Source organism: Nesoenas mayeri, assembly GCF_963082525.1.
Source record: "Nesoenas mayeri genome assembly, chromosome: 3".
NCBI lineage: Eukaryota > Metazoa > Chordata > Aves > Columbiformes > Columbidae > Nesoenas > Nesoenas mayeri.
Window position 1 is genome coordinate 42,946,025 of NC_137544.1, and position 288,358 is coordinate 43,234,382.

Consider the following 288,358-nt stretch of genomic DNA (forward strand, 5'->3'; position numbering starts at 1 on the left):
TATGCACAAGTCTTTCTGTTTTACTATTTGTAACTATTTCCTGGAGTCCTGCATGCAGCTCTGGAGCCTTCAGCACAGAACAGACATGGACTTGTTGGAGAGGGTCCAGAAGAGGCCACCAAGATGATCAGAGGGATGGAACACCTCTTCTATGAGGACAGGCTGTGAGGTCTGGGGTTGTTCAGCCTGGAGAAGAGAAGGCTTTGGAGAGACCTTATTGAGGCCTTTCAGTACTTAAAAGGGGCCTATGAGAAAGATGGGGACAGACTTTTTAGCAGGGCCTGTTGTGACAAGACAAGGGGTAATGGTTTTAAACTAAAGGAGGGGAGATTCAGACTAGACATGAGGAAGAAATTTTTTACAGTGAGGTTGTTGAAACACTGGCACAGGTTGCCCAGAGAGGTGGTAGATGCCCCATCCCTGGAAACATTCAAGGTCAGGCTGAACGGGGCTCTGAGCAACCTGATTCAGTTGAAGATGACCCTGCTCCTTGTAGGGGGTTGGACTAAGATGACCTTTGAAGGTCCCTTCCAACCCAAACTATTCTATGATTCTATTTAAATATTTCTCCACAGTAAGTATCCGACATGGAGGAAGAAGGAAGGACCCTGATTTCCTCTCCACCAGAACACAGAAAAGATGGCTGAGTTGGTGACACACAGTGAACCTGGAGGCATTTGTTTCAGCACAACATAGCATCTCCAGAAAGCAAGTTTGCTTGGACAGCTACATCCAGACACCACAAAAGGAAGAGCAGATGGTCAGGAACCAGAAACAAGAGAAACTAAAGAGGAAGATTTGTCACCAAGGGGAGATGCAGGAGTCATCTGAGCATGCCAGCAATACTATACTACCATCAAGATGAGGACAGAGGGGTTATCTGAGAAGGAATGATTCAGGATGCAATGGGGACCTTCCCTGAGGCTAACAGCAATCAATAATCAGCAAGGATTCTACAAAAGGAGAATAAAGGGAACAGAATTCTGTACATTTCCCCGACCTATAAATACAGCAAGATTGAATGGGACATCTCATGTCTCTCTTCTAGTAACAATACATAATTAAAATCAACAACAGTCCCACGTGAGCAGCTCCTTGAAGAAAGACATCAAGGTCTTTTTTTCTAGCTTTTTCCAGAAGATCTCTTTAGAGTCTCTTTCCATTTTTCCCAGGAGAGAAAAGAGGAATATTTGTGGTCTAGGCATTCATTGCTGGATCTTCTCCTGGTGAGACAGCAGACAGCAGGAACAGGAGGGTGCACATCATCGTGCACAGGAGCAGCCGGCTCTGCTGGAGACACATCAGAACAACCAGGAGGAGGCTGAACTACAGAAGCAAACTGAAGGCAAATAAGGTAGAAGCCCAACATCAGCCCTCCACAAAGACGTTTTGCGGAATGCAAAGCGGATTATTTGTTTCTGCTTCCTCACATACGGCTAAGAGATGAAGTACCAAGTAGGGAGCACTAGATGTTTTAGAAACATGGATACACATGTTAGATGTAATTTTGTCACTGGAACTTCGTGGGCATGATTCACTTGGCTTGAATGTTAAACCGGCTGACTACATCCTGCTTAGGATTAGGAGGCTATAGGAGAGGAAGGATCAGCACTTTAAATTACAAACATAATTCTCTCGTTTAGAGTTTGGATAAACAAAAACTAATGATATTTTGAAAATGCATGGAATAAAATGCTGACTAAACTAGGCCAGGGAGGGGGCATCTGAGGGGTCTGACATCTCCAGTGTCAGTCAGTCAGTCATATCTATTTCATTTCTTTCACATGTTGAAGAGAAAAAATATTTACTTACCTGACAAAGCTTTGCTTGCTTATGTTTGCAGTGGCCTGATGGCATGAGCTACCCTCAGCTCCGGTAGGGAGGCAAATAGGCTTAGATTACAGTTAAAACTGGCACTTCTGTTTGACAGAGATTACACACAGAGCAAGAATGAAAAACAACTAAACGGGGACTTTGTTGGGCCTTTTCTTATTTGGGGCATTGTTATACCAGATCAAAATCAGGGTGATTGACACCTAAGTTGTCATTATAACCCCAGCACAGAAGTTTGGGGATGTGAAATTAATAACTGGTCCTGGTGCCTCCCAACAGCAGGAGGCACATAAGGGGCATGGTGTGATGATGATGCTCGGGCCAGGGCTGCCTCAAACTTTTTTGCCTAAAGATAGGCATCCTTCTGTCTTCAATCTGGATGGAAACAAGAAAGTTTAACAAGATTTGTAAGCAGAAATGCTGCAGGACAACTCGTTCTTCTTCAACATTTTTTGCCTTGTTGAGTGGCACAGTGTGTATGGAAAGGTAGCCCCAGAGGGCAGCATCCAGCAGGCTGCATGGAAGTACTCACACCAAAATAAATGACTTGTGTCTCCTTTGAGTCATTCCAGCCATCTTTTGGTATCTGTGAAATTTAATCATCAATGTTTGTAATCAGGGCTGCACAAATAATGTTTTCGTAAACATGTTTACCTGAAGGGTAAGTATTTTATTTATCATTTCCTTTCTCACTCCAGTTTCTTCCCCCTCTTCCCATCTCCTCTAACACCAAAAGACAGCAAAATACAAGATTGTCTGCAGAACAGTTGAGAAGCTGTTTCATTTAGATGATGAATGAACCTCTTCCTGACTCACAATTCAGTGTGACAAGCATGCATTTACATTTGTGCAAGTAAAAGTTGTCACAGAATCTACTACTGTGTACTCCTGCTGATAAAAAGAAATCTCAAACAACAGCAGCAAATCCAGAACTTTGTCACCTTATTAGTATGGAAAATGCTGAATTTTAAGATAATCGGTTAGAAGTCATTCTGAAGCCTCCAAGATGCCTCCAAGGCTAGAAGCTTGGTTTTAGACTGGTAAAAGTCTATCATAAAATCTACCTGACCTCTTCGCCAGCATCAGCTGAGAGGGACTAAAGCATCATTGCAATAAAACAAGCTGTTTCATACAGTTTTATGAATGAACAACTTGTGTGCTGCAGCCTCTAGGTCTCCATTGGTGGGTATCAGAGCATTTAATATTATGGAAACACCCTCCTGTGGATCTTGTCCCTCTTCCTCCTTGTAAAACATTAAAGTTCTTCTAGGTAGAATTTTAAAACTTCACATAAAAAGCATTAGGCTTACATTTGTAAATGTTTGCTCATCTTCCGTATCCTTCTCCCATCAATAGCTTCTGCTTTACTCCATTTTTAAAAATGTTTTATCATTTTTCCCCACAAGCCACAGCTATTTGCCAGCATGTACCGCGTATATGGTCCTTTCTGACATTTTCTTTATGCTGTCCTGCTCAGGTGATGAATGTTTCCAAAGTTCCCTGAAATATAAAAAAATATAAAATAGACATGGTTTGTCATTACCAAGTACTTGAGTTTTATCCAGTTTTTGTTAGCCAGGTCCAAAACCATGGAGAGATTAGTTAGCAATCACACTATTCATTATTGTTTGTCATATTTTTAGGCTAATTGTAAAAGTATTAATGTTTTAATGGCTTTAAATAAAAGACTGAAGATTTCTTTAATGACTTGTCGAAGGGATTTTATGTTGTGGATCATTTAGTAAAGGAGGCTTTAAAAAGATCGCTATCCACTCTGATTCCCCAAGTGGGTTCCAGAATTATCCATTATATAATTTATTTATTATATAAACAGTACATCAGATTAAGTAACTTTGGTTAAGATTTTCTTTTCGTCTCGTAGCAGAAAGCAAATAAATTAGCTAACAATACTTATAGTAGCTAGAAAGTCTTTATATAATCCTCAAACTTTCACAAACTCTGGCTATTCTGCAGGGGTTTGATTGCTGGTTGTGAGCTACAGGGAAATCCAGGCACTTTCTAACTCACATTTATTAGGACGTACACATTAAGGCAAGTACCATCTTTTGAATTATTTTAATGGGAATAGCAGGGCTGGCATTGGCTTTCAGAAGACAGCTGGGAGAATATTTACTATTCCAATGGTACCAAGCCTGAGAATGCAGAATAGCTATAGTCCCACCTTTAAAAAGTGTAATAGTACTTTACAGATGAAATATTACAGTGAAGTTTTCCAGAGTGGTAAGAGGAGAAGCTCTGGTTGTTCACAAGTTGCACAACAACTCAGGAGAAAGGAGGCACAAACTTCACCCCGTTTTTTCAGGAATAATGGATGCACACAGTTGGGAGCCAACTGCTTTCACAGTGATGCTTTCTTCATCAGCAAAACTTCATGTTTTCCCCTTCCAAATCGTTCTGTGACAGTGAATCACTGATGACCTTCAAGCAGTGAGACCAAAAATAGGGCTGGGTGCAGAGAACGGCTGGTGTTGGGGGAACCTCTCCTGTGCTCAGCCCTGGGTCCCCAAAGCAACAGCAAGCACATCGCTACACCTCTGAGCGCTTTGGATGCTCCTGGGAGCCATCAGCTTTCCCTGCCCCGCTGGCTATTCCTGTGACGCTGCGTTCACAGGTTAACAGGGGTGCCAAGAAACCACGTCAACAAGAGCTATGTTAGCATGCGGTGAAGTTTGCACACTGAATAATTATGGTTTTCTTTGTCACAATGAATCACTGTATGTGGAATTACAGCAATTCGTCTATGTGTAGATGTAGCTGACAAATCAAAACTTCTTATTAGACAGTAACTGTGCTTCAGTTGGCTCCCAAATAAACACTGCCTTCAAAACAATGGCACAGCATGGCCCAACCTTAAAGCCTTCATGCCTGGCCAAGGGAAACTGAGCTCCTTTCATTATTGTCTGTAAGAGCAGCAGACCCCCCAGCTGCTGCAGATTTTGCTGTGAAGGACAGAAAAAGGGCCTCTGCCTGGTGACAGCTCATGCCTCCTCTCTCCAAATCTCATTTTTTCTGTGTCACATTTCTCCTTTAAATAATTTCCTTTCTGTTTTGACAAACAAGGCTTTATTTTAGACCCTCAACTTCCATCCTAGAGCAATCGGCACTTCTAGAAGACCCTTCAACCCACACAAAGTGCATCTGCTAAGAGTATCTTTGACACCTATTGCTTGTTTATGTCTTTCATTTCTTTGTGTCCATCCACTGGCTCTTCTTACATCAAATTCCAGTTTCTTCACCTAGTTTCAAGGCTTTTGACAACTGTATCTTTCTAGTCTTGTCTATTACTGAATCTCAACAGGGATGTTATGAAAATAAACTTGTTCGTATTTTTGAAGCACCCAGAAATCATGATAATGACTGCCACAGAGACGCTCATGAGGAAATTAGTTATTCTGTTTCCATTGTAAGGCTCATCATTAATTTACCAGTCTCTACCCCTGCACCAGATGAGGCAGAGGTCTTAAGGGAAAAAAAAATTTAAGAACGAACTGAAATCTGAAACTCGATACTCATGCAAAAAGAGATGGCATTAAAACTACACAGGCAATTGAACTCTGCTATTTCCTGACTGTGGGGTGCTCAACATTACAGCTTGAAATTTCCTTGAACAATTTGTCTGCAATGGTTCATCATTTCCCAGAAAAAGTATCAAAATTGAGGTTATGTCTGGGCTTCCAGGTAGAGACACAGCCGTTTTAGTGTGAGATCTAGCCTGGGATTAAGAGGTGTTGATTTTGATGTCTGGCTGTAGGGTACACTCATGAGCTGAGAGTTTGGCATCCGCTGTCACCCAGGGAGCTCTGGGCAGTGCAGCCAGCACAGCGGGAGCAGCTCAGCACACCCCAGAGCAGACACTGCTGCTCCACCGAGGAGCCCCGAGGCTGCACAGACCGCCTGGAGCAAATCTCCATGGACCACAGCAATGCAGACACCTGGAGATGCCTAGCGAGGCCATAACATAAAAAAAGTAGTTGGCTGAATCCAGAGCCAAATATTGAAACAATAAACTGTCTCTTCTCACTCCTGTTGTACCACTTTTCTTCTCGTAGTAGGCAGTCTGAGCCTCTGAAGAACATTGTATGCAAGGATTCATGCTGGTCAGATTATTTGGGCCCTACGATGGTATAAACATCGAGTATTACCAGTTGTGACACCACCACCACCACTTTCTTTCATTTTCCCTTTAAAGTGGTTACCCAGGGTGGGATTCAGCTGGCTGAACACAGGTGGGTAGCCATCATTTCAGATGCCACAAGAGAGCTTGCTTGGCCCCTGGCTGCTGCTTGTGGTCCCAGGTCTCCCTTGGGTGCTACCGGCCAGCTCTGCATGGATGCCCCAGATCTGCCAGGGCATCTCAGGAGGTACCAGGCACCTACCTTGAACCCCAGCCTCACAGCAGCCATCTGAGTGGGGACATAGCTGGCACAGAGACTTCTGATCAGCTGCTATTAACAATTTATCTGGAAAATGAGGAATATTCCCACCCAGGATCTGGTCAATGGCTAAGCAGCTGTTCGGGGAAGTTAATGGCGCAGTTCCCCTCAAGGGTGCTGCCCTGGGGCACTCTCAGACCAGCTGCCTCCATCTCCTCACATGGAAACCAGGGATGCACACAATTTTTTGGCAGTGCTCTCTGAATTAAGAATCAGGCTTACCAGTAGTTATGATCATTCACCACATTCCTGCTGGCAAGGCTGCAGTAAGCAGCTACATGCGCCCGCATGGCCCAGAACTAGTGTGTAATGTCCAGAATATTTCTCACATGCCATAATTTAAAGTTTTGGGGACTGGGGGATAAGCAGAGTTTGTGAGTATTTCACCAAGACACGAGTTCACTGGAACAGCCAGAGACCTGACCTTGACAAGGCTCTCAGTTTAGGCTGCCAGCTCTTCTGAGCTCACAATATTTAACGTTTCAAGTCCTGTATTTCAACCTAGGTACCTGTGTCTGACCTCCATGTTTACTAAATACATTGATACTTCTAGCTTTCATGGAGCAAAGCTCTATAAACATCAGCTTCACCAGCCGTAAAACTGTAGGGCAATGAAAGGAGCCAAAAATCTATTCAGAATGGTAGTACAGGGTTGGGCCTGACTTGTAAATTTTAATGCTCAGGTGGGCAAAGTGCACCTACCTGTCCCTTTCAAGATACACAAGTGGGTAAATATCCCATAAATCCCACCTTTCCTTTCTCTCATCACCCATCAGGCACTGCCCTGATCACCCCCTGTTCCAGGTTGTGTCCCTGTTAGTGGGGACACAAGAGCAGGAGCTGCAAAAACAACAACAGGGAGCAGGCTGAGTGGCTGTGGGGCTTCCCAGTGTGTCAGCAGCAGCATCGGTCCAGTATCTATTCCACCACAGGGCCAGAACGCCCACCCGCGCTCTCTGCTCCCCACTGGGGGCACCCAACACGGCCCAAGGAGAAGCGTCAGTGCTACGTTTAAGTGCAGCTACAAGCCCACCCAGCAGGTTTTTATGAAACACAGATGTATTACATACACCTGCAACGCTGCCGTCATTCCTTAAGAAACGGGATTTTATGTCAATCTTCTGCGAGGTCTGAAGGTACCTCTGCATAGTCCTGCACCTTGATCACCCGCACGCTGTTGCCCCATCTTTCTTCCAGCAAGGCCACATCTCCTGTCAGGGAGTCCCTAAGCTGCATTTGGGGCAGTGTGCTAAGTCTGGTTAAGGACTTACACTTGCTGAAAAATTTCCAAAAATATTATCAGACAATGAAACTAGCCAGAACAGAGCTTTGGGCAGAGACCTTAAAGCTTCTGTGCTCCTGATGGAGCTCCCTTCTCAGGACTATTGATTTTCATGCTGGTAGCAGGAGCCACAAAGCAGAGAGAGAGGGGAGCAGGAACCTGTCCTCCCTCCCAAGTTTAAGTGCAGTCCTTCCTCTTGTGCTGGCCCCTGAAATCCTTCCTGATGCGTCAAGGAGAGAGACAAGCAGTGACAGAGGGACCCCATCCAAACAAGGCTGGTAGCTAAAGTATTTGCCTGGGGAGATGAGGGTTTAACTCATCGACCACTGAAGTTTCATACACTCCCTGCTCTCATTTTTAAGAGAACACTGTTAGTTCACAGCTCTACAGAAAGCACAGACACAGTCAGAATAAGGACATGAACCAGGAAGGTATTTTAGATCCATTAGTTATAATTTACACACCAGTGACATACAGCATAAAGACAAAATATACAGATTTTCATATATATACACACATGGATCAACACAGTGCACAATTCAAAGTTATGTTACAATTAAGTGTACAATTTTAAATATGGCTTTATAAACTAGTAGTAATAACAGTGCTAAAATAATGTATGTCTCATGTAAGTTCATAGACAAACAACGTAGTGTAGCTACAGCATTGAAGTCCTCATTTCACAACGTGTTGCTTCATTTTGCTAACCCTCATACGCTGCAACTAGCACATACTTTATTCTTGCTGGATTGCACACCCCAATGACTAAAACTTTGGGACTTGCTTTCTTCAAGTATCCTGAAAAATAAAAGCCTGCACATTCAAGATTAGTTGTAAGAACAAACTAAGAAGTGAGGGAAGCACACACAAGGACGTAGTGCCCAGTGAGAACAACAATACAACCAGTGAAGCTTTAAAAAGTACATTTTTATTGTTTAGAGTTGAAAAAAAAAACAGGGTCATGTTTTGTTTGCCTTACTGCCCCCAATAAGACAAATTTTTAGGTGAGCATAATTAGAGGAGCAAGAGAAATTGTAAATTCTGGGTCACTTGGAAGCTTGGTTGGAAACTCTGGCCTCCCTGAAGCAAATGGCACTTCTGACAGTGACTTCAAAGGACGAAGGATTTTATTTGTTCTGCAAAAGTTGAATGTGTTTTGGAAGCATATGCTCCATTTCAGCTTTAGTTTGTTGAGCTGAATGTGGAAATCATTAGATGAAACCCTACAATCCTTTTTATGCACAAGTCAGACTAATGGTCCATAACGATCTCCTCTGGCCTTAAAAATCTGGAAGTGGGGCAAGCAGGATGTGGCACTAACAGTTTAGCACTGCAGGGACACACTGAATGTTTTCATTGACTGAGACTCCTGTGCTGTACACAGACACCCCAATTCTTTACCAAACTCCTCAGGGAGCTGCGGAAACCTTTGCTGAGAAGTAGCTGACATGAGGGTACTTCCACTGGGAAGGAATGCAAGAAAAGCCCTCCCTGATGGCCATCAAGGAGAGAGGATTGCCTAAAACCACTGAGACAGAGCTGATTCATGTTGTTACAACTTCCACCACTAAGACAACGCTGTAAAGACAAAGGCCACTGGCCTGAAAATTAAATCCCCCCTCCTACCAGCAACTCATGCGGTACAGAGGAACACCTTCCCTTGACAGGGCACCAGATGACCATGAGAGCCCACGTTCACCAGGAAGCTCAAAGCTGGGCTCACCACAATGCTCTGTAAAGGGGTCAAACCCAAAAGAATCCTTGTCCTTGCCCATCGTCACCAGGATGCAGATGACTCTGCAGCGCGGGCATGGGGTGACAGCACGCTGGCAGTCTCACCAGAGCCACAGCTACCAAAAGGGGTCCCTCTGCTGCCCACCTGGCACTAACAAACACCCAACACGTAGCACAGCACACACAAATGCCCGTAGCATTAATCAAATGCTGAAACCACCGCTGTCAGAGGCACCTCTACTCCTGGTCCCTGGGATTAGACACTACTGCTTGGGTGCTCCTCCGGATCACAGCCACAGACAACTCACACTATATATACATATATATATATATACACACACACATATATATATATATATATAAAAATTGCCATACACTAGCTACTGAGCCATCCAACATAATTTTGCATTTAGAGAACGTAATTTGCTTAAATTCGATCACATGCCTAATTCCTAATTTTGCAGTATTTGGAGATGGAGGAGGCTAGGCTAAATAGCTACTTGTCAGAAAACAGATTCAAATTCTTATTCAAACATCTAAGGACAAGACCCACTTGAATTCATCCTCTGCCACAGAAATTTTACTTGGTGAGCTGCCCTGCATAAATCTGCACATAACACTTTTCCAGCAGGCAATATTTTGTAAGGCTTAGTATCTGACAGATATAGCCCCTTCAATGAAAACAGCATGAAACTGTCATGATTACTTGAGCAGACATCACTGACAAAAGGAAATTTGTGCCTGATCTGCTGCTGCAGAAATATTTCAGGCAATATTTTTTCAAAGAGAATATAGATCTGGAGGGACATTGCCAAGGTTTTAAAGATCAAAACGTGTAACTTGCAGTGTTATAATTGGATGGGAACAGTCCTCCAGATCTGAAACATCAGGTTTGGTTTGGTTTTTAAATCAAGCACCACATTTGTAGGATTTCTGTAGGACCTATACACATCCTGGCGTCTGTTTCCCCAGCTCGGTAACAGTGAGCTCTGCTGACAGAGCCAAGGAGGCCGACAGGGGTAAACAAATCCCGTCTGACATGACAGAGTGTTACACAGTCAAACACTGCTATTCACATTAAAAAACAACAGACTGCTTCAAATCTAACTCTACTGGAAATGCAGGCCTTACTTTAAACTCCCAAATGAGGAGCAGACTAATTATCCGTTCTCTTAAAGCAGAACTACAGAAACAAGGGCAAATGCTCAGCCTTTGGGGGTATTTGAGGTAAAGTAACTGGGAGGAAGCATGCCGTATCACAGTGGGATGGGGGCTGTTCTCCAGGTGGTGGGCAGGGCAGGGCTCCTGCCTGCTGCTGGAACAGGGGTGTTGGCCAGGCTGCAGGTTCAGCCTGTGTCCTATGGTGACCCACCACTCTGCACCCTCCCTGCATCCACCCCTCTCCCACTCACCGCCTCCTTCCCTGACCACCCAAAGGTCCCATGCCCTGTTTCGGGAGGGGATGGACAGCATAGAGGAGCCCCAACCAAGCTCTCCTCCTGCCAGGACCATGGACCACTCTCTCCAAAACCAGCCAGGGCTGTGGCTGGGACCACAACTAGATTTAGCTGTGATGCTCTCAGGGACCTGACGGACATCTGATGCTCAAAGGTCCCTGAGCCTTTCTTAATGTCACCCTGCAATTAGCATCTGGCCACCAAAGCAGGACATCTGGCCAGGGAAAATCATTATGTGGTCGGTGTCACCTCAGACACAACGTTGTGGTTTCCTTCACCCTCCAGCTTGAAGCAGCCATCCCAGCTCACCCACTGCACAGCTGCTCCAGGTGTCACTGCTGCAGAGACACCTGGTGTCCCCAGCCCCTGCCAGCAGCACAGCCAGGACCTCTGGCATCCCTACGATGGACTTGCTTGCAATTTTCATCAGTGAGGAAGAAAACAAAACAGAGGAAATAAAGATGCCTACTGACTATTTTTAGTTCTGCATAGCCCCTTGGCCCCAAGATAGAAAGATGATCAAAGGGAAAAAAACACTGTGGGACTAAGAAAATGTTGCTCTTCTAGCAAAATTTTGGAAAGTTCAAATATTTTCTGTTTTTACTGAAGAAAATTCTTGTCTTCTCTTTCCCATGCAAACCAAAATGAACTAGCACTTTTTCATATCTGTTGAAAGAGTAATTTTTTTTTTTTAAAACCTCTTTCTTTCCCCCCAGGAACACTTTGCCAAGATGAGTTTCCACATAAAAAGAAAAAAAAAAAAGCTTGGATTAAATCCTTTTAAACAGGTCTAACAGTCAGTATTTGTTTCTGGATGGGATAAATATACACAAGGATTCCCTACCAAACCTGGACAAAATACTACACCTATAACTTCCTAAAGAGACACTGTTTACTAATTTCACCTCCAGTTTGAAACACGGCCAAACATAACAACACAGACTTTATCTAGAGTAGCTGTCATAAGGAGAAAGCCAACTAACTTCTCCTCTAAAGGAATCCTGAGTAGTCCCTCAGAAAGGGAAGGCATGTGATGAGCTGCAAAATACATTCACCTCACTGATTAACACTCTGAAAAACCTCAGAGATTTTTTACAATGAGAGTGGTGAAACACTGGAATGGGTTGTCCAGAGAGGCAGTAGATGCCCCATCCCTGGAAACATTCAAGGCCAGGCTGGACGGGGCTCTGAGCAACCTGATCTAGTTGAAGATGTCCCTGCCCACTGCAGGGAGGCTGGACTAGATGACCTTTGAAGGTCCCTTCCAACCCAAACTATTCTATGATTCAGTCCACAGCAAAATGCCGCTTCCATTTCTGCAACCCCTTTGGATCCTCTCTTTCTTCACCCTTCCCAAGGACAAAGCCCATTACCTGCCCAGGGAGGGTGAGGTTCAGTTTCCACTGACAACACACCAGTTATTCAAAAGAAAGGCAAAAATAAAAATCTCTAGGTGTGAATGTAAGTGTGACCCTGCGATGCACCTAAATCTTCAGGGCAGGTCCCCATACCGTGCTATGGTCGCACCAGTCCTGGCCACCACACCAGCAGCTCTGAGGTGGGGCAGACAAACAAGGTCACGGCGTGACACCAGCTGTGGCACTGCCCATCTCTGTGCCAAGCCACACAAAACCCAGATCAAGCTGCGCATGCATGGGAGGGTAAAATTACATTGCCGACTTGTGGTTAACCTGCCTTTTGGGATGTCACAAGTGCCATTGCCACAGACAGATCAGTCAGCCCACCAAAATCATAAAGATGACACTTTCTGCTGAACTCAGGCTGGTCTTTTAGTAACTGTGACACACAGATTGGACTCATCTGCTGTCAGCAGGAGCCTCCATACCTGCAACCACACCCTCACAATGCTGAAAAGATGGAGAAAGCACGGCCTTCAAACACGCATAGGCAAATGAATGAGAACATCTCCATCAGAATTTCTGACACGCAAATGTTTTTAAAGACGAGCTTTCTGACATGAATGCTTTTTATCCAGAATACCAATGCCTACTTCTCTGCAGGCAGCATCTACCCTGACTTGTCTATGGAGTTTCACAGACATTTTAAGCCATTGCCTCTGTGCTTTCAAGCCCAAGATTTATCTTCTTGTGCCCTATTCCTGTGCTTAGTTTCCTGAGAGGGGTCCCAAGTAACTGGATTATATCCTCCTCCTTCTTGGTTTTGGTCCGGCTTCCAAATGACACTTGCCCACAACTGAGATCATTGATTGGAACACGGCACCAAGGACATGGCTGGGGAACTGAGGAAATAAGCACAAATTCACACCCACCTCAGGCCACACCACACTTGCCAGCTTTTGCTGTGGTGGCTCCCATGCATGAACAGAGCTGGAGACTCACTGCAGATTTGTGTTCCCCTGCTTTCAGTGCCACAGTTAGCTCAGTGTTGCCTCAGCACAAGCACCCTCCTCTGCAGGAGACACACCACAATCCAAGAAAGAGAGGTGTTCTTTGAAAACTGCAGTTATTTCAAGCTCCAGACTATTAGGACTACCAACAATTAACATGCTAAAGCAGTTGTCTGCCCTATCTGCTCCCAGAACACGTAGCATAAACAGCACATTATAAAAATTTCATTGAGGGATCCTGATTCATCTAACTGTAACTCATTGAGAAACTCATAATTAAAATATCGCACCCACTGAAGCACCTTCCTAGGCAGCTCTAAAGCAATTGATTGCCTTGGCCAACATCTTGCATTTCCACAGCATCCCACGCCTAGAAACACCACAAACTGCTTTGCAAGCTCCATGGGTCTGATGTATCTGTTGGTAAAGAGCACAAAGCACCCAGTGCTGAGATGCACCATTCTTTAGCAACAAATCCCAATTCCTTAGCCTTGCCTAGCAATAGCAGACAACAGCCAGAGGCAGGAAGCAAAAATGTAATAACAACCATTCAAAAACACAGAAAAAATTCAGATGCCTGAGGCAGGTTTTGGCCAACACACATTCCAGATGAGTGTTTGGGAGATTATACATTAAAACTGACGTTTCCCTTCTGAATAAAAATATTCTATAGTAGTGACTTCAATCTTTTGCAAAGAATCACTAAAAAGTTCCTTTCTGTAGGAATATGTTTTCCTCCCGCCTTCCTTGACTGTCTCTCAAAGAATCAGGAGCAGGTTTTTCCTGCAGACACTATAAACATATGCACCCAAAGTACAGGTAGCTATCAGCTAAAAGCCCTCCCGAAACTCCACCAAATCAATACAGCATCAACTATTTTCTTCCATGGGAGAAAGGTGTGCCAGTCAAGCTTCTTCCATTTTTGTCCTGAGCCCATTCCTGTAAAGGTATCAACACAAACCAGCTCTGGCAAATGCTCCACTTCCCAGGGCTCTGTCCCACCTGTTTGTGGGACCTGGTTTTGAACACAAACAAAAATGTAGATTGAAAGGTCTTGTTGCCTTCTAGACCTTCAGTTTGTCCATGTGTGTTTTAAGTAACAGTTTACCTTGGTTCCACCTGAACAGTTACACAAAATGAAATAAGGTTGAAATAGTCCAGGTAGCATGTGACAGTTGAGTCAAGCACAATGGTCTCTTCCAAAGTGGTATAAACCTCTTCCAGACCTGGAGGAGAAAATACATCAGACAGGTGCCAAGAAACAGCTTGTCTGCAAAATGGGAGATGCTTGTATGCATCACTTGCATTGTTCATGATCTCTGTACTCATCCATGTCCACATCCGAATCAAAGAGTGAGTGTCCAGTATAATCTGTGTCAGGGGTTTGAGAAATACTGTTCCCTTCCTCATCAAATGTTTCTGTCCTTGAATAAAAACTCAAGTCCCGCAAAGGGGAGTAAGTCTTGCTCGCTTCGCTGCTTTCCTCAGATTCATACAGAGTGTTGTCATCATCACGGTGCCATTCTGGCCAAAATTTCCTCCTTATTCTTTCACAATACATAGCAAGGTTAATCAGTTCACCTGAAACACAGCACAACAGACTCCGGTAAATGCATCCAGTCAATAATGCTCTAACTCACCTGCTGATGCAGAAAGATGTTGGCACTGTTTGGAAATAAATTGTGCAGGTTCCTCCCAAAGAGGTTTCAAAGTGTCAAGACCCCATCAATCCTCTTAGCAGCTCTGTTTGGAACTTTTATGTAACTTAAAACACATATTATTAGCCTACATACAACAAGAAGGGTTACACTGGCATGAATATAAAAGCATGTAGCAAAATAATTATTCCAAATTCAACCTCTACAGAAATAAATCAAGACAAGATAATAAAACTTTAAGTTTTTCATAGTAAAATCCTGCTTACTTTGCAGAAACCTGATTTCTAAAGACAATTTGATCCTATCTAAACAATACACTTGGTTAGTAAAACAGAGAAAATTTGCAGTTTCCACCACCAGATGGCAGCGTTGCCTGCAAGATAAAGTCACATTCTAAGGTTTTTATACGGTCACTGGCTCACCCCTGATGTTCTCAGCCTTAATACCTTATGCCTCATGTCTATATAGACATGTATGCTTACACTGTGCTTAGAGAAGAAATTACCAAAGAATTCAAAGAAATAATAGCGGAACAACATGAGTAAGTGGTTGGGTACAGAGAATCAACCATACTGCTTGGGTATTTGCATCTATTACCATGTATTTAATTATGTTAGAGACAAACTAGTTCACCAAACATAGTATTCCTCCTTGAAAGCCACAGACACTTGAGGACTTTATCTGTCATTTGCCAGAGATCAAAGGGAAGAATTGTATAGGACAATACTTATATCCCCATCTCAAGTATTTTCTTCCTCAAAGTTTTAATAATGAGGAAGTCCAGGCCTCTTCACTGTTGCTTTAGTAGCAATCTCTTGCACAAAGATCCACAGGTCGTATTAATCCCTTTTGCACCTATTTTACATCCTTTTCCTCCTTAGCTCTTCCCATTTTTCATGCTGCACAGTTTTATTCTGAAAACGGATGCAAAGATACTTTGACATGCCTATAGCACCCCACAAGAAAAAAAAAAAGGAAAAACAACATGCGGAAGGGAAGGCTATGTTGGTTTCCAATTCATGCAAAAACACAGTGACTCCAAAGTCAGGGTGGACCTTTTTCTTGCTCAGCATCTTCAATAACAGCAAAGGCTGTAATTTCAGTAGGACAATAGCACGTGCAGTTCCACTGTCAACGAAACTACTCAGTTCAGCAGAAGTTGGCTCATGGCCATGTGTCTGTCTTCTCGTACTTTACTCAGCATTCATTTCTAAAATGCATTCAGTCCTTGCTGTGTTAGACAGGGAAAAGATCAAGTACAGGAATAGAAACAATTTCCATGTGGAACATTAAAGAGAAAACAAACAAGAATTTTAAGAGAAAAACAACATTACAGGATACAAATACTACATCAAAGGCAAGAACAGCCAGTGATGCAGTCTTCAAATGTCCTTACAAGGTGCTTCAAGTTTAAACATGGCAAATGCCACCAAGAGTTTTTCATCAGAGATCACCTGGGCTTTCTTACCTTTAATTAGTCTCTCTGGTCGAGTCCCTGGTAGTGTCCACATTGCCTGTGCCAGATGCCCGAAGACAGTGGCATCAACGGTGGAAACGTGTGGTCCCATAATGTACTTCTTGTCACCTGTAAATACAACGGCAAAACATTTCTCGTCTGGATGTCACTTCTCCCCAGTTATTAAAAACAAAAAAATAATTTCCTAGTTACATATTCAGCGTATTTTTTTTTACTGAAATCATTCCGCTGAAAAGGTTTACCTGTTCAAAGACAGGGATTCAACACTGAATATGATTCAAAAGATGTTTCTAGGGTTCAGCAGGTGAAATCCATCACTGCAGCTTCCCCTATACTCACCATTTCTGTAACCAGGCCCATTACAAACCCATGACTGGCCACATAACGTCCTCTGCTCGTCACTGCTGGCAGCACACACGCTGCACTAGTTCTGCTGCATTTAAAACCTTCTCTGCAGACAGCAGATGCCTGCAAGCATGATTCTCTCCTTCGGTGCAAACCCAAAATCGTTCAGTCATGGTTGGAAATCACAAATGCATTTGCTGAAAGAAGCTCATCACCCTGTATCTCTCCTGCATGCAGATTTGGCTTCAGGTTACTCAACTGATCACACAAAAAAGGAAAGCCATACCCAAAGTTTTTCTAAACTGATGCAGCAGTCAGACTGGCAGCAGCTGCTCAGAAACAACCTGCATCTCCAGGAGGAGGACACAGTCATCAGAAGGAGCAAGCATCTCCTCTCTCACACCATCAGTGAGGTGTCCCCCACCTCCAAACACTCATTTCTACCTGGCAGGGACCAAACAGAGGCACCTCAGGCAGGCAAGTGACTCAACAGCTCCTTGGAACTGGCCAGAGTCAGAGGAGGGACGTGTCTGCTCCACACCACTATTCTGCTTACCCCTCTGGGCACCACAATGCCATGATGGTCCTGAGAGGCCACCACAGCACAAACAGATGGATAACTACCTAAGATAGGGAAGAAAATCACATTTCAAAGCCACTGTTTGCAAAGAAACCTCCAGTATAAAGGTTTCCTCATCACAGGCACAAGACCTGGAGCAAAGACCGCACACAGCACACACAGGTGAAACATGGGGTATTGTGGAGGTCAGGTTAGATGGTTGCACTGTCTCTGCCTTGGCCCAAAGTGCTATAAACTCCATGAAATGTGGTATGTAATTGAATTCTCCAAATCCAGTTATCCCATCTCCCCAGGACATTCTTCCCCTGTCCAATATAAGCTGCCTGTAATTCAGCAGGTTATTAAGTGTTAGGGTTATTGAGCAAGTTTAGAAAAACTGTCCAGCAGTAAAATGCATCAAATTCCAGAGTACGATCCAATGAACGCTGTCATCCCCCTGTACTACAGTGGAGCAAAGCAGTGCTCAGGAATAACCTCCTCTAGCCTGTCAGGTGTAACTTTAACATGGAGTTAAGTCTCCCCAGCTCTTTCACAGTTGCATCAATCTATTGTTTGAAAACTACGTACGGGGTAGATGTTGTGTCTTTTCAGCATTTACATGACGCCTAACATCCATTGATTTTAAACACAGCTCAAAAATTGGTCCCCAAACCACGATTATACGCCAACACTAGGAATTCAGGACCATACCGATGGGTTTGAGACTCCATCCACAGCAATGTGCTGGGAAGCAATTACTGCTGTTTCCACCTTGCTACAACTAAGGCAGGCAGTGAGTGAGGGCTGAACCATCCCGCTCTTTTGCAAACAGAGTGGCTCCCCCCTGGCACAGCACTTGCACCTTCAGGTGTGTGGAAACAAAGGGGAAGAGAAGGAAATAGGGCTGTGGTTCCATAAAACTGTAAATCTGGTTTTAGATCACCCTGCGCTGAATAACACAGCCTGCATGCACATTTCCTTCTACCAATTCCAATCTGTTCCCAAAACCTTCAGTGCAACTTTTCTCCAGAAGACTTTCTGACAGACCAGGTATCACCTCTCAGTGTCTAGTTTTATATCTGACTGCACAGTGCCTGTTGCACTGAGGCTGTCACAGCACTCATAACCTCCAACACCTCCCCATATCCTCTGGCTAATCCCACAAAAATGCAACCACCAGGTCACACCGGTCTTGGATGAAATTTGTACTGCCCAGGGATTTGAGAGCACACAGCTCCTCTATTCACAGATACACGCGCCAGTGGGTTAAAAAGCAGCTACTGGGTCAAGAAACCCCTGTAAGAGACAGATGTGCAAGACACAGGGCTGGCAGGAGACCTGTACCCTGGCACAGCAGCACATACAGTCCACACAGGCTGCTGCAGAGCATTTCAACTAGTATTAGAGGCTCATGTTCAGGTGGGTCCCACCTTTGTGTCACTGCCCTCCACAAAACACCAAACACTTTATAAAAGCCAGTTCAGGCAGCTGCTGCCCTGCAATTCCCTACTCAGAATCCCCATTTACCCAAAAGCCTGAGGCAGGCAGGCAGCTCAGGAGGTGCCAATAAGACTTATGGGCACTGCTCACTCATTTGCATCTTTTAAATAATTACCAAAACATATATTTTTATCTATTGCTAGTTCCTATGCCCAGTTCCCCCCATTTCCTTATGCTACAAGGCAGTAGGAAACTACAACAACACAAGGAAATTACATTTGTGGTTTAAAAATTGCAGGACAGAGAGCAAGGTGATACCAATGGGGCAAGCTGATCCATCACAGGATGATTAGTTCCCGTTTCTAGGTTTATAAGACATCTGGAAGATTCTGTTAGGGAAACAGGTACATGGGAGAAGAAAAAATGATCCTCAGAAATGAAAAATTTAAAAAAGCATCACCCAGCATGTGACTGGGAATGTCAAAATGAGCATCACAAGACCTGGCAGCTGCCAAGCTGTCATTCTCTGGAAGGAGCACTTGGAATTTAAAAGTTATTCTTGTTCCCATGTGAATGGTCCTTGTTAAAAAATAGGGAGCATTAAATTAATCTGATATGCCTGATGACTGACAGCTACAGTTTGGGATGTGCAGCTATTCTGCATCATAGGCATCCTTTTTAGGATCTTAAGATTGCCCTCTAATTAACAACCAAAACCCCAATGGCTTCCTCTTCTAGGAAAACACATGGGCACATATATGTGGAGCAGAATCTCACAAAGATTTTTGTGCAGCCAATAGCTGAGTGATTGCTTTCTCCTCCCCGCTGTGAAACAGCAGTTTCCAGCCAGCCTGGAAGTCCGCATCGCACCGATACCACCTAGAGGCCACGGCTACTAAACCCAACCAGAAACAGCTGGCTGGAAAAAACCTGAGCATGCTGGTGTTAATGAAAAATCAGGGCAATTACATAAAAGCAGACAAATGTACCAATAATCAAAGGGCAAATATGATTCATGTAACTACACACTGACTAATCTGACATCCATTTCTGAAGGGAAGATAAGAAAACATACAATATTCAGCTGGTAATGTATTAAAATAACAAGAATACAACAGATGCCCATCAAGGCTCTTTGAAGTAGACCAGGCACCACATTCTCATCAATAATCTGGAAGGAAAAATAAACCCCTGCAGATAACATGTATCAGACAATTAAAAAAAAAAAAAAATATTTGGAAAAAAAAAAAACCCACACCTTAATCTTGAAGATTTCCAGTGATTTTTCCCCACCAAAAACAAATGTAAGAGACTGATTACAGCATTTACCTTCACAAGGAGATGACCCAAGCCACCCAAGGAGGAATTCACATCCACTGCTGCTCCATTCAGCCTGCCAGAATTGACCAGCCAGAACCAGGGGGCTCTGCTGAGCACCCAAGTCATAGGTTAAACTTGTCCCAGCTCCCATCCCAACCGCACTCCTCTCTGTGATGTACAGGGAGACAAGTGGTGCCAACCTTGAAGCTGCAGCAACAGCAGTCCCACAGGGGAGGGTACCCTAGGCTTGCCACAGCTCTGCAGTAGATGTGCCCAGACAATCTTCTTCTAAAATGTGCTGCTCCCTCACTTCCTCCCTCAGAAAGGAAAGGGATCTCTTAAGCTCCAAAACCAGGTTTTCTTGGAAGAGGGACTAGAATTGGTAATTTTTTCTGTTAACAAACAAAATGCAGCACGAGAAAGCACTGACAGAAGAGGAGCTGTCAACAAATGTCCCCCTTGCCCATTGTGCCCCATGCATCATGTCTTTTTCCATATTGCTCCAAATCCAGCAACTTGGCAGGTTTGTTTCAGAAAACAAAGTCACAGAAAGCTCTACACAGCCCCATCTAGGTCCTCTGCAAATATCTTCTTTCCAAAACACCTCAGAAGTCCAGGAGCATCTCTCTTCCTTCCTTTTCCCAGCAAGCATTCAGTTTTTTGCCTGCTGCTCTCATCCTGCTCTCCCCATTCACTCCACACTTACTTATTTAGAGCACATGCAAGGTGCCCCCCCACCGCTTCAGAGTACAGGGCAGGGAGGCAGCCCTCCTGCCCTCCACTCAGCCACCTCTTTAAAGCCATCATAACAGGGAACAAAGCAGCCACACAGGTACAATGTCTCTTGGTTTCTTGTGCAAGAGATACACAAGCTCAAGGGAAGCAACAATCTGCCCCAAATCAATTCCTCAACTTGCAAATTTTAATACAGAAGCACAATATTGTTACCTCTCAGCAAACTGCAAGGCAAGCAGCACAGTGCAGACAGCTCCAGTGCAGATTTCAGCCTGAGCTACACAACAGAAATGAGGCTCATGTGGTTCTAGCTGAGTGAGGTCAACCTTCAGACTAACCCTATGGGATCCATCTATGACAACCAAGAAGCCTAAAACCACACACTTTGACAACACAGACCCATCTCCTACCAGCAGCTTTGAATAAAGCTGCCGACACCAACCAAATATAACAAAGTCCAGCTCATCAAAATAACATTTGCAAAGGGTTTTCAAACAGCAGTCGCATAACAATCTATCAAACAGCCACGACTTCCGTGAAGAAAAAATGTGACCCCCGCCTCCAAAATATAAATAAGAGGTTTCACATGCAGAGCTAAACACTACATTTTCCTAAATTCACACAGCAAAATGCTCTTCCAAAATTGCAGGCCATGTTCTGCTTCTTTAGATACACATAGCTGGTGCTTGGAGAAGAAAGACACGTATCCCTCCAGACACTCAATTTGGTAGCAAACAGCAGGGAAAGAAACACTGTCTCTGTGAGATCAAGGGTGGCACTGAATGACAGCAGCAGTGTGGACTCCACCTACTGACAAAATGAGATTATTTGTGTACACCACCAAGCTGCCAGGAAGCACTCGCAGTTGATATCTCCCTGTGGACAGTGAGCTGTGAACAACCAGAATGTATGTTAACTTGCTGTACGTTACCCAGGAGGCTGGCTAGAGTCCGCATGTCCTTCTCCATCAGCGTGTACATCTCCTCCTCAGAGAAGCGGCCGATGCCGTGGCCGTACATCTCGCGCTTCACGATCCCTTTAGTCAGATGGCAGAAGATCCACTTCAGCAAGTCGCTGAAGGGGCCAAAAAGCGACACCATCTTTTGTGTCTCGTGAAGATTTTCCACCCATTGGCAATAAGCCAAAGTCCTAGAGGGATGCAAAAATAAGTTAGAGGGGCGCAGTACCCAGACAGCCCATGAGCACCCTGCAAAGTCTTACACAAAGGTTAGGCAATGGGTTTTTTTAAAGCTGAGCACTCACTGCCCTGATGGAGAGGTAGTTCCCAGTGAAGAGTAGGCCCTGATGAAACTTGGAGTGACAGCAAACTGACTTGGCAATACTATTGCAGGCTGCCCAGTGCTTTATTTTCTCAGTAAACCACAATGCACTTCAAGAGAAAATGAGATTCACATTACAATATAAAATAAAAGCTGTAGAATTCTGCTAAGCTCACATAAGAAAACACAGTTCCAAAAATGCCACAAGGATTTATTAGCTAAAGCTGATTGAGTGCACAGGCCTGGGGAAAACAACAACCAAACAGCCCACAAAGAAACCAATCATTCCCACCAACCTGTTCTCCTTCCTTTCTATACTGCTGAAACTTAGCCAAGTAGTAACTTTGCCCCAACAAAAATATTGTACCAGTCATTTTTCAGAATAACTCTGCTCTTCTTAGAAACCAACCGTGTTGGTTTTGGCTGGTATAGAGTTAATTTTCTTCACAGTAGCTGGTATGTGGCTATGTTTTGGATTTGTGCTGGAAATAAGTGTTGATAACACAGGGCTGTTTTAGTTACTGATGAGCAGTGCTTACACAGAGTCAAGGCTTTTCTGCTCCTCACAGCACCCCAGCAGTGAGTAGGCTGGGGGTGCACAAGGAGCTGGGAGAGGACACAGCTGGGACAACTGACCCCAACCGACCAAAGGGATATCCCATACCATATGACATCACGCTCAGCATAGAAAGCTGGGGCAGAGGAAGGAAAGGGGGCACATTCAGAATTCTGGTGTTTGGCGTCCAATGTAATCATTCCATGTGATGGAGCCCTGCTGTCCTGGAGATGGCTGAACACCTGCCTGCCCATGGGAAGTAGTGAATGAATTTCTTGTTTTGCTTTGCTTGTGTGTGCAGTTTTTGCTTTACCCGTGAAACTGTCTTTACCTAAACGCACACATTGTTCCGTACCACTCTTTGAACTAGGGTGTTCTGCACAACCCTTGTTTTCCAAAATGGGTGAATCAACTCAAGTCATTGGGCTGGTTTCAGAACAGCAGAGTTTGAAACAAAGCCAGATTTAGCGAGAGGCACCAGCACAAGATGGCAAACATGAAGCCAGCAAGCACAGGAATTAACGGCTACTGAAACTCCTAAATACTAACTTTGGCTAGAAGATGCGATGTGACACTGCCTTGCTCGGGGAATAAAAGTAAAAGAGGATTTAAGAAGGATGGAAAGAAGACTGGGCTGAAAGCATAAGGCTGCTCCACAGAGCAGAATGTTCCATTAGCTGAGTTTCACAGGCCTGGGAAAAGACATGGTCCCTTGGGCAGGTACAGCTCTGAATAGGAAGAAAAACCCTGGTCTTGATGCAAACACTGGGAAGAAACTACGAACACTATCTATATCTGTAAATTATTATGTATTACTTGGATATGCTACGAAAAACCTGCTCTCCAAGAACACTGCTGTGTGCAAAGACCCTCCTTCCCCAGCATGGACCTGACCAGCTTCACCCAGCAACTCTGCAACACAGCTTAGCTGCTCTAGGGCATCAGGCCTGGCCACAGAGAGGGACAACAAAAAAGGCAGAAAAGAAAACACAGAAAGACAGGAGACTCCGCAGCTCTTTTTAAAAGTCACCCCAGTCACACAAGACTATCACAGTATCACAGTATCACAGTATGTTCTGGATTGGAAGGGACCTCAAAAGATCATCTAGTCCAATCCCCCTGCTGGAGCAGGAACGCCTAAGTGAGGTTGCACAGGAACTTGTCCAGGTGGGTCTTGAATGTCTCCAGAGAAGGAGACTCCACAACCTCCCTGGGCAGCCTGTTCCAGTGCTCTGTCACCCTTACTGAGAAGAAGTTTTTTCTCAAAGACTAACTTTTTTCTCAAGACTAACTTGGCCCTACGGACTTGCCATCACTATTGTTCATTCCAACCACACCAGCAAGCTGGCACCACACCAAAAATGATCAACCACATTCAGGATGGTTTTAATTTCATGGGACAGGATGAACAAGGTTTCCCACAAAGCTAACTGGCCTACACTTTAAAGTAAAATACATTTCCCATGCTCTGGGGGAGAAGGTCTTTGGGTGTGGAAAAGGCAGAGATGAGATCAAGTGTTTAACTATCAGGACAGCAGTGCAGGAAAAGCAGAACTGCAGAGGATTTAGGTAATCCTGCTCAGGCTAAGATGTCAAGCACAGTCTTAAGACATCTGCTTGTCACTTTGAATAAGTTGTCACATGTCCCAAATCTCAAAATTACATGGGCAATGAAGGCAGCTAAATAGACAATCACAGAGTTTACTTCTAAAATGTTACTGTTCTGAGCACACAAAAGCAAAGAGAAAAGTGGGCTCAGATTCAGACAGACAGTTAAAAGCACTTTTACAAGCACTTTGTTAAAAGAATTCTATTCAAAGGTTTGTTAATCTGCGCTTCCTACCAAAACATGCTCTTCTTCATTTAATCCCACCCATCATCCCTCTGCTCAGACTACACTGACAGAGTAACATCTACATTACAAAAGGTTAGGAAATGCCAGAAATTGGGTAGCCTACATAACCTACTTCAGCATAACTATACCGTTTAAACTACCATTAGTATTTATAGGATGACATAATTATTTTAAATAATGGCCTGAACGGAGCATTTTGGGAAACATTAACATTCCCATTTGTGCCAGCACATCTACATCTGTACAAATCTTAAGAGTATAAATAAAACAATAATGCGTTAAAGAGCAATGCTGCGGGGGTGAAGCAAATCTGAAGTCTAAATGTAACAGCAGCTTTGGCCTCAATACATAAATCAGGAGAGGAGATGGAGAAAGTGACTCATCGGTAGCGGCTTGCCTGATTATCCCCAAACTGTCTGCACATCAAGGCAAGGGGGAGGTGTTCACAAGGATGTGAACTGGGGGTTATTTTTCCTATCAGAACCTGTGCAGGGTGGAATTTCTTGATATACATAAGCGTAATAACAAATTCATTCCACAATCAGCTGTAGAAAGCCCACCTGCTGTGCTACTTCTCAGAGCAACTGGCTTTTAAGCTGCCAGTGACATTCAAGCCTCATCATTGTTAACAGCAGAAGAGACGTCGCTCTTATAATTGGCTTGATGTATTTAAACATATTCATACTACAAACATATTTTATGTTTAATACACAGCAAGTCTGAACACCGACCAAAGGCAGATTAGTTTTTATTTGCTTTTCCTGTACTTCAAGCACTCACCACATACATGATGTTTACATGGTCTTCTTGAAAGACAAAGCTAGAAATGAGTTAAATATGTATGTCTATTTATACATACATATATATACGCACACAAATCACTAGGGTTGCGCTTGACAATACAGCTAAACCGATCTAATGGGTTAGTTTTGTTAAGCTGCATATTCAAGGCTTTAGGTTCTCACTAAGCCCATTTGTGACACCGACCTGCAATCCTTCTCCTGAGATTAAAGTGCCAGAAATCACCCCGCAGGGGCTGCCAGCTCTCCAGGCACCAGGAGCTGCCTGGTTTGAACTTCAGCAGTGCCGCCGAGCCCGGCGTGCCAGCACCAGAAGGACATGAGAACCTGACGTCCTCCAGCCCATCTTACACAGAGGTCTGATCCCACAAATATGCTGCAGATACACCAAAAACTCAATGCATCCTGAAGATGGCTGTGGGTGCTCTACGGGTTTCTGAGGGCCCACGAGTCACTGCAGGCAGTGGAGATGACCCAGGACAAGCCTTGAGCACATGACAGAGGTCTGCTCTGGATCCAAGACCTGGAGCAAGAGCCACAAAAATCAGTCTGCTCCCATCTCTTCCCTGCTGACTCAGCCCAACACCCATCCAGGTTAGCAGGCTTTTTTCTTTTGCCAATTCAAACACAGCAAAAGCCTTATAGTTATGACATTCCCCAGGCACGAGAGCTCCAGTGCCAGCTCCAAATCAGTCTTGTGCACCTCTGAGATATGCTCTAATCCCAGCACTAAGATAGATACACTCACTCCCTGTCTTTCTGCCTGACCTCTGCCAGGCACTGGGTGGAGGCAGACTGTCCAGAGGCTGAGGTTCACAACAGCCCCGCACTGCTCCCAACTCCAGCCAGAGCAGACCTGCAAGAGGCACTAATTGGTGAAGATGAGCAATTACCTTGGCAAAAGCAAAACAGTTCAGGAGGACACGCTGAGCACCCACCAGGATTAGCTTCATCCAGAGACAGCACACCACAGGATGTACTTAGCCTGTGCGTTCAATAAATGTACTACAGTATTACTTATTTATGATGAAGCTACTTTCCATGCTGCTGGCAATGAAATGGTAGGAATCACATTTTATATTGCTGCTTTGGAGGCTTGATTTTATAAACCTTATCTTGCAGAAAGGCCATCACTGTTATGAATTCCTCACCACGGGACTTGAGGACACCATGAACAAACCCTAAGCCTCTGGTGGGACAGGTGGACAGGTTCAAGGACCAATATGAAGGGATCCCACAACCACAGATGCCATGCTGTCAGGGAGAAAGGCAGTTCTATGCAGCTAAAGCCTGGTTCTATTTTAGTGTAACTACACTAAAGATGTTAACCAGGAATTACAGGACTACAACTGTGACGCCTCATAGCTCAGGCTTTGCCCAGTACAGAGAACCAGCATGGTGTAACCTCACCAGTGTAACAAGCCTCTGGTACAGCCACACAGCAGTGACATAGAGTAAGACTTAGAGTTGGATGTTTTTCTACACTGCAGCAAAAATACATTCCTTAGGGAAACTCAACCATGTGCCTAAACAGGAAAGGCAACAGGGATATACAGCCAGGCGTGCACACCTCTGCTCTTACTTGGTCTAGTATTGTCCACCCATTTCGATGCCATCTGCCTGGGTCAGCACCCGAACCTGCACTACCTGTCCCCTGTGCTCCTCTGTGTCAGGCCCAGCAGTGCTGAGTCAGCTCAGGGGGAGCCTGGATGGACAGACAACAGCTTCATAGAGGAAAGCACAATTTGTAATTCACACAACAGCCATATAAGTTTGTCATCAGTAATGTTACATTTAAAGCAGTTAAGTCTATGAACCGCAAAATAACTGACACTAAAGCAAGGAGATGGAGCTTTAAGGGATTAAAAGGCCTCATCTTCCCTTTGGCAGCTATAATAATTGGGGAAGTGAAATTAATTTTTTTTTAAATCACATTTGCAGGCACTTGAGTCAGATTTTTGAGGCTATGGCACTGCAGATGGGTGTAACTGGTGAAGGTCACACTTCCTGGAAGGCAAGGATTACATTTCTAAACTATATAATTTAAATCTGCCTACTGAACGCTAAAATTGTTCCCCTGAAACACTAAAAATTATTTGCAGAACTGTATGTACACATGTTGCTGCTCATCTTTGATCATAAGATGAATGAAAAAGTAGGTAAAGGCATTCAATTTAAATCACACATTTTTTTAAGAAAACGAGTGCAATACAAATGTAAGACTCATTACAGTAAGGACTTAAATGCATGCTAGAAAGCAAACTATTTAGAAGGAGCTTTGTCCCTACTGAGGCAGTCAATACAGCATCTAAGATGTCATGTCCACCTGCTACTTCTGCGAATCCAGACTGGAAAGGGGACTTTAAAAAAGGACTGAAATGTAAAATGGTGGGGGGAAATTAGAGGTGTTATTTTCAAAGGTGTCAGTGAAATGCATAAAGTACCAGCAAGGTTGTACTTATGTTTTCCATTCACATACACACCTCAGCTTCTCAGTATACTGCGACTAATACTGCATCCTATCATCTGGCAGTGTTGCCAGCAATACATATTAACCAGGAGTATCCTGTTTTACAGGAAAGACAATAATCCATACTGTCATCACACGCACAGATAAATAAAATCAATAACTGTAAGAACACAATATTCTGAATTCACACTAAGTGCTGGATTTGTTCCCACCCACTCCCCAAACCACAAATGTATTTAGGCATCTTGATATTTTTTTCCTCTTTATTAAGAAGGCTGGTTTTATACGGAGGTCATATGAAACAGGTCGGAGGAACAGCCCGGTGCTGCTCCCTTCTGCAAAGCTGCAGGCAAGGGGCCTGAACTCCTCACCTCAACCACACTGCGCTACAGCTCTCAGGGGAGTTACCCCTGGCTCACACCAGTGTACACAGAAAGAAGCAGCAGTTTTCTAAGGTGAAGAGAGCTGTGAAATTAAAAATTGGGTACCCACGCTTTCTGCGAGAGAAAATAAGGCAGCAGCGCAGGGGCACATCTGGCAGCACGAGAGCACAGCTGGCTTTGCCATCCAAGCTTACCAGTACAGGTGCTCCTCCACCATTTTTGTTATGGCTCTAGAAACAGCTCTTTCGTGTGGACCAAGGTGTTTATTCAAGTTCACTCCAAGTTTCTCTTCCAAGAAGTCAATAATGAACTCAGTGCCAGATACTTGCTTGTGATTGTATTCAATCCAAGGCATTTTCCCTTGAGGGGAAAGTTTTCCATCAAAGTAGTTCTAAAGAAAAAAAAAAAAAAGGTAAGTAAACAAACAAACATGCAGAAAAAATGGCCATTCTAGTTCTGTTTCAAGAAGAATAAAGCTTTAAAAATATTTTTTTTGTGTTTTTAAAGGCAACTTTATAGAATCATAGAATCATTTTGCTCAGAACAGAACTTTAATAACATCGAGTCTAACTGTTAACCCAGCACTACCAAGCCCACCACTAAACCATGTCCCTAAGAGCCTAATCTAAACACCTTCTACACACCTCCAGAGATGGTGACTCCACCACTTCCCTGGACAGCCTGTTCCTGACAATCCTTTCTGGGAAGAATATTTTCCCATTTCCAATCTAAACCTCCTCTGGCACAACTTGACGCCATTTCCTCTTGTCCTATCACTTGCTACTTGGGAGAAGAGACCAACGCCCTCCATGCTACAACCTCCTTTCAGGTAGTTGTAGACAGCAATAAGGTCTCCCCTCAGCCTCCTTTTCTCCAGGCTAAACAGCCCCAGTTCCCTCAGCCACTCCTCGTCAGAACTGTGCTCCAAGCTCCTCACCAGCTTCCTTGCCCTCCTCTGCCTTTCATTTTTTTTAAATTTAATACTCTAGACTAGTGGCAGCTGTTCAATCACAGCAACAACTTTACCCTATATGACAGTTCAGACGAAATTAATTATTTCCAGGTGCTGCAAGGTGTTATATGCTTTTATGTTGGATGCCACATGATATAATATTAAAGTACCTGAGTTATTTAGGGGGTTGGAGATGCCCAGATTTCCCAGAAGATTTGGTTCATTACTCTAAACAAGTTTTTTAATCACAGGACTCACCCCTAAATTTGGCTCTTGCACAGAGCAGCACTTTTCATGTTAGGAGTACTTCATGAAGATTGATTCACTACCTATCTCAGATAGCTGCATTACCTCTAAGGATAAAACAGACATAATCACAAGTGTATAATGAAAGGCATATAATTCCTTCTCTGGGCAGGAGGGAAATCTGCCATACGTATGCTTCTGCAACTTTGTAACTTAGAAATCTCATACATTTACAGACTACACTTGTCAGAACCGGGTCTCTAAGAGCCCAGCACCAATACAGCACTAGTGCATTGCTGAATACTTGTACTTGTGCCCAGTGGAGTGCTCACGCACAAGAAGCGTGTTTTCCCCATTTTACAGCTGGGGAGGGTAAAATACAGAGATTAGAGAATGTAAGTCTCATCTGACAAGCAGGAGAGGAATTGTGGGCTTCCAAAAGGGGATCAGACATTTCACTTAAATTCTCTTTTACTTCTGAAGGCAGAGACACAAGGCAGAGCTTGCTTTCTTTCCCACAATTCTCATCCTCATGTCCTGTTATTTAGTGAACGAAAAATCCTTTCTGAGAAAGCCAAACCACAAAGGCTCAGAAAAAGGCTCTGCACTCAGTCTCTGGTGGCCACCCTAAGCATTTTGGAATCTAAGTCCTAATTGCTGGAGGTTTAGGGTTAGCAGTTCTGAACTGACCTGTTTGGGTCGCAAGTATTTACCCTTCTTGAATCCACTACAGACAGACCTCAGTCCCCTGGCAGCAAGGAGCACACACCTCCAGGCGCCTCCAGCTCCGTCTGAGAGGGCAGCAGCCCGGCTGCCGCCCAAAACGTGGATGGGTAAAGCACCACAAACACGCAGCCATTCCCGGCAGCTCTTCCCTCGTGGATGGAAACAGACAGAACAGGTGACGCTGCTGGGAAAACAATGTCTTCTGGCTGTAGCCTTTTCTGGGACTTCTGCCCAAACAGCACAGTAGGGACACTGGATTATATAATGTCTCATCTACCGCATCCCCGCGTGGGTGAGCAAAGCAACTGCATCCACCCCACCTGCCACCGTGGGTGACATGGGGGTCACTGCTCTGGGCCACAAGAGAAACTCTAAAACTGCTGAGCACCTGACAGTGAGAGCACTGCCCCATCCTTCCAGACCTTTCCTTCAGCAAAAAGGCTCTTTCAGCACTCAGACTGACTGATAGGTTTTCATAATTTTTCATTATGAATTTACTACAGAATCATAATCTTTTCCTGGACCTACATAGTATGTCAATATAGCACTGAGCCTTGCTGGCTTCATCTTCATTAAGCCCTTTCAGTATGAGATTTCCCTTCTTGTGCACAAACACTGATATTTTGCAGAAGCTACTAGACTTGAAGATGTGTTTATTACATATTGCAATTACTGTAGTTCATATCATTTGCAACCCAGAAAAAAAGAGCAAGTTCTTATTATTCAACTACGCATTTCTTCAAGCATATATATTATATATATAAACACACTGCATAAAAACTTGTTAGTGCTGCATTAATACTACACTCTCAAAAACATGATTGAGAGTTAAAGTTCTTGTAGGAAACTTGGTTTAGGTAAACTTAAAAAATTCTTCTCAGGATTTTAACGTTTCATTATGTACCGTTTATCAAACAAAACAGGAAACATCTTCCAATGACCTGAGAAAACCTGAATATCCTAACAAAACTGTTACACTGTTCTTGAATCCGCTGTTCTCAAATGGGTATTTTTAGGCTTCAAACCTCCAGTATCCTTATGGCTGCTACTAATTGCCATCAAATATTTATTAACTTTCCACTTTAAAATTGTTCCAGCTGCAAAGCAGGGAAAAGCTATGGTATTATAATTCAAAAAAGAAACAAAAAAAAAACAAAAAAAAAAAAAAAACACCACAAACAACCTCATACCTCATAATACATTTAACTGAACCACAGCCTGCAAAGCAACAATAACTAGCACTCCCCATAACCTCATTTATAGAGGAATTTATAAACAGAATGGCATAGGACACTTCTGGGGTAATTTTATAGTACTAACCAGAAAAAATTAAGCTACATATTTTCAATTAATGCTGCTTATGCTTTTACTTTTACTCACATCTCTTCCCAAGGAGGCAACCATGTTCCCAGACCTCGCATCAAAACAGCAAGTTTCTGCTGTGCTAATTACTTCTCACATTACATAAACACTCAGCTCTCCATATTCGTGCAGGAATCAAGGAACACTGAAAAGATCGCCACAAGCACCCAAAATGGGCTCTTCAAAGCAAGCTTTATCACAAAAAGCATCACACATTTTGAATAAACAGACAGGTATTGTGACAGCCCAGCTGGGGTGGGGCTGCCAAATTGTTTTTGATATAGAGCTTGCTCCTAGAAGGGCAGCTTCAAGACGATGTAAGCTCATTACAAGAGCATATCTGTTGGGAGGAATTCAGATGAGAGGCAGGCAGGACTGTGTCACCCAATTTCACTTCTCATATGCCATTAAAGCATGTTGGGTAACATACAGCACGCGATTCAACAGTCTGAAGCACCATAAAAAAAGTATAAGCACAAGGAATCAAAAAAGTAAAAGCAGTCTGGCCACCTCACTGCCTTTTCTTCAACCCATTTCACAACTGCCCCTGCAAAGAATCCCCTCCCCAGGAAGTCAAGGTCCACAGCAATTCTCCAGAGGTGAGCCCTGGCACCAGCTGCCACCCATGGGACCATCGCTTCTCCATCACAGCACTGGCACACAGGGAGGTGAGGGGTTTCCTCCTGAGTCCAGCTGTACCCCCCAGACAGCCCCACCCCGCTGTGCACCACGGGGACCATCAGACGTCTCTGTCACCTACAGGCAACGCAGGCACAAGGGAACAAAATAAGAGTCTCCTTTGGCAGTCCAAGTATAGGAAACTTCACAACTCCAACTGAGGACCTCACTGCCTGATGGCTCCACTGCCTTCTGGTCCCCTACGACTTCATCTCACAGCAGCATCTGTACCTTCCTCTGCCCTCCAGAGCCAAATGCAGCACCACAGGACAGAAACAGCATCTGCCTCTTCCAGAAAAGAAGCTATACCCTCCGTCCATAAGCTTAGCTCCACCAAACTTACCTCTAAAACCCTACATAGGGACAATGACTCCACAAACACCTTAAGCCTATACAAGTATGGCTAAAAGCATCAACTTGGCATTCCCAGCACCTACAAGACCTGTTCCTGCTTCTGCAGCACAGCATGTGGAGCATGTGGGGAACCAAGATGGATTAAAAACAAATAAACTAAGCCTTCACAGCTCCAGCTAGGCCAGCTCCAGCCCAGCCTGATCTGGCACAGAAAAGCATATGCAGGAAGGGACAAGAGGGAGCCACCAGCTGCTGAAGGTAGGACTATTGCTTTGGGTGGTCCTGCTGACCTATACCAGTTTAGTGTGCTCACAGCTAGTGAGTAGGGATAGAGAGAAGTACAACCCCAAAAAAGCAATACTGATATTCTGTACAGAAAATAGAGAGGGGAAGATAACCCTCTGGAAATCTTTCTCCCTCCAAAACACTGGGTGACTCACTTCTACCCAGCACCAGCTGTCTGAACGATTCCACCCCGAATCACACAAATGCAGCGTTATCTTTTAGAAGTCACCGTATCCTGTCACAACCATCTTTTATACCGAAGCTTTCTTTAACTACTCTCCACCAGAGCAACTTTGACCATTGCAGACCTCTGAACCACATCAACTGCCATTAGAAGGAAAACAGAACTCACCAAAGTAGCTTTCCTTTCAAACATGTAAATTCTACCCAAATTACTCTGAGTGCAGAAGCAACGTGTATTTAGTCCTCCTGCTCCAATGACATGTTCAAACTTCAGCATCTTGCAGGTTCTGTAATACTAAATGAGGGAAATACATCCCACGGGATGTAAATCTCCCTCTTTAATGCTCTGAAGTATCAGATTAAACATTAAGTCCTAAGATAAAGAACATTAAACTCAGGCTCTAAAAAACACTTAAGCAAAATGTACTAATTAAGGTTTTCTTCCACTTCCGATATAAAGGAGTTTAATCGCCTATGAAGCTGAATGAACATCAACCAGAATTGTTGAGGAAAGAAAAAAGTTGTAACATGGTTGGTTTTCCTTTGTAAAACACTGGACATAAATGAAACATTCTAACACCTTGGTATGCAGCAGTAAAAAGTTATTTGAACTCACCTCAGGTGAGTGTGCAACTTACCCATAGCTCAGTCTCTTTGAGACAAAGTAAGATGCCAAATTTGCATGACTTGAGGACAAAAAAAAAGAGACATTTCTTCTACCTGAGATCCTCATTATATTTATCACCTCTGTTGTGTCATCTTAAATGCACCCAATGCTTTACACAAACAGAAAAGAAAGCTGCCCCATGTTTCAAAGAGCCTGCATGCCAACACCGCAACGAGGCACGTGCCAGACTCGCGGCGTCACAACTAAACCTTGACGCTCACAAGCGAGACTGATTGATTCAAGTTTCTGCTCTCCTGGTTTTCATTCACCGGCATAGCTCAAGCTTCACCCACTGCAGGAAGATGGCACAGGATACACCCAGCCCCAATTAAGGAGCAGTATTCACGACCTCTAAAAGCAATCCTGTTTCCCTTCACTAGGATGGGATGGGATGGGATGGGATTTGAAGCAAAAGGCAAGCACATCTTCCCAGGAGAGCTCCAGAGAGAAACTCTCCAGGAAAATAAGAAGCCGCAGCTGTCTAATCTTGATCTATTTTGCATGGTGAAATTCAAAGACCAAACAATGTTATGCTTCAGTTTCGGGGTCTTATTTAGCATTACATAAACTCCAGACTACTCTCCCACTTCAGCATTTCCAGCCAAGTTAACTTCTAACATCCATTTAGCTTTGCCAGTTAAAACCAGAGCTGCTCCAAACCAACCTTCTTCAAGTTCTATCTTTAAAGGTTATACACCAAATCTGACCAGAGTCAAAAGTTTTGGTGTACCCACCGAGCTCTAGGTGTACATTTACATCCCCCTGGGTGAGGAAGACTGGAGGGGATGCCTGTTTGGCATTTCATCAAATTATAGAAAACTGCAGTGTAAAGGAAAACTGCACAGATATACCTGGTAAGGTAGATCAGCCATCCTTAAGTAAGTTTCCATTTTCAGACAGAACGGAGATAAGCTTGGAACACCATTGGTAGGCCTTGAAAACTGATGCAGTATGATAGCATCTTTCGAATCAAGCTCTTCCTCTTTCCTGTCAGAAGCAAAATGGAATGTAAAAAAACAAACCAAAAAAAAAAAGAAAAAAGAACAGGTGCATGATACATTAATACATTAAACAGAAAAGGAGAAATTCTGGCCAAGCCAACACACCAACACACATCCCCTCCAGTAAGGAGCTGCCGCAGGTTTCTAATCCGTGGCTCCCGGGCTATGGAGGCACCAAGAGCGGGCTGGGCTCCCCCTGCGCCAGCCACAGCCCCGCACAGCGACAGCTCGGGGACACCTGTGGAGGGGAGCGCAGGGCGCTGCTGCAAAGGGCAAATGGGGGGGAAAGGGATTTTTTTAGGGAAAAAAAAAAAAAAAAAGGTTTTTTTATAAAAAAAAAGGTAAATGGAAAAACCCGGTGAAGCAGACAATCCAACCCACCAGGCCTCAACGCTCCCTCCCTTCGGGCAAACGCCTCCGAGCGCCGCCTCAGCCCTTCGCTTCCAGCGCTTCTCCCCAGCGGGCAGCCCCCCGCCCCGCCGCAGCCGCAGCCGGGGCCCCGCCGCAGCCTCACCGTATGGCCAGCAGCTCATGGAGCAGGTAGGCGGCGGCGGCCAGCAGGGCGCCGCCCGTCAGGTACAGCGTCTTCTTCCACCAGGAGTCAGAGCTCAGCGCCGCCATGGTGCCGCCCGCGCCCCCGCCCGCCAGCGGGAAGGCGACGATCTCCCCCCCATAGAGGGCGGGCGTCGGCTCCTCCGGCCCCGCGCACCAGCCCAGGGACAGGCTGCGGTTGCGGCTCAGGTCCGCCACGCAGGAGCGGGGCGCCGCCAGGCCCACCCCCCACAGCATGCTGCGCCCCGGGCCCGCATCCCCCGCCGCGCCCCGCAGCCCCCACCTGCCCGTCCCGCCCCGGCCAGCCCAGCCGCGGCGGCGGGGAGGACCGGGCGGCTCCCGCGCCTCCCTCAGCCGTCGCTGCGCGGCTGCGCAAGGCGGCGGGGAGGGGAGGGGAGGAGAGGGGATGGGGGGGCCGGGCCTGCCCTTGCGGATGCCCCCGCGTCCCACCCCGGGGCGCACAGGCACAGCCAGTGCCGGAGGTCGGCAGCCTCTGTCCAAAATCTGGGGCTCAGGGCCGTGCTGCTGGCTGCGGTTCGCGTCTGAGTGCTCGCGTGTGAGCCGCCTCTGTTAAAATACCCGTGATCGTCTGCTCCCAGCATCACTGCGCTGTTCCTTCATGGAGGAACGGAGGCCTCGTGTTTTATTTATCCCGTATTTGGGACAAAAGGCGCCATGCCATCACACGCCAGTGCCTGACCGCCCCTGAATGTACCACATGTGTCACTCAACACCTGGCATCCAGCAGCAATTTTCTTTCTGTCTTTTCTTCTGTCTTTTCTTTCTGTCTTTTCTGTTCTTTTCTTCTGTCTGATGCACGACAAGGTGGCTGAGGTACAAAGACAGGGAAGTAAAGTGACCCTAAAGCAAAACCCTCAAGATGTATCTGGCACTGGGGGTCCCTGGGGTGCCTTGTGATTATATGAGCAGGACCTCGTGTTATATTCTATCCATACCCATAGCTCTGTGCGTCACACTGGCCCCAAAATGCTAACAATGCATTTTGTTTTCTGTTTAATACCACTGCCCAAATACTTAGTTCTTCATTAAATGCTGTGGTGTGTACACAGCTGATCCAAAAGGCTCCCACAAGGTGGAAGTTTTATTACACCATTGGGGGCAATAGAACTGACCTGAATGTTCACACAAATGGAGCAACTTTCAGTGTCCAGTAGGGGATAGACAGGATCTGTGACCAGGGCTTTGTAGACGCTTTACCTCAGGGTATGGGACAGATTAGACAAAGGAGGAAGATCACAGTATCACAGTAGGTTTGGGATTGGAAGGGACCTCAAAAGATCATCTAGTCCAATCCCCCTGCCGGAGCAGGAACGCCTAGGTGAGGTCGCACAGGAACATGTCCAGGTGGGTCTTGAATGTCTCCAGAGAAGGAGACTCCACAACCCCCCTGGGCAGCCTATTCCAGTGTTCTGTTACCCTCACTGAGAAGAAGTTTTTTCTCAAATTTAAGTGGAACCTCTTGTGTTCCAGCTTGATCTCATTACCCCTTGTCCTATCATTGTTTGCCACTGAGAAGAGCCTGGCTCCATCCTCATGGCACTCACCCTTTATATCTTTATAAACATTAATGAGGTCACCCCTCAGTCTCCTCCAAACTAAAGAGACCCAGCTCCCTCAGACTTTCTTCATAAGGGAGGTGCTCCACTCCCTTAATCATCTTTGTTGCCCTACACTGGACTCTCTCCAGCAGTTCCCTGTCCTTCTTGAACTGAGGGGCCCAGAACTGGACACAATATTCCAGGTGTGGTCTCACCAGGGCGGAGTAGAGGGGAAGGAGGACCTCTCTCGATCTACTAACCACCCCCCTTCTAATACACCCCAGGATGCCATTGGCCTTCCTGGCCACAAGGGCACAGTGCTGGCTCATGGTCATCCTGTTGTCCACCAGGACCCCAGGTTCCTTTCCTTCAGCAAAAAGGCTCTTTCAGCACTCAGACTGACTGGTAGGTTTCCATAATTTTTCATTATGAATTTACTACAGAATCATAATCTTTTCCTGGACCTACATAGCATGTCGATATAGCACTGAGAAAGAGGAGAGCCCTGAGCAAAGCCACGGAGTTCAGATCCATGTGCCAACTGCTCCAAATGCCACCAAGTGCCACTGGTGGCCAGTTGCACCAGTGTGTAACATCAGTGAGAGTGATGGTCTCTGCCTCCTGGCTGTGCTCACCAGCAGGGCTGCTGTGCTCTGGCACTTTCCTGTGGTAACTCCTTGCAGCATTTTGTTTTATTCCTCACTCAACTTGTTGTTTACAGGTGTTCAGTAAACACAGGCTACAGAGCAAGAGCTTCATGTTTGATACATTGCATGTGATACTGTGCTGAAGCCATGCTCTCAGGAATTAATGGGATCGGAGAGGTCCCAGGGACCTGGTAAATCTTGTTCCACAAACAGGCTGCTCCCTCCAAAACTTGCTACGCTCCTTTGCCCTCATCCTTAGTGAGGTGCTGGCTAAGCACCTTCTTCACAGCTTTTGGGCCACTCCACATTACAGATGATGCACAGACAGTGAATTAAAAGTGGAAGGTAAGAGCAGAAGTTGCTTCATGCTGTGGCTGATAATTTGCAGCATGAGGTTTGGTTAAAGTCTTATGATAGGGCAGCAAATACACAAAGAAGAAGAGTGTTTTTTCTCTGCTACAGCACCTGCAAATCTCAGGCTGAATATTTGTTTCAAGTGGCAGCCAGCCTAATAAATCTGGACTGTCACATCCTGGTAGCTGGTCTCAGCTTTAGCTACTGCAAGGGAATTGCTTGCTGTGGTACAGATAAGAGGGATCCAGTTACAGATGGGATCTAAGCTTCCATGAGGGCAGAGAAAGGTCCTGGGCATCCACATCCCAGCTGCTGCCACTGCTTGACTTTCAGAGGCAAATGAGCTATCCTAAAACTTGCATTGTGAATCGCTGGCCAGCAGAAGCCGGGGAGACCTGTGAGGGAGAGGGGTGTGATAAAGAAGTATTAAACCATTTGCTTCCTGGAGCTGCCCCAGACAAAGTAGGCAAACCTGGTGTTTGGGAGAAAGCATTACTGCAATTTATACTCTGGAAGTCGATGCTTTGTGTTGGTAGTCCTGCCTGTGCCTTTGCTGGCATTAAGATGCTGTGCAGATGCAAGGGAGATGGTAAGGCAAACCAGATGCCCCAGGATTATTATTTAGTCAGATGTTTAACGTTTTTTCAGCAAGGAGTTTGCCACCCTCCTTTTGGACAAGGACCTTATGCTGTGTTACTGCTGTTCTGGGTGCCATGTTGCCCAGAGGCTGCAAGGGTCCAGTGCATGGAGGGAAGCTGCAGCTGCACATCCCATGTGCCTCAAGGCATGCTGGATCCCTGCAGACACCCTGACAGCCTTGTCATCCTGCCCATAAACTAGATTTTAAGAGGTTGCTTATTACCTGCATGGCACTGACCAGACTTGAGCATTTTAAAAGGTGTATGTCCAAAAGTCACATCTTGGTAGCCAGAGTTTAACAGCAGCAAGTAAAGAACACAGATAAAACACAAGTTCCATACGCTCGTACCTGTCCCACACACTTGACTCACTAGCGGTGCTCTGCCAACCTCTCTTCCTTGCACTTGCGAAGTCTCCTGCCAGCAGGTACTGAATCCAAGTGGCCTGGCAGGCTGGTAGCTGAGCTTATCTGCAGGCAAAACAGCAAAGAGCGTGTCTTCAGTCCGGCTTTTCCCTGGCTGTGGAAGAAGGCAGTGTCCGCTCCTCCAGAGAAGGTGCCCAGCCTCGCAAGGCAACACTGTTAGCTGTGATCAGTGACTTCTATTACAGAGGCTTTTTAGAGGGCAGTAGTGCCCCCAGACCCAAGCCTCAGCACTGTGTCTGGCGGTGGGTATCGCTTTCTGCTCCTGTGCATCGCAGGTTCCTCAGTCTCTGACTGGTTCCTGACATGTGGTCTGTTTTTCCCACCTTCACCTCAAAGAAACTCACGGGCGATGCACACCAGACTGACAGCCACCTCACTTTCTCGCTCAGGGAGGGTGGGAATCCAGCTCTGCTTCTTTGCTAAATTACCACTTTCTAATTTTTTGAGTGGGGAAAGTAAGAGCTAACAGTGGTACACCCACATGCCTGTCTGGCTGCGAACACACACCACGCATGGCACAGTCTGGAACAGTCATCCCTCAGATACATCGTGCAGAGCAAAACAAGATCTGTATCTTAAAATACACTTCTATCTGTAGTCTGTGGTAGTGTGGCTGCCTAAAGGAAGAGAGAATAATAGAATAAAGTAAGTAGATTTTTCCAGTTAACATAAATCTAAGCTTACTTTGTTATATAGCAAGTCAAGTTTTTCTGCTGAAGTACACAGTTTGATTTGGGGGCAAGCAAGCACTAATAAACTCCTTAGTATTACTGGATTCTTCATATTGATATAAAACCTCTTGATCTTCATTGTATTAATCTGTGTTTTTTTCTGTAACGTCTTTGGGTTCATTGCACCTCTTTAAAAAAAGCCAGTGGTTAGCATAGTGGGCTGCCCATGGAGCTGTCAGCAGGCGTCAAAACCATGCTCTGATCCCAGTGGTTGCAATGGGTCCTTGGAGAGTCCCACTGCAGAAGCTGTCCCATCTGTATTTTGGCTGAGAACTAACTAAGCTTTTTAAAAATCAGGGTTCACGCCAAGTACCTCGCCCCAAATTTTGCTTTCCCATACTGCTGCCAAGCGGGTTTGAACATAAGAGCTCCATGTGCCAAATTTATCCAAATGTTGAGAAATAGGGCCACCACTTTTCTGCTTGTCTCCCACACCAACAGCACCCATGGCTTCTATTTGCTGCCTCTCTCTCTTCCAGAGTCTGAGCAGCATAAAGCTTTTAACAGCTCCTGTGGTTGGTACGGGTTGTTTTTATGGGTTTCCCTGCCTGAAGCAAAAGGACCTCACTGTGCCCGTGCATGGTGATCAGCTGTCCCCAGCCAAAGTGACAACCCTGCCCAGGTAGGGCTCTGGCTTCATGTCCTAGTGGGGCATCTTCCAGTGGCATGGAAATACTTTCCTTCTCTTTGAAACAGCCCTTGTCTGCAGAAGACATAATTTAATTAGACTTTGTGGCGAGGGCTGAGTTTATGAGAGGGTGAAAAAGGCCTTCTATTGCCAACAGGCTTTCCAGTATCCATTTGAAATAATCGCTGACTGCTGCCAGGATTGGTTTTGTTGTAATATTAATGATCTCTCTGGCCAGCTTGAGTTTCATATACATATCTTTTTAATTATTAAGATAAAAATAGCCAAGGTATAGCTGCAAAGCAGTCATGGTGCATTTCAGTTTGAATTTAGAAAAGAGGTTAATTAGAACTTTAGTGACATAGAAAGATACAAATACATAGGAAAGGCAAAACATACGGAATTTAAACTACTGCTTCTGTGCTATACATAAGTGCCCATATCTAAGTAGTCCACATTACGTGCAATTCCAGGAGTTCCCTATAGTTTACCTTGCACTTTCTGGTAAATTAAGACACTTTCTGAGGTGATGCATACCTTGAGATTGCCCTGAATGATGTAAATAACTCAGCATGAAACCTCCTGCTTTCTGCAGGTGGAAGTACTCAGGCCGGCAGTTCACTGCTAAGTTGGTCACATCCATAAGTTATTAATACAGAGCCAGATAAAAGAAAAAGCTACAGCTGACAGACCTAGTGCCTCACGATATTTTAGCTGGTTTTATTTTATTTTATTATGAGCTTTTTGGATGACTGACAACCCTTATAATGTCATGGGGGCAGTTACACGCTTTTATAGTCAGATCTTTCATGTGAAACTTGCTCAGTAGCAGAACAGCGTTGGGGACCAGCTCCACATTGCTTGCCATTGCCCGGTGTCTTTGCCTATTTGCAGGTGCTCTCCCTCTCCCATTTACAGCATCCTCGATCAGAAGAACTAAGATTTACAGTACACACTGCTGTGACCTGGGTGCCATCTCAGTTCATATTTCATTAATAATAGAGAAATATTAAGTTTTTGCATGTTTCCTTAAACAGATTTCCTTTCCTTACCATATTTATTCTTTTCAAAAGATGAATACTGTCTTCAGATATAACCCTGTTAAATAAGAGGTGTTTTCTGTGGGAAAATAAGTTGTTTAATGCATCTGCCTTAGATTAGCTAGCAACTAGCCTAAGGTGGCAACAACAGAGATAAAAGTGCTAGCTGCTGCAGAGCCTGCAAGACAGGGTGATGTACCATTAGCGAGCACAAACCCTGTCAGTCCAGGGCAACAGGACCATAAAATGTGAGAAGATCATTCCAGAACAACACATTAGTCTACAAATCAACTCCCAGCTGAAGGCAATGGGAGGAGAACAAGAAGGGATGGAAACAGGGAGGAGGAGAGCCCCTTCAGAGGCCGTGTCCCTGAGGCCAAGGCTGTGCTTTCATCTCCCGAGAGCTCTGGAAATAAAGATGGGTGGGAGAGACAGTGGCAGAGCCGATGGCCTGCTGTCTGCAGCCTCTGGGAAAGCAAACTGGTTTAGGTTTGTTGTTAATTTGGCTCTGGAGGAAGGTGTTTTTCAAGTAGTCCTGTAGACAGAAGCTTTTTTCTTATCTGCAGGTAGGATTCAGTAAGGGAGAGATGCTGCACAACCCACACAGAAATGCTGTCCTGCCTAGACAGGCCATTTGAAGTTTCTTGTATTACAGCCATGAAGTCCTTCAGCCCATGTAGTTTCCTCCTTTTCTCACCCTTTCAATGGGACATCATCTCATCCGACTACATCTGCAGAAACTTTGGCATCTGGAGTCTTGAGCTTCATCCGGAGAAGGAAAAAACAAAGTGTCTCCAGAGTACTTTGTCAGCAGCAATAGTGGGGTGAGCCAGTGCTGTTTTGGTGACTCAAAATTCAAAGGGTTGTGTGTCCTCTGGCTGGAAAGCAGAGGCCTCCAGGCAAGCCCATGGTCAGGGAACCATCCCAAGGAATTAGATGGTCAGATGGTCTTGCTATTAGGATTTGGGGGGTGGTGAGGGGATTAATGGACACCGAGGCACCTTTTTGACATTCAGAGGAAATCAGGACCCCCTCTGTCACAGCTGGGGAGCGAGACGGAGCACCCTTAGGGAAGATCTGCCAGGAAAGTCAGGTCCCATTCCTTTTTTTAAAGCATGACTTCAAGGTGGAGCCAGGGAGGTGAGACATGGAGCTGCCACATCTCAGGCAGCAGGAAGGCAAAGCTGGGAGCTGAGCCCCAAGTTTATTGCTGGGGCTTTGCTTCATCAGAGTGAATCTGCTGACATGTGCAGTTCTTCATGTGAGCTGAATACATTCTTCTGAGGTCTCCTTTTTATCATATGTTTTGTTTACTTTCATTTTTTTGTGTCTTCAGATGGTATGTGCTTATTCTAATTCAGGAAAATAAGCATCAGATCTTTTTCAGTATCTTCTATCATTGCAAGTTTTTATAATACAACTACTGGACAAGGCAATGTTAGTAGTTTAATCTCCAAGTTGTTTCAGGCTTGGTTTTGTTTTTTAAGTTAACATATCTCATGAGGACATGACAGCGGTTTTAGTCTTATTAATGGAACACTAACGGTCCCCACAATGCTTTTAAGCAGGAAACAATTTTATTTTTTAGAAAAAGTGAATATTGATTATATCTGTGGAGTGACTCCATGTGGGAATAAAAGCACAATAAAATGCAGATCAAAGTATATATCCTGAATTTCTAATGCTCTGAGAGGTGGCTGTGCAATTAATGTGTGTGTAAGTCAAGACAGGCCAAATGAGTTTACATCGTAGGTGAAATCCCAGCCATTCTGGCTAGAGTAAAACATATCATCATTTTATATTGCTTCAAGAAAATGGGATGTATGTTGACACAAATCAAGTCTACTGTTAGAACAAATTTTAAATTATTAGAATTTTGTCCTATAACTTGCAGAAACAGGGGTAAATACAGGCTGATTTTTATTCCAAAAACATAATCTGAAAATAATGATATTTTTGTTCAAATCTACAGTACTGTTCAGCCTAAGAAGAATCAAATTATTTTTAAAGGGTTATAAAAGCAACCTTCTATTTTCCATTAGAAAAGGGGCAGGTGAAAATTTGTGGTTATGATCGCATGACAGTGTATTACATAAAAACCACTATTTTACAGTCGCTCATCATGAAGCAGGAGGCAATGCAACAAAATTCACATTGAGTTGGAAAAGCAGAACGTTATTGAGACAGCACAGAAGCAAATAAACCACAAATTCTGCTTTAGAGGTGCTGAGGGATGATTGTACACCAAGTACTACTGCTCCCTCCCAGGCTCAGCAAAGCCCAGCAGAGCCAGCAAGGGAGAAGCACGGACCTCGAGCAGTTCCAGAACTTCAGAGGGGAGGTGATGGGGAGGAGAAATTACACATTTGGGCTTCCACATTTTCCCCTTTAACAAGATAATGCTAGTAATTTTATTAAATAAATGCCGACTCAAGTCACCGGTGATGCGGTTTTAGGATACAAGTTGTTCGCACCTGTGGGCATCGTGGGATAGATAGTGAGGAAGTTTTGCTCTGGCTTATGCTCCTGATAAAAGGGAATTGAATGCAAAGAAGGAATGCAGGAATACATCTGCATGTGGCAGGGTGAGAGATACTCTACACAAACATGGGAGCACCGTGAATGAGGGAGCGGGCAGCTACCCGTGAATACCAAGTCACCAAGACTCAGTTTGAAGGGAGAGGAGCCCACCTCGCCTTTGCAGGAATGTCGGCAAGGGTGCAGGCATTGGAACAAGGCACTGGAGGTCAACATGTAAAAACAAGTGGGAAGCTGGGAATACCTGAACTGTTAGGGTTCAATCTGACACAGAGCCACTCTCCCAACCCTCAGTGGTTCCTCTTTCAAGGCACATTTGAACCCAACTGCCCTGTATACTGTTATTTCACAGTTCTCATCTCCATTGGAATCACATTTATCTTGTAGGCATCGTTCTTTTTCCCTCTACAACTTCTGTTTTTTCAGTGCTGTCCCCCATTCCAGGCACTCCTGGAATCCTCAAATCCCTGCAAATACAGTGTCAACACTGATGTGATGATTCATGTTCTGCTTCACTTTTTCTCCTCCAGTCTGCTTCATCAGGCTGGCTAATTACAGAAGCTGAGCCTTTTGCCTTCTAAGCCTCTGGACTGCACACAATTATTGCCTTCAAGCATTACTTAGAAGTGTGTGGGAAATAGGCGCTTTTTTTATTTTTTATTAAAGCTGAGATTTCAACATAATGAAGGAATCTGAGAAGCTGTTTTCAAGAAAGCATTCTACAAGATAGTCTTTATTCTTATCTCCACTCACAGCCACTACATATTTCTGTTCCTACTACTTTCTCCTTCCTCTTTTCCACCTGACACAGGGTGTTTGTGGAAACGTATGTAAAAAATTCATAAAGTTCTGTAAAAACAGTCATGAAACTGGACCACCAAGGAAGAATGGGTAATGAAATGCCCTAATGAGACATCTTGGAAATTTCAAGTTGTTTTTATTTAAAAAGGAAATGAAATGCAAATCTCCTCCGAAGCTCTCATACTACTCAAATTGGGCTTGAGTGCAATTAGTGTTTCAGTTATTATCTGAAAGTGCCATTCAACAAGGCAGGGTGAGCCAGCCTGTTGAGCCCCTACCCCCTCCCTGGCCCTGTGCTCCCACTGCTTATCTGCTGGCTGGCACAAAAGTGGGAAGATTCTGCTCCCTGAACAGCAGAACCACCATCAGCACCCCAAGGGAAAAGAAAAAAAATACCTATATTTACAACTCAGATAAGCATCATTCTCAGCAAAGGGGTGGGACTGGGACCACATGGACTGATGGGGGAGATAAGACAACAAGATGAGCCACATGAGAGCTGAACAGCTAAGACCACCCAGAACAACGTAGTTTGCTCTGTTGGACTTTTTGGCGAGATCAGCTCCTTGCTCTGATTTGTTGCACTGGAGAAACAAATGGCTGGAACAGTAGAGTCAAGGGTCTGCAACCAGAAACAAACACAAAGGCTGGAAAAGATAAGCCCACGTATGTCTTTTTCCCAGTCTCAAAGCAAGCATCACTTCTTGTCTCGCCCTAGTCCCAGGTGCTTGCCTGGGGCTATAACATTATTTTTCTTCTCCTCCCACCACCACTATTGCTGTAACCAGCAAAGCTATGGCTGCATACTCATGAGCGTCTTACAATAGGAAAGCCAAAGATTTGCAAACTTCTTTGACTTAAATTCTATCAATTTCAATGGCACCTATTAAATTTCTGCAGCAACTGGTCTAAGAGAAGTGTGAAATCCCTATTGGTTTCCTATGCACAGATTTTAAGAAAAAATTCTGCAGCATGAATACATAGTACGCATGCAGTGCATGGTACTGAACTTGATTACACTGTGCCAGAGATACACACTTATGAATAATGCAAGGATTAAAAAAAAAAAAGAGCTAAAAAGCAAGGGGTAGGATATTCTTGCAACGTTTGATATCTGTCTAAAATGATCTCTAGTTCAATCATTTAATTTCTAGCTTAAAAAGAGGTTGTTTTAACTGGAGGGAGGAAATACAGCCAGAAGTGAGGATACTCCACCAAGAGAGGAGAACCGAGTGCTAGAGACTGAGGATGGATCACACCAGGATGCCTGGAGACATGCCCTGGGGTACAAGAACCGCTTCAAGCCGTCCCCACTCCTGTGCCACATCACTTCCTCAACCCTCCCAGGGTGACACTGCTCTTGTACACAAGCAGGAGGAAAAGGTCAGGTGCTGGTGACAAGGTTTTTGTCAAAACCAGGGGTATCCATGGACAATCAGGTCCATGTGGGTGTTGCCTGAATGCCAGCCGTTGTTAATTAGGTACATGAGCCCTTCTGTGAGCCTGGGCAGAGAACCCAAGCAGCATCAAAGGCCTTTTGTGCTCAGTGCAATAGAAATAGCAGTGGAAAAAAAAACAGTTCCTTCCCCAGGCAGCTCACAGTTGAATGCAAAAACACAACCAAGTGGGAAGAAAGGATGAATCTGCCAGGAAAACAGCTAGTTATACAAACATCTGGATTCAGGGCTTTTAAACCAAACAGAAATGAGCTGTTGTATCCCAGTTTTATCTACCTTAGTTTTACTTCACCTGACAGGTCTCCAAGCAAATAGGTGAAGCGGGGACTATCCCCTTTGGGGGATTTTTCTAGTGGGCTACCACAAGAATCCATCCACATCTCGGCGCTTTTCAGATACTGTTTCTTTCAATTCACTGTTGGTAAAATTTGAAAGTTATATTGTTGTGATAGCTTAGACAGACTTGGCTAAGGGAATTGTCACATGCCTGAAACACGCTGTTAGGAGCAAAGACCACTGGCTACCTGCTCTGGCTCCATGTTTTTCCCAGTGTCTCTCCCCCCCAAAGGCTCCGTGCTGTGGTGCACACGTGAGCAGAGACTCCAGTGCAGAAGGTGGTCAGGCAGAAGGAGAATAAGTGTCCCTCCCGCAAACAGCATCAGTGAGACCATGACTGAAATGCTGCATCCCTTCCCACTGTCACACTTCAGAAAGGACATTTAACTCAATATTTTATACGAAGTCAGAAACCTACACTGTGGTGGCAATAGCTGTAGAGACAATCTCAGTCTCTTTATCTAACAGAAAATTAAGGGGTGACTTGACTCAAAACTACAACTATATTTAGAAGACAGAGACAGCCAATATCAGAGAAGTCGTTAACCTGAAAGAAATGAAGATGTTGAGACATGCCTGGCTGGGATGTGAGGTTAGACCACTTCACCTGATGAACTTTTGGAACAATTTACTTATCCACAGAGTGGCTTCTCCATCACTGAACTGTTTACATGAACATGAATCTTCTTCTCAAAGTGAAACTACAGCTCAAACAGATATTACAAAGCAGAATTCCCTGTCATGGAAGTGATGACACTAGATAACCCTTTTCAGACTTAATACCTATGAATTACTATTACTTCCATTATAAATAAACAATATCCTTCTGTGCATCGTCAGCTCTATCATGAAACTTGGATCTCAAGGCAACATGTAGATGCAGCAAAGCTGCAAGAATGCAAAAGTGTAATGCAATAATTTAGTCTACCAAATTGCTGCTGCTGGAAAAATGCACAACAAAACCCAAATGAAGTTTACTTTTCATCCCTGTAAACTGTAAGTTTGAAAAACACAGCTGGCCAACCTCCCTACCTGTATACAAGCTGAGAAGAAGAGAGAAAGAAAAAGATACAGCCATGGACACACACAACATTTTATTTAGAAAAGTCGTATTTCATTACAGTTTAACACTTTTCTTTAACCTGGCACTAGGACTTTAAGACCAAGTAGGTATTGCACTCCAGTTCTAGGACAGACCGCTCATGTATCATTTTCCTAGCATAACATTCTGGTTCCTCAGTAAAATTTTACCTGCAACTTTACTTCCTTTTATTCAGGTAGAAGGAGAAAGCTGACAAGATACAAGTACCTTGATGTTAAGAAGCTTCTGACACTGAGGCAGCTCTGCTCTAGGAAACTCTTCCACCACTGCACAGTTAGCTCACATTGACTGTAGAAACAGCATAACCTGACAAGAAAAGGTTTGCTGGTGGTTTTGTTTGGTTGGTTTTGGTTTTTTTTTTTTTGGTTGTGTAGTTTGATTTTTTTTCCTCCCTTCAGGGAGAAAGCATAATATAGAAACAGGTGTTTGTGGTTTCTAAGTGTTTTGTATATTTAACTGACTCAATTGTATAACTTAAATATCTAAGGCATTTTATTTATCATAGACCTGTGATTTTAAACTCATTCTACATTTAAGGTATTACTCTATGAAGATCTGAGTTTCCCTGGTAGGACTGAAAATACCATCACACGTAAAAGCTTCCTCCAAGGTACTGGCAGAATAACTTGCATTTCCCTGTCCAACAATTTGAAACTGCTTTCTTATAAAGCTTTAAAAGCTTTGCTCATTTCAGTCTTAAATAATTCCTGAGATAATGGGCACTTGTTTTTTTTTTCTGAGACTGACCTAAAATATTTGCCCAAAAATAGCGTAAGTGTTATTAACACAAACAGCAAGCTTGTTGTTACAAAAGGTTTTATTATGTCCATCTGGGTAAAACCTTATTTTCTGTTCCTGGCGGCAGTCTGTCACCACGCGTCTCGGACAGTCACACGGCAGTGCCAGCTGTGGCTGAGGGCTGGTCACTTTCCAGCTCTGACAAAGCGTCTGTTGGGCTTGGCTGTCCCTGAGCCCCAGATTTCACAGCATGCAGGGCATAGTTAATGTCTGTGCTTTCCATCCAGCTCCACGACCCCAAGAGGGGATTGTACAACATCCCTTTCACAGTCTTAACTGAAAAGCCATCTGGAAAAGAAGAAAAGCAGAAAGCAACAGATGTTCTTTAATATTGTGAGTCTCCGCAACATCAAACACTTCAGAACAGCAAGTCTTGAAACACGCTGCTGCCCCCGAGCAAGGGAGCAGTGCTTCACAGCTGCCCTTTGTCAGAGCCCACCACAAGCACCAACAAACGTGACTGCTGACAGCAGGTCCTGCTACTGGCAGCAGCAGCAACAGCTCTGTGCCAGGCCACATACCATTAGCACGAGAGCTGGTGAGCCACCACAAAGTGGTATCACAGAATCACAGAATGGCCTGAGTTGGAAGGGACACACAAGGATCATCGAGTCCAACTCCTGTCCCTGCGTATGACAACCCCACAGTTCACACCATGTGTCTGAGGACATTGTACAGTCTCTACTTGAACACTGTCAGGCTTGGGGCCATGACACCTCCCTGGGGAGCCTGTTCCAGTGCTCCACCACCCTCTGGGTGAAGAACCTTTTCCTAATGTCCAACCTAAACCTCCCCTGGCACATCTTCCTGCCATTCCTTCAGGTTCTGTCATTGTTTGCCAGAGAGAATGGTATGCTAGAACCCCAACTTCACAACACTGCATTTGGGTGACTGGTAACATTTTCTGTAGGTGGAGACATTCCTCAAACTGACATCACACACTTCCAAATGAAAATATAAGCGTATCTTTGGAAGGATTCTGCAGACTCCCCTTCAGAACGGAAAACAGAAAGAAGGGGCGGCAGAATACCATCAAGGACTTGATGCAAGTAAGGAGTGATTTAGCCTGCCTTGCTGAGCAGCTCTCACTTTGCTGCACGGCTCTGCTGTGTCCTAGCAGGATACATGAGGGAATGCAGAAAAACACCCCAAAAAAACAAATCACTCCACTGCACTTGCTTCTCCCTTTGAAGGGAGAACAGAAAGAACTACCAGCATGTGAACTGGTATTAGTCATGTTCCTTACTGCATCACTGCAATGTGCCAGGAGAAGACCTTGCCAAGAGAACAGCTCAACTCACACTTCAGCAAAACTCATATTAAAGCAAAGTGAAACATTCGATAAGAGGGTTTTAAAACACCTGCAAGTAAGGAGGGCAATGGGTAGAGCTCTCTCCAGCTCAGCGCTGGATAATTTAATTATTTCTTCAAATCAGTATCATCCTGACTAATGAATTTGTAGTAGGTTTCATCTTCACATTTATGAAGAAATGTTTTAGTAACAGAACGTGAATAAAGAACATGGAGCAGCAATCAAAAATAAAAACACCTTATCCCAAAGGGAAGATGACAGACAAACTGCCGTGGCAGCAGCACAGCTCTGGAGTGCCAATACAGTGATTTTTTCAAATCTGACCTAGAAGATACGAACCACTTTAGAGTGTACCTTCTGCCACCAGAACACGATGGAAAACCTTGGCATTTTCACTTAGGCTATCAAACAGTGAGGCACCTGTAAGGTTGATTTTGTTTGAGTGATCTCTTGCATTCTTAGGTCACCACTTGGTTATTTACTTTACATAAAATCCAGTAAGCAGCAGTGTCTTTAAACCAGAAATGATACTCCTAACATATGACTGGTACCTCACACAGGAAAGGCTGTATACTTTTATTAGCACTCACCCCCCTGTCCTATCCCCTCACCATTTCTACAGGAAGCGCTTCAATCTCTCTCTGCATTCCCACCATCTGGTCTGGCACTCACTTGATTCCAGGAGGCGCTCCAGCTCTTCTGGCGGAACAAACTTCTCCCACTTGTGTGTTCCTTCTGGTACAACACCTATTATCTTCTCTGCAACCACAATTCCCAGGATGTAGGACAACTGTGTTTTATTGATTGTAGTAATGAATAAAGAACCTTCCGGCTAATTAAAAGATTAAAATGTTCAATTAGAAGAATATTTAATTTAAAAAGATGTAAATGTAATCGCATTACAACACATAATCTGTCTGTCTACAAGTCTACGTGCTTATCACAGCATAATCAAAATAGTCAAGGTAATCAAAGTCCTGGTTGATCCAATAAACATTTCCTTGCCCAAAAAGTAAATTATAATGTAACACTGCCCAGGAAATGGATAAATAAAAGGTATTGAAGTATATACAATACTGATGGCAAAAAGAAACACTTTTTAAAATTAAAACCAAAGTAACACATGCAATACTGCCTGAGTTTTGAGGCTGCTGTATGCTGTGCTTATTTTAATGATTACAGGGTCAAAAAACAAAGTCAGAAAGGAATTCTAAGTACTTAAGAGACTATTTGGTGGAAATAAAAGATAGTTTCTATGTCCCCAGCAGGTTGAAAATTAGTTAAGTGTTCCACTCAAATAATCTATATTCCTTCTCATGACCAGAAAGGTAAATCAAAAGATTAAAGGAAAGCTGCTGCTCTTGTACTGGGCCTACCATCCTTCTTTACAAATGAAACAATATCAAGAGGAATAAAACACCTGATTCTCTCCAAGCATAACTATGATCCACAAAAAGCAATCCAGGAGCACATCTGATGTGATGCTAGAACTGGAATAGAATCTTATGTGTCAGAAACATCACTACAGTCTTGATGCAGCCAGAGCCACAGCCGCCCATCAGCAGCGGCACTGCCACGTTTTCCCTCATCCAGGCGAAATCAGAGGCAACCAGGTTTCTTAAGGTCTTGATGCACAGCAACACTTCAGTGCTAGGTAATGCCATTAACACTTCTCTAAGTTAGCACCGGGGAAATAAATTTCCTCTAACTTTAGTTACGTAAGTTGGGAAGATGCGGAAGGCACCTCTAGAGCATGGTTCAAGGTGGAGAAAGGAAAGCAGATGTAGGTGTTTTCACATTCCTTCAAATGAAAGCCTTAATAATAAAAAGAGAATAAATATTCCCAATAATGAAAGCAAAAACTCTCTTACCTTTAACACCTGAGAGCAACACTTGATAAACATTTCAAGGTCAGCCACATGCTCCACTACTTCAGAAGCTACGATTACATCAAAGGTTTCCATACACTCTTCCACAATCTCCTCCAGTGAGCTGGACTTGTACTGTATTCTCTTGGCCAGGACCGGATCAAATGACTTGTGCTGATCTGCTGTTCTAATGTTGTCCTCAAGAGGATCAATTCCAGTAACCAAAGCTCCCAGTCTACCTAGAGGCTAATAATACAGAGTGTACTTTATTATCTACATGAAAACAATTTACTTAAAGGAGTCTGCAACGTTACAATGTACGTACATGATGCTGAAAACATCTGTCAGAGAACAGGACAAACAGCAGTAAATTATGAGCTCGAATCCAGCAGTTTTCTTTTAAGCCTTTATTAAAGCAAGAAAACCCATAGACTTGGGGCAGGCAATGTTAATTTTCTTAGAAAACTATATACTGGAATATATACACTTAAAATGTCTTTTAGAATAAACCATTCTGAATCCATTTTGCTACTCCAAAACAAGATTTCCTCCACTGTTACCCTCTAATAGAGGAAAAACAAATGGAGAAAATCAACACAGTACTTAAAGGGGGGAAAACAATGCCGTATTTAATTACTGTCATTACTTTCTTCAACATCCACCTGTAATGGTAAATCCTCATATCTTTTTAATGGTTACTTAATATGTGATTATCTCTAGGACTTTCTCACTGCTGAGAACTAAACACTGATGTTTACTATGATAGCACCAGGCTTGGTTGTCACTCAAGTTTCTCCAGTGTCTTCTTACTCATAGGTTAACACCTCAGCCATCACCTCTTTTGAAACTGAAACAGGCTGCAGAACATGACCACATGTATGTTATTCCAACCTGTAATTCACCGGTTGTTCAGCCTGAGGTGGTGAAGCAGCACACCAGTTTTGCCAGCTTTGAAGACCACAGGATTTTGCTCAGAATAAAATAAAACAAAACACACACACACACAAAACAAACACACACACACAAACAAACAAAACCCCAAACAACCAAACCCCTCCACCCCACAACACGGGGAGGGATTCAGGTCGCTTTCTAAGATCTCATTGCAGATGCTAATGAAGTTCCCAGAGCAAATCAGCCAGATCCATAATCCTAAATTCACAAACCAGCCCTAGTCTATTGATAGGATAACAGGGCTGTTCAGAGCCTGTGCGCCAAAGAGTTCCACTGTCAGGTGTCTGCCATGACTCCATGCTTTTCCTGTGAGACCACAGCAAAGGACAGAATCCCTACCTCCAATATAAAAAAAATAAAGAAATTCAAATAAATGAATGCCTAAGAACAAGTTTATAACAGAAAATACTTCTTTCGTAACAAGGATTGTCATGGTTAAAGTATTCTTGCCTAGGCTCATAAATTTAAAAAAAGAAAAAAATAGTTGTTATACTGTCACTGCCCAGAGGAATAAACAAAGAGTTTTACATCATTCTTCCCCTCTCCTTTTCTTTACAGTGTTTGAAAACCTATTTTTCTGATAAACCTCAGAATTTTAGAATGTCTCATTAACAATTCCCTCCTTTCCCACCCCTATGCTAACCAAATATTCCATGGGGTTTGGTAGAATGCAGGGCACTCCAAAACATTCAGTAACTAGTGTATCACAGAAGAGAAAAGCTCCTCCTCAGAGGATTACAAAGTAAGCAGTGTAATAGTAAAGCAACGCAAATACTTTATACGCTTTTTAACAAGAGAAACAGGAGCACACTGTTTCTTACCTCACTTAGCAGGCCGCCACCACAGCCAACATCGAGAATCTTTACTCCAGAAAGTGGATTTCCCAGATGATAATTACTACTCATGTTCAACAGAGTATCTCTGAAATAAAAGGGATGTCATTGAGGGTGAACACACAAGATGGTTTAGTAGATGCAATATGCAGTTACCTTAAGTAGTGGTAACTGTTTTTCTTTTACCATGCTTTCTGAGGCTGAGCAGAAACAGTACCATACCTAATAACAAAACCATACCTAATAAATGGCACTCTAATATCATTCATAGAATGAAGGGCTGAATATTCTCCTTCTTCATCCCACCATTTATGTGCGAGGAGCTGGAATTTCTTCATCTCCTCTGAATCCACTGATGAGTGTGAAGTGCTGAAAAGTCTCTTCATGGTCAGCCTAAATAATGAAAGCTGAATATCATGAAACTAATACTGATATTTCATGTCAGTTGAAATATGCAAAAATAAATTCTGCAAGATCAGAAAATAAACAAAGATAAACCTCATGTCCCTTTAGAGATTCTAGTTATACTTGATCCAAACCAAAGAGATTTTATGCACTGTATGTATAATGTATCTTTCAAACAAGATGGCTGCACACTTGTAATTTTTAAGTTCATAATTTAGTAAAACAAAACTATGCCACATCAAATATTTAAATATTTGTGAGATTTAAAAATTGCTTCATGTGACATTGTCACAAAGTAAAATTAAATTGTTATAAAAAATTGTAGTCCTTGTCACGCAGCATTATTTTAGATACAATACTTACATGCTGCTTTTTATTTCGGTCAGAGAGACAGGCAGAGCACTACTGGAACTCAGCTGCGTTTTCCAGTTGTAGTTCTGAAAGGCCCCTCTCAGACCTGTCTGAAAAGACAGATCAGCATGGTCGTCTGCATAAATAAAAGGCAAAACATCAGCTTTATGAGAGCTCACAGGCAAAAACCCCTAGTTTAACAATGCTGCTCCAGAGCTGTATTAACCATGCAAATCTTTCCACATTTGCTCACTGTCACACTTAGGGAGCACATGGTAGTTCACCACCCCAGTACTTCTCCAATTACGTACAATGACATTTTTCAGAGCCTGGATGAAATCGAACTTTCTATGCAGCTGAAATGCTTCAGTTTGTGAGAATTTCACCAAAATGTTTAGACTGACCACAAGTTGTGTATACACACACACTTACAGTGATCAATACAGGGCTCCAACTCCTGTTTCATCACATATTGGAATAAGAAATCTAGAGCTGCAGACTCATTTTGTATCATATGAATGGGTAAGGAAACAAGTAAAACAACCTCATGGATGGCGCAGAGACAGGCCAAGGACACTGCCCCAAACTGTTCCCCACGCCTGCTTTGCCAACATCAGGCTTGGCTCTGCCTGGCATAACACAAACTCAACCCGCTCCCCAGCAACCCCCAAACCACAGCAACACCCCATTGTGCCCCGAGTAACAGTCCCTGAAAGCGACTTTGGTAATCAATGGAGGGAACTACAGACACCTCTGGGGACACAGTCCCGCTGAAGGGCTGCGCGGGGGCCAAAGAAGGCAGCAAGGGAAAGGCGCCTCCCTCGGGTGAGCTGTGCGGGATGTGCGGGGAGCCCTCCGGGGCCGGTTAGGCCCGCGCGGCGCTAGGCTGGCTCACAGACCCGCCCTAGCAGCACGACTGGGCGCAGGAGCGCGGCGCAGGCGGGCGGCTGAGGCCGCCGCAGGCAGCCGCACACGCTCCCGGCTCTGCCGCCGAGAAGCGCAGCCGTGCTGCGGCCCTTGCACAGCGCCGGCGGACCAGGCGCTCCCGCCGGGCCGGGACGCCGAGCCCAGGCCGGCCGGCGGGGCCAGGGACACACCGCCAGGGGCTGCCACAAACAACCAGCGGGCCGAACCCGCCGCGAGGTTCGCAAGGATGCGAGGAGGCCGGGGCCGCGACACCCGTTAGGCCACCTCCGCCGCGGGGAGCGACGCGGACCGGCCAGACCCCGCCGGCCGCGAACACCGCGCCGGGCCGAGCCCCGGGCCCTCCCGCCCGCGCCCTGCGCCTGCTCACCGCCCGCAGCCCCCGGCAGCGCGGCCGCCGCCCGCCGGCGCCCGAGGGCGCGGGTGAGGACGCGGACCCCCCCGCTGCCGCCCCACATCGTCCCGGCCGCCTCCGACCCGCCGCGCTCGCCCCGCCCCGCCCCGCCCCGCTCCCAGCGCCGGGCGTGCGGCGGTGACACGGGGCCGGCTGCCCCGCGGGGCGGGCGCCAGGAAGGTTCCGCCCGCCCTCCGTGCCCGCCGGCGGCCCCGCAGAGCGGCCGTGCCGGCCTGTGGCCGCGGGGCAGGTGCGGGGCCCCCGGCTGCGCGGCCGGGGCAGCCGCGGGGCCTCTCTCCTCCCCGGGCCCAGGCGGTGGCAACCCCGCCGTTTAGGATATTTTATAAAATTTATTTATATACAGTTGTGTTATTTATTATTAAAATTTCCTGAATATTTTAGAAAGTGGAAGCAAAACAAAACGCTGGACAGACCATTACAAGCACTTATTCAAGCTTCTTTTTTTTAGAAAATATTCCAGCTTCAGGAGACGTGGTACAACGGGCAAGAAAAGCCACTCATTTACCCTTCCCAGCAGCAGCACCGGGTACGTCCCGCCAGGGCTGCACCGGGCAGCCCTGCCCGAAATTCACGCTGGTTTAAATTGATGCCGCCATGGTCCTGGCTGTAGGCGTGAGCCTTGAGTGCCTTGGAACAAGCGAACGCTCCTCTAGCAGAGGCTTGTTTGGATGGCACAGTGCTTGGCTGTCAGCTTTCCGTCCATTCTAGCAGGAAGACTGTTCTTAGATTTGTAACAGGTACCTTGAGGTACAGACTCCCTTCTGTCGTATTCATCTTGGAATGGTATTTGCATTAAAAAAACACTTTTCACTTGATTCCACACCATCCCTTATTTATTCAATTGGGTTTTTTTCCAAGGGAACTGGCTTGAGCTGCTGCACGACATTCACAATTGTATGTCTTGCTCTCCTATAGCGCACAAGTACTAAAGTATTTTCAAGTATTTAAAAATGTAAAATAATAGAGCAACAACCCAATTTAGACTTTTCCAAAAGGCTGCAGCCCCATTTTTATATATATTTGCACATTTTAATTTCCAATTACTTCAGATGTATTGAATTAAAGGCTGGATGCTATTTTAGCTTTTACCATTGAAAAACATTCATACGGGAGCTACTAAAACGCAAAGAAGTCTAACGTATGTGAAGGTGACGCAGTACGACGTATTTTTAATTACTGGTGTGCTGTGGATGCTGTTCAGTAAGATTTCTGAAACAGTTAAATACAGAGATCGTATGCTCTTTTTATTGGCATACAGTCACTACCCATATAAGTGCATTTGTGTCAAAAAATAATTTTCATATTTACAGGAAGTGACAGAATTCCAGTTGTTGGCAGAATATATAAAGCTTTTCATACACAATCTTTTTTATTATTAGACAAAGAATATAAAATCTGAACTGAAAATCAAATTCAATGCATCATGGAAACTGTATTCCTCAATAGCTTTTCTTCATTTTGGTTTCTTTCTCTCTCAAGCCATCCTAAGACATCTGAAGTGTTATGCCACCTACTAAAAGAAATCCTCACTTTTACCAAGAGTCAATAGTGTACTGAGATTCAATCAATACGTCATTATGTGTATCCATACCAATGCAAGTAAAATTAGTGTGTTGCAAATTATGCCTTATTTTGCCAATAGGTATGACTGCTTACTCTATGTAAAAGGACTTAATTGGCGGGTGTATGTCATTTTTAAGTGATTAAATAATTTTTTCTCTGTAACAGTGTTTTGATAAACATGCATGTAATTTGCCAGCCATTAGCTTCCTTAATAGATGTATAGTTAAAATGTGATTCTTTGCACTGAAGCAGTTTACTTCTGCATCTAATATAAGAAAAAAATTATATTGGCAAAAATGCTACATAGCGGAATTCTCATTTCAGTTAAGTGGATTAATCTGTTTGTGAAGACAGGCTTTGCAAGTTGCCTGTACTAGTGTATTTTTTTCTCAGATCTTACTTGGATGTTAAGCCTTTTATCTTTTTTACAACCGGTATAATACCAGACCTTCAAGGCACAGACCTCCACTCTTGCTGAGATAATGTTCTTCTCCAACAGTTAGTGCCCAGCATAGCGTATTGTTGTGGGGTTTGGTTTTGTTTCAATTAGTATTATTTCACACTTTTGTTACGAACAGCAATAGTTAATTTCCTGAAGAAAGAGGTAATCCGTGACCTCTTTCACCTTATGGTCATATTAGAGCCAAAAGCTGAGTTACATTGCTGTCTAATCAATGTATTAGCTTCACAGGAATCACAATTATCGTAACACTAACAAAAATAACCAGCTTTAATGTTTACTACACATTTAAGGCATGTGCCAAAATGTAAAGTTAACCTATTATCAGTTTTCTGATGTGTACTGAGTGCCATTTATAAATATATTCCATAAAAACATCTAAAATACTGAGTCTTGTTTCTGTAATATCTGTGTCTGAAAACTGGGTGAGGAATAGAGTTCCAGAGCTTAACGCTGTCACACAAGATCAGTTGGTCTCACATATTCCTAACGGGGCTCAGTCTGTTTAAGTAGAGTTTGTATTACAGTGACCGGTATTTCACACGCACAGCAAATATTACTTGCTAGTCCAAATAAAAAGGTTATTAAAAATCTATTACATATATCTAAAGAAAAAATATGATGTCTTTTCTTTGTTCTTCCACACCCCACAAAAGATTAATCTCATCAGGTCCACAGATTACATACTTTGACAAGTGTTTTACGTTAAAATCTTTTTCAAGTACTTTAAAAATTTGTTATACCAAAAAAAGCTGCCTTTTTTTCTTTGAAGTCCTTTCTACAATTCAACAGAAAATTCAGGTGCAAGAATTTTAAACAAAAATGAACTAAAGAGCTTTATTGACATCACAGTACATTCAATAGTAATTTTAAGAACATTACAGCTGAAAGAGAATGGCATGTTTTATATTCTTAATAAGCACTACCGTTCTTGAAAAAAATGTAATACAAAGAACTCCTATTAGGTATTTCATTCTGAGCAGCATTTGGAAAAAATACACCTATTTACAGATAAAAAATGACTCTGGTTTCACCTACGTAGCCACAATGTGCCTCTATAATGAGACAAGCCTTTTATAACTCATGGAATTTTTAAACATCATAGCACTGGTGCCATAAATTCCTCAGCGTTTGCGACGAAGAGGAGTTGTTGATCTGAAAAATAAAGGAAAATGGGCAAGAAGTTAATTGGAAAAAATAAAAGACCCCCAAACCCACACACACTTTAGGCTTAGTAATTAATAGTTTTAAAAGATCTTTCCAAAGTTACTTTTGCCCAAGACAAAAAAATTAATAAATACCATACTTTATTAAAAAAAAGTTCATATGCTGTACACATGAAGACGAATAGCAAAAAATAAAAAAAGTCAGACAAAGTACTTAAAAAGTATACTACCTTGATCGTGACTTAGACTTGTGTTTGCGGCTTGCCTTCTTACCAGACCTTTGAGATTTCTCCACGGAGCATGACCGAATATGCTTCGATTTCTTAGCCTTCTTTTCTTTACTGCTTCCTGGTGACTCAGAACTACTCCTCGCACTAGATTCGGAGCCTGACCGCTTTTTGCTATCTTTGGTAGTAATTCTTTTGCTTTCTTGTCTGGAATCCTGTCTTATTATTTTCACACATATTGAATCACCGCGAGAAAAAGTTCTTTCGCTGTCTCTTTTTCTCTTTAATCTACTGTCCTCATGATTGCCAGCCTTACTCTCTTTTTCCTCTTTTTTGGGCTTATCTTTTCTCTTTTCCTGATCTCTCTCCCTTTCTCTGTTCTTTTTCCTGTCTTTATCTACACCTCCACCCTGCTCCTTCTTCCTCTCTTGATCTTTACCCTCACTTTTATGTTTGTGCCTATTTCCAGTCGGGCTTCTACGCTGGTCTTCAGTTTTACGTCTATCTCTGCTCCTGCTGCGGCTCGCACGGTTAGCTCGCCTGTCTCTTGAACGGCTACTACTTCTGCGTCTATCCCAGCTTCTCTCTTGGGAAGGACTCAGATTTCTCCGCCTCTCCCCTCTTTCGGCGCTGCGATTTCTACTAGGTCTTCTCCTTTCCCTTATTTTCTCCCTGCTCCTACTCCTCTCCCTCCTGTTTCTGTGGGTGTAACTCCTGCTTCTGCTGTGCCTGACTTTGTGTGACGGTGTTCTACTGCGGCTGTGCCTCTTCTTCCTTTTAGGAGAGGAAGAACGTGAAGAGCTGCGGCTGCTCCCTGAGCTAGTGCTGTAGGATGAGCTGGATACGGTGCTGCTACTGCTGCTGCTCCTGCTATTGCTGCTACTGCTACCACTGCTGGAGCTGCCTGACCCGCTCCTTCCTGCCCTCTCTTTACCCTCTTTTTTGAGTTCTAAATCAGGTGCCATTGCATTTGGAGATCTTTTCTTTTCATGAACCATATCGGCTTCAATTTCTTTTGCCTCTTGTGAAGCCAAGTTACTGTTTTGTTCTTTGTTGATAAATTCATTCATCTCTTTTGAAACTTTTTCATTTTGTAGCTTTTCTTCTGGGGAAAAAAAAAAGTATACAAAAGAAAATGCAATTAATTTAGAGTAATATGTCAATAATTTCCATACTGTTACTTTTTGCAAAATCACATTTCCAAGCACCTTTCATAATACTTACAATGAACACAGTCTGCGATCATACCAACTACCTACCAAACAACTTATTTTCTTTGTTCATAATTCTAAAAAAGTTGTCCCTCCTGGTCTAGAAAAAGCGTAGAATCCAAATGCTTTTAGAAGTCCTTGATGTTATTTCATGTTTCAGTGGTTTAAGACCAAGTTCTCAAACGAATATCGCGGAGCACCAGAACTCTGGAATTCATCTACACACACATACTTTTCCTTCTGCAACTTTCTGACACACCTGATTCTCCCCTTCTCCCTCATACAACACTCCTCTAGTTGTACCTACGCTTCTTGTCCAGCCCTCTGCATCTGGGTCTGAACGATCACCGGCTGCTGTGAAGTTGTATTTCCCACACAATGCAAGGGTGGCCTCTCGACCTCAGAACAACGTTGGCTGTACCTGTATTTGGTTTTGTAGGCCTCATTACCCAAAAAAGCCTCAGAGAAGTACCTTCTGCTGTAGTGACGCATGTTTGTTTTTTGAAAGAAAATATCAAGTTTACAGCTTTAACTTAGGTTAACTTAGATTACTCCTAAATGCTAACTAGGACAAGTAATTTATCTTTGTCCTTGCTTTGAATAGGTTTTACAGACAATGAATTCAAAGGAAGGAAAGAACAACGTGAAAAGGAGACTTGTAGATAATTCTTAAGAGCTTAAGACTCAGCTCAAAGTTAAAACTACAGCATTTAATACAGATAGATGATAAAACTCTACAAAACAAAAAGTTGATGTCAGTGAAGATTATATATAAGCTTGGTAGTCAGCAAGTGTAATACTATAAATATGGTATGAAGATAACAAAAAAAAAAGAAAAAATCAGAAATACATTTATTGAAAGTAACTTAATTAGTATCAGGCCAAGATTTTCATATAGCCAAATAAATTCAGACCCTCAGAGCATTTTCCAGAGGTTTCCAACTTTTAGAAATATTTACTTATTTCTGTTTAACCTAGGATACTCTGCATCACTGGCCAAGTTTATCTCCCCTTCCCATTCTAAATTGAACCCAAAAAAGTAACTGACATACAAGATTTTTAGCAAAAGAAAACGGACTTTTGATGTGGACCATCAGTTCCTGAATTATGTTAGGGCATAAAACTGCATCCAGAAACCCAGAATGATCCAAATGGCAATCGGTGGTCAAATCTAACCCAGAAAATAATTTCATCTGGTTCCTGAGTTATTAGGTAACACAGGCAGAAGCCGGCATATGTTGGAAGATGCTGTACTGTATATTAGAAATCTTCTGCCTTTCCTAAATGCTGCTACAAATGAGACCCTGCATTTAGTATTCTTCAGATGTATAGAATCTTCAGATTCTTTGGATGTATAGAATCAACCTCTTTACTCTAGATTTGTATTTCTGTGAATAGCCCCATGGAGATGCCCCCAAACTGGCATATGGTCTCTTGCACTAGGAAGACAGAGGCCACAGGCCACCACTCAGTCACTCTTCATATGGCTATTGTTTTGTGCATAAATCTGAAAACATCAGAGGTAGATAGGAATATTAAGGAAATAAAAAGCTTTGTTAGTTCAGCCTTTTTAAAAGAGACTCATAAGTCTTACTTCTAGGCCTTTAAAATAAAAAGGAGGAAATAATCCATCTTAAAATAAGAAATAAGTATGCTGTCATAATAGCATGCACTTTCTCCTCCAGCTTATGAACTTAGAACACGACTTCTTCCCATTGTGTTCCTCTGTTCATCCAGACTGCCCTTCAGCAGTGCAAGGTGGCTGTGACACACTTCTGATCTACGTTCCTGGTACAAAAGGACAAGCCTTTCCTCGTACAGAAAAGCAGAAATAAACAACAGATTTTTTTTTTTTTTTTGTAAGTCACATTCTCAGAGGCTCCGTGTGAACTGATTGGGTTCAATAATCTTTCTCTGGTATTAGGTATAAAAACACAGTTATGAAGCTACAGCATATGGACACAAACCTCAACTACAACTGAGAAGAGCAAGTGCAAAGAAACTGCAGCCTCCCACTGTACATTCTGAAAGGCGCACTGCTTGAGATTGTGTACTAGAAAAGCAAGTTTTTCAGATGGCGTGAAATGAGCTTCACATACTTTAAGTATACAACTTTAGGGAATCAAGTTTATACAGACTGCAGTCTGGTGAACAAAGGTGAAATGTATCCCCTAATCGCAACTGAGATACTAGTATTTAAAAAAAATATATATTATACATACACACATGCATTTTTATAGAGATACTGTTATTTATATTGCACAAAATCAATAGCATATAGATGTATATGCACCGTGTCTGTTCTTTAAACAGTGAAGTAGAATAGCTTATGGAAAAGACTACATGAATTTTTTTATTAGAAAGAAAAGAAGCAAATCCCACTTTGATCAAGTAGCGCAGACATCTTTCTGTTAAAACTTTTAAATTAAGAACATTCTTTCTAAACTTGGCTTAAAATGCATTTTCTCTCCTACCAATTTACATATACTCAGCAGTAAACTCCACATATAGCAGCACCGTAAGAAGAAATGATATGATTTACCTTCTAGCTGTTTCTCTAGTAGTAGTTGCTGTTCTCTCTCTTTTCTCCAAAATGCTTCCTGTTTTTGCCTGATTCTGTGTCGTAATTCCTCATCATCAGTATCAGATGATTCAGAGCCTCTGTCACTCCTCTCATCTTCACTGTCTCCTGATCCATAACCACCCAGTCCACCTGCGTGCATAAAGTCCAGTCTATCACGAGGAAAGATTAAGCTTTGTTCTTAATATTTCTGTGGGGCAAAGAGGAGGGTAACATTGCCCTTCCTTCACTTCCTCTTCTCTGAAGAAGTCACTTTATTCTGGTAAGCGCCAAAGTTGTTTGACTGGCGTGATCAAGGCCCCATATCTGCATTGATGCTCACTGTCTGGTTCTACTCCTTCTGGAACAGCTTGTCTATTTTCAGCAAGCAACCGCTGTGATCACAGTACTTTTTCCATTGTATGGAAGGGCAAAAAAAGCTCCCTGCAGAGATCGTAACAATGCCTGCCTCTGTATCGACAACTGCACAGAAAATGCCTGGGATCTGTCCCAGAAGACATCTCTGAAATGACTTCAGCCGCCTCCGTAGTCCAATGCTACAGAAATTCTGAATGCCATATCAACTTGCCTATATTGATTTAGAAAACACTGCACTTTGACAGGTACAGAGATGGAACAGAAATGGACTTTCTTCGCTAGAGATATTAATAACTACTGGACTGATAAAAAAGATAAAGTCAATTTAAACATCTGACATGGAGACATCTTACTTCCTTTCAGTCTGAGGTTCTTATCATCTTTATTGAGTTCGTTTTAAAACATGTAAATACTTGTGATGACAACATTCAACTAATTGAAAGGAATTCCAAGTAACAAGCACATAACTGATGACTGACACTGTAGTATGTTTTAGATGATAAAAAGCATGTTGGGAAAGATCTTTTGCTGTTGTGTCTCAAGCTGGAATTTCAGTCTCTTTTCCTGTGTTGTTTCTGGTAATATATGATACAGGAGTCTCTGTGCCTATGTAGCTTTTCAGTAAAATAATAATTCCAAAGATTATAATATTTTTATTTATAGACTTTCGCATTACTCTTCTACCAACTTTCCCTTCTTGTTTGGATGGATCTAAATAGCAGAAAAATATAAACCAGTATTCCTCTCTCTGAAGACTGCAGTGTGCTTCTGAAACAATCACATTTTGAAAAGTAAATTTATCTAAAGTTTTTATGTATTTTCAAAATCAGGGCAAGACTCTCATACACTAACTCACACTGACTAGTCCTTTACTCCAAAAACCATCCCACTTACATCAGTAGGATTACCTGTGGAACAAACAAAGGTGCTGATAATGATAAAGTTATTGGAAAGTGACCCATGCTCCCAGTCAATTAAAATCTAGTTTCAAAATGCAATTTCTAGAAACGCAAGGCAAGAGTGAAACTCCCCCTTTAAGCCCTCTCAAAAATAAGGAACATACTTACCGAGTCCAGTGAGGGAAGCCAGTGCACTGGACTGTGCCAGCTGTTTTGCAGGAGCTTTGTATCACATCAACAACAGGAACAACATGTTAACACAAATAGCCACGATTTCATAGTCATGAGTCTACGGTATTGTTAAATCTACTACTATTGCTGTTCTTTGGAGGGAGAGAAGAAACATTAAAAACGCATCATCCATTTAAAACCAATTCTAGATTTTCTGACCATGAAGACTTAGAACTGCAAATTAATAGTGAACAGAAAAACAGAAACATATACGCATAAATCATTTTCCAAGTTACAGCATCTGCACATAATTTTCAAGTTTCAGTAGTTACATATTTAGATTAACTCAGTTATGTTAAAAAAAATTGTTATGTAAATACATGTTAATAGTGAAAGCAAATGAATTACTAATTGAGGACACAAAGTTTGTCTCTTTTCAGTTCTGAACATCTAAGAACTTGAGATAAAGATGACAGCATTTAGAAACAGCTACAACTCAAGAGCCATTGACAAACAGGTACCGTTTTAACTAAATAAATGAATTGTATGAAAGAAATGGAATAACTGAAGTAACTCACAATACACTGCACAGGACAACAGTACATGATTACTGTATTTGAACTCTACCAAGCTGGATGCATTATACTGGAATTGTTCTTGGGGGATAACTATGGAGGTTAAATGTTCTAGAGACATGCAAGTATAGAATATTCACAGAAGAAACTAAAAAAAATTTAAAAAGAATTGGCATACCTTTAGTTGCTTTACGGTGAACATCTTTGGCCACATAATAAATTTCTTCATTTGTGACATCTAAGAGAATCTCTGTCAGCAGCATTTTTGTCAGCATCATCTGAAGAAAATTGTACATACAATAAAGGCCAAAACCTCTTGAATAAATGCTGCATTCAACTTATGTCCACAGAACGTCACTTCTTTTAATGACTAAGAAATTACTCTCCTGCACATTTCATTTAATGATTTCTTTCAACAGACGTGACTTAAAAACCTAAGTCTGAAATTGTTTAAATTTGACCTGACTTCAGAACTTTCAGAACAGTTTGTATTTTGACTGTGAACTGTATTCACATACATTACACAGCTATCTACGGCACTAATGCATAATGTCAAAGATGATACAACAGATTAATATGTAAATTAGAAACGTACTTAAACTAATCCCATTAATTCTTTCAAAAAAAAAGAGCACATTTCTGGCTGGTATGCTGTCTCACTGATCCCAATCCTTCACAATTCATCAGAGGTTACCTATATAGGATTTTATTATTACATATTTACTACAAAAATTGATATGTTGGTAGCTAGCTCTCCAAGCTGCTCAGTCTGGTCACGTGCTTTACAAAAATATATTCAAACTTTTTAGAATTCAGGGCCTTCATTAACTAGGTTTCAGTTGTACAATTAGCACACAACTATGATCTTGAAGTACGAAGTTTCTGCAGATACAGTGAAACTGTTGCTGGTCTAGGACTTAGATTTTTAACACTTCCTTGCAAGAATGTATTTCTTAGACTTCCTTTCATAGGAACTGAGGTTGAAGCATAGATTCAGACAGGTACACTTAATCATTAGAAGTTTTCAGGAATTTGACAAGTTAAGCAAAACCACAGAATTAATACTGATCCACATGAAGATTATAGTCCTTACACTTTTTCATTACTGTCCTAAATATGAGTTCCATAACCTATATCTGTGCCTATATGAGAAAGACAGCATCATAAAGAGACACGCAAATATAACCGACCTTCCCCGTATGGTGTGTACTATTCCTCTATTGGCAGTATCAGGCAGAGAAGAAGTGTTCTACTTTGCTATGCTCAAAAAATACGAGCAAATAGACAGAAATACTTAGCCCAAATGACATTACTAATACCATTTGATATTCCTTTTCTTCTTCTGTCATTTCTGGTTCACTTTGCTCCTCTTGAGGAGCTGGGGACGGACTCCTGCTGATTTTCCCAACACTTACAGCTTCTGTGTTTTCAGCATCTTCATCTTCCTCATCACTGTCCTACAAGAACATCATGCATTTCAGGAAAATCTTAGAAGTGAAGCTCAGTAGTTTCTATTTATGACAGTCAACTTGATGTACTTCATACTGAAATCTGTATTATATTTATCATAGAACTATTTCTTTTGTCCCCTCCTAATAAACATGCAGATACCTCTCTAGCCATGTGAGCTAAGTACCTAGTTGCAGTTCACTGCCACACAGGTACTAAAAACTGCAAACAAATCAGATAACTGCTAAGTGAAGGCAAGACAAGGCTTCCTAAATGGGCTCACTTCAGCAAATAACAGTATCCAGATTTTTTCAGCTACTGATTTGGAATTGAAACCCCCAAACCCTACGTATGCTCCCAAAATACAGAAAAGAAAAAAAAGCTCAATTTAATTATTTGTTCTTTTCTACTACAGAAAAAATAATTTATTTTTGCATCTCAGACATTAACAACTTCAAAACACCAATTAAGTATCAATAAACCAGCAGCTTAACTTTAAGCAACAGAAACAAAGAGGTCACCAGGAATACACAGTCTCTGTTTGGAAGAGACCAAAAAATCGGTATCTTTCAGGAAATACAAACCCGAACAAAAAGCAAACCCTTCTACTTACAAATTTACTTTTCTGAGGTAACCGTGGGCCGTCCCCTTCTTCAGCCTCCTCATTTTCCTTTTTTTCTTTTTTGGACATCTGTGAACGTTGCTGCTCCATCCTCTCTTTTTCCAATTTTTTCTGTTTTTCTCGTTCCATCTTTTCCAGGCCCTCACGAATCCAGGCGGGCAGAGTTCTACGCTTCACAGCATCTACATAAGCAAGGTTTGTGGTTTTGTAAGATGAAAAAAAAACCCAAACAAACAAACGAAAAAAAAACAACAACCAACCAAACACCTTCCCCTGCCAAAAGAAAAAAAACCCAAACAGAAAAGCAAACCCTCCATCCCAATTCAAACAAGCCACACAGCTGATTGTGGGGAAAAACAACATTTATAATAGCTTTTTGTTTCCCTTTTTACTTTATGGAAAAAAAAAAAAAAGCCTTCAAATTCTGCTATTCTTTCTAAAACACGGCTTTTACATTTTTTCATTAAGGAGTGGTTAACATGTACCAATCTGTGGAGGCTCCTGCTTCACAGGCATCGCAATAGGTGAACGCTGTCGGTCTCTGAATGAGGGTCTCTCCCTTCGGTTTTGAGGAGGTGCAGAAGATGCTGGTGGACCTGGCGGTCCTGGTGGTCCTGGCTGCCAATAAGGTGGGTGAAATCCACCTTGAGGTGGACCAAAAGCAGCCCCATGCTGAAAGAGTAATGCAGTTTATTTTTCTTCACATGACAACACTAAATATGGCATGTGCGTAAGTTGGTCTACAGAAATCCATGCAAGTAGGAATCCACAATTTCTAGGCTACTGAGATCTCTCAATCTCTTTTTCTGTGGCCCCCAAGAAACAAGACTTCCTTAAATACTTATATAAGTAGGGATACTAATGAAGCTGAAAGGGCTTGATTCAACCAAACTCTTTTAATATTGTGCTAAATATTCAGCCCTATAATCACCATCTATCTTCAGCAGTTCCTTGCCAGCTTATCATCAGAGCATGCAGTTAAATGAAAAGTACACAGAGCTAAGATTTAAAAGCCTAGCTATGCTAGCAGTCTTTCCTTGTAACTACAACACAAGGACAAAAATAATAAGTTCAAGCTTTTATTACACAAGAATTTTGCACTGTGCACTTTCCAGTAATCATTCACAGATGTTATTGGTATAGCTGGTGAAAATATTAAATGCATAAATATGTGAGTTTAGGACAGACCCTGGGTTCTGAGCAAGATGTATACAATCCAAAAGTCACACGTCTTGAGGCATACAGGAGGGGGGGCTTGTTTTAATATTTGCTGCCCAGAAATGCCTAATGAAACTATTTAAGAGGAGAGTGCTTAGGAATAAATTTATAGCATTATTTCTTAAAAGTTATATTCTTTTGACTATTTAAATCAGTAGTGGTAGAAGCACTCTTCCACTACAATTTTTGGTCAAGCATCCCTCTGTTATTTGCTGTTAAACAAGTCTTCTGTAGTATTTAGAGAAATTAATTTTAGAGAGTTCGTCCCACAATAGTAAACAAAAGAAATTATAATAAACTAGTGTATTTGAAAATAATTATTTCACTTTCTAACAATATTGCTGAACAAGAGAATTTAATAATAGAAAAAAGCAGGCCAGAAGACAGAAACACGTTGCTGCCCATCTTCCCTTGGGTTTGTTTACAAACAGAAGGCAGGTGTTTTAACAGGTACAGTTCATCATTTAGATCAAGAATTTGGAAAGTACTGAAAACAGGGGAAAGATCCAAAACTTCTTTGTACTTCAAGATTTGTGCAATGCCCTCTGCTATTATTACTGCTAAAACCACCTACAGATTATGGTATGCAGTTTATATGCCAGAATTAAGAAAAAATTGGCTGTGGATTTTTTAGAAATACCATTGTTTATTCAAATAATCACAGTAGATAGATATGGAAAAGATCAATGGATCATCCAGTCTATCTCCCTGCAAATACAGGACTGTTCCCTATAGTACATTATCTAGTGTATTTAAGTATCTATTTCTGAACTTTATTTTTTCCCCTCTTCTTCTTCTTCTTTTAAAAAAACCCCAACAAATCTACATAATATTAATTCATATACTGGAACACAGTGTTTCATTTTAATATTGCAGACAACAGCCACTTCTCATTGCTAGTGTAGAAAAAAACCCAACTTTGGCCCCAAAACGGAACTGAAAACTCTAAAGTCTCTTCTGTAAAGTATTTGGTAAAACTGTATCTTAGCAGATAACAGATTCTGTAGATGTTTGTAGAACTGAAGAATGAAAGTCGCCGCTAGATGATATTAGAGGAACACATCCACGGAAGGGACTCTGCGCGTCTACAATACTAAAGCAACAAATATGTTTCACCTGATAGTCAAACTGGTTCACTGGCCCCATTGCAAAGTTATCGGGAGGTGCCCCAAAGTTGTGATTGTTCTGGTTAAATATATGCCTGTTGTCAGGAGTAAATTCCCCACTGTCCTGACTGTTGCTGTCTTCAGATGGAGGAACAATTTCCATTTGATTTGGGGTCGAAGCCATCCACTGCTGATCTGGAGGTGGGTGAGGGGGCTGGTGAGGCATTCCCCATTCTGTTTAGGATTCAGAATACAATTCAATACCAAGTTAGTATGATTTATATGAGTCGTCAATCACTCAATGTTCTTGTATTTATCACAAGGCTTCTCAAAGCAACACAGACGATGAAGTTATAAAGAATCATCAATCTACAGACTGTATTACACTGTCTCAATAATTCTTCAACTAAACAAAGGAAATACGAATAGCTGTAGCTGAACTAAAACACAGGGGGGCAGAACTGGACAGACAAGCTGTAAATTTCTTTTTATAAATTTCCAGGGATATTGAGTCCTCTATAGCACTTACAAAATGTGTACACTTTTAAAGAACTGCTCCTACTTCTCTGTTTCTATGTTATTTCAACTTCTAAAGAAATGAGCTATTTTATTCCTTTGCATAATAGACTTACAAGACCTATTATGAAAAGCAAATGATTTTGCGAGCAGCAGAACCACTGAAATCTGCCTTCCAAAGTCTTGTGTCTTCAGAGTGGGTAACTCCCTGGATTCTCCAATATCTAGCACAGGTCCAAGCATAAGCTATAATCACAAGCCCTCAAACACAAGCTACAACTGGATAACAGAGTGAAAGGGTTTAAGGAATGAATTCATAATATGTGGCCATAAGCTTTGTCTTCTTAAGAAATCAGTGTAAAAACTATGTCCACTATGAAGACACTTTCAGACTACAACAGCATCCCCTTGCAGCTTTCACCAGTAACAGAAGTAATATTAATACCTCACCTCTCAGGTTAACTCCTACCTTCCATCCAGTCCTTTACTAATTCTTTCAATTTTTCTAATTTTTACTGTCCTTCCAAACTGCATCATAATTGGATCCACTACTGCAGCAAATAAAAGGGTTAACATAGCTTTTCTACTTGGTTGTTCTTTTTTTTTTTTTTCTTGTGTATCTTCAAAGATTGTATCACTTGTTTCACTCACACTGTCATTGTGGTAGGTCATGTTTAGCTGATTAATCAAATCTTTTCCCAGAGTCAATACTCCTAAAATATTCTAAGGGACACAATCCTTTAAGTGTAGCTTACAAGAGTTATTGTTCATAAATATCTGTGTTAGTATTTGACAGTATTTAAATGCCCTGTTTCCTTCAAGCCAACTGACTTGAAAGTCACATAAGATTCTGTTTTCATCTGTGGAACATGAATGCCTTCAAAATAAGGCATTCATGATGCTAGTTACACAGTTCATTTTCAGATTGTCATTTTGCTTTTTTATTAGTAGCACGTAAGGCGCTTTTGGATCCAAAAAGAAACTTGGAAGGAGCTTGAGAAAGATGAAGCTTTGTAGAAAGAGGGTAAACGCATGAAGAGAACTTGGGCTAAACACACATGCTACAATTTAGTTTGTATGCTGTGACTGCTTTTACACATTAAGAATCACATTGCCTTAATTAAGGGAAGCTGGGTCATATCCACATAAGCATGGTCTTTATCAGTGTTAAAAAATTTGGGAAAACAGCATATCCTTATGACAACAAAATGCACTGGCACACTGTCTCCCAGGTGATACATCATTCTCACTCCTAGATCTAAGATGTTTTCCTGTTCTGTATTTTCTGGGTGAGCCTGGGCTTCTAACATTTATAATTATCAGTGAAATGTCTTCCTCACTTCTATCATTCTGTGACTATTTGCAAAAACTACCACTTAATATATTATTCTCTTTCACCTCACAGACAAAAAAGCATAGAAGGAAGAACTCACCTCCACAGGATCATATGAAAAACAAGTTATCCCATAATGACATGGTATTTTTGTGAAAACCTCTACTTACTATACAGAAATACAGCTAGAATACCCTCTATGTTCTGACACATAGTAAAGTTAAAATTCTTACATGTGGCTACAATAAATCCTAGCCCAGGGCAGGCAGGTTAAACTTAAGTGAAACCTGATGTCTACCTCCCTTCTGTTATGCACGTGTAACAACCACCAATGACATTTTAACCCTACTTTCATTAAAAACTGCACTTAAACAAATTGGAATAGTCACAGTGAAAACTGGAGGTGTTATTCTTTCAGTTATTACCAGAATCAAGCATGAAATGCAGTTTTCACTGAGACAACAGAAGGCATGCACACAGGTTGACTACCTACCTTGCTCACACATTTCAAACTGGATTATAGAGTGGTGATACAACAAACCTTTCAGAAGACTTTCAGAACACAACTTCAGAACAACTTCAGAAAAATTCTTAGCAGAAAATACCTATCTCTACCCCATGCTTATTGTCAATGTTCTTTTATGAAGTTTTAAAAAGAAAATTAATTTTTTGGCCAGAGCTGAATTTTTGAGGAAGTTATAAGGAACTGAAAATATTCTATACTAACAAAAGCATTCAATCAAAAATTACACAGATTACAATCTCATACATAAGTCAAAAAGGGCAAATACAAAATATATGAAATATGTCATAAAAATATATTTTACCCCCAGCATTTTGCTTATCTCCTTTTTCTAGGATTTAAGACACCTAAAGCCAGCATTTGCTAGTTACACTCTGAACTCATATTACATGTCAAGATCGTGCCAGAAGCAGATATTACACCACAGGAGAGAGCAACAGATGCTCTTAAATTTTGAGGCATCCTTTTGCCTTCAGTGCTGCTGTTCCTGTTGCAGTAGAATAGGCAAGAAAACATATAAGATCCAGGGAAATAAATATGTAACTGCAATTCACATTTTATCTTTCTACAACATTCAGGGACAGAACAAATCTTTTGCATATATATATTATAGGCCATTTTTTAAATTTTATAGAGACATTACTGAGTTGTGTTATCAGACCTTCGTGCCTGTACTGGTACCCATTTTGTGGAACACTTGACTGGAAAGTAGCAGCTGTGATACTCAGTTAATTAGTTGATGCTACTGATAGTTTTGCATATTGAAACCTGAGGGACAGGGCATATTCATACCCCAAAACACCTGACAAAAATAGAATTTCATTACATTAGAAAAATGAATGAATGGGAAGGAAAACAAACCTGGCTGCCACATTCTGTTGAAGTTGGGATCCCCCTGAAAATTATTATGGTTGTTTGGACCAGACTCTATTCCTGAAATATCCTGTCCATTTGGCATCATTCCTTGTTGTTCCACTACATTCTGCTGCCCTGAGGCTTCTCGCTGAGCAATCCATGCTTGAGCTAATGCAGCCCAGTCAATCTGGCCTAAAATAAACAGAGGAAATTTAAAAGGTTAGTATTCACAAGTCTGAAGTTTAACACTGTTTCTCAATTATACGTCTCATTGCTCAAGAGAAACAGGCAACGTTTACCTTCAGCAAATATTATACCATGAGTACCATTGAAACTTATTCACAGTGTACAATAAAACAAATTGAAAGCAAATGTCAAAGTGTATATACTTGCTGAAGTAGTTTCTCTGCATATGTTCAAAACACCATAAAGTAGATTATTTTAGGTTCACATTAGCACTGAATGGGTGGTAGTAACACACTTTTTTCATAAGTGAACTTACTTTGATATAAGAAAGAAATATATCTAGCTTCAAATTCTAAATTCCTGATGATTCAAGTGTAATAAAGAGGTATCACTGGAAAACTACATCTTGTAATGTATACTCCTTGCATAACTTTTGATTTCTGGAATGTTATGTTACAGTTCTCTCCCCTCTTTTTTTTTTTCCTACCACTCCTATCAGTGAGCAAGTAAATGGCACTCTCAGATGAGGACACCAGTAAGTCTTCTGCTCACTGGCAAGTCAGGAAATCTCTCTAGTGAAGTTACAGAGATTGAAGTGACAGAAAGCAGTGTAAAACCAGTGGGCCCGATCACCCTGCCTGAGTATCAAATGTAGTCCTCCATTCTCTTAATCTTTTTCTATATTTCTCTTGATACTTTGAATTGTTGTCACTTCACTCTCAATTTAAGGCAAATTACATTTTATTGTTAAGAACAGGTGCTTGTTTTGAGGTTTGTGTATGTGTGTCTCGTTTTGCTTGTTTGTTTTGTTTGGCTTGTCTTGGTTGGGTTTGGCTTGTTCGGGTTTTTTTTGGTTTGGTTTTGTTTTCTTTGTTGTTTGTTGGGTTTTTTTTGTTTTGGGGGGGTGGTGTTTGTTTTCCGTGAGGGAAAAAATCCAAACAAGAGATCATGGTTATCACTTCTGTAATCTTAAACAAATATTGACCTTAAAGTGAGAGCTTTTCTGTGTATACATCTGCATTAGTACATCTGCCACAGATATTTGCTCAAATAAAAGATTCAGCCTGGCTACAGAACTGACAGGGATACAGATTCTGTAAAAACTACATGAGGTCTAAATGTTGATCTATATGACTGGCATAATGTTGATAATTTCTCCAGGATAACTCAGGTTGCTTGTCTTTATTTTGCACATTAAATATTAACTATGTCAAAACATTTGAGAAACATAATAAATGTATTATCTTGACAGCAGCTACAAAAAAAGCAAGTATCCGTCATGCTCTGCAACAAATATTAAAAATTCAAATGACAACAGATTAAAAACAATCCACAAAGCTTTCTATATACTTACTTGGATCTTGCTGGTGTTGAAATGACTGCATCCACTGCTGTTGGTTCAAAGGCCATTGCTGCCAAGGTTGTCCACCTTGATCCCACATCTTTTAAGTCTTTATATAGTCTATATTTCAACTAAAAATAATAGTTGTATGTTTAAACAGATGCCCATGAAATATCACATAACTGAAACTTACATAAGTGCAGATATAGTTAAGCCTTGCAAAGCAAGCTGAAGCAATGCTGGCTTAATATTTTAAGCTGGAAGAAACAGTTCATCCTTTGGATTAATATCTGAAAACATTACTGTAAGATTTCAGAAGACTAGCAGGCTCTGTATTGTTCAAAATAAATTAACTACAAAGTGATGTTCAAGGAGAGATATAACAAGTTTGTAAGACAAAAACTCATCTGACAGTAAATGCAATTTTAAAAAGTCAAATATAAGACATTACTTAAATGATATCCTTGCCTGTTTCTTACAGAAAAGACGTGTATTTTTCTACACAAGTGTCATGCAAGGCTGTTAAGCGAGACAAAGGAAAGTCACTGAATGGCAAAACACATCATTAACAATTGTGCTGGAGAACTGCACAGACACAAGACGGTGCCCCATATGTATTTTATGCATTGTACAGGCTCATTATAATTTCTAAATAATATATGCCTTCAAATCTGAGAAAGACCAAAAAAAAAAAAAAAAAAAATCACTGTTTAATTGTTCATTTACAACACATTCCTTTAAAATCACCAGAAACATTTTTGGTGCAGTGTTGCACTTCCTCAGTGAGCTGGCAGCAGCAGTACTTGGGCCTGAAGGGAGCTCCACACCCTGCTGTAAGTGAAGCTCCAGGACGAGCTTTACAGGACTTCGATGAGGCTCAGCAGTCTGCCAGGTAGGTATGTCTATAACAGCACACCAGTTCCTTCCACACTTTTGTATCTCTGGTGTCCACCCATCCTGCTACACAAGGAGGACCAGAGAGCAGCCACCCACACTGCTCCAAACTGCTTTTCTGAAGACAAAGCCTGGCAGTTTTGGGAACACTTCACTCCAACAACTGTTCCCAAATACAGGTAAAGGTAAAACTATACAGAGTGTGACCCCCCTCTGTTAAACAACTCCTTAACAGGCTTTCTACTCTCAATAAATATATCCTCACACTGCTCAACACAAAACCCTTGATTTCATGCTGTAAAAACTACCAACCCTGTAGGCTGATTCAAACACTCCAAACTTAAAAGAAACAGAGAAAAATTCATTCCTTAAGGTCAGAGGAGCAGCACACAAGACCTAGACGATGCTCGCAGCCGAGCGCAGCACAGAACAGATGAAAACAGCCAGTTCGCTCCCGAGGACACCGGCTCAGAGCAGCCCCTGGGGTGGCCGGCTGGGAACATCGCCCCAGCCCCGCAGACAGAACAGAGCAGAGCCGGCGTTCGGCAAACACAAGCAGAGCAATTAGAGCAGATCCCGCCTGCAAAGGAATCTCGTGCTTACACATTCCTGCAAATAATTGCGTGACTGCATGGGAAGAGAGCATCACGCTACAAGAATGCATGAAAAAAAAGCTGTACGTAACATCATGGGGTGTTGGGTCATGCAGAGGTGAATGTAAGCTCATATTTTACATTGTCAAATTTTACTTTTAATCTGAAAAACAGTAGATCACCTTTGGTTTGAGACTGCTTACATTCAAGCCAGTGCAAAATCAGATGTGCGTGGCTCAGAAAAATTCAGTTGCCAATGCATCTTTGGCGGCTTTAAACAAGACTAGATCAACTTTGGGAACCGGGTGGGAGTACTGGGCAAAACCTACTTTGCTACTTTCAAAATCTTTTCATGCCAAATTAAGTTGGTGGGGTTTTTTGTTTGGTTGGGTTTTTTGTTTGTATTTTTTTTTTAACTTTTCTTTATGATATTCAAACTTTTAGTAGGTGAAGACAGTGTTTTTCTTTCGTGGTATTTTTGTTGGTGGTGGTGGTTTTTGTTTGTTTGTTTTACCTGTGAAATTTCACTAAAATAAACTCAGCAAAAGATTTAGAAAATTATAATTTTCAACCAATAATTACGAGGTAGGTCTGCATATAACTGAAAGCCTGAATGCCAAAAACAAACCGCGATTTTTCACACAGTTAAAGAAATTATGGAAGTGCAGCAATATTAAGAGCACCTCCACAAATTCACCTGAACTGGAACCTCCTCAACACAGACTTCACTTGATTGGATCAGGTGAGATTTATTTTTATTCAACTGCCTATATCTCTGTCTTAAAATCCTGGACACTCAGGATTTATTTTACAAGCTCCAGCTAATGCAGTTAGCTTGTAATAAACTTTTGTACCTGTTAAAACACTTACAAGGTATCTGGTTCTCATGGATTCTGCACTGAAAAGGATGCTTAGTATTCTACCCTTTCTGTCTTTTTTCTCTCTCTACTGACAAACTAAAGCATTAGTTTGGAATGTAAGGAGATCTAAGATAACAAATTATTCCAAATCTCCTCTGTATAACCTGCCTCCAAGACAGTCACTATCTTACTATTTTACAAGGTGTTAAAATAAATTAATTATTTTGTTTGTTTGTTTGGTTTGGGTTTTTTTGGCAGGGTGTGGGGACAGGGGGAGATAACCTGCACTCCTCTGGCTGCTCCAAGACATGTTTCATGTGTCAGCACTGACCTGGGACCCAGTGGGCAGCTGGGATGTGTCTGTTTTGGTTTGGAAGGTCAGAGCCTCTCATTCAGCACCAGCTGGCTTCGGGGCCAGAGGAAAAACCCCAGTTGGGCTTTGTTAGCTTACATAGCTGCTTCTCCATCACTCTGCAATATAATATGGCCTAGAGTCTTCAGCTTTCCTAAGAGAGATTATTTCACCTTATTATCACTGTTTTGGGAAGAGAAATAGGTGGGGAAGTGCAAAGCAAGAGATCAAGACACGGAGCCAATTTCTATTTTGATGCACAACAGTATGACAAGACAGCAACAACTGTGTAAAACCTTGAAGAACTTCAACATTTGGTTAATTCCATTTATGCCATCTAGAGCAGATTGCTTTAATATCACTGCCATTTGAAACTGCTAATTTTAGTTTGTGAACTGTATTTTAAAGCTTTTAATTCTGTACTGCGTTTGTACTTTCATTACTTTCCTGAAGAAATGCTGATTTTCATACATTGGCAACTACCAAACATGCTGGCTTTCTAGCACACAGATTCATTACCAAATCTAGTGTAAAAACTTTCTTTACGAATCAGAAATATGTACTACACAAATACTTCAGCAATTATATCACTTTCTTATGCATCTGTATACGCACACACAAAAAGCCCTTTTTCAAATATCAAGTGAAAATTGGCCTAAACTATTTCAAATGTATTTCATCTTCATCATCATGCTATTTTTTTGGACAGAAACAGGAACTGGATAAGAAAGGGACAAAATCACCATCTTGTAATGTTTATAAAACTAACCTTAAGATATACTGGCTAAAAGAGAAGACCACGTGTATTCAAATATTTTTAGTATTGAAAACTAAATGATGTATTTTAATATGCAGTATTCAAAGCCAGTGAACAGAAGAGGTTTTTTTCTAAGGCCTCCTTCCATATGGTGACCTGAAACAGCAGGACACCATCATTTTCTGAGAAACAGATTTCCTTGCTTTTTTGCTCTAAAAGATAACTAAATAAATCTTATATACATCCACATCTATTAAATTATGTGCACGTTGGCTATTTGATGTTACTATTATGTAGAAGTAATGTACCTTTGTATACTGCTTATGAAACTTTACTGAGTATAATAAGAACTTGTCAACAGAAGCTCAGTATTGTCCCATCAGACATCACTGACGTTTTCCTTTGCAAGTGATGCTATTTTAAAGATGTCAAAAATAAAAACAGATCGACACAGGTCTTACCATAATGAACAAACCAGATGTGAGAGTTATAACACTTTTGAACCTTAGTGCCGTAATACTGGAAAGGGCACAAACTACTTCTAAAAGAACTCACAAAACACAGCAAAGAAAATGTAGCCTATTCTCCGTAATTTTAAAAGTACTGCAAAGGATTAATCCCCAATACAGAGGGAAAAAAAGCAAAAAACCCCAAACCAACAAACAATGCCTCTCCCTCACCAAATCTGTAACATAAAGGCTTGAAACAGCTGAAATCTCTTGTACAATTGTGTGTGACAAGAAGCAAACATCTTCCTGGGACACATCAAGGAGTAACAATGGAGAAAAGAGAATCAAAGTCCTCTCCCACCTAATTAAAATCTGCATTGCCAAAACTAAATTAGGATGCTGCCACAGTAATTATAAAAGAGTTTCGACTTCTTCTAAGGTTCCCAAATCAGCATCGCCTGAAAGAGGCTTCACGTAACAGAACAGACAGCTCTGAGCCCACTTCCCACTAGTGTGACAGGGCCAAATACAGAGCAGAACATCCAAATTGCAGAGAAACAAGCTTTATTTTCCCCTGGGCAGGGGGGAAAGGGTGAACACTGGCTAAAATCTACTAAATTCAAACATTAGCAAAACGCTTGCTTACTAACAGAGAGGTATATCAACCAAGAAGTCATTAAGACACTGTGTTTCCGATGTCTCCAGTGTACGCAACAGGTTTTGAAAAGGAAACAGGTTCAAAGAATGGTTCCGTTTTACAGGTACCTACTTGCAAAGGAAAAGGCAGATACTGCCCTCCCTTATGATGATGGGTTAAGGTTCTTTTACTTAGCTGTTCTATTGGATATAGCCTTTCTGCTTGCTCTCTCTGGCCAACACAAATGAACAAAAGAATGTTTACTGGTGTTATGGTTTAACCTGGCAGGTGGCTAAACACCTCACACAGCTGCTTGCTCACTTCCTCACAGTGTGATGGGGCACAGAATCAGGAAAAAAAAAAAAAAAAAAAAGGTAAACCTCAAGGGTTAAGACAGTTTAATAGGACAGCAAGGGAAAAGAATACTAATACTACTACTAATAATAAAATATATAAAAGAAGTGATGCACAATGCAACTGCTCACCTCTCATCAACTAATATCCAGACAGTTCCTGAGCAGCACCTACCTGGCTAACCTTTGCCTAGGTTGTGTACTAAGCATGACATCATACAGTATGGAATATCTGGAACATTCCTTTGCTCAGTTGGGGTCAGCTGTCCTGGCTGTGCCCCCTCCCAGCTTCTTGTGCATCTCCAGCCTCCTTACCCAAAGTCCTTAACTTGGTTTAAACACTGCTTAGCAACAAACAAAACCTCAGTGCATTACCAACATTCTTCTCAAACTAAATCCAAAACACAGCACTATACCAACTACTAGGAACAAAATTAGCTCTATCTCAGTTGAAACCAGGACACATTATCTGATGCCAGATCGCAAAACAGGAATCCAAATCTATTGAATATCTGTTTACCAACGAAGAAACAGAGCCGATTCATAATTACATGGGGTTTTTTAACACAGAAACACAATCACATGGGGAAAAGCAACCCATCAATTCACATTTAAGTTACATGTACTTAACATTAGGAAAAGTTAATGTGGTATCTTAAAATTTTACTAGAGTTCTTAAGAGTAGACATGTTCTGAAACTTGTTCTGTCATATGTTTAAAAAAAAAGGGGGAGGGATTCCTAATCAAAGGCTGGGCCTATGGGAACTTAATTCAAAGGCACAATCTGATGAAGTTTTATTACAGCAAATTATTGGTATTAAAACATGCCATCTTTGAGAGGATTGCTGGTGAAAGCTCCTATGCTGGCAATGAAAGCTGACATTGTGGCATAGACAGGACTTACCTTGATCCTCAGCAAATAGCAACCTCTGAGAGCCAACAGCACCCAGAAAAAAATAAAGCTGGTGTCCAACTCTCTACTATACTTTAGTAATTTACCCAACAAAAAGCTAGGTTAAGATACAGAAAGAAGAGATATTTTAAAAGGCACCTTTCCACTCCTCAATTGCAATGGACATCTCAGCTACAGATTATACCTCGATGTTACCTTTTTTCCTAAAAGAACAGTTTATCTCCTTTAACCTTCCTATTTGCCTGCAAAATAAGATATTTTCTGATACAGTTGTATCATCCGTCCAGACACAACACACACAATGAAAAGTTTACAATTAGAAGCTGCTTACCAGTAACCACAGTCTGAGTGATAATTCACATGCTCACCTTTAACTTTAGGAGAGTCCCCCCAGCACTCCCCACAAAACACAGCTCGGTTACCTTGAAGCAAATTATAGACTTGCACACTGACAGGAATGCCACCCTGTCAAGTAGAGCATGGTTTCCTGACAATTTCCTGATGACACAGTGCTTGATGAAGGTCCCCACAGCTAGTTTCACACTGCTGTCAAAGATGAGTCCATTTTTTAGACAAGACCACCCACACAACTTGAACTCTAATGGACTCAGCTCAGATTCCTTGGACAACTCTGCCTTGGCAGTTTCACAGCGTAAGCTCATAAAATTCATTATCCAGTTCAACAACACTTGTGCAGAGGTAACTACGCTCAGACCTCTCAACAACATGGAGGAGCAGTCTTAGGGAGTGAGGTTCAGTCCTGCAAATGTCAAAAGACAAAGCCCATATGTCATCCTGAAGATGCTCTTTTCCTTACATGTCTCATGACACTGGCTGCATCAGAACTGAAAAACATCAAGAAATCTCCCCTAGAAAAATAAGCAAGATCAGCCTCTAAATAGAATTTAATAGAGCTAATGGATAATCTGAATTGCTCCAATTCATGCAGACGGTCCAAGACAATAAGCACAAAGACTTACAAGTTAGGTCAGTTCCGGAAAAGCATCAGGAAGATAACTAATCATACCTAGCTGGCCAGGTAAGTACATCTAGCAGACTCACTCTTGCTTCAAGAACCTCCTGTCACTGTGACAATACGTTTCACCCCAATATGAACACTACACAGCATGTGAACTATGCAGAACATCTTGCACATAAACAGTTTCTGCAGAAGAGCTCTGGAGATTTTAAATGGCTTGTCCCACTAAATTCAATGAAAAACAATTATTCTTTGGGAGATTAAATTAAATAGCGGCAAGATTACCGCAGGCTGTCCCTTGGAGGAAAGTAGCACACACCTTCTGCTGTGTCATGAGCTGAAGAGATCAAGGTTAGGAACTCCTGCATTAGACATCAGTATCACTTGACCAGACCTTCAGGACACAATCTGGCAGTCTGGTTTATTCAAGCCCGTAGACAGGTCAACTAATGACAGATGATTCTAGAACCTACAAAACCTCAGTCAATAACCAAGTGCTTTCTGATGCAGCAGAGAGGCTGTTGCATCACCTTTCTGATAATGTTACTTATCATCCCTGAATGACAGGTCCATATGTGACATGAGATGGCCTGACAAGTTTTACTTGCAATCTGAGCTCTAATACACAGCTGCGTAAGTTCTTCTGGTTACTAAAGATCCTGTCTTGCAGGCCTTCCAAAGAGGCATTGCATTTCAGCAAAGCAGCATCCATTATCTAAATAAACAAAAAAGCTGAAACCGTAGGCCGTCATGCATACTTTGAGAGCACCTACACAGCTAATCTTTGGACTCCAAGGTTTAAAGACAACACACTCTTTTTGATATTCCATTCACAGGTCAGATATCTAGGTAAAACAGATGTTCCATCTCCTGTTAGATAACCTGCCATTGCAGCCAGGAATTTTTCCCTATCATTAGGTCTACACAGCAGCTGAAAGGAAGAAGCCCAAGAGATAGAAGTCCTGGTTTGTAATAAACTGTGAGTAGCGGTTTTGAAGCAAATAATCTGTGCCATTAGTCAGGCTATCTTTTGGCATAAGCTCAAAACAACACACACAGCAAAGGTACATCAGTCTCTGATGCTCTTTGTGGAATTCTAGGGCTGCAGAGAGTCATCCATGTCACACTTTGAGAAGGATGTCAAAAGCACCACACACTCTGTGGGCAGAGCTGCTCTGTCCCATACAGGTTTAGGCTCTGGAGACGGACATAAAGGAAAATGGAGATGTTTCAGAAGCTAAGGTCCTTGAAATCAGCAGCCTGATCTCTTATCTTTTGTGTGAATGCCTTATTCTAATGTAAGGTCTCTTCCTTTCATTCAAGGTAGTTGATATTGACTCTGTGAAGTTTTAGCACAGTGACTGAAGGTTTATGGTGAATTTCCATGATGAATTTTGTGGAGCCGTTGAGGTGCAAACAGGATACATCTAACCACACATTTACAACACCTGGAGCAAAGCAGTTAGTAGAAAGACAGGAATTAGACCAGTGTCACAAAGATTTCAAGCTGAATAGTGTTGCTTGAGACCTGTTTCTCCCCCACCTTCCTCCTACTATGCTACTGCTTTATCAGGGTCATGACAGTATAGACATCACTCATGAGGATAGAAGAACTAGTGCATAAATACTCTAGGGATACAACCCCAACACTTCATGTATTTCTCCCAAGTAATTACACAAAGCAGTTCATCCATGGTATTACTGACATCCAACGATGCTGGAGCCCAAAGTCAATAAAGGACAGACACTGTATAAACTCCAATAATATCTATCTCAATATACTCCAAACTAGAAGGAAACAAACTGAGCACTTCTTCCATGACTGTGTCACTGGAATAAAGAATACTATACTGGAAGAATCTGCATACAATAGGTGTGACTAAAAAGAGAGATGCAAAGGAAAAATGGCCTTACACACCCAGAGGAGCCCCTCTACCAAAATCTAATGCAGAAAGGGCACCACTGGAATCATCAGCTGGTGGTCTTAATGTGGGAGACCTAGGTAAGTCAGAACACCTCCACAGCTAAAAAGATGTGGGAATATGAAAAAGTACTGCACCCTATGCACCCATGTAGGAATGAACTCTAAGAGTTACTGCAAAAGGGGCACAAACACACATTCACCCAGAGCCAGAACAAACATAGACCCATCACTCAGACAAAAACATACCAGCTTCCATTTCACTTGGGAAAACTAATATTTACTACTATATAATACTCAGTTGCTGATTAGAAAATGAAGCATTTATGGGATGAGTTAAGTTTGCGATGGATCAGCAAAACCAGCTAAAATAACTATATTGACTACTACTCTGTTTCACCCATCCCACTTTTAGTTGGCCAAAGACTTCTCTACATCACCTAGAACATCACCATAAGTTGTTGCAGGTATTTAATACGCAGATACTATGCATCTTTTCTCTTCCTGAGAACCAGAAGCTACACCAACGTGCCTGCTGTGATCTGTTAGCAAGAAGTCCCGTCAAAAAATGTGTAAAATTCTTCCAGGTCATTTATAGTTGCGTATCACTGGAATGCTGAAAGTCAACTTCAGTAACTTCACTCCATTTTTTAACATCAGAACTATTCTTGGTCAGATTGAAGAACAAAGGGCTTCCAAGTACGTAACCAAGATCCAAAATACAGAACCAGAAAAAGAATTGAAGAAAACAGCTTGTTCAGTGTGTGCAAAGTTTTCCAAAACCTAATTCACACGCCAGCATGTCTGACTAATATCTACAGTGCTACCAAGATGAAGTAGGCTGAACAAAGGCCAAACTGAAAAAAAAAATTAAAGCACTATGAAAACTTCTTCAGTGACTCATTCAAGCAGTCTAGCTTCCAAGGTCTGTTATTTTAAACCTATCTCCACATATTCACCAAGCTGAAGCCAACCCTTTTTTTAAAACAAAACAAAACAAACAAAATCCAGACATTGGCAATGCAGGTATCATTTACTTTTTTTTTTGTATTTTTAAAATATAAGGACAAATACATGCTTTGATTACCATAAAGCACCGAAACCACTGCTAAAACATTTACTATCACAGAAATATCATAGTAACCTAAGTAGTTTTAGGAAAAAGTTTATTGGGTTTGGGAAAAAAAAAGTCTGATCTGATTATTTTTTGCACATATTGTTCCACTAGAACACCCGATGCTACATTTTCAATTAGCCATGTAACACAGCATTGATTTTTTTCTGAAGTGAACTGTCCATCTGCAACTTCCTCCTTAATTAACATGCTCCATACAAAAAATGAATAGCACCAATAACTAAATAAACAAACAACTATTCCTCACTGGTCATGAGCAGATATTACCCTCAATGATAAATACATTTATCACTTAATGAAAAGAGATCAGCTAGTGATTAAAGTGAGAATGTTTAATAAAACCTATCCACGGTATTATTTGTTGCCAAAGGCAGACACACAATCATGATGTACCTCAGTCATAAAAAGAAGGGAGACCAGACGCTCCTGTCTCCATAATATCTTTCCATAATGCTGCACCTAACTGAAAATCAAACATGATTAGGACTCCTTTGTTCCACTACAGGTTATATAGTGAGTTGTCCACTAAAAAATTGTGGAACTGTGCTAAATTTGTGGACTCTTCAGCCCTGCAATACCTCTGAGCCCAAAAGTGGAGAAGCCACTCTGTCAGAGTAGGAGCTTCCATGTCACACATGACAAAAGACAATACAGAAAGCCTCACAATGGCATAAGAGCAGAGATGACACATGGTTTGTTGCTACCCCAGACAAATTAAAAATCAGTAGCTTGTCTTCTGATTTGTCACTGACTGTCACTGTCAGTAATGCTAGTGACTTGATCCTGGACAAAGCCAAAGCTCCTAGTTCCCCATGTGTTCTACAGTCAGGTGGAGCCGCAGCATCTGACACCTCCGTGAGAGGCACCATCTCTCAGGGCAGCCTGACTCCAGAATGTGAAAGGGGTTTCTTACTCCTACACACAATACAGCTATTCAGCTGGACTGGACTGTCATTTGTAAACCTGTCTTTGTAAAATGATGCTTGAATATTGTCTGCTGGTAGACAGGTCTTACGCTTTGAAGACTACCATTCCTCATCTTTAAAAGGTGGCTGACCCTTTGCTTTAAAACAAATCCTTTAGAGCATCCCTTGCTCTCTGTATTCTATACCTTTCAATAAACATTATTTGCATACAAACATTTACAGGTATGACTGTAAGAAAAGACATGAACAACAACTAACATGGCTGAATGGTCTGTGTAGTAATTTTTTTCAGAAACTTGGTAAGTTTCAACTATGGCAGGACATCACAGAACCATCCAGTGGTTTGGGTTGGAAGGGACCTTCAAAGACAATCTGCCACGAGCAGAGACATATTCAACCAGATCAGGTTGCTCAGAGCCCCATCCAGCCTGGTCCTGAACACCTCCAATGATGGCGCATCCACAACTTCTCTGGGAAACCTGTTTCAGTTCCTCACCACTCTCATTGTAAAAAACATTTTCTGTATGTCCAGTCTAAATCTACCCTCCTCCAGTTGAAAACCATTGCCCCTTGTCCTGTTACTACAGGTTTGGGCAACAAGCCTCTCTCCATCTTTCTTACAAGGTGCCTTTAACTAGTGAAATGCTGCAGTGAGGTCTCCCTGGGGCCTTCTCCAGGCTGAACAACCCCAACTCTCAGCCTTTCTACAGAGGAGAGGTGTTCCAGTACTCTGACCATTCACATTCTTAAGTGTAAAGCCTAGCACATCTCATCCAAGTGTAATTCAACAGTGAACTTTGTGGGATTGTCAAAAAAAGTACTGAAAATCTACACGAATAAGCGTTTAATGCAAAAAGGCTTGCAAAACTGTGTTTTGTGTAAGGATTGATTTAGAAACATCCTGCATTTGCCAAGCTACTGAACCAGGCTCAGGAATCTTACAAATATTGCTGTGTGTGATGGTATTGTTAATTTTAGTTCTCTGGAGCCCTCCAGTGGAACGAACCCATGAGAATAGCCACGAAACCCACGGAAGAGCAGAAATATTTCATGAAGGCATTTTATCTGCAGGAGCCACAGGCTGCTGACAGCCTGCTACCAAATCCTGGTGCACGTGTTGTTTCCTACCGAGGTGACCGGCGACATGAGTCGATATTCTCCCGCGCGCCCCGAGGGGCGTTGCTTTGCCAGCAGGGAGCCGCGTCCCTTCGCACGTCCAGTCCCACTGCGCGCTGCCCCCGCCGGCCGCCCCGGTCACCCCCGGGGGCCAACACCACCCACGGCGGCTGCACCCCCGGCGGAGGCGGCGCCGGGCGGCCCCGCGCCCCCCGCGCGGCCCCGGGGACATGCGCACTGGCGGGTAACGGGACCTGTCCGCGCCGGCCACCGGGGACCCCCCGGAGCGGCGGCGACGCATGCGCGCTGGACGGGACGGGGCCCCCAGGGCCCCCCGCCGCCGGCCGCCCCTCGTCCCCCCGCGCCCCCGCCGCGCATGCGCAGCGGCCCAACCGGCAAGGGGGAGGGGGGAAGGGCGAGGAACTCGAGTCTTCCCTTCTCCTGCAGGTTGGCGGGTCGCGCTCCGGGTAGCGCGGCGCCGCCGGCTCCTCAGGCCCCGCGAGGAGCTGCCCCGCGGCGCCATCCAACGCCTCCCGGCTCGGCTGGGGGAGGAGGAGGAGGAGCGAAGGGGAAGATCGGGTCAGCTCGACACCCGCCGGCCTCCCGGGAGCGCTGGCGAGCGCAGCCTGCCCCGCTACTTACACTCTCCCCCGCCTCCCGCCGCGGGCGCCGCCGCTGCTACCGCTCCGCGGCCGCTTTCCCCTCTCTTTCGCTCTTCGTCTTCACGAACAAGACAATATGGCGCCGACTGGTGCCTACCCGGAAGTAAAACGCGTCACGGTGTTGACCCTTGCCTGGAACACGCGAACGCCTCTTTCCACCATCTTTGCTATGGGCTCGTGGGCGGTGCCTCCCCTCCTCCCTCGGCGGGAAGCGGCCGCCCGCGGGCACCGCCGCGCCTCCGCCATCTTTACTGTGGGCAGCTTGTCGCTTGCCGCTCTCCATGGCAGCCGCGGCGGAGGAAGGAGGGGCCGCGCTCCCGCCGGCCGCCCCCTGCCCGGGGAGGGACGCCGCGGCCGGCAGCGCCGTCCCGCCCCGCCAGCGGCCGCCGCTCAGGGGCGCCGGGGCTGCGCCCGGCCCGGCCCTCCCTCGGCCCACATTGCCTTGTCCCTCGGCACACATCACCTCGTCAGCATCGGGCGCCCCAGGGTCCACCCTGAGGCCTCGTCCCGCGGCCAGGAGCGGTGGGGAGTGACCGGGGTTCAGACGTTAGTGTGAGGAAACCTGCGGGCAGCTCGTCGGCTCTGTGTCCTCCACAGGTACCTGCTCGCCAGAGAGGATGGTCACAGGTTGCAGCGCACGGGGTGGGGGCTACATGAAGAAGTATTTAAAGCTGCTTCATTAAGTGGATGTGACTCTGGGCAATGATGCTGCGTTGAAATATGTAACTGACGTGTTGCACAGCTGCAGGGTGTCGGCATTCTAAGGTCAGTGTATGCCTATCTGGGGTATTCGTGGAGCAGGACAATGCTTTTAAGTAGTTTATTCAGAAAATCCAAATTAACTTTTAAGTTATCGTGAGATTTACCTTGAAATTATAATTGTGTTTTAATGTATGAAGCTAAAACCAAAATCAGAAAGGCTGAGGGAGCTATTTATAAATATGTTAATGGTGAGTGTCATGAGGGTGGAGCCAGGCTCCTCTCTCTGACAACCAATGATAGGACAAGGGGCAATGGCTACAAACTGGAACACAGGAGGTTCCACTTAAATACGAGAAGAAACTTCTTCACAGTGAGGGAGACAGAGCACTGGAACAGGCTGCCCAGGGGGGTTGTGGAGTCTCCTACTCTGAAGACATTCCTGTGTAGGAAGAAGACATTCTTCCTGGACACATTCCTGTGTAACCTCATCCAGGTGTTCTTGCTCCAGCAGGGGGATTGGACTATATGAACTTTCGAGGTCCCTCCCAATCCCTAACATTCTGTGATTCTGTGATCATCCTAGGTAAATAGCTCTTCTTGTATAGACGTTAAGGTTGATTCTGTGGGCAAGGAGTCGGTAGTTGCATTGCTTTTTGTGGGAAAGAGGTTTTCATTAGCTAGCACATTATTTGCTGCTGTGATCACTGCCTTTTCTTCCTTTAGCATCATCTGATGTAAATGCTTAAAATATCCGTAATCTATTTGCTCATTGGATAAATTAGAAAAGATAGAAAGCCTCAAAAATTGTGCTTTACTTCCTGTAATGATTTCATTGTAAGATTTGTTGGTGCCACTTACGCTACATATTACTGTTAATTGAAGTGTTCTAGGCTTTTCCTGTTTTGTGTCACAAGGAATGGCTGGACTGAGAACACTTTCCATGATCAGAAATGTTCTGGAAGTTTTAAGTGTCGACTGGCATACAGCTAGAACCCTGGCGTGGTACTTCTGAATGGGCAGCCTAAATTTAAGCTGCTACTGGAACTGGGGATGTGAGAGGGAAACACTCTTGCTCCTGGTCTTATCACAGAATTACAAAACTCTGTTCCTGGAAAGGGGACGAATTGTCTTTCAATCTATGACCTATGTCACAGATGGTAGGGCAGGGGGAAACAAGTGATGTAGCTTTAGTGCTCAAGGATCTGGACTCATCTCTGGGTAGCTCTTCCAAGTGCGGTGAAGTTGGGACACAAGATGAAAGGAAAAAATAAAGGCTCTTCAGTTGGGAAAAAAGTTTTGTGAACTGAATTGTACAACTTACAGCTTATATTTAGACAATATAGTTTTCCAAATGGGTGGATGTTTTATTCATACATTTGTCAAATAATATGTACCATAGATTAAATGACAAAATGAAAAGAAGACAAACAGCAGCTTTATTCTGAGAAGCTTGTGAAGACACCTAGGATAGACTGGGAAACTGATCAGACTTATATTTGGATTTTAAATACAGTTTGTGTTTAAGGCCCTGTTTACTTATTAATATTTGGAATTAGAAATCAAGAAAGTGCACAATACATCAGCACTGTAGTAAAATTATTAAAATATTGTTATTTAAATACCTGCAGAGTAAAGAGTTAGACAACTAGTTCAAACAGATTAAAAGAGTAAATGAATTAAAATAAGGTGAAACTTGAACATGCTTGATATATAGCTCAAGTATTCCACACTTAGCAAAGGTTTTTTTGATTACTTGGATTGTCTTTTGCAAGCACATATGAACATGCTGGGGACCATCCTCATGCATAAATGACAGTAGAATCACAACTCTCAAGTGGCTAAATAGGGAATGGCTGCCATTGACATGGTGGTTTCATTAAAAAGTTTACTGTAATGATCCCCAAGTTACACAGCTCAAACCAAAAAAACTTAATCTAGTGCAGCAGCGAGATAAGTGCAAAATAAATACAGCAAAATAATGCTTTTCTGTTATCTTTTAAAAACAGTACTGAACCTTTAAATAATATTCTGTACTAGAAAAACATTGGAAGCTGCAATAGAGATAAGAAACATTCTTGACATTAAAAATAGCTTTTCTTCTAATATCAATGAAGTCTGAAGTGTTTATAACTTTATATAAATTGAATTTACACCACGTAGTTTTCAAGTAGTTGCAATGCATTGCAATTATTTCATTATAACAAATAAATTAACTTGGACTTTATTTTCTATGTTGTGCAAAGGAAGCATTTTGACTTGCACTAACAGACTTCTGTCTGAAAATATATGTAATAATCTCAGTTTACAAAAACAAGATTTTTAATAATTTTGAATAATCACTTCTGTTTCTGCAGTTTATTTATACACCAACAGGAGACGTACAAACAGCTAAAACAGCTGGCAAATTGACATCCTAAGGCACAGTAAATAGATACAGAAGCAAAAAATAATCCATTCACTTCTTTGCTGTGAGGTTGTTGAGGCTCTGGAACAGGCTGTCCAGAGAAGCTGTGGATGCCCCATCCCTGGAATTGTCCAAGGCCACGTTGTATGGGACTCTGTGCAACCTGGTCCAGTGGATGGTGTCCCTGCTCATGGCAGGGGGGAATGGAACTAGGTGATCTTTAAGGTCCCTTCTAACCCAAACCATTCTATGATTCTGTGAAAATAATTAGACTGAAATGGTTCTACTGAAAATTAGTAACATCTCTCTCACATAGATACATAGATCTTCGTAAAAATGCATAAATGTGCACAGGGCACAGCAAAAATAAAGTTTCCAGCTGATGAAAACTGAGGAATATAATTTTTTGTTTAATCATGGCTGCTGTAAAGCTCTTTTGTGAACTATGCTACTACTTTTAAATTCAAATTGGATTTGCTAATTTTTGCTAACATGAGAGTTGTATTCAAATGCTTTCTTTTTTTCACATTTCAATACCTCTTAAAGTTTCTCCTCAAAAAATTATTCCTTTCCAAGTCTTGGTTTGTTACTAATATGTCCAAATAAAAAAATTATAATGGGTTAAATTGAGAATGCAGATGCGTTAATTTCATGTCTCTTTCTGATTCAGCTAGTGTTAGTATAAAAAAGAAGTCTAAGAAGAAACAAATGGTGAAGCTAAGACATTTCAGCCTTTTAATGAATTTATAAACCACTCTCACCTGCTACCACTTGAAATCCATAAGCAAGGGCACTTCATTGATACACACAGGGTGCAGATGGGAATAGGCCAGGAAGGTTTGGCAGACTGCATGGATTTAATTTTCTAATCAAAGATGATTATAGAGCATACACTTTGGGCAGGGAAGGTTTGGGTTGGTTTTTCATTCATCACTAAGTATTTGTAGCCCTCTCTTAGGAGAACAGGGTTATACCAACATGATGTCTGTACATGTATTGGTGTAGACAGGTCAGTGTAATAATTTTTCTCCCCCTCACTTATTTCCATATTTAGCATAAATGGTATACAAAGCCAAAGATGACAAAGTTCTTTCTGAGGAGAAATACTGTATAGTCTGGACTAACTCCTGATAGAGCCATCTCTGTCGATGCCTCAGCTCTGGGGACACTTTTTTAGGGGGTTCCAGTTGTCTATATACACATCAAGTACTTTTCATAACTTAGGCTTACTTGCTGAAGGAATTATTTGCTTTGCTTGCTTTCTTACCATTTTAAAGGCAGCAGAGGGCTGCTCCAGAGTCACAGCTTTTCTCAGGTACCTGTATTGCCATCTGTAGGTAGAGCCAGTGTGGTGGTAGGGAGAGGCAAGAGCTGTATCTACAGTAGCTCTTCTAATAAGAGTTTTGCTAGTTCATGGAACACAAATGATGGGACTGGGAAACATATAATTGTTAAGCATCAATGAAAGACACTGACACAGAGGCTTATGGAGTCCCTGAAAACATGAAGAACAGATGAGGCTGATGAAGAAACAGTAGTGCCCTGGAGAGAAGAGAACCCCATTTCTAAGCTATTCCACATGAAGCATCAGGCTACTGCTCTTTCTTGGGGTGGGGGGGACTACAAAGGTATGATGTAACTCTGTGAAGAGTAGCTGCTACAGGCCTGAAAATATTTTTGGTCTGGTAACAGAAGACATTTTAAGGAGAGTCATAAACTTTAGAGCCCTTCCGTTAAATTCTGAAATCACATAGCTTTTCAATAGTGTATGTGCGCCTGGCAGTTGCAGGAAAGTATAGGTTCCTAGACTTTGCAAATAGCCTTTAGAATCATGTTTGACATTTTAGCAAATGTATTTTCCTGGAACGCTCTGACCTTCTCTTGCAATTCCTAATAAGTTACTATTAATATAACAGATCTTCAGTATGCATATTTAAGTACAATCACTTGCCCTTTGCCACAAAAGGCCCAGAACCCTGTATCCTGAAGGACACACCATGACTTGCATCTAAAATAGTGTACGACATTCTCTTGTTAGTCATAAATTCTTCATTCTAAAGCCATAACTTCACCTATTGCCCTCTGTTTTACGAAGTATTTCCTTCTATATTTTCATATGTGTTCCCAAGTCTGAACTTACTGGAGTTGCTGCTAACACTGCTTTTTATTTCAATTCAGGAAGCCTGATCCAGGAACAACAGTGATGGCTACCTCTGATAAAGGTGTTAGCTTTTTTCCATGTCATTTTCTCACCATGTTCTATAAAATACCTCAATAGCAAGGAAATGTTCCCTAGCTGTAATGAGAAAATAATCATGCCAATATCTTTCATAGCATCCTAGTCAGTATGTCTACTTGGGAGGATTTCAGCAGTCCACACAGCATGTGAACTCCAATTAAAGAGAGGCGAAGATCACCTCAAAAGTTTCCTGAAAGTAGCACTAAAACTAAGCAAATACAGGTTTAGAGTGTCATTCTGTTTCTCTCCTGGTTTTCTACACTAGGGAGGTAGTTTTGGGCTAAAAAGGAGGCTAATACAGGTACTTAAGTTCAGTAAGTTTACAGAAATCAGCAAAACTAGGAATTTGAGACCTCATGTAGTCAGTCTGTCTAATTTAAGGTGGATGAAATACATTCCATCTGTGGCCTCCTAACAGGACTGTGTCACAGAAGTGTAACTTAAGTTGGTACTTGCTGTGATTCTTGCTCAGAACTAATTTTGAGTTTTGATCAGCTGTATACAAAGAGGTGGAAGGTATGTTTAGGTGGATGCAGGGTATGGGAAAACAAGAAGGTAAAAGAGAATCAACATATTTTAAGCAACTCTAGTCTAAACGTGTGGTTTTTCTTTTCTTTCATAGAGTATACTCAGGTCAAAATGTGTTTAGTTGGAATACAGATGGTTCAAGTTGACTGCATGGTTCTGAGTTTTACTACTTTTGGGTAGACTAAGACAATTTTAATCCGTGGAGGGAAAAATGATTGTGTTGGCCAAAATGCATAGCCAAAGTTTGACCTAAACAGAGAAGTTTTTCTTTGGAAAATGAAATCCTGTGTGAGCAGGGGCTCACTCTGTTATGACCATCAGTTGCATGGCCTAACAGTCCTTAGTGCCTGCACAAGTACATACAAGTAATGTGGCAGTTTAATACACCTCTGCAGTTCGATGCAACTATGGCAGGTCTTGCTGTTTTCTTATGCAAAAGAGGGAATGCAGGTGGGATGAAGCTTTGAAACAGAACTAGACAAGTCACTCAAGTATGTATGACAATATGTGCCAGAAACAGTAATTGAGACAGCACGTGTTTTTTTCACAAAAAAAATAAATCCAGAAATGAAAATAGTAAGCAGAAATAAACATAGTCTTTTCTCTACAAAAGAGCAAGTTGGACAGGACGGAACTGTTACAGAAGTAATTTGTATTTAAGTAACTGCTTATTAAATAAATTAATTTCCACATAGCTTCAAAGTAATAATCAGATTTTTACTTTAAAATGTATCTATTACTCTCTGGGATGGAAATGGGAAATTACCAAAAGAAGTAACAACTCAAAACAAGGCAGTCAAACAGGACACAGAAACACGTCCTGCCACCAGGACACCTGCCGTCCTCCACCGATGACAAAGGGAAGTCGAGATGTGTATCTGAGGGCAAAAGTCATCATTACTGTCCAACTCACAAACACAGTGCAAAAATAATGTATAGTTTATTACTCCTGTGAGAAAAGTATTCGGGAACAGATAAACAAGTTCATGTTTAGAAACCAAAGTAACAGCATTACCTGGTTACACTTAAACCCCATATATAGTCATACACAAGCTTATATGCTGTATATTGTCATAACTGAAAATTTACTAAATACAGAAGTATTTGCAATTCTCTTTCCTAGTAGGTAAAGTGACAATATATATTGATGCATTTATGGTGTGCATATATATATCCATATGTGTATCTATATATCTATATCAGAGGATATACATATGCACACCAAGTATATATTTATATTAACACAGGAATACATTGCTATACCATTGCCAGTTGGAGACAGCTGAAAGGGTACTGGGTATGGGCGGATTCACTGTCATTTTGCAGAAGCCAAATGGATCTTTTCCCAGTCCCTTCCCAGCTCTATCAGGAAAGCACAGAGCCAGCTGCTGTTCCTCCATTCTGGAAGCACTGTGTCTTCCAGTTACTACATGTGGAAGGAACAGGATTTGACAGGTTCTTGTTTGCAGAAAACTTACTAGCTGACATCCAACCCACTGACGGGAAGGATCTGGACTAGATCACAAAAAAGTTGAAATACCAGGGAATCCAGGCACTTAACGCTATCAGTATTTTTATTGTCAACTGTTCTAGAACTATGGATGAAAGCTTATCTTTATTAAAATCAAGAACAAACTTTCCATAGACCTCAGTAGGATAGGACGTCATCTTACATTCTAACGGTACTGTATTTTAATGAAGCCAGGAATTTTAAATATTTGGCAAAGTGCATACTTTCAGAGAACCATTCAGATATTTATAACGGCTTAACTGAACTTTAAAGTTGACATATGATAAATTCTCTACAAGATAAAGGCACAATATTTACAGGTACTCTTACCACTGCAGCTTTAAATAAGATAAACTAAATAACCACTACCATCTTTTAAATTAAACTGTTGAGAATTATAGTAATAATCTTTCATAAAAAAGTAGATATGCTTGTGCATTTAGTACTCTTGATTCTGGAACCATCTGAACGTGGGCATCACTAACATACACCCACTGGCCTCCTGGTGCTCCCATGGCTTCTTTTAAACCTGGAAAGTAAAAGCAAAAGAAGTTGTTTCTTGTCTTTCATGTCATCATCAAATCAAATACAGTGGATATTTCAAATAGGAAGAGAAGCTTCTAACCCGTAAGAACTCATGACTTAGATGCAGTTCAGTATTTGCAGTTTGAAATGGACATGTCAAAGAGTACTGTAAGAGAAACTGGTGGAAGACAGTGCTTACACATCTACACTGCCAGTGCTTTTTTCATATTTTTTTAAAAGCCTAAGACATTTTAAGTACAGCTTGCTGTATTCTAACAGTAAGTTATACTAGCACACAACCAGTTCTGACATAGGAAAAAAAAAACATATTTCAAAAGCTGACCAGTGTGAAATTAAGAACACAAAAAATTCTAGTCTGTTCTAATAATTATTGCAAGGGAAGCATAAGACTGAGGGAGACTTTAATTTCAAAAATATTTAAAAATTGTCCTTCTGGGAAATAAGCTTCAAATGCAAAGTGATGCTACAGAGGATAGACAGGACACTGCTTGGTTCTCACTCTACCCGTGAAGGGAAACAGTAAATATATTTACCTTACTCTTGACAGCTCAAAATTCCTGCCTCCACAAATCATTCACTTACAGATTCTATCCTAGAATCTTATTTCATTCTGCATATCCAAAAACATATTAATAAGAACTAGTGTGCTGTTCTCAAAATACCAACAGAAACCCTACAGTAAACCTTGTATTCTCCATGAAAAAGTTTCTTGCTGTTCACATTAAACCAGAGTATTCCAGATTTTTAAGCATTAAAAAATTTACAATCCTAAAACATGTAAAATGCTCAAATATACAGAAAGTTCAATTTAAATTGTCATGGATTCAGCTCTTGTTCTGGAACATTTAAAAATACCAAATATGCCAAATAATTACAGTTTACCAGGCACAACTATTCACCTAGACAGATTATTTTGACTAGGAAAGAGAAGAGTTTCCCATCAATTCTCCATTGAATAACTGAACCCAAATTTCATTATTTACTCAGCTCTCCGTGGGGTTAATACAGAAGTAGGTCATGTACTGGGTGTAACAGAAAAAATGGTTTATTTATGTGGCCCTAAACATTACTAAATATTCTGAGTCAAAACAATTATGTGCTGTAAATCCCCTTAAGGATAAGGAGCTGTAGCCAGTCGTTGCTTTTGGTTTTCCTCACAGAGAAAGGAGGCTCTGTTCGTACATACCCAGAACATTTTTGGTGGTAGAAATATGCTCCAGTAATTTCTTGGAGGGTGTCCTGACTTTCACATACGCCGCATAATGACCACCTCTCATGGACCCACTGTGCTCCACTATTCCGTAAAGACTATATAGTACTCTTGAACCATCTGTAACATTCTGCATTCCCAGAAAAAGAAAAACAAAGATAAATTATTTAATGATGAATTTTACAGATATCTTAACTAGCTATCAACACTTTAAAAGAAGCAAATGGACATCTACAGCATTTCCAATGGATAAATAAATGTATTAAAAATACTCAGTAGTCTGTTAATTTAGTTACCATGGAAGCAGCAATACTTGTCCTTAATGCTGTTATATACACTAGTGCCATCAGGGTACTACAGCTTAACTAATACTTGTTAACATCCGTGATATTCTTGATATGAATGGAATTTCAATTAGTTACAATTCTGATCTCGGGACACTATTTGAGAACATTCACTCTGTCATTTCTCTAGGAAAGGAAGGCATAATAAACAGTCATCATCTTCATCATCATCAACCTGACTTCACTTGTGCTTAGGACAACTGTTGAATCACAATAAAAATAAAGATTAGAAACGGGTACCTTGCAAGATGCAGCACAAAATGGTGCCAAGTCTAAAATCAATGGGAAATCCACGTGCCTATTTACTTTCCGTAGACTCAAACCAGCCTTCAAAAGGAAAGAAAAAAAAAAAAAGGTGTAAAATAAATATTTTTACTGGGAAGTTTTTTAATCCTACAGTGTATCACTATACTATTAAAATAAACCAAAACTAATAAAAGATTGCAACTGATTTAAATATTCTTTGTTATATTTTCTATACGGTGCCTGTGACACAAAAGCATGATGGACATGTAAGAAGTTTCCCTGGATACATCTGCACAGCTAAGTGCCCTTTGAAGGTATTAGTTTCAAACAGGGGTTCTACCAGTTCTCCACAGAAAAAGGAAATATTAGTATGCACGATGACACTAAAAGAATTTCTTGTCCACTAGTGGGGCAGAGGAATACACAGAGGGGTTCTGGCTTTTTACCTGGTGGAATCTTTTCAGATGGAGAATAAGAATAGCGGGAACTGAAGAAATCAGCAGCTGTTTCCGAGCATTTGTGTAGACACCTTCCACCTTCTTCTCTGTATTTATGAATATCAAAATAATTTGTAAAGTGAGGGCAGTCACCCAGAATTTAAGTATTTTTTAAACATTTGTCACGATAGATCTATGTTGCAATAATTTTGTATATGTTATATAAAACACAAGGGAAATTTTTCATTTTTTCTCATTTTTCTGTTTTTTAATAAACATAATCTGCCAAATCTGAGCATTATTTTAGCTTGTGCTGTGCAGATCAAATCAGAAGTTGGCAGCATGTACTCTATCTAGGTGAGCTCGCACATGGAGATCCATACGTTGCCTGTTACTGTAGCACCCAACTTTCCTGTTAAAACCACTTCACCTGAAATAAATGGATGATCACTGGAACAAGAAATGGAAGGCACAGATCTCTTTATTGATGCTAATGTCCTAACCACTAAGACAGAGCCTAATTTTTCACCTGTCAGTTCTTTCTGAATGACAACTCACTTTGTGCTTATTTAAGAGAAAGGCCTGGGGGGTGGCTGCCTCAGAACCTGCTGCCCGGAGCACACCCAGTTGGGGTACAGGGACTCCAATCCCCCATGGGACAAAAGGAAATGAATATGGAGTTCTTGTTATAATAATTAATTAGTTTACTAGTTTTACACACATCCAAAGAAAAATATTTCATCTGAAGTAGAATGGAGCATTTCAAGTAAAAGTAGGTGACTTCTTACATCTTTTGTTTTAGAAGGAAAAAAAGTAATGATTAATTATTAACTGATTTTAACTTTCCATTTTTCAGTGTGCCCATGGAATCAAAATAGTATTTATATAGCACTTACATTCCAATAACAATAAAGGAATTATTATAAAATACTTTTTAAAATTAATTTTTCTAAATTTACTTACGCTTAACTTGTATCTCTCCAGATAGCTATAAACACACAGCTGTCAAATTTTTGTTACTATAAGACTTCCCTGTATATTTTATTTCCAAATAATCAGACGAGCTTATTCTTTTTTAGCCTTCTGAATTACTATACATTAAGAAAAATCCTCCAGACCTTTTTAGAAGTTCATTTTTCATTATATTTAAATTGTTTTTCTTATTCAGTGAACCCTACCGGTCTGCTGGGGCTATACAAACATAGAGGAAAACATTGCCACAAGAAAGTAGTCCTCTCTCATCTCCCATTCTTACAATCTTTGTAAGTTGTTTTTCCCTCTTCATTACAAGTGTCTTTTTTGCCCCACTTACATACTTAATTACACGACTTCCCCAAGTACATAAGTTGCTAGACCAGAACATTACAGCACTTATTTCTGGGATTGTAAAGAACAGAAACAGCAGCAAAGATTAATATTGAACGATGAGCCTATACAGTTTATGGTCATCTTTAAGTTATTTATCTTGGATAAAATAAAGATGCACAATGAAATCTAAGTTACATCTATGATTACGTTCTAATATAAAATTCAGTTTTGTTGCCTTTGTAGGATGAAGTTTTAAGCTGTTACACGCAAGTTCTGCTGGGGGAGACATTTTGTGGTTAGCCCCAGCGGGGAGGCCCAGGCTGTAGCAATGACAGAGCAGCGAGGGCACAGGTTTTGAGAGGCGATTTTGTAAAGTGTCCAGACAGACACAAGGACATTTACCTGTGGAGATGGTTTTCTTCTGATACTTCTGTTTCCTTTCTGTGCAGCTCTCACATAACAGCTTGTTGTTCCCCATGAGAAGCTCGACAGAAGTAAACTGGTAAAGGCAGGACTGAACAGAACATTCCTTTGAGCTAGTTATGTAGCTTTGGGAAAGGGTCTGGAAAGCATTTTGAGGGTTTTGGGATAGCAGGGGTTTGTCTACTGAGAACATGGAATTATTTGATAAACCTAATGCTGTATCCCCACGGCTCAATTTTTTATCTTCCTTCATAGTATCGCAGAAGCTGAGTTTGGACATGGCACTGGAAATCGTCTCATCGTTACTGTCACTGGGTTTGCTGTGTGGTGTTTTAACATTTACGTGGCTGATGTGCAAAGCAGACGCGCTGCTGCCGGACGGGCCAAAAGCTGTTTGCTTAGAAGCACTTTCACTCTCTGAGGCTTCACTGTCTGCATCAAAGCTGCTTTCAGAGCGACTGGCTTCCTTCTCGCTGCCGTCTGTCTGGCTGCCATTCACAGCAGAGTCGGCAGCTGTATCTTTGGAGTACGGGACGCCAGAGCTACCTTCCAGCTCAAGCTTTTTGGTTTTTCCCTGCAAGATAACAGGACTTCTTTGTTCTTCATTGGAGGAAGCTTTTCTGGCAAGCCGTCTCTCCTGGTTCAATTGATTCTGTAAATTATGGCATATTATTTCAGTAATATAGGGGAGAAACAGAAATCAGATCTGTGATCTAACATAGCTTTTGAAACATGACAAATTCAAAGGAAATTCAACCTATTATTTCATATTCTACACCTTGCACATGTTTAAGCTACTTGATCTCCTTAAGGTCTTTTTAAACCAATTTAGGATTAGAAACCTACACCCCAGTCAGCTAAGAGCATTATACTTACTGTGAGATCAATACTTACCCCAACTAATTACATCCACTTTGTGACAGCTGTGAATGGCACATGTGAAGTTGTATTCACTTAAGCTTCAAAAAGGGTCTCAAATTTGACCTAGTGCCTTAGCCTCCCATCAGAGGCCTTAGCTGATGAGCAACTCCAGAATAAAACCCAACTCACCTGTAGGCATTTGTCTTAGAGTAAAGCATCCCTAGTGACATGTTCACTAATTTGTATATTATCTGAAGTTTATTTTTTTATCAAGATTGCAAGAAGAAAGAATCAACTTTGCTGCCACAGAAAACTACTGCTTATAGATTAAACAAACAAACAAAAACCAACAAAACACTTAAAGGTGCCATAATTTTAACCGATTAATAAGTGTTCATTATTCTTTTCTTTCTTGTGTTTGGCTTCTTTCCAAAAGAAGTGAGCAACTTCCCTTCTCCTTTGCTTTTTCGTTTATCTGAGTTGGATCAAAATTCTAGTGATGCCAATGGGAATCCTTCCATTAACCTCAACAGTTTGAGTTTTAGGCCTTTTCTCCTGTACCAATCAGTGTCTGCACCTTCTTTCCATGCTTTTCATTTCTACCACATGTCCTTTTTCTACTTCTGTGTCATTCTTTTCTCCTATCAGTTTTTACAGGCTCATTCTTTTATATTTTTTCTTTACATGTATTATATTTAGTGTGTTGAGACCTGTTTCAGGGGAGTATTCATGGTCCCCAACAGGGCACAGACCCTTCCAGCAGGGCTCACTCAGAGCCCAGGTAAAAGAACCTAAAACTGTCACGATCTTATAACATATAGCCTAGGCACATTCTTAAAATAAGGCTTGAAATTCCCCCTGAATGTCAGGAGGCCTGCACCTGCATCTTCAATTTCCCGGCATTAATAAGAAAACACCTTTTAAACACACAAATAGACACACAGCAGGAGTTAAGTTCACATCAGTGCCTTCACGGAACAAGCTACAGAACCTAACTTTCATAGAATCATAGAACCATTTAGGTTGGAAAAGACCTTTAAGATCATCCGAGTCCAACCATTAACCCAGCACTGCCAAGTCCACCTCTAAACCGTGTCCCTAAGAACCTCATCTACGCATCTTTTACACACCTCCAGGGATAGCGACTCCACCAATTCCCTGGGCAGCCTGTTCCAATGCCTGACAACCCTTTCCGTGAAGAATTTTTTCCTAGTATCCAGTCTGAACCTCCCCTGGTGCAACTTGAGGCCATTTCTTCTCATCCTATCACTTGCTACTTGGGAGACGAGACCAACACCCTCCACGCTACAACCAGCTTCCAGGTAGTTGTAGAGAGCAATAAGGTCTCCCCTCAGCCTCCTTCTCTCCAGGCTAAACAGCCCCAGTTTCCTCAGCTGCTCCTCATCAGACTTATGCTCTAGGGTCCGCACCAGCTTCATCACTGCCTCTCCACTCTCTCCAGCACCTCAATGTCTTTGTCATGACAAGGGACCCCAAAACGGACACAGTATTCAAGGTTATGCCTTTGCATTCAGTATTTCCTACTGACTACCTTTAGGTAGCTTCTTGCTTGGTAGAGAGGGTTTCTGGACTGTTTTTGTTTTGGATCTCCCTGCAGGTCATGGGTACCAAAATGCTCGGCACTACAGGTAACTGCTGAACTTGCAAATGCTGAACTTTGCTCAGTTTGTCCCTTAAATATGTACCATAGGCTCAATTAATGAAGAATCCTCAAGCACATATTCAGTTTTAAACTTTAAGCAAGAACTTAAGTCCAAATGAAGTACATGCATAAGACAAAAAATATTCCCGAATATTTTCTTAAACAGGATTTATACTTACATTAAATATTATTTCATAATTCAAGTCCTTAAACTTATAAGCAAGTGAACAGTTTGGCAAAAAAATAATAAAATCCCAATCAAAAAAATAATTAGAGACCCCCAAATATGCTTTCAATTGAGACCATTTCTTGTCTCAGATAAGCTTGCTCAATTTATAAATAAAGAAGAGGGAAAGGAACATTTCTGAAATCACCGCTAGTGTTCAGGTATAGTATGCAAACAGCAGTCAAAAAATTCTTAAAATAGTGAAGCTCCCCATTTCAGGAGAAAAGCCTGACACCCCATGTTCAGGTTCACTGTTGCCTACAAAACCACCCACAGGACACCCCCCCTTTTCACATGTAAACCTGCAAGCTGATGAACTGAAGTCACAGAACATCGACACAGTGATTGAAATCAATAACTGTTTGTTTTGGATGAGAAATTTTACTGCTAAACATTACTCTGAAAATAATTTTTTAAAAGTCTAAATTAATGGTAAATCCGTGTCTGAAATGATGGAGGAGGAGTGGAGAATCAAAGTCTCACCCATTAGACATACTTCGTAGGTCACTTTATCCATTCTTATCAAAAGCAGAGTCATTGCGTCCTTTATATTAGTCTGTCTAATCTAGTTTATTGAATCCATACTATATTTTATTTTCCTAATTTTGAAAACGTTTCAGTAATAGTGTTTCACATATCAGTATTAACACTATTATTAAGATTCTAATTGGCCACATAACCCTATATGGATGATAGGTCTTGTTAAAAAAAAGGTATGTTAATAATGACAGTATAATGACATTATGACATTATATGACAATAATGACAATGAGAGCCTTTGTCATGACATTATTATTAACAATAATATATGTGCACAGTAATTACTACAGATCTCTTTTAAACACTAATACATGCAAAGAATCAGTTCTGTTAGGCTGGCATATTTGCAGCACCGTTTTGCTGCCATCATAATGGGAGGCTGCCCTGGGGACGGGCTGAACCGAGTTCCCCAGCCCTCAGGCTGCTGAAGGCCACCTGGATGACCCAAACCCTGTACTCAGTCTCCAAGAGTCCCTGCTGGCTGCACAATTTTTATTGTACTCACTGCCTGCAAATACCTCAGATGGCTCTAATGCAGATTGGGCTTCTCTCTGAGCCAGTGTTACTGTTCTGGTGATTGCAACCAGAAACAAACTAGGAGGACACCAAAAGAAAAGCCATCAACAAAACCAAAAGCAACATGAATTGAAACTAACTTGCAGATTTTCTTTTCTTGCCTTACAAACAAAACCTTGTAACTGAAAACTAAATGGTTCCCAATGACTGTCATGTCTCACACTTCTAAAGGATTTAACTATTTTAAAACAAGTCTCAGATATATAGAAAAAAAGACCCATTGATAGGTGTTAAAATTCCCACCCTTGTTACCCTGGAAACTTAATAAACTCAAGATGATTGCCTGGTGCAAGTATTTAAGTTCTTACCTTATCTTTTGTTAAAGCATGCTTCTTGACAATTTTGGGTTGATTATTCAGTGTAGTGATAGAAGAACAGTTATACTGACCAAGATCTGCCTCTTGTACACTTTTACCTTTACCTGTTCTTCCCAAAGGTACAGGTTTTGCAACCTAAGAAATCAGACAGGAAATTAGGAAACAGCAATTTTGTATTCCTTTGCAACCTACAGAAAAGATGGAAATAGGTGAGGTTTTTATGCTGAAAACACCAGAATAAATATATTCAAAGTCTACCCATTTTTACTGTCCCATCCCATAGGTACACGTCAGTCCAGGGGGACTCCATTCTCTCAGTGCACACCAATAGGCTAGCATCTACCTTTACTGACCTTCAAAAAAAGTCTATAATCATTCTATTCATACAAGTATATACTAAAAATACTACTAAATTAAACTAATCTCAGACCTACATATGCTGTAAATTAGAATGGTCATTTGTTCAGTGTTCAGACTAATTTAAAAATATATGTACTTATGATATTGTATGTCTAAATATACCTATGTATGTATATACATAAAATCACACAATGAACAAGCAGCATGACAGTATATGTGTTTATGGACAAGCATAAATTTTTTGGCTTGAAATCAACACTGTATATACATACATAACCATCTTCATAAAGGTATGTAAGAAGCAATCCACTGGTAGCAATAGTTAGTTATTACATATTCAGTGTCTTACCCTCTCTTCTATTATAGGAAGTGAAAGATCAATGAAAGGTTCTTTTACTGTTGAAATCTTGAAGAAAAAGAGACAATGCATATTAAATGCAAAGAATAATATATGGGTTTAGCACATAGCTCCCATTTTAAATCAAATTATTATCAGAAACTATACAAAAATCTAATTAGTTACAAGATGCATCAAACTACAATGAAGAACTTCCCAAAAACATTTTTCTTATTTTCGTTTAATTTTGAGGTAGCTCCAATTTTCTTTCAAATGCTGCACAAAATTTCAGCAGAGATGTAAAGCACATGGCCATTCATCTGGGCACAAAATGGACCTAGAAGCAGTGTGGTGCTCAGTCCCTCTGAGCTCCAGACAGATTGTCAAGTCATGTGGACCTTCTAGATAGTGCACTTTGGCAGAAGACTAACTTTTGGAGTTCCCTGATCCTGGACACCTTTGCACAGGTGTTTGACTTCGTACACTGTTAGGCAGCAAGGACTGGTTAATGACAGTTAGACGACAGGGTCTAACCTGGTGCTCTCAGAAAAGATTAATCAGGCTTACTGGTTACAGCCAAAAGCTTTATTAGAAATTTTCACACCATAACATACACTAGTAATTGGTAAAATAAATCCAACTACGGGGCATTGAAAAAAAAAAACCAAATAACCCAACCTTTTCTTTGCTGGAGTTTTATTTTGTCATCTATAAACCATATAAAATCTAACCTGAAACTGGAAATATCTGGCAAATCATACTAAAGACATTCTCTCTCAGCGCTTCCATCTGCCTTTATGAGTAGAACATCCCTTCCAAGCCCGTTCCTTAAGCTCCCTCCCTTGCCATTCTCAAATTCCTGCCAAAACTGACTTATCTTACCTCTGGAAAGATTGTGGAAAACAAGGCCTTAAAAAAGCACAAAGATCATGTTGTACAGGTAAGTGACTGAGCAGAGTAGTGCCCTCAATTACTGTTATCATGGCCCTTCTCTTGTATTTATGACCCTGTCTTCCACCTGCAACATTCGATATGGACTGTAAGCTTATTTTTTCTTTATTTAAGCTTATTTTTTACTTGCTATGCAAGGGACTCAGCATGGTTTAGGGTCCAGTAAATCAACAAATGAAATCAAGCCTACTGTAGCTGTGAGGACACACTGCCTTATGGGCGGTGTTCAAACAGGGGTTCCTCTTAAAAAGTAAGTTTGCATGAACAAACATGAGTCAAAAATATCTTTGCCAATGCAGGCAAAGGAAAGCAAATGCTAAACCCTTCCTCAAAGGGCTATGGCTGGCAAATTCCTGATCCTGTGCAGGCAGAATATAAGAATCCAGCAAAAATAAATGAGGCACACAAAACACATACAACCTCTATTTTGAATATAGTTGAAGTTCTTCATTGATACTAATCACACATTGAAGAGTAAATCTCCACATCACACACAGGGAAGTTTACCTGGCACTGCAGGACTGTGCTTAATTATTCAGACTGATTGATTTACTTAATCTCTACAATACGAAATACAATGTTTTAAACCAAACACAAATGTAACATTCAATTAGAAAAGTCATGCAAATAAGATTTTTCTCTTCCAAAGTTAAAGAAAATCATAAGGATTATGGGAAGCATTTATGATGAAATGTCAGTAATATTAATTATGAAAGAAATATGCTGTTCATTTGGGTTATTACATTAATTATCAAAAATACTTCAAGAAAAAGAAAAAAGTAATTTTAGCATTTCCCCACTCATACTAATTCAAAGTAATTCATTCCCAATTTTCAGGTACATCCCAGAAGAGCAGGCAGGAGGATTTATGTTTTGAGGTAGGTAGGTGTTTTAAAAATATCAAATAAAATTGTGTGTAACATTGATGATTATAGAATTTGGAACCTCCAGCCTTAAGTCAGATGTAAAATCAAGCCCAGTACTTGAATCCTTTTTGATTTCAAAGGACTCCTCTTCTTAGGTTTAGGAGGATAATGCTTTAAAGGAATAAATCATTTTAAATGAGAAACTTTCAATAAAGTCTTGTTTTTACAAACAAACAAGTATAAAATTGGCAATACAATTTTATACTTTTGAGACAATGTAATCAAACCAGCATGTGATCTATTCCACATCAAACCAAATTCCAGAATACCTACATTTTCACATTCCTCACACATGACAGTGCTAGTCAATTCACCAACAAAGATCCTATCTATGAAGTTCATCTTCACACCCTCTCTTCCATATGCTGAAAAAACATTGCCTTTTTTAAATGTGCAAAATAACAGATCCAATGCCACACTATAAGAACAACAAAATTCTTTCTAAGATATATTATGAAAGCACAATTGTTAAACATATTCAAAACTTTTGGAACACAATATAACTAATACATTATATACTGTATTATCTCAACATTTTACAATATTTTAGCAAAACAGTTCCCTTCTATCTTTCCCTTCCCCTCCTACTGTAACAGAATAATAATGCTGTATCTCTCAAGAAGAAGCCTTTTAAATAAAATCTTAGTTTTATTTTGAATGCATAACATTGTATTGCTTCAACACAGACACGAGAGTAGCAGACAGGTTGTCACCCTTTCTAAATGGTTTTTGAAACTGTAACACTCTAAAGAATGAGGCAAAAGCCTGTTCTATTCTTTCTCTATGTCTTAACTGTTGCAGACTTGGGAAGAGAGACTTTTAAAACAGCTTAATCATTATTAAAACTTTAATTAAAACAAACCCCCCAAAATTAGAACTTTTGAATAAACACACAGAAAACACACACAAAAAAATTAAAACCTCTTGTTCTGAAAAAAACATGCCTTCTTTTGAAACAGCTTCCGATCTTGGCTTTGTAGCCATATTTAGAGTGCTCACAGCAGCAGCCAACTGACAGAAATCAGTTTTATTTATGGAAAGTGGCCTCTCTGAGTGGTACAATAATTGTGGCCATATAACAAACCTGAAGATGCAGCAGGCTATTTCAGAAAGCAAAATTAAATCCTGTCTATCATTAAAAGAGGCATTATTAATACAGTGGAAGCATTTATCCTGGATACAAAGATGTGAGCACATAATAAGCTCCCTATCCTTTAGATACACGCTAGGTGGCACTAGAATAATACATAATAAAAGTGTGATTGTAGCATTTTGGGACTGCTGTTTGCAATGGTCAGTTTTGAAGAAAATGGTATTTAAAAACTTGTGCGTTTTAAAAAGTTTTCAATAAAGAATTGCATACCTTTGACTTTTCTTCTAGTTTCTTCATCTGCCGTCTTAGTAGTTGGATTATTAAATGCTTTTAAGATACCAGTTTGTATACGCTATAATTTTAAAAAAAGCAAGAATTTTAAGTGTAAACTTTCTGAAAACTATTAATATATTATTAAATTTTATCTACTCTTATGTCTATAAAATAAGCATAATATAATATTTTAAAATTACTGTTGTTATTCACTAGCAGTGTTAAAACTGCATAAACTTCAGCAGGTAACCATCAAAACATTTCCTCCCCTTAAAATGGGAGCTGTTATAGAGCACTCCATAGGTTATCAAGAAACTACGAGATTTTCAGTGAATACTATAAATTTCTTCCACTGTTGGGGGGAGGGCGGAAATAACGTACTGAAGAATGGACTATTTCTGATTGACTAGGGTATGAGATACTTGAAGGCAGCAAAGTATCTTTTAATACCCAGAATGTTTTAATAGCCAGAATGCAATGACTGTGTTTGAGCAGTATTTTCATTACTTCTGTTTTCTAATACTGCACATTTCAGAGTTATGTTAAAAAAAACTTAGGAGAGATATAAAACTTTTTATGAATCCATATAAATGTCATCAACATTTGCTCAACAAAAAAGATATCTCCTAAAAACTACATTTTTGAGGGAAGAACCAGTATTCCTGAGGCATCCCCTGGCAGCAGACCTGCAGGGGCTGGTGCAAAAGGGGCTCAGCTCAACCTCCCACCTGCTGCGGATGGAGAAGTAGGAGGATGAACCTGGTTCCCCTGACAGGGAACAGTTTTGTGTGTGACTCCCACTTCCCTTTTTCCTGGCAAATGTACTTGGTCTCTCATCCACAAACTCTAGTGACATGTGCGAGTCTCCCATGTCGGTGTGCAAATTACATTTATCACAGAATCACAGAATGTTAGGGATTGGGAGGGATCTCGAAAGATCATCTCGTCCAATCCCCCTGCTGGAGCAGGAACACCTAGATGAGGTTACACAGGAATGTGTCCAGGTGGGTTTTGAATGTCTGTAGAGAAGGAGACTCCACAACCCCCCTGGGCAGCCTGTTCCAGTGCTCTGTCACCCTTACTGAGAAGAAGTTCCTTCTCATATTTAAGTGGAACCTCTTGTGTTCCAGTTTGCACCCATTACCCCTTGTCTTACCATTGGTTGTCACCAAGAAGAGCCTGGCTCCATCCTCGTGACACTCACCCTTTACACATTTGTAAATATAAATTTTATAATAAAATACATTTTTATAATAAATTTTATAATGAAATGCGTTGCTGAAGTCATACTTAAAGCAAAGTCCCATTCTAGGGACAAATGGTGCTACCAAACCTCTCTGCAAGTAACTCAAACCTCACATCCAAATAGGAAAAGAATAATAAATAGCTCTTGTTTGCAGGCAGTGACACTTTCAAGGCGTACGTGACAAAAGTGTCAGGATGACAGACACCATCGGAGGTTCGGTTTCCAGCTCAGGCAGCCATCAGAACAAGTCATACTACTACCTTATGAGTATGTGACCTGGCTTGTGAATTAACTCCCACTGCCCCCAGCTCAGCTTTGTTCATCTTAAAGCCAACAATATACTAAAAGGACTAATCAATAGGTAATTCATGAAGTTGAGCACCATAAATGGGTTTAGGGCCATAAGCAACCCTTTTGTTGGAATTAGCGCGTTGAACCATTTATTTAGGTCAAAGAAAGACACAGTCTTTGAATGGGCAGGGTGCTGTCGACAATGGCAGCAGACATTAATCAATTAGCAGCAGAGTTCAGCCACTTCAGGCCCTGGTGTGAAACCATCTCCGGCCCACATTGCTGGAAACAGCAGACGCTATGTCATCTTTATTGTAGTATCGACAGGCTTTTATCTTAAAAAAATCCACTTGTGTACATAGGCGCTTTCAAACTTTTTTTAACGCGGACAGGAAAACGTTCAACACTGGTGTCAGAAAGCCTTTTTATGAGATACAAAACCATGAAGAAGAGGTAAAAGTGGAATGTGGTTTTTTGTTAGTTCCTGTAACGTGCCATGCTATATATCATATGTATTTCTCATCGAAACCAACTAATGCCAGTAGGGATAGGGAAGCAAGGACGGCTGCGTTCAGCCCTCTCGCAGGTGGATGGCAAAGCAGCCGGCTGCCCTCCCAGCAGGGCTCTTCCCTCTGCCCAGAGGAGAGTTTTAAGTGGGGTGGAAGAGAAGGGTTAGTGGCAGTCACTGTGCTGCAGGACTGCGGTGGCAGACAGGGTGCTGCAGACAGGCTGTCCCGGGCCTGGGCCGGCCCACTGGGGAGGCCATGGAGGTGATGGGGGCGGCTGCTGGCCTAATTACAAAAAATGGGATAATTACCAAAAAAAAAAAAAAAAAAGACTGAACATTGAGTACTGTCGGTGTCAGAGCAGCCTGAGGTGATGAGGATGAGTGTGCAGCAAGGCACCATCAGGGCAGCAGAGGGGAGTAATTGCAGGGCAGGGTGGGACTGACCTCTCCCTGCCTGGTGAAGGGGGCAGCAGAAATACTGCCAGAAAGGCTGCTGAAAATTCTCACCATCTTCCATTGCTCTTTTGTGGTAGCTACTGTAGCTGTCACTGCTCTCTAATAAATGATTCAAAAGGCAAATATGAACACAATACAGCACATTCGCTGCTGAAACGAGAGAGTGACTTGAGCGGAAAGCGCAATCACCCACTGGAGAAGAACCTTAGTTGTTCTAATAATTCTGCTTTTGGTGAATACTCACTCGTGAAGCAAATATATTTTCCACCGTTTATTACATGAAAATCAACATGCAACAGAATAAAGTTTTCCTCTACCACAAAAACACAACAACTGTTATTTTACTGATGTCCACTGCTTCTGTTGCATGCCCAGTTCAACATATAACTTTGTAAACATGATAATGTCAAGGTTTAGCTGTTTCTCCCTGTAGTTCAGTTCTGTTAAGATCAACCATACTGCTGACAAGACCAAAATATATTATTATTATTCTGGTAGGATGGGGATTCATTCAGCACTATTCTAGTATCAGAAACTGGGCTCAAACACAGCTTTATATCTCACCTCCAAGATAATTCAGCTTGGGATCATGGCACTCATCATATTACTAATTGAGAAGGAAGAGCAAGTACACTGGTCAGTACCAGATTTAAAGACCTGCTTTGGATGAGACTTAGAAAAGGCTATTTACCAAAATATCATCTGAAAAGAAGTTTCCAAGACCAAGTCAGGCCAATGAAATCAGATTTAGTCAAAATAGCTCATGCAAGCAATACACACTTTCTTGCATTCAACAATGCAGGAGGCAAAAATAATGAAGGAAAAGAAACAAAAAAAACCACACACAGGGATGTTTTTAATATAACTGATTATATACTTAGCATACTTACATGCAGATTTAAAATAATGAAAAGCAGAATGTGATTTACAAAACAAGTAGTTCTTCACACTTTCAAGAGATATAAGAAACTTTGCAAGATTTTTTTTTGTCCTTTTTTATTTTTGCCATTGAACTCAATTTCAATGAAAACTGAGGGCTGGCTCACAGCTAGGAGCTGCTCATTTCTGTCCCAAAGCTTTACCCTAAAATACACTTTGTCAACTGCATTGGAGGTTCTACTTCTACTTTATTGTGCACCCAGATGATCTTTTCTCTGTCCTTTTTTTTTTTTTTTAATACAGGAAAACAATTCCGATTCCTAAAGTTATCATGACCTACTTACCATATTCTTTCTGAAACTGAAACTTTTATTCCAACCAGCAGGTTTAATGTAACATTAACATAATTAAATCCTCTTTCAAAAAAGTCATTATTTTTCTCAAGATAACAAAAATAGCCACTGCTACTCCATTAAAAACATCTTTAAAACACGGGGAGCATGAAGAACATTGATGCAATGACACAGTCAAGTAAGTTCTTTAAAAACATGCACAAAAGACATTACCTTTGTCTCCTCAATTCTCATTGCATCCAACAGATAGTGCAGAAGCTCCTGGCTGTCCTGCTGTTGGAACCCCTTAAATCGAGGAGCCCTACAAAAGAAGTGGTAAAGAATTTAAATTTACACTGGGAAGTTCTTAATGAGACAATGTCTCCATGAGACTCTAGTTGGATGCCAGGGGTACAAATAGCTGCACAACCCCCACATAAAGGGCCTTTATGAAGCTCCTGGTGTGGCAGCAATTACACCAACAAGGTTGCTTTAGCTCCTTTGCTATCTCACCTTTCTCTCTACCAACATGAAACCTCAAACATGCATAAAACAGTCAGTATATAGTAAAACACAAACAGCATTATGGTCTGAACTGGAAAAAGATGATCTTGAAATGAAAGGGAAGTCCCAAGGCTGTGCATCTAACAAACAAAGGAAAACTGCAGGTCAGAATCCAAATGAGAATTTCTTTACTTCTTAAACAAAGGTATGTGTAACCACCTCTTCAGAATGGCTCCACAATCAATCAATGCAGTAATCTTCAGCTTACTGAGTTGAATGAACAGTTAATGAGAAGATGGTAAACACTAAAAATAAGTAGCATCACATAAGCATATGGATTTCAAATGCTATTAAGAAAATGTAAGAGAAAATTATAACGATATCTCAATATATGTAAATTACATTGCATTCAATTAGTCTTTTATTTATGCTAAATTTCTTCAATTAATATTATAGATATTGGAGAGAAATGCTCTAAACATAGGATTTCCACTCCAAGAGTATTGCTAATGAGAACAGCCAGGGTTTGGAGGGGGGTTTTTTGGTAAAATTCCAAAAGATACCAAGAGTTACTCATATAGTTTTAAAAGGACGTTTTAGCATCATGCATTATCAAATCACACCATAACCACATCAAAACTCATGTCCTACAGTCTAACAAATTGCAATAGTTCACACTTGAAATTCATATTAAAACATATAGTATTACCAGAAGCTAACAAAACACAGCTTCATACCTACAATGGAAAGAGCCCCAAACCAATGAGACAATCTCTTCACAACTGTTTTGATTCAGACAATACATCTGAATTCAGATTCCAAAATCTACCAGGTCTGCAAAAGCAAGAAATAAACTGGCTACATATAACCTGTTTCTTTCTCCCGCAAAGCCGGTTACAGGAATTGTATACCCAACTGGTCTTGAGAGAAAAAAGAAATCTGAGATGACAGAGGTTCAAACTTCACAAGTCTTCTGCACTAATTCAAAGAGACCTTCCTGACTCACCCATCATAGCAACAAAATATATCAAGTGTTTTGCTCCTACTGCATGTTGAATACAAAAACATTAGAAATTTTAGCTTTTTTCCAACTCCTGAGTGCACCAAAACAAGTTATCTGAACAGGCCATGAAGTGTCCATCCGCACTGTTACTGTGATTTAATATCACTACATTTCCTACCACCATTAGTTTACTTTACTAATCTGCATAGTCAGCATTAAAAAGAAAATCCTGATACAACACTCTTTCTCACACTAGTCAGATTCAGAACATGGGGGACAGTGTGGTCCATCCCATCCAAACTTCATAATCCTTGGCAAAACTCTTTAAAGTCTCATCTCCACGCTGTATCCATAAGCACGGGTGGCAGATACACCAGCCCCAGGCCCACGAGCATCAGTTCCTGCAGGGCAGCCCCCCGTGGGGATTCCTCCAGCACCCCCAAAATGGCATTAAGCAGCATCTCGAGCGTGAAGAGGTCTGCAGGAGGAAGCCACAAGGCAGCAGCTCTCCAGCTGGGATTTTGTTCATGAGGTGAGTGACAAGCGCTGTTTGTATAAATGCGTGCCACAGTCATCCTTTTTACAATAAAGCTGAATGAAGGAGGTGGTTTTTTGTTTGGTTTGCTTTGGTTTTGAGATGCCAAATGAGCTAAAAAGCACTAGAGCTGCAACTGAGAATGATACTGCTTCTGCATAAATAATAACATTGCTACCTTTTGGATATGTGATACTGAATTACTGTCTGGAATTCCCAGATTACAAGCCCACCTTCTAGAATAACCTATACTGGCTACCTGGGTTAAACAGAAACCTAAGTCATCAAAGACTGCAACAGCTTATTAACAACAACAACAACAAAATCTGCATACTTCCAAACTTTTCATCTGTAGAAACTAGAAGTCTTGAAGGAAAGGGTCTACATGCTCTGGAAGATACCCATCTGGTGTCGCCCGTGTCCCCTCAGACTCTACCGCCCATGCAGCTGTCCTCCGTGCTGCTTGGCCACAGCATCAGCAGAGACAAGCCAGCTCTCGCGTCAGCCCAAGGACACAGAAGGGACATCGGTGCTGGCAGAGTTTGCACCACTAACGCTTTACTACGCAGGACAAAAAAAACCCAAAGGCTCCACAGGAAAGGCTTTTCTTTAGTTTTGTTTTTTAGATCACCAGCAGCAGCCACATGACCCTCATAAGCCAAAAGAGGAGAACCCTCTGTTTCAGACTACGCTGCCATTTATGGCAGTAATGCTGTAGCCACCTGCACAGGGATAATGCTGCATCTGCCATTCAGCATTCTCAATCACTGCTATTCAAAAACTGTAGACTGTTTTTTTTTACTACTCACAGCATCTAAATATACTCAAAATATCATATTTTGCAGGGACAGATTACAGAGAAATTACAAAACATGCTTATGAATATGTGGGTAGATCCTTAAGGTGTTATCCTTACTAAGATAACTACAGCTAGAAGGCTGCTCATTAACAATCTGGATCTCCAGCTTCTTGCAACCCCAAATGAGACTGTGTAAATATTGACTATTAACAAATCTTTATTCACATAAACTATAGCTTATTGGCCAAACCATACCTGTCCTTCCAGGCAAGCTACCCTTTAGATCTTCAATTACAGTCTTGGACCAATTCATCTAAAATGGGATTTGAAAAGATGGGTTTTTTGCATTTCCTGCAATGCCACCAAATGGCAGCTGTGACTCTTGCTGCACGCTGGGCAGAGCACATGCAGGTGTTACCACAGGCACCCCTTCCAAAATCTAGCACAGGAGACAACTGGTTGAGCAGAGCTCAAACAGGAATTTTATCAAACTGTCAGAGTGGCCAGAAAAACCAACCATTTACTCAGTTATTCAATTTTATAAAACGTGTGTTGAGCCAGTGCTCATTTTCAGCCCCAGATTGCGTGCTCCGGCTCACCAGCGCATCAAGCGGTAAATACGCATCAGTATTTTTTCCAAGGCACAATAATTTCACTTCCCTGCCCATGTTCTTCAGCTGTTCTTGGGTCCCTGAAAATGAGGTTTTCTTTCCCACCAACACACTAAAGCCGCTCAGGTCTGCTTCAGAAATCTGTGCTCGTGGACAGGAGAAACTAAAGGTGATCAGAAAATGCATCAGACACGCAAGGTGCCCACAACAGCACAACTTAAAGCTGGGCAAGATGTGGAGATGTCCAGGCAGGGCAAGGCAGGCCTGGGCTACGGGAAGGGCAGGGATACAGGGATATGGGGATACAGGGGTACAAGGACACAGGGTCTGGGTTCTGAGCTGCTCGCTGGAGGCACTTGGGGATGTAACTGGAGACGGATCTAAGGTGACAGGGCATCTAAGGTCAGTGCCTAAAATTAAGTGGAATAAATCTGGACCTGCATGTGCAAAACAACAAGTTCACATTTACAGATGGACACTAAAACCAGTAAGATTATTTTTCTTCTTCCTTTAATGTTTCATGGTTTCCATCTGTAAACTGTCAATAAGAAATCCCTACCCCACAGGACTCTAATGGGAATTATATAACAGTATTTACAAAGAACTTGGAAGAAAGGATAAAAGTAACAGTAGTTATTCCCAATATTTTTTCAAAGTTATATTCTCTAGTAGATTATTAGGACTGTTTCTAAATAACAGGATTCTTGCCAAAATAACTTTTCTAACTATTTAACTCAGTGATATTAAAGAACATAAAAGAGTGATATCTTACCATACTAGTTGCCAATTTTTATGATTTCACTTTATTACAGGTTAAAAACTAGCAGGTTAAAAACTAGATCCAATATTTGCATTCCTGAAAATTAGGTAGTAGAAATAAGTAATAGATGGTTCAAAATGTTTACATTAAATGTTTTTCAGCGCTTCTATGTTTAAGGTAATGGCTTAATCATACTATGTAAAACTGAGCAAAATTTTCTATTTTTTTAAATTACAGCTAATTCATAGGCTCATTTATCTTGGAAAAGACCTTTAAGATCATCAAGTACAACTTTCACATTTATGCTTCGCAGCTACTTTTTGACACAAAGTTGACAATATCCTTAGTTAAAAATGATTTAACGATGCTGCTCTACTATGAGGCTTACTATAAAATCTGGAATCAGCAGAGCCGGTGATTTTTTTAAGCATTTTTTTAAAAGTCTATCTCTTTTTTGCATATGAATATTGAACTAAAAAAATTAATTTCAATTTTTTTTTTTTAATTCAATTAATTCAAACCTGAAATACTCCTTCTTAAAATTAAATATTTTGGTTTGATATTATTAAAATGAATTGGTTTGCTTCTATTAAAACCGACTGTTTTCTTTCCAATTAATCTGATTACGAGAACCAAATACATTCTGAAAAGCACTGAACATTTATTTTTGATTAACTCAATGTACATTAAAAAATAAATATGTATCTGCATGCATGTAAGTTGCATTTATGAGAAATGTATTGTTTTCCTCAGACAGTGAGGATCAATGATTATATTCAGCCTGCCTTCTCCCATATATGCACAATAATAGCTACAGTGTATACTGAGATAACAAAATCTCGTATTTATACAACCTGGATCCTGGTACTAATAGGGACTCTTTTTTCTTTGCCACAGAAGCAGGGCCACAAGAGACATCATAGTAAAACAGAAGAAAAATAATTAATTACTCGACATAGAAGCAAGCAGAAACTCCACCACTGTGGCAGGAGGGTTTTCTTCGTTGTAGGCACACCTTGCAAAGCTAGATCTTCAATGCAAATCAGAAAAAAGCCCTGCACATACCTTTTGTTACTGTCGATGGTTTGCCAATGAACATACAACAACCATTTCAGATGAAAATTCATTTACTAAGTCATATTTCAAGAGACAACAGCTTACCCATAAGTTCACACAGTTTTACTAGCTTAAATGACAGGAGGGAAAAATGAACTCAGCCCTGGCAGTTTTTCATTTCTCTTAGTTTTTCTTTTTACTAGCACATACATAATGCACCTACAAGGACAAGATTATTTAGGCTTCTCTGCGCTTGTACTTAATCCTCTTCCAACCTCATATACACCTAGATGCTTGTGTTGTAATGGCAACAAGGATGATGGGAATGTAACAGCTACCACTCTAAAAGCAAAGTAGCAGGCTAGTGGCTTGTAAAGAAGTCACCTAAGGTCCGAGTCATTTACTTGGACTGACAAATGATATAATGGTTTACACTGCTTAACATATAGTTAATCTGTCACTCATGTGCACAGCACGCTATGTAATGTTGCACATAATTCTAAATACCTGATATTCTGTGGAAAAACATTTGAGATCAGTGCATTTGCTTTTTAGGAGAAGCCACAAAAGAAAACCAAAAAACAACAAAAAAAATAGGAGGAAAGGAATTTCACACCACAAACTGCATTTACTGGAAACTTCCAACAGTTATAAACGAGTATTAGGGGGGAAAAAAAGGAATTAAACCATTCTGATGCACAGAAATCTGACAACTAAAAGATGTGCGCTCTCGTCTCCTTGAAAATATGCTCCAAGCAAGATCCTTGGCAAAAGTGGGGGACTTGAAGATGGTTGGTTGAGTTGACCGCTCACAGATGTGCTGACATATGGAAGCCAGTGCCGATGCGATACAACCTGTTGTACAGTGTCAGCAGGATAATGACAGAACAGGTTGAACTCCTGCTAATGGCCATAAGTGGTGAAGGACAACTGTGACATCTACATGCATGTGACTTATCTGGCCTCTCGTTACTCATCTGGAGACCAGTTATAACTGCTTGACTGTCAGTTAAAGAAATACTTTTCATGACGATTTACTTCCTAGGGTGTTTTAATAAAAAAAACTACATAATCGTGTAATTTTTAAAAGGGAAAAACCCACAGTCCTCTAAGCACTAATAGTTCCTATCTTATATTCATTTGAGGGAAACTAAGCCATGCATCAAAAGCAAAACTGAGGTACAATTACAGTCACTCAATCATACTGCACAGCCTTGCCATACCTTTACTGTCTCTAATAAAAAAACTCTCCAAAATTACCCTTTCAATAATTACTCTATTGAGCATAAGTTAGCTTAATACCTTGCAAAACCTTAGAAGCAACAGTAAGTGCCTGGAAACAGAAAACAGAACATACTATTTGATTTATTTCCAGTAGTGCAAAATGCAGAAGAACCTCTTTTAATACTGCGGTTCACTCTAGAGAAGCAAAGTGTTTATGTAATGTTAGCCTGAGAGAAGAAATTTTGCTTCTCTGCAGACAAAGATGTTAATATCTCAAGACTGCTCAGTTACCAATGAAAGTTACAAAAAAAAAGCATGAGAAGGGACAGCTTATGAAAGTTACCACAGTTCACAGAACTACACCTTCGCAGTGACACTATCAAATACCTATTCACTGTCATTATAGAATAGCTAGAATGAAAAGTTTTGTTCTTCCTGAAGCAATTGTTCTCATTAGTGATCCTGAGCTATATGCAGCTATATGACAGAAAAGAGAGCAAAATCCTACAGCACCATTAATCCCCATGATTAATCTTCTCTCAAACCTGATAGATGAGTTCTGCTACTACAAGGTGCTTGGTAGGAAAAAACACAAGCAAACATGGTCTTGCCCCTACATGTAACTAACGAATCACAGCAGCCATGCCTGTCCTGTCTCCATGGCAGGACAGACAGCACTCAGCTCTCCTTTGGACGTGCTGGCTGATTTCTTTCATTCTTTTCTACCTCGGCCTTCCCCCAAAATGAAATGAGGCACCATCACCTTCTTGCGATGCAACAGATCCGTGTTACCTGACCAAAAAGTACTTGCTAGAAGTGGCTCTGAGTGGACACAATAGCTGACACACTACAATAGAGTCATTTCCCACTTGACCATCAGAGGGAAAATACAGCTCTGTGTTCTGAGTGATGGAAATATCTGTCTGGAGGAACTCCTCCCTGCCAGCTGGTAGCCAAGTGAAGGCCTCTATGCACGAGGTCTTGCAACCCTAGAAAAAACGTTTTCTTTTTATGTGGATGTCAAATTCTTCTTTCTTCCTTTAAGTTCTGCTAAGATTTTCAACAGCATTCTGCGACAGCAAGTTCCACAGGTTAGCTCTACAAAATGTTTAAAAAAACCTTTTTTTCCCCTGGCTCTAAATCTGTTGCCTTTGAATTTCACTGACAGCTCCTTGAACTCCATGAGGGCAGTTAAATAAGCACAGCTAATTTATCCTTTATCATTTATTGTCTTCTCTTGCTGTTGTGCCTCCTTTTCATGTCCTCTCCTGTCTAAACTCAGAATATTCAAGTTCCTCTTGAACTGAAGGCCTCATATTTCTGTTACTTCTCCTCTCCCTGAAGCCCTAACCCACCTTTATCTTGCAATGCTCTGTTCTGGTTAACATGAGCATTCTAACTGAAGATACACCTCCAATGTACCTAACAAAATTACTGTTTTCCTCCTTTATTGTTTCTACAATGATGTTTATGTAGCTGACCAATACCACACACATTGCAAATAACTGGGTTGTCCAAAACATTGCACAGGTCTCCTGAGTGGAAGAAGTGGACACAAAACTCAGGAAAAAGTGCAGGTAATTCCTGCCAATGCACGTTCCTTATATATGCAATTAATCTACTTAGCATTCATAAACCTCATCCATCCAGCTTTGTTAACGTGTTCCTAAAATTAAGAAAACTCTGACAAAGTTAACTGAAATAAAGACAGGCAATCTCTCAGCTGCTGCCGCACGGAGGAGCAGATTCAATCTCCTCTGTCAGTGAGCTCCTGAACACGACACAGCATCGTCAGCAATGCGTGAAGAGGCACACCTGGGACCCAAAATGGTTCTTCACAATTTGTCAAGGAAACATCAGTTGTGTGTACTGCTGCTATAATCTTTAAAGAGTACAAATCAAATGGGAAAAATAAGCAAGTTAGAAATCTTTTCTAAAGAGAGATTTTTCTCTACAGCAATATTCTTTTAAAAGAAAAGGCTCAAAAAGACTCCTAATTAGCAAGAAAAATCCTGTTTCCTTCACCCTTTAACTCTGGTACATTATCTCAGTTTCCCTTAGCATTTCCTCTCAGAAGTGACAAATGCAGAATGCTCCAAGTGTTGTTTAGGTTTCCCTCCAAAACTAATCAACACTCCTAACTATGCATGACCCCCGTTCTGTCAGCCCCACCTCTGTCTCAAGTTCTACTTTCTGCACCTCAGAAGGAAGGATGAACACTCCTCAGGGAGGAGCAACCACCCATAAAATCTTTGTTAAGACAGTATTTTTTCCTGCATGTTAAGGTAGCAATATGATACCCCTATAAATAATTATTTGGTGGAGGTCTGAAGCAGCTAAATTCTGTAACTACTTTCTGGACTCAACACTTAAATGCCGCAACATTTACTTGCTACACAAATCTAAGCTTTCTTCCACCAATAAAATTATTCAATCATAACAAATAAAGGAAATAACATTTATGTCCTCCTAATACATCAGTGTTGCATTAGTCACTAAGTCTCCAGATAAGTCAGAAGTCTGCAGTCCTGAAATTCAGCATAGTGGAAAACCGACAGAAGGGCCCCGTAGCTATGCTCACAATCTGTCCTCGCAAAACATCTGACAGCTGCAACACTAACAAAATTAACAGTGGATGAATTAGTACCAGACGCTAAACAGTTGCTATAGAAAGATGCATCCATTTCTTTTCTTCTTCTCCCCTTCTTCAACCTGGCTACCCCACCACTCGATAAAATTAACACTCAGTATCATTTTTTCTTTTGTTATTTAACAAAAAAAAGCACCACACAAGAAAACAAACTTCATGCTGTGATCTCCCTAGACTCTTAAACAAGCAGCTCCCAGCTGACAGGATGATGCCCCAGTTCTCTCACTGCTTTTGAGCAGCAAACGTGCATCCCCTTGCAGAGTTTCTCACTTGCCTGCTCCCCCCCTTCACAGGCTCTCTGCCCACACTGAGCCACATTCCTACATGGCTTTGCCCATCTTCCTTCTTTCCTTACTTCCTTCTTCCCTTCCTTCCTTTCTCCCTCCTTTCCCTTCCCTCCTCTCTTCGGTCTTCTTACACTGAGCACTTTTCAGTCTTTGAGTAAGGATGCCCAGTTTAAATGTGACCATTCAAACTCTTCCACTCTGCAACATCTGAAGCAACTGGATTCCTGAAGTCCTACAAGGACATAAAAAAGAAAAACCAACTCCAGACATCAAATCCAGAAGTGTTATTCCAGCATGGAACTCAAAATGAGGACAAGTGTCAGACGTTAAATTATAGAGCTACCTTTACTCTATCTTGCATTGACTGATCCAACATGAAAATATGTCACAATTCAGTTAGGAGACTGAAAAATAAAAAGACACTCAAACTCATCAATAACATCTTAATCCAGATTTGTATGTATTTTTATATATATAATCCAATTGTGTCATCAGGGAAAAGTAACCATTTTTGAAAGGATCAGCCTTCTGCTACACATGAGAAAAATGTTATTTGGAAATCACTGTGTTACTTTTTGGCCAGATAGTACACTATAACAGCCCTGACAAGTAGACGGATCTAAGCATATGAAGAACAGCAGCACACCATCACCTGCTGACAGCATCAGCATTTCAACCATTCACCTTTGTAAGAAGCTTAATAGGATTGGAAGTGACTCTAATAAGGATTAAGTAAAATGTCTATATTCTGCATGACCACTCAGTGTCCTTGTCCCTGTTTGGCCAGCTACAAGCAACTATTCAAAATAATGTTATAGTAAAGACTGGGATTGGGAAGACAACTCCTGAGTCACCAAGTCTGACTCTTGATATCACAGACATGTACCTCCTGTACTATCTGTACAATCTGCTTCACAAATTCTTTACTGAAGAAAGATATGGTCGTATACTGTAGACTGGGACTGAGACAGCAAGATATGTGAAGGGGAAAGAATAATTTTTTTAAAAATTAAAAAAAAGAGGCTGCACCTCAAGTCAACAAACCCTTATGTAAAATACATAAAACCAAAACATTATTATTAGAAGTCCTTCCCCATGCCCTCCTCCCCAGTAAAATGATTTTCTTCCTCTGACATATCTCTCTGAAATATAAACATTTTTTTCAGTGTAGTTCTTCCTTTTACACATTCATCTTGTCATCTCTTTAGAAGAGATGCTGTTTGAATTATACTTGTTAAGTAAGAAGAGTTTGTGCTAATGCATGTGAAGATTGCAAGTAGTACATGCCTTTACTTTATTAACACAACTTCTTGGCAGGATTCAAAAAGCAGTTTATGTAGAATGCTGCAGCAACACAAACTTCTTCCTAGCTGGGACTCCTGCAATCTTGCCATGCTCTCTCTCTTTCATTTCAGCTTCATAGACAGACAACTTTAAAATATGAAAAAAGGCTTTGTAAAAATAGCATGATAGAATACTGCATTCATTCCGCTTAAGTTACTCTATACTAAATATATTCAGTTTGCAAAGATAAAGATTCCCCGTTCTCCTGCTTCCACCACTGCAGACTTCTGAATTTGCTGAAATTCTCCCTTTCGTCCTTCTTGCTCATGTTGCCATCAATAACAAAATAATGAAAAGACCAAAACCTTCTGTCATACCTGTGCAGCCACTTCTTGCCCCTGAACACCTAATTTCTTGCTATCAGGATGTGGATGACACTTCTGTTATTGACACTAGAGCTAGTAAAGGATTAATACTTACGTTGTGCTCTTCAAGGCTAACAAAGAAGTAGGGAAGAAGGCAAGAAGCAGCAGAAGCTGACACATACATGTCTAACAGCAAAGTCTGCTGCCCATATTAAAATATGTTTCAGGTGCAGCTGGTAGTTAAAGTATATGCTCATCCCCAAAAAAGCTACAACAAAAGAACAACAAGGTATCTGAGACTTAATACTCATACATTGTGTAGCCATCGCTTGATGGCTACACAAATACAAATACACAGAGCAGATACAAAATAGCTCTCACTTCAAAATTACAATGCCATCTGAAGCCCACTTTTCCCTTCCATCCTCATACTGAGAAAAAAACTGCTATTTTTATTTAATAATTTCCCTTCTGTTTCTCAACCAAATTTTGTTCTTATAATAACATTTTTGAGTCAGCCCCAAAACAGGAGGGGGAGTGAGGAAACAACATATTTTTCTTCTCTATATATTTTCATTTCAGGTAGATAACGCTAAACAGAAAACACCGCTGTCTGACTCAAAAGCACTGTAAGGACACTTTCTACAGATTTCCTTTTACAGCTCAAAAGAATCAAAAGGAAGCGCAATACAAAAACGTAATATTAAGTTTCTGAAGTTGAATTCTGAGGAAAAAGTAATAACTGATTTCTTTATCAGAATTAAATTGTCCCTGCTCCAGTCTCAAATCTTTTGTTTCTTTATACCATACTTTAAACCCATACTTGCACAGTGAGGTTGCCCTGGAATGCCATGGTAGGAACCTGCAACTTTCCTCCTCATTCTCTTGCTGCAGAATGCTTAAAATTCCATATAATAATACTGTAGCAAATAAATTAACATGCATTATTAATATCTTTAACTGTGAGATACAGCTGTATCATCCTCCAGTTACTCTGTTTCTACAGCTTCTTTTACTTGTAAAGTCAATACTTAAATATTTGTATCAACTTTTAAATAGGTCTTCTACAGGTGTTTTATAAAGCATGATTGTTTGCATCATAATTGAAGGCACCTACAAAGCACCACTGTAAACATTTTCCACACCAAGAAACATGAGTTTCTTTAGGGCTTGCAAGCTCTTTGCAATCTGGAGCCATATGCCATTTCAGTACTGCTTCAAGTCCTTACTTGTTAAGACTCTTTTTCATTTTGAACTGATGCCAAGGTCAGACATCATAGCAGAGGTTTCCCATTTAAAAGCTCAGCCTTTTTTCCAAAATACCTACATACACTTTGCAGTATTAGCACAGCTTTATGGTAGTATACCAAAAAAACCCTGAGAGGCAATTCTATTTTCTTCAGGTTTACCATGGCCTCTTCTGTCTCCTCACACTCAGTTCAAAGCTCACTTGAACGTTACTGGTTATGGACTGGGCCATTCATTACATGAAGAGCAGGTACAACGCTGGAGCTCAACAAGGAGCCCTGCAGCCTTAAAACACGAAGACGACATGTTCTGGACTGCCCAATAAGAATCTAACAGCACCTTAGGAAGGACAATAGACATAGCACACTTAAAAATATACCACTGGAAATTATAAATGAAAGATACTGGCAATACATACTTTTGACAAAGCTGACTGAAGAGCACTTTGGGAGAAAGAGGACCTTTTCCAGCCTCCCTCATGCTGTGAAGGAACAAGAACATCGCTGATGTCAAAGGTCCTGGGCTGGAGAGGTTCACCACCAAAGGATCCTTCAAAGTAAAAGTAAACTGCATATCAGATTTTGAAGTTAATGAAACACAAGAATTATTTCAGGCTAGTATATTTATGACAAAGAACAATGTAACTTTCAGTCTTAAAGTCTTTTGGGTTTGGTTTTCTTTTTCTGTATGTTGATGACACCTAGATAATTGAAATAATTGGAAAGAAAGCCTATTATATAAGCAGTAATAGTTGCAAAACCAAACAATTATTGTTGAGCAAATTCATTGATAACCAATAGTGTTGTAAACAGACATGTCAATGAGCCGGTCTGATTCTCACAAAAACAAACCAGCTGCTGCACTACTTGCTTTACTCTTACTCCCACCTGCACCGCAATTAAATAGGAGAGACAACACAGGCGACCTCCCCCATGGGCCAGCATAGGATGGAACTCAGTGGCACTGTCCACCCAACCTTGGACAAGGGGTGGAAAGCTTCTCTGACCTATGAGCTGCACACCGACATCTCCACACATCCAACAGGTGCAGAAACACACCCTGTTCCTCCAGGAACCAGGCGCTGGGAAGGCACCAGCAGTGGTTCACAGCAGGAGACAACAGCAGAAGCCACAGGTCCACCATGGCAGCGGGGGACAGGCATGGGGTGCATCCCGGACAGCCCCTCCTGGTATGGGATTCACCCCAGCCAGCAGGTCCCAGGGCTGGACGGAGCTGGACAGCAGCCACCAGCGCCAGCTGTAGAGCAGGAGACTCCTGCACTGCTGATGTGCCACCTGCATCCCAAAGGCCACAGATGGGCAAATCTCCCTAACGTGCTCCCGGGTTATCTATGACCACCATGCTTCCAACTAGCAAAACAGATTGCAACTGCTGAACAAACCATTAAAGATGCTGTCTTATCCGGAAAGCAGATCCACACAAAACATAAGTGCTATGGATGCACACAAATATCAAGTATTTGCATTATATACACTAACAAAGGCTAGACATGAGGAAGAAATTTTTACAATGAGGGTCATAAAACACTGAACAGGTTGCCCAAAGAGGTGGTAGATGCCCCATCCCTGGAAACATTCAAAGTCAGGCTGGACGGGCCTCTGAGCAACCTGTTCTAGTTGAAGATGTCAAATCCCCCTGCAAGTAGCAGGGACTAGATCATCTTTGAAGGTCCCTTCCAACCCAAACTGTTCTACGATTCTATGAAAAGGTAGAAAAATGCCATTTACCAAGTGGGAAGCTGGGAGTTTCTATGTTGCTATTACACTACTGCAACCCTCTAATTCTGTGTCAACATAAAAAGACCAGAAAGCACAGTCTTTGCCCTGAAAATCTTATTTATATTCTAGGCATTGTCATTAAACAAAAAATAAATCTTTCATCCTTATGGCTGTGCAAGTTTCGCATCAAGCATAAGCCAAACTCCACTGGCTTTCTAAGCCTCTGGGCACAAACGAGCTCCAGACTCCCATTGTGGCTCAGGATAACTTAGTGAAATGTGTTGCTGCTCCAAACTGTCACTGAAGGTAATATAGACAGCAACACAGTGTATTTCACACTGTTCTTGCCTGGAGAGGCTATGAACATCACCGACAGCAACATACAGAAATCATTTCAGAGGTATCCAAAACAGAAATCCACCCCTCAACCCTCACTGTCACTAGAAAGCTTCCAGCAAAGAGCAGAAAAAGGAATAGTCCTCCGTAACTGCTTGCTTTAGCTAGCAGAGGGAAAGGGGTATTATCTTTATTGCCAACAACATATTATGAAACCCTTAGTCTCTAAGACATGACTGGAATAGCAGCATATTCCTTGATAATAGCCACAGCAGTCTCTTCCCCATACGCCCACAATGAGCTTGAGGACAAGAAATTCGGTCCTCTCTGAAATTTTGCTTCTCTCAGTTTAATCCTCTGGCCTGTGAAGCATGTAATAAATTTTACAAGCCTTATCAATGAAGGGCTGGAACAGGCTGTAATAAAATATTTCATGAACACTTTCTAGAGCCAAATATATTATTTCCTGTATTATATAAGCATACTGAAGAAATGAAATGGGGAAACAAAAATAAGCCAGCCACTCTTTCCTAAGATCAGGCATTATTTGCTACTTCGATGTCACAAATATCAAAGGAAGTGATTATTCCTCCCCTTCAGGGCTGAATAGTTTTGAAAAAGGAGTTAACAGATATCATAAACCAGTTAAATAATTAAAAGGTAAAAGAAACAGGAAAAGAAAAGCATGTCTTAAACAGAGATGCATTTTCCCATCCTCCAGCTTCTTCCCACAGTTCCCCAAATCTGTATTTCTCACTGCATACTCACCAACTGGGAGTCCGAAGTATGACAGATTTTCAACTTTGTTCCTTTCTCTTTCATCTCACACATCAGTTCATTTAGTATGTGAGTCTGCGCCAAGTTCTTGAAGACAAAAAAAAAGCAAAGAAACGCATGCTGATCTTTCAACCATCCATTTTCTTTAGTTATAAATTCTAAATTCATGGATAGACACACCAGATACATTTCCTAATGTACAACTGAGGTTTGACTCAGATCACTAGGAAAAGCAGGTATCACCCTTATAAGAGCCAAGATCACTGATCTCAGACTGTTTCTAAAATTGTATCTACTTCTGTTTCAGTCATTCCAAAAGTGTCCTAGTAATAACTTTGTTATTTTTGTTCAACAACAAGATTCATTTTTTTTAATGGCAACATTAGTATCAGAAATCATTGTTCCTTTTAAAACCTGCAGTCCCCCTCATCGTGGCCCAAGGAGCACAAAAGCTTTGGCACACTGAAAAGCATTACCTCTCCAAATTTAAGAGAGAAAGCAACTCAACATAGCTTCGTTCCCTTATTTTTTGTTAACTTTGACTGCAGATCACTTGGGTTTCTACAATGCCCTAAGTATGGACAGAGAACAATTTCCACTCCTTACAAATTTACTCTTTGTTTGCTGAGTTTTGTAATTGTCACCATAAACACAAGGTAAAGAGTGACAGTTCAGAATACTTTTGTAGCAGTTTTCTCTTATCTGCTCACTCCTGTGTGCAGTCACACAGATGTCTCTGCTCAGCTGACAAGCAACAGCATGTTCCAGTATAAAACCCGCTAAGGCTGCTGCTTTTTTTAGGATGTTAGATTAGCTGTACACTCAACATCAATAAAAGTGCATTGGTATAGCTCATTCCTCTTAGACTGGTCAGGAAAAATAAATAAATAAACAAATAAATAAAAGTACTTTTATAACTGCACCCATTGTAGGGGCTTAATATCATCACAACACACTGTGCAGACATTTACATTATGCATAAAGTACCACTTTTCACACCCACCGGTATGGTAAATACTGTGCATTACTCATGACTGCCTAATGCTGAACTACAAATAAAACCATATGCTAGAGTACAACCCACACACATATGCAGTGTGCAAAACACTTGACATTTTCATTTGTCTCATTACTGTGAAAAATGCTACTGATCCAGGAAATTTTTTGTTGTTATTACAGGAAATATTGCTTGGATAGCAAGGAGAGAAAAGAATTTGAAAAGGACATCCAGAAGGCAGAATGAAGACTGGTAAATCAGTCAGTACATTTTCTGAAGCCTACAGTTTATACAGACTGAGTATTTCTGAAATTTATTACGGCAAATCTGTACGATCTTTACATCTTACCTGCATGACAGCATTAAAAAAGCATGTATTTCCTAAATTATTTATTCCTTTCACTGGAACTGTCGCACCATTACCAGAACTTTTTCCTTTCAGTATTTCACTTGCTTCACTGTTTTCTTCACGGAGTCGTATGATTTTTGATGAACCTATAATTAAACTATATATTAACATTACTATATAATCACATAGTTTAAACAACTTAGTGCTTCCATGGATTACATTTATCATTTTTATTATAATGTATACAGAAAGATATCTTGATGGTACTCTAAGCTGCTTTACCTCATCTTTACAAACCAAGAGACATCAGCAACTGAACTCCTGGAAAAAAAACATCCCCCCAACAACTACATATATCAAACAAAACCTTCCACAACAATTACATTGTCTCATAAGACCGTAACTTCTTCAATTATCCAAACAATAAATAAACCGGGCTTGGTGAGTTTATTAACAATAGGCAATTTAGATGTACGTTAATTAGACACTAGAAAGAGCACACAAAGGCTGCTTTTTGATGCATTTGAAGAGAAGTAACCAAAAGTTACCACCTGAAGGCTGCAAGTCTTTAGCAATTACCACACTCTGAACTGCCATGTACAACCCAGTCAGCAGCCAAATCAGAATTGGTACCAGTTTCCCCAAACATTTGCTTCTTCACCCACCTCCCTTTGCCACAGCCAGAGGAACTGCTAATGTAACCCAAATTAATAGAATGCTGCTCTTTTAATTTTAAACAACAGAAATTTGATAAAACTGCAATGGAATGAAACTGCTACCACCATAAAGTCCACGTATTTCCTTATTTCCCTTATTATTTAAATAGATGAGGGGCAGCAAAGTTAGACAGTCATTAACTTGTAGCCTAGAGGTAATGGAAAGACTTGAGATAACAATATTTAGCCTTGAATTCTACTAGCAACTTTCATATTGTCATGGTTGCAGGACTAAATATGAACATTACTGACATCTGCAGTGTCTTAAATATTGATTAACAATGCATGTCAATGTAAACGAGTTATGGACTTAATAGATGCCAAGAACTGTGATGCTGCAATCTCTGTCTTGACATATGAATTCATGTATTTGTTCTAATGAGTTTCACATTGAAGTCTCATTAAAGTGTTTTTGAGAAATAACTAACAGAGCTATTTACGTTAATGAAATGCTCATGTCAAAAGGTTCTTTTATGTACACTCCTAGGTAGTTTCTTGCTTAGAAGATTAAAAAAAAAAGTAATTAAACAAAACACAAGTCATTAAAGTATCTATTGTATCTGGTAACAAGCTTCTGATACAGTCCGTCTGCATCCTGCAGTGTCACCAAAGCATAATAATTTTTCTAAATTGCATCTAAGTTTGTCAAGATGCTGTTAGAGGTGCTTTGCTGTTTAAAAACATTTTTAAGTGTTCTCAGTAATACTGCTCACACAGCTTTAAAATATTCTCCCTTCCACTGGTGTGGAAAATTAAGACGGTACAAGGGCAAAGTAAGAGATCAAGTTCTCCTTGAAAAAGCAGGCAACACAATGAATGACAAATAGCTTGGGAGCTGCTCACGCCCTGAAACACTCAGTTTAATGGGCGGCGTGCAGCAACGCCTTTTAATTGACGTGCTTACAAGGGGCAGCTACAGTGCCTGAGCCCCGTCCAGCCACACAGAGCTGCAAAAGAACCTTAGCAGGAGAATGGGAGCTCCAAGTGACTGCAACTTGAAGGCACTGCTCACTCTCAGAAATTTAATAAGTCAACACTTCTTCCCCTCAGAAAAGCGTGCCATACAGAGGAGTGGTGGGGAGACAGTTAAAAAACAAAAAAAAAAAAAACCAACCAAAATTGTGTAAATAATTTGTGTATTAGTATACCACAGTTGTTGCATTTATCCATCGGCATTCAAAAACATCTGGGACAGCATCTTAAAGTAAACAATGTTCACAAGGCCATCTGGACAAAACTGCAGGCAAAAATTAAAGCATAAGCATATGGAAAAGCAGATTTTTCTCTTCCCTTTAGCAGTAGAGGATGACAAATGTCAAACCTAGATCTGTCCACGCTTCACTGTGCTACGCTTTGCAGCACCACCTGGCTCTCCTTGCACAGCCACCAAATATGGACAGCACTGCCACAGCAGACCATATCTGCAGGGCAAACTCAATAAAAGCATTTCACTTCATGGTTAAATGGCAGCTTCACACAAGTAGCAAGGTCCCATTTGCTGAACCTTACATACAAATTAGTTAAGGGAGGGAAAACAAAGCCAAAGCATCCAGCTTTGCGATAAAGAGCCGGATGAACACGCAATTATAAAACACAATAAATGCGAACCTGACATCCGATTGCCACAAAGCTGGATAATTAGTATAGGGACAAGGAGAAGTAGTAGTAAATTAAGAAAAGGCCTCTATGTTACTATTGAAGTTTAGGAACCTCCTTCCATTTAGAAGATTTTAATTACTGATTAATTACTCTTGGTTTTTTTAATAATTTTACAAACACAATCCACATGACATTTTACTAGGGTTTTTTTGTATCTGTGAAAAAGTCTTGACAGAAAAGTGTTGCTTTGCAATTACAAACATTACCTGCTGTCTCGCTTATTCCACGCAGATATTTTTAAAGACATACACAGAGCCAGAGGAGGGACAGCAGTTTTAAATTTAACTCTGCTTAGTGTCCCCAGCTCAGTGATAAATGACAGATGAGCCTGAAGCTGAATGTTTAGTTGACATGTGAAGAGTTGGTCAATCCTAATAGAAGATGCTGGTAATGACTGCGACAGCTATTACATCTACAGATTGGGGCTGGAGGGTCCTTCTGCAAAATTAACCCCAGGCTACAAGCATGTTATTAATCAAAAGGCTAATATGTAATTTTTTAAAGTGAATTTGCACTGAAATGTTTCATGGACTCTTGATGACTCAGTCTTGCAACCCTGTAATGTTTTACCAGGCATGCTTTTGGATATGAAAAGTGACTTTTAAGCCGGTATAGACACAAAAGGGACCCTAGCAGAAGGATTCCATCAAAATGGCTGTCATCTGCTTCTGCCCACAAGGGCCTTCAGCTGCTGGCCAGACAAGAGAAAAGAAGTAGTCCAAGCCATTTTTCTGTGTGCAGTAATACCTGTTATAAAGGAACTTGTTAGCGAGAGCAAGGTGGGTGAAAAGCACAAAAGTTATTAAGTTCACAGATTGATTTCTATCCATAGTTCACTATTACATCTTTTAGAGAGCTGACATGGAGACCTCCAACCTCTCTGCCCTTCCCAGGCACTGTAAACATCAGCCCCGGGCAGGCCTGTCCTCCACTGCGAGGACAACGTATCTGGCTCTGACTGTTTTTGGAGCTCACACATTCAGACTCCTCCTGCAGTTTTGTTGCAGACGTGGCCTTTCTCATCCAGTCACGCAGGGACAACTCTCACCCAAGGTGGTCCTTGATCACTCCAACATACTTTGCCCTTGATAAAGCGTATCTCCCCTACCAGAGCACTCTGCCAAGACCCATTGCCCAGCTTTCCACCCAGCTCATCACACCCTAATGACCATCTCTTCCCAGGCCTCAGGCCAGTGCCTACCTCTGGTCCCACCATAACATCCCCCTCCAGCTCTCACTCCTTTGGCTCTCAGACAGCTGCCTTTGTACATGGGCACCACCCTCGTACTCAGCAAAGCTTCCTGATGTCACCCTGCTTTCCTCCATGCTGGCAACCCCCCTTCCCCACCAGACCCAGAGAAAAGAGGACAAGAGTCACTGACTGCTCCTCTGCTACTGATCTTGCTTGCAAGGCACTCTTGTCTTGCCACCCTTATCCTCAGCTTTTTTTTTTCCTATATCTGCTCACCTGTAGTCTCGTCTCACAAGCTCTCTGGAGGCAGGGAACATGGTTTTGTCCCACGGCTGCACAGCACCAGCCTCATGGGTGCGTGACTGAGAATCCCGAGCCCAATGTTAACACAGACAATGATTCAGTCCGTGAATCAGAGCAAGTCACCAGACTCAGTGTGCAAACACACATGGGTGCTGACACACCCACTTGCAAAAGATATTCAGAAAAGTTATCGCAGGTTCCCTATCAATTTGTTTTGCCCATATTTCAGACATTTGCAGCGACCATGGACTTCTGTACCACCCTTACTGAAAGTGAGCTGTGCCCAGGGGTGCAGATGGCATGCAAGCAAAAGGATAAATTACATCCAATTTTTCTTTCAGCCGGGGGAGTAGTGGTTTTGCTTATCTTTTCAATGCGACTTTTTTTTTTTAATTAAAAATGAGGGTTCCAGGAATATGCACTTTTATTCCAAGGTCAAGCCTTTTCTGTTGAATGCAACTCTGGCACTTCAGCTGAAGGTCTTCACGGTAAAAACAAGGTTAATAGATTGCTCTTCTTTTACCAAGTTCTCATCACACTGCATTACGAAATAATACTAAATTGTCTGGCACTCCTTTTTTATTTGAAAAGTTTAATTTTTTTTTCAACACTGTACAACAATGAGAATCTAACCCTTAGAAAAAACAGCATGGTTCTCTTCTGAAATGGTCACTAGCTTTATGTTTTACAATCCAAACTTCTCCTGCAGTGTTACAATCCTAACTAATTAAAGACCACAAACTGCAATTTTATTTCTCTGATTCTGCCAGAATGTTATAAACTAAAAAACACATCTTCAGAGTGTGAAAGAGCAAGGTATTCAAGCACCAGTTTTGATCCTCTACACTCAGATGACTTGTGCTACACCTCACAAGTAAGTAAGTACCTGGACTGGAAAGGGAAGAATCCATAGATAAAAATGACAGAAAGTCTAAAAAAATCTTTTCTCAATGATAGGGTTTTCATTTCTTTGTGATGGGGATAATTAACAGTAGCCCCTAAAAATGTAAATAAACTTGAAAGAAAATTTATGACTGGAAAAAAATGTCTTTTTCCTGAAGTGTAGCTCAGATTTGGAGAATTAACATATTCTGCTTCATTTTGCTATTTAATGTTCTTTTTAAGTAGACAGAATGCACTTATACAACTTCAAGCTCCAAACTACACATAATGAAAATCAGTTATGAAATAATACAATTATGTTCATCAGTGTGATCCTTTGTCAACTGCTAATATCCACAGATGAACACAAATCTGAGAAGTTATTTCTCATACTATTTGTTTTTCCATACCACTTAACACCTATTACTTGTACTGTAAAATTATATATTTTTTAGTCTTTGTTTTACGTCAGCTATATTCATTAAAACAGAAATCAGGTTCCTAACTTTCACCTACTGGCAAATCTCAGCAGCTGAACTTACTAGCAAAATCTCATTCCTCTGCTTGACCTTCCCAAAGATAAATTTATCTATAAAATTTGAGAATAAATATTCTTTCTTTCCATTCTATTGCCACACAAACCAATTTAATTAACTGCTTTATAAAAAAATGAGTATTCAACCTTATGTCTCCACTGACATCTAATTTGGCTTTTGTAAAGGAAAATACGCATAATACTCACTTTTAAGACTGCAAAACAATTTATTTTCTCCAGCAAATGAGCAGACATGCAGATCGCAATGTCTCAGCATGGTTTCTGTGTACTACATGTGCATTATGTCCATGTGAAGCTCACAAGTGTGCCACACGGACAATACTGCACCTGCCTTTCTGTGAAAATCATCATGGCCTGCTAACCTTTTCCACAAAACACATTTCTGGGTGGTACACCCTAGAAAGCAATCTTGCTTTATTCTTCCATCTTGTGCCCAACATGACCTCTTAACCAAACAGACTCCTCCAAAAAAATAAAAAGGCCAAAAAGAAAAAAAAAAAAAAAAGGCAGGCATTGCTGGGTACAATAAACCATAGGATCAGATGCGAAAACCACACAGCTGCAAGCATTCTTTTGGGAACCCAGCACTGGGATTTATCTCAATCGCTTAATGTAATTACAAAAGTCAGTCATGTAGTAGTAATGTAATTTGCACATTTTTACAGCTGAAGTGAAGTTGGATCTTTATGAGAGGCCGAGTGAAAAGCAGGGATCCTGCTGCCACACTATTCCACCACATTAGTACCAAATGACAAGCATTTTGCTTTTGTTTATTTTCCAAGATGCATTAATTAGGAAATCTATATAACCCTCCCGTACGTGTTTAAGCTGATTATTTTATCTTTAAATGGCTCCTGCACTTTCAAGAACTGAAAAAAAACCTAGCAACCTTCATCTGTTACTTATATCCATGTTCATTCTGCATTTCTGCAGAAATTTCTACACGATGCTATTTGAATTTTAACAATGTACCATGTCAACCAGTTGTTGCAACAGAAAGAAATCCAGACATAAGATGAATTGTTGTTGCAGTGTCACATTCTGATAGGAAAATTAAGTGTCTTCACTTTGTGGTTTTTTTTTAGGAAGAAACTGAAAAGCACTGGGAAAAGAGCACAAGACTGATTTTCAAGTGAGAAATATGAATTATTAATTGTCAGGTTTATGCTAATGTTTTCTCACAAGTTATTTTTCATTCATTTAAAATTAGTTTATGTTTTTAATGGCTAAATATACAAAATAAATTTTAAAAATCTAAGCCAACTAATAATTTAAAGCATGACAGTTACACTGAAAACATCACTGTAAAATGAAAAAAATCCTACACTCAAAAAAAAGATAAGTTATCAAAAGCAGAGTTAATTTTCACTGTTACGCTTCATGTCTTTTGTGTTCTGGAAAACAGCATTAATTTCATTTCAATTTCAGATTTTATTTTTTTAAAAATCCTTAAAGGCAGTCTAATTTAAAGACAAGAAAAAATCTTAATTTGTTACATTTCTTTAGGGGAAGGACTAAGTGTGCCAGCCCAAGCCTTTGACACAAAACAGAGAAGGCATTGCTGTTACATTTACGGAAGTGAAACAAGAATGTCAGCCCTCGTTGGGAATTCCCTCTCAGGCATACTACTTATTTATCCATACACAGTTGCGTCCCAGGCTCTTCCAGCGAGGAGCATGGCCCAAAGCAACAGCCTGTGCTGGGCAAACAGCTTTTTCCTCTTTTCCTTGACACCTAAGAAAACCAAACAAGTCACAGAATCATAGAATGGTTTGGGTTGGAAGGGATCTTAAAGATCACCTAGTTCCATCCCCCCTGCCATGCGCAGGGACACCTACTAAACCAGGTTGCTCAAAGCCCCATCCAACCTGAGCTTGGACACTTCCAGGGATGGGGCATCCACAGCTTCTCTGGGCAGCCTGTTCCAGAGCCTCACCAACCTCATGGTGAAGACTTCCTTCCTTATATTTAATCTAAATCTACCCTCTCTCAGTTTAAAGCCATTACCTCTTGGCCTTTCACTACATGCCCTTGCAGAATGTCCCTCTCCAGCTTTCTTGTAGGCACTCTTTAGGTACTGGAAGGCTGCTGTAAGGTCTCCCTGGAGCCTTCTCTTCAACAGGCTGAACAACCCCAACTCACTCAGCCTGTTCTCATAGGAGAGGTGCTCCAGCCCTCATGTCAGTCAAATTAGATTCCACTTTTGGAAACAGCAAGAGGAAAGCCAATCCTTTGCCAGCAACAGAAGGAAAAGGGATAAGAGACTGTGAATGCATCTATCAATCTGCGTTGGACGATGGGAAAAAGACTATTTGGTGTGGCTTAATTGATCTGGGATGAGGAAAAACTCCTCATTCAGCAGGCAGAGCTCCACTGAAATTAAGAAACTGCTGGAGATACATTAATTCTGATGAGATGCCCTGCTGGTTAATCGGCATTCCCAGAGCTCTCAAGAATGGGATCCAAACCGCCATACTCTGCCACATGGAGAAGGTCACAGACTTCCACCTTTAAAACATTCCTGGCAGCACACACACACACACTTCTTGCATGAATACAAACTTGCACCTGACCCTCAGCCCCTTCCCAGCTCAGAACAGGAGCCACAACAGCCCCTCAGGAACAACCTTCACATGCTGAGACCTCTTGCTGCTGCAGTGGCCACCCCGCAAGGCTTGTGCCTGAAAATACGCATTTTCAAACCAGTATCAAAATAAAACACAAATACATATGCAGCAGAAACACATTCTGCCTGGCTCTGCTATAAACACCTGATTTTTAAGAAATCTTTGGCCTCATTAAAGCTTACTTTTCCTGAGTTAGTTTGGAATTTCAGTTGCTTAATTTAAGACATTTCACAGAAAAATTAAAATACTTTGAAGTTTCACAAATTAAGAATCTAAACCATGAAGCACAGAGTCATATCTCTCAGAAAGTCTTATCCAACAGCACAAAACCAGGATGAAATTATTTCCACTAAATGAACTCAAACAGACACTACAGCATTTTCATCTGTAAGCAAGCTGCAACATCCATTTATTACATCCAAACTTAAAACTGAAGCTGTGAACAAAACTGTATTTCCATTGCTGCAAGCAAAAAGATGTAAAAGTAGCAATTTATTGATTTATTACAATTAAATACCTTAACATGCAACTTGTGGCTAGATTAGAATATAAAATATGTATTTCTGAGTGGCCCTTGATCTTTTTACCCTCAAAAAATACATAACACCTCTTAAAACCAGTAGGATTTATGCACATGCAGCTACAGGAATACCTGGTCTAATTCAGTAAGGCTATCCTTGTCCATTCTTACTTCTAACCAGTTGATTATCTCTGCAGCTGAGGGTGATGGGTACAAAGTTCTATCTACTATTACATAGATTGAGAAGATATAGTAGGCTTCTACCATGGGAAAATAATTTAATACTATTTTCTATTCATAGAAATGAGTGTTCTATCAATTAAAACCCAATAACATAAATTAACAAAAAGCATTACACCAAACAACAGAGTACTAGATAATCTACTTAAACAAATTTAATTAACTGCGGAAAACAAATTTAAATCAAATGCATTTTAAGATGTGACACATCCACACTAGGAAAATTCAACTCATTTATACTTCTATTCAGGTTTAGCACATTAATTTATATGGCATCTTATTTACGGTAACATCTTCTCCACAATAAACTTCCTTCATTAAAGACACAATTTGGAAAAACTGCCCTACAGTGCCAATAATATTTTTAAAATGTAATGATACTGTAGAAAAAAAAAATGACATATTTCGACAGGCATTGCTTCCCCACGTAATTGTTCAATTACAAATTGCATTATATTCACATCATACACCATTTTTCAAGTGTATGTTTAACATGACTCAAAATCTGAAATGCTCATTTTAGAGACAGTATATTACAGATGCCTCCAAATAAAACTATTTGTGTAAACTTACTTGGTTCAGCCCTGGAACCATGTTTTTGAAGAAAGTCGACTATCTGTGCCAAAACTTTTTTGTTGCAATGTGTTGACAGCTCTTCATCACATTCATAACACCTAAACAAAAGAAGAAACAAACTGGAATTCAGGATACCTGGATGCAACTCCTAGCTCTAACAAACCTCTCAAACAACCTCATGCAAATCACTTCAGGTCTGGGTTTCAATTTTCCATACTAAAAAGAGGAATAAAACTGAATTCTCTCATCCCATATATGCTCTTCTATAGATCAGCCCCAATTCACTGCGATACTTAGAGATCTATATAATCTCAGTTTATAGTCCTGCAAATAACTATACAGAAACAAGCAGTAAGGACAAACTCCTGTAACCAGTCAACTCTCCACAGAACAGAATGGACTCAAACTTCTATTCTAGTATTGACTTGTGACCTCTCTGAGAGTCCTAAGGACAAACTAATTTTCTCTCCAAAAAGACTCTTTCCTCTATATAAAGTAATGATTTTATCTGTCAGAATCATTCCTTACCACAAGAAGACACTGCTTTAAGGTAGTCCTTATATACAGGCATACATGAACACCTGCACACTCATTCTCACCATATGATCCACGTGCTGAGGTTGATAACAATGCAATGAGGTTCTGTGCGCGCTGTCTGGAAGTGCTTCAGAGAATGCTGGCCTTCTGAGTTCTTACTACATCCCTGAAAACGGAAACATCAACACGGCAAAGGGAAAAAAGAGAAGTAGGGAAATATTACATTATTAGTAAATAAACTGCAAAAACTTTACTTTTCAAAATTAGACAGAAAGCTATAGTGACCTAAATACCCTTTTAGCATTCTCAAGGATTGAGAGGGTTTAACGTTCTTTATAATTCAGTATTAAATATATCAGGTTTGTTTTTTCTTTTTTTTTAATGAACACATTTTCTTTATACTAATAAAGGAAAATCAATGACAACACAAACCCAAAATTTCATCTTTTCTACTTGGAAAAAAATCAGTTGAAAGTACAGAAAATCAGCAAGTTTGTTTTAACTTAATAGAAATAATTCCTAATTTTTGAATAAGTATCAATAGCAGAAAACAATGCCATTCACAAAAGAATTCTCTAAAAAATAAGAATGAAATTACTACGTATCATATTTGGTTCACAAAATATTAAGAAAAGGACAGCATAGGTAACTCTCACTGGTCAAGAATCTCAAATGCATTCCAGATAGCAAATGCAAAAGGTACATAACTTGTTTTGTACCAAAAAGGCTACTCAGAACACACTATGCACAGCATCTTCAAGAGAAAGCATTTGCAATTTTGTAAATATCTACAGAGAGGGACTGAAAAGATTCAGGACTGGTCTCTGTGCAAGGCATGAGTTCTGGAGGCTATTAACAGATGAAAAAGCACGCAGAGTTAACGTCTTTTAAAAACCCTTAACTACAAGTTTTCAGAGACAAAATTTACGAGTTCTCCTCAGACCTAGTTAACTATCTTCTGAAGCCTGCAAAAAAACACGTTCTTTTCAAAATTAAATCTGAGTAGATAATACTGGTAGAAGCTGGCTTCTGTCCTTACTGAAATAAGATCTACTAGAAGTCTAAGAGAATTGTGAAATGTTTTGTTCAGGCAACTATTAGCCAAACCAAGCGTGACATTGCCTATAAAATGAATTTTTCTGTATCTGGCTTTACTTCACTCACAGGGCAGAAACCTGTGCAAGCCCTTGGGGTCAGGACCTGCCATTTCAAACTCTGAAGCCACAATTTGACATTATAACTGATCCAATCTACTGGCAAGCTGCCACAAAAAGCAGCATTCTCACTTCGGCACAGACCTTTCTCCCTGGTTTCGATCAAATCTAGAAACTGAGTGCCCACAGTATAAGTTGATCCAGTGATATACATATTTGTTTTTTTCATTCATTTGTATTTGCGGGATCTTCTGTGAGACGAGCCAGCAGAATGGATGCATTTTGCAACCACACAGTTCCTGCAGCCAGTTTTCTGTAAGCAGCAAGAGCGTGCAGGTGAAGAGCACAGCAAAGGTAGGACCATTACTTACTGCTCATTATGCCAAGCTGCACCACAAGACGAAAAGCTAACCCAAAGCACTGCTGAAAATGAGAGAGGAACATAAGGCAACATCCCACTCCACTGAAGAAGCTGAAGCACGGATTCTCACAACTAAGCACTTATGTCACAGTGTTTCACTGAAGGTGATGAGAGACTAAACAGACAAGGATCCTTTAGAAAACCAGGGCTGATCCACCTCCATAAACTGGCAGCGTATGCTCACCTGAGAGCCACATTTGAGACACAGCCATATGTCCGAAGGTGCCACAGGCTCACCATCACTCATCCGCCTCTCCTTCAGACACTCCGCACATATCGACCAGACGCTCTGAGCTACCGCCCTCTTCACATGATGCACATCCACTGCTTGGCTCACGTGCTGGCAGGTTAAGCCTAGAGAGAACAACACATACTCACTTTCGTCTATTAAAAATCACAGCTATGAAAGGGAGCTTGTGTAGACTAAAAGAGCTGAGTCTTCGATGAATTCAGCATCAGGAAAAAAAAAACAGCAAAGAACTAAAATAGGAAAAGTCGGCCAGCTGTTCTGCATATGATGAATTTCATGAAATATCTATTTCAGTCTCTCTATAATAAAAGTCCTTTTCAAGTTAACAAAGCCACCTCTTAAAAACAGATAAACTACTTTGTACAAAAATGCAAGGACTTCTGTACAAAACTAATTTCCCTGTTTCTTTTTGGTTTTTTGTTTGTTTGTTTTGTCAACAGTAAAAAACTACATAAATCTATTTTTGCATATAACAACACAGGCAGCTGACCTCCTTTTCAATCCTTGAAGAAAGATTTCCAAATACCCATTCATCTCTACTACAGATGCCCACTCTGAACATGAACTCTGAACACCATTCTTCTCTGTGATACTTTTTGCACAAATTCCACCATAATATCACAGGAAAACCTAGGTTTGAAGGAACCTCTGAAGGCCATCTTGTTCAAACCTTCATTCAAAGCAGGGCCAAATACAAATTTAGATCTGGTTGCCAATGGCTTTGTTCAGCTGAGTGTTGAATATATTCAAGGACAAAGGTTAACCAACTCACTACAAAAATCAGTTTTCTGTCTGACCATCCTCAGGGTGAAAATAAAATAAATTTCCTCATACCTAGCCAAATTTTCCTTGCCCTAACTTTTGTCTGTTGCCTTTAGCCCTTTCGTTGTGGACCTCCTAGAAGGGTCTGCCTTTGCCTTCTCCATAACCACCTATCAGGCATTCAAAAAAAGAAACTATACTTTCATTCATATGGCTTAACAAAGCCGTTACCTTCAGCCCCTCTTCACGCATCATGTTCTCAATCTCCTTAAACAACGTGGAAAGGCTGACTCACTGCTGCACTCACTCCAACAAATCAATGTCTTTCTTGTAACGTGGAGCCCAAAATGGGACACAGTACTCCAGATGAAGTCCCACAAGAGCTGAAAAGATGGAAAGAACCACATACCTCACCCTGCGCTCTAGTTAACAGAGTCCAGCATACAGCAGGCACAAGCCACACCACTTGCTTTTATTCAGCATGTGCACTGGGACCCCCTAGGACCTCTTCTGCAAATCTGCTTTCAAGATATTGATTCCCATCCTGTAATTGTACATAGCTGTTTTGGCCGAGGTGCCAAACTCTCCACTTGCCTTTGTTAAACTCTGAGAAGCTTCTCCTAGCCCATTTCTCCAGCCAGTCTAGCTCACTCTGAAGTGCAGACCCACCCTCCAGCATACTAACTGCTTGCCTCAATTTGTTGTCATGAAGATGACAGAGCTCAGCCTCACAATAACATCATCCAGCTCTCTCAGCACCTTCAGGTGCATCCCATCTGATCCTGTGGACTTGTACATGTCTAGTTTGCTTAATAGTTCTCAATCTTCTTCTATTCTGGACAATGCCTACACCCTAGAGTCTGCCACTAGGCTCAGAGACCAGGAAGGACCAAGTGCAGAGCTTACATGTGAAGACAAAAGCAACGGAAGGATTGAGTTCCTCAGCCTCTTCTCATGCCACATGTCCCTAGGTTCCCTGCTCCCTAGAGCAGCAGGTTTGCACTTGCCTTGGCCTTCATTTTACTGTCACAGTATCCATACAAGCCCATCTTCACATTCCTCATCAGATTCAACTCTAAGGCTGGTTTACGTAATCCCACCCCTGCACATTAAGGGCCCCTGCAAGCGCAGCCTAAACCTGCCTCCACCTTCTCTGCCCTTTCTTTTTGTCTCTGAGCTCAGCCTGAAGCTTCTTGTTCAGCCAAGCAGCCTCCTGTGACACATGCCTGACCTTCCATGCATGGGAAAGGATCGTTCTCCTGCTTTGAAGTTGTCATTAAAGATGAAACAACTCTCCAGCCCTTCAGGGTAGTCACACAGTGTAACACCCAATCATGTCATAAACACTTGACTGAGGATATTTCTCTTATAAATTTAAACAAGAAAAGTATTTAATGGTAGTGCTGATTCGTGGGTTTCATCTATCAACATTGAAGTTATTAGCCCTCAACCTCAGGGCTGAACATCACCTAATGTATTTACCTGAAATATCATCTGAAGAGTCTTCATCCTGCAGCCTGTTGGGCCTTTTGCTTCTCTTTGGTTTCTCGGGGTTGGCTCTGGAAGGATCTTTCACCCGCATCTGTTACTTACTAGGAAAGAGAAACAGAGGTTGCTTCATCGTCTAAATACTTTAGCAAATGGAGTGGGTTTGAACTCGAAAAGTTTGAGATCAAACCGTACATTCAAACCTCACGAACAGAGTTTTGGGTTTTGACTAACGTCAGCTACTGCGTAACAAGGAGTATGAACGTGTCAGGAATGAACTCTTAGGAATGCAACAAGATCAGTTAGTTACTCTACGTGACATTATGAATCGTATCTGTAGCTATAGGGGTGACACACTTCCAGGCAGTGGTGTTAAATATTTGAGATATCGAGATTCTCTTTATTTTTGCTATGGTAAACTACCACAGAGCTCCAGCCATACCTTACCAGGAAAACTTCATCAAAATGAAATCATCTCTTTCTTAACACATCTCCCTTAGAAAACGTTTCAGTCACCATTTACCCTTGCACATTCCCTAAAAGCTTTTGAGCAATTTCAAACACTTTAATAGAACACAACATTTTCCAAATCTCATGGAAGTGTCCTCTCCTATGAGGGAGGACACACTGGAATGCAAGATCACCCCTCTATTAAACATCAGAGAATCCATATGGATGAAGTCTCCCATAGGATATTTGGGTCATTAATGAAGCAGGCCTATAAGGAACAGAATTAAAAGATAAACATTTGCCGCTAAACTTTGAAAAAAGTCCTCAGAGATTTCAGCACAACAGTCATTTAATCAAAATCCAAATGTGAATTCACTGCAGGAGTATAGCCACGCCTCACGCAAACAGCTTCTGAGGCTCAGTTTACAGGTTGTCTTTTAACTATGTGCTGCATAAAAAACAAATTTATGTTTTCATATACAAAGCATATGAATGTAAGACAGTCAAATACTCATACACTGCAATCCTGTGAGCCATGCTGTTCAGAAAAAAAATGACATCTTGTGTACCACAAACAGGTTAATAACATCACCTAAGCCACCAACACCAAATATTTTCAAGACTGCTACTTCATTTATGTATAGGAAACCTCTAAAATGCCCTACATTTTGGAACAGTGAAACACTTATTCTTGCTACAGATCAAGTGGATAAGTTTGCCCAAGTCTAAAAAGTTTGTCTACCTACGTTTTTACATCTTCTCTGTACTACTGAAGTTCTGAGAAACAAAGAAACTGACCTGTATATTGAACTCAGTATTCCATTTCCTTTCTTATTGATTAAATCAATCAGCAGAACAGTCATCTATATCCATACTAGAGCATCACCACCACTGGTACCTCAACAGCCTTCACCAAAGTGAAGCAGGCAATTCATACCTCAAAGCTCCTGTTCCAGGTTCTTACAGATCTGGACAGACGTTTCTGCATCTGCCACACATACTGTTAGCACTGGAGGTTTTCTGCATGAATGTATCACCTAGAGATTTACTTTGGGCAAGTCAAATTTCTGTAGAGTACAAAAGAAACTTTTAGTCTCTCCTTCCTTGCATCAGTGGCTTCATGCCTCCTCAACCTTTCAAAATGCATGTCATTTTTCACAGAATGCAGCTTTACATACCAATCAGTTTATACTACATTAAATACCATTATCTTATTAAATTATAGATTTAAATTTTCCTGTACTTAAGGGTATAAAGCTTCGGATGCTTAGACATGCAAGTGAACAATGCCACTGAATTCAGCTTTGCTGGTTTTGTAGGCTTGCGATTCGTGTTCATACAGTAGGAAAGATCTCAATATTCCAGCTCTTGACTATTTATATTCAACAGATGTTAGCACGCCTAATGTACATCAACAGCCACGTATCACAGCATCCATTGAACATGAAAAGGTGCTTCAGAGCTCAACAACTTCAACTGTGTATTTCTGCCTTGGCACCTTATATCATATATATCCAAGCTTCATGTGAAACTACCCATCACCACTTGTCCCACTGCTGCTTAACAGAGCACAAGATTCATCGAGACATTCATCAAACAGTAAGGCCAATACAGCTGCTCTTAGAAAACCCATGATTTTATGTAGAGTCAATAGCAAAGACAGCAAAAATGTCCTCCCTGAAGGAACATAGTTGTGTTTAGGTTATTCAACATTGACATAAACTATCTACAAGCTCATTTCAGCATAACAATTTTAATCTCTTTGGACGGATTACATAAACCTGTCCAAACCCCAGATATCACCCAAATGAAAGTCATGTTCATATCAGTACACTTAGAGAGCTCTAATAACTTCATGAAAGAGTAATTACGGGCCCAACCAGCTGAAAAACAAGCAAGTCTTTACCACCTGTGAAATCCCATGGCCCACAGGCCAGGTGACATGATCCAGATCGGGGCACACACAGCCCACCGCTGAACCCACCCCTCTAGCATCCTTCAGGACTCATGGAAAAGAAAAAGTGTCAGCTGGTACCCACAGCAACTGAAAATGTGGCATTTCCGACCCAATATAATCAACATGGCATTAAAAATGAACACTGGCATAAGAAGCCAGCGTTCACACTGCAGGTTTGGGAACCCACTGAGCAACCCGGAGACTTCTCAGTCTTGTTTCAGTGAGAGCAGGCAGAACAAAAGATAATACGGACCATTAGATTAATCAGTTTCCATGAACACACATATAGACAGGCATCCATCAGACAATGTTTACTGACCTGTGAGCACATCAAGGACCTAGCCAGCCGGGGTTTGTGCCTGGTTTTGAAAAGCTTGTAAGTGGGATGAAAGGGCAATGAGCTACTCAGCGTGTATCTATGATGTAAGTAGCACAATACATATGCACTACTATCTGCCCTCTTCCAGTATACTGGGGACAGAAAATATTACGAGTGAAAGATCTCATTTAACAATTAAAAATTATCAACATTTCAAAATGTTTACACCAGGAATTTGATTATTATATTTAATTGAGACAAACAAGGAAGAAATCTGAGGTGCTTCAGAAATGACTTCTCAGAAACCTTTTCATTCATGGGAAATAAAAGATCTAGATTTTATTGGAATTAAAACACTGAACAAACACATACTAAAGAAAGTATTAAATACAGCTAAGAAAAAAGCAAGAGAGAATTGCTATGTTGACCATGGACACAAGGCATTCAGGACAAGCAGGCAGAGGATAAACAATTTACACAAAATGAACTTGATACACAGAAGATTAAAAACCATGGCAATATTCCCATGATTTGCCCCTTACCAAGCAATTCTCCTATTTTTTTAATGTGTTTAAGGAGTAATTTGTAGCTACAGCCATCAACTGTGGAGTGTCCTAATGGACACAGACTCTCCCTCTTTCCCCACGCAGACAGAAGTCACATGAATCCTTGCTTGGCAGTTTCTTTTTGTGACGGAAAAACAACCACAGTAAGTTTTTCATTTTGTATACACTAAATCAAGTCACAGTGCAAATGATACTTGACTACTCCACCTAACAAATAAAACAACCCCTGATTTTTGTGGTAGAAAAAGCTGAGTTCAGAGGGTATGTTAGCTCCACCCTGATTTCTATTTGGCACACAGTAAAAATCTTAAGTAGAAATTATGCAGTTTCATGGGGGAAAAAAAATAAAAATAGAAAGAGCTAAATCTCTTCCTTTTAAACAATCATCTCATAAAAAACCTACAAACCAGTCCTTGCAAAACATGTCCAGATTCTTTGAGTTCAGCATACAAGAGTTTGAAGTGTAATCATCACTTGCTATTCTCAGTTTACATTTTACTTCTCAAAAGACTCCTAATGCCAGTCTGCCTACAAAAAGCTGATTAAGATCAAAAGCTCCTCGCTACAACAGCTTGTTTCCACCTTTCTAGAAAGAACAAACCACTTCAAAAGCAGTAGAATGATCTGCCTACTTATTTTTAAAAGTTTCAAATTTGACAAAGTGCCAAAATCAAAGTGCTAAATTTGTTAGGTAAAGTATGCCTTTAGTATTTTAAATGCACAGTATGCCTGAAAGTCTATATTTAACAGCATTAATATTTCTATATTTAGAAATGCACTCTCTATAAAGTATATATTTAGAAACTAAAAATGGATGGATGCAGTTCCTAAAATAAATAATTGTTATTTTTTAAAATGTTATACTTTACTGGAACTTAGTAGAGCTAGGACCAATAAAAGACAAAAGGCTGGTGTGAACTAGAATTCACTTTTATTAAAAAAACAAAACAAAAAAACAAAACAAACAGCTTGTTCCTCTGCACAGTATCTTTATGCAAAAGAGGTGGAGAAGCAAATTATGTCTTCACCTTCTAGACTCCCCAAAAACCTATTCCCATCTTATCATCTTGCACATCTTACTTAGAGGTTGAATCCCTCCTCCTACAATGTCTACAGCTCACTTGCTAAATTTTGAAATGTGGCACCTTAGTGAGTTTTCCCATGCTGTACGTTCTATATGATGCTTAGGAGAAACCCAAACGAGATCATCAACATGTTAGAGAAACAACCTGCTGTGCTGCCTACTACCGTGTCACCACTTCCATCTGCCAAGATCCACTTTTTGCCTCCTCTTATAATTAGGGTGCCAGCTCTTTCGGCGTAGTGCCACATTTTTGTTCTTATCTGTGTAATACCCATCACGACACTTTTCCTGACTCTCAATTAATGAGGATTACACTTGCATTACTAGAATTCAAACAACAATATAAAAATGGTGTAATAACCATCAGCTCATCCAAGCACACGTATGCTATGAAATACAGACATGTGAGTCTATAGATAGTCTCTGGATACTATTTTGGACACAGCCAAGACTCTTCCAGTAGAACTGGCCATTAACTGTGACACCAGTCTTGTTAATTATTTCATCAGTGAGCACCTGAATTCAAAGAAGCCAGGGCAAATACATTCATCTCAATTAATCTGAGGTATCTTAAATTCCAGCTGTCTTACCACTTGTAGTCAAACTTTCAAGTTAAAATGATACCACTTTATGTTGCTAATGCCAAAAACAAAAACAAACACAACAAACTTTCATCACGTTGAAAAGGCACAGCACGCACTGGATACAGTGCAAAAATAGCATTTTCATGTAAACAAGGCCCAAACAAGGGCCTGAGGAGCAGCAAAGATGTGCAGATAAAGTCCAAAAGCCAAGATGTTCTGCAGCACATCCATGAAGGGTCTTTATGAGCTCCCATGGTACTGTCAGAGTACAGAAGGAAAAGCCTCGTACAGGTCAGTAATGCCAGTTCCTCTGCAGAATTGCTACATGTTTTGATATAAGCTGCAAGTTGATATATTTTGGATGTCTGTTCCGAGCATTACCTGTGGCATTTTGGCTTGCTCACCACTAGATCAAATGTCACCCCATCAGAGCAAGAACCGCATCCATCACGGTTGGCAACCGGGCAGTGTCACCCATCAACGGGCTGGGAGGCTCAGTGCTCTGACAGCCACCAAAACCTTTGCGGCAAACAAGCTCCTGCTGCCCACTAGAGCAGTAAAAGGACCAGAACTGCTGACTGGTAGTGGCAGCAACACTTCTTCCCCTGGAAAATGTCATCTGAAATTCTGAAAGTGTCATCTCCGAGATTTCCTAGCCCAAAGGCACATCACACATCCTACACCGTCACTGGAGCTCAAACGCCAATCTTGACATTATATTACAGTCCTAAAAGGGTGAGACACTGATGTACTTTTTGCACAAGAAGTGAGCTGGAGCCTTCAGACCACTAGATAAAACTTTCCAAGTGACAGTAAAAATCCCATAGCATTTCTCACTTTTATTAATCTTTTTTATCCAGATGGCCAAGGTCTGTCAATGTTCACTTGTGCATCCTGCGCAATCCCTCCCAGATCTCTTACTGAAACCTACCCACCACAGAAAACCTACACCTAAGGATAAACAGAAAACAGATACGTCCAGAAACTAGAATAAAATGATCCTGTAACTAGGTTTATGACTGAAGTAAATAAGAAGATTGAGTGGGTAAAAGGAGAAGTATTTTGATGATATATTTCTGGTAGTATAGCAAAGGTTTTGCTAGTGTCTTATGCAAAATTCCAGGGATCCTTGTCAATATCAAACTCATAAGGCAAACTGCAACTTTTGCTTATGCTCTTTATCCCTCCTTAAAGGTATTTTAAAAAAATATTAACACACCAAGAGGTAAAAACATCTGGGTGGATGGTCTAACACGGGTTTCCCAACATACACGTGGATATCCTTTAAAAAGCAAAACACCTAAGTACCATAAAAAGAGCCATGGCTTATAACTAATGAAGTTAGCCCACAAGTGAAAACTCCCTATGAGAAAAGGCAGTCAGATGATAGAGCTAACAGACTATGCACTCGTATGATATGAAACACCGATGCAAACAGCGTCATCATTTCTGAAAAAGTGAGGCCATAACCAGTGAATAAGCAGTGAACTCATAGTATCTTGTCAGGAAAATCATGCAGACAAAAACTGGGAAAAGGCAGTTCAAGATGAAATATGAGTGAAGGATGAACTTAAAAGAAATGCTAACTCTGTAAAGTCTTAGAAAAAATAAATTAAAAAATAAATAAATAAAGTAGTAGCAAGTAACAAGAAGGAAGCGTGGTTGCAGCACAGTGTGTGAGATAGCAGACTGCAGCCCCCGCAAGATAATAATTCAACTGAGACTCACACCATACCCCTGCCTAGGGGGTTGTCAGAGCAGGTGAAGGAAGACAACAGCTCTCACGTAACTTCCCATCTACTCTGGAAGAGTGTTGTGGGAGTCAGCTAATTAATGGAAGTAAACCAGATAAAACCATAAAGAACTAGAGAAAACTCAACTGAGCTCTTTGAAAGTCAAAGTCTTGCCACTAAGCACAAAAAACTTCATTCCATTTTCCTCCTCAACACAAACTGCCCCAGTTTGTTTTGATGACATGTCTAAAGTGGAACAACTTGTCCTTGATCTACGATTGATGCTCACGGCAGAACCCATGAGACACTAGCTGCATTTCCGTGAAACTCACAGAAACAAAATTACAGAGCACCAGTTCTTCAATATTTCATGAAGAAATCTGACAAAATATTTACAACCGTAGTAAACTACACAGCAACTTCACACACGCACGTTCTGCTATCAGTCTGGCACATGCTCATGTCACTACTATGCTTCCATTTAAAAACATAGAAAATGAGAGTGCAAAGAATCCTTTAAACACAACTCTGCTTTATATGACTGTATGAAAGGATTATTTAATGGAATTGGGAAATATTTGTAGCTAAGGATGACACACAACAGAATACAGTGCTACACCTGAAGTTATTGCCACCTGCTTCTACATTCTTGATGTCTTACTTAATTATTCTGCACCTGTGTTTAACATGCTGACACGTGTATCCTATTTAACCAGGCGATTAGCAACCTATCTATAGCAAGAGGAGGATGAAGTCCCAAAGTAAACCACATAAACAGCAAAAGACTGAACGAAGGTCTAAAAAAAAATCCAGGAATCTGAGAATCAAGACATTAAATCAAATACAACATGTGGAGTTTGCAGTTACGGGTCTAAAATACAACATCTCTGATTAATTGAGAAGACTGTCACCAAGCTGTCACCTAATCACCAAGCACATCCCGGTCTGCGTTCGCTGAGAACTAAACTTGAGGCAGCGCAGCACCAGCGCTGCGGCCACACGCGTTACAGCCCTTGGCGTGGGGACCCGCAGCTGCCGCGGCAGCAGGGCCGGCGGTGGCATCACCAGGCCCGCATATGCCAGGCTGTCAGAGCGGGGCAGAAATAACCACGCCAGCCTCATGACACAGAGCGGCAAGGCCATTTTATAACCGTATTCACTTGCTAACTTGCCTAATGTAAAGTGAACGGAGCTTATGTTTAGACCCGACCAAAGGCGATGCTACCGACTCCCTCTAATTTAACAGACCGAGAAACTTACTGCAGGTCACGGAGACAGCCGGTGCTGCTGCCTCCATGTGACGGCAGGGATAACCTATTTTAGACCGGCAGCGGACGGTCGGCACCAGCAGCTCGTAGCCGGTTGCCCAACGCGAGCCCAGGCCAGCCGTACTCAGCCGCCGGTCCGGAGCACCGCGGCGAAGCGCCGGGCAGAGCTGCCCCCGGCAGCGGGGAGGGCTGCCGGCCCGGGGCCACGGCGGGGCAGTGCTCCCCGCCATGCCCGGCACAAGCGTCGCGGCCCCCCCACAATCCGCCCGGCTGCCCCTGCGCGGCGCCCCGCTGGACGCTGCTCCGCAGGCCCGGCCGCCGCCATGGCGGAGCGGAGCGGATCGGCCCCTGCACCCCCGGCCACTGCGCAGCGGCGCGGAGGATCCGCGGCCACCCGGCTCCGCAGGAGAAGCCGGCTGCGGCCCCGGCGCCTCCCGAGCTGGGCCTGCGGCCTCCCCCCTCCCCGCGTCGGGCGCCCCGCACTCACGGAACGGCGGGCGGCAGGCAGGCAGGCGCGGCGGCAGGAAGCGGCGGAGGAAGCTGGGCCGCAGCCAGGGCCGCGCTGCTCCGCTCCGCCCGGCGCGGCCCGCCCCCGGCCTCGCCGCGCCGCTCCCCGCCCCGGCGCGGACGGCTCCGGCGGGCTCCGTGCGAGCTGCCCCCGGCGCCGTGCGACCTGGCAAGGAGCGGGCGGCCGGGGATCGGGGGAGTGGTGCCGGGTCCTGGGCAAAACTCTCATCCCCAGTAGGAAGGGCGGTGGGGAAGCGGGGTTGCCCGTGGCTACCGGCCGGGCGGGAGCGGGCCTGGGCCCGCCGAGAGGCCGCAGGCAGCGGCAAGTCTGGCTGCGGGGCAGCTTAGAAACTCCAAGCAGGGGGTGCAAAGGAAAGGAGGCGTGATGGCTTTCCTTTCGTTTGCCGAGGTCTTGGTGAAAGACCTGAAGGTGCTGCACTGGATTTGTGCAGGTGGGGAGCAAGTTACAGGTTCGCCTGCGTGCAGGGGTGTGGATGGTCGTGCCCAGAAGTTATGCGGAGGGGTCTGAGCCCTGCAAAGATTTTCAAGGTAACCACCGCGGGAGAGACTGGAGGGAGATGAGAATCAAAGGTGTGTGTCCCACCTGAGGGACAGGCAGGGTAAAGGGTGTCCAGCACATGAGGGAGAAGGCAGTAGAAACTAGGACTGAGATTAAACTCAGCGTGTGTCTAGACAGCAATAGGGGCCTTATTTGGAGAGAAGACAAATCTGAATTAAAGACTGAGAGAGAGAAGTTTTATTGGAATAAGGTTATCTGGTGATAAGGCATAGAGAAAAAAGGGGGGAAGGGTGAAGTTGTTGTGGCACCCCTCAAAAACCAAGGATGGAAAACCTGTAATGGATCTGCTGACAAACAGACTGAAAGGATGGTTAGAGAAGCCATTGGACCAAGCAAAGACAAGATGTCAGAAAGTATTGTTGAAAGAGGTTGACGGATTAAGTGGGATTTGATTTAGGTAAGAGGAACTTTTTAGGCACTGGTGAGAACTAAGCACAAGGATCTGCAGGGAGGCTGCAGACTGTAACACAGGAGCCCCAGGACATGGTTTGTGAACACTGTGTTCATGGAGTCTATATGTGAAAGGGAGAAATAATAAGGGACAATGCTCTGAAACAAACTGGATCAGAAGTGGGTCCTTTCTCTTCCACACAGAAGAGATTTGAGAATTACTGCACTGCAAGGGCAATAGCTAGATTAAAAGGTTAAAGAGAAGGAAATAAAAGTAAACATGTGTGAAAGGGGGATAGTGTGATATAAAGGGGAATAGGTTTGTTTAGCACAGGAGAGGAGAACAGAAATATCTAGAGGGGGTAGAAAAGCAAGCAAAGGAGGTTGAAAATATGAGGTGGGAAAATGTTTCACAAAGAAAAATTGTTTGAATTCTGTACAGAGAGAGAGAACAGCAGGCTTTATGCACAGGTTCCCGTTGTTTTGGGAAAATGGGATCTAAATTAGAGTTGCATTTTAGGAAAATAGATTTGTCACAGAAATCAGCCAGGTCCCCAGCTTTCCTCCAGAAACACTCAACAATGCAAAAGCAGGGCCAAAGAAAGCCAACATTGACATTGAGTCTTGTCTGGGATTTGGTAATGAGAGAAAATGAGGAATCAAGGGCAAAGAAGACAGAAGCATGAAGAGCATCAGCAATCAGAGGCATAGATGAAAGAAAAGAGACAGCAGAGGGGGGGAAGGCCAAAAGCAAATAGTAAAGTATGGTGAAGAATACTATGGGAAGGCTGAAAAGTTTGTGGGGGAAAAAAAACCAAAACAGGTAATAGTCAGAAAAAGAACATGCAGTAACAAAACAAACAAAAAATCAGAAAAGCAGTAAGACTTGATGAAACCCTAGGTCTGTGAACCATTTATTTGATCAACAAAGACTTCACTCACATGAGAAGATGAGGATAAAGAATGTGCAAGGGTAGATGCAGCTGGGTTACCCACTGGGAAATGGCTCCCACACTCATCCTCAGAGGTACCTGTGCAGAAACGGAGAGTGAAATAGAAAGAGAGAGAGAGTCCCGAGAGGTGAAATGAAGAAAGCTGCTGAGGAGGGGTTGCGTGAGTGCTGGAAGATGGTGGTGTGAAAGTGAGAAAGTTGAATGAGCCACTTTCCACACTTTGACCATCCAGGGGTTTTCCTTGCTTGATCTCCTCTGACTTCAAATTCTCAGCCTCTCACAAGATGGATGGTGGATCATTCCTATTTCTGCAAGCAAGCTAATGTGTTCTCTCTTTGTGTGTAAATATGTATCATCCAGAATCAAAACCATAAATCAATTTATAAAAATGCAGCTTCTTGTGAATTTGCATTTCATATGACAAGTATCCTGATGCTCCACGTTGCATGCTTTATGGTACTTATGTACGCAATAAATGGAGAGTAGCTGTAGTTGTTCCTTTACTACAGATAAAATCTACAGTAATTGATACTTCAAAAGATAATTTCTAGGACTAGTGCACTGTACACATACCTTGTTGAAAATGGAAACCATACAAAACTTTGGCTGATCTATAGATACTCTTTCAGAGGTAATTTGCAAATGCCTATAAAGGAGGCCATGCAGAAGGGCTGGCAGAAGGGCAGCTAGTGAACCAGTTATATGTGCCAGGTTCAATTTGTCACACTTTACAGTACCGAGAAATATTTTGTTCTCATTTTAAAAAGGAAAACTCTCATTAGTAAATATTAAACAACAGACCCCTCAAAATGCATCTTTTACAAAGAGGGAAGATCCAATGCGCCTGCCTTTAAAGACTGGAACCACTGCCGTGTAATACATCTACAAAAGTACGTAGCAAATGCAGAGTACCAATTTAAAACACTGAGCGCGGGGGACCCTCATTTTTCCACTTAAAATATGCCTTGGCCATCAGTCCTTGGCGTGGGATGACTGACGGGAATTACTTTGAGCGGATTTGGCATCAAAATTCCTTGCCCCTGCTCAATCCCCACGCTTGTCTTTACCCTAGCCTGGCCACCCGGGCGGTGTTCCCGGAGCCCCTGGGCGGGCCAGCGCGCACCAAGGCCTCCGCGGTGCTGCCCGGGGAGCCGTCTCCTCCCCGGCGGCGGGGGCGGGCGGCAGGCGGCGGGGAGGGCCCGGGCGGCCGCCATGTTCGGAGGCGCGCTGACGGGGGCGGGGGGCCGGGGCTGCTGGCGGGCCCTGCGGGCGGCCGGCGGTGGCTGGTGGCGGGCGGCAGCGCCCGGTAAGGCGCGGCGCGGAGGAGTGGCGGGGCCCGGGGGGCGGCCGGCGTGAGTGTGTTAAACGTTACTGGGGCCGGGGGAGCGGGGCTGCGCCGGGCTGACGGGCTGCGTCTCTGTACCAGGTGCCGGGGCGGCGGGGGCCGCCAGCCGCGGGCTCTGCGCCGGCGGGGCACCCGGCATCTCCTACTCGGAGCTCAAAGACTTGAAGAAGGCCAACGTTCTGCACATAGACGTGCGGGAAAGGTGGGAGATCGACAGGTTCGGAAAAATACCAGCGTCCATCAACATACCGTGTAAGTTTATTGACATTGGTGCTCCCCTTGGCTCTGGACAAGCGGCAGTGGCTGAGCACAGAGGAGCTGTGCTAGACAGCTGCTAGTGTGCTGTGGGGCTAAATGTTTCCTCCAGAGGAGCTGGAAGCCTTGCAGTATCATCCTCTCTGTGGATGGAGAGTAAATTAGATTTTTTATTTATTTTTTTTCTGTATTTGCCAGTGGGTGAATTGGTGGAAGCCCTGCAAATGGACCCAGCGGAGTTCAAGGAGCAGTACAACCAAAAGATGCCAGCCAAGACAGACCCTGTGGTTTTCTCCTGCTTGGCAGGAACGAGAAGTAAACAAGCACTCAATTTTGCTGTGTCCTTGGGTTTCAGCAGGTAAGCTGCTGTGTGTAAAGGATGGGTTTAATGTGGCTTCCCCTGATGAGGCAGAACTCTTACTCGGCTTCTTGTGGGCAAGGGTAAGCATTTAAATGTGGAATATGAAAAAACAACTGGTGTTTGAGTTAGATACCTCCTCGTGCCTTCACTGAACCTTGAAAGACACCGTTGGGTGTGCCAGTAAAGTGAGGTGTATGGCCCTGTGAAACAGCCCCTCAGCAGCTCTGCGTGTCTGCTGCAGGTGACACAATCTGCTGTGGGACCACGCTGCCACTGAGGGGTTCCTCTGCCTTTTGGGGCTCCCTCACTGAGACCTCACTTTCTTCTACAACTTCATAAACGCTAGTTCTGACATGCAGGATGATTGGAAAGGTGGAGAACTGCTTGCTTTGGTGGAAGTACAATCTTAACTGAAATAGTTCATGAAACCACACCCTTTGTTAAATGGCAGTTCTACCTGCACAGTTCACCGTTGACAAAGTATGCCTTCACTTCCAATAAAGCATTAGATTGTTTGCCAGGAGTAAAGCAGCGAAGACAATAGCTAAAAAGACAAAGAGATTGATAGACTGGAAGCAAAAGCAACATTTGGGTGGCAGAATTGTTACACCTGTGCCAGAAGGTGCTTCGCTGGCTTAAAGACTGCAGATAGAATTTTTAAAATTGGTTGTTTGCTCATGTTTTCACTGAACTGCAATTAATGAACTGGAATATCCCTGCTGATTCTAGTCAAAAGTATGGAACTATATTCTTGTTTAATAAATATATTGTTTTAATAAGTGCAAAATATCCCGTTACCTGCTTTTCATGCTGCCTCATTGAAGGAGCCGGTAGTGTGTGGTGTGTTTTCCAAAGTTTAGTTTTGTGCCGGCTTCTGTCAGATCTATATAGCATGTAGGTTTGCAAGGAAGTAAAGATCAGTGTGCTGTGTTTATTTGATGACAACTGAAGTACTGGACATAATAACATGTAGATGTCCCACTGCAGTGTGGGAAGTAGCGAACTGTTTAATTGATCTGGCTGCTACCACTTTTGATATTTGATCTCCAGCATTGTGTAATTTGGAAGAAAACAGTTACAGAACACACTGCATGGAAGCAGGCAGCATTAGAGTACAAGCAGTGTCAGTCTCAACTGGTCATTGAAGCTAAGCACAAGTGTATTTGATTTTAGAGAATTTCTGTATTTTTTTTCCCTCTCATTTTTTTTTTCTTTTGGGTTTTTTGCAATGTCCTTTTAGAAACTTTTTTCAAGAAGAGTCTTAACATTGTATCTTCTGCATATTTTCAGAGTTCAGCAATATGCTGGTGGCTTTGAGGACTGGGTAAAACATGAACCTCCAGAGAAAAAATGAAGATGACTACCTCAACTCTTGCCCCATTAAGGCTTGATCGTGGTTTGTAGATTTTAGCATTCAGACTACGTGCATTCTACTTCCAGAATACAGCCCACTCCTGTTTTCTTGTGACATTTACCTCCAAATAGTCATCCATATCAACTGCCTGGTTTGAATTATATCCAAAGACTACATGATGCAAACAGAGGATGTTACATTTGTTCAGACTTTACTTTGGGCTGGTTTTTGGTGAAAGTGTGATATGTGAACAGAGCCTAAGTGCTTGTTATGTTTACTAAGATTTTTGTATGACTTTGTTTATGACTGTTTAAACTAATGATGATGGTACAAATAAAATTACCCTTTCCCAAATAACTGTGTTGGGTAGTTTGTTTAGAGTAGTTAAACTACAGATATTCTTATGGAATTGGGGTAACTGTCCTAAACAAAGATTTATTATACTTAATCTGTAGCTGTAGTTGTAAAATATTTGCTGTGTTATCAAAGAATACGAGTACAAATTTCTAGGTTTGTACTATATGTTTGTAAGGCAAAAACTTCACTACTGGTCAGATAATACAAAGAGAAACTGGCCTGTTGAAAATGTTTGTGATTCCTTGTTTTAAAAGTAAATCCATTTTTATACACAGATCTGCTTCTGAGCTCTAACGTTCAGTCAGAAGTTTCTGTTCCCTCAGCAGCTCAGTACAGAGTAAAAACTTGCCTATATTTGAAGTTATTACAGAGATGTAATTATTTTAGGCTGGAAAATTCAAGGTGTCCAAGGAAGTTACTGAACTCCCTTTCTTCTTTTATGTACATTAATTTGCAAGTCTTAAACTTTAAAAAACAAACCAACCCATCCCATCCCCACCTGTACATTTCCATAGTCATAATTGTAAGGATTTTGTTTGGTTGGTTTTTAATGCTGTTAGCAGTTCAGAGGAGCAAAGGTGAGCTGCTTTGGCCTCTAGACAATATACGTCCTAGCACAGAAGTTCAGGATTCTGCAAAATGTCTGGAGAAAGGAATGAACATTTCTCATTCTGCTCTAATCAGTATTGCAGGCAACATTCACTTGTCCTGCAGCTCTTCCATTCTGACAGTGCAGCCTGTATGGCGAGAAGAGGAACTAAAAATACGTACCCTGTCAGGTTTAGAGAACAGAGAAGAAAAAGTACCTAATCTTACTAGGATTTTATTTCTACTAAGTCCCCCAGTCTCTGCAGTCATTTGTTTCTAGAGGAGAACTTCTGCAGTTGGCACAGCCAGTGGTGTTAGCTGGGCTGCCCTGACGGTGAGAAAATACACGGGTTTCTGTTCTCTCCTCTCGGCTAACAGAGACCCTGTAGCAATAGCTGTCATAATAGTGAGTAATGAATGCTACATTAAAGTTTGTTTGGTACATTTAAAACTACGTAGACACAAACAACAAACAATTAATTGGGCACACCAAGATCTGTTGAGCCCATTATTTTGTTTGGCAGCAACTGTGGTCATAAACATCTGAGGAAGAGCATAAAGCACGATAAACACGTACTGGTAACAATCACCAGATTCTCATTTACAACTCTGAGTGCCTTGATTCTTCCTTCAGGCTTTACATGTCTGACTATATTTGAGTATTAGTAAATTTTCAGCACAAGCTCCCTGCAGTCACCATGGGCTGCACTGGGTTTAACAATGTGTTGTGAGAAATCTTTTCCTTTTTTGCTTCTCAACTTACCACATATTGTTTTCATCAGGTGCTCCTGCTTTTTCTGTTAGAAATGATGAACAGGTGTCACCTCATCAGTCTTCACACCACTCATGACTTTTATAGATCTCTGCTATCTCTTCTGAACTGAAAAGTTGTGGGCTTCTTTTGTTTTTTTAAATAGGAGAGTCACTGTACACCTCTTTTTTAATTTTCATTAGCTTTTATTAGCCTTGGTAGTTTTTTGCAAGGTGTTTCTCACACTATCTGTAGCTTGTCAAAGTTGATGATCCTTTCTGTGTCTCCCTCTGTATCTTCCTCATGTAGATATAACTTGCTTTTCGAGTTAAATAACTTCTCTGATCCACTTCAGTTTGCTGTCTTCTAGATTTTCCCTCAAGTCTTTTTCGCACAGGTGGCCTGTGTTTGCTTTGACACTCCACTGTCACCTTTAACCATATAATCTGTGAAGACCTTCAGCTACCTCTCTTTTAATGAGACATCTCATTATTATGCATTTCTCTCCTTCAAAATGAAAGACAGTAAAGGTGATTATTTTTGTGTCTGGCTGGTAGCAGAGCTTTCTTCTTATAACTGTCATCACTGAATCCAGTTCCTTTGACTGCACTTTATTGCCTTTCACTTTTTACACTGGGATCAGAACTGGTAAATCTATCCTCACCTCCCCAGTAAAGAAATGTTGTAAAATACTTCTATTTACCATCAAGAAGTGCCTGATATTTTAGCTCTAAGGTTTAGGTCACATAAGTACTTTAAGTGTGAAGTCTACAAAGGCTCTTGAGCAGCAAGAAAACTTCTAATCACTCCAGCCAGAATTCTTCATTAATAGTGTGAAATCCCTCATTTCAAAACATTAGCTTTCTTAGCAGATTATGTGGTATATGTGAGAAGACTGATGTTTACCTAAAGAACAATTCCTCTTTAAGAAGTCCACACAGTGGTCAAGTTGCATTGATTTATTTCTACTCCCCAAGTCCACATTACAAATAGCACACTTTAGACTTCAAGAAACAAAGGCAAATAGCCAAATTCCACTTCATCAATCAAGTGTCTATAAAAGGTATGGATCAAATGGCAAGAAAAGTACCAAGGACCAAAATTTATATATTTTCTATCTCACCCAAGTGGTTTGAGATTGTATACCTCATGTTTTATGAAAATAACCTGAACAGAAATAAATGCTAGTAGCCTAACAGGCTACATACAAACACACTTCAGTTACATTTCACTGAATGACCAGCCAATTACAAAGACAAGTATTTGCAAAAACAGGGGGTTTTTAAGGGGCCAGTTTTTTGAACAAAGACACATTATAGAGCAGGAGTTTCAACTTCCCTCTAATATCTCAGACAAGTGAAATGTGTTGCTTCAAGGAAAAAAACAAAAAACCACCAAACAAACAAAAAACACAAAAAACCCCACACAACTATATTCTTGCACTTTATCATTCAATTTTTATACTTGGGCAATTCAGCATTATTATTCAAAATGATGTTGTACAGACCTTATTTAGAAACAAAATTATCTAAAAATCAATAAATCTGAATTAGGTCAATTCCTGACTTCAGTGGGATATCTGCCTGAGTAAGGAACACAAGATATTGGCCTTCTGTTTGAAGGAATTTCATTTTCTCCAGCACATAGCTAACCAAGGAATCTCATTTCAGTTAAAGAGTTGCTCCTAATATCACAATAAAAGTCTTCCAGCATGAAGCTCACCAAAAGCTTGATCCTCTTAAATAAACTCTCTAATGAACCACAGAAATTCACACCAACAGTGAAGGCAGACTAACACTTCATCTCTTTTGTACAAAAAAAATCCACCATAAAAAACCAGCAACCATATCCAGATTTGTACTTGATCATGAAATATCCCAATTGTACTATACAGTACATTTCCTTGCAAAAACAAACCAAACCAAACCAAAACATAGTATGGTGGGTTTTTTTAGTTCCTAACACTTGAAATGTTTAAGAAAACTGCAGAATCACTATACATATTGCACTTCTCTGTTAAGCTGGGCTACTACGCTTCATGGCAAAAACAACCAAATACTTCTACTAAGTAAAACAGCATTTCTCTAATCCAAAAAAGAGGGAACTGAATTTGTTTCCTGCAGCTTTCATTAAAACTGTAACGATATTCCTTCCAGGCTCTTCTAGGCTTTGTTTCTGAAGGATTGCTGTGTTACTTGTTACAGAATCCATATTTATTTTTAAAAACATCAGTAAAATTCAAGGTAATGAACAGATTTAATGTACAGTGCACCATCTTCCTTCAGTCACAAAATGAAGACAACACAAGTCATTAATACAGTTACACTTAGGCTTCAGGTTACTGTTGCTTTAAAAACAGTTCACTTCAATGGCAAGTTACAATTTTCTCAAAGCAAACAAAACCAATAATGAACTATTTGTTTTGAGTGGATAGTGTTAATCTTTTGCAGCTTGATTCCTTACACTGAAAAATCTTAGTACATTTGCTCCAGCGTCAGAGAAAATTATGCGGTTTTAGAGAAAAAGCTTTCAAAATGCTTGACATAAACAAGCTATTTATTCTTCAAGTTCTTTGTCAAAGATGTTACTAAAACCTTCTGTCCATTTCATGAACACAGGAAAGATCCCAGGATGTCTTGAGTCAAAGTGGTCCATAAAGAAATTCTTTGGAATGTCTTAAGATTGGCTATAACTAGAGTTCTGGCTACCATTTGGACCCTGTTCTCCTTCACTGTTTGGAAAAAACAAAACACATATCTTCAAAAAGAAGCATCACATTTCTTTTTTTTTTTTTTTACTAAAATACAGTATCCTGAAAGTACTATAAACCTTCTGAAGGAAATACTTCAACATACAGACAAGTACATTAACATAGTCTGCTCAGTTTCATAAAAATGCAAATGTTATTCTCAGCACGCATAGATAACTTCAGTGTACTTATTTGAATAATAATTTTGATATATCCCCATGCAGCTGCCTGCTGAATCTACTTCAGAAGTCAGCATTTCAAGGTTCACATTACATAAGCCTGTGCACAGAAATTTGCATGTGCAGATTCCCAACAGTGGTATTTAATCACAGTAATTAAATACGACATCAAGCGGGCCGGGCTCCAAGGAATCTGGCCCAGCCACGCAGCCTCACACCGTGGTTCCTTACATTTGCTAAGCTGTATTGATCACGTTCTGATTGCATTAATGCTCTCCATAAAACAATGAAAGTTCTGCTGCCCACCAAATCAGACCGGGCATTTGCAACAGAAAAGCCTGCACTGTAAAAACATACACTATACCTCAAATTAAACGTTTACTCATTATTAAGATAGTCGTCCAGTTTTTCCAGATGAAATGTGTATTAAGGAAGCACAATACCTGTTTGGAGGTGGTTTTGGTTTAGGCATTTTACTAAGAATAGTAGCCATCTCTTTCCTCTCATCAAAGTTCTTCCACTGCTCATACAGCTTCAGAATAACCCTGATTATTTCTAAAATCTGCTTAGAAAGAAAAGAGTTATGTCAGACATAACAGAGATTTTATCTTTGTCATGGTCAGTTTACGTGTGTAATTAATTAAACACGCCCCAAACTAAAATTAAGCAGCACAGAGCTGTCTCACATTTTATCTGGTCTGGTAATCAACCATTTCTATAATTAGCTTTTTGATTTAATTGTGAGTGGAAGTCTTAACAGAATACTTTCCCTCCCATTCAACCATATATACCACTTCTCCTGCCCTGCAAGCTAAATAGCTTTTTATTTATTTACTTGCAACTACTGCCACAGTTTATAACTCTGCTACTGGGAAAATACGGACACCTGGCAGCATGACTGCAGCTGGATGACCATGGATTACCAATACAGTAACTGAGGATTATCAATGTTCTATACACATCAGAGGCACAGTGTAGGAAAAAAAAACAACACAAAACAAACAGTAAACATTGTTCTGAATTCTTTCTTTCCAATAAATAAAGAGCAAAGGAGTGTGTAAATACTTCTTATTATATTCTTAAATGTTCTTACTATATTCTTTTATACATACAATAAGTATTGCTGCACTTTCATATTCTACTTCTGGAAGCGTAAGCATTCTCTACAAGTTTGGACATCTTCTATCTACGGCACATCAACTACCTGAATTTCCTATTAAATTTCTAGTACAATATTCTCTATAGAAGGTAGATAATGTTTGGTTCATAATTTGTTTCATGGTTCTCTAAATTAATAAAGTAGACTTCTTCTTTTTAATACATGTACTTTGATTAAGTGCTAGAAAAATATATATCCTTGAAACAAAAGTCATTGCTGGCTCAGAGGTCCATGGTGATAATGTAAAAAAAAAAAACCCAAAAAACAAAAATCAAGCTTAGACTGTCCCATTGGCATGAGAACCAAGACATGTAAACATTCAAACATGTTCAGTATCAAGCTTATGGTAACCTTATCTGTCAAATATAGGTTGGTTTTCCCTGGAAAGGTGATGGAACAATTCATCCTTGGCGCCATCTCAAGGCACATCAAGGATAAGAGGGTCATTAGCGGCAGTCAACATGGCTTCACCAAGGGGAAGTTGTGCTTGACCAACCTCACAGCCTTTTATGAGGACATAACGAGGTGGATAGATGATGGCAGAGCAGTGGATGTGGTCTATCTTGACTTCACTAAAGCATTTGACACAGTCTGCCACAGCATCCTCACAGCTAAGTTGAGGAGGTGTGGTCTGGATGATCGGGTAGTGAGGTGGACTGTGAACTGGCTGAAGGAAAGAAACCAGACAGTTGTGGTCAATGGGGCAGAGTCTAGTTGGAGGCCTGTATCTAGTGGAGTGCCTCAGGGGTCAGTACTGGGGCCTGTATTATTCAATATATTCATCAATGACTTGGATGAGGGAATAGAGAGCACTGTCAGCAAGTTTGCTGATGACACCAAGCTGGGAGGAGTGGCTGACATGCCAGAAGGCTGTGCTGCCATCCAGTGAGACCTGGACAGGCTGGAGAGTTGGGTGGGGAAAAATTTAATGAAATATAACAAGGGAATGTATAGAGTCTTGTATCTGGGCAGGAACAACCCCAGGTTCCAGTATAAGCTGGGGAATGACCTATTAGAGAGCAGCGTAGGGGAAAGGGACCTGGGGGTCCTGGTGGACAGCAGGATGACCATGAGCCAGCACTGTGCCCTTGTGGCCAGGAAGGCCAATGGCATCCTGGGGTGTATTAGAAGTGGGGTGGTTAGTAGGTCGAGAGAGGTCCTCCTTCCCCTCTACTCCGCCCTGGTGAGACCCCATCTGGAATATTATGTCCAGTTCTGGGCCCCTCAGTTCAAGGACAGGGAACTGCTGGAGAAGGTCCAGCACCGAGCCACGAAGATGATTAAGGGAGTGGAGCATCTGCCTTATGAGGAAAGGCTGAGGGAGCTGAGTCTCTTTAGTTTGGAGGAGACTGAGGGGTGACCTCATTAATGTTTATAAATATGTAAAGGGTGAGTATCACGAGGATGGAGCCAGGCTCTTCTCGGTGACAACCAATGATAGGACAACAGGTAATGGGTACAAACTGGAAGACAGGAGGTTCCACTTAAATATGAGAAGAAACTTCTTCACAGTGAGGGTGACAGAGCACTGGAACAAGGCTGCCCAGGGGGTTGTGGAGTCTCCTACTGTGGAGACATTCAAAACCCACCTGGATGCCTTCCTGTGTAACCTCATCTAGATGTTCCTGCTCCGGCAGGGGCATTGGACTAGATGATCTTTCAAGGTCCCTCCCAATCCCTAACATTCTCTGATTCTGTGGTTGTCCCCTGCTGCCAATTTATTATCACCCTGCTTTTACACGCATGACAGAATAATTCACAGAGCTCTTGATGCAGCATAGTCACATAGACACAGCATAGACACAGTTCTGGTCATCCTGAAACTGTCAAGAATGTTTTACACTCTGCTATACTACATACATTTATAGGGAGAAAATGAGAACAGTATATAAGCATGATGCTGAAGGCGAATCAGAAAAATCACATGCACTAGAATTTAAACGTCAAACTTGTGCTGGCAATCTTGAATGAAGAAAACCACTGGGAATTATTTTTCTGGCAAAAAATGCAAAGGATACTGGTTTTATATTTCCATCTGAAAAATGGCAGCACCAGCAACACTTTGCTGTTATGCAATGGTTCTCTCTTGACTTTCAGGGCAGGGTAATAAGCAAATGACCTGACATTGTCTCTCTCCCCTAGAGATCTACCTAATTTCAGCAGCACCCAACATATGATCACTGGATGAAGTTCAAATCAGTACTGCAGACATGTAAGGCAGTAGTTTTATAACCACGGCTACCATATTCAGTCAGTCTGTTAACAGGTGGCAGGAATTAAAAACAGAATACCTTTTCCATATCGACAGATAGCTCAGCAAACCATTGCCTTGCATCCTTCTGCTGGACAACACAGGCCACGTGTAGACAAGCTGCAAAGACCAGGTGACACAGATACTGAACAAAGGTTCACTTGTGATACAGTTAAGAAACATTCTAATTTTTTATAAACACTCTAGAGTTCAACAGAGAAAACTCAGGGTTAATTATCTGTTTTTTCTTCAAGACTTCTTAAGTTGCAAGGCTACACTGTCACTACTGTATGAAATACAAACTGAAGCAGATTATGGGGGCACCCTACAGAATGTTTGTTGATGGGACAGCACCCAGAATATACCCATTTAAATATGACAAGAGATATTACTTGTGTTACTTACCTAGAGCTATCATGAAAGGAGGGTACAGCAGACAAAGATCAGTTCTATATGTGTCATTCACTATCCTCCTGTGCAAGAAAAAGGACTTGTAAGTATCATCCTATTCAACTTTAGACTATATGTCTTCAAAAACTGCTGTCAGTTTATAAATATGTTGTGTTTCCCAGATGACAGAAGCAGTGAGGCTGCAGCACAAAACAGCAAGAGAAGAGATCTCTTCCCTTGTAAAAATCTCTTAAAGCCTTTAATTTTTTTCTCTGTAGTCACAGCAGAAGTTTATTTGAAGCACTATTATAGTACCATAAATGTATTTCTGCAAAGTGTGTTAAGTATAACATAAAATAATTATCCCTGTTTCACAAGTAAAAGCAAGTATAAAAGCAGTAATTTTACTGTCTTTCTGTATTTAAGAAAGTTCCAAGAATGAGAATTCTGCTAACACAGCTAAAATCCCCTATATACTGCTTCTACCTTCTGTGAGAAGACACAACAGAAAGCCAACACTGATAGATTACCTCTATTCATAGTCGCCATTCAATAGTGTCAAAAGCTGTGCTATTAGAGCTAGTCTAAAAATAAAAATCCAACCACTGCAAAGTAAAATCATTACAAGGTCAAAGACAGAATCAGCTAAGCCAGGGACACACACCTGCACAGGTTAACTAGGGCACCCTTTGTATTCAAATGCAGCTAAGCCTGCTTTTGCTTAACCGCCCTTGAAGCACAACTGTTAAACACTTGCTTTCTTGCTGAAAGGAGGCACTACTGTTAATCATCATCATTACCATGCAAGAGGTAGCAGCATGTCTTCTTGGCCCATATCTTGCACATACTGGAGCAAAGGTCTATAAGGATGATATACTATCAAACAGCAGTCCTAGGAAAAATGTCAACGAGATAAAAGTTAGATTACAATGCAGAATACGTTGTCAGGTCACATTAAAACCATTTGGTTTACAGGTCAATTACTAATTTTTTGGTTTTTTTAAGTAGCATTCTGACACCTAACCCTGCTCTAAATGAGGGCAGTGCTCTCTCTAGAATACCATTACATAGCATGGTTGCCAGTCTGTCAGCGTCCTTCCCCTAAGAGACAGAGAAAGCCACATCTGCAGCACACTGAAACCTCATTTGCTTACAAACCCGTAATTCCCACTTGGAAATACAAAGCACTGCCAGAAAACAGTCTGTCGCTAAATACCATGCATGGAGAGCATGCCAAAATAATTGACACTCGTTTGGAAAGAAATAAAAGATAAAAATCCACTGCTCCTCTTTTCAGGCTCAGGTTGGTGTAAACAAGACGGAATAACCCTTTCACTGAAAGCAGCTGTGTGGATACCATAGGGAAAAGCCATATTAAGATACATGTGCGGAGCACCAAAGTAAGACACAGTTATTATACATACAATATATTGCATAGCGTATTGGAAAAAAAAAAAAAAAACAAAATGTAACTTCTTGTAAACACAGTTACTTGTGAGAAAACTCCTGTATACAAAACTCAAGAGTTACTGCCACGTATAGCAGAGGTTATCAAGGACTATATCTAAACACGATACCTAAAAAGGGGGTATAACTGTAGGCACAAAGAAAAACTTCGATCTGACCTCCTCTGTGTCCTGTTTCCAAAACATACTCTCCCTCAGTCAGCTGCTGCCCAGCTCTCCAGGCTCCTCCCTGGTTTCTCTCTCCTTTTCTCCACACCTGAGCAGAACTACTCCAGTACAGGGAGCTCAGTGCCCAACCTGTCCCAGTCCTACCGATACACAGGAATTAGGCACCACTTCACCTAAGCACCCTGGGCTGCATCCTTTCAGCTGCCCTAGAAAACACAGCAATGGGACAGCAATCCTTACAAAAAGTGGGTGAAGCTCCTTTCTTTGAAGGTGCCTGGAAGAAGAGGTCACGTTGTGCTCCAACAGCCCAAGAGTTACAGCACCAGCTCAGAAAACGGGAGGCCCTGAATTCAGCTTCTTCCTCACAGGATTCAAACCCACATCTCACTTCCTAGAAGATTACTCTAATTATCAGGTTAGAGACCAGCCTGAGGGGGATACCACCCACACCTTCTGCTGGAGCTGTAATGTATATATACAGCTCCAGGTTCTTCCAGGCCAGAAGAGGGCATAGAAAGAATACAATTCTTCATGCTCTTGACTGGCCATTCACCTGAGGAAAAAAAAGATGCTGACATCCTAGCCTCTGCATCAGGGCTTAAATGCAGTTACATTTATTTTAAAAACAGAATCAGTCCTGGAAACGGAACTTATGCTTTACCCTTCCCAATAGGGCTCCAACCACTAGGACATAGAGCCACATGCTCTCCTGTCCCCACCGTTCCCGCACTCTGCTCTTCTTCTCTTGAAAAGTCCAGCTTGAGCACAAGGGGTGAGAATGTCTTGGCTCAGCCTGGATGACAGCACAGTAATTATGGCATTCTGCTGAAAACATGAATGTTAGACCTGCAGGGACATCATTCTAAAATTTGAGTGGTTGGGGAAAAAAACCAAAAAGACAGCACAATGCATATTTCACAGCACAAATTCAAAATATTCTTCATCAGCAAAAAATAAACTGAAGCAACACTAAAAAAAAAAAAAAAAAAAAAAAAGGCAAATTACCAAAATCCCACCTACCATTAATTCTAAGAGATAGAATTCACATTCTAGTATCTGCAAGGAAGTAAAATCACAGTTAAAGAGCAGCATGTTTCAAACAGCACAAAAAATTAACTGGTATCCAGTTTAACATCATGAATGCACAGGAATTCTCACCACGTGTTTCCAAAAATCCTAAATACATTCCATCTGAAACTACACCACCAACCAAAAATCAAACTTTTATTAGCCATTACCTTACCACCATTATAGCTGTAGAATTAGAGTCTCTTCATCAGGCCACTAACATGTCAAATGGCCTTTTAAAGTCTTTTCAGGTTTTAACTTCTTATGAAATATTCTGTCCAACTGTCGCAATTAAATTAGCTCTCATTTTCCATAGAGATAGTGACTTATTAGTAATATCAAGGAAAAGACTGGACTGCTTTGGCTACAGGAAAGCGGTACTCCAAAATATATTTCCATTTGCCTTTATCTATAAAACAGCAGTGCAGTTGTATTCCAAGATCTTAGATATTTTATATTCTGATATATTATTTCGCCTTCTAGACTGAGTGTAAAGCAAACCAGCAAAAAAGTAGTATTTGTCATAGTCGATCTAAAAATAATTGTAGCTGTTTAACTTTCAAAACACTACAGCACAGGTCAAAACTGGTTTCAAGAAAAACTACAACATTTATCAGCATTGTGACTGAGAATGCCTTGAAAACCACTAGTAAACCTAGATTTTAAATCAGAAATAAAAATTATTTTTCAAAACCCATTACATTTTACAGGCAAAAATAAAACTGCTTTCTGTAAGCCAACTGCTCCTGTGTGCAAGCTTGGAAGCATCCCAGGTGCAAGGGCTATTTACCTTCCCTGGGGCAATGTATTTGTCAACAAGAACATTCAACAGAAGCTACATCCCTTTTATCATCATACTACATAAAAATTACTATTTCAGCCACCCAGTCATGTCACTTCTCTTTATAGTATTCCCGTCAACAATTTAAGGAAATGAGATTACAGAAGATAAAATATTTTTAGAAGTAATTTTCCCAATAACCTATCCAAAACTAATTATTATCAACCTGGCATATGAGTATGAAAATATTTCTTTCTTGGAATTTAAAAGACAGGATTTCCTGCTAACAATTATTTGCCTTTTAATTTATTTGATCAAGTTGTATTTCAAACAGCATACTTACATGGTTCATCCTATAAGGAAACTCCTTTGGAAAGGCATACGAAAACCTAGTTTTCACTACAGTAAAGAGAAATCAGTATGTTAAAAAATCATACAATTAATACTTTTACTTATTTCCCTTTCTATTAATTCATCTATATACAGCCCTTCATTCAGCAGCACAAGTGCTTGCAGTACAAAAGGTTTGTATTTGAAAGAGAAAAGTTAAGTTATAAAATTAAAGATCCTGAAAGGGAAAGAGAAATACACCGGAAACCCAGATTTACACAGGTGCTCAGCAACCTGCCTGCTGCTTTGTGCACTATTAAATCTTCTGGTTAACCAACAACTACCTCATGGGGACCTAACTTTCCACAATTTATAATTCACAGAGCTATCTACCAAACAATGTCACACCAAATCTGGTGACATCTATAGGATCTCTGTTCCAACACTAAATGGAATTTTTACATAGGCTTGATCCTTCAACACGCAAGATTTCAAACCATGTAATGAAGTATTAGAAAAGCAAGGGCAAGGTGAGGGAGCTCAGCCAAGAGTTCTCATACATCCATAATGTAAAGATTTTGGATATGCAAAAAACAGGCTCAAATTCAAAGCAAGAAGTCAATGCACCACATCACAGATCAATGTCCTGGGCACTGTATTATCAGACATTCAAGGATGTTTCTCTCCTTGAGACAGACACCTAAGCATCTGCTTAGGCATATATGATTCAAAACACTTGCCTCCAAGAGAATGTTCAAATATATCCTCAGTTTTCTAGCTTATGATGATCCCTGATTTAGATCCCTAATTATCCTCATGTATTTTACAAGAACCGATACAAATACTGCACTGTTTGGAATTATGTTAAGGTGCAAAACCAGAGTAATCTACATTAGAATGCTGACCAAAGGAAAACTTAAGTACACTTGAGGATGTGGATTTGATATCTGTAGAACTGAAACATTTTAAAATCTATTTTAAGTCCCTGCTCTTCAAGGAAAAGAGGTTAACATTTAACATCCTGAAAGTGGACAATACTCCTTACATTAATAACAGATAATATATGATGAATTGAAACTACTTCCAGAAAATCAGTATGCCATTCACTTTGATTAAAAGATAGTGTCAATCCTCCAGGCTAAAGACTTCAACATTTAGACCTATGGTGGACTTTGCTAGAAAACTTGCTGTAGGGCAATAAGACTAGGCTATTGGTTGGAAATTTTATTGATTTCAAGAAACAGAAGAATGAATAAAAAGCTTTTCTCAAGAAGCATGAAAACTGCAAAGACATTGTAAAAAAATAAACCACTTTGAGGAGGAAGATAGGGAAACAAAACATTTTTCCCACAAAGTGAGCTGCAGAGACAACCATATGGAGTTGTCCTTTTAGTGAGCTGTGAAAAGAGAGCAAAAAGCTTTTGAAGAGGTTGCCAAAAACCAATCTGAGATTATCTTTCTTTCAAAGGAATCATGTGTTACTAAGTCTATGCTTCTACCTAACTGAAAGCAAACAAACCTTTTCAACCCACCACTACTATGCTAGTCACCCCTTTTGGTAGCTTTGTTTCCACTCATCTTTTCTCACCTTTTGTATGAAGGCCTCCAAAAAAAATTGCTGTGTGCTACTGAAGCAGCTCTGATAAAGGAAGACCAGGTAGAACAAAAGACATAAACACTAGGAGAAAGCCTGTTGCTTTCTGTCTCCACTTCCATGAAATGTCGAGTACTTATCAGGGCAAGCAAGGTTTCTAGGTCTGAATAAAGAATCGTGGGGGGAAATCTGTGGAATTCCAAGACCTGGGATTTTCAGGAACAGCACAGCTCAGGATTAGAAGCCCAAGTAAAATCAGCTACTGCATATTTACTAAAATCCATTGAACCTTCTCACTGATGCATCAAAACTGCCACATAGATCTGTGCTTTGAGATGCTAACAATGTAAAAATAGCAACTCTTACTGCTCAATCCACTACTGGTCTTGGTCACGCTGGCACTGAAGATGCGTTTGTGTTCCTGGTGGTGGAACTGTCATATGGCCAGCCCCACAGACTGATATCCTCACTGCATGTGGAGGCTACAGATGCAGCCAGTCACCTGTCCCCTCAACAGCTAAGAAGGATTTTGAAAGCACTGACCTACATTTTGAGAAGCACAGCCAGGAATTGCCTACTGAGAGCAGCTGGACCTTCTGGGTCAAATTATAGCATTCAGCTGAGAAAGCCATCACTTTCAGACTTTGATGGATGAGATGTGAGTTACAAAAACCGGGAAATATTAGGCAAGTGGGAGAGATAATTAAGTAACTACAGTGTGATTTTATTGAACTTAGTTGTGAACAATATATAGGTTATAATATATATTTTTAGGAATAAATATCATGTGCACAGACTAATTTTCTGATGTGGGGGAAAGGATTTTAAAAATTAGAAGGTATACAGCCTACCAAAAATTCTGAACATGGGTACTTCCATGGAGCCATAACTTTTACAAAACAGACAAATAAAACTCTAAGTTTCAAGTTCTATCTTTGAGTAGTCCAGAATTCAATTTACCACTCAAGACTTTTTCTAAACCTCAACAGTTTAATGTTATTACTTTTATTTATGCTTGGCCTAAGTTCCAACCAGAATCAACCAAAATTAATAGAGAAAAGACCCTTCTGTTTCATGTTTGGAAACAGAAGGTATTTATTCTAAATGGCTTTAACTGGCTCCTAGCAGTCAACAAGCAAGCACCTCCATGACTTGATAGAAAGCTACCTTTTAAAAACAAGCAAAACAAAAAAAAAGGTCTGATCTCCCTACAGAAATACCTAACTACACTATAATGAAAATCACTGGTACTTACATACAGAAGTAGCAGCAGAAATCAACCTTGTATTTGAAACAACACCAAATTCCTGAAGAAAAAGAATGGTAAACGAGGTGAACCACCTGAAATACCATATACTCATACTGTTATCCAATTAAAATAACACCTTCTTACTAAACTGGGCTTCTTTAAGCAGTATTTTTTTCCCACCCCTTTTTTCTTTTTTCTTTTTTTTTTTTTAATTTTCCTAAGGTGAACAGTGTCAACTCTTAGGTAAAGAGTTTTTTTTCATTGATTAGTTACTTTATTGTTTGAGTTGTAAGAAATAGTAAACATTTACAAAAGGTCCTAGAGCCACAAAAGCTCAGCTGGCTAACACTCTACATATAAAACAGACAAGAGAGCTTCAAGAAGGTTTTCCTTAAACCACTTGGAGAGATAATTGCCTTTAGAAACTTGTCACTAACTACCTTTTTTTTATTGTTTCCATGAAGCCTTAGCTCCTCTGCTGACATAGTGAGCAAGCTGAAAATTTTCTGTATATAGTGTTCTTTTAGAGAAGTGCATAGGTGAATCACTGTTGCTATAGCTGCCCTCTAAAGGTGCGGAAGATTTAGCATAAGGAAGGCTGCATGGACTGTTAGTATTTGTTGTAAAATACAAGGTACATCTGTATATATACACTCTATGTCTGTACTTTCTTAAAGACTTAACTAATAGGTTGATAAAAAATACTCTCTCCAATACTCTGAGCTTTTCTCCTTTCCTTCATCTCTTCCAAACAGTGAAAGTTGTCATAGTATTTGTACAGACAACAGTCTCACATGGCAGATACTGGTTTAACAGGACTGCTTCTACCATCCACTAGGTATTTGAGTTCATCCGGGAAAATTCATTAATGTTCTCAAACAGCTGAAAAACTTCCTGCATTACAGAGGACTAAGAGCAGCGCCCAGCTGATGCCAACTGTCGGCCACATTCAAAGTGGACTTTTAATGGTGGAGGCACAAAGCCTTCCCACCACTATCCCTAATGGGTCAGTACCTCAGGGTCACTTCTCAGTGTATGAGCTACAACATACTTTTACTTCAAGTAATGAAGTGTGGTAAACTCTGAGGATCCCTCACTATGTGAAAGGGAAAAGGATAATTAGGAAAAAATTTCAAATTATGTTTTAAAGTTCGAGTAAACATAAATAAGGAAAAACACACCAGAAAGGAGACAGTGTTTAAAATATAGGGTATGTAAACACATAATCACTGTATCACAGTGAGACAGCCATTTAAAACACTCTTCCCAATTTTCAAAGGCCTTTCAAGGTTAGTAATTCAGGCAAATTTGTAAAAGATTAAATACTAAATAACATGTTTGAAGGCCTTCTCTGTCTCCTTTTCTTAAATGCTATAGAAAACTATACAAAAAAGAGAAGGTTTCAACCCCCAAAGCATGAAGAATGACAAAAAATTTAAAAGTCCTAAATGTTTTCTCTCTCTCATACATCACATAATTTTACATTAAAAAATTGTAATACTTCATACCTCTACTTTGGATGCCAAAAACACACACGTAGGAGCCATTAATACTGGATCTATACTTTTTAGGGAATATCTGAAATGTTATAACAAAATTATAATATGTTGTTTCATACACGTAGAACGATTAATCTATTAAGAGCACCACACCTCCTTTTGAAAAAGCAAAGCTTAAGTTAACTTTATTAGCATAAAAGCTTTACACCATCCAGAAAACAAAAGTGGCACTGTTTTTAACACAGAACTGCATTTAAAAGGGCTACCAAAATGTGCCTAGCAAATGTTTTATTCTTGTACCATCATAGTAAACAGTCCTACCTGGCATAGAATCTCTTGAAGTAGACTGTAGCAGTGGCAATAACTTGTTGTCTTAATTTAAGATGTTCACCTAAAGCCTGGATAACTTAAAAAAAATGAACAAAAGCTTGAGTTGAGTTTTACAATTTGACACCAAATAGTACAGGATCTCAAAACATGACTAGCGCTGGGGATTCTAAGGAGCAGCAGCACAGTCTTCTCTCTCAGTTGAGAAACGTGGTTCTGGTGAGACAACATGTCACTGTAAACCTACAGACCTGCAGGTGAAGCAGCAGCACTGCATCCTGAAGCTTGTGGATGCCTTCAAAAAGGGAAATGTAACTCGACTTCATTGTGTACAAGGTGAGTATGACCTTTAAGAAGATGACAACACAAATCTCAGAAGGGTAAAGCTTGGGTGTTCAATTTCAGAGCAAAACAAATTCAATCACTTAAAATATAAGACCATGGCTTTTCAGTGCCATGCAAAATGTATGGGGTTTTTTTCAAGCAACTAAAGCTGCTAACACAAACATGGTCATTAAATTTGGCAGAGGCAGCAGGTGTTAAAAAAATGACATATTTAGTCTAGGGAGAGGGGGTGGGAGACCAGAGGATGCAGTCAGCTGCTCCATCACGGTGGTCCTCTGCCAGTTGGCCAAGAAACAACCCTGGTGTCATCTGTGCAGGTAGCTCTTGTTTGGCCTCCCAGGCAAAGGAAAGGTGCCAAGCAAATTAGATGTATCAAGCTGGGATTAAGAGCAGGGGTTGGATATAGAGAATGGCACAGCGAAACATAAGGTTGTTACTTGTTATTTTTCCCATACTTCTTTGCGGACATTATTCTGAGCAAGGCTTGGCTGTGTTAAGACTCCCTCTTCTTTTTTTCCTCCTTCACCAGAAATGTCCAAACCAAAAATTTAAAATACGCTTAGGTATATATTTAAAATACGTACAGAAAGATCAGGAAAGTGACCACTGATGGGAAAAGCAAACAATTCCGTTATCAGTCATTGCCAGCTTCTTAATGTCTATTGATGTACACAAGTCCAGATTTTTTTCCCCATGGTCTTATCCCTTAGGAACAGTCAGGGTAGACCCCACTCTCACTTTTAATGACCATCACAGCATTTGAAAACAAGCAAGTATCAAGGGTGCTGTTGGCTAGACAAGGGCTGAATGTAGGAGAAAAGGAAAAAAACACCCTGAACAGCACTAATGATGGGCAACTTATTTTTTCTTTTACAGGAAAAGGTAACTAATTTGTCACCCACTACAACTACCTAAAGCAACAGTAAAACCCTGTCCGTGTCATATCATTCTTTTACTAAACAGAAGAATGCCAAATTGGGACTAATTTGCCAGTGACCGTAGAGCGAGCAATGCTGCCAGAAAGGAGGTTAAGCCCGGTATGCAATGTCTGTACAAATATTAAAATATTTATCAGCATATCTTGGGAGGTTTGAAAGGATATTTCCCTTTGATTTGACCATGGGGCTACAAAGCTGTCCTTCTACTAGGGCATCAGAAAAATTGAAATATCAAGCTAAACAGAATTCTCCAAATATGTTTCTCTTTCCCATGGGATTTTCAGGAACAGTTAGGCCATCTGCTGTCAGAGAAAAATCAACTGTGGTTTAGGGAAAAAAAATGGACAAGAGCCTAGAGAGACTTAATGAAATGGAAGCTTGTATATGCTGGGAAAAACTCCAATACTTGTAATTATTTTTTTAAATATTTTAAACTAAACTGTTGGATTATTTATTCCCTTATGTCTACAAAATAAATGGTTTCAGTGGTTTTCATGAAATAAAAATTGTTTTAAATTTGAATATCTTGAGTAGCTTGTAACACAACCGTTACAGCTTCTGCCCTAAACCAGAAAGGGAAATCAATTAACATGCTTTTCAACCAAAAACTCTTAAGACTTGGTGATCCAAAAAGATAAATCAACATCAATTTCCTTTTTTGAACTATTTAAGAAGATGATAGTTTTCCTTCTCTACAGTATGAACATTCTGAGTAGTTGCACGTGGCCATATAATCAAGTTGATAATCTACTGCACATGCGTTCCAGTGAGGAGGCAGGAGGAAACTGCCTCTCTCTGGGCAATTTTTTGGTTGCTTTAGGAACCAACTCCTGGACAGGCACATGCTGAATGTGACAAGCCGTGACCAACACTCATATCGCTACCCCAGTAACAGATGAGGTGGGAGAGAAGAGGCGGAGGCTCTATAAACCCAAAGCAGGGCCCCTATGCAGAGGCAGGTGATGATACAACACAGAGCAAGGGCTTGACCATGGCAAGCTCCCACCAGCACAGAGCAGCCCCTGACTGTCCTCCTCTCTTTGCTACAGGAGGGGTGAAAGCCCGGCACCACTGTTTTCTCCAGGGCAGGCTGTGTTCGTACACACACAAGGGAGACGCTGGCAGAGCTCTTCTCCAGCTGTCACAGGGCACAGACTCCGCAGTTTGTGGGAGGCAAGGAGTGCCAAGGAAAAGGAGTCTGAGAACCAAACTGACACCACCTTGTCTACTTTGTAAACCTTTGTTTACTCAAGAAAAACACTGAAGTGAAACATTTTTAAAATCATAGTTCATATTTCAAATTAATACTCATGAAAAATACCACAGAAATACAGTTTTAGAAATATCAGTACCCCATTTTGCCTTTTTGGAATTACGAAGCTACAACACTTAGTTTTAATCTCAAAGAATTCCAGGAATTGACTGAATACGTAAATCATTGCTAACTTGATTTTCTGGTGCTGCATAAGCAATAACACAGATGTACCCACAGCAGTCAGATCTGCAGCACACACAAGTATTATAAAAACAGCCAGGCTAAGAGAGAAGCTGGGATAAGTGTTTTTCACAGACATCATTCCAGCATTGACATAAGATCTTCCAGTGGCTTTGGAAAAGTCACTTCTCTGTCTCAAATCTGCCCAGATAGCTGAAAAAAATTAGCACTCTGTACTTTAAAGGTCTGCTGTGAAAAATATTGAAAGATCTGTCTGCAAACAAATTACTACTTAGCAATACCCTTTGCTTAGGGAGATTTTTAAAAAATGCTGAACAATTGTACAGAAAAGAGTTTAAGTGCCTATGTAATCTGATATGCTCCAGTGAGGCCATTCATGTGATTAAATGCTTTGCAGGATCAAGTAAGTCTTAGATAACTTCACAGACAAGCCCCAAACTCTTTGGGAGAACAGTCTGCCTGCCAACAGCTCTCAGAAACTTCTAGACAATTTAAGAGCCACCCAGTGCTGGGGAAACCAGTCACAAGGCAAGACACAGGCTGTCGTGCAGGTTTCACTGAATGTAACTGAACACAAATAACAAGCTTCCAAGCTTCGCTGTTCAACAGGACTGCACTGATCTGCTAAAATACTTACTACAGCCCAAGAGCCCATCAAAAGCCCAGTTTGAGTATTAATGCTTGACATGGAGCCTTTAACATACTAGCTTAGCAGCTTCTGCTTGCTTCTCGTCCCTTAAGTTTTTGGGAAGAACCTCCTGAAAATAAGAAAATGTACTAAGTTTTGTCCATTGCAGTTTAAAACATTATATATGCAGCTAATTTGCCTGTAAATTCTCCTACAATTGTGTTAACACAACTAACAAATGAAAATGTTATTGATATTCCAGTTCTTTGTTAAAATAGGTTGTGACAGTGTACGTAATATCACAATGAAAACATTACATTTTCTAAGCAATTCAAAAGTACATTTAAACACTTACAGATTTTATGGCAGAAATAAAAATAAAACAGTTTTACCATTAGTAAAAAATATCTGTAGTTTCCAATATTCTTCTTCAGTCAGAAACTTCAAGTCTTTCTGGCGCTCCTTCAACAGATCTTGTTTATCCAAAATCCATTGTAAACTGAAAGAAGGGGAAATCATTTCAGCAACTCTTTGTCAACATTATACCGAGTGACTCCTGTACAGGCTACAGGGTCAGAGTGAGAGGGCCGGTGACCTTTACCCGAGCCACAGGCACCTCTCAAGTAGCGGCTGGCGAGGTTTATATTATATTTAGCACATTATGGGCACCCATTTAAACGCCGAGGGCTGGGGATAAACAGGTCACACCCCGCGGACTGGAGCCGCCTGCACTCGGTCGCTCGGGCAGAGGCCTCGGCGCGGGCACCGGGACGCGGCTGCTCCCCCGGGGCGCCCCGCACCCTGCAAGTCCCGGCGGAGCGAAGGCGGCGGCGGCAACCGGAGCGGCTACGGCCGCTCTCGCCCTCCAGCCCGGCTCCCGCTGGCACTCCGCGGTGCGCAGGCCCCAGCGCCGCGCCGCTCCCTTCGCCTCCGCCGGGCCTCCCCACAGCGCCCCGGCCCGCCCGGGCAATGAATGGACAAAGCGCGGCGGCGGCACCGTAGCCCCCCCACCCCGCGGCACCCACTAGTGCGAGCTCTGCCAGAAGTTCCCGGCCATGGGGAGGACAGGAGACGAGAGGGGAGGAGGCGCCCGGGCCCGTGATGCCCCGTCCCCGCCGCGCCAGCGCCGCCACCCCCGCGCCGGCAGCAGGAAGGAGGCGGCTGCCGCCACCGCCCCGCGCCCGCCGCCGCCAGCGCCGGCCGGCAACACGCGGCACTGCGAACGCGTTCCCCCGCGCACGGGTTCCGCCCGCCCCCGGCGGGCCCACATGGCGCTGCGTCCTCACAGCCCTCGCCCGGCCATCCGCGGTGGCGCCCGGGTCTGAGGCGCCGTGTACCGGCAGCAAGCGCGGAACTGCCGCGGGGGGATGGAGCCGCTGGGGATCCCGGTGTCTTTGCGAGGCGTGCCGGGGCGGTGCTCGCCCAGCTCACGGAGGCACGGGGCGGTTTGGGCTGGAAGAGACCTTCAAAAACCACGCTGTCCAACCCCCCTACCATGGGCAGGGACGGCATTCACTAGACCAGGTTGCTCAGAGCCCCGTCCGACCTGGCGTTGAACACTTCCAGGGATGGGGCATCCACAGCTTCCCTGGACAGCCTATTCCAGAGCCTCACCACCTCATCAAAAAAAATTATTCTTTATGTCCAGTCTCAACCTGCCCTCTTCCAGTGTAAATCCACTTGCTGTCTAAATTCGGTGCCAGTCTGCTCCCAGAAAGGTCCCAATTTGGACCACAGACTAGTGGTTCCAATAAGACCACTTACTTGTCTTGCACTGCCTCCACCCCACCTAAACTTCCTTTTACTTCACCCATTCTCAAAGTTTCAGGACTCAGGTTGCTTCATGCCGGAATATTCTTAATTGGAGAAACCCCCTGTGGGTAATTTTATTTGGAAGTAAGAACCTGGGGCTAAATCATTTGCAGCTTTCCTTGAATGCTCCTTCCTGTGCTGGCAGACAAAATGCTCACAGTTCTCAACTTCTGAGTGTGATCTGAGATGCATTAATCCACGTCCTGCTGGGAAAAGTGCATCAAGGTGGGAGAGGTGGGTCCCCATTCCTGCACTGCCAGGGAAATTCAGTGAGCAGGGAGGGATGGTGCCTCCATCTCTTCTAGCAGCACTGTCTCTAGGGGAAGCACGCCTGAGTTTTGCCTAGCAAGATCAGTAAAAAGGGACGTATTTTAAAAGTCTGCAGAAGTCTATCTGGATACCAGCTATTTTCAGGGCTGAATGTGAGCAGGAATAGGAAGACTGCCTGGACACAAGACAGACAGCAGCTGGCAGCAGCTATGGGAAAGCTGCAGCCCTCATTGGCCTCCCCATTCCACCATTAACCCAGACTGGAGTTCAGACTCATCCCTGTGCCCACAAAAGTCAGTAGAGTTTCTGTTAGCCATCACAGTGGCAGCAAGAAACACTCCCACAAGGCAGATCCTTGGCAAGATGAAGTAACTCCTGGTTTATCCTGCTGGGAAGGTTGTGCTTGGTGCTAATGGTTGGCAAGACCTGTGAGCACATGAGGAATATCTTTTGCATGGTCTCACAAAAGCAATTTGTTCTGAAATTTAAATATGCCTTGTCTGTCTGCACACAGCATACAGTGCGAAAAGCAGCCTGCTTGCTCCCTAGAGGATCTCCCCACAGTGGGCAAACTCCTTCCATCCCTGTCCACCACTTCAAACATCTCCTTCAGCTTCATTGACCTGAACTGAGAGGCTGTCTGCAGAGCCAAAAGTAAACACCCTGCAAGGCAGCCAACACCATTGTCACCAATAAGCAAGTAAAGAGCTCCACTAAGCAAAAGTTGACAGAGGAACTTTCTATGTATTCAATGAGCAAATAATTGATAATATAATAAATGCAGTTCTGGGTATCTTTTGATATATATATATATATATATATATATATATTTGGCATTTTGTTAGGCAAAGATGATCCTAGAGGTATGGAGGTGTATATACATATACGCATTTGTGTAGAGGAAACTGAATGCTATCTCGATTTTGTCATGACGGAGGTGGTCTGTGAATGTCTATCCCTGCTCTGCAGCATACCAGGGGTGCTTAGTTTGGGCTTTGCCTTGAAACTGGCAGCAGTAAACCAATAATTTCTGGATGGCAGGAGCAGTGAAAACCACCCAATGGTTGTCCTTAGACTGACCCAATACCCCTGAAAGGCATTTCAGACCCAGTCCTGCAGCACTCTGCAGTGATCTGTTGACAGTGGTATAGCTAGTGCTGGAGATGCATGAGAAACTACAAAGCAGAGAGGGAAGATGTACATGATAAGAAGACAGTGGTATTTCTAAATGGCTTTGCTGGCAGAATGAGACACCTTTCTTGGCATGTCAGAGATAGTTTAGGTTTGAGACCTTGTTTGTAAGTAGGAATATGAGGGTAAGAGGTGAGGTAGGTAAGAAAGAATTTGCATACCCTGGCTATGTTTCCTTCACTTCTCCTTTCTTGGTGTAAGGAGACATGATGGAGGCGACAGGTTCCATGGGACTTCTGTGAAGGGTCTCTGACTTGATCCCTTTCTCTAAAAAGCCATCCAGACCTTGCAGAACTTGCTGAGCATGTGAAAACTCAAAGGAGAAAGTCCTTATTCCATTATTTCAATGTCACAGCTACAAAGAGGGAACTGGACTGCCAGTACATCTTTGGATCACATCCACCCACAACTGCATCACACCCAGCTTAGCAGAGCACCCAGGAGCCAGCAGAGAGAGAAGCTGTTGTACAACAAAGAAGCTTGTCATTGCCTCACTGAACATACTAGAGCAACTAAAATAGCAGCAGACCTCGTGCTGCTACTTATCACATCAAACAGGCATCTCTTTGTTTCACCATCCTGCTCAACCTCCCCCCTTGCCTTTTTCTTGCTCTGCTTTCATACCTGCATTTTGTTACCTCATGTTGGCGATTCGTGTTTCTGCACACTGCAGTGTGGCAGGAAATAATTCGCAGGGACTGAGCAGGAAACTTACCATAGCTGTGATAAATACCGTTGCTTCGCTGCACATTGGGCACAGGGGACAGCTCTGCTTGCCCTGCACCTGGCGTTGCCCTGCACCTGGCACTGCCAGGGCTGTCTGATGCTGCTGGAACAGGAATGCCTGGCACTGCAGGGTCTTGCCAGACTGTCTTTTTCTTGGCAGGGCAGGCCTCATATTGCATGACCCCATTTCACAGCACCGCAACAGACCATGCCAGTGCAGAGCTGTGGAGGAGTAAGCCCTCCTGGTGCCCTACAAAGGGACACCCTGCCATGCTGGAGAGCCTCCCTGCAGTGTGGCACCCACGGTGGCTCCCACTGCTTCACGGGGTCCCCCTGCACAAAGAGGCAAGGGCCCCTCTCGACTGAGGCATGCTGGGGATGCCCATTGCCAGGTCAGGAGTCCCACAGCTGGTATGAAGCTGTGGGTCCGCATTATATAGCACAGGAGGGATTGTTGCTGTCTGCCTTTTCCCATGTTTCTTGGAGGACGTTGATGCTGCTGTGGCTCCATCTCCCTGGAGGCCCCGCTGGGAGGTGCTTCCCTGGGCAGGGGCATAGCAGGGGGCAGACAGGGCAGAGCATTTTCCCCTTGACAATGCTTTGCAGCCTTTCTTTTCCAGGGCTGTGCAGAGGATTGCTTTATTTACCATGTCCTCTCTGTGTGTTTCTGTCAAAATAGGCAAACGAAGATTTCATGAAACAGATGTGCAGTGCTGCTGTGTGTGCCGATGTCTCCCGCTCAGCCTCGGACCTGGCTGCTGCTCTGAGGGACATCCAGATATAGGATGAAAAAATCGCAGCCAAGAACCTGCAGGTAAAATTATACTTTGTCATATTTGTGAGATGAAATTATCTGTCAGCTCTTGCTGATCTCTTCCCCCTCTACCCCCCTAATAAAACCCGTCACAAACATATTGAATATACTTAGTAGTCCATCGCTAGATATAAATATACGCACGGTAGTTGGATGGATTCTATTTTTTTTCAAAATAAATGCTTCTTCCAATCCACATGTTATAAATAGCATTTAGAATGATGGAAGGACGATGCACATTCAGTTTTTTGTTCATGGGTCCTCCTCCACAATTCCAAATACAACATTTCCTTTAGCCCTTTCCCTTAGTTACACACAAAAAATAGTCACTACTAATACTCTCAGGTTTTTTACGTGTTTATGTATTCATCTAATAACTGAACATAGAATGTATCTTCTCACAGATCTGACAATAAGCATTCCTGTTTGCCTTCTTCTGTTTAATATCCCCTCAGGAAATGAATGAGTGGTACAAAACCAGATTTCCTGACTTTAATCAAGCTTCCACAAAACATGCCGAGAATGTGAGACATTTCAAGGAAGGAATGGGGAAGAGAAGTGTAAGTGGAATTGAAAACCCCTTCCAGCTTATGTTATGTCACTTCTAATGGAAGCCTTTGTTATGATTTCACTAAGTTAGGTAATGTGACAGTTGTCTGATATTTTTCTCAATAATGGTGGTCTTTTAGGCTATATTCTGCAATGAGGGAGACGGATTGGAGGAGTGGTGACTCTGGATGTGACCCCATGTCAAACCAATGGGAAGTATCCACAAAAAATGTTTATCCAGAAATAATGTTTATACACATTAAATAAAAATTCAACTGCTCAGTAGCATGTATCTGAACATATTGATCCTGCTGTTCTTGACTGACAAGTTCAGGAAAAAAGGATTTATATTTGAGAATTTTTCACTAAAAGTACCCTCACCCTCCCTAAGACAGACACAAACAAAGACAGACTCTTGCACAGGGAACCATTTAATATTTCACATAGAAGACATTCAGGATAATTTCATTAGATGGGGAAAGACTTTAGAATAATCACAGTTTGGTTTACAACACCAGGATAAATTACAAGAGATAGAGGCATTATTAAAACCATCAGCTCTGTTGTGAGAACTCCTTGGCAAATGTAGCTAGTTCAGAAAGATGTTCTCAGTTACCTCCTACCAACCTGCACTTAAAATAACACAGTAGCTTGTTATTTCAAAGGGTTTTCTTTTCTGGGTCAGAGACACTCTGGCATTTAAACCCACCTCCTCTCAATAAAGCACACACAGCAGAAACAGATGCAGGATGGAGCATCAAATCCGTATTATGTTGGTTTGATCTCTGGTTTGTTGGTTTGGTTTGGCTTTTTCCTCGGGTCAGCTGGAAATGTGTCCTCTGCCTCGATGGCTCAGGGTTTTCGTGCAGGGGGTGTCCCTGGCCCCGGCGTGGGGGGCTGGATCCTGAGCAGTACACCCGGTCCAGGCTGAGATGGGGGTTAAACTGTCCTTCAAGCGTAGATCAACCTGCAGCCTGGACACCGGGTGGCCGTTCGCTCACATGGGGCATGTGTCCCATCAGGGAGGACTTTCCCTCCTGGAAAGACCGAGTTCCCAGGGTGAAATGCAGCCCGCCTGAAAGGGTGTTTTTGGGGATTGCCTCTCTTCTCCCCCTGCCTGCACCCCCTAAATCCCAGCGCTGAGCAAAATCACGGCTTCTCCTTACGTTGCTGCTATGAAGTGAGAGTGACCCTGCTGGGGACCGCCGCGGGGACACAAGGAGAGGACTGAAGGTCTCTGAGGTAACCTGCACCTCGCAGGGAGAGTTTACCTCTCTTTCACCTCTTCGCAAACGTTCACTTGAACAAACGTTAAGCCGTTGTGGAGGACGAAAGGCGTCAAGAAAAGTCAGGCGGCTTCCCAAGGCTGTCGCCTAGCCCAGGACAGGAGCCCTCTCTACCTGCCCCCATGCCCCTGAGTGCCTCAGGAGACCCCTCTGCACCCTAAACAACTTCTGGAAAAAGTGAGTCTGCCCCAAATGTGTAGGTTTTTGCGCTGAGCTCTTGTCTCCTCCGGAGGATAGGACGCTGCACTAAAATGGAAATGACCCACGGACCCCCCGCAGGACACCGGGGATGCTCCGATGCTACCCCAGGCTTGCACAGCGGCTTTGCCCACCTCCCCAGAACCTTTCGTTCCTTTCTCGGTATTCCTCCAGGTTTTCACTCAAAAACCTGCGTTTCCCCTCGCGAAAGCAGCTCCTCCGCCTTCAGCCCAAGCCGCCCGCTTTTGCAAACCTGTTGTGACGCTTTTATTAACTCGAATAAAATTAGGAATACGTATTTTCTTGCTTGCCTCGGTCCCGTGGGACCTTCGGAGCCGGGTTTTCTGCACGACTTGGCGAAGGTATCGAGTAACCTTGAAGCAACGCGGCAGGCGGGAGGGGGGCTGCGGCTCCCCGGTGCGCACGACGCAGCCTGGCCCGAGGAGAAACCCCCCCTCTTCCCCGACAAGCCCCTGACATTACCGGAGAGAAATGAGCAGGAAACAGAGTAGCGAGTTAATTAGTTGCATCTTTGCCGAATCACGCTTGAGAGACGTTTTTCCGAGGGGAGGCTTCGCTGCCTCACTCTATCTGGTAGCAAACGCTTTCTCCCCAAACCAGAGGCTCAGAGGGTGCTTCGGAAACTATATAAATGAAGAAAAACTGTATAACCGTGGAGAGAAAATATATCACTGCTGCCTTACATATTTTCGTGTCTATATTGCCCCAAACATGTTCAATAAACGTATGTACACTGGCACATGTGTATGCACGCCTTTTCCTCCCAATTTCGCGGGCTCACACAGGGAGTTTGAGAAACTACCATCTTCTCGCCCCAGGTTTCAACCACTTCCAACACAACCCATGGGGCAGCGGAGCGGGACGGGGATGCCGCAGCCCAGCACCCCCGGCACCCCTCAGCCGCTCCGCACTGCGAACCCCGCGGGTCTGGGGCGGCTTCTCCTCCAGCGGGCAAGAGTGCGGGGGGAGCGCCGGTAAGGTTGATATTTATAGGAATTGAGGGACACGGAGAGCGGGGCTCGCTGTGACCGCTGGCACAACGGGGCGGGGTGACAGCTTCAGGTGTGCCGTGATGAAAATCCAGATATTTCCCTCCTGGGAACTCATCCCAGGGGACAGGCATATTTTTGCTCTCTCGAATTTTTATTTATATATATATATATATATAATATATTTTTATATATATTATCTATATACAATATATATATCTATAAAAGTAGACTTTTATTCTTTCTTTCTTTACAAGGTAAAACGCGAGTGGAAAATCTCGTCACATTGGCTACGGGACATCCGGGGTTGTGGGTCTTCTGAGGCAGAGGACAGGGCAGCGACGCTCAGCCCGCCAGCCTGGGAGACAGTGGGTGCGTTGGGACCCCAGTAACGAGGGGTGTGGGCACCTCGGGGACTGGCTTGGGTCTCAAATTCCGGAGGAAAAGCTGCCTGGAAGGCTCATAAGGGGTGGCTGAAAGTCAGGCATTCCCTCCGTATGGGGCTACGTTTGTAGAATGTCCCATCCTGCACCTATCCGAGAACAGTTTCTGTACCTGAAGGTGATCCCTAAAGCCCTGGGGACTGTTCTGGCTAACACGGACTATTGAAAACCTGTTCTCAGCGGTAGAAAAATGTGCACACTCGATTTTTTTCTTCAAATACCTCAGGACACGGGTTTAAACACAATGGTGGCAAAGTCTTCTTTCTCAGGCGGAAATACCCATACAGTGGGCATCGTAATTTAACTTTAAACCCAGTGACTCGAAAATAGGAGTTAGTTCGACTCTGATATTGTGAACTCAGCTTAATTCAAACCCGATTTTAAGAAGGGTTCATTCCGCAAATAATTTAAGGAGGTCAGCTTATTAAAAAGACACCCCCACGCCAAATACCAAGCCGTGATGGAAATATTCAAAGATAAATGGGATTTTTCTTCCTAGTTTTGGAAGAGATAAATCTTTTGTATTTGTGTGCCCGGGATATGCCCTTATTTTTCCGTGTGAGAGACACAGAGAGAGATAGAAACTTTGAGGTTAATCTGTCTTCTTCTAAACGCATATTTGAATATTTAGACTGAAAGATTATGACACTGGGGAAGCTGAGGGCAGCGGTCCGCAGGCGATCGGGCAAAAATACCGAATAATTTTGTTTAGATTTTATTTTAATAGTACAAACAATGAATAGAAAGAACAACATTAAATCTACAGGCTGTAACGAAAAATTACTTCCGACAGATGACACCTACAAGTTTCTTTGGTTTCATAACTCCGAAGCTGTCAAAAATGATGCATATTTCAGCATCAAAATATGCAGTGCCGAAATGAAGAGAAGGAAATGGGTTGTACTTCGTGGAGTACTTTAAGATAAGTCCTAGATAACGTGGGTTTAACCTCCGTTATTCTGCATGTCTAACGCAAATATTTTATTGTTTCGAGTATCTTTACTGGAGCTAAAAAAAAAAAAAATCGCAGGAACCCGAGAAAGACCTTTCAGTTTGTCAAATTCATTAATTAGAGAGCTACACATATTAGAAGAAAATGCGTTTTCTTGCCCTGCCTTTCGCCCCCACCAACAATTTCACCAAGAGGGGATGTTTACCAGAGTGTAACGAACAGATTCTGATGGCTGCGTTTGTGCTAAAGTTCTTTTTTTTCTTTTTCTTTTTTTTCTTTCCTTGCTGATAGTCGTATCTTGAAAAGCATAAAATGCTGAAACCCTTTACAACATTATGTGCGCTCATTAGGAAGTCAGATCTCTTACAGCCCTCTCTCCTTGCTGGCAAAACCTATCTCTTTCTCCATTTACATCACGACCAGCCAGCCAGCAAGCTCTGCCCTGCTCTCTGGTGCCACTGCACAGAGAGATCTTCCTTCCAGCAGCTACCATTTTTCCATCCCTTTCTATTTCTCTCTTCCGTGCCAATGATTCATTTCCCTGCGTCTCCTGAGATCAAGTGCTGGATTCAGTGGGAGCCTAATAGGAGAAATCACCAGGGTTTTCACGTCCCGACTCCTGAAGCGAGGGCATTCACAGGGGGAGCGGGTCGGCGTTCTCCCTCCATCTTCGCTGCTCCCCCGCTCCCATCCCGGCCATGGTTGCACTTGTTTCTCTCGAGGTGCTTTGGCATCTACCTGTGAACCACACGTCCATAAGCGCCAGCTATGTCGTTCCTGTTACTCTGCTATAAAGCTGCCCCTCGAGGGAGAAGATTTACAGAAATAAAGTGCCTCTTTTTTTTACGGCTGCAACTCTTCTGCAAACACAGGGCTGATTTTAAAAGATAGGAGCCCTCCTGTAAGTTCTTGAGGAAACCACACAGTGTATAAAGACATTTTTTTCGCCTTGAGCCGAGCTGGTGCAGACCAGAGGGGTCCGAGGAGGAGGAGGAAGGGAGCTCTGCGGGATGCGCGCTCTGCTCGCCTGCTTTGGCTTCCTCTGTCACTGCACAATTTCGTCCCTGGAAGAGATTCAGGGTCGCGGTCGGATCTATCAAGCTGTCAGGACGGAGAGAGACAGTCCGTGGAAATGGTTAGAGATGGAGACTCCCACTGTCTTTTAAAAAAACCCAAGTAGTTAAAGCCCAAACTGTAATAAAAGTCAGTGATAGCTTGCCTGCCTAGAGGTAGAAGGACCATGTGATTTTAGTGGTACAACCACTGTCTTTACAAAGCCCGATTCAGAGAGACCTCTGATCATAATATAGCTCTATGAACTGTATTCCCGGGGATATTTTCAAGGCTGGAGGAGAAGGAGGGAGAGAAACACCCTTTGCTTATTCACCATGTTTCTCTCCGGAGCACAGGAACTCAGTTCCTCAGCACAGACCTTTGCAGATGCTTCCTGGCACATTGCTGCGGCATATATTCGGCTCCGGCTCTGTAGGTACAGTATGCTTTTCCGTAAGTCGCAGCCCTGTCTCTCAGGGACGGCCATAAGGCAGTGGAAGGGCCTTTCTCCCTGCACTCCTGTCACGAAACTCGTGGAAACAAAAGATCACAATGACTTCAGTATACCAACTTATATATCTCTCTGTAAGTGTGCATATGCGCAGACATACCCGGCTGCAGTGTACGGACACACAGGTAAAACCGCATACCATATGCGTCTGAGGTGCCTGTGGATATACGCGGGATAATGTATGAATGCTGTAGCTGCGGTCTACACAGCTCTACCTATAACACGAAGAGCAGCCCTCGGGCAGCAGGGCCTCCCGGACATCCCTTCGGCGGGCATCCCGGGAAGGACGGGCAGGCGGCGGCCATGGGCTGCCCCCGCGACCGGCCTCGCTGTGTCCCAGGGCCGCACTTCTCTCCTCGGGCTGAGGTGAGGGTGGTCCCAGAGGGTGCAAACATGGGTAGCCCCGGCTGGGCTCCGGCTGCGCTGGCAAACCCGCCGCGTTCCCACCCCCCAGCGCCGGAAAGCTGTGGCAGCGCTGCCGGCTGACGCGGGGATGCTCTTTCCTTTTTTATTTAAATATCTCACCGGTCTAGGGGCGGAGGCATGACAGGGCGCTGCATTTACCCCGGCCCGTAGCCAGCGCAGTTGCGACAAAATTATGTCAGGGGCTTCTACCGAGCTCAGCGGCGGCCACCCGGCGCGACAGCCGTGCCCCGAGCCCCGCACACTGCCACACACGATCGTGCCCTCCGCTCATCCCCTCGCCGCTCCTTCCCGCTCTTTATCTTGCAGAGATACGGACGTCGGGTACGGCGGAGATGCCACCGGCGGTGCCCCTGCCCGGCGGTGCGGAAGGAAACGCGGAGCGCTCCGTTTTCCCCCGCTTCGTCCTGCCTGGGCTATACGGCCCCTCCCCACACAGGCTCTGCCAGTCTCCCCTAAACCAGATCTTCCACTTACCAGGGACGGGTTGCAGGGGCAAACCTACCTCAGAGAATGGGCTTGAGTCCTTGATATGAGACTTCAGCAACATTTGCCGTTAAAGACAGAGTCATACTGCTTCTTTCCAGGCCAGACGGATTTTACATGTCGCATCTCGAGCCCAGTTCAGCGCTGTAAACAGGGCACCGTGCCCAGGACTCTGGCCACGCTTCGGCTTGGGTCAGTCCATTTTTTTCTCCCTGCCCGGCCAGAGCCGTGGGCTATGGAGACGTCTCCACACAAACGAGGGGAGGTATCGCCTAATGGTGGGGCGCGGGCAGGACCCTTCCCACTGCTACGAGCACAGCCTGTATGCAGTGCCAGAGAATTTCCCGTGTGGAGGGGACACCCAACTCTGTATCGTCCGTACCGCCTCGGGATTGCCGAGCCCTCCCGGAGGCCCCGCCGGGCCCTGTGGGTCTCGGAGCCCGTTGGGACGGCAGTGGGGCGCGGTCCGGGAATGGCGTCCCCACCGGGGGCACCGGCTGTGCCTCCAGCGGCACACCAGTTTGCTAGGGACATCGGCACAAAACCACCCCGTCGGGGCGGTGGGCACTTTGCAGAGGAGTGTAGAGTGGACGAAAGCAGCAGACTGGGAGGTCACCAGCTGTCGGTCACCTCTCTGAGACATAGTAGCCCTTGCACACAAAGGCCCTGACAGCGGTACAGGCTCTTCTCCATCTAATTATGATGGAATTAAGCATCATCTTTCTGATAACCGACCACAGAGTTTAAAAATCACTAACCCAAATAATATTTCTCTCAACACTTCTTTGGGGTTGCCTCATCCAGACGGCCTCAGAGTCAGATTAGTCACAGTGTGAAGGAAAGGCCTGAGCTTTGAACATTGCCTGTCGCTATGGCTCCACAAGTTCAGAGCCTTCAGCAGCAGGATGCTTCGCCCTGCCAGGGCCACTGTGGACAGCTGGCACGCAGATGGATTGATGGGCAGACGGGGCGATGGATGGATGTGGACGTGGAGCAGCTTTGGGTTAAAAACATAGACTCACAGTACAGTTTGGGTTGGAAGGGACTTTTAAAGATCACCTAGTCCAACAACCTGGCCGTGGGCATCTTTCACTAGATCAGGCAGGTCCAGCGCAGGGAATACAGGCCCCGGTCAGCTCCTGCTGCAGTAGGGCTGCATTTCCAAAAACCTCATTTTCCTGATACCAGTGCTGGGCTGCGCAGGGAGCGGTGTCTGCCTGTGGTTCATATCTCCCCTCCCTGCCTGCCTCACTCTTCTCCTGAGAGCCTACTCCTTAGGCTAGAAACACCCGGCGAAGTTCCCTGTGGGATTTTCCATTCCCATCCCGGGGTGATGTTTTTGCATTACGTTTGCAAGCCCGAATACAAGCCGTGTGTGAGGGAGCCGAAGCTTGCTTCTGCTCCCTCCGAAGGGAAACTCGGAGCCGGCTCCGCTACCGGCAGAGCCTGGCGACGGCCCCGCCGCCTCGCCGGGTCCCGCCGCTGCCTGTCCTGCCCGTCCTTGCTCCCGACAGTGGCCACGCTGGCAGCCCCGAAGAGGGACATTAGCCCTGTCATTTTCTGCATCTCCTTTATTTCCTCAGTTTCTCCCTGAAATCTTTATAAATCTCCCTTTTCCAGAGGGAGTGTCCGGGCGGGTGGAAGTCTGAGCACAATGAAACCTGAGAATTTCTGTCACTCTCTGCATATGGTCCGAAGTGCTTTAATCCCAATTAGGAGCGGCTGACACACGGTCCTATTCATCCCAATCAGCTCTTGAATACATTTGCCTAGAAATGAACTTCACAAATAGACTCTCTCCTAAATGTGCCCAACAGCAAGGAAAATCGAATTGAGGCAGGGGCTCATTCTGAGGCGATTGAGGGAGAAAAGGTATGAATTTATAAGGTACACCGAAACATTGCAATTCAGCAACAAGTTTACTGACTTTTATTTGCACCATGTCAACCGAAAGAACCAAGAGATGCGGTGGGGGCTGCGGGAGGGGGACAATCCGGTTAAAAGGCAACTTTAGACAGACTTTGAATACTTTATGTGGCAAGTTTCGCCTCCAATTGAAGCTGGGCTAAAAAAATCTCAGCCCCTGCACTGGCATTTTTAGCGAGCACAAAACGTGTTTGAATCCGATCTGGGCTGACGCTCGCGATTAACAATACGAATACCAAATCGAGCTCCTGTCATCTGCCCGGGTTCCCATAGAACCTGAATTACTATTCAAAAGCTGCTTTAATATCCCACCCGCATCTCGTCTGCACCGCACAGCTGGTTGGGGGCCGTCGGCCCGGGCCGCGACCGCCCGGCCCCGCCAATCGGCCCCGCCCGCCCGCAGCACCGGGCACCGGCAGCGCCGCGGCGGCGGCGGCTGAACCTGCGGGCGGTGTCACGGGGGGAAAAATGGACGTGTTGGGAAGGAACAGAAAGGAGGAAAGGGTGGTCAAAGCAGGGGGTTTTGAGAGAGAGCGGCTGAAAGAGCGAAAGTTAGCGAAATCGAGTAAGACGTATATAAAAGAAATATATAGGGAAATTGTGGATGTAGTATATAGATGTTTAATTGCAGAAAAGAAAGAGGAGAAGACAGGAGCGACGGCAGGAAAGGAGGTAATAGAGGGAAAAAGGAGAACAGAAGAGGAGAGGGAAGAGGAGGGATGGGGAGCGGAGAGGAGGAGAGAGAAAAAAAAGAAAGAGAAAAAAGAAAAGGAAAAGGAAAATAAGAAAAAGAAAAAGAAAAAGAAAAAGGAAAAAGGAAAGAAAGGGAAAAAGAAAAAGAAAAAAGGAAAGAAAGGGAAAGGAAAAAAGAAAACAGATGTTCAGACCCTATTAATCTCTTCGATTTAAAGGGAATTTCCGTGTTTCAGGGTCTCAGGAAGCCGCTCATCCGACCTCCGCCCGGTTTCTTGCATTCCCATCCCCTTGGGGCGCGGCCGTGTCGGGGGATCGCCGGAATGAAGCCCTGGGGCCGGTGCGGGCAGGACGAGGAGCCACAGGCCGACCAGTCGCGCAGCCCGGGGAAGGGCTGAGTCGGCGGGGCAAAGCCATTTGGGAAAAAGGTCACCCCGGGAGCCGCCGGCTGGGCTGCCCCGCCGGAGTATGGCCTACTGAATGAACTTGCAGCATTTTGTTCAAGCCTCTGCTGTGGTGCTCCGCGGCATAATAAGCCAGGCCCTGCATACAGGCATTCATGCTGGTCTGAATGTGGTGTTGAACCTTCTCTGTGCCGGAGCGGCTTGATGGTTTGAATGGAGCTCCCTGGTGGGACATTGCTCTCTGCAACTGTGCCTCTTTGGATGACTGTTGTTCCTTAACATTCATGCCTCATTATGGGGCAACCTGTTAAATCAGGGAGAACAGTGTGCCAAAGTGTTGCTCAGGGGCACCGGCAGTTCAGCGGTGGGCATAAATAAGGGCCGCCGAGGAAAATAACTTCCATTGCATCTCTGGGCAAAAGTGATCTCGCTTTAATGGTGCCTCTAGTAGCCCGGTTTAAGTATATAAAGAGCGATAGTGGAATGTTTTGATTGAGTCTAAACATTGTCTTTGAATAAAGCTGAAACCATGTAATTAATGTGTCTTTTTAATAAGGGACAATACGGTCGTTCAAGCTATTTAATTTCATTTAATTTTCCATCCCATTTGCTCCAAAGGCTGCTTTTACTTTTAACACCCGGCCTTTCATGCTGCATCTTGCTCCAGTGGGCACATTAGATCGGTTTCACCCTTCCTTTTTAGGGAAGGAAAAATAAAAGAAAATGTGGTTCCTTTCCTCTTTTGTGGACAATTTATTTCACTTGGGGAACTTCAACTTTGAGCCACAGGACAGAATAAAAATTGGAGAACTGGTGTGAATGCTTCCAGAGCAAGGGCTTTTCTTTTCTGAGTGGATGGGAACCAGCCACAATCGGCTATATTAATAAATAACTTTCCTCACAGTCGGCCTTTACATGGTCCTATTGATAAAATTGTTCGCGTGTCGTTCACGCTTTTTGACTCGTTAAGGCCCGGGAGGGAGCGGCTCCCGAGGCGGAGCAGTAGGGTACCTTGGTCGCCTTAAAAGCCTTCTCTCTACCTCTGCGGCTCTCGGAATTTCAGCCGGTCTCATCCTTCAGCGGCCAGGCCAGAGGTTACAGGGACATGTTCATGGCTTAAATTTATTGCCCTCAACTTCTTGTTTATCCTTTTTTTCCCCATTCAGGCCGCTGATCAAAGGGGTCATCTTCAGTTCCCCACATCCTTTCCCCCTCCTTCCTCCTTATCGTCCCTCAAGTTAAAAAGGAACCCCTCCCCAGCTCCCGGGACGGTCCCTGCTATTGCACCCCGGGGAGATACGATCGATGATCACTGTTGCTGCTGGGGGCAGGCGCGACATTTATCTCGTGTGCACGCCAATATGGATCATTACTAAAAAACATACTCACGGTCCACGCGGACTCAGCGCCGGCCAGCAACACCCGGAGCAGGCGGCGGCAGCTCCCCGGTCCCATCCCGTCCCCGTCCCGGAGCCGCCGGGCCGGGGGAGCCCCCGCGCTCCCAGCGCAGCGCCCGGTGGCAGCGCCGGGGGCGGAACGGGCGGTGCGGCCGGCGACCCTTGGCTGCCCGCTGCTCTAAGCAGGGATGGGACATTTAAGGGCTTGCCCCGGCCGTGTAAGTGGAGTCCGGTGCCTGGCGGAGCGCAGCCGGCTGGCAGCGCGGTGGAGCCGGCGCAAACAGCGACCGGCGTGGGCAAATTTCACCGCAGAAGCAGCGGGAACGTGCCAGGCTGAGGTTTAATTGCTCTCCCGGCACGGTGCCGGGCAAGGCGAGGGGAAATGACATCTTTGCTATTGCCAACTCGTGAGACGCGACCGTTCAAAATCGCTGTCGTCCCCCCCGCGCGCCTCCGTGGTCCTTGCTCCCACGGTGCCACGCGTGACCGCGGCAAACAGATCCAAATTAATGCCCACAATAACGATCACATTGAAAACGTCGTGCCAAGGTTTATCTTGCAGAGAGTGGGGTTACTTGAGAAGAGCCCCCTCAGCTACCTGGTACCTATCGCCACCTATGCTCTAAGCGTAGCTTTTTGGTTTTCTTTTGAAATTTATCAGGTCTGACTATTAGAAAAAACGGAAGGAAAAATAAGCACCATACCTGCCGTTGCTTATGAAAGCAATGGGTAAAATCTGCATGTGCAACTTCTTCGCACGAAAAAGGTTCCGAAATTTTCTTTTTGGGGAGTTACGAGGTATGGAGCAGAGACAATCTGCTAGCGGTAATTAGACAGGACTATAAAAGTGAAAGTGGAAAAATTGATTTGTTACTGTAGTCTTTGGTCTGACAGGCACATCTGGACTGTTGTCTGTAGGTAAGAAAAAAGTCACACAAGTTTTTTTTCCAGCTCCTGGAGAATTCTTGAAACATTTACGCAGCCTGAATTAGAATTTTAACTTAATTAGAATATTTATATGAAGAGGAGGGACATAGATGTACTCTGTTCGAATTGCTTCGTTCTGGCTTTTACACTTGCTTTTTGTAGGCTGCCTCCCCAAAAGCAGTCTCGGTGCAAGCGATTTTGCGTGTGGGAGAGGAACCTGTGGATGTATTAAACGAGGAATCCAGCTGTACGCTGCTCGTTAGACATCTGTGTTATCTGCTGGCCATGTCTCTGTTTCCTGGTGGCGTTATGTCTCTATTTCCTCCTGTCTCTATTTCCTAATCGCACGAATTACAGACACAGCTTCCGAAGCGCTCGCAGATGCGGTGGTTTGTGTTTTACAGGGGTTACGGTGGCTCATATTTTGTGCTATTCATCCTCCTTAAGGATCAAAGCTCTTCTGAACAGATTACTGGCCTGAAACCAACCCACTGAAATGGTAATACGGTCGTTCTTAAAAAAAAAAAAAAAAAAAAAAAAAAAAGTGTAGGTATTTTCTGGTGTTTTCCCATCAAGTACCTGCCCAATTTCTGTATGGCACACGCCGGGAATCAATAGAAGTTAACAAGTCCTCAAAACATTCCCCATCTCTTTGTTTAATCTCCTTTACAATAAAGCCAAGGGAAGAGAATTAAAAATCTTTGAAGTATATTAAACCTCAAAAGGCTCAGCCAAGTAGACTTAAAATAGTCACTTATTTTCCAAAACTGGTTTGTCGAGGAACAATAAAAGGAAGTAAAATTTATGGAGAAATTATACAGTGGATTTGTCACTTAAAATATCGTAACTGTCTCGGGGACAATACCCCATGCTGAGGATTAATGGTCCCTCCAGACCTTTGATTCACCAGCGCCTTTTCTTTGCCCTTGACAAATTGGATTTTTAGGAATGGGAAGGTCGCCTGGCCCATTGTCTGCCAGCCATTCACTCCGCCTGATTATGCAGGAGGGTTAGGGAAAGGCTCCATGTGACCCTCTTGGATGGGACTCCGCAGCTGCTCGAGGAGCCAAACTCTCTCACCAAACTCTGCGCCCCAGAGCATCCCCCTGCCAACGGGTACCCCTCCTGCTCCCGTTGAAAAGCCGGCGTCCACACACTGCCGCGTCACTCTGCGGGCGGAGATACGCCTGTGCTCATCCTCCCCGCCGCCAGCCGCTGTCACTCCGGCCCCCTTAAGTAGTTGGGGTTCCCGAGCGCTCAGAGCCAGAGGCAGCGATGCAAAGCAGCAGGGCTCCGGCCATCAGCGTGAGCGCAGAGAGCTGCATCCCGGCTGGGCTGCGCCTGGGTCCTGTGCCGGGCATCTTCAAACTGGGCAAGTACCTGTCAGACCGCAGGGAGCCAGGACCCAAAAAAAAGGTATTTTCCTATGGTCTCTCCTGCACCGCTGGACCTTGCTTTTTTTCGTTGATTCGGGGGAAGCCGCCTTGGGAGAAGAGGCTGCTCTTTCGCTCTCTCTCTTCGATCCTCCCTTCTTAGAGCGAGCCAGGAAATGAAAGCGTTTCCAGAACGTCCCGAGATATCGCCTCGCGTCTTTGCCAGGAAAGCTTGACCGCCCGTGCCCGTTCCCCCTCCTTCCCAGCGCCGGTGCCCCGCTAGCCCGGCCGGCCCCGGCGGCGAGGCCAGGGGACCCGGGGGTTCTCTCGGAGAATCGGACTCGCTCCCGCCTTGGACACGGACGTGCAGGTGGCCGGTACCCTGTGCCCGGTGCCGGAGGGCTCTGGTCTCGCCTCCCGCCCCCCGCCCCGCGGAGCTTCGCTCACTCGAGCATTGTCCCTTATCCGACAGGGCCAGGACGTGCCATGGCTGGCTCCTCGCCCCTGGAGCCCCGGCGATACGGGGGCATGAGTCTTTCACAGCCTCCGGGTTTGTCCAGGGATGGGGCAGGGGCAGAGGCAGATGCACATGCATCGATTTATTTCTGCGTTTGGCTCGGGTTTGTGCCCCATCCCTCTCCTGGGCCGTGAATCCTTTGGTCGAGGGGAGTGCGGGAGGCACCGACCGGGGCTTCCCCGGGAACGGCGGCGGGGTGCGAGTGACAGGTGTAGGGGCAACCCAGCGCAGTTCGGCCTCTTCGCAAAGCCTCGGGCCAGTTCCTACCCCCGAAGCCGCAAATAACCGCACAGCCGGAGTGGGAGGGGGTGACGACCACCCGGCTACTGGCTTCAGGGTCAGTCGATGTCCGAGATGAAAAAGATCGAGGAGGTGAAGGGTACTCACCCCGTTCATCAGGCTGTTCAGGGGGCTGAGGATGAGACCCCTCTTTCCACCCCCCGGGCATCCGCGGCTCACGCGTTCCGCTCGGATTTTTAATGCGCTTTAATTGTTTTTAAACGCTCTGCCAGCCCACTCAAATTTATTTCTCATCTGGCTCCCTTGGTTTCTCGCTTTAGACTGCTTTGTTCCGATGACTTTTATTGCACGGTCATTCAGGGAACGGGCACTTCATTTTCTCTTTGTATAGGCAAGCAGATTATGAAGTATGGGACTACAGAGACTTTGTAGCTAAGCAGAATCCTCTCCCCTTGTCCCCTCCCCTTCTCCCGACAAGTCGCGTATGTGGCAATTGTTTTGCATGGACTCAGGGGCTGTACAAACCCTTCAAAAAATAGCATCTTACCTGTGTATTTAATATAGCTTAAGAGAAATGGTGCAGCTGCAACCCAAGCGAAAAATCGCATTTCCTCTCCCAGTGCTGCAGGTCCCCACCTGGTCTGGGCGTTTCCATCCTCACCCTCGCAGAGCAACAACCCCCGGCCGCATTTCTCCCAAGGCACCTGCGAGTCGAGGAAGGTCCAGCCCAAAAGTGGGTGAGGATGGAAGAGTCAAACCAGTGGCAAAACGAGACTCCTTCGCCGCTGCTTCCGATTTGCGATGCCCAGATAGCTGCGCGGTGTGGGAAAGCAAGCTCGCCGGGCAGGGCAGAGCGGGCAGGCAGGCAGGGGATGGGTAAGCTTTTTGCTGTCTTTCTGTTTCGTAACGCGTGGAAGTGACAGAGGTGCCGCCTGTCTTCCAGGTGCGGATGGTGAGAGGGGAATTAGTGGATGAAACCGGGAGCTCAGCTCTGGAGTGGATAGGGTTAATCCGGGCTGCCCGAAACTCCCAAGAGCAGACACTGGAGGCTGTTGCGGATCTGCCAGGAGGACAGGTACCCCACTTGCGGCTCCGGGTCGGCCTGGCACCGCTCTCTATCCCCTGCCTGTCCTCTCAAGCCTCCTGAAGGAGTTTCCTTTCTTCCCCTCCCAGATTTTCTACCGGGCGCTGCGAGATGTCCAGCCGGGAGAGGAGCTCACCGTCTGGTACTCCAACCCCCTGGCGCAATGGTTTGACATCCCCGTCACGGCCACCCCAACGCACGACGAGAAAGGTACAGATGCGGGCATTCATTTCGGAGCAACCAAATTAAAGGAAACAAAATAAACCCCCTTTAATTGGCGCGTTTGGCGGGAGCTAAAACTGCGATAGGCAAACGCGGACCCTTCAAATCCGCGCCCTCAGATAAATTAATACCAGCACAGCTGCAGTGACTTTTAACCTGCCACTCTTCAAACTAGAACTCCATCTGCTTATATTTAAAGGGTGATCTATTAACTCGGTAGCGTATGGAAAGGCCCCCGTGCCTCTAATCGTTCCGTCATCGGCACAATTTAATGATCTTTTGATAGTCAAATGGGATTTCTATGAAACAACACCAGTGTTGTTATGCGAGACAGCAATTTGGCTTTATAGTTTTTCAAAATATCGTTTTCACCTTTCGTATTCCTCGGTCAGATCTTCAGATTCGGTCAGATTCACATAGTCAAGTCAAAGCGAATAGTGGGCAGTTTATTGTTTATAAATATATAGAGGGTGAATGTCACGAGGATGGAGCCAGGCTCTTCTCGGTGACAATCAATGGTAAGACAAGGGGTAATGGGTTCAAATTAGGGTGTATTAGGTAAAAATCAGGTCAGCGTCAAATCACACTCAGATTAGGATATCCGAGGATATCGGGAAGGGGAAGACATCCGTCTGGGACCGCTTGTTTCAATCAACGATCTGATTCTTAGCTGCAGTTACATGGATTTTAAGAAAAATGTCGAGGTGGTAGCATATTAAACGGGAGGAAAGGCGAAACCCCTAAGTGTTCACCTGTCGGAATGCTCGGGCGTCGGACACAGCCTCCCGCTGACTCCTGCGCCCTCTCCCCTCTGCCCAGCCCGGCGGGGGGAGGCCGGGTCCTGGCGCTTCCCGGGGCGGCGGCGGCGGCTCGGCGTGACCTGCGGGCATCTGCTCACCTGGGGCTGAGCCCGCTCGACTGTCGGCAAGGGGACTCCACCCGCTCCTGCCCTACGCAGAAGATCCTTCAGCTTAGCAGTGTCCCTGAGAAGGGTGCAGGGCACCATTCGGGGAAGTGCTGAGCTATCCCCACCCCTCAAGGCTGGCTACTCCGCAGGGTAATCAGGATCCAGGCTGGAGGGATGGCTACTGAAAGGCCGGGCGCTGGCATCTCACCTCCCATCCGACACCTGTGGTGCACAAGAGCCCGAATCCCTCCCTTGTACTAAAACTGTGCTCGGAAAATAAATTCTTGGTCACGTTTCTTCCCCTCCACCAAAGGCGGTGAGGTCTGCGGACGATCACCGCTCTAAAAGCTCTGGAGAAGTTTCAGCTGCAGGAAGGAGGACACGGTGCTGGGTTCTGATCCTCCAAACCAGCAGTCCTTGCCTGTGGATGGGCACCAGTGCTGCTCGGGCAAATAAAGGGAAGAAAGCTCAGGTCTGCGAGAGGCACTCAGCATGTGGCATATTCCTCGTCCCGTCGAAGCGAGGCTTAGTTGCAGACTGACCCTGAGAATCCGCTGTGCCTCCGGCCCCACAGTTTCCAGACGAATTAATACGGACTTATTCTAAGTGTATCAAAATGCCGAAACGTTCTTTTAAGGATAGTATGCAAAAAAAACCAAAACCAAAACCCCCAACCAAACAAAAAAACCTAATGAACCCAAATAACAACAAAAAACCCAACTAAATATGAAGAACCAACAGGGCGGAAGAAATTCGGAGTTTGATTTTTTTTTTTTTTTAAAGAAACGAAACAAAATTTTGGAAATCATCTGTGTTTGACCCAATTTATTTGGGTTGACCGCGACGAGAAAGCTTCTCCTTTTTTTTTTTTATTTTTTTTTTTTCTATTTTGTTTTTGTTTTTCTTTTCTTTCTTATTTTTATCCCCGACCGATGGTTGCTGGACTGGAGCTCTGGAGCTGAGCCGGGGAAAGCGCCGGGCCGGGCTCAGTGGCGCTTGGAAGGCGGCCGGTCCCGCCACGCTTTTGCCGAGGCCAACCAGGGCCAAACCGCCCCCATGGAGAGACTCGCAAAGGCACACGAAGGCTCTAGGAGGGAACCCGCGGAGCTCTATGGCCACACGCCTTTCGGCCCGTACCGCTCCTTGACCCGTTTTCCAATGCACCGCGGCCGCTGCCTCACCCGCATCCGTGCAGACACGCTCCCGTCTCCCTCCCTCCTTGACGGTACACAAAACCGCGTCCAGCGCCATGCCATTGCCGCACAGCCTGCGGACCCCAGCTCCAGGGAAGGGCTGCGCACGACGGCAAGGACACAGGCGACGAGACACCGGCAGCAGCGCTGGATCCTTCCACCCGAGTTCGCGCCCGAGCTTTCCGCGGAGAATGAAGATTCCGTGTTTCACCCGCAGCGGCCGCTGGGTGATCTCTGGCCCAAACGCTGCATTAAAGCCCCCTCAGGAGGCTGGTCGCCGCCAGCGTGTCCTCCTCGGTGACCCGCCACCTCCCCAGGTGCCCCGGCTGCCGCGGAGGGCAGCGTAGGGCCGAAGACCCCTCTCAATCCCCGATTGCTTGTGCCCCACCTCGCCCACATCGCCTCACAAGGGGCACCTCCGAAACGTGAGGAACTGGCTCCAGGCCTGGAGCGGCATCTCGTTTCTGTGTGGACTTGGTTGGCCCCACCTTTGGCGTATCGGTGTATTAACTCAGGACTGAGGCTCAGCTGAGAAGGGATAGGGTGGGCAGCAGCTGAGGAAACTCCGGAGGCTTCCGAAACGTCTTGTCAGTGTGTTGTGGTGACTGAGAGGAACGAGAGGGAGAGATGGATCCATATAGACAGAAAAAGAGAGAGAATGGAGAGAAGTAAGAGGGGAAGTAAAGAGGAAGGGGAAGGGGGGGGGAAGGGGAGGGGGAAAGATAAAGGGGAAAGGGAAAGGGAAAGGGAAAGGGAAAGGGAAAGGGAAAGGGAAAGGGGGGGAGACGGAGACGGAGACAGAGAGGAAAGGAAAGGAAAGGAAAGGAAAGGAAAGGAAAGGAAAGGAAAGGAAAGGAAAGGAAAGGAAAGGAAAGGAAAGGAAAGGAAAGGAAAGGAAAGGAAAGGAAAGGAACCACATCTGGAATACTTTGTCTAGTTCTGGGCCCCTCAGTTCAAGAAGGACGGGGAAACTGCTGGAGAGAGTCCAGCGCAGGGCAACAAAGATGATCAAGGGAGTGGAGCATCTCCCGTATGAGGAAAGGCTGAGGGAGCTGGGTCTCTTTAGCTTGGAGAAGAGGAGGCTGAGGGGTGACCTCTTTATTGTTTATAAATATATAAAGAGTGAGTGTCACGAGGATGGATCCAGGCTCTTCTTGGTAAGACAAAGGGTAATGGGTTCAAACTGGAACACAAGAGGTTCCACTTAAATATGAGAAGAAACTTCTCCTCAGTGAGGGTGACAGAACACTGGAATAGGCTGCCCAGGGAGGTTGTGGAGTCTGCTACTCTGAAGACATTCAAAACCCGCCTGGACACATTCCTGTGTAACCTCATCTTGGTGTTCCTGCTCTGGCAGGGGGATTGGACTAGATGATCTTTTGAGGTCCCTCCCAATCCCAAACATACTGTGATTCTGGGAAAGGAAAGGAAAGGACAGGACAGGAAAGGAAAGGAAAGGAAAGGAAAGGAAAGGAAAGGAAAGGAAAGGAAAGGAAAGGAAAGGAAAGGAAAGGAAAGGAAAGGAGGAAGGAAGGAAGGAAGGAAGGAAGGAAGGAAGGAAGGAAGGAAGGAAGGAAGGAAAGAAAGGAAGGAAGGAAGAAAGACAGAAAGATACCCAAACAGACAGGTTGCCCGCAGAAGCAACGTTTCACTGTCAGGGTTAGGACGATGCTCCTGCGTGGGAGGACATGGCTAGCAAGTGAACGTGAAGCCTGTGCCTCCGCGGTGCCGGGCAGTCACCACAGCCGCGGCCACCGAGGTCTGTTCCGCTTGAGAGAAGCCGAAATGTTTAGGGAACGGAGCACAAAGGGCATTGTCCTCTGAAAGGGAACGATTACATATGGCCCATACATATCGGATATTGTCTCGCCGCGTAATGAGGGGCTCATGATCATTAGATTGGCCTTTGTTCGGTGCAGCCGATTGCCTGACATACGCTACCTCCTCTGCAGACGCCAACAGATGGGCCCCCCGACAGACGACTCGCGGCAGCAGCTGCTCCCCCCCGGCGCCATGGCGCCCCGTGCGCGGGAGCGCAGCTCCGACCGCGCGGTGTCCGCACCGCGGCACGGCGGGGGTGGGCCGGGGCGGCGGGTGCGCGGGGAGTGCGCGGGGTTACGCGGCCGCCGCTGACGGGCCCCTCCGCTTGCCTCCGCAGGGGAGGAGCGGTACATCTGCTGGTATTGCTGGAGGACCTTCAAGTACCCCAACAGCCTCAAGGCCCACGTCCACTTCCACTGCTCACTGAGCCACGGTCGGCCCTTCCTCCACCACGACCACGGCCGGCCCGCCGCCGCCGCCTTCGGCCTCCCCGCCAAGGAGCCGCCGGCCGCCGGGCTGCGCGGCCACCCGACACCCGGCTGCGGCCCGCGGGAGGCCGTCAAGCGGGAGGTCGCCGCCGCCTCCCCGCCGCTCTCCAAACCAGGGCTACCTAAGCGGGCAGTGGGCAAGGAGGAGCAGGAGCGCGCCCTGGACATGAGCGTGGGGGCCGCCCGTGGGCCGGGGCCACTTCTGGGGCCAGCGGGCGGCAACGGGCTGGCGCTCTGCCCCGGGGCGCGCTCGGCCTTCCGCCCCGCCGGGCCGCTGCGGGAGGAGGTGCGGGGCGCCTCTGCTCTCGGCTTCTCTAAGCTGCTGGGGGGGCTGAAGGCGGGACGCGCCGCTGCCGAGGCGCCGCCCAAGTGCGGGGCGCTGCCGGGGGAGGCCGCCCCCCCGGCGGCGGCGGCGGCAGCGGCGGCGGCGGCGGGGCTGGCTTGCGGCGGTGGGCTTCGCGCCTTCCCGCTGCTCTCGCCCCTGGAGGAGGCCTCGGCTTTCCGGCAGGTGGAGCGGGGGCTGCCCGCCGCTGCGCTGCCGCCCGCCCGCTACCCGCCGCTGCCCGGAGGCGCGCTGGAACGCTTTGCGCTGCCGCCCTTCGAGGGGCTGAAGGCGTACGCGGGGGAGTGCGGGCTGCCGGTGATGCCGCTCACCGTCTACAACGGGGAGCTGCTCTACAGCGCCGCGCCCTACTACCCGCTGAAGCTGCATCTCGGCGGCCTCCTCAAGTACCCCGAGTCGGTGTCATACTTCGGGGGGCCAGCGGCAGGGCTGCACGCCGCCGAGTTGGGCTCGCTGGCTAGCATCGACCGAGAGATCGCCATGCACACGCAGCAGCTCTCTGAGCTGGCAGCCGAGAAAGGCCGCGGGCGGCTAGAGGCGCTGCCAGCGGGGGCGACCGGGGCGGCCGGCGGGAAGCCCAAGACGGGGCACCTGTGCCTCTACTGCGGGAAGCTGTACTCCCGCAAGTACGGTCTGAAGATCCATATGCGGACTCACACTGGCTACAAGCCGCTCAAATGCAAGGTCTGCCTGCGGCCCTTCGGGGACCCCAGCAACCTCAACAAGCACATCCGCCTGCACGCCGAGGGCAACACGCCCTACCGCTGCGAGTACTGCGGCAAGGTGCTGGTGCGGCGCCGCGACCTGGAGCGGCACGTCAAGTCCCGGCACCCGGGGCAGAGCCTTGGCAAGGCGGTCGAGGACAAGAGTGACTCTGGCTACGCGCACCCCGAGCAGGAGCAAAAGACTGACAATGAAAGCGACGTGGATGTCTGCTTCACCGACGACCAGAGCGACCCGGAGAGCGGCAGCAGGAACCGCGAGCAGTGATGCAGGAGCCGGCCGGGGCGGGGCGGCAGGCGCGGTGCAGCCCCTCTCCCTCCCCGTATTACTCTGAGCTCCTGGCCTCCCGGGGCGGTCCCACGAGAGGCCGTGTCACGGGAGTGCGCGGGCTGGCAGGCCCCCGCTGGCGGCGGGGCGGTCAGGACTGCGAGTTCGTCGCGGGCGTCCCCGGGCTCCAGCCTTCAGCGTCGCCCCCGGGGCTGCAGCCGCGGTGTCGGGAGAAGGGGGAGGGGGGCGAAACCCTGGCGGGCCCGGGATCCCACCGGAGAGGCACCGCTTCCCCGTAGGCGCCTATATTTCGGTGGCCATATATTTTTATTGTACCTTTGTGTGGAGGAAATTGTGCCTTTTGGAAACGATTTTTTTCTATGTGCTCTCCCGTCACTTGTTCCAGCGGTCCGAGTCGTGGTACTCAGCAGCAGTCCCGGGTCTGCAAGCGCCTCTGGCATCTGTACACTTTGACACCTCAGATGTGCTTTCTCGGGTCCTAATAAAGCGATACCAACAGCTTTTTGGAAAGAAAGAAATTTTTAAAAGGCAACAAAAAGCCACACTTGAAGCACTGATGAGGTTCGCATATGATAACAGGTGCACCATTTGATCAAGTTGCAATTATTTATAACAGATAATATTTGAATAACACATGTAAAATAAATACTGAAAAGCATGAGACTAAAAGCACGCACTATATAATTTTAAAGGAAACACACTCTCTGGTAGAATACAAATGTGGTGTATGTTTGTTTTCTAATGAATGATGTACAGTGGATACAGTATTTTGGTCTTGGTTCCAGTTTGTCATGCGATTTTTATAAAAAAAATAAAGTTACTGGCAAACTACTGTTTATCTAGTTGTTCACTGAAGTACTGCCAGCAGCATCTCCTGTTTCTCCATAACAGTTCTGATGATTCGTCTGAGTATTTTTCTTCTCTCACTCAGCAAAGCAAACCGGCGAAACACAGTCAAAATCCAATCCGTTCTTCCCTATCCCTATCCCCACTTTTTTTTATTGTTTGTTTGTTTGTTTTCCCCCCACAGGGCCAGCGCAGAGATGTTAAAGGCTGCACATCATTAGTCCGCGTTATCTGTTTGTGTTCTGTCAAAGGTTCCCCTTTTGCAAACACTCTTCTTCAGAATCGTCGTTACTTTTATCTGAGATTCCCCTGGAAAATCCTCCCGCGCGAAACTGCACAGCGCTGCCGACAGTAACCGAGATGGTGCTTTCGGAGGGAGCTCGCACTCGGGCAGGCAAAGGAGATAGAGAGGAACCCCGCTTTTTCATTTTGCGTAGCTCACAACTCTGAAGCAGATGGTAAATCTCTCCGATTGATGCGCATAGTTGAAGGCTGTGAATTTACAGGATCGGGCCCCATTTCAGTTCAGGGTGTAGGTGACGCAGTGTGAAATAGGAACAAATTACTTCCAACATCTGAAAGAATCTCAGACACAAAGCTGAAAAAAAATCTTTGATAAGAACTGATTCTCCTTTTGCTCACTCAAGTTTAAACGTGCTTTACGGTAAGAGGAAATGGGAATTCAAATGCCAGGCTTGGATTTCCTTTAAAGGTTTGAGTTAGATGCAAAAGCTGTAGGATTTTTGTTTGTTTGTTTGTTTGTTTTTGTCTGATGTTTTGTTTTGTCTGGTATCTTGCACTAAATACCGATTCGTTTTTATCCCAGGACGCAAGTTGTGCTTTTTTCCTGAAAGTAAATGGGAAAGGTCTCTCCCGCGGAGAGCGGGATGTTCATCTGCCGGTGGAGTCGAAAATCCGGTTGTCATTTACGGCATCGGCAGAGGGACCCGGAATTTAGCCGAACAGTTCTTTATTTCTCTATTTATCTGTTGGATAAAGTAGCTCCACCATGGAGCTACTCCCGGGGAGGGATGCGTCATATACGCTATGAGGTCGTGGAAAGGGTACAATAATAAAACCGTGATCCAGGAATTATTTATATGTCAGTGGAATTAGTGTGTTTTAATAGAAGTGTCCCATCACATCGTAATGCTTGGGCTACCTTTACAAAAAAAGATACTCCGGACAGTCCACCTGTGTGAATTAACGATCTGTATACCTAAAAACTAATGTAGCCTTTTTATTAAGAAACAAAACACAAACCGAACTAAATATGGCCAACGGCAAACAACCGAAGTCGAAAACAACAAAACAAAACAAAACGTTTTTTCTTCTACTATGCAACGGGTAGATCGAAATACAAAATATAGAAGGAGAAATTTCATTTTTAGGGGACTGCATCCCAGCGACGTCCCTAGTGCAGTCGCGCACTTCAGTACGGACCAGATCCGTGTCCGCGGACAAAGAGCGAGCTCCGGTGACTCGCCTGGGATGCGCACCGGTGCGACTGCGGCACCGCTGCACAAGCCCTGCGGGGCTCTCTCGCCGGTGCTGCCCGGCCTGCCGGCAGCCCTGCCCGCCGTCCCTGGACGCTCTACCGGGCCCGGCGGTGTCGGGCAGGCGGGAGTGCGGTGCGGATCCTGAGCGGAGCCACCGCGCTGAGGTGCGGTTTCCAATCTGTCAACGATGCGATGCGCTGCCGCAAGTGCTGGTTGATTTTTATTTTATGTTATTTTATGTTATGTTATTTTATTTTATTTTATTTTATTTTATTTTATTTTATTTATTTATTTATTTATTTTATTTTTTTTCCCGCTTGGACCATGGATGGGGCGACAATGTTCTCCAGAAGCCTCCGTGATTTGGGCAGCGCAGGGATGCAGCCAGGGCCGGAGAAAGCAGCAGCTCTGGGGAACGACAGGCGCAGATCAGCAGCCGCAGCCCCGAGGCTCCAGCCAGCCCCTCGCACCGCGCAGCCGGGAGCGGGGCGGAGCTCAGGGCTCGCCCTTTGCCCAGCCGCGGGTCCCGGGCGGGCGGCAGCCCCAGGGCGGCGGGTCCCGGGCGCCGCCGACTTACAGCCAGCATCGGGGCCGCGGCCGCCGGCACGGACTCTGATTGGCTGAGCTCCCCAGCGGCCCGCTCTCCTATTGGCTAGCCTGAGATCTGCGCCGCCGGCCCGAGGTAGCGGCGGGGCCGGGGCGGGGCGGGAGGCGGCGGGGCAGCCGAGGAGCATCCCCCTCCCGTGAGCTGTTTGCCTGTGGTCTGGTGGGCTGCAGCTCCTGGGGTCATTAAGTCATGTGCCAGTCACAGCGGTTCCTGCGTCCTTCGGTTTCCCTGGAGGCAGGTTTGGGTCTGAAAGGAGATGAAAAACCTGCAGGTCGTAGGTTACAACGGGCACGACGTGCTCCGGATTTTGCGTTCCTAGCATCTCTAGGTCTACCATTGCTGCTGACTGGCTGCCATAGTGAGTGCCATTTGTAAGTAGGAAAAAAAAAAGGAACAGCAACTGGTTTTATCTTATGAACTTGTAATTTGCGACTTGTATCTTATGAACTTGTAAATTGCGACTTGTAAGTCGCAATAAAGCAAATATGTCCTCTGCATTTTATAATAGGGATAAAATAACTAACCACACTTACAGGGGAAAAAAAAGAGCTTTCTAGATGAGAAAAACATACTGGTTTGATCCATGCAAATTGGAAAGCATAGGCAGAAAGGATGGTGGTAAGGCAGAAGAAAAATAATCTCCTTTAAATATTACTCATTGAGAGGTTTGTTTGTTCAAGGGCCATAGAAATTAAATGTCAAGATTTCCCTGTTTTACTGTCTATGGGAGAACTCAGGTTTTCTAGGTAAAGTTGAACAGAGAACAATGAAAAGCTGCATTTTGTGAGTGAAGAGTAGAACATTATTTGCTTGCTGAAGTCAAGAGCAAGAAAGAATACATACACTGGGATGGCTTTTGGACATTATTAGAAACTAATTTAAACATTTTGGAAACTGGTCTTTTAGTTTCCAAAAATTCCTGCTCAGTGTCAGGTATTCTTGTAAAAACAATTGATTTGAGTAACCTCCCAAATTCAAAATTCAAGAAACAGTTTTGATGATTTTTTACTTGCTTGATATTAGCCTGTTCATAGAAATAGCACCAAGAAGCCTGTGTGCATCTGACAACAGGTGCAAAGCATTGCCAAGGAGCAGATTGTAAGGATCTTTAGGGTAATTTTAATTTCCAACCAACCAATTGGTTTAAATTCCAACCAATTTTTGCTTCTAATTAATTCTGCAATTACTGTTATGTTCATGGTCTGAGGATACATGTGGGAGATGAATGGCACTGTGGATGACCAAGGTGTAGGGCAGGGTCTTACAGACCAGCAATCTAGGTCTTAGCTCCTCTAAACTTGCTGAAGACTTGAATTTACAGCTTTAAACAACCCATCAAATTACCTGATTTTGCAAAGGTGTTGAATACCTGCTCTTCCCCGTGAAGCCAGTGGGACTGATTTAAAATTTGCCAAGTTCTTTGACATATAGGTGAGATAGATGTGGTCTGCAGTAATGCAAATTAATTTAGGTTTTGGGCTGTTTGCTACAATACTCAGGGAGGACTTGATCACATCTGTGCAAGAAAATGGCTCTATATGCTTGAAGTGGTATAGTTTCAAACCTTTTGCTTTAAGCTCATATTTTAAATTCACACACGCAGGGATGTGATGTTATCAGAAAGCTTTGCTGCAGGTATGAAAATGTGTGTGTTCTTAAGGGTCCCATACCATCGCCACAATTCTGATGTGACAAAGAAATTATTTATTGATTCACAAAAGCTTATGAATTCATTTGGGTGCATTCGCACCAAAAATATTTTCAGGGAACAGGGAACAGGGAACTTCTATTTTCACTAGAAGTAGTGTGCTTGGAAGCACATTTTGAAATAGTCACTGTATTTGTTAAGCTGTACTTTCAATATAAAAAACAATCCACAGAGCTGCACCTGATGAAATGAGCAGCAAACCTTGGATGTAAATTTACTATGTGACAGGGAGACATGAGGATGGGAGAAAAATCTAACTGCACTTGGCTTCAGGTCAGGGGATGGTGAAAGTCAAGGACTGTTTTTGATCTTTTTGTTTTCCTCAAAACTGTCTGAAAAGAATGATTTTAAAGTTGACTGTGAGCAGTTACTTTCTGAATTATCACCTGAAGGTAAAGAGCAACATGTCAAGGTCGGGTTCAAGCTCACTGGAGTTCATTGGACCATGGTAGATAAAATCTAGGAGCAACAAAATGCTTTCAGGTATGTTCAAAGTCAATCCAATGAGGAATGATTCCCTACAGCATGTCGGATGTTATAAACTTGTATTTTACAAGAGAGAAGAGAGAAGAAAGAAGTTTCTTAGCAACTGAAAAAAACATAGTTGAAGAAATAGATCACTAGATCTGAGCTATATATTCAGCTATGTTTAGAGCTTGTGTATGGAAAACTATGAGCAAAGTTCAGAAGGTTTTTCTGCAGACTTGCAGCTGGATGTGTTTTTTGATGCTTAATGTTTCACAATTTTCTATCTGTTCTGCTTTGGAATGTAATCTCCTGTTTCAAGGGTAGTGGAAGGTGTTTTTTTTTTTTTTTAAGAAATTGTAGACAGCTTGCTCCTGAGGAGAGTGGTTTGGTACCAGATAATTTGAAGTCCTGCTCTGAAATGGAGGAAATGTGATTTAGAAACACAACATCAATAAACTAAGGTTCAGAGTGCTAAGGAATAATTCATAGCTTTTTTGTTGTATGCATCACTTCAGCCTCATTGCAGATGAGGAAAGAGTTGCATGGGAGAGACACTAGGAATAGTAGGCAGAGGTGAAGCCTTTATACTCCTTTGTAGTTTGGAAAACCTGCTGGTGAGTCAGACTGAAGCATATCTTTAACTATGGAGCATACAACTGGTTCTTGTAGCATGACCAATTTTTTTTTTTTTTCAGCTCAGTTCAGAAAACTGGAGTACTAAAAAACCATTTCAGCTCTGAGTCTTATTTATCTTTGTGGAACTTCCACTTTTCTATTTTCCACTGCTCTAAACCAGGGGTGTCAAACTCATTTTCACCAGGGGCCACATCAGCTTTGTGGTTGCCTTCAAAGGGTTGAATGTAATTTTAGGACTGTATAAATGTTAACTACTCCTACAATGAAAATGAGTTTGACAACCCTGCTCTAAACTATACAGTAGCTCACCAAAAGAAATGACCAAAAAAGCAGACAGTGTATTTTGAAAAATCAAAGAAGCTGGATACTTCAGGTATTTCAGAGGTACTTCACGAAACATCCTGCTAACCACAGCACAGATCGAAAGCATCCTGTTGAGAATGCACATTTCTAGCTAAGCAGCAACTTAAAATTGTGTCCAAATAACTACATGACCATGACTACATGGTCCACAGTTTGTGCTTTTTATCTGCTGAGAGAACACCTCCTTACGCAAATAAGAAGATAGACATTTTTTGATAGAGACAAAGCACTCGGAACCATCTTCATCCTCTGGTCTGAGTTCAGGCAGGATTCTGGTTGGGACTCACAGCACTCTGTAGCCCACAGTGATAATTGTTTTTGGGTCAGCACCCATAAGGAAAACTACTTCAGCCTTGCAGAGGCCAGAATTCACTGCATCAATACACTGAAATTTTGTGGGCTATTTTTTTTTTCCTCTTCTGTTTTAAAAGCTGAAACTTAATTTAACATCTCGTTATTTTGTGTTGCTGACAGCCAGCTTGCTAAGAATAATACCTTTTTGACAAAGTAGATGGAGGAAGTGAAATAATTTTTCAGTGCTTTAGTGTGAGAGACTTAAGAAACTGCAAACAAGTTTGTTATATTAAATGATTTCAGTGGTTCCATAACACGTTGTATGTTAAAGGCAAATGAGGCAGTTGAGCTGTTGAAGAAATGAAAGAGAGTTAAGCTCCTGACTGAGTTGATCTTAGTGGCATGTGGGGCAACAAAGTTGTTTAAGTTGAAATTTTTCAGGCAACCTGTATTAATGTTAGAACATGCCCCTATGCTTTGTCACAATCCTCCCAAAACTTTCAAAAGAGGCAGAGACACTTAGAATTTCAAGAATATAAGTATATATTTGTGCAATAAATAGGACAGAAATGTATAACTTTAGTTCCTCAATCAAAATTTTTTTGAATAATATCTCAGGCTTCTGTCACAGCTAATGGAAAAAAAAAGACCTCTTGTAAGGCTATATAAAAACAGTTAAAAATATAATTAGCACATTAAAATACCATACAATGATGCAGAAAATTATTTGGCTCTATTATTAAATCCAGTGTTTATCTTAAATTAGAAGAAATTATATATCAAACATAGCCCTTATCTCTGATTATATGCATCTATTCCACAAAGATCTTGCTCACCACACTTCAAATGAGACCTTCCTGCTTCTTGCTCTCAGCTTGATGTTTTAGAAATAAATAGATTTTAAGGCAGTGCAGAAATTAGTAGTAAACGAGTATCCATAGTTAGAAGGGTTTACTCAACTGATTATTTTCAAATGCTCATTATATTTGAAGTCAAACTACACATTTGTAAAAACAGGAATACGTTTCACTGATTAAGACGTATCACGTAAGAAAAGGAACAGATCCTTTTCCCCCCCTTCTTTTAGAATGCCTCCCTCTTTTACGCAGCAGATGGTGCTAGATTGTGAATATATGTCAATTTGATTTATTTATAGTCTGAAGAATATATGGTGAAAGACATAGCATGTACAATGTTTGAATAGACTACATAGCAAAGTGATCTTCATAAACTCATTTGTTTTGGCACAGTCTTCTGTGGTGTGCATGCTTTTAATGATGTTCGCTCTGCACCCTTCCAGGATTTTCAGAATTGCTTCTATCATGCTTATGAAAGATGCCAAAACTAACAAGGAATTGAGTGACAGAATTACAGTCAGTTCTAAAAGGTGCCTTTTATCTAAATCATATGTATACCAGAGGTAACAGGAGTTTAGACAAAGTTCATTTATCTTTTGTACTAGATCCTCTGACAACAGCACCCCAAAAGCATGGTAATTTTCCTGATCCAAGTCTGTTTGTTAACACTGCTGGACTTTGGCAGGTACAGCCATGCCACTAAAAAAGACAAACCAGCCTTTAGCTGCCTACAAATCCCATCTACTCTTTTGGCATGTGACAGGGCCCTTTCTAGAGTGGACTCTGGAGTGGATTTGTCTGCCATACACTGGCTATGTGATGCATTTCCGTGAAAAAGAGGTATTAGGGCATTTGGAGAAAGGTGCATGTTTAGACCTGCTCTTAGACTGCCTCTCAATAGGTCCTTGCACTCACCTGAAGTGCCCACTTGCAGCCTGGCACCTGAAATTGTTAAAGGTAAAAGAGCTGCAGAAGTGACCATTGGGGTCCTTTTGTAAAGCCCAGATGCAATAGCTTGCAAAATGGGTTGATTTGTCCCCTGATGGTAAGAACCTTTACTAGCATCTGTTCGCTTAGACTCTGGAATGACACTTCTGCTTTTAGGAAGACATAGATCAAGAAAGAGGCAAAGTTACAGCTCATTTGCCTTATCCAAGACCTAGAGGATGAAAGATGCAGTGTTACTGCAGCCTTTCCAGAGGCCTTTTCTGGAATGGAGAAATACCTTCTTGGGATCTTTTGTCAGGTGCTGATTAGATATTCAACAGAGAAAAAAGCCTGCTCAAACACTGAAGAAAACCAGGATGTATTTGTGATAACATTCTCAAATATCATCCCAGAAGGCATGTCCTGCTGTCAGTGCTATTTTCCTGGTGGTCATTGCATTGGTAAGTATGAAGAACTGAATTAGTGGATTAGTAAAGCAGTAATTAGTGGGTTTTGTAAAAGAGTGACTGAATTGTTTAATCCTGTCAAAGAAGTGGTTACTAAAGCAACGGCAGGAAGTTTAATCACAAACCACAGTTAATGTCAGTATATCCAGGTGTTGCTGAAATTCCTCAGAAGCGAGACCTCAATCACAATAATGACATAATTATTTAGTGACTCTGCAGATGGGGAAAACAATATGAAGAACAGTACTGAGTCTTGAATCACCTGAGTCATTCTCTCAGAAAGACAATTAAAGTGTTACCCAAATTCATATCTTGTTAAGGCTTTTAAATATCATTCTTTCAGTATGAATGTTTATTGAGAAACCTCTTGTATTTTAGCTTTCCACATACAGTTCAGACTCCTTGTTCTTTCCTTCAAGGTCTTGTGCAAATTAGCTCCCATCTGTCTTTCTTTTTCCATCTTGTAGTCCATTTCTTGTCTGCCTTGTCTGGCTCAAGCTGCGCCCTTTTCCTACTCCCCACCTCTGATTTATTTTTATTTTCTGGCAATCTTCTTTTTTAAAAATTTTATTTTTTATTTTTAAATTTTGCAGGTTGCTAGTTAAAGGCCTTATGAGACCACAAATGTCTTGCTTTCCCTGCTGGAGAAGATTAAAGTGTAAAAAGAAAGAAATCATACAAGAATAATGTACCAGTTCTGTGTGCTCTATATGAACCTTGCCCGAATACTGGGAGTGAACTATAAGTAACAACCTTCTACTTGGTAGATGGAAAATTAAAAATGCTTAGCTGTGCAACATACTCATGTTGGACTGTATTATGTTGTTAATAATGGAAATGCATCTTACCCCCATCTTACCAAGTCCTTGTTAGAGGCTTGGCCTTTGAGGACAGAGAAAGTATCACAGAAACTGAATCAAGCAGAAGGAAACAAAAGTTATATGAAAAACAGCAGTGATGCTGGACTGAAGTTAGTTGGTGGAGTTGTTGAAGAGGAGTTACAAAACCATTCGATTAGACCCTGGATGTCATATGTGAAAGATTTCTTAAATCTTAAATGGAAATCACTGATAGTTTACCTCAGTGCTCTTTAGCAGAATAAGCTCTTGAGCTCTTGAATTATTTCTTATAGTAGAGTTTAACTTGAGTTTTATCTCTTCAGTAGAGTTTGAGTTAGGTCTTCAGTAGAGTTACCTGTTTTGAAGAAGACAAACCACTCTGCAGTTCTCACTTGTGTTATTGGGGCAAGTTTTAAGTCATGATGAGCAGGATATATTAATTTTGGACCTTTGTATTGTGAATACACAGACCTTCTTAACCAAACATCAGCTTGCACTTATCCACTTACATCTGTTTCCAAACTACCTTTTTAATGTCAGATGATCTCTTTTTGTACTTTATCTTGCAAAACATTCCAGAATGTCTGATGACATCAGCATCAGGCATTTTGCTCTGGGTTTGGATAGCATCAAGTAGGGACCTGTATTGGACTCCAGCTTTTCTAAACATTGTTTAAACAATTTTAACACTGTTTCTACAAAATTGTTACATGCCCACAATAATTTCACTGCAAATATGACTGCAATAGCCATTCTTTTGTTATAATTCTGGTTTTCTTGGATGCCTTCAAGATTAGCCTACTCAGGAAGATGTCCTAAGTGTGCACATTAATTAAAATTTTAATACTAAAATAATTAATTTTCAGTTCTGCCCTTCTGCAGCTCCAAGCTTCACCTTATGCCCATTCCTGCTCTTCCCCATGAGAGACACCCATTCTCCATTGTAGATTCAGTTAGAAAAAAACAGCATAAAGATCTTTGGAAAAGTTTGAGGAAAATTGTTTTTTTTCAGGGTTTTTATGTAAGTGTGCAGTTCTAATTGTTGTTCTAATATCTATCTATCTATCTATCTATCTATCTATCTATCTATCTATTTCCCCCTTGGCTGTGTAGGCAATTAGTCCTCAGTTTTAATGGCTCTGAGAAGTCTGGATTTTGTGGAATCTGTTTCCTTTGGGAGACATCTCTGAACATTGCTTGCTCTCCCCAAGTCTTCTGCCCTCAGCTCAGTGGGTTAAGCCTGACTCAATCTGTATGTGGCCAGCTTCAGGGTGTTTGAAACTGAGACGCAGATCACTCTCTATGAAATGAGTTAGAGAATCAGGGAGTATTAAGGGGGTGTTAAGAGGGCCTGCTCTTTGCCCATGATCTCTTTGAGTAAGAATTATGGTATCAGACTGCAGTAGAGGTTTCTGGCAAAAATAAAATATGTCTTATTTGTTGACATGTATCTTGTCTCTTGAATCAGTGCCCTGGGGAAGGACCTTCGCTTCAGGATTCAACCGAACACACACTAATCAGGGAAGGCCCCTGATTCCCCACCAGCCTTGGCCATGTCCCTGGGTAACAGTGAGTGCTACAGATGCTGAGCCAGGCTCACGGGCTCCCTCCGAGGAGAGGAAGCCCAGGCTTGAGGATGCTGGCCGGGAAGATGACAAATAAACACCATGAGATCTGACAGAGTGCTGCATCCCCGCAGGAGCCTCCTGCACTGGGATGAGCCCGTCCTACAGAGCAGATGTGCACTGCTCCGTGTGTCTTCTCAACAATTCAAAGCATGAGAAGAGCACAGAAAAGGCTCATAACCCACTGAGTTGTCCTCTTTCCGAAGGTCCTCCTTCCTAGCCCCAGGTCTATAATAAAAAATAATGACGTGTTTGTATAAGGCTGGGAAGAATGCACATGCTACAGTAATGACTGTGGAGAGCCCAGGAGAGGGAGGCTCGCCAAGTGTGCCGTAAGACCTCACAGGGAAGGTGAGACATGTTTGGGGTGGTATGGATGTGATTGGGAGCCTCCAAAAGTGCCATGTAGTGTGGGTGGAGAAGAATGATTTAGTCCTGAATGTACTCACAAGGACAACACAAATTATCAACCGCATAACAATATTAAAGTGACCATCAGGATTTAACATCTGGTGTACCTTCAGCCTACAAGTAGGTGCTCCATTTCCCAAAACTCCTACCAACGTTAGATCTTTGAGATTTTATTTTACCGTACCACAGCAAGGAGTGATTTATTGACTTCTCGGTTATCTCAGTTTTATCTGTCTGTGTTCAACATAACTTAGTCATATTTACACAGACTTTCACCTTAATGTCAGATACTGTCTTAGTTTGTTCACCAGGTAACTAGTTTTGCAATTTACGTACTCATTAAGGCAACCTTTTCTCTGCCTTTGCCTTTCAGTTCCCTGTACTATTATTTGTATTCCTTTTGAAAATTACACTCAGGTTCTGCAACCTTTAGAAAGCTAGATGAGAATCATCTGACAGTTACTTTTTCAATTCTGTGTTTCTGATTCTTATTCTAAGCAGATTCGGAGTTAGTGTTGCCACAGGCATATGATACTGCATGTCCGACTCAGTCTCAGGTGTGTTAAATGAAAAAAAGAAATCACCAGTTTGAAATTTTAAAAAAAGTAAAATCATGTCTTTTAGAGGTATCTTTTTTTGTGGGATCTCATATTCTTCGAGTTTCTTTAGCACAATCTAATAGCTACATTCTTTCCTCACTGCACTGTATGCTATTGAAAGTCTAGCATCTCTGAGCAAACAATAGAAAAATATTAGAAAAAACCCTAACCTTTTGCACACTGCTAAGTCTGCATGATCAGCTGTTCTTTTCTTGTTATTCACCTCTTTCTGTCATTTTTCTTGACAGGGAGCAACTCAGCTGTTTTCACTATAATAAATAATGGAATCAGTCAGGAGGCCATTCAGCCCAGTCTCCCGCTGATGGCATGGTTGGTGCAGGATCATTCAGGCTAGGTTGCTCAGAGCTTGGAAGACTTGTTGTATGTGATGGAGCTGTGGCCCATCACAGTTAAAAGAATGAGAACAGAACATCTTGCATAGTTGTTTATCTTGACATTAGAAAGGCATCTGATACTATCTCCTACAACACTGATTGGTGAACTGATGAAGAATGAACTACATAAATAGAAATCCTTCTGAACTGATGGTCTCAAAAGGTTGTGATCAGCAACCTGAAGCCCAGCTGGAGACCAGTCACTAGTGGTGTGCCCCAGGGGTCAATACTGGGGCCAATAATGTTTATCAATAACATCTTCATTAATGACTTGGACGATGGGATGTAGTATACCCTCAGTAAGTTTGCAGATGATACAGAACTGGGAGGAGCAGTTACAGACCAGATGGTTGTGCTGCAGTTCAAAGGGACCTTGGCAGGCTCAGGAAACAGTTTGAGAGGAGTGTCATGAAGTTCAACAAAATGAAACGCTAAATCCTGCCACTGGGAGGGAATAACTCCATGCACCACTACATGCTGGGCATCAACTGTCTGGGAAGCAGTTTTTCAGGAAATTACTTAGGTATCCTGGTGGACAACAAATTGAATGTGATCCAGCTGTGTGCCCTTGCAGCAAAGATGGTGAAGTCTCCTGGGCTGGATTAGACAGAGCATCACCAGCAGTGAGGTGATCCTCCCTCTTTACTCAGCTCTTGTGAGACACATCTGGCACGCTGGGTCCAGGTCTGGGCGTCCCAGTGCAATAGAGACATGGACTTACTGGAGTGAGTCCAGTGAAGGGCTATGAAGATGATTAAGAAACTGGAACACCTGGTGTATAAGTAGAGGCTAAAAGAGCTGGGATTATTCAGCCTGGGTAAGAAAAGGTTCAGAAGGATCTGATCAATATGTACATATGCCTGATGGCAGTGAGTAAAGAAAGCAAAGCCAGGCTCCTCACAGAGGGGCCCAGTGGCAGAACAAGAGGCAATGGGCACAAAAGGGAACAGGAAATGGAGTGATCATGCAAAGGTCCCCTCTGAACACATTGGAAAACTGTAGTCTAGCATTAGGCTGAAGAGCAAGAATTAGCATTTATCAAAGACAGTCATAACCCCAATACTTCATATTAACATAAACATTATTTTGTTTATGATTTCTCATCTTTCATGTTTATTTTTTTTCCATGACTTATTTATTGTATCCAGGCTCCACTTTAATAAATCTTGCCCCGCTGCTTGGCTGTACTCATCGGTAAGTGTCTTTTGTCAAGTAGCAAGTACCAGGTAATGCTTATACCAGCTAAAGAAGACTAATAAATACTTCATTACAAAACCAGTCATGGAAATAAGGTGGTTTTTTTGTGATCAAACAAAGAAAAATACCTTAATTTGTAAATTAATATTGTATTTGATGTGAACCCAGTGAGAAGGTCTTAGTGAGGAATCCTTGAGGGCCATACAAACCTGTGAATACTTTTTCAGGTACTCACATATTTGTAATATTTACTATGTGTATTACATAATTTTATCAAGAAGTGTTGATTTTTGTTTTCTTACTAACAGACTGCAAATCCATAAGATGGCTGTGTTCTACAGCAAATGCTAGGGGCACAGTCATAGGCAAGTTTAAGCTGTTACTATGAGTTTTAAAATACAAGATTAAAACTGTTCTGATAAATCACTAAAATGTACAAAATTTTGCTCCAAGTATTTTAGTGACATTACAAATGAGGGACAGTATCATGGAAGGTATTAAAATGCTACATATTATCACAAAAGAAAGAGCAAGGTAACAAAATTATGCTAAAAGAAGATGTTTAACAATTAGCCAGGAAAAGCCACTTCAATAGTCTGAGTCAGATAAGGGCAGAGCCTCTTCCCATCATCAGTGGTGTAAGCAGGAGATGTGAAATTTTCAAGGAGTCAGATGAATTATAATGTGCTGAAAAAGTTCATTTGCTAAATTAAAAACAAAAAACCTGCATTGTTTTCAAAAAGTAAAAGAGGTCTTGTCTTGAAAATTAGGTATCTTTTTTACCGCCTCACTCCGGTAGGGAAGCACAGGCTGAGAGAAAGGAGACGCAGATGTGATGGACTGCCACTGGGCCCATGCAGTAGGTTTCTGTCTGCTCTCCCACATTCTAAGTTATGTTTGTTGTTGTTGTTGTTATCGTTGTTTTAGCCTTCTGTTGCTGTTGTGGCCCAGAGTAGATCAGGACAGCAGGAATCTGATGGAAACGCGGACAACAGAGCCCCAGGGCTTTTGTGGAGATGGGAGGTGTTTCACCTTCTGCCAACAGAAAATGTCCTGGAGGACTGGATATTTACTTCTGAATTTCTTGTGCCTTCTGACTTTTTATCAGTTCACAGAAACACTACCAGTAATAAAAAAATAATTTGCCTTAAGATAAATGAATTTCTAGTGGACTGAGCGATGATAAGATATTAATGCATCTGATTCCAATTCTCCTTCACCCTTGAAATACAGACAAGTCTTTCTCTCCTCTTTGTTCTCTGCATCACTCCTTTTGTAACTCTATATTAATAATAGTTAGTATGAATTTTCAGCCTTCAAGACATCTGAAACTTCTCACTGTGGCGAAGTATACCATCTAACTTAGTTGTCTAAAAGCTATCTAGACTGTTCATGGAGATAAACATATCTCCTAAGAGATGGTTTTTCTTTATATTCTTTCACTGAGGTGTTGCTTACTGTTGCTTACACTCAGACACTTCAGACTTGCACATTTGAATGAGTGTTTGACTAAGTGACATAAATAACATTTATTTAATGGTAGACTGACATTTTCTGGAACAGAAGTGTAGTGACAACATGGAGCTGTTCCTGTTCTTTTAGGTATTTTTGTGATCTTTCTATGTCTTGTTTTAGGCTTGCTGTTGGAGGTCAGTAATCAGTAGACATTTTCAGAACAAATGAGAAACTGAGAAAAGTGGAGAGCTTGAAATAATGTGTCAGAGATAACAGGAATAATTTATTTCTTGATAGTAGAAAGATAGAAATTGAACCTTTTTCAATACTGAAAAAGTTCAGTTTGTGGTTTTCAAGAAAATATTTTTTCCTGCCACTTGCTTCGTGCTGAACAACCAGTTCTAACAAGGAAATTTCAGTATTTGCATCTTTATGATTATTTCAGAAAGACTAGCTCATTTGTTCTTAATAATGTTACTGAAAAATACCAGTAATTATATAATGGCTGTAGAAATCACATTTTAGGTAAATGAAGAGAGAAATGATTTTTTTTTATTATAACTCTCCAATTTATATGTAATTACCAGCTATAAAAGAACCTTCCTGGTATGCATAATGACCACCTTTTGTCCTTGCATGAAAAGTCGAGGTGTTTTCATTCAAGGTTTTGTTCTCTCCAGCTTATTCCTGGCTGGTTGGGGAGACAGAGGCAGCTGTTTTGATGACAAGTCACACAGCCCTTCCCCAGACTATTGAAAGTGTTGGTTTGAAAACCAGCTGGGTGTATTCTTAGTCTGTCATGCCCAGGCCATAGAAACAAGAATCTTGGGCAAGCTAGTTGAAATGTGCCATTGTTAAAAAGGAGCTGTTCTTGATACTATTTTTTAATGTTAATAGAGACTAGCAATTATTAATTACCTGTAACTGCTATGGTTTAAGAGTAATACAATAGAAAATATGCAGACAACATAAAGTGACATGCATTGTTTTCCAGTTACTGTAGGCTCCACTGGAGATTTGATGCTCTACCATCTTTTGTGTAAATATATATAAAATTCTAAAAGACAAAGATGCAGGACTATTCTTGCTGTCTCAGCTGTTATGATTATTAACTGTAAACCTAGGGAGAATTTACAATCAGAATGAAATATATTTTTGTTCTTTGCACAGAAGGAAAAAGTTTACTGTCTGTGTAACACCACAGCCACCTTTCTGATGAAAGTGTGTCAGTTAGCTGAAAGGGGAGGATGATGCTTTTGGCCTTCATATTTTGTTTGGACCAGAATTATATTGCTAGATATGGAAAGCGTAGAAAAGAGATGGTTGCTGTAGATGATACCTTCATAAGCTGCACTGAGACTGTAATTACTGGGACAGAAGGAAAATGCTGGACTTAAATCCTGTGGACACATGAGCTTGTGGATACTCGGTGCTTGACAGCAGCCTGGATATGCAGTCCCAAGGTGGAAGATCCTCAGGTGATTGAACCTGAGTGGCAGGTAAGAGAGTTCCTGAATAGCAGTCTTCATAGCCTACAGTGATTCGCTATACTTGACCCATATCACACGAGAACTCTCAGAAACAGCAGTCTCTTTGTCATCACTTTTGTGATGGTATGATAATATAGGCAGAGCAAATTACTGGTACAGAAAAGACACCTGCATCTGTTGGCCTGTCATGAATCTAATGGCAACTGAGATGAAGTAGCTGCAGAATTTAGTATATGTAGAGCTGGAAGAAACATCACTGTCAAGAATGTCCCATATTCTTCTTCATAAAATAGGGAACTGGACAGACGTTTTTCATGCTTCAGTGTCTATCAGAGGTTTGATACTGCTTTGGCAGAGATATTCCCATGAAGTCAGCCAAGAGGAAAAAAAAGGTCTCGCTGCAGTGTTATTTTTTCCAAATTTAAAAAATCCCTCATGTTTGTAATTAGGAACATGGGTGAGTGAATAATTTTGAAGCTTGACTTGGCTCTTCTGCTGTTCTCATGAAAATTTCCCCAGATTTGGGCTCTGAAAATTGCCCTTTGAATTACATATTCTTTGTTTTGTGCAGTGTGCTTTTTGAACAGCAAGCAGTCTGGACTGTGATAGGTCGGTGCAAACTTCTTGTGTTGAGTCTGGTGAGACAAGTGAAACGAGAAGGTTCAAGAAAGTGGAATTTCAGTTGCATAAGCAGCAATAAAATCTGTGTTGTAATATTGAATGTGTGATTTTGGGTCCTAAACTGTCTTCATATGGGTACAGATTTAAAGATTTTGAACTTCTGTTTCAAGGTATCTTCCAAAACATTAAAACTAGTCCAGATCTGAAACACTGTGGTCTGAAAGGTGGAATGAAATGTTTTGTGACCAGCACCACAGGTAAGAACCTGGTTCCCTATGGATTTGTACACTCCTCCTTTCTCTGAACATCTCAGTTCCCATGCAATATTTTTACTTTCACTCTAATTCACTAAACTTCTTTATGACAGCTTCTACATGTCCCCTCTTGTCCCCCTTTACACTGAAGCCTTTCCTTCAGCAAAGGCAGGCTGCCCATGCAGAGGTGGCTGTTCCAGAGAAGCCAAGTCACAGTTTGGTCTCTGACTGTCTCGCGAAAACCTCTCCTGATAGTGATGAGAGCCAGGGCATAAGTACATACCCATGTGCAAACACCTCCATGTGTGTCCTCTCAGTCTGGAGTGGAGTCTTTCCAGCAGCTAAAATGACCTAAGATGAGAGGGAAAATCAAACCAGTAACTACCTGAAGGGAATTGTCATTCCTCATAACCACAGGTCCCCATTTACGTTTTGATGCAAGAACAGTCCCTGCTTCAGACATCTGCTTTTAGCTCTGAAGTGGGTTCAGTGTGGAAACACAAGTTAGTGCAAGGGTCTGACATGGACTTGGCAAGCACATTTTATCTGGAACCCAATTTATAAGTTATGGAAGTACATCGGCTAATTGTACTGGGCTGCTTGTTCTGCTACTAATGAAATTGCCTTTATTCAGGCTAGAGCTAAAAAGTTATTCATCAAAATGTATGGACAAATGGGCCTGTCATATCAGATACAATAAGAATCACTAAATCTTTAGCAATCCTAGTAATTAAAAATCTCTCTTGTTTTCAGCAATTCACATGTTTTATTCAGTTATTGCTTAAGAAAGCGGACTATGTAATGATCAGGGAATTTATAAGATGTAATTAATTCCTAGTGATAACGTATATTTATCTAGCAAGCAGCAGAATGTTCTCCTTCCAAACAAACTATATTTATTATCTTGATAAATGTGTAAAGAAAATTATTTGAGGCAACAATGCTTTGCTCTGACTGAAGTTGTGACAGCAAAAATACCACTCAACTTCAATTGGAAAAAAACTCTTAACATTTTCATTTACTTGGTTCCAAAATTCATTGTAAACTCAGTTACCACTAGTTCATTCTTGAAAAGATCTGGCAATGTTTAGAAGCCTTTGAAGAAATCACATTCAGGCTAGACATAAGGAAGAAACTTTTTACACTGGCACGGATTGCCCAGAGAAAAGTGGTAGATGCCCCATCCCTGGAAACATTCAAGGTCAGGCTGCATGGGGCTCTGAGCAATCTGATCTAGTTGAAGATGTCCCTGCTCATTGCAGGGGGGCTGGAATAGATGATCTTTGAAGGTCCCTTCCAACCCAAATTATTCTATGATTGTAATGGTTCAAACTTAAAGGGTATTTATGCCAAGATGAGTTAGATTTTTTACTTTATTTTGAGAAAAGCTCTCAATTGTTTTCACTGAGTACCACCAGATGTGTTGTGGTATGGTGATCTCCTAACTCTGTTGACAAAGGCTGTTATGTGTTCAAGGGAAATCATACTCCATTTCATCTCAGTTTTTCCTACTTACTTTAGATAAGACTGATTGCAACTTGTCTCACAGAAACGGACATCAATTTCTATAAGTTTTAAAAAATTACTATCTATGGGAGGTTTTATAGCATATTGCAATATGTGGAACAAGGTTGCTGTGATCATGCTTTGCTATGAGAACACCAAGGCATTTGTCTGGACAAATTACATGGGTAAAAATGGGCAGAAAAATCAGTTTGGATAAATCTGACACTTCTATGACATCTTCATGTATATTGCCGAGCCTGTTATCTATTCAGTGACTCTTTCAACTCTACTTAAAAATAGAAAAATGTGACTCTTTGTTGCTTTCTTTCAGCCTCTCTCCAGTCTCTATGCAGAAAAAAAGGTTTACTTGTGGCCATTTTTGTTAATAAGCACGTGTATATATTTTGTGAAGAACCTTAATGACAGAAAGATAACAAAGAAAGCTGAAGAAACCTAAGTATTATTCTTGTCTTTTCAGTGCTGAGTTCTAGGCATTCTTTCTCTTGTACTACAAGCTTTGTGCTCTTAATTGAAAGTTTCACTATTTAGAAAATAAACAGAAAAGATTATTTTTGAGAAGGAAGAGGCTATATGTGTGAGGCTAGATTTAGTCTTATGGTGAGTCTTAGTGTGAGGAAGATTTTCTTTCTTAAAAGCATGCAATGGTCAGTCTGGGAGGCAATGGTTGAGTGGATCACAGTTTGGCTTTTCATAGCCTTGAGGAATCCAAAACCCCACCAATTTCCTAATGGATGCATCACACTGTTGTGATGGATGGTCCAGGCAAGACAGGCTCTCCATTGTGCTTTTCTGTTCTTAGCACTGTCAGCTCCATCTCGCTTATATTTATGTCCTTTGCTTTTCAGTCACCTGCAATGTACTGAGAAAGCTGCAGAATGGTGTGATTAACACACAATGTAAAAGTGACAATGTGTAGACACATGTATTGTATGCCTAGTGTAGCAGACTCTTGTCCCACCATCTTTCTCAAAGGCTTCATGTGGATGCTGCTGCATATGAAAGAGTCCTGTCCTGAAGGAACCTGCAGGTGTTGCCACCGTAGCCTGTGATGACCCTTTGGACTGAGCCTGAGAGGGAAATGTGATGACTTTATTCCACCCTGAAGTCTTTGGAGAAGGGACAGAAATACTTTGTTATCATCAAACATCAAAACCACCAGAACATAACATGTCTAAATAGGGTTAAAATAATACTTTCTTTTTATCCCACAGAGGCACTTGCAGTATTAACCATCAATAGCGAGTGAATGGTGAATTTAATACACAGTAACTCATGCAAAAGCATACAGGTAACTGACTGTCTCATTTGTAATACATGGCTTTCTGCTTAATATACTGGAGTTGTTCCAAGGACATCTTTTCATAGAAGAAGCAGATGTAGATGAAGTTTTGCACAATTTAGGCTGTATTTTTTTTTAATAAAACATCTAATTAGCAGGCATAAACACAGCCAGACACTTGAAATGACACTAAAACAATTGTTTGATATTAAACAGCACACACATTCAACTTGTGAAAGCAGTTATTCTGAAAAGCTTGAAAATATAAACAAATTGTGGTGTGTTTAAAAAAGAAGTTTTAATTTTCTTCCAAGGTTCTTTTTTACAGAAGTTGAAAGCTGGGGGGAAAAAAACCCATTCAAATGAACACAAAAAAATAAAAGAAGAAGGAAGAAAGAGAAAAAGAATGTTTCTCTAAATGTCAAGAGCTTATTAATGATTCTTTCAGAGATCAGAAAAAGATTTGTGACCCATATTCTGAATGCCATATTGAACTGCTGTGCTCTTACCTGGAAAAGTTTGCTCACATCATTGTGAGAGAGAAGGACTCTGGATCATCTTGTTAAAAATTCAAATGAAATGAAAGAACGTAAAATAGCACTTAAAGTGAGAGGCTGGTAAAAAGAGCAAGGAAACTCAGCTTTGCAGTTACTTGTGCCAGTGGCTGGATGCTTAGGACCAGTTCCAACAGAGGATTGCAAAAGAAACTGCTAGCTTTTTGGAACTGTACTATTGATTGCATTGAGAGAACCTGAATGATTAAGGCAGGAGCATGTCCCAAAGAGTCTTGATGCTTTCAGATGGACCTAAAAATGTCCTTCAAAGATATCTGTTAGTAGAGCCCTGAGGTGTGTAGCATTCTGGATGAATCAAAGCATGCATAATTCTGCAGAAAAACTTGACTGCATCACCTCAAAATATTGACTTAACAGATTTCTACCGTCAGTTAGGCATCATTTCATCAGTTTTTGTCTGTAGTACTTATATCCGCACACCCTTTATAGTCATCATTCACCATTAAGAAAATTACAACATACAGATGACTACATTAAAATATCACAAATCTACTTCCAAATAATCAAAGTTTTTCCAAAACATACTGAAAAACTTTTAATTTGCAGCTGAGTTCTCAAGCAATGTTGTGAGTGCCTTAGATTTACTCTGGAAAAGCTTTCCACATTACTAGAGTACCAGTCAACCTTAAAGAATACCTCTGAATGATTAAGTTTGGTCTCTTAACTGCCACCTCTTTACAAGACGGAAAGTACCTTTCCCTTGAGTCATGAATTCCTTCTAGTCATGCACCATTATATAAGGGATTCCTATAGAAAGACTTTTACACAATTACAGCCTGTACTATGCGAAAACTAATGTCCAGAAATATATTTTCCCAACACCTCCTCTGCCATCTTTGGCACATCTCCTAATTTTACCACACTCGTAATCAAGAACAAACTTATTGCAATTCAACAAGTACTGAATGAATCCATCTGTGGCAGAACCACACAATCCAAAACAAGAAATATGTGGGTACAAAATTTCCGTAACTACTACCGTAAATGTATCTCACAAGGGTATCACAAAAATCCAGTAGCGTATCACTCATGTAACATTTCCATTCAATATGTCAAATACTTTAACAGAAATTAATCACAACAAACAGGAACGAATGAATACAGAGAGCTGTGAAACAACCAGTTACTGAGAGAACACTGTCATGAAATAGCAATTGCATCTTTGACATTTCAGTCCTAATTTTCAAGGAAGACCTATACAATTCCTTCAAAACACAAGTCTGGGAAAAAAAAAGAATTCTACTGGATTCTGGACATCATGGGTGTCATAAAAACACAATTTACAGGATAAATTAATATTACAACTTACAGAATTGGAAAGAATGAAAAAGCTGTAAAGATTGACAACTATTGGTGTGCATGTAATGCTTGAAACACAAAAAACAGACACTACTTGAGAAAAATTTGTCTGAGTTTAATATAATCCAGTCGGGCAAATAGACAGGTGATGGGAGATTTTACCTGTGGAGGAGGCTCAAGATGTTATCAAGAGGAAAGCAATTGAACTTGACAGCCTCTGCATGACAGTCTTATGGACATGGAAGTAGATAGTTATTTGCCATTTGTAAAAGATTAGTGTTAGGGAGCTTATGGGTAAGATTACAAATGCTCTATAAAACATTACACTTTTCCAATATCTTTAAAAATAACCATACAATAGAAAGAGGAAACAGACAAAAAAGAAACCCGTATAGTCCATCTAATAACCAAACTATGTTTTAGAACAATAATTAGTATTTTAGGTAGTAGAGATGAAAAGTTGAGATAAAAACAAATAAGGAAACCAGGACATTCAATTTCAAGTCCGTATTTTAAAACTGCTAGTGAACTGTGCTTTCCAAGTTCTACTCTTATAATGTGCACATATACAACTACAGACTGGTCATGGCCATGCACATAAGGGGCAGTGTGAGGCACCAGCCCTGGATCACAGCACAGAGGAGAGCACAGTAGAGCCTGTGTGAAACCACACAGCGTGGGATTTTCAAAACAAAGCACTCATGTGGCAAAATAAAGGATTTAGAAGAGAATAGTTCATGCACATATTAGAGTGAGAAATTAGCATATGTAGTACCATTTTCACACTCAACCCACGGGTTTTAGAAAGAGCCAATTATTGCCAGCACCTGCTTTGGATAGCAGTTTTGTTTCAGCTGGCCAAGAGGTCATGCGAATGAGTCAGAAAACTTATGATTCCATTTATGCAGCCTGGCCCAATGAGATGGTAGTTGCCTGCTGGCTAAGGTGAGGGATGAAGCAGTCGAGTTTTGGAGAGGCCATAGGTGATGTTTGGGAGCACACCATGCTGGGGAAAGAGGAAGTGTCAGTTTAATCTGCTGAGCCTGGAGAAGACAGCTCCAGCCACGGTCAGGGTTGTGTGTTCACTTGCACCTGGGGAGACCAATGCCCTACTCCAGTCTCCAGATGAGAATTCTTCTTCCACACCTCTTATTTGCTAATGTGGAATATAGCTGTGCCAGGGAGTTGTGCAGCTTAGTTCTAGACACCGTCAGAACCCTACTACATCAGTCTGACCTTTGTTTTTACCTGTCTTAATCCCACTGAAGCTGCTGGCTCACATTCAGGCTGTTCATTTCTTACAACACAGTAGGTTGGTATTGTGTGGAAACTGTCCCTGAAATAGTTTCCCCCGCTGACTTCACCAAGAGTGGGGCTGCTTATCAAAACTGACCTTCACATGTAGCCTTATTTTCACTTTCTCAGTGTCTGAACTCTGAATAAACCTTAGTCATAGTAATTTGAGCAAGAACGTTTCAGCACAGAAGATTCAACTAGTGCCACTTGAGACATCTTTTTTGCTCTCAGTCACATTTTTCCTGTTGCAGGATTTGAGACCGCAAAGATTTCCAGCAGGAAAAAAACCCCATAATTGGTGTAGACCTCCTGCCTCTCAAAAGAAAGACTGCAAATGGGCAACGAGTGAATAACAACATCCTGATTACAGGAGAAGTGTCTTCTGAAATGATAGTGGAAAAGACTGTCTGTGTCTGCATCAGTAAACCAAACAGAAGCAGTGTGCATGGCCAGCTGCTGTGTTGCAACCATCTGTACTGCATTTTTAGGATGGCCTATGGCATGGCTACTCTCTTGTTCTGGACACCCGGAGAAGGGCAAAGAAGTTTCCACTCTGAGCTGTGAATCACCTGGGCAGCCTCGCTGGGTCTGAGCAGACCCTGACAGCCATTGCCACACTGGGCCACCATGGAGCCACAGGGAAGACCAGGAACCGTCAAATAGAAGAGGGTTCCTCTACCTGCAGAGGAGAAGGAGGCAACACATGTAAGGCAGTGTCTGAAGGCTGGCATGCCCTATAATGTCACAACATATATTTGTGCATTTTCAAATACATACCAGCTCTCTAGCTACCTTGAATATTTCCTGCCTGTTGTAGCTATGTTTTGGACAAATATTGCCATTTTAAGCTTCCCATGCTAGTTAGCCCCTTCATTACCTAACCTTCCTCTGTTCTACCTGAGGTCAATAACTCCATATTGCACAGGAAGGTTGATTTGACAAATAATTTAATCACCTCTTCACATAATGATAGAGTAAAATTGGCAGAGGAAGCTGGTTATCAATCTGGGGTACTGGTAAGCAGTAATTACATGTAATGAGGCTTTTGTCTTGCAGCATTCTGAAGATCATCTTGAACTCCTCCTCGTGCTTCAGCAAAGGGATTATCATGCTGAATTTTCCTTTAACATTTTCCCCACTCTCCGAAAAGAAATTATAGGTTGTTATATGGAAACTCATTTGAAGCCTCAATTTTCTTGAGTATCCTGCTCTTGCGGGGAGTACCAGGTGTGCTCAGAGACTGTGGCCTTCAGGTTCAAACTCAACTGGCATTCTACAAGTCTTTGATTTTTTTTTTCTCTTCTGCTGAAGAGGCAGTGGTTGTCTTGACAGCGGGAACAAAGCTTCATCCTTATACTTTGATATGTAGCAACATTAAAATAAAACCAAAATAGGCTTTCGAGAAACTGAGTATTTTTTAAGACAAAGGTTCTAGTAAAGGCTCTTGTGCTGATAAGAGATATTAAAAAATGTTGTTTGTGTTCAGGACATTTTATTACAGTGCTCACTGTAGCATACGAAGATGCCACCCATAAAAATGTATGCTCTGCAAGGTGATTTGTGAGGCGTCACACACCCTGAATTCCAAATGATGTTATGGGCTCAGAATCATATCCCAAAGGAAGACAGAAAATGGCTCAATAAATCAGTTTTGCTGAAGAGGTACAAATATTGAAAAATAATATGGTTGTATTAAAACCACTAAAATAAGTCCTGGAGTGCTGAAGAGACAAAACAAGTTAATGAAAGAGAAAAGAAGCATTTTGCCTTTCACTGTGTCTAAGAAATTCCTACATCAATGATTTCTATAATATTGGCCAGATTTGCAGGGACTCATGTTCAGCTATTCTGTATTGACAAGAATGTCAACATAATGTTATAGGAAGCATTAAAATACTTGTTTATGACACTGAGGTTTTGAGCTTTTTAATGAACTTGTGACATGTGCAAATTAAAACATATGTGACTCTACAATGAAGCTGTATTTGTATATAAAAATTTTGGTGAAGGCAGAAGTTAGATATTCATCAAGTTTATTCAGCACTATGAATTCTTGTTGCCACACTGTATATAAATTATAATTTCCTACTTACTGTAGTTGTGTACATATCTGAGTATTTTGGTAACTGTAACTTCATTGCAAACTTTAAATATTTTTTCCCTTCTCCCCCTCCCCCTACTGTTATAGATATTTTAGGAAAATAAAAATACAACAAGTGAACTAATATTGGAAAAAAAATAGCCAAGAAACACATACATCTCTCAGGTGAGCTACTGTGAGAATAACATAATAATATGTCTGTGTTAGACTCATTTATCTAATACACAAATGGAAAATAAATCCAAGAGGTAGAAGTCCATATTCACATATTCATACTCTGCATCTGTTAGCACTCAATGAATAGCTTTTATATTATTTATTTAGTTCTGTTGTATATACAGCGACTGTACCAAGTTGTGTCTCAGATACCTGTACCTGATCATCTTTATATTACATCAGTTTCAATTGCCATAACCTGTATGTGATCTGCAAAAAGATATTTGCTTTACAAGAAAGAATATTGACATTAATTTCTAGTGCAACAGACTTGCATTTAGTCTTAGTTCCTCTAAAACCAGCAAAAATGATATAATGGACTCACAAATACTGACAGTTGGTGAAATATTGGCAGAGGTTAGTAACTAAGTGTTAGAGAAAACCAGCTGTGTTTTGCAGAAGAACTGTAAGCAGATGAGGTAAAACTGAGGTAAAAGCTTTGTTCCAAACAGAAAACAGCAAATAGCTGTAGTAGTGTCAACTTGCTGAAATTGTCAGTCACTTGGGATGACCATGGGAGGTCATTGCACTCCTGCAGAGATGGTCCATGGTGGCCAGTCTCCAAACCTCCACTCAGGGGATGGTGAGGCACTGGTGTTCACCAGAGAAATGAACAGTGGGAGAGGCAGCCCTGATGAGAGCAGCCGATGATGAAGATGAGATGAAGGAGGACTGACTAACGCTGCCCTGAATGTTGTCCAGCTGCGTATTTCAAAACACAGCTCAACAGATAACTCAGAAGTCCCAAATTAGCATTTCCACCAACTTGCTTTCTAATGAAATAGAAGGATGTTTTCTAACCTTTCTGATGACCACAGGTAAATTAGAAAGGCCCATTCATTTTTACCAGAAACAATGAATGCTATGTTAGCGTCTTGTCATACCTCTGTCTTTGTATTGCTCTTCTTGTAATAAGGAAAATAGTTATTGATAGGAAAAAATGAATGTGTTCCAGGGCTGCACCAGGGAGCTGGAAGTTTAAGAACACAACTCCAAGCAAACTGCCCTCTTCATAAGACCAGTTGTCAAGATGTAGGTCCAAAATACTATCTCTAAATATGATGAAACCAAAAACTACTGTAAAATATCACTTTTTACCTTTTAACTGGTGTATTATGCTAGCAGATTGATTTTGACAAAATGTGAGAAAATGCTTCCTAAAAAAGTGAGTTCATTGATTTAAGTGGAAGCTGGAGCTGAAAGGCACAATGCAACCAAAATGAAGAATGATTTTTAGTGACTGTTGTAGAATAAGCGAAGAGGTTATGAATTGCAAAGGAGCATTGAGTAGATCATGTGAGAAAAGTTTTGGATAGGGAGGCAAAAAGTCTTGCAGGGAATTTACATTCACATTATATTTTTGGTTCATCTGTTTTAAAATAAGATTTAGCTAATTCCTAGTGTGATTTCAGTGATTATACTATGTTACTGGAAACTAATTGAGTCTGTTACTCATATAAAACATTACCATCTCTACAGTCACATGAATAAAACTTGTAAGCAGTGTTGCTGATAACACAGCTCTTGGTTCTTGGAAATTCAGTGACTGGATACTGCAGATTTACATTCTTGCTGTGTAAGAAGAGATTTGCAACACATTATACTGTGACATGTAGCTCTACACAGACCTGCATGCAGCTTGGTGTTTGTGTAGGGAAGTTTGCTGGCAGTGGCAGTTTTCTGCTCATTTGCAAATTGCTCAAAGAAGTTGGTGCTTGACTTTATGGGAAAAATGAGGAGATGAACCCACCAAGCAATGTAACTCACTGTTTCAATTATACTTTCCTTTTTGTACTTACTGAAAGGCTTGTCTCATACTCATGAACGAATTTAATAGCACATTTAAGTGGAAAATGAAAATGGAAGACTTACAGTATTATATCAAGTGTCTATAGCACAGAATGTTCCCATGCATAGCTCTGTATGGATGGGTACGTTAGAAAACTTGCCAGCTGAATTTAGGGCCTTTCTTCATTTATTTGCCACACATGTCAAACTAAAAGGATAAATAGGAAGGGTGACTCTTTAGATCCTTTGCAGAACTTCTATTAAGACAAAATGAGTATGCAAGCAAATACAAACTTTAATCTGTATTTAGAAATTAGCATACTGGATATGCAATACCTTAGAAAGAAGATTATGTCTTAGAATCCCATACACTTATCACCTGCTGAAACAAGCATAACTGCTGAGTAGAAGCTAGAATATTTTTTGTTGAATGGAATTGCAGTTAATAACTGCAGCTTAATCAGTGCAGTATATAATTTATTTTCATTAGGCTCTATCAGTCTCCTGGGAGACAAGGGTTTAAGGATATTCAGCAGTTCTAGGATCAGACTTGTAACTTATATCATTTCAAGCAGTTTCTCTTTATGTGCCCTCTTTGTAACTGCACATAATTGCCTTAAAGAACATTAACTGGAAATATCAGAAATCAGAACATATTATGAGTGTTTTGCATGGTCCAGAGGGAACTAGGTCACAACACTGTAGCACAGTTTTTTCTTGTAGGTGGCCTTGTATATTTTTCATGTAACTATTTGAAAACCCACAACACTAATTTAATGTGTTAGTAACCAAAATCTAATTTATTTCACACTAATATATAGTTATCATCTAAAGATGAAGACCAGATAAACTGCTTAGAGATCTACAATTACACACAAAAATTAATATACATAACAGCATGTCTGTGGATATTCTTTATCCAGGAAGAAAATGTCCTAAGGGTATGAATTCAGGTGTAATGCTAGTAGCAGCCAGAATCTAGAATTATATGTTTAATCAAAGTAGTAAAATTGTGCAGGTACTCGCATGAAGTTTATAACTAAGGTTTTTGTTCCCTCTGGAGAAGAACTCACTATAGCAAAAACCATACTGCCTGTGTCCATAAAGACGTTTTTTACTTTCTTGGCATCCTTGAAAGATGCCAACCATGAGACACCGACCTGTGGGGGACTCGTCAGCTCTGATGGTTACACAAATGGTTAGCTTGGTGGGAGGGCAGTGGGTGCAGCTCACAATGCTCAGAGCATGAGCCTGCCCCTTGGCTGGAGGGTGTCAGTCGCCAGCTGGCTGTGCTGTGTGGGGCTGGGCTAGAAAGCCAGCTGTGCCCATGCTGCCAGCTGTGCCTGTGCCACCAGATGTGCCTGTGCTACCAGATGTGTCTGTGCTCTAGGGCTATGCCTGTGCTCCCTGGGACGTGGGCTATTTTTAACTCTAATTTTTATGGAGTTTCTCTCATTCCACTCAAGGGTGAGACCCTTGAAGTAGCCATTTTCACTTCTTCCACCTCGCCTTTTTGCAAGGGCATTACCTGCTGTTAAATACCCAGCATTACTTTACTGTCCTCCTTCTTTAACATTCTTGAGCCATAGGAGCTTGACTCCTGTGGTGGTAACTTGTTTGGCTGAGTTGTAGGGTGACTTCTAAAGCAGCTAGACACCATACTGAGTGAGGCTGCTGCCATTGTGCTGGCTAACAGCATGTCAGAGCCTTAGCCCATCTCTCCATCTGCTTGTTGGACCTTTCCTCGGGCAAAAGTGTGCCAAACACAGCTCTTTCTGCAGCTCAGCAGTAGATGGCTCAGCCATTGCCATTACTTCCACCACTTGGCACTGAGTTATGCCACAACTGCAGCACTCCCACGACAGGTTTGCTTTCATTGCTTCCAGTACAGTATAATAAGCACGTATGTGAATAAATGAACAGTTGCCATTTGGCATCAATCTTTATTTTATTTTTTTTTCCTGTATTCTCTTGCTAGACACCAGGACAGACAGGCAGACATCCTCTCTGCTCCTCTACGACTGCTGCTGGAGGCTAGCTCTCCTGTGAAAGTTATTTTTACTAAAGCTCTGAGAAAGTGATAATGGGCCAAATTCTCTCCCCTTTCCCACTTGTATAAAGTGATAGTGACTCCACTGGAAACAAAATAGTTTTTGTGGTTGCAGGTGGATGTAAGAGGAGGGATGCTGAGGCTCTTAATCTGTCCATATGGAAACACTAATGCATGTTTGAGTTCTCCAAACAAAGATGACAAAATGAGGGGAGATGCTTTATCTTAAATGCTGTTTGAGATGTATATTAGTGATACAGCATGCAACACAGATTTTCCTGGAGAATGAACATGCCTTCCACCCAAACCCAGTGGCAAGTGGACCACACCTATTCCCATGTTCTTTAATTCCACAGATCTGAAATGATCAGCAGCTCTTCATTATTTTTTTTGTGTTATCTTTGCTGTCATCTTCAGATCTCATCCCACAATACCAAACTACAAATTAGGTTTATTTATTTTTGAGATAGAAGAGCTCCTAAGCTGACAGTGCAAAAGCTGTGCCACAACATTATACAAAAAAAAGACCAACTATCCCATGAAATGACTTAACATTTTATATACTCAAAGGTGATCATAAATACTAATCCACGCTACTTTCCTCCTGAATCAGATTTACTGGCAAACTCCTCCTGAATTCTTCATTATACCTGAGCCAGGAGTCAGATCTTTAAGTGACTCACACTTTACAACCTGTATCCAAGTAACTAACGAATGAAAGCACCTCTGAAAAAAAATTCCTCTACAAGGACTGAAAATTTAAACCAGGATATAAACATGTGATGTTTCCTCTTAAAACTCATTCTGTTGTTTTCACTACTGCTTTATTTTCTGCATCGACTATGATAAGTGTATTTCTCATATATCTATATTAATTCCTCCCAGTCTTGTTTTGTTTTGTTTTGTTTTTCCAAATGGAAAACTGCAGGTTCAAACACCAGTATTAGCTATTTCATGATAAACTGGCTTTCAGCTGGGTACTGTAGGCATCTGAGCTCCCACTCCCACCAACAATTATTTTTAGCGTTCCAAAGCCGATGTCGTACAGAAACACTACTTTGGAAACTCAGCATATCAGGTAAACCCAGCAACTCTGGATTGGGTGGAAGGGCAAAAATAATCCAAAATGACAATCCCTTGACTAAATATACATCACAAGATTTTCTTCTTTGGTGATGTTTTCCAAATGTGTTTACAAATTTATTTTACACACACCCTTTTCTGAAGACTTAGGAAAACAGAACCCAACCCTAAACTTTCCCTTCACTAGCATGAAGTCCCAGCCACTATAATGTGTGGTCACGGATTCCTCCCTTCTCAGTTTCTCTGTGTCTCCTGCAAAGTAACCTCATCAGAATCACCACTCGCTTGAAAATTCTGAAACAAATCTATAAGAAATAAGTCTGAACATCCCTAGTTGCACATGTATGAGTCTCCAAAAAGAGATTTTAAAACTGAAAAAATTGCAACCTAACATCAGCATTTTTCCAGCTGCAGCATGTTTAGTGATGTGATTCCCAGCTTGCAGGACTGAAGGCAAAGGTGTTAGCAAGAAAAAGTAAACAACCCTGGAGCATATATTTCAATCAGAAAAGCTTCTGATGCATGGGAATGCAATTTTCACCCATATAGATTTTGACAAAATCCCATTAAAGCCCAGTGGCCACAATATGTCTGCTTATCTGCTGGACTTTACACATTCCTTCAAATTTTGCTTTTCAGTATTTATCCTTGTGATTTTTGTTCAAAGCCATCCACATTATTCTGAATAGTTAGACCAGCTTCACACATTTTTGTTCCACAGTCAAATAAATGTCAGTCTGCTTTACCAGCTGCAACCATATAATTACTTCATTGTGCTGCGTTGGATCTGTAACAATAAATTAGCATGTAAGAGAGCTGAATTTGCAGAGCAACTTTGGTTGGCAGATTTCTGCTGTAGCCATGCCCACAGCAATTGTGACCCAGTTGCTTCTGTCCTTGTGATTTTTAACTAAGTACAGATACCAAAAAGCTTTTTTTCACATTCAAAAAGCTGCTTCACCAGTAGTTCCAAGTCATGACATTTACACGAAGCAGGTATACAGTGCCATGTGTGAACAACACAGATGTACACACAAAAGGTTGTTTACAGGCATTTGTGCATATAATGCCCCACTTTGCACATATTATCATAGGAACTGTGCTTGCAAATAAGCCTTGTCCCTACTTCCCTAAAACGTCAGTCCTTTGATGGGACTGACTACTGTGTTTTAAAACTCTTTTTAGATCGATAATTCTCAATAATGCAATAATCTGTGTGTACATTTGCATTGTTTCCACACGGCACTGGATATCTCAGTTGAAGGCAAATCTTACCAGTAAAGTCCAAGGCAAAGCAGGCACTCAGTAACTTAAGGGGCTTCTCGATGTCCTTTGTCATCAGGTACCCTGGTACCAGCAGCAAGGCCAAATTTCCCTTAATCTTCTTTTTTGCTGCAATGTACTTGGAAGAGTCCTTGTCCCTTGCCAGATTCAACTCCACATGGACTTGGCTTTCCTAATCCCATCCCTGCATATTCAGACAGTATATTCCTCCCAAGTCACACGTCCTCTCTTTCACTTCTTGTATACATTCTCCTTACATTTAGTTTAGGCAGAAGTTCCTTGTTCATCCATGCAAGCTTCCTTGTCTGCAAAAGTGAAGTCCAGCAGAGCATCTCCCTTCATTAAATCCTTGATCATCTGTGTCAGGAAGTTACCATCAATGCACTCAGAAACCTGCTGTGTTGCTTGTGCCCTGTTGTGTTGTCCCTTCTGCAGATCTCAGAGTCATTTAAGGCCCCTATGAGAACAACATGGCTTGTGAATGTGAGGCTCTTTCCAACTGTCTGAAGGACATCTCACCTACCTCTTCCTAATCAGGTGGCCTGCAGCAGACTCACACCACAAACATTATCCATGTTGTTCTGCCTGCTAGTACTGACCCATAAGATCTAGGTTGTTTTATCATCCATCCTCATCTACTGCCAGGGCACTGAATCTATTCTGGAGTAGCAGATCCACAGGTGAGCCAGGAACCAGCTTTTGGTTCCAGAGCTCACAAGTTCCCATCCTGGGATCCTCTGTTTCCCCAACTCCAAAAGCACAGAATCTGCCTCTATACCTTCTTTGGTACAGCTGGGGTTCAGGCTTTGGTAGCTGCAAGGACTTGGAGAACATCCAGTCACTTCATCAGCTCTGAAGCTGCACTTGTTTTTGCTTTAGGAAAAGTGTGGTCCGGGGTTTTGGTTTGTCAGGGTGTTTGTTTGTTTGTTTGTGTTCATTTATTTGATTTGGGGATGTTTTGTAGTTTGTTTTTGTTAAAAACTATCTCTGGTTAAGAGTTGCCAAGGCAATAGCAATGATATCCTTCAGAATTATTTCTAGCTAATGAAAAATGGGTAAGTTTATATCTAGGAGGCAAGGAAGGTTAAGGCAGTCCAGTCTACAGGTGAGGCTGCATATACACAGAGCAGTAGTTACATCCTCAGGTCACTAAGCCTCCCATAACTTTCTATAACTGTATATATTTTGCAAGGAAAGCTAACAGTAAAACCAGTTTGTCTGTGAGTGGCTGAAGAGCTAAGGACAATTCCTTAAATATAGGAAGTACAAACAAAATCTTTAAAATCCCCAAAGCACCTTTAATCATGAAGAAATTATGTTTTGTGTTATTTCTGTATTAAGTAATCTGTGGATTTTGAAGGCTTATTCAGCCTTAGAAAGAAAAAGAAAGTCCTTAGCTTTGCTAGCAAGTACAGTACACAACTCAGGGAAGAAACTTCTGGTAGTAAGGAGCAGGTCAAGGGGTAGTGGTTAGAAAGTGAAATAACGAAACCTCAATCACAAGTAGGGGGGTAAATTTTTAACAGTGAAACATGCTCAGCCCTGAAAGAGCCATCAACATGGTGGCATTCACTTGACGTCTTCAAATTACAACAGTAGTTCCTTCTCAGAAATACAGCATTGTTCAAGCAAGTGTTATAGGCTTAATTACAGATTGATGTGTATCTTTACATGTGGTCCACAAGGTGCCAGACTGCATTATCACTAACAGATATTTAGGACCACCAGGAATTCTGATGCTACACAGCTAAACATGTAGAATGAAGACATTTTTTTGTAATTGAAGTTTCTCAACCATTTATATGGTGTTTGTTTATACCCATGTGTACTATAGAGTTGCTGGAACACCTTATGATTCTACTGTGAGGTCCTGCAGGAAAGGATAGTTGAGTTTGCTTGTTTTTTAAACAGATGGCAGAATGCATAACAGAACTGTTGACTGCTACTGGATCATAAGAATGGACTTCCCCAAAGGATTCCAACACCGGTTTTCTCCCATTCTAAATTTAAAAAAGGATTAGGTCCATACAGTATTTGCACATCTCTGCGTAATGAATAACAGGAAAAAACATAAGCTGTATAATCAGTATGCTTTTATAAAAAAGGACCTTAACTTATTTCCTTAACTGATATATTTATTTCTTCTTTATATACTCGTTTTCATACTCACTCTTTCCATACACCTCTCTGAAGAATGCACAGATAGATGTTTTCTGTATGTAAATAATTCCATGATCACAGGCAAGCAGCAACTTCTTAATGGCACCAGCATACAATGATGTTTGCACAGAAGACCAGACTCAATGGCAAGTGCTTCAGTTACCAGACAAGATCTCAGATCAGTGTGTGATATTTGTGGAACACATGCTGCCTTATTAGAGATGCAACTAATTCTTATTCATTCATGAGCATCATAGGTCTAGGAATGAAAACAAAAAATACCTAATGCCATTTCATAACAGAGAGGATATAGTCCTTCATACAGCAAACAAAAATAAACTAGAAAAATCCCACTGGATGCCATAAACCTGGTTCAATATGAGAGGACCAATAACCCACTGGGAACCCCAAACAGGGGCTGCAGAAGCAGAGGTCTGACCTGCAAAGACCTCAAAGCAGGTCACTAAATTACAGCCTCTCTCCCATGTGGCGCTCTAAATTATCCACGTGTTCACATAAATCCATCAAGACCGTAGCTCAGATAAACAAAAAAGAGTATTTCCCGATCGACCTATCCTGGTCAACTTTTTCTTTTTTAAATACCCCATGTCCAAACAGAGTTATATGCAACTACCTGTGACTGTAACTAGAACGGAGTTATTTCTAGACACAGATACAAATTCAATTTATTCTTCATATTTAAACAAATTTCTTAAATTTATTAAATAATTCTCCCAAAAATGTTGCAAGGTCGAAGTAAAACAACATTAAGCCTGCTTGATGAGAGTTGACGTTACGAAGCACTTTTTTAAAAAACATGTTTTAAAAAACATGAGTATGTATGGTTTTTGTTGTTTTTCCTGGGACTTGATTCTGAGAAACAGCAGCTTTAATCCTTCGCAAACAAAACCTGAAAAAAAACCCTACCGATATCAGCCATGGGGATGAATCCTCTATAACAACCTGTGGCTTGTCTGCAGACCTTAATTAGTTAGAGAGATCATGATATAGAGCCTCTTCAAAGAGGATGAGAGTGGTAGTTCTCTATGGAGAAACAGAGCAACCTTTTGTACCTGGTAATTTAAGGAGCAGCAACAGGCTAATCCGCCGCCAACGCGGGGCGTAGCATGTGGTGCGGTTCTCAGCAGAACAGCAGGCCCCTAATGAGGCCGAGGAGTGGATAGCAGCTGGTAAACTCGGTGCTCAAGTAGGAGGCTCGGAGAGCCTTTATTTGCTAACAAAAGGCTGCAAATTGCTCAAAGGCCTGAGTAGGCAATGAGAACATGCTCATATGGTCAGCCAATATATAAATTTTCAAAACAAATATTACAATTTATACATTTTACCTTTGCAGTGGGAGGCAGTGGAGTTTGTGAGGGCTGGATGGTTTAGAAAACAGTCACACACCGACTTATTGCTAAATTGAGTCTCCCCCAGAAATTACACCAGCTCTTCTCTCTGTATTGCAGCAACTGGGCTACACATGTGCAGCTAGTGTATTTACATGTGATTTTCAGCATAAAATAATTTCAGGTGAGCTTTGCACAGAGTTAATAAATTTCAAAAATATTTTACTGTATTCCAGTGCCACTTGAGTCTGAGGACTTGATTGACTTCTGAAGGGTAACGGATGGGGAAAAATGAGCTTATATCAATCAAAGGGCTTTGACAAAGGATATCATAAACCATAAGTTCAAAGATCAAGTGTTTGAACAGGATCAGAAGCTGAGATTTACTCAGATTTTGTTATGCATCTGGCCTTATTCATTGGGGTTTTTTTATCATATTAGTATAATTCTGCCGGTAGACAATTTTGTTTAATTACATGTTATAAGCATGTTTCAAAAATAGCACATGGCTGACAAAAGATCAGTCATTATTGCTACCACAAAACTCCACAGGCCTCAGCCCCAACTGAAACAGCAATATTACTTCCTGCTGTCATAGCAAATACTAATGTAATTTGTTCATTGTTTCCAGAAAACTATGTAAACAGGAGGTAGAATCAGCTTTTGATTTAAAAAAAACCCAAACCAAACAAAACAACTAGCAGTACATGTTTCTTATCACAAACAAAAAGAATAACACAGTTATAGGCAAGTAACCTTAAAATAATTTCCAGTGAAACTCTGGTAATAGCAGAAACCCTACAGACAAATGCACAGAAGGAAATCTGGTCTACTCATCTGGTTGAGATTTTGTTTTAGAACCACAAAGGTGAAAAAACATGTCTTCAAGACTTTTTAAAATTAATAAGGAACAAAACCATTAATCTGGGACCAAAAAAAAAATGGCAAGCTTTTACCTAAAATTTGAGCTCATTTTTTTACCGGTCTGTGAGATTGAAAATAACTTCAAATATAGGCTAAAAGATTCTTTTGTATAATGACCATTGATTAAAATCCAAAAAGCACCATATTTTACTGGGCTTGGAAAATGAGATTAAATAGTTGCCAAGTAATACATCAAACACAATTACAGCAACCTCATGAAGTCCATTTCTCCATTAAGTCACTGTACTGACTTTTCCTGGCTACATGAGTTAGATTAAGAATCTTTTTTAATAACCTGTGGATAAGGATAAATATTTTTCTAAACCTTCTTCCTTCAAATGATGAAAAGGTGGGGTGCAGCACTGTTCACTAGTGAAATATTTGAATCTTCAAAAATAGGAGTTCCCTAGCTTAGCTGCAGATGTGAGGACGGATTAAAGACGGTCACACAAAAGCAGTGAATTACCTCAGTCCCTGCACAAAACCTGAGCTGGCAGTTTAAGCCCTGGCAGTTCACGATGTCGGAGAGTGGCAGTACCTTTCCAAGGTGCTGAACCTCTCTGCCCTCACCAGCGCTCCTGCTCTGCCCCGTGGCCTTGGCTGGCAGCAGGAATGGGCTCCCACCAGCCTCAGCAGCAGCCAAGGCTATGTCCTAACCTCTGTGTTGCCTCCTGGGGGGTGGTCACAGCAACCTGGCTCATGTGCTGGGGAGGGGGTTTCCCAGAATCATAGAATCACAGGATACTTTGGGTTGGAAGGGACCTTTCCAGGGCATCTAGTCCAACCCCCTACAGTGAGCAGGGACATCTTCAACTAGATTAGGTTGCTCAGAGCCCCGTCCAGCCTGACCTTGAATGTCTCCAGGGATGGGGCATCTATCACCTCTCTGGGAAACCTGTTGCAGTGTTTCACCACCCTCAGTGTAAAAAAAAATGTCTTCCTCATGTCTGGCCTGAATCTCCCCTCCGTTAGTTTAAAACCATTACCCCTTGTCCTGTCACAACAGGCTCTGCTAAAAAGTCTGTCACCATCTTTCTCATAGGCCACTTTTAACTACCAAAAGGCCACAGTAACGTCTTCCCAGAGCCCTTTCTTCTCCAGGCTGTAAAACTCCAACTTTCTCAGACTGGTCTCATAGGAGAGATGTTTCAGCCCTCTGGTCATTTTTGTGGCCTCCTCTGGACCCTCTCCAACAGGTCCATGTCCTTCTTGCACTGAGGCCTCCAGAGCTGGATACAGGACTCCAGATGGGGTCTCTCCAGAGGGGCAGAATCACCTCCCTCGACCTGCTGCTCACGCTTCTTTTGATGCAGCTCAGGATACAAAGCTCCCCAGAAGCTCCCCCAAGAGATAAGACAGGCTGTTGTCAGTTACTGCCTGGCTCTGCTCCTTCTAGGTCAGGAAATGCCTGCTCTCAACTGTTTTTGGCAGGTGCGATTTAGGAGGAACACATTAAAGGAATCGGTAGACACAAAACAGAAGTAGTTTATTACTATCTAACAAATATGGTCATTGGGTTGGTTTCTTTTAAGTAGAGTCTGCTGGGCAGAAACACAACATAATAGAGTCTTTTCAATCGTGCTGCTATAAGAAAAGGAAACCCAAGGCAGAACATAATTTAATTAACTCTATTGCGGGAAATTATGATTATCAGAACTCATTGAAGTTAGACCAGTGCGTAATCATCTACAGCTTTCAAAAAATATATGCTTCTTTAACTTTGATGAACTTGACTCAATAGCACACCGTCTGAATAGGTCCTCATTTGTGGGTATTCATTCTGTATTCAAAGAGCTTTTGGTACAAAATAAATTCTCAGGGCTGTAGATCCAGACCCCTGCTAGACTTCTAATAATGTTGTCACAAAGGCAAGATGTTTGTCATGTTTTCTTCCTTATATCTATATTTTAAAGCAGAGACTGGAAAGATTTTATATCATCTTTAACAACAACAGTGCCAAGCAATTGATAAATTTGAAAAACAAATATTCAAGAATCTATAGATATAAAAAAATGGTCATTTGGACTGTGTACTTTTTACTCAGTGGATTTCTAAGCCTAAGTATAGGTGTCTAAAAAGGGAAAGAGAAGAGTAAATTTCTAGATTGCATTAACATCCATCCATTCATAGCTCAATTTGAAATAAAAAACTGACCATAGTAGACTCTTGCGAGGGTACATGTAAATATCCATACATGATCCTGCACCATTAAATAAATATTACAGGTTTTACTGCAGATTACATTGGTATGAAAATTAAGTCTGTAAAGAGTGTGTTATGTAGATCAGTTGATAGAGATAAAATAGCTTAATTCTGTTTTGGTGAAAAACTTATAAAATATCAAAAAAAAATAATAATATAATTTTTTTAACAAAAGATAGATCAAAAAGCAGAGCTTAGTTTTAGTTTAATTGCTGAGACAGTGGAAGCAGAATTTGACCCAAAAACCCCCGTGAGAAAGATACGAAGCATAATCATTTTTTAAATTAATGTATACTTGTGAATGTTCTATCATGAATATAAAGTTCTGCAATTTACTTCAAAATTATACCATGTAAGAAAAACAACTATAAGACCTGTTATTAAAATACAGTAATTAATCTGGCATGATAGATTATTTCATTATTGTAAAAAGGCACTGTTTATGAATAACTGTAGTGTAACTGTTCTATAGGTAACTCCACAAATGAACCGTGAGTTTTATTTTCATGATGTTGCACATGAAAATAATTCCAACCACCTCATACTCAAAAGCTACCAAGTGACTACAGAAAATCGTCAAATACTGTAGGGGGGGGAGGGCAGGAAAGGAAAAAAAAAGTGCAAGATTATTTTTGTTTGTTAACAACATATTTACCAACTTTATTGTTTCCTATCAGTAGTCTGTCTAGTTCTAATAGATGGTTTGTTGCAGTGGATGGAGATTGGGATATAATGCAAAGAGAATGGCTCCCTGGGGGAAAGTTTGAGATGGGGCCAATTGCCAGAAGGAGAGTCCAGGTCTGAATAAAAGGGGTGAAATCCTGGCCCTATTGACATTAATGACATACTCCTAATTATTTTAATATGGCAAGATTTCAACCCTGGGGAGAGGGAACAATCACCATCAGTGCAGGGAAAGGTACACTTTACTGCTTGTTTTATCCCCCCATCTTTTTTTAAAAGAGAAAATATTTATTCTTTGTGAGGTCTCCTCAACACGGCTGCTTTTTGCTACATTCCTGAAAACTAGGAACTTGAAAACAGGAAAAATATTGTGCACTTTCTGCAGTTATTTTCCTTTCCCGAAACCTTTCACCAAAGAGGCTGCTGGGCCCAGAAGGCCTGCAGCAGACAACTGCTGATCTCATATGCGTTTTGGTTGGTTTTTTTTTTTCCTTTTCAATCAATAAACCGGTTTCAGATCATCCGATGTCAACAGCAAGCAGCTTTTTTTGTTTGGTTGGTTGGCTTTGCTGGAGGCGAGTCCTAAGGACCTGGCTGTGTAACAGTCTCTCGCGCACAGAAGGAGGCTCTCAGGCCTGTTGTGGCACCGGCATCTGCTTTGTGTGCGGGGATGTGCAGAGAAGCTTAAGTAAGTGTGGGAAAACAGCAACTGCAGATCAGGATTTGCCATAAGGCAAGACCTAACACATAGCTCTTTCTGGTTCACCACAAACAGATGGAAAAACACATAATAGGCTCCAGCTAAAAAGTCTTCCGTTCTATTCTCTTTCTTATGAATATACCACTGAGAAATTAGCAAAGTTTTTCAAGAACACAAGAACACTCACAGAGAAAGTAGCTACATAATTGCAAAGCCTTTTTCTATTAACGATTTTCATACAGATATGTGAGACATAATGATTAAAGAAATATGCGTCCAGTGTGTTTTGAGCAACACGATAATCTTTAACAGCACAAAGGAAAATTAGACTGGTCACATTCACATCTTGAGACCTCATATGCAGAACTGGGGGAGGTCCTTCCATAGAAAAGAGACCCCCATACCCAGCTGCCTTTTTTTTTCCTGACGTGACCTTACAGGGTGATGGGAAGAGAAACGAGCAGCACAGAGTATGTATATACTTGTGGCTGTCCCGTGACACTCAGGTAAAGCCCCTCCAGATATAGGGAATGGTATATAAGCCTGGTCTTAACAGATGGGGCTTTTCCTTGTGCCAGAATCAGCAGTTTCATTTGCTGAGATTGACAGCAGAAATTCTTGGAGTTTTAACATTCCATGGGCATCGAATGCTGACAGCCTTTTGGGGTGGTGAGGGAGTTACAGATGAGAATGAGCAGTTTTCCCTACTGTAAGTTGGACAGGTTTTGCTGGTTTGTTCCTCGTGTGATCTCCTAGCACTTTGAGGACCTCGGGGCTCTCATTGGGAGGCTGCAATGTAACTGGTATCCCCCCAAAACACCGATTACATATAGGAGGCAAGTCCCATTTACCTCCCATAGCAGAGAAGTAATATTTGCAGGGAGACTAAAAATGAATTGAAAATATAGGACTTTACATTGAACAATGCAATTAAGCACCTTCATGTCATCTAACTGGAGACCTCTACATCTCTGAATATCCACATCCCAGTTAGTCATCCAAACTGTCACCCATGGCAATGAATGGACACTTCTAAGCTAAATCTAACCTTAAAAGATGATAGATCAGAGAAGCATGTTCTAAGAGTGCCTGTTCCTCTCTCCATCAGTTACAAAGGGAACCTATTGCAGTCACAGGTACCAAGGTAGGTGTAGCCCCACACTCCTCCCAGGTACTGTTTGGGGAGCTCTGCACATGTCAGCTGACAGGGGAGCTCCACATACTGCCACAAAGTAGGATGACTTCTAGAAAAACTTTACACCCATTTCCTGCAAAGGTTAACCAGCCTGTTGGTTATGCATAAAAGTGTCTTGTCCTTCCCTGTTGGCCTGGCACACCTTATCTCTGCTGGTGGTAAGCAAGAGTCCTCTGTGGCACTGTCTGAGAAGGATCTCTTCTTCAATTGCTCGGAACTGAGCCAGCCAAGCCATTATAGACTGTCTTGGACTGCCATTAATTCTGGTCAGGAAGATGCTCATGGACTGTGGTCCCCTTAGTTCAGCTGGGTTCAGTGGAAAGTGTAAACTTTTCCAGGGGTATTTGCTTTCTAACCTGGTAAATGTTTTAGTCCATTCTATGCTGTGTGAGCTCTTGAAGAGGCTAGTTGCCCTGAAGTTCCTACTACAAAGAATTTTTTGTTTTGGCTAGCATCGCACCATTATTTGTCACTCATACAACTTCCTATCCTCTCTAGCTCCTGACTTTACTACTAAAAGAAAGACAGCCTTTTGAATTAAAATGCAGCAAACTGCGCTGCCTTATGTTAGCATCTCATTGCTGCTGATGGAGAGCCTCTGCCTGAGCTGCATCATTAGCTCTCCTCAGGAGGAGCCTTTATTCTGATTTGCTTCCAGGAGCTGCCACATGGCAGTAAGTCTGCATGGTTCAAAGCCCAGAGGTGGAAAGGCAAGCCAGGGCTCCAGGGCACTTCTGTCTGCAGACTCCATAGCATCCACTGTGGTGGAGGGACAGGAGCAATTAGCTGCTGTGGCCATGTGAAGTTTGTCCACTTCAGGGTATCTATCACAAAGTCCTAACATTGGTCCTAGTGACACAGCATTCTTTGTTCATGTGCCAATGCAGGTATATCTTCTCTGAATAAATACTACATCTACATCATTTGCTCTTCTTATGGGTGCACAGTCTGAAAACGTATATATGAGCTGAGGGAAGTGGATACTTCAGATTTCAGCTCAGTAATCATCAATGGGCTCATTTGAGGTGCCTCCCCTTCCCTGCCTTCTGGTTAAACAATATTAACTTCTCAACCTCCATACAGTGTTCAGCATCACATCACTCCTGCAATCATGTTCCCATTGTACTGAAAACCCTCCCAGCACTCCTCAGTACTTCTCTCCTAGTACAAACAAAATGAACTGTTCAAAATGAGTGTAATGAAAGAAATTAAGTTTGATCAGGGCTTAGAATGGGGCAATATTACTGACCAGGCCATTCTGCCACCAATGGGCAGGGTGGCACAAGGGTGGGAAAACAGCCACTGCACTCAGGTTGTCTTCACCAGCATCACTAAGGAAGCAGGCATGAAGAGGCAAAGCTGAGAAAAGTAAAATTATCTGGGTTCTTGAAATCAAGAATGAAAGGCTAAGTATGAAGTTTTATGTGGCAGAAGGAATGGCAGCAACAAGTTACCACACGGGAATGACAGTCGAAATTATAATCTCAGGAGTAATCTCAGTCACACAGGTTTTTCACAAATTGAAGACCTTTAGTATAGACATTAGAAAGTGTCAAGGACCATGCTGTGAAATCATTAGAGTCTGAATGAGGTTTAAAGCCTGAGCAACATTTATCTATGCGTTGTCCTGTTGCAGTCCAGAACTCAAGTCCAAGAATTCAGCTCTGGTTGTGTTAAATTTAGGACAAAGATTAACTACTTCAGACAGAGTGCCATACTGGCAGGCTAGGGTGTTGTAGTGGCTGGAAGAAGACAGATGCAGAGATTGAGGCTGTACTTTCAATTAGGATTAACATAAGAAAGGCCATACTGAGTCAGACCTAGTCAACTATATTGGTTATAACAATGGCCAAAAGAAGATCCCACTTGGGGAAAGAGAATTGCAATAGAGCAAGCATATGGTGATAATTTCCTGAAGAAAAGTGGAAAAAAATATAGTAAAAAAATCAATAAAACCTGGAGGGGAATCTCATGGATTTTGAAACAAGGGGATACAGCAGATGAGATGCTCCAGAAACAGCTACTCTGTAGTGTGTTGAAATAAGAGAGAATGTGCTTGAAGGCTTGATGCTGAGGAGGTGAAAGTGCTGGTAAGTGCAGGAGAGAGTATAGGTGTCAGAGAAAAGAACACTAGATGATAAAGAGATGTTTTCTTTCACAAATAATTATTCACTGAACAATGAAGTCATGAGATGTCCAACATGTTCATGAATTTATAGTTATTTCAGCCAAAAGAAACATCAGAAGGTATTAAAAATGTATTAAAAACAACTTCAAAATTTTTTAAATGCTTCAAGCTTTGACACTTGTCAGGAAGATATAAGAAGCCAGTCTCAGGAAGCTGAAGGATGAGGTTGATCTCATTCCCTTTTTCCTAGTTCAGAAGCCAAAATAATCCATCTTATGTGAAAGCATGAGTTTATATTAGAGGGAGTTCAAATTAGAGCAGGAAGACAGTTGGCTATAGGTGTGCATCTATGCGTGCAGTGGCTATATGTAGGAGGAATACAGGTACAGTGTTGGTGTTGTAGACATCTGTTGCTGATATTTTGGGAAACCGGAGAGTAACTGAGGAACAAAACCAAGAGAGATGAAGGAAGAAGAGCATAAGAGCGGGTATGACAGCTAATACTGGTAGGACAGCTGAAGGGGTTGGAAGTTGGAAAATCTTGTAAACAGAGGTGACATGAATAAGATAGTTGCAGAGGGGGTGTTACGGCAGCAATAAGTGTTCTCCCACAGGTGGTGGGGTATGTTCTCTCAGACATAAAGAGGCATGAACTGACAGAGAAGGGCCCTAATTCTGTACAGCATCAATAATATCCAGAGTGTTGAAAATGAAAAGAATATTGCAGTGGGATTCACAGATGTGCTCTTTCTCAGCAGAGAAGCTTGACACAATGCTGTTGCTGAGTAAGTGCAAGCAGCGTGGCTTATCACCCCAGTTGCCTGGTCTTCCCTTCTTGGTAAGTCATAGCAAACCCAAGGCTGGATAAAGAAGTTATCAGCTATCGTGATTGTTCCTGACAAACAGCAGCTTTTCCCTGTGTGAGGTTGAATAATAAATGCATGACTTATAAAACTGAACAGCAGAGATTCACCCAGAGGTAAATTTGGCCCCTGGGGCCATGCCGTACTCTGGCTTACAACTCTGATGTTCTGGGGTCAGCTGGGAGTAAGAAGACAATTTGGTCCATTGGTGTTTATGACATCTGTTTTAAGACTTTTGCTGGCACAGCTGCATGGCAGACACAATTAGTGTTCAACAAAGAAATGCTAATTATTTACAGATGCATCAAGAACAAAAGCTCCTGACATTCAAATTCAGAGTTATTGGAACAAGTGAAGGTGGTAGTGACACCAGTTATCCCCACATGGCAGCATTCAAACAAGTAACTTGGATTTTATATTAATGCCTACAGAGCTGCTTCCTTAATTACTGAATCTCAGGACAAGGTACCACTTTGGAGTGTCAGAGGTCCTGATACTCTTTTCAAGCAGCAAAAAGACCAAGAGTGAAGAATCTACTCCAGACGTATCACAGAATCACGGAATCGACTGGGTTGGAAAAGACCTCAGAGATCATCAAGTCCAACCCTTAGTCCAACTTCAGTCCATTTACTAGATCATGGCACTAAGTGCCATGTCCAATCTCAGTTTAAAAACCTCCAGGGACGGTGAGTCCACCATCTCCCTGGGCAGGCCGTTCCGATGCCTGATCACTCTCTCCATAAAGAATTTCTTTCTAATATCCAGCCTAAATTTCTGCCGTCAGAGTTTAAGCCCATGCCCCCTTATCCTATTGCTAACTGCCTGGGAGAAGAGACCAGTCCCCACCTGGCTACAATTTCCCTTCAGGTAGTTATAGAGAGTGATGAGGTCACCTCTAAGCCTCCTCTTCTCCAGACTAAACAAGCCCAGCTCCCTCAGCCTCTCCCCATAGGGCTTGTGCTCAAGTCCCTTCCCCAGTCTTGTTGCTCTTCTCTGGACCCTCCAGCACTTCAATCTCTTTCCTGAGCTGAGGGGCCCAGAACTGAACACAATACTCCAGGTGTGGCCTCACCAATGCAGAGTACAGGGGAAGGATCACTTCCCTTGTCTTGCTGACCATGCTATTTTTGATACAGGACAGGATACCATTGGCCTTCTTGGCCACCTGGGCACACTGTTGGCTCATGTTGAGCTTCCTGTCCATTAGTACCCCCAGGTCCCTTTCTGTCTGACTGCTCTCCAGCCACTCTGCGCCCAGCCTGTAGCACTGCAGGGGGTTGTTGTCGCCAAAGCGCAGGACCTGGCACTTGGCCTTGTTGAACTTCATCCCATTGGAATCAGCTCATTTTTCCAGTCTATCCAGATCCCTCTGCAGAGCCCTTCTGCCTTCCAGCAGGTAGACACTCCCTCCCAACTTGGTGTCATCAGCAAATTTGCTGATGATGGTCTCAATCTCCTCATCTAAATCATCAATAAAGATGCTAAACAGGACTGGACCCAACACTGACCCCTGGGGAACACCACTAGTGACTGGCCGCCAGCTGGATGCAGCCCCATTCACCAGCATTCTCTGGGCCCGGCCCTCCAGCCAGTTCTTAACCCAGCAGAGAGTGCACTTGTCCAAGCCATGGGCTACCAGCTTTTGCAGGAGTATATTATGGGAGACAGTGTCAAAGACTTTGCCGAAGTCTAGATAGACCACGTCTACAGCTTCCCCCTCATCCACCAGGTGGGTCACCTGATCATAAAAGGAGATCAGGTTGGTCAGACAAGACCTGCCCCTCCTCAACCCATGCTGGCTGGGTCTGATCCCTTGTCCGTCCCGAAGGTGCTGTGTGATTGCATTCAGGATGATCTGCTCCATAACCCCGCCAGGCACCAAGGTCAGGCTGACAGGCCTATAGTTGCCAGCGTCAGCTTTGCAGCCCTTTTTGTGGATTGGGGTAACATTCACCAATTTCCAATTGTATGGGACCTCCCCAGTGAGCCAGGACTGTTGGAAGATGATGGAGAGCGGCTTGGCGAGCTCTTCCGCTAGCTCCCTCATCACCCTAGGATGGTCCTGTCTGATCCCATAGACTTTTGAAATTCATTGTGACGAAAGATGCTAGATACGGTTCCTTTCAGACTGTTTGGAGAATTGGATGATTTTCAAGCCTGATATCTCAAAGTTTTGTATGGAAAAATGACTGAGTTTTTACTCAGGCAGCTTAAATGTAGGCTCTGGCACATAGGACATCTCAGTTATCTTCCTGGACTAGTTATACCTGAGGTAGGTAACTGGCTTCTGCCAAATGCATAAGCTCTTTCTGCATGAAATTTCTTGTATGCAGAATAGGTACAAAGCAGTGGACATAATTCTCTAGCATAGTGCAAGTCATTACTATTTAAGGAAAACCTCAAGCAGAGAGTAAAAAGCAAACTTTGAAAAGCCCATGATCTTTGTATCTTACTCATGCTTTTCTTGAATATATTGGAAATGACTAAGCTGTGGAGAAGCTGAATTCAGGAAGGACTTTCTAGGAAGATGTAAGCAAGGCTCCTACTAAATAGAGCCATGACATCCTAGATTTTCTTTCTAAAAACCTATCAGTGTTTAGTGGTTTTTGTTTTCTCAACCAACATAGTTCACAGAATCACAGAATGTTAGGGATTGGAAGGGACCTTGAAAGATCATCTAGTCCAATCCCCCTGCTGGAGCCCGAACACCCAGATGAGGTTACACAGGAAGGCATTCAGACGGGTTTTGAATGTCTCCAGAGTAGGAGACTCCACAACCCCCCTGGGCAGCCTGTTCCAGTGTTCTGTCACCCTTACTGAGAAGAAGTTTCTTCTCATATTTAAGTGGAATCTCTTGTGTTCCAGTTTGCACCCATTACCCCTTGTCCTATCATTGGTTGTCACCGAGAAGAGCCTGGCTCCATCCTCGTGACACTCACCCTTATATATTTATAAACATTAATGAGGTCAGCCCTCAGTCTCCTCTTCTCCAAGCTGAAGGGACCCAGCTCCCTCAGCCTTTCCTTATACGGGAGATGCTCCGCTCCCTTAATCATCTTCGTGGCTCTGCACTGGACTCTCTCCAGCTGTTCCCTGTTCTGCTTGAACTGAGGGGAGTTGTTGCTCTTTCTGTTGCTTTCAGTGGAACAGACAATTTGGGGGCTTGACTGAGATGACTGGACATTCACACCCTCCTTTTAGCCCCTGGGTGGGGGCCGACTGCCCATTCCAGAGGTTCCCAATCTGTCCTCCCTGCCTGGGGGCGGGCAGCCCTGGAGCCAGGAGAAAAAAGCCCTGGCAAGGCCAGCCCTGCCCAGGTCTGCCTGCTGAGACTGCTGACCAGTTTGTCACTCATGCAAATGGTGCTGATGTTTTCTGCAAAGCAGACACCTGCCTGTGAGGAACTGGACTGAGACCACCAAATTGTTTTAGGTAGGTCAGCAAACAGCTGTCAAATTGTGTAATTTGCTTCTCCTAATTTGGAAAGGGATCTTATTCAGAGATGGAGCTGTTTGCCTGCTGACAAGCTCACATGTATTATGTTGTGCATAATGTGCATGATTAACGCTTGTTTATTGGAGCAATTGTGCTCTGTGGCAGAGCTGTAGCTACCTTTTTATGTGCCAGTAGCAACCAGCAGCAAGCTCTTTTCCCATTGGGAGAGGCAGTATAGCATGCAATGCAAAGCGTTTTGCAGCTTGATCAACAGAGCTACTCTAGCCGCATGGCAAAATAAATATTTTGTTGGAAGAAATCTCTCCTTCTGGTTACCTACAGGTGTGTGTGGTTTTGGTTTGCAGGCTAGTCTGCAGGTAGTAGACAGCTCTGTTTTCTATCACCTTATTTTTCAGCATTTTTCCTTGTAGATGGTACAGATTAACTGGATACATTTAAAAAGTTTTGGTCTAGAACTTCTGTAGCTACTTTCACAATTTGCTTTTGAATCTCAGAAGGCTCTGTAATCCTATGCTACCTAGTGTGTTCACTATTTTTATGAGTATTCTTCTTTGCCTTACACTGATTTTGCAGTTGCTACAGCACCGCTTGCTGAAGGTTTAAACCTTGAACTTTGCTTCTGTGCTTGTGAGCTTACAGCCCAACTGCTTTCATGTCATTCGTATCTTTTATGACATCAGGTTTTCATTATTTTTTCTTTGCCAGCTAGCATGGGTGTTCTCTATATTAGGCAATACTGCCTTAATTACAACTATTTACCACCTGTTATACAGAAAACTCACTGTTGCTCTTCTTTCATCCTTCAAGTCATTTTTAATTCTAGTCTCCAAACTATTCATCTTAGAAGTATAGTCAGTTCCTTGATAGATCCCTGTTCTGAATGTTACTGAAGTATTTTGAAACAGACCCTCTCTCCCCCCATCCACCCTTTTTGTTTTCCTCCATATTTTCTTGATTCCCTGGAGGAATTATTTTACACTGATGAAAAAGATTTTTCCTTCCATATCTTATTCTACCTTGTACTTTTTGTAGCATGCTTTTCCTGTGATTCAGTAGTTCTTTACTGTTTCATTTAATTTACTTGGTACTCTAGTAAAATACCCTGTTCCGACCCCAGAGATTTCCATGCTGTTTTTTTCCTGAAACTTACTGTAGCTTCTTCCCTACCTCCAGTTTTAAGAAACAGCCACTAGTGTTCACTCTGTAAGATGGGAGAAATGGGGACAGAAGAGAGGTCTTTTCAACACGTGTCACCCAACCCGGCTTTATGTTTTCATAACTCTGGTCATCAAGCAGCGCTTGGTAGAGGCACATAAGGGTAACTGTTCGGGTCCATTCAAAGGCTGGTGAATCCCCTACCTTCTTCTAAGCCAATATTAGATATTTAGGGAAAATTGTACCTGAAACACTAAAGTTTTTATAGCAGATTGATTAATAGATGCAGAGCTCCATGGTTAGATCTGGGAAGGACAGAAGGTATTAGAATATCATACTGAAATTAGTGTTTGACAAAGAGGTGACTTAAATTATGCAAAAAATTACTGAACAGCTGAAAATTAAGTTCTATATGTGCGTGTGGAAACAGTTTTCAGCCAGATCAGCTCTGCACTCTGGCTCAAGGTGGGTAGGCTGGAGTATGTAGCCAGAGCTACAGGGAAGGCTGAGAGGGGGAAAGATGGGCAATATAGCAGCCTGCAGCTGGACCCATTGCATGTCACGGTGGAACTGCAGTCACATATAGAGTTCCCATCTTAATTTGCCTCTCCAAATGTGGACATTTGTGTCCAATTTTTGCTCCAAAATACATGTGCTTCCAGCAAGCAATGTCTGTTTTGTTTCACCTTCTCACTCATGCTTCAGGGCTGGTTCAGGTAATTAGGTTTGGTTTTGGTGTTTCTGGCTGCAGTAATATTTTCCCCAGCACTTGGCAGATACAGATGGCTTTTTAGGTAGCTCTTCTAACACAAGGACCCTGTGGCTTCGCTGGTTCTTTGTACAGAACACTAGACATATAATTGCACAAATTCCTTTGTTTATTATCCATTATTTTCAGTCACACAAACACATAATTTCATCTGTAGGCTACCATGTGACTCAAAATGAGAGTCAATTAATAGCTATTTTTACCATGGCCGAAGTTGACTCTCTATTACCGAGTGATCAGTAAACAAAATAATTTTGCAGTCAAAATGATTACAGTGTGTTTAAAATTGTTCTTTTATGAAATACTCATTATACGAGTAAAAAATAAAGTAGAAATGAGACTAACCTTTCTAGTTCAAAATTAATGACATAACCTACAAATAACCTGCTCTGTGTAGTTGGGAATGTGAAGTTTCACTCAATTTTACATCAATACTTCCTAATTTGGATAAAACTGCAATTGGTTAGATGCCATCTGTTACTAAGAGAGTCCAAGAGGTCTGACAACTGGCCCATAGAGCCAAATAGGGATAGAGATGTCAGTTCTTAGTTGTTATCAAGCTGAAACGGCTTTCCTTTTTTTCCTTCAGTTTACCTTTTTTGCCCCAGTGGTTGTTAGCAAATGTTCCTTGGAGACATCAATCTAGTGCTATTTAGTCAGCAGAGCACATCTTGGGGGATTACAGCAACTTTCACTCACTTGTAAATTGTGATGGGACCAAATATTAATATTTCCCTTTCTTCTCACAGTTGCTTTGTTTTTCTCTCTTAGTGAGGAACAAGAAAGACATAGCTGCTTATTTTTTGCTGCCTTTTTTTCCCCCTTCCTGCTTCTTAGACTCACCAAGAGCATCTCAGGTTTGTTCAACAAGCTGTAGATAAGATTCATGCATGCAGAATGTCAAGTAGTCTTTATAAAATCATTGCAAAACACAATTAAGGCAGAAATAAGTAGGATATAGATGCTAAAATTGCATCCTGAACACACAAAGAATTTAACTTGCAGCATATCCGAGTGCTTTACTTTAAAAAAGCAAAGAACAACCAAGTCAACTTATGAATGCTCTTCAGTGATGTTGCAGTCTTGTGTTTTTGAATACCCTTGTCTAATACTATTTTGGACTTTATTTGTTTACATAGATTTTTTTTCTGTATTGAACTTCAGTCTGTAGAGGATTATTGCTTGGACACAATACTGTTTAGCCATGCTTCTGCTGAAAAGGATACAGAGATTGCTGACCTATAGGATTTTGTTTGATTTTTTTTTTTTTTTTTTAAATCTCAGTGTATTTTGAACTCTTTTTCTGTATAATAGAATAAGATCATAGGAAGGATAGAAAGCATTCCCTCCCTTTGCCTGGCTGAGTCTTAAAAAGTGAGGAGATCGTTTAGACAAACTGGACATCCACAAATCCATGGACCCCTACGTGATGCACCCATGAGTGCTGAGAGAGTTGGCAGATGTTATTGCTAAGCCACTCTCCATCATCTTTGAAAGGTCTTGGAGGACAGGTGCCTGAGGGCTGGAAAAAAGCCAACATCACTCCAGTCTTCAAAAGGAGGCAAGAAGGATGACCCAAGAAACTGCAGACCAGTCAGCATCACCTCCAACTATGGAAAGTTGATGGAACAGCTCATTCTGGACATCATCTTCAAGCACATGGTGGAAAAGAAGGTCATCAAGAGTAGTCGGCATGGGTTCGCCTAAGGGAAATCATGTTTGACCAACCTGATAGCCTTCTAAGATGGTATGACTGGCTGGGTAGAAGAGGGAAGAGCAGCAGATGTTGTCTACCTTGACTTCAGCAATGCTTTTGACACCATCTCTCACAACATCCTCGTATGCAAGCTCAGGAAGTGCAATCTGGATGAATGCATGGTGAAATGGGTCATGAACTGGCTGAATGGCAGAGCTCAGAAGGTTGTGATGAATGGTACAGAGTCTGGTTGGAGGCCTGTAGTTAGTGGGGTTCCCCAGTGGTCATTATTAGGTCCAGTCCTGCTCAACCTGTTCATCAGTGATCTGGATGAAGAGACTGAAGTGCACCCTCAGCAAGTTTGCTGATGATATCAAACTGTGTGGAAGGGCTGACACACCAGAAGGCTGTGGTGCCATTCAGCAAGACCTGGGACAGGCTGGAGGACAAGGCAGAGAAAAACTTAATGAAGTTCAACAAGGGCAAGTGTAGGGTCCTGCACATTGGAAGGAATAAGCCCAGGCACCAGTAAAGTTTAGGCGTGGACTGGGCTGCCCAGAGGGTTTGTGGAGTCTCCTTCTCTGAAGACATTCAAAACCTGCCTGGATGCATTCCTGCGTGATCTGCTCTATGTGAACCTGCTTTAGCAGGTGGGTTGGACTAGATGATCTCCAGAGGTCCCTTCCAACCCCAACCATTCTGTGATTCTGTGAAGTGTGAGTACTCATAGATAGTAGTGGGTTCAGAGAACATGGGAAATGGGCTGCAGGTGACCCGTGAAGTCCTGCAGCTATTTCAGCCTGACAGTGACAGTGTGATGATACAGGTGTGCATCAGTCTGTGCACTGATGGCATCAAGGGGCTGTGAGTCTCTGCCTTAAGGACTCACTAATTGAATAAAAAGTTGAGGTGCTTCTCTGCAAACATCACAATGAAACCCTTATGCTCTGTGGAGGCTCCTGGCTATGAATTGGATAAGGAACATTAATTTGTCTGCAAATAAGACACTTAATCTCCAAAGGTGGATAGATTTAGCATACATTGGTATTTTCAGCTTGTCCTCCTGTGTAGTTTTCACAGTGTCCTCCAGTGTCCTCCTGGTAGTTTTCTGCCCACGGCGCAGCTGGTTTGACTGGCTTGGTTTGAAGAAGCCAAGAGTATGTGCACTACTATTTTTAGTTGTATTGGGAATTCTCGAACCAAATCTCCCACTCATCCTCACTCACAGCACTTGCTTTGCATTGCAGAGTGCTCTCACAGTGATCAATCTGTTTTCTTTTGCAAGAAATGAAAATCAGAAGCTGTGTTGCAGGAGGACACCTGGCATGCCCCTGTGCTGGAGTATTTGGTCCACAGGACCAGACTGAGGTGCTGTGATATAAATCCACAAATGCATATTTTGCAGTGACTGGGCTCTCAGCACCAACTGTTCCACACTACAGATTGGCTCCTATTGGGCTGCAGTACTTGCTAATATAGACTCAGCTTAACTGGGTCTTGGCAACCTGTAGAAGACTATAGACCCATCACAGGCATCAGAAATCACTTCTGGGGTCAGGCATTTTGAAGCTGGGCATTGCAGGATTTGTACTCAAAACACCTTAGTCCTTTCTAGCTGCAGACCTAAATACATGTCCCTTGGCATCTACGCATATAATTCTGCTGTAACGTTTACCAAATAACGACATTTGTGATAAGCATCTGAAAGAGAGAAAGGGATTTACAGTCTACATTAAAATCTTTCATCAGGAAGAACATGCTCATTAGTGCAATATTCACTTTAATCTCATCTTTTTCTTCTGCTACTGCACACTGCTCTTCTATCACCACTGATTAGCAGCTAGAAACCTGGCCTGATTTTTTCTTACTTTAGCATCCTGCATATGGGGGATGGACCTGAGCTGTTGGGAGATGGGCAATGAGGCTCTCTCTGTATTATGTTAATGTTGTCACTCACAATGTTTTCATTATGAGCTTCATTGTTTAGTGTTATTTTCCTGGCTCTTACAAATTACATCAGGATGGATTGTAGCACAAAGGCTTGTAGTCTTGATTTTATTTCCTTTCCCAGAGATGGTGCAAAATGGTTCTCAGCGCAGGTTTTTTATTTTATTTTATTTTTCAAATGTGAGTTTTCAGATACTACTTTGCTGATAATTTGTATCTAAACAGAATTCTAATTACAGGGGAAAAAGGAAAATGATTTTTTTGTTGACTGTTTGTCCTTAGTCTTCCAAGCACTTTGCTCCTAGAGCTCTTGGTGAAAATACATGGGAGATGTTGGGAAGCCACTTGTCATCACATTCTTAACAAAGCTGATGATTTTCTCTGTGTGCATGTGTATGTGTCAAGAAGGAGATAAAATGTGGCTTGCTTTTTTATTTTATATTTTTTTAAGCAGAAAGCATTTCCTTAGTTCTTATAGACAGCTAAACTACAAAGATCAACAGCTCTCAAGCACACTATTATCCTTAGTGGCAAAAGAGATGATTTAGAGTTGTAAATCTAAAGATCAAAGTTTAAGTGTGCAGATAGTCGATGCAGACTCTTATCTTTTAGAACTGGTGTTCGATGGGCACTTGGGAAAACTAACTGTTAAACCATAAGTTAGTCACAGTTTCAGTGTGCTTACTCATCCATGAACATGGACATAGTAACAGACAATAAAACAGGGTCTGAGAATGACTGCTGCATGTTTTTGCAAAATAATAGGGAATGTAGAGTCAAAAGCTCCCAGTTTCCAAGCTGTCATGAAAGGGTATGACTCTTTTATGACTCCTTTTCAGTGTAATCCAAGATTTGACCTCTAACTAAGTTCTACTTGACTGATTTTGCAACCGAGGAGCTATTTTTAAAAAAGGTGTTAGTATTTTTCAGCTATTTTACTTGTTAGATAGGTCCTTTTGTCTTCCTTGGCCCCTTTATTTTTGAAGGAGATATTTCTTACAGTTGAACACCTTTAGAACAAAATGCAGCTATAAAGAGATGTGATTAATTTTATTGGTTGCTATAGAAATAAGTAAAGTAGCTGAATACCATTTTTCCCAGCTGATACATAAATTTGGGACACAATAATACATTAAACAAATTCCTTCTGCACTGGGACAAGATCTCAGATTTTAATGTTTCTTTAAGTGAAGGCACTTTGGTTTATGACAGGTAATATCTTCCAAGGTACCACTCTGGCTTCGGTCCCCAAAGCTTTCTGTAAGCCACCAAGCTGCAGGATATTTCTTTGCATGCAAAACCTTTTTCTTACATGACTTTCAAAACCTTAATATATGAATATACATGGAATCAACTGGCAGCTGACTGGCTACTGCATATGCCGCATTTGTGATTGCAGTTGAATGCAGTGCTCCAGGAAAGAAAAAAGACTCATAATTTTGGCTGCTGCCAGGCATGGCTCAGGCCATCACTCAGACTTTGCTGTGCAGTTCTGTCAGGAACATCAGTCCTGGTTTGCAGCACCTCTGGTCTCCCATCCCTGAGGCAGCGTGGAGCTGACACTATGGTTCGCAAATGGGTTCAGGTAGGTATATAGAAAGCAGGGGAAAATCAACAACTTTCTGCTGCCACTTTGCTCTCTGGAAGCCTTATTTTTATATATTTATATATATATACATATTTTTTTTTCTTTCTTTTTTTCCATATGGGAGAAGAGGAACCCTTTATACTAACAATTGCATTTTAATCAATTGCAATCTGGCCTGTGTAGTAGGTTTGCAGAATGTTCTGTGTTTAAAAAATTATTCCAGTCTACTAGGGCCACTGGATTAAATCCTTTTCATAAAAATTAACTGTATACCGGTCACAATATTTTTACAACTAATAACACAACATTCACCAAGGGGGAAGCTCATCTGAATAAGTATCAAAATGTTTGGCACATAATACTGAATTTTCTAGCAATACATTTTCAGAGAGTTTATTATTTAATGGTTAGACATCAGAGGTGATATGTCACAAAAGAAAAAATAGACGTTACAAATACATTTTCTGTATCTAAGTGATTGAGGGCTCTAACCTAGGTGTCCAGTGCAAATGTGGAGCTGGGCTTTACTTGATCATTAAAGTCTTCATCCTGTTGCTCATCTTGGTATTATCATAACTGTTCTGTATCTCTGTGTATTTCTGCAGTGACCAAGAAAAACTGGTTGAATCAAAATTTCAATGCAAAATTGTAAAAAATAGGCACCTATATTAAGGCACACGTGTAATGAGAGAACAATGGAAAGTGATGTGTTTTGATGTTAGCACAGTAAATTGCCATGGACCAGTGTCACAATGATTTCTGAAAAATATAAACACTTTGGCGGGATAAGTATAAAATTGAATTGTAGAAAAATATGCCAGAAGATAGATTATCTTGCTTGCTGTTTTTTTCCCTCTAATTTTATAGAAAATCTTGCTGAAGTTCAGTGTCATATAAAGCAAGAAATGCCGACAAAACAGGCAGAATTATCATCCTGCGCTTAAATATCAACAATTTTTTCACAACATGATTGCAATTATAAGATTATCTCTGATACAAAATTCTCTCCTTTTCCTATCTCTAAATATTTATTATTTCCAGTAGAAAGCCTCTCAATTGCAATTCCGAGGAGAATTTTTGGAGCAGATGAGGGTCTTGTTCTAGGATGCCCAGTGTTTTTGATACGTGAATTATTAATTGTGTAATCCATCGTTGCCCAAGTTTGCAAATGACCAGCCAAATCAGCATGGTTAGCCTAATCTGAGTGAGTTCCTCTACTATAATTGTACCTGTGCTATTGGTACTTGTTTCTTCAGTATTTTCCCCTGTGCATACTTTGCTCTGTCTCCAGGTTCTTGGTGGATTTCCTTTCATCTATGCATGGTGGAGAGAGTTATGGGAAGGCAGTGGGCAAGTGACACTAGCAATGATCCTGTGAGCTTGCTGGAGTTTTTGTTTCAGTTTGGGTAAGCCTGCACCCAAGGGTTAAAGGCATAGGCCAAATTAAAAATGACATGTTTGAAAGCTTTGGATGCAGAGAGGAAGGACTAGGTATGAGCTACTGCAGGATTACGATGCAGAGCTACAGCGTAGACAGTGTGCTAGTGACTCTGAATACATAGCCCCATATCATGGAGCTTTTTCTAAACCTGGAACTGTTCTACATATGCCCTTGTAACTCCATATGGAGCTCAGAATACACCAAAAGTCCATTAAAAACTACTAATGTCTCTCAAAGACAGTGTGGAATCTGCATTCCTTAATAAACAAATCAGTGGCTAGACCATATTTTGTGACTTTCTGGCTTAAAAAGATGTGGTGTTGTGAGTTAGAAGTTAATTTATCCTCAGTCTGCGTTAGCTGATTGATACAGTGGAGCACCAGATTTGGTGACAATGTTTTATTGCATAGCAGTCTTTTTTTTTTTTTTTTTTTTTTTTTAATATGCAGTTGTGTATAACTTGATGGTGCAAAACTTTATTTTGCAATTTATTATCCAATTTTCTCCTTATTTTACTCAAAAAAGTGAAGTTCAAATATGTATGTTCAGGCAAGAACTTCAGATTTACTAGCTCCTTCTAACATACCATACTTGAAGGCTGTGGAAACACTGGAACTACAAAAGAGAATATAGAAATAGTATTGCACATCAACCTCCCACCTGGTGATGAACCATCCTCCCCCACAGTGACTTCCCTGAAAACAGAGGTGAACCATGAGACAACAGTCCAAAACCAGTCATGTCATACCCTGTCACAAATTACTCTTTTCTTTTAAAGAAGGCATAGTATATCACAGTACTGTGTGTGCAGCCCATCCAAGTGCATCCCTGCTGGCACCTGTGTCCTTGTGAAACAGGCTGACTGACTTGTGAGCAGGCACGTAGCCAGTCTAACAGATGGAGGTGAGTGAAGTCAGCCAATAGATCATGCAATAACTGTGCACCAAGTGTGCTAGCTAACGACCGGATTCCCAGAAGAAACATTCAAACCTCTCCTAGTAATCTCATATTCACATACTGGTACAAGGCAAAGATCAAGAAAATTGCTGTAGTGAGAGAAGTAGAAATACAAAGATGTGCAAAGTTGTTTCTATGTGGTTTACATTAGCAGCGTAGCTGTGGTATGTGAATCAACATTTTTAAAAGAGCAAAATTAGGCAGGTAGGGGAGGGGCTAGCTCTCTTCAGAGGAGATATGTTCAGGGTCATAGGGTACACTGATAACATATTAACTAAAAGAGCCTGATTTCCTGACTCTATCTTTTGCCTTGGATAGGAGACCAACAAAACAAGAGCAATTTCTTAGCACTCCCACTCTTAATAAGATGATCTTTATTTAATGCCATTGGCAATGAAGACATAGTTCTGTTTATAACAATGATTTTAAACCCATGTGATAACCAAACAGCAGTACAAACCAGTTGAACTATCATGCAAGGAGATGAAAATGAGGGTCTGGATAAACTGCCACCATAAAGGGAAAATAAAAATGCAATATGCATTAAGGTTTGCTAGTAACTTATCAGACTCACTTGGTGCATCCTGTGATAATAGCATCTTGTCATTTGCAGAGTAGTCTAATAAAGCTGAGCCAGGCATGAAGAGGAGTGTTATTTGGAATTTGGGATGCTGCACAAATACGATAGAAGCTAGTCAGCATTTCTTCTCTGACTGGCTTTTGAAGAGCTTAGAATTGAACCTCTCCAATGCAAAAAGGGTTTCAGTGGAGCAGGGTCTTGCCATGATGCTTTTGGAAATTCTTGTATGGTTGTGAATAGCAAGAGTCAGAAGAAAAGGGCAGATTGTGTTGTGTTTGATGGACAGTGCAGTCCAGACTATGAAGCTTCAGAGTCACCGTGGCTCCCCCTGCATCACACACTGGAGAGTGGGCGGAAAACTGACTAAATAGTACCAGTACTTCACCAGGCAGCTGGTCAGGCAAAGGCCAGAGCCCTCTGTCCCTCGCTCCCCCGCCTCTTCCCATTCCCAGATGCAAGCTGAACTGGCACAGGGGTTGCTATAATTTGCTGCTGGTATAGACCAGCAACAAATTACTGCCCTGAGGAGCTAGCAGGAATAGGGAAGAGCATCTCTGAGGCTTAAGGCCTCCAGGATGATTTCTCACGCACCACCCATCTCTCAGGGCTCTGCCCAGAGGCCAGAGCTACCCTGTGGAGGATACATCTGAAGCCACCAGAGAGCAGAGAACCTCTCTCCCACCTCCAGAATTTCCCTCTCCCCTTCTGAAGTGTAATCAGTGTAGATAGATGTCAACTTGATTACACTTGGAAAAACAAACCATATTGGTATGTGTCTTAGACCTCAGTGCAGTAGCGACACACTCGCCTACTGACAGGCTTCCAACAATACCTTTAGCTAAGGAGACTTGCTTCTACTCGCTTGTCTCTTTTTTGCATTTCTCTGTTTTCAAGAACTTTGGACACAAAGGGCCACCTTCCAACAAAGCCTTCTGAGCAATAACTGGTAAAGTAAGGCATTGGCGTGAATACTGGGGTCATGACTGAATCTGAAAGGGGATATATTCAAATAAGCAGCCAAAAATTCTAAACCTGTGATGGTGAGCCCTTTACTCCCACTGTGAGCTTCTATTTGCATCACATATTTTACAGGAAAGCTTTTTGTCTTTGACTTGCTGGAAGAGACTTTAACTCATATATGAACTTAGCCATTCTTAAAGATAGGTCAGCACATTTTTCTACATATTGGAAGAGACTTGTACAAAACATACGCAAGGCCAGGGACCCCAATATCTCAGAATCATTGATGTGTTTGTGATCACCATTAGGATGGGGCACGCATGCAGTAATTTCTCACTGAAAAAAAGTCAACTGGCAATAGGATTCATCTGAGCAAATGTAGACGCCTGCAATGTAGGTCTCCAAATCCCAGCTAAGCATCCAGTGCTATTCAGGGTCAGTGGAGAGAGATAAGCAATTCAAAGCGTGATTTATTTTGTCTTGCTTTAGATATCTGTATAAGATCAGATGAATCTCTTCCTTAAAGTGTTATTGATTGCACAAAGTGTTCGGAGTGAGCAGCTCAGGTGTTTGTATCTTAATTAAATAACAATCCTATTCAGAGAGAGTAAAGATTGCAGAAGGATTTAGGTGTTTACATCTGAAATATGGATACTGAAAATGTTTTTTTAGTTGCCACTTCTCCTTGGAGATACCAAGAGTTCCTGAGGACCAAATCTGTAGACTTGCTGAAGGCAAGCATGCCTGTCTGTGAGGCACCTTGACTCCCAGTGACATGCACTGCCCGAGGCTTCCCCTGCTCAAACGAGGGAAAAAGCAAAAAACATCAGTCAGGACAGAGTGTAGCTCTGAAATATTAGACAGTATAAGCAAACATGCAAAAATTTGCCTGAAAATCCAGAGATATTATTTTTGTTAGATTTAATAATTAAGTTTCTGGATTGACTGGAAATTCTTCATAAGTAGCACTTTTGGGTGATATTTTGTTTATGACTCCTTTTGTAAAAATATCTACTTTCCCCGTATAAGGGAAAAAGAAAAAGACTGTAATGTATATATGATACTGAATATACTCTATCGTAACTGAAGTGTCATTTGATGTATGCCACACATATCTGTGTGTATATGCATATATATGTATGAAATTTTCAAATATTTCTGATTGCTAAACGCATTATAAATTACAAGAAGTTAAGGACAGTAATGCATCAATTAAGACCAGCAATTCAAATTAATCACTGGTAAATACAGAAGCCTGGGAAGGCATATTTTCTGGGCATGTTAACCCTTCCCATTGGTAACTCATGGAATGGAGAACAAAGGCAAAATATGTTACCATATCTTGACCACAAGTCTTTTTCTGTTCCTAGCGTACATGTACATTTTAAAAGATCTATGGCTTCCTAAGGTCTTTGCTGGCTTGTTGTTAAATATGGCATGGGGTAGATGGTAGGATTTAGATTCTCAGAAGTAATTTGATGCATAATTCCTGCTAGAATCTATTCTTTCTCTTTGGCACTCAGCAGAGGTCATCTAAGCCCTAGGTTTCCTTATTTATGCTCCAGCAGCAATACAGTTTTTCCCTTCCATTAATCTGCTTGAGAAAACTTCTTGCTGATGGCTGTATTCTTATCCCTTTGGTCCAGCGTGATTTAATGAGAAAGTGACTGTAAATCACCTTCTTTTACCTAGTGGCCCACTCTTCCTTTAGGGATTCCAAAATATCCTGGATTTTCATGCAATCAATCAGAACATTTATTTTTCCAATAAATCAAACTATTTTGTCGAGACACACTGCTATTTTTCAGTGGCAGCTGGTTTCTGCTGACCAGGGCAAACAACATAGTGAAGTGAGCTCTTAGTGTGTTGAAATGTTTGCAGGGAAAAGACATTATCAAAACTGCTTTTTGTCCAGTATAATCTTTGACACTTGCCCAACTTTTCTTGATATACATACACAGAGTAACCAAAAGCGAAAAAAAAGTACTTCAACAATGGTGGAGCCAAAACTGTCATTAACATTATCACGCATAAGGAATTATTTGATTTTTCACAGATGAAGTTTTTTGGATTCTGAAGTATAAACATATCTCAGAATTCACTGGAAGAATAAGATCATTTTCTGGTATTTCTAGGGCTTAAGGTGACTGGTTTGTAATTAGGAGAAGTGGAAATAATTGGGAAGAAAGGGTACTTGGAAGACTGCTAACTTCTGAGCTTCCCTTAAAGGCCTTTGTGCCTGAATGAGATCTGTTGTCTGCTCAGTAACACTTTTAAAAATAACTCAGCTGGATTATGAGATGTCCATCCACAGTTCACTAATCCAGAAAATTTGTTCTGAGAAGTCAGAGGCCTTTGAGATGGAGGGGAACCCTTGCTTTCTCTGAAAATGCAAGTCCCACCTGAGACTTTTACTGTCTTCCCACCTTTATCCCCAGATACCAATGGTGCAGGTTTTCTAAGAGAATAGATCAAGGACTACTTGGGGCCCCAAAACCAATCACCACAGGACTGGCAGGCATGTAGTTGGTCCAGATGGGGTCACAAGACCTTCTGCCCCAGCTTCCCAGCATAGCATTTTCCAGTGCCCCATGGTAGACATAGCTGATCAGCGCAGAAAAGCAAAGGCCTCAGTGTGTTGTTAAGAACATGTGAGAGAAGATATCAGGACTGTTGGTGTCCTAGAACCAGCAATAGCACAGTATTTTTATAATTGTGTATTATATTATTTTTACATTACAGTTTGGCCAGGGTTTGATTTTTTTTTTTCTTAAAAAAACCCCCCAAAACCAAAAAACAAACGAGTGGAAAGCAATGTTTCTGGCTTTTGATGAGAGAATATGAAACAAAGGGTCTGAATTTTGCCACTCTTAGTTATCACAAACAGCACCCTAGCTTGCAGATAGTTCTACTTATCTATGTAAAAGTACTTTTTGATTAGGGTGAAATGGAAATTGAAAAAGACAGAGTAAACTATTTTCTTTGAGGTTAAATACAAGAAAATTCTTGTCCATCTCTGGTTTTATTTTCTATTTCACCTAATTTCTGGTTTTGAAGCTGTTCTCTCCAAGTGAATGAGCAGTTCACTCACATGTGGTGTATAGGGGTGGAAGAAGTGGATGCAGGATGGGTGGGACCCTCAGTCGATTGACAGGGTCCTAAACAAACTAGGTGCCCAGAAAAGCTGAGAAGCTTCTGGACCATATTGTAATGACCACAGCCAGATCTGACCAGGCTATAAAACAGGGTCCCCAACAAAGACCTCCTTTGAGTGGTCTTCTTGGAGCAGTAGGTCTGTGAACTGGTACCATCCCCTTAGACTGGGATGCCATCTAAGGAGACTTCCTGGAATTGAGAGCACCTCACCTCCTTGTCTGGTGAGGGGTTATTTGCTGGATATATCCTTGAATAAGTCCTTGCCTAACCCAGGCACATGTGAACTCTCGCCTAACCCAGGCAAGTGATTATTTCTTCTGCATGCCCTTGAGTGAGAGACTTCTAGTTTGTTTCTTGTGAGTGAATGCATGCATGTTGTGGATCCTCATTATTCTTATGTTGTCATACCCCAATAATCTCTTCAACTGATACCTAAACCCGTTTTTTATGTTGTTGGAGTGCTAAATAATTGTATAGACCGTGTTTCTAGTCAGTGTATTTGCTACACTTTATCAGCTAGAATAAAGTCTGGTTTAGAACTTGTTGTCTGACTAAAATTGACTTTTGGGGTGCCTCTGTGCCAACCCTTAAGATCATTGAGTCCAATCATTAACCTAGCACTGCCAAGTCCACCACTAACCCATGCTCCTAACTGCCACATCTACATGCCTTTTAAATACCTCCAGGGACAATGATACAACCATTTCCCTGGGCAGCCTGTTGCAATGGTTAATGATGACAGAGGGATGTCATCATGTTCTGGCTGAACAGGCTTTTCTCTTTGTCACAGGAAGCATGTGCTGTCCACATGGGTTAACATGACCACCTTTCCAAATCACATTTCTCTGGACTGCAATGCAAGGCCCCAACCCTCGGAAGCAGGCTCAGTCCTCAGATGTCGTCTTCTTAACAAGAGGTGGCTTAGGATGATATGACTGAAAGGGTCCTCTCTTATGTCAAGAACAAGATGAAGCTGAGGCGTCTCTGCGTGTTCCTTCTCCAAGCCACATGAGAAAACATGATCCAGAAACAGAATCAAGTCTGTTGAGTCCCAAAGCAGGTTGTTTCCCTTTGTGGGAGGCTTTCTTATCTTTCCTTGTGCGTATGTTTTGTTAGACTGAGTATATCTTTACTTGAGACAGTTCATGCATAACACCTGGGAGGGTGAGTTCTTCATGACGTGTGTGGCAGGGAAGGAGAGAGATCTTCCTGCTTCTTCCTGGATGGACTGCCTAGGGGAAACAGGCATGTTGGAGGATATAGTTAACTACTTCACAGATGAGAACTGGGATGAGAATTTATGGAAAAAGAGAAATAATGATATCTTAAAGTGAGTTGTAGGAAGGAGACAAGAGTTGGACTCCTTTACCTAGGTGGCTGAAGGGCCATGCAGCAGTCACAGAGCCAAGGAAGGCAGCTGTGTTGGCTGCCCAGACACGCACTGAGAGCGGGAGGGGTGACATGGCAGAGCTCAAGTGTTCACTGCCAGTTGTGCGTCATCTTGCCTGGTGGCACCCAGCAGACACCAGGCAGTCAAGTACCTCTCAAAGAGAAGTCCTTTTAGTTTTCCTTATGAAGTCTTTTCACTTTGAAGGAGGTGTGTGTGATAGAGTGTGGGAGATTATGTGGGATACCAGCAACAACATTTTTACTTTTTATTAATTTATATGAGGATAGGTCTTGGCTGCCTATTAGGAATTACATTTGTTAAAGTGCTTATTGAACATAGAGCTGCAATAGAAACAAAGATAGATTTATTTATTTATTTATTTGCATTTCCAATTTATTGATTAAATTCTCATAAGAAGACTGATTTCCATGATTTCCATTAAAAACATTTTGGTGGAAATTTCATTATCTAGAGGTTTTGTACATAAAATCTTGAAAGCAGCTTTAGTAAAAAGGTAAATAAAAGTAATTTATATAGTTCCATTTTCAGGCACCTAAATTATATAACCTCATCCCAGTGTATTAAAACTGTATTTGTACATGCTTACATTACTGAAACCTTTATTTGCTAGAGTCCAAGTACTGCTGTCATGTATAAAGTACTCGGTGAGGTACACCCATATGCTGTTGAAGTAGCATGAACGTGTGCACTGATGTTAATCCAGAGGAAGCCTAGGGGTCCCTTCCCTCTTGTACGCTGATTATTTCTGCCAGGCCCAGAGTAATCCGCGTGAGAGCGCGGGGGCCATGGCTTGGTGACAGGCTGTACATGCAAACAGAAAGCTTGCTTGATGCTTAGAAGTCTTTTTTTTCCTGAAGGTGCTGCATAGCAACATCTTTGAGTGGTAGGAGAAGACAGCGTGGGGCAGATGGGAAGGACCCAGCCCTATTGCTCTGGGGCTGGGGTTAGTTGGTGCACAGCGCGCTGTTAAAATGGGGCCCAGAAATGCTCCTTCTCAAACCCTGAATGTAAAGACATCAAACATAAACTGTGTAAATATGCCAGAAAGAATGATACTTTCATGTTTTTGTGCTAAAAATGGGTGAGGGAATTGTCAGGACTCTTGTGAAGAAAAATAATAATGTATGACATTAAATATTGACAGAATATCTGTTCTGCCACTCCTTTCTGTTATGTCAGTATGCAATTCCTTCAATGTAAGGTATGATTTTTAGTGTCCCCTCTGTAATACCATATAACACATCAGAATAGTATTGTCTTGGAAAAATCAATCCACTTTCCCTATTCAAAGGTGGATTAAAAATACCAGCTTTTGTAGCCATTATACTTCTTATCTTTTCATTGTTAAGCTTATGTCATGATTAATTCAAAATAGAAATATTGTTTTGAATGTAGATGGTTGAAAAACTGATTGGAAAATCATGAGAGAAGTGAGGGTCTTAGTTTGAGTGATTAGTGATGACACCTGCGTAGTCATGTCTTTAAAATACTAAAAAGTGATGGTGTAATAGGGAAAGTGTTTACTGGAGGGATCAATAAGATACTGTGCCTGATAATAATTGACAGGGAGAGATACCTTTTGTTTTGCACTGCAAATTGCACAGTTAAGTTGACAATGAATGACTTTTTATGCTAGATATCCTATGTAAAATTGTGTTCAGCTGAGAAATGGATGTTGCAGCCTAGCCAGATAAAAGCAGGACTTAGCATGCGGTAGACTCAGTTCTTTACCTGATAGTTATTTAGTGAACTGAGTAGTCCTAGTAAGTGACTAGGACTTATTCAAAATAACACAAGTGACATGCAAATGCTCATTATTCTAGTTAAAAAACAGCACTGAATGCATTCTTGTGCATGATGGTATCTTCACATTTGAATGATTTCTGCTACTCATTTGATTTTAAAGTAGTAGTTATCATTATGTAGAGCTGCTTCAGTTTAGAAAAAATGCTCTTATTCAGCTGTGATGATGTGTACCAAACAACCTTTTGATTTTACCTGAAATAAAATATTAGGACTTTGAGCTGCGTGTGTGCTATCTGTGAGCACATATGTGCACATGCACACATGGGTATTGGCATTGTGACACAATTCAAACACCACGGGCGCACGCACATACATAGAAGAGAAAATTATTTTTTTCGTGCATATTTTCTTGGCACTTGCAGTTTGGTTAGATGTGAGATAGATGAAACATTTGCATCTTCTATCTGCATAATGAGTTCTATACAAAATGATTGCAGCTAATGCAAAAGACAGGGTGGCATGTTTTCAGTTTTAATGGGGACACTCAGAAAACTTCCAATCTTTCTTGACATTTCTTATAGCAAAATAAATGTGGTCTAGGTTGGAGTGTCTATTATGAAAATAAGAGAAGAGCAAGTCAATTATATTTCAATGACTGAATAGCCAGGGGTCCTCATTAAAATGATCAGAAAGGCTGCAGTGTTGCTTTCCTGTATGTAGCCACTGATTAAGTTGTATAAGAATGACATGGCCTTTTTGGGAGAAAAGCAGAGTATGCCGTGGTCTCGAGCCAGCCAGCCAGAAACCGTTGACACTTATAAAAGTGAGATGCGCACTCCATCAAGAAAGGGAAGTTACTACTTATGGGGTCATGGACTCCTGATGTATTTAAAAATAGTTGTGGCTGTTTTATTGGACACAGTCAGAGAAAGCTTTGAATTTGCACTAGGCTGTAGGAAAATGCCTGCGGTATGGTGGTGATATGGTATGTTTTCCTTTCCGCTGGCTTCGATGAAGTATACATAGCTTAACAGCATAGTACTATTATTGCAATCTCTGTGTATTTGGACCTTTAAGCAATATTTTAGTTATCAGTTCATTACTATTCATTTCTTAGAATTTAAATTTTTCGTATTTGCCAATTATTTTTTTGGTATAAAATGTTAGGAGAAAAAGGCTCGGTAATTTTTTTCCCGGGAGAGACTGTATCCTGAAACAGTAAAAAGAACATTTGTTTAACCCTCCTGAGGGGCTGCAGTCTAAGGAAATATAGGATTGCCTAAGACTGGCTAATCTCAGATCAAGTGGCTGTACAATTTTTTAAAAAATATGTTTTCCCTTTCATGTTAGTCGATAGACCTTAGATATTTATTTAAAAATAATCCTTCTGCAATTATATGTTATACAATTTCACTTCATAAAGGATACTTATGATAAGAATTGCAATAGATACACTTTGCATTTTTTTTTAATTGGAAAATGATGTAGAATGTTAACACTTTATGTTTAAGAGTTATACAAAGCAGAACAACACCTCCCATGTGTTAATTAAGATGTCATGGTTTAAGTTTCTTCCCCCTTTAAATAAATTGCAGTTTCTGAAGATGAATTGAAAAATAAAGTACGAGATTTAACAGTGGCCTTTTTTAAAATTACAACAATGAAGCAGTTTAAAACAATAATCTTCATGTTCCACTGAAGTGGAAATATACCTCAGCATTGTCTTCCACTTTTACCATCTGATTCACATAAATACTAATGCAACAAATTAAACCAAATAAAATCTTTGACTGCAAGTACTAGTTAATCTAAGCTTGTATTCTAAGTCAAATCACATCATACAGTGCTCCATCATTAACAATGTTTCATTATAAATTAAGACAATCTGAGATTTCCATTACAGTCTGCTCACATTTTGATGAAATTATTTTCATACTCAAGAAAACTAACAGTAAGAGACACTATAAGCTAAATCCATTAATGTATCAGGTACTTAAAACTAATTTAACTTAACAAAATTAGCTAATAATGCAGATAAATGAAGACGCTCTTCATTTACAATTCAGGAGCTCAGTAACAGACCACGGAAACTGCCAGTGCTTGCAGTCAACAAACAAAGAATTGGTAATTTTGCCAATCATAAGATACCACAAGATGCCTCCTTTAAATGTTTTAATTCTTTATTTACACATGTGGCATCTAAACAGAAGACAAGTGTCTCTGCCTTACTTCCTTACAAATGCATGAGTTGCTTTAATGCTTTTCCATATAGTTTATGTGATATTTTGACTTTTTAAAGTGTTTGTGGAATTCACTCAGTCATAATTTCTTGTTTAGTAGATACAGAATCTCATTGTATTAAAAATAATTTGGTTTATTTTTCTTCTTACCAGGTAGCAATATGTACAAATACTGTATATTTTGTATCTATTATTTTTTGGAACGGGAATAAAATTCGTAAATAGGAAGCAATTGATAAGGCTATTTGTATGTGAGGAGAGATACAATTGTCGATGGAGTACCCTGAGTAAGAACACAGCATTATCATGATTAACGCTTGAATTTGGTTCAAAACATCTAGATGTCTTTCAACATTTTAGCAGCTGGTCTAGTATATCTTCTCAGCATTATGTAGTCCCGAAATTACATAATGACTAAGGAAGATAAGTAGAGTTATTTGTTGAAAAAAAACTCTGAAAAGTTTTGAACAGTGAACAGTAAATCTTGAGAGTTCTTAGGGTACTCTGGATTTGTGCTTCTCAGTGTTCACAAACATGCACAAAGTAAAAATACTCTTCAGAGTGACTGAGGAGATATATTTAGGAACCTTACCATCCTTCTCTAATGTACTTATGTACTTCCATAGATTTATGATTTGTACTTTTTTTTTTTTTTTTTTTTTAAGGTAAACAAATAAGGTATTATGAGTCTTTGAAAGTAATTAATGCTCTAGTCGCTGTTCTCTGGCAGTGAATCAACAGCAGCAGACCTCAGCAGCCTGTTCATCTAACTGATATGTCCTTCCAGGCTGCTTCCACTCATTCTGAAAAATCACCTCAGAGTTGATGTTTCTGAGGGGAAACATCTTCCACGAGGGGGATATGATTGTACTCTGTGTGTAGAAGTTTCAAGAGCAATTTGCCATCTTTTGGAGGCAGAATTTCTCACCTGACCTACTCAGCTCTCTATAGACATGTATTAAAGAAAAGGAAGTTTGAAGGAAATGTTTTGTGTTGTTATCTGTGTCTTTATTCAAACCTCATTTTTCTGGCAAGAAATGTAATGCAGAAGTTGCATTATAGAAAGTGTGCTGTACATTTTTTAAGGGTTTATACAGATTAAGAGATTAAAGTTGAGAACAAGTTACTGTATGTGAATTCAAATGCAAAATATCCTCATTATAATAATTCAGAGGGAAAAAAACCCACTGTCATAAAATCAGAATTTGCCAAACGTGACCTAATGTCAACAATGAATTCCACTTTAACCAGCCTTTCAACCTGTGTATCGTCAGAGTAATTGGTCTTTTAGTTGATTTGACTAACTGACAGCTAAGCCACTAATAATTACCTGTGGCAGCATTTATATTTTTTTTCTTTTACACTATAGCACAACATCAATGAATATATTTTAAATATTAACAGTAGTTGAATGTTTAGATTATAATTTAAATAATTATTTATGGAAATATGACTACAGATCTGTGCTTACAATAGAGACACTTTTTAATTTGATTAAAGAGAATACAGCAGCATATCTGCCCATCTAATTTTGTGGTTAAACTATTAATGACTTATAATAATATATTAATTTTGTCAATTTGTTAGGGTATCATTTCAACTTTTTGACAAGCTTTCATCTTTATTTAGCTGAATTCAGGTTCAACACAGTGCTTACTTAATAACTTATGCTTTATGAAGCTCTTCAAGAACATGATATTCTCACTACCATCCAAAATTTTCTTACACTGTGGTGTTGAGGCTCTTTAGCATAATGTGTTTCCATATGAATGATATACATAAAGCCAAAGCATATCTATGTATGATATTGGCAGAGTAGAAATATGCTGCAAAGACATCCGAGAAGAACGTTATGTTGGAGAACTCATTTCAGAGGTAAGCTAAAGATAAGGGCTCAGTAAAAGCTAAAACAATACAACTGTTTGTTCCTTTACAAAATACTAGTTTGGGTACTGTGTTTTGTTTTTACTAAGAAGACATATTTGCTTATGGAGATGAGGAACATTTTTTTGATTATGACTGAATAAAAAATAATAGACTGGGTAATAATAAGCACTGTTTTCAAACTTAAGCCATTCTGAATTACTGAAATTTCCAAATATCAGGTTGCAGTTATGGAACTAGAAATATTTGATTTTAAATATAATATTTTAGTTTCTAAAATATAGTATGTCTGTTTATCTCTCAAGCTAGCTATCATTTACATCCCACTGGAAAAAAAAATATCACAGATTCTTCCTGTACGGCATCATGTTACTCTTCTATTCTGACAATTGTGTCATTTTAAAACTAATGAAATGTAATCATATTGGATTACTAATTGGTTTCAATATCTGAATAAAAACTCAAAGTATTTATTTCCAAAGACTGGTTAAAAAAACGTAGACATATTTAGACTTTCTTTCTGTAGCTGTAGGAATTATCAGTATTTTTCATGCTTTTGTAAGTATTTTAAAATGAAGATTCTTGAGAGTATGTTGTTAGGTTTTAATTACATATCTTATTTAGCTGATGATATTAAAAAAGTAAAATTTTGTTGAAAAATTGAGCCAGATATTTAGCATAACTGAGGAAAATTAATTATCATATATTCCAGTATTATGTAAATGTATATTTTAAAAAAGTATTTGACTGAAGAAATTTAGCATATAGTGGACTTTGGAAGGTATTTAAAAATCTAAGATGAAGACAGTTAAAACTCTTATAGTTACTTAAAACAGCAACCAAATGTATCTTTAATGCACCCAAGTGTGCATATGTTTCTTTAGTGGTTAGTGTGACGTATAATAATTCTTTTTTATCTATTTATAGTTATTTATTCAAAGTCAGAGAAACACTGTTACTGGAATAAGTACTTTTCAGGCATTAAGGATTTGCTTTTCTATCAATGCATTTCAAAAGAACTTTTACTACACTGCCTTTTTAATAAATATTTTTAGAACTTTCTTGAACTAAGAATAAAGATAATTAATTTCAACTATATGATAGCTTTAAAATAGAGTTTATCTGTTTTTCATTTGGTTAACCTACTTGTTTGGCCCAGCTTGCCATTACAAAGTATCTGAGGGTAAGTGATAAAATAACATCTTCTGGCATATGTGAATACAGCAAGTCTGTGATTTTTCCATTCATTTCAGAGTATTCTTTACTTTATTAATAAATTAGGCAAACATTGTGTACAGATTTCTACAGAAGATAAATATGGTTGTTTAAACTGTCTTTCAGTGTTTTCAAAGAACAACTTGTTATAAGCTTACACCTTGTTCTAATGAATTTGCATCAGAGTGAAATAGAAAAGTTTTTGTTGAATTATCCTAGATGGGAAATGAAATAAAAGTGTTCTCCCGTAAGTATATTGACATTTCAGTGATAAGTAGTTATAACAAGATGTATAAGCTCAGTACATGTGGATGCATCATACGCTATTTTTTGTATATTGTCTTATTGACCATAAACCATGCATTAACAATTATAAATGCATAAATTACACTTGTTTATACACTCAGAAGGTCAGGAAATTAGAAGCAGTCATAAAATATATATGTTTTTAAAAATAATTACTGTAAATGTGCTTTTAACTAAGAGATACCAAAAATGTCATACAGCAAATGCTACCTGACATTTTAAATCCACTCAGAAAAGAATAAAGTGATTGCTTTTGGCTGAAGAGAGACCATTATGGTAAAAGAAAAGTCAAGTGTATGGAGTAAAAATGAGAGAGAATATTTAAAATAATATTCGGGTAACTTAGGTTGTAGAGCTTGTTGAAAGTAAGGATACATGTTCGCAGGTCTGTCATTGGCATTACTGAACAATTGTAATAATTTTCCATTAAAAATCTCATTAAAATTTAGAACTTATACAAGCAGTATTTTTGATGCCATTTGCAAATGTTATTTAGAGTTTTCATACACTGAATTATAGGCAGAAATGTTATACGAAATGCTAGTGAAATATCAAATAGGTAAATTAGTCTCTTGGTTATTACTGTCTGGCTTTTAACATGTAACTGCTTATCTTCAACATAGAGCATTGCTGTTTTCCTTGGAGACCTGCTAACAAGAGCAAAATATGGATAATAATATTTAATGTGTAGATTAATTACTTCAGCTTTGAAACCAATGAGATTTATCAGTTTGTTGCTTCAGTACAATTCCTGTAATTCTGCATGGGTCCATCAGCCTCATGTACATTTCAATTTATCTGCTGTCTTTCAGCTGCCTTCCTGAACACTTGGTACTCATGCAAAAATCAAAACAACATTCCAGTTTCCACCTTTATCTCATGTCAAGATTCACAGAAAAGTACTTCGTATGTAAATAGTCCCTTCTCTTTGACTTTGTCAGTACAGAGGGCTTCATAAAGTTGGGGTCTATTTATAGACTCTATAATATCTACCCCCCATGTCTCTATCTTGCTAAAATTCTTTATAAACCCTCCTCATAGCACCTATAAAAAATGTGTAGGCTCTGAGTAGTAGGCCCTGAATATGAATAAACTTGAGCTGTATAGAATCATAGAATCATTTCAGTTGAAAGAGACCCTCAGGATCATTGAGTCCAACCATAACATAACTCTAGCACTAAACCATATCCCTAAGAACCTCATCTAAACGCTTTTTAAACACCTCCAGGGATGGTGACTCCACCACTGCCCCGGGCAGCCTGTTATAATGCCTGACAACCCTCTCCGTGAAGAATTTTTTCCTAATATCCAAGCTAAACCTTCCCTAGTGCAACCTGAGGCCATTTCCTCTCATTCTATCACTTGCTGCTTGGGAGAAGGGACCAACACTCTCCATGCTACAACCTTGTGTGAATGTAGAATTAATTCATCACTAACATAACTGCTGACACTGGCATGAGGACATCATGTCTTTTAAGAAGGCAACTCTTGAACAGATGACAACGGGCTAGCTGGACTCAAGAGGAATAAAGCTGTAATAATAATTAGTAATAATAATAATAATGTAATAATAATAATAACTAATAAAGAGAGATGTTTTGAAGAATAAACCGTGCCTCAGTCATCAGCTTTTTTTTTTTTTTTTAATTCTTCTTTTTAAATACACTGATTATCAAGCTCTTGGGAAACCTGTTTGATATTTTGCTAAATATGACCAAACAGAAATGGACAAATTCCCTACAAGAACACAAGAGCAGTTGTGTTTCTCTAGTTGATGTCTTGTTTATGAGAAAAACCAACAGAGGGTACTGTGGGGGGTGTAAGTACAGGGTAATGCCTCTCCCAAAATGTTCTCTCAGCTTCAGGGAGCAGTCATTTTTTTCTGCCTGAAAGCTAGGAAACAACATGCCTTCTTCTCCAATACAGTAGTATCTGTCATCACAAGGCCAGATGAATTTGATTGACTGCATCTACCATTGAATGTAAAGACAAGCCACAAATCTCAGGGAGTCCAGAAGTGGTTGCCTGCCTTCTCTATGGCTCAGGCTGTGGGAAAACCTCTGAATGAGGGCGTTCATCAGCTTCAATATCTGATGCAGGTGCCAGTTTAACACTTTGGTCCCAGCTTTCCAGGTTGCAAATGGGTTGAGCTCTGAACACCTGATAGTGCTGCATGGCTCCAGGATGGCCAAGGAGCTGCTGTGAAAACTGCTGAACACTTGCAGCTTCAGAAGTTCCTTGTGCAAAGTAGTGGGAGCCCCAAAACTGCCAATTTGTAAATCTCACGCTGTCTGCCTTTCAGAACACTGAAATTCTTCATTGGATCTGAGCAAAGATCCATCTCCCATGTTTTTTTCACTTGTACTTTGCCTAGCTAAGAGGATAAGAAAAAAGGAGACAGCAATATTGTCCTACAGTATTTTTCATTCTTCAGTGTTTTGTAGTTCAGAGAATGCCAGAAACACAGAAATAACATTTAAGTATAAATAATATTAATAGCTCCAAATGGTTTTTATTAATGGATTTATTCAGCTGATATTTATTTTTCTACATTTCAACATCTTGTAGCAGGGATTTCTATAGCTTAAGAGTTCCATTTCTAAAGATCACAGTCTTTTTTTTTGTTTTGTTTTGAATCTTCAGGCTGTAGTTTCATGTGATGTTCTTGTGCTGGAAAAGACAAAAACCCACTGTTCCCCATTCACTTATAAGGCTCATAATTTTTTAGACTTCAGTAATTTCCCTTTTGTTTTCTCTTTTCGAAGCTGGGGAGCCCTAGTCCAGTTGTTCATCATAGAGAAACTGTTATATTTACTTGTTTGTCCTCTTTTGATCCAGCTATACATTTGATCCTCTTCTCTGTACCTTTACCAGTCCTTCTACACTCTTCTTCCACCCAGGCCACCAGCACAGATTGCATTCATTATGAGAACCATTAATTTATACAGTGGTATAATAACTCTTCTCTGTTTTCTAATAATTTCTTAATAATTCTCATTTTTTTTCAGATTCCTTTTTTGATTTCTACTCAGCATTAAGCATTTATTCCCACAGAACTATCTGTTATAACCCACTTTTGTTTTGTTTTGCTTTGTTTTGTTTTGTTTTAAGAGGTATTAGCCACCTCGAAGATGACTGCTATGTAAGCAAAGATTCTTTTTTATTTTTTGTTCCCTTTCATCTATGCTGAACTTTCTCTGTCATTTTATCTTCCAGTCACTCAATATCATAACATCTGCACAGTCAACACTCTACTACCCTAAACAACTTGGCCATTCAGTAAACACTGTCATCTGAGAAGTGCCCTTTCTTTAATATAATTTCTGAGTATATCCAAAACATGGGACTGAATTTCCCTTTAAACTCAACAGCAGTACTGTATGACTTGATAATTGCTGTTTTAACACATATGATGAATTCCTTTGTAACATTTTCTGTTTTACAAAGAAGCTCTTTGACACTAGTATTTTAGTGTCAGGGTCCCATACATTAGCCTTTCCCTTATCTTTAATTATATAGTATATTAGAATTTTACCTTGTTATGAATACATTACTCTGCAAGCTTGAAATGAATACAGAAAATATTTTTTTATTCTATTTTGGAAGTTTAAGTATTTGTTATTGGTCCTTAAAGACACCACCTAATACAAAGTGAGATTGTGTAACCTAACTTCAGATAGATGAATTAATTGTTTCAATCAAAGCTAGGCTACTGGTGTAGCAAATGAAAAATACATAGTTGCAGTGCACTTGCCCTCATTTGAACACTTAGCTGAGCCGTGGAAGTCGAATATAGATAATATAACCTTACCTCTGAATGCAGTTAACATTGCAGGTAGATATAAAGACAAAGCATAAAACAGTTCCTAATGTAATTGTTCAAGTTTATTGCATAGTCCATGGATTATTTCAGTATATCTGACATTATTGCTTAAAACCGAGGCCCTTGGATAATTCCTTGGTAAGAATTACACTGTGGTGTGTTATGACTTGATGAGCTGGCAATGGTGAGCACTGGTAAAGATAAAATGCTGAATACTAGCTCACACAGTGAAACAACCCATACTTGGCAAGGCCACTGGGATCTGATGCACAGATTTGATAGCAGGTTTTCCAGCTGTCACACCATTTGAGAACCATTAATACATCTGCAGAAGCTGACCCAAGATGAAGGCAGTTTCTTCAAAACTTTAAAAGTTGGTTGTTTTTTTTTTTTTTTTTTTAACATGGTTAATTGTAAAGGAAAGGAATTCCTGTGAAGTTGGAAGGGGGTGATATCTGCCACCTGTAATAAAAGCTAATTCTCTGTTGACCCTATATGATTTGGATTTCTGGAGTTTGTTTTACCGATTCCAACTCATTTGTACTTTCTGTGGCTATGTGAAAAATTAAGAGTAATTTGTAACAGTAAACAAAATATATTGAGTGTTTTTTTAAAGTAGGCATGACAGAGGAAAGGAATTCATGTTGTGTATGGTCTACAGAAAAAGTCTAGAGTTTATCTCCAGTGTAAGTGGTATAAACTCCACTGTAAGTGCTATGAAAAGATGCTGTAGATGAATGATCAGTTGTTGATTTGACTTGTGTAGCATATCCCTGTGCAAGGAAGACACATAAAGAAATCGTTACTGTGGAATTTAGATAATTGTTAAACTGCACTTTACAGGTGACAGGAAACTGCTGGTTTTCAAAATGTATTTAATTATGATACTGTGATCTTTATGTTCTCCAGTATTTAGTTCTAAAAAAACAAGTAAATATATTCTAAACTGACTTAAGATAGCCATGAAAGACATGAAAGTCTCAAATAACTTTTCCTATTCAAATTATAGGCAATAAAGAAATTGTCTCCTGGCTGATTGCTCAACAATCTTTATTGATCATGTTTCCTCAACTAGTTAGATAGGGATGCCAACAATTTGACTGAAACTTCATTTTTAATTTGTTGATTCCACTAGGTTATTTGACGATAGTATCAAAGACAGTGTCAAAGATCTCTTATTTTTTACATTGCTCCCACAAGAATAAGAATTTACTTTTCTTCAGTAACTTGCACAGATAAGTACTTTAACTGAAGTCAAAATTTATATGGTCGTAATATTCTTCAAATAATTTAAACTTCTAAAAATAGTTATTTTTCTTGCTGTTACTTTGTATAATAGCTTATTTGTTTTGATAACTAAAAATATTTTGGAAGCTATTTATTTTCAAAAATATTTTCACTCTCCTTCATTTTTTTAAAAGTGCTTGAGTACTAGCTGATTACACTTTATGCTCAGAAAGACATAATATACCAAAGAGAGAAAAAAAAATCCTCCAGGGACCTGACAAACTTGTTTTAGGGAAATTCAGACTGCAAAACCAAGTTATTTTCATTACCTCCCTCTTCTATGAAGCTCTCTTAAACATCCAAGTAATGCTTTCTTTGCATCAATTATTTCATACTATTTCATTTTCACATTCATCATACAGTAAGGGTTTTGTGGCATAAATATTTAGCTTAAGTGCTTCTTGCTATTGCTCTAAGACAATGGTATGAAAGCCATTGTTCCAGACCTTGCCTTCTGTTCTGAAATGAGAAGGCAAGGTGTTTGAATGAGGAGAATATTAAGAAAAGAGAAAAATGTACAAAACTCGAGAGCTGTTGGTAAGCTTTAGGGAAACCTGAAGCTCTATTTCTGCAATAATATTTTTCTTGTCTTCTTGGAAGCTTTATTCTCTCAAGGAATAAACAAGATATTTCCAATGATTAAACAGTAATCATAAAGAAATTCTGTTGTGTGTATCTTTAATAATTAACAAATTTATGACATTTTTTTTTTCCCCCAACTGCAAAGTGCTCAGTCTTCTAACTGAGCTGCAGACATTTCACTTTAATTATATCTTTAGACTTTGAAAAAAAATTACACAGCAGAAGGATGACACATACGGAGCTAATCACAGAACAGTGGTTCAGTAAAGTCAGAACCACATGATCTGTCAGAAGCTGACCTCATTTTTGAATGCTTTTAAATTATATGAATGATTTTGCAATGAGTTTGGAAAGACAGCTATATGAATATTCAATTTCTATTCATTTTTTCTCTATGCTTTATATTTTTACTACTTCTATTATTTTTTTTCTTAAATGAACTGTCATGCTTTGCATTTCAAAGTAATCAACAACAATTGTTTGTCAATAGAAGATCTGAGTGACAAAGTGCACATTTCTTGTGGCCATAATGTCATAATACAAATGGTAACTCTGAGACCTATTAACATACTAAGCAAGACATCTCCATTTAAAAATAAAATAAAATTCACAGAGTATATATTTATGTTTTCTAAGGAAAGATAAACCATGATGTTCCCACTAGTCTATGACTTTCCTCTTTTCTGCTGTGAAAACCGAATAGCCATAACCATAATTAAAGAAAATTCAGGTCCAAGGTTGAAACTATGTCCTGGAGCCCCCTCTAAATTTAGATCTCAAAAGACACAGCTGTATAAAGGGGCTTTTCCTTCTCTGTACTATTCAGCAAACCTCTGTTATTTCATTAACATTGATAAATGCAAGTTAAAGGAATGCAACACACAATAGAGAAAAGATGAAAAATCCTTAATAGAGGAAATAAGTGGCTGTAACAGTTCTTGGCTGACAATGGTTTGTCAGATCTGTCTCTGTGTTAGTGTTATTTTGAAGAAATTTTCTGTGTACAGTGGAGCCTCATGTCAGAGATTTTGGATCAAATCACAAGGGTGAAGAACGATGCCCCTTCCCACTGGCCTGCACAGAGCCTGCACTCCCAGCCCAGCACTCACTCTACTCCCAGTAGAATCCACAACAGATTAGTTTACACTAGTCTCTCCTTTGCCATTCTAGACATTTTGCTTGCCACTAGAGAAGGAGAGAAGGACATATTGCCCCATGGGTGCTGCCTCTAAGTGCTGATTAGGTATAGCCTGGGCATTTCAGTGAGAGTTTCTTAGTGCTGCCACTGTACTATTGATCCAGATGCAGTGCCAAATGATGCTCAAAGGATAGTTAAATCTCTATGTCATGTCTAGATTTACAAAACTTAACATCCCCCAGCACCCTCATCCATGTAATGATGAGATCTTTGGTGGGACTCCATCCTATGCAATAATTTGTAGGGGAATGAAAGATGCTAAAAAAAAATCATGTGAGATCTTCAGTAGTACTTAAGTGCTTCAGAAACAGAAGTATAATAGAATTGAAAGTTAGTGTAACCTGTGCTTCTCATTACACTCACCTGCATTTGAAAATCTAGACTGTGATTTCTGTGAGTGCTGCTGGAGGCAGATACTAGAGTTGAACTGAAATATAAGCAACTGATTTTTTTTCCAGGGTCTTTAAAAACAGAGAAAAATTATTGGGAAACAGTAAAAAAAAGCCTTACAAGTTCACATTTCTCTAGTCAAGATAAACAGAACTTGTTCTGTTATCTTTTATGGGTGTATCTTTACAAGTATTTGCACCTTCTTGCAGAGTTACTGTAGTGATTTTTTTGGTAATACAAGTCTTATGGTGGGGGCGGTTGGCACTGGTCAAAGCCTAGGACAAATGAAGATAATGATTAAATCCTTGAAAAAGGTAAGGATGTGACTGGGGTTAATGACATGGCTGGAAATTAAGTCTTTCCACATTCTGCACTGGTGGTCATGGCTTCTGGCTTCTTGCAGCTTCAGTTCAGACAAACATAGTTGTGTGCTACCAAAACTGTTTCATAAATTATTTCCGCTTGCGTCTTTTACTGGCTTTGGCTGGGAAAGAGTTAATTTTCTTCACAGCGGCTCCTATGGTGCGGTGTTTACACAGAGTGAAGGCCTTTTCTGTTTCTCAGGCTGCTATGTCAGTGAGAAGACTGGGAGCGGGCAAGAGGGTGGGAGAGGACATGGCCAGGATGATTGACCCAAACTGATGAAAGGGATATCCCAGACCATATGACATTGTGCTCATCAATAAAAGGTCAGGAAAAGAGGAAGAAGGGGGGATGTTTGGACTTATGGCGTTTATCTTCCTAAGTAACCATTATGCTTAATGGAGCCCGGCTTTCCTGAAGATGGCTGAACACCTGCCTGCTGATGGGAGGTAGTGAATGAATTCCTTCTTTTGCTTTGTTTTTGTGCTTGGCTTTTGCTTTACTTATTAAACTATTTTTATCTCGACCCACAAGTTTTCTCTTTCTCTGTTTTACCCTTCTGATTCTCTTCCCCATCCCACCGCAGGAAGTGGGTTGTGTGGGGCTGAGCTACCATCTGAGCTTACCGCATAACACCTCTTTAATGCACCATAAAAACCTAGCAGAGAAGAACAGAAAAAGAAACCAGCAAAAAATATGCAAGTGCCTTCACTCCCAAGCTAAGCCAGAAATGATGTGTTTAAATATGCTGATCCAAAGGAATGAACAGGATGCTCAGGAAAAGCAGCTCTTCTGTAGGCACATCTGATTGACATAGTTCTTCCCAAACCCTAACTTAATCATGCAAGTGACTCATTAGCTATCACAGAGGAAGTTTTTCTTCCTGCTTACACAGGAAGTGTGCCTGGGGTAGAAAACAGGGTTTGCAAAGAGGGCAGCTGGAGTCACCCTTGGGCTGTGCAAGCTGATGGTGTGTATTCACCTCTCATGGAGCCCCTTGCTAGCTGAATCTCTTTCTTGTTGTTGCTTTCTAACCTGACAGGTTAGAAACATTAGAAAGTCATAAAAAGAAAAGTTCACCTGGTGGGGGCAGTTCAAAGCTTGTAGGTCTGCTGAGGGAAGTCCTGTTTGTCCCAAACAAGTGGGAGTGATATAGAATTGTTGCCTGCCCCAGTGGCTCTTAATAGCAAAAGAAAATGACTCTTTGAAGACAAGATAGCTGCAGTGCATCAACCACGCTACAAAAATATTGGATGAAGACCTTTCTGTGGAGGTCTAAGTTATTTGTAATTTTCTCTTGTATGTTTGTGTGACTCAAGAGGCTGTATTTATATCTTATTGACACCATCTACAAAGTGCTCATTTCTATCAGAAGAAACATTATCTATATGAAAGCATATTCAACCTCATCCTTTGTGCAACTTTGCGGAGGTACCGAAGAGTGTTTTGTATAATTGTTACAACAACTTCAAAGCTTCCTCCTTGTCCTTGAGGATAGGTATTACTCTTTTCATGCTATGATCAGTGCATTTCTTCATCTGCATTCTCTGACTAAAAAAATAAATTATACATGTTCTCAAACAGTATTTGATTGATTCCTTGCAAATTTAGAGGTAAATAATATCATCTTTGTACTTTGATTGCAGCTTCCATTTCAGAATTTTAAATCATGTTACAAACATTAGTAAACTAAATTGCACAACATCCTTTTCAGTTAAGTGTTACCAGTGTTGATTTCTTCTGGAAGGAGGGGTTGGAATGCACTTCTGGACATCTAAAAAGAAAAATACCATGCTGACTCAGCTGACAAACAAAACTGGTTGCAAAAGCAAACAGTACACGTGAATATCACAGGCTCAGCACACCTGGAACAGAACAAATTTTCTCTGATTTCATACCCAAATGCAGCAGCTGTGGTACAAAGAGTAATTTTGCTTCACTAAAACCCTGTTTCAGAGTTTCCATCTGAACATACAGAAGATGCCCTTAAAGTTGCTACAGAAGGCAGATCTGGTCATGCTCACATAATTTTACCATATCTAGGGGATAATCTAGGAGTTAATAAATAATGTGCTCCAAAGGAATCCCAAGCTTCTTCCCTTAAGTCATGCTGATATCCAAGGTACCAAATTATTTGTTCTAGTACTTTATTGATGATATATAAGTTCTTGCTGCCAAGAATGTTGTCAACATTGATCTTCTCTGACATGTGTTTAATCGAACATCTATTTAATCAGGTGAAAAGCCTGATCTTTATTAAATAAGAATATCTTATTAAAGACAATATTCACATACACTCTTTGAAGGTGGATACTCAAAAATTACATTTCACACACAAAAAAATTTTCTGTTAAAAGTTGAAGACTGAAAGAAAACTACTCTGCTGATATTTTACAGTACCTTTGAATGACAGCTTACAAGGTGTCAACAGTTCAGGTATTCTAAAGCAGTCACATTCTCTTCTTTACTTTCCAAACAGCAAACTAACAGGTAGTTTTTGAATTATTAGACTTCCACTCTGATTTCTTGAGAGTCCTGCGGCTCACACAGACCCACGTACCATAACTCTTCAGCAATTTTAAACTGCCTGTGAAAGTCTGTTGGGTTTGTGCTCCTGCTTCTTACTGTACAAATTATGTCAAGAGATAGGCAGAGGTGGTTCTTTCAAGGAGGATTTAGTGGTGTGGTAGGATCTTGGGAATGTGACAAAGACATAGGTTACAGTCAGGGAATGCATAGGACCATCCAGAGGAATAGTCAAGGGAGGTGTTTTTGGAGATTCAAACAAGCCACCCTCATTCTGGACTGAGTCTATACTCCATTGGTCCATTTTTTAATTCCATGCTTAAATTGAAAAATGAATAGTTCTTTGAAGAAATGCAAGATTTATGGTCCATGTAGAGATGAGAATTTTTGTATTATTTTTTAGTGTAGTTCATTGTGGAGTACACATTTATTACCAGTGATCAAATAACCCTTTATATTATTTTTCTTCTTGCTTTATAATTGTCATGGTTTAAGGCAAGGCAGCAATAAACTGTGGCAGCCACTCCTTGTTACTCCCTCACCTCTTGCCACCCCCTTCCTTTAGATCGGAGAGATGATAGGAAAGATAAGGAGGAAGGGAGACTTAGACTTCAAGTTGGAAGGTTTTAAAGGCTTTTACTGATGCTACTAATAAATAGAGAATATATATAGAAAATATACAAAACCAATCTCAAGTGCTCGATGTGGAGTTGGCATCACTCCAGCAGCAGAGCTGGGTGTGCAGAGCTGGCAGCTCCAGCAGGTGCAGCTCAGGCCCCCGAAGTCATGGGTGGGACTTCACAGCAAACCAGAACCTGGTTGCGGGGATGCAGGGCCTGAGGCCTGTAGATCACAGAAAGACAGAGAGGGTCCTCTCTACATGCCGGCCATGGTCGAAGAGAGCTTGACCCTTGTGATCACCCTCTTATATAGTGGGTATGACAATTATGGAATGGAATACTTAATTGGTCAATTTAACTCACCTGTTCCATCCACCCCTCCTTAAACACGACCCTTATCATGACGGAATGTAGGAAAACTTACCAGTATTTCTTGGCTAATCTAAACATGAGCTTCTTCAGCATTCCGTTGGTCTTCTTATCAGCACCGAGTACAGCATCCGAGGAAAAATATACAGGCTACAACTCAGAAAAGGACAGCCACCTACAAGAACTTAGCTGAAAGAAAAATCACTAAAAGAGAACTGGTCTTTTTTTTAACAAAATCAGGACAAATGGTTGTGTTCTCCGTGAATTTTCTTTAGGGAACAAGCTGACATCATGCTGCTATCACTATCACTTTGTCAGAAATGGTGATGCAGATGACGAGCAGAAAGGTTCGCTGTTCTGGTTGCTCTAATAAAATCAGAAAAGACAAGAGGAAATACCTGACTGAAGGAAACAGGTTGTCAGAAGTGTTCAAGACCCAAAAATGTTGATTGCTTTGTGTGGTAAACCAAAACTGAGATTCTGCAGGTGGAACTCTTCTGAAAAACGGGCATTTTCATGAATATTTCTCTCTCCTACAACAGGTTTTAAATTGTGTCATTTTGCTTTCTCTTTCATCTTTCTTTCCAGTTGTTTATTTTTAAATTTTTGCTTTTAAATAATCTTGTTTCCACTCTGGTATAAGACTACCTCAGTGAGAATATTCTTTCCTTTTGAACTTCTTAAACACTCTAGTAATAAAAATTCTAATAATAAAAAAACCTTACTTACATTTTTATCCCTGGGTCATGCCAGAATTCTCCTTCCACTTCAATGGTTAGATTAAGAAAGGTGAAAATAATTCCTATAAAGCACTAGAAATATTAGATTTTGCTCAAACGTCATGTTGTCATATACTGCTTTATATTCTGAAAAATGCAAGGAGAAGTATGCAGGACATGTACCTCTTTTTAGTCTAATTTCCAATTAGATTTGATTTGGCCTTCCTGGTAGTTGTGAAAATAGTGACTTAGGCCCCATAGTTCAACAAGAAAACTCAGTGCTGTAATGAATTGTTAAATTTTTTAAACAATTTAGCTACTTTAGGTCAAAATGAACATGGGAACATGCTGTTTGCATGCAAGCACATGCCTGGAAAACTAATGAAGTCTGTTCTCAGATTTGCCAGCTATTATCCTCAATTTGCATTTGACTATAATAATATAGTTCCAACTATATCAATGTCTGTCAAGCCATCTTGCTTTACAGTTGATATAGCACTAGCTTCATGTTAAACACATAGTTAATATATCTTGGATAATAAGGATTTTTTTTGTGGCTGCTTTACTATCCTGTCCCATCAATGCTTTTCATGGCTGTTTAGCTTGACTAATGACTTCCAAATGACCACAGAAGACAGAAGTCTCCCTGGGTGTTGCAAAGTGTGGGGGATTAATTTCAAAAAGCCTGTCTGAATTGCATTAATGCAACTATTTGACCTGTGTGTATCCCCAGGGCAAAATGTAGTCAAGCAAACAATAAACAGGATTTAAATTACAGTTTTCCTTTTTTTTTCTGAAATGAAGTTCAATTAATTGACTTTTCATTTTATTTTCAGACCTAGCTGTGGAAAACGGCTGCCAGTCTTACCTGGTTTTGGTTTGGTACAATGTACTCTCCAAGGTTTCCTGGAAAGGAATTCTTTTTAACACGTTTGGTTCTTTCATAAATATATCACAAAACCTCTTGACTGCACTGTGTTCTAATTTATTTTTCTATGGTCATATTGATTCTGAAGTTTTAATTTTGTTTTATTTAATTTTGCATTTAATTATCTCTACATTTATGTTGATATGTTCTTATTGTAACTATAAGGCACGTGCAGCCTGATGGGAGGATTACCATCAGTGCACCTAGTGTGCACAGAAGAGTGAACAAAATCTGTAGTTTTGGTGCCTGGACCCAATGATATAAGATTAAAATTGAGCACTGTCAGTAAATTGCCAAGGTATCCTGAAGTCTGCCTATAAAACTTTGAAGCCAGTCTAGGAATGAGAAAAGGTGTGTTATAGAGATCTTTGTTATACTAGGTAGACTTTCAGATGAAGTATGCATGCAGTTCAAATACTGAAAACCCAATGTTGGAATTGTCTATGCCTTCATTAAAGCCTAGAGAATGGTGTGTTTTTTTTATTAGAAGATAATTTTTTTCCCACTGCTATATGTGAGCTTCAGTAGCAGTTTTTGTTAGTTGTCTGTTGGGAGGGTATTGGATCTAAAAGTTGTTGATATTTAAGCACATGTCATTTGAGAGTGAATCATTTTGATGCAGTATTACATAATTGTCACTTAAATCTGGTTACTTGCCAAGACTGCATTCTTAATGTCAAGGTGTCAATATTAAATATAGATTAATTTTGTCAATTGTGATGTTGACAAATTTAATTGACCGTAATTGTCAAAATTGCTGGTCATTAATTTATTCTCAGATTTTCTGTGTGAAAATATAAACCTGCAAAAGTGCCATTGTTAATTATGGTCCATTTGAAGTGACCTAATTAGCATTGTGTGATGAACCAACACATGGAAAAGCAAATGGGGGGACATGGTAGGGAGATAATTGAATGTGACATGAATACTAATATTGACTTTATACTATTTGAGCCATTAAAACAATGTCCAATGAAATGACTTAATTTTATTTCATGTTTTTATTTGCTAGAGAAGCACAGAAGGATAATGAGGAACACCTGAATTCTTTCCGCTGGAAAAATATTTGGCAGGATGTACGGAAAAGCTGAAATAAGAGAGGTACCCCACTTTTATTTAGCCATGGGCAACCTGGTCCATATTCTCTACCACTCTGAAAGACTTTCTTATTTTGCAGGATCTTCCAGGAGCACACAGTTGCTAGAAAGGAAATAGGGGATTGCAGATCCATTTTGCACAGGTGAGTAGGCTCAAGAGAGGAGGAAAGCTGGAAGTCATGCCATGCCTCCATGTCATCTTATCACTGATGCCATGAGCCATAAGTCGTTAGACCAACAGCCTTCTGTAAGGGCTCAAAATTTATTTCAGCCTTCTTATTAAAAATCAGAACACTGAGAAAGAAAGCACTGAATACACTGGAAACTCTTTGGTTTAATCTCATTGTATGAGCTGAATCAAGACTGGATCAGTTCCTGGATCAGGGTTTGAGAGACAATATTCTGAGCCATCTTTCTGTCTGATGAATATAATCCTCCCTGAAACTGAATTTGTGAAAACAAACGGGACAACCATTCTTGGACTTTTCATCTACTGTCAGTCTCATGGAAGTCTCATAAATTTAATAGTTCTTGTGCAGGCAATGTCTGCTACTGAGTGAACACTGGCTGGATGCTGCTTTTGGCATGTGGGGGCTTGTAAGAAGCTCTTTAAACTCTGTCTTTTAGAGAGTGCAGAAGACTGAAGAAGAGGTGGAAGGGAAGCTAGGAAAGATGAAAGACAAGACAGAAACAGAAGGGTCTTTACTGTACAGATATTTACAGCCCTTTTGCTAAAAAAATGTTTTGGGTATGTTAAAAATGCTTGTAGAGTAGTGGGAATAAACAAATTCACAGCAAATATTACTGCTTTCTTTCTACCTTTTGATAATGAACTTACATCTATATGTTTGAGACTGGTTACATGCATCTGACGTAATCTAAAAAAGCATCTAAAATGATCCATTAACATGTGGTTTTAAAATGTACTGAGTCACATGCTAACATAACTAGGAATTGTTTGCATGCATCCTGTTTATGCTTCTACTTATAAGTAGCAAGATACGCTTCTTATATGCATGCTGTTCTTACTAATATTCAAATTAAACTTTGTTCCCTACTGCAAGTTTTGATGACTAAACTGTTTCTTTAATGCACATAGTTGTCATATCTCTGATACTCCAAATCAGAACCATTTATTATGCAAAAGGTTTTTCAGAAAACTAATTATAACATCAAGTGGGGTGGTGCTGAAAATAGAATGAATGAGAAATAATGAGAAAAATGAATCCAATAATTATTTAAAGTAGTGGGTGTTAGCTTCTCCTCTGATCCTACGGTGGTGGTAGCCAGGAGTAGCTTCAAAGTAACAATACACATCCAGACATTGAGGACATTTTTATTCTCCTATTCATGTTTTACTGCATTACAAAAATCCAGTAGATTTAGTCTGTTTTTCAATTACACTAGCCACTTACACGTGAGTGCAAAGCTCTCTGTACTGTTGTACCGGTCAACAAAAGACAATGATTAAATTCTAAAAAAGCATTAGATGAAACTGCCACTACAATAGGCATCAGTAATCAGAGGCATAATCACTTTCTGCTGGAAATCTGTAGCTGTAAAATGAACAGAAATTCACATTCAGCTTTGATGTCCATTTTCATACAAAGATCAAATAGCTCTGTCAGATTTATTCCTCACAGTTTTGAAGTGTAAATGTAAACCAATTCAGGAATTATTTACTGTAGCACTGTGGAGCAGGCATGTGTTCAGAAAAAGCATGCGTGACAAAATTATTTCTGTTTAATAGTTAGAATTTTGGGGATGCTCATGTTTGGTGTGAAGAAAAAGACAAAAAAGCGATTGCTTTACAGGTATTCTACATGATGGCATGTTCCTGGAGCACTGAGTTGGTGGTTTCAGAGTTTCCAGTGCCCAAGTGGCTCAGTGCTGCAGCAGCACGTCTTTGATTGCACAGACTTTCGATGGAACTTAGCTCATTGACCTGAAGATCAAATACACATTTATGAGCATGCATTTAGTAAGTTTAGGTCCAAACAGCCTGCAAACTGCTACACCAACCTCCCTGACACCTCTCTCAGCTCTCATGCTTGACTGAAGAGTGAGCATTTCCAGCACAGTCACATCCATAGTGCTCAGCTCTGGCAACAGACGAGAGAATTTTCTCAGCTACCAATATAGCAAAAGGGCAGATGGGTGGTTGCTTTTTGTAAGTGGGAGATGGGGCTGGGTGAGAAAGAAAGAAGTGTTAACTGTTCTAAGGGCAATTAAAAGACAAATTTGGATTTTTTTTTAACTGAAGAGGGTCCTACTGAAGTCTGGACTTTCAGCACTCATAAGAAAATGCACATAATAGTAACAAAACAGTTTCTGTGTTTAGCATTTTAATTAAGAGCAACCTCTGACAAAGTGTCGGCACAAAAACCTGTTTAGAAATGGTGTGTCTCTACATACCCCACCCCTGTATTTCACTAGTGGAGACCTTTTAGGAAGGAGCATTGACTGAGCATTTCCTTTGACTGCTTTGAGCGAGCCTTATCTCAGTGTAACATATTTTTCATCCATAAAGAAATACAAACTTTTTTCCAGGCAAAATAGGGCAGCCCCTCTCAGACTCACTATCAAAACTGGTCCTGAGCCTGCACTTAATAATTACCTACCTACCTACCTACCTACCTACCTACCTACCTACCTACCTACCTACCTATCTACCTACCTACTTATATGTTTAAACTGTCTGTGCTTTAGCACCAGCGGGGAGAGTGCTAGTTGGCGTGGACCAAAACAATGCTGAGGAAGATGTTAATCAGTTAAACAAGGGCCACTGCAAGACAGTGCTCTGACCCATGCCCTGGTCAGTTCCTTAACATAGAAAAGGTCTTGAAGGTGTTGTGCTGTACTATCAGAGGAAAGCTAGGAAGGAAGAAGGATGAGAAATTGAATCAGCCACCATGGTCACAGAAAATTTTAGAACAGGTAACGGTTCACAGATTTCACTTCATTTGTCTCTTTAAACGTCATTGTCCTGAATGACAAGATAGAGAATGGTCAAGCTGTAGGATATCACCTACTAAAATAATGACTGAAATTTCACAAAGCCTGTGCAATACACTTTTAGGCAGATCTCTGTTTTCAATAAATGGTATCTCTGCTAGTGCTAAAGCAAACTAAGGACTTATGCCTCCTTGTGTTTATGATTAAACTGCAATGTGGTGAGATCAAGACATTTTTAGTCAATTGAAGACTCTTGTTTCAACCGGGCAAAGATGTAGTCCTGAATTTACTCAAACCATTCTTGCCTAAC

General features: G+C 41.6%; 7 protein-coding genes across 12 annotated transcripts; 2 read left to right on the forward strand and 5 right to left on the reverse strand.

Annotated features, from left to right (window-relative positions):
• Nucleotides 1-14,425: 14,425 nt before the first annotated feature.
• On the reverse strand, nucleotides 14,426-35,249 carry FAXC (failed axon connections homolog, metaxin like GST domain containing; the record flags this gene model as incomplete). The annotated part of the gene is made up of 6 exons (XM_080342685.1): nucleotides 14,426-14,709; nucleotides 16,255-16,371; nucleotides 21,594-21,811; nucleotides 28,201-28,397; nucleotides 34,311-34,446; nucleotides 34,975-35,249. The coding sequence occupies 6 exons, from the start codon at nucleotides 35,247-35,249 to the stop codon at nucleotides 14,426-14,428; spliced, it is 1,227 nt and encodes a 408-aa protein (XP_080198811.1).
• A 12,072-nt stretch (nucleotides 35,250-47,321) lies between these two features.
• On the reverse strand, nucleotides 47,322-55,178 carry COQ3 (coenzyme Q3, methyltransferase). 2 transcript variants are annotated; one of them, XM_080342843.1, is made up of 7 exons: nucleotides 55,084-55,178; nucleotides 53,802-53,925; nucleotides 53,274-53,426; nucleotides 53,022-53,121; nucleotides 51,250-51,492; nucleotides 50,051-50,210; nucleotides 47,322-48,354 (listed from the first exon to the last, which is right to left on the reverse strand). In XM_080342843.1, the coding sequence occupies exons 1-7, from the start codon at nucleotides 55,169-55,171 to the stop codon at nucleotides 48,158-48,160; spliced, it is 1,065 nt and encodes a 354-aa protein (XP_080198969.1). In that variant the 5' UTR covers nucleotides 55,172-55,178; the 3' UTR covers nucleotides 47,322-48,157. The 2 variants fall into 2 exon arrangements, with proteins under 2 accessions (XP_080198969.1, XP_080198970.1); XM_080342844.1 differs by having other exon boundaries at nucleotides 48,225-48,354; nucleotides 49,990-50,210.
• Nucleotides 55,179-56,059: 881 nt separating this feature from the next.
• Nucleotides 56,060-86,175, reverse strand: PNISR (PNN interacting serine and arginine rich protein). Of its 2 annotated transcripts, none has more exons than XM_080341788.1 (12): nucleotides 86,016-86,175; nucleotides 73,501-73,619; nucleotides 71,967-72,152; nucleotides 68,744-68,967; nucleotides 66,895-67,081; nucleotides 66,401-66,591; nucleotides 65,658-65,795; nucleotides 64,517-64,616; nucleotides 63,761-63,814; nucleotides 62,298-62,468; nucleotides 58,548-59,646; nucleotides 56,060-58,306 (listed from the first exon to the last, which is right to left on the reverse strand). In XM_080341788.1, exons 2-12 carry the CDS (start codon nucleotides 73,586-73,588, stop codon nucleotides 58,276-58,278), a joined length of 2,469 nt encoding a protein of 822 aa, XP_080197914.1. In that variant the 5' UTR covers nucleotides 73,589-73,619; nucleotides 86,016-86,175; the 3' UTR covers nucleotides 56,060-58,275. The 2 variants fall into 2 exon arrangements, with proteins under 2 accessions (XP_080197914.1, XP_080197913.1); XM_080341787.1 differs by having other exon boundaries at nucleotides 56,061-58,306; nucleotides 58,548-59,649; nucleotides 86,016-86,173.
• A 6,204-nt stretch (nucleotides 86,176-92,379) lies between these two features.
• On the reverse strand, nucleotides 92,380-148,661 carry USP45 (ubiquitin specific peptidase 45). Of its 4 annotated transcripts, none has more exons than XM_080342363.1 (18): nucleotides 148,623-148,661; nucleotides 140,169-140,278; nucleotides 137,859-138,028; nucleotides 136,162-136,265; nucleotides 135,560-135,660; nucleotides 126,292-126,437; nucleotides 124,937-125,032; nucleotides 122,512-122,642; nucleotides 110,002-110,089; nucleotides 106,053-106,134; nucleotides 104,963-105,054; nucleotides 102,825-102,881; nucleotides 102,107-102,250; nucleotides 97,912-98,506; nucleotides 96,211-96,308; nucleotides 95,759-95,845; nucleotides 95,151-95,304; nucleotides 92,380-93,947 (listed from the first exon to the last, which is right to left on the reverse strand). In XM_080342363.1, the coding sequence occupies exons 2-18, from the start codon at nucleotides 140,266-140,268 to the stop codon at nucleotides 93,814-93,816; spliced, it is 2,379 nt and encodes a 792-aa protein (XP_080198489.1). In that variant the 5' UTR covers nucleotides 140,269-140,278; nucleotides 148,623-148,661; the 3' UTR covers nucleotides 92,380-93,813. The 4 variants fall into 4 exon arrangements, with proteins under 4 accessions (XP_080198489.1, XP_080198488.1, XP_080198490.1 ...); XM_080342362.1 differs by having other exon boundaries at nucleotides 97,912-98,584; XM_080342364.1 differs by lacking the exon at nucleotides 137,859-138,028 and having other exon boundaries at nucleotides 97,912-98,584.
• Nucleotides 148,662-151,930: 3,269 nt separating this feature from the next.
• TSTD1 (thiosulfate sulfurtransferase like domain containing 1) lies at nucleotides 151,931-154,096 on the forward strand (the record flags this gene model as incomplete). Its single annotated transcript, XM_080341406.1, has 3 exons — nucleotides 151,931-152,162; nucleotides 152,364-152,523; nucleotides 153,817-154,096. Coding segments are annotated over 3 exons (456 nt in total), but the record flags the coding sequence as incomplete, so codon positions are not given.
• Nucleotides 154,097-157,790: 3,694 nt separating this feature from the next.
• Nucleotides 157,791-175,265, reverse strand: CCNC (cyclin C). The gene is made up of 12 exons (XM_080341845.1): nucleotides 175,179-175,265; nucleotides 174,546-174,652; nucleotides 170,781-170,865; nucleotides 170,469-170,538; nucleotides 168,967-169,018; nucleotides 166,131-166,186; nucleotides 164,959-164,994; nucleotides 163,105-163,196; nucleotides 162,320-162,387; nucleotides 161,955-162,034; nucleotides 158,948-159,066; nucleotides 157,791-158,307 (listed from the first exon to the last, which is right to left on the reverse strand). Exons 1-12 carry the CDS (start codon nucleotides 175,208-175,210, stop codon nucleotides 158,253-158,255), a joined length of 852 nt encoding a protein of 283 aa, XP_080197971.1. The 5' UTR covers nucleotides 175,211-175,265; the 3' UTR covers nucleotides 157,791-158,252.
• Nucleotides 175,266-192,499: 17,234 nt separating this feature from the next.
• PRDM13 (PR/SET domain 13) lies at nucleotides 192,500-200,402 on the forward strand (the record flags this gene model as incomplete). Its single annotated transcript, XM_080340923.1, has 4 exons — nucleotides 192,500-192,640; nucleotides 194,298-194,429; nucleotides 194,528-194,648; nucleotides 198,919-200,402. The coding sequence occupies 4 exons, from the start codon at nucleotides 192,500-192,502 to the stop codon at nucleotides 200,400-200,402; spliced, it is 1,878 nt and encodes a 625-aa protein (XP_080197049.1).
• Nucleotides 200,403-288,358: the final 87,956 nt, after the last annotated feature.

What these genes read in the sequence shown, in the direction of transcription:
- COQ3 (XM_080342843.1), bottom strand. Translation starts at nt 55,171, where the DNA reads ATGTGGGGCGGCAGCGGGGGGGTCCGCGTCCTCACCCGCGCCCTCGGG. An exon ending in GCTGCCGGGGGCTGCGGGCG is followed by an intron (nt 53,926 to 55,083) that starts GTGAGCAGGCGC and finishes TTATTTATGCAG; the next exon opens with ACGACCATGCTGATCTGTCT. An exon ending in ACCGAAATAAAAAGCAGCAT is followed by an intron (nt 53,427 to 53,801) that starts GTAAGTATTGTA and finishes TTCATTATTTAG; the next exon opens with GCTGACCATGAAGAGACTTT.
- PNISR (XM_080341787.1), bottom strand. Translation starts at nt 73,588, where the DNA reads ATGTGGGATCAAGGTGGACAACCTTGGCAGCAATGGCCTTTGAACCAA. An exon ending in ACTAGAGAAACAGCTAGAAG is followed by an intron (nt 59,650 to 62,297) that starts GTAAATCATATC and finishes TTTTTTCCCCAG; the next exon opens with AAGAAAAGCTACAAAATGAA. An exon ending in AAGTCTAAGTCACGATCAAG is followed by an intron (nt 58,307 to 58,547) that starts GTAGTATACTTT and finishes TTTATTTTTCAG; the next exon opens with ATCAACAACTCCTCTTCGTC.
- USP45 (XM_080342362.1), bottom strand. Translation starts at nt 140,268, where the DNA reads ATGCGGGTGAAAGATCCTTCCAGAGCCAACCCCGAGAAACCAAAGAGA. An exon ending in TGTGTGAGGAATGTGAAAAT is followed by an intron (nt 102,882 to 104,962) that starts GTAGGTATTCTG and finishes TTTTTCTTCAAG; the next exon opens with ATTTCAACAGTAAAAGAACC. An exon ending in GAAGAAAACCATCTCCACAG is followed by an intron (nt 96,309 to 97,911) that starts GTAAATGTCCTT and finishes TCATAAATACAG; the next exon opens with AGAAGAAGGTGGAAGGTGTC.
- CCNC (XM_080341845.1), bottom strand. Translation starts at nt 175,210, where the DNA reads ATGGCCGGGAACTTCTGGCAGAGCTCGCACTA. An exon ending in TTCTGGCAGAGCTCGCACTA is followed by an intron (nt 174,653 to 175,178) that starts GTGGGTGCCGCG and finishes CCCTTCTTTCAG; the next exon opens with TTTACAATGGATTTTGGATA. An exon ending in TTCAAGAGATTCTATGCCAG is followed by an intron (nt 170,539 to 170,780) that starts GTAGGACTGTTT and finishes ATAACATTTCAG; the next exon opens with ATATTCCCTAAAAAGTATAG.